Source organism: Eleutherodactylus coqui, chromosome 1 (genome assembly GCF_035609145.1).
Source record: "Eleutherodactylus coqui strain aEleCoq1 chromosome 1, aEleCoq1.hap1, whole genome shotgun sequence".
Classification (NCBI taxonomy): domain Eukaryota; kingdom Metazoa; phylum Chordata; class Amphibia; order Anura; family Eleutherodactylidae; genus Eleutherodactylus; species Eleutherodactylus coqui.
Window position 1 is genome coordinate 433,095,215 of NC_089837.1, and position 288,358 is coordinate 433,383,572.

The following is a 288,358-nucleotide window of genomic DNA, read 5'->3' on the forward strand; positions in this document are numbered from 1 at the left end:
CCTCTTACTTGGTTAACTTTGAACTGCTATTTTACTTTTGACCCTTTCGCAGACTTTTCAAAATGTTCTAGTGAGGCACAAATAAGGGTCTAAAACACATAATAAATCTGGCTCAAGGCATGTACAGTACACCATTTTTTGTGCAATGTGAGCCAAAATGTTAGTGTGTTTAGCTTAGTAAATATCCCTCATTATATTTAGTGGGAGAATTATCCATTCAGGATTAGAAGACTATGACTGTTTTCTTTGTTTCCACACCTGTCGTTGGGTTATATCTAGTATCGCAGCTCAGCTCTACTTAAGAGAATTGGGCGATTTGCAATACCATATACAACCTGTTGACAGGTGTAGCACTCTTTAAGGAAGAAAGCAGGCCTGTTTTTCTAACCCTGTTCATGCTACACTTCTTTTTCCATTGATTAGAAGGAGAGAATTAGGATGAAGGACTCTTCAGGGAATTACTATAGGTAGTACAGAGGTGCAAATACGCCTTAACCCTGAAGTCTGAAGCACCTAAAAGGTCCTTCTGCCATATGTGAGGAAACCAGTACTATGAATGACTTGTGAGAGTTTTACAGATTTTGCATTTGGAATTCAAAAGTTGCACATTATGCCTCTGAAGACCATTATGACTTGGGTTGCAGGAACAAGACGACAGAATTTATTTTGTTTTTTGCAGATGGACCCATACAAAAACTTTGGATATCCTGGAGACATATAGTTGATCAATTAGGTTAAATTGGTTTTACAGGACTCACATATTGATGACTTATGCTCAGGATAGGTCATCAATATCAGATCAATTGAGGAATCAGTTCAGAGGCCACAACACACACCATTGCATACAAGGTACAGCACTTGAATAGGACTGAGGTGTAGAAATGCCATGTGGCTAGTGGATGTAACATAATAGGCCGATCAAGAGACTGAGCACGCAGCCCCTTCAAACAGCCGACTGATGAGAGCTTCAGGAATCAGCACCCCAATGCTCTCATATTGATGACTTATCTTAAAGTGGTTGTACCAGAATAGATTTTTAACACCTATCCATAGGATAGGTAAAATAGTCTGATTTGAGGGGGTCTCTCACTGCCAAGAACCCCAACAATTCTGAGGACTCATGTTTCCCTCTGCTGTCCACTGCGGGCATCATATTGAATGGAGTGGTGGCTAAGGATGCTTGGCTGCTGTTCCATTTATTTCAATGGGGCTTACGGAAATTGAGAATGCTTATACCTCGACTATGTCCAGCAGTCTCATTGAAAATATAACATTATGGAGAGGGCCCATTAACTCTGGGCCACTACATAAGAAGGGCAGGAGACCCTCATTCTCACAATCAGTGAATGTCCAGTGAGACCCTCACCAATCAGGCGTTTATCACCTATCCTATGGATAGATGATAAAAGTCTGTTCTGGTACAACTCCTTTAATATAGGTCAGCAATATCTAAGTCCCTGAAAATATTTAACCTTTCTGCTCACTATGACCGATGTCAGTGGTATGTCTGACTGTCCGCCTAGTCCTTTGAGAAAATTCTAATGTATTAGGCCAGATGAGCAAGTCAAAATGGGATGCTCTTTAACTTATATACATATATAGACCAGATGGACGGCATTTACGCTTTTGTTATATATTGTATTACGTTTTAAAACCATATCATTCTAAATACGGTACAACGAATATAATCATTATATGACTGAAAAAACCCACAGAAATGAATGAGCAATTATGTGGCTATGTACCATTATTTTACTGCTCCAAAGCACTGAGAGAGAAATCATTACTGAGTCACCACGTATGCTACAATAGTAAACTGTACTTAATGTGAAAAATGTAGGCCACATGAAAGCACCTTATATACAAATATATACACCACACATCTGTCATGGTCATACGTGTATTAAAAATACAATTAGAATTTCATAGACATCTAGTATAACAACTCGATATGTGTTAATTTTATTAGTGGCTAGTGAATAGTTTACATTAATGGGTAATTTACACTTATAAGAAAATGTGTCTAGATGACACAGTAGAGGATGCACGCATCTACTCAAGGATCAGATCCCATGACGGCTGCAGAATACTGCTAGTTTATATATAGATAATCATATATCTGATATGCTGAAGAAGGTGTTAGATGTGCCATAAATGGTAAAAACCACTTTGAGAACCAAAACACTCTTTAAAGAGCACCTATTGATGATTTTGAGCTATAAGCATGGCTTTTAGGAGAGAATATTTCCTTACATACTAAGGGTGGTGTATGCACAAAAACGCTCACGATACCGTGACTTTTTGCACAGTGAAGGTCTATGCTATTGCGCACATTTTAGCGCATTTTACTGTACTTTTTGCGCTGCTCGGGATTGTTCACATCAGTGCGGGGGACACCTGTGCAGTGATTTAAAAGGCTGTGAAGTCTAACTAGTCCCCGTTGCATTTGCACACCCCCACTTACTCCTATGGTGTCTGCGGTGTGCGACTGCGCACCCAAATAGAGCATGTTACTTTTTTTGCGCACACAAAAGCAAAAATGAGAACGTCCCCATACTGTATATCATAATGGATATGAAATATATTGAATGTTTAGAAAAAAGTTGTCTTCATATCCCTGCTGTACCTAAGATTCTTGCTTTTATGCAGGCCCCAGTAGACGCCACAGGGGCTACCTCTATTGTATATATAGTCTTGGCATACTCCTGTACCAGCCAGGTATCTACAAAATGGTCTGCAGGATTTTTAACGCTCCTCATCACCCATCACATTGATTAAAAAGCGCCGTGATGTGTTCAAAAACGCAGCTGGAAATCACAGTAAAAGGCCATGGTTTAGAGAGGCATTTAACCCAATGCATGTGTGAGAGTGGTCTAACTGCTGATTGTAATGCAGAATTGCAGGCAGGTTTTAAGTCATTTTCAATTCTGCATCAAAGTCTGCAGGTAGCCTATGGATTTTGGTGCAGAATTTACTGAGGGGTGCAGTGCAATGTGCAACCTAACCTGTTTTATGTGAAAGGTCCCTAAAGAGAAGCCCATGTCAAAAATGTCAGGAAAAAAACATGATACCTTCTGTATGCTGCTTTTTGGGGGGAAAAAATGCAAAAATGCAACAAAGATTACGAAAAAACAAAATGCCGCGTGTGTAGACTAATATATATTTACGATTTGTTATATTATATTTTAAATTAAAAGCTGGTTGCAGTGTTTTGAAACGAAAAAACTGTGAAAAACACCAACAAAAAAACGGATTAATGCACTGTGTGTGAAGCGCTCTTTATGGTCTCAGATGTAAAATCTCGATTCATTGCGTGGCGTTTATGCATGAAAATGCTTTATTAAATAAAACCAACCTGAAAATTCATAGAGGAATGGAAATACTGTAGAGCCATCATAATAGAGTGTGTATTCACAGCCTAGTACAGGCTCTCATTACAGGTCTGGATAAAAACAATACAGAATAGAATAGACACAGATTAATATTTGCACAAACACCTTCATTCATTGTTACCACATTTTCCCAGAACTGACTTAACTTTCACTGGGTCACACACAAAGTATTATGTCATCACAATATCCACAGCGAAAAGTACTCAAATCATTCACATATGAAATTCATACAACAGGTTACATACAGATCAGGTCTTTAACTCCGTAGTGACAAAGCCTGTTTGCGCCTAGTGACGGAACCAAATTTTAGAAATCTGATGTGTCATTTTAACATAGAATAACTCTGTAAAGGTTTTGCATATCCAAGTAATTCTGACATGGTTTTTTAGCCACATGTTGTACTTCATTTTGATGGTAAAAATAGACCATTCAAATTGATGTATATTTGTTAAAAGCGCCGAAAATGTGAAAATTTTGAAAAAAATTATCATTTTTTCACATTTTCAATTGCAATATCTCAAATATGTGCAAACATACTGTACAAATTTTAGATAAGATATATATTTCCATCTGTTTACTTTATTCTGGACGCAAATTTGAAAAACTTTCCTTTTTTTAAACCGTTTAGGAGACGTACAAATTTAATACTCATCATCAACATTTTGAGGAACACTTTGTTTTCCTACACCAAGCCAACATTGCAAAGGCTCATAGGTGTCAGAATGATAGATACCCCCACAAATGACCCCATTTAAAAAAATACACCCCTTAATACATTTATGGAGGGGTGTCATGAGTATTTTTACCCCACCTTTTTTCAGGAATTAATGAAACTTATAGAAGAAAAAAAAATCATATTTTTGCAAAGACAACATTTTATAGGCAAGTTTTTTTTTTCTATAGTGCACATGAAAATGAGGATTTACACCCCAAAATGGATACTCCTGTTTGTCCTGTGTTCACAAACATATCTGTTGTGGCCCAATTATTATGTCTGTATGCACAATGGGGCCCAAAATGAAAGAAGCAACCAGTGGCTTTTTTGCTTGAAGTCATTTTAAGCCCCACAGCACACTGGTAGAGCCCTTGAGTGGCCAAAACGATGGAAACCCCCCACAAATGACCCCATTTTGAAAACTAGACCCCTTAACAAATCTATCTAGGGGTGTACTGCGTATTTTGACACCACAGTTTTTGAATGAATCTAAGCAAAGAAGGACAAAATTATGATTTTCATTTTTTTGCAAATTATGTCAATTTAAAAACATTCTTTTTTGTAATGCATACACCTGAATAAAGACTTGGCTACCTTGGAAGCCAGGAGCAGGCAGATTTAAAATTTCCTCAACATTTGCGCATGCATCCTCCACTTTGCTGACGGGTGCATGCGCATAAGCCAGGGTAAGGTCTACAGATAAAGATCCCATCGTGGGACAAATTCAGGGACCTTAGTTATGTCATTTCATCTCCCCTCACGAATACGATCCATAAGGGAAGATGAAACTAACTTTTTAAACTTTTTAAAATTTTCCATGATCACTGTTATCAAATGGATAACAGTGATCATGTGACCGGGAACCGCACACAGCGGTCCCTGGTAACATCCCCCTGCTCTCGGTTTTCTTTGACAGCTTGGTGCAGGCAGATTTTAAATTTGCTGGGCCCTTTGGCCGTTTGCGCATGTGCGCCACATTGGCACATGCGCAGAAGCCCGCAGCAGGTCCACATTGCCTCAGGACATCACAGACGGCGAAGGTGAGTTTTTTCAGCTGCCCTCATGGATCCGATCTGAAACGTTCAATTTTTTTAATTTTTTTTTAACTTTTCCAATGAATACCGTCAATCACGGGTCTGGGGTCTGGTCACCGCGGTCACCAGTGATATCTCCTGCCTCCCGGCTACCTTCAGGAGTCGGAAGACAGGAGATTTCAAATCTCCCGGGCAATCCAGGCCTTCTGTGCATGCGTGTGAAGTCATACGTCTGTCGCGCATGCGCAGAAGAGCCGCATCGGGTATTGGAGGACCAGATCGCCGCAGGACATCATGGAGGATGGGGGTGAGTATGCTCAACTGCCCTCTTTAACTTTTTAAATCTTTTTATTGACTTTATTTGATAGCACCGATCACATTACCGGTGGGGTAGGGGGGCTTCCCGCGGCCCCCCATGACAGCTCCATGTTGTCGGCATGTAGCTGCCACATCCTCAGCCCACGGGGCTTTTATACTCAGGGAATTCATGTTTTTACGTCCCTAAGAACTGAAGTCTACTTAGCTAGGACGTAAAAAGGCAATGGGGCCGTCACTAAGGGGTTAAATTAATGTCATCATCAAAATCACTTCCTTCAGCTGCAGAGCAGATTCAATAGTAGCAAACAAATACACCAAGTGAAATGCCATTCACAGAGCTGAAGTAGTGGTCTAGAGATACAACAGTCATAATACAGAGCCCTAATATTACATTAGTTCTTGCTGGTGTGTAGTTCTAGTGCTTATTGATGATACTGTATCTACATAGATACCTGCAGCTCTCTGCTGCCCACTCCCTTCTTTTAAATAAAGATCTGATGGAATGACGATGACTTGTACTTGTTACTACATTTATTTTACAAAATGACATAAAAGGGGCTGTCCATGATTCAAAAAAGGTTGTTTTCCCCCCCAGAAATATAGCTATATCTGTCCATAAGCTATGTCTGATATTATTGGTCAGTTTCTTAACTGAGCATTCTCGCCAGAGACAGACACCTCCCAAGGCTCCTCTTCAGAGACAGACATACCCTCTGAGGATCTTTTCCAGAGATGGCCATATCCCTGAAGCTTTCAGCCAAGAGACAGATGCCCCTCCTAAGGTTCCCACACATAGGCCCCCTGCACACGGGCGGAAATTCTGCGGCGGGATTAAATTAAAAAATGCAATCCTATGCAGATGGCCTCAATTTGTCCGCGTGAAATCACATGCGGAAAACAAATCGTGGCATGTTATATTTCTGTGTGAGTCTCGCAGAGGCCCGCACAGAAATGTCACTCCCGGGCCGACGGCTCCGCACTACGCATGCGTCGGCTGGCCGGCAGCCGCCACATCAAAGAGCCGGAGCCGTGGGAGAAGGTGAGAACCGCACTGGTCACTGCAGGGGTGCGGGTCGGGTCCCACTGCAAGAATTCTCGCAGCTGTATCCGACCTGGCCGTCTGCAGTTGGCCATAAGGGACACAGTCCTTGAGACTAGGTAAAAGAGCAAAGTTCCTTTAGAAACTTTTTTACATATAACTATGTAAGGAACAGTAAGGAACCTGCTAACATGTACTCTTGAAGAAGAGGACTTGTCATGAGGTAAAGTCAGCATGGATGACTGCTTTGCTCTTCAGCTTCTGCCCTGCTGACTCTATTCCCATTTTATTAATATCTCTGATTACTCGGACAAGCTCTTCTTAAGTCTGGTTTCCGTGTGTTGTCAAAGTATCAAATGGGTGTTTCCCACCGCTCACTGTTAATGGGTAATGTCGGACTTGATTGACGGTGTTTAAAGGGGTTATCCTTCCTCAGGATTAGACATCAATATCTGATTGTGGGGGTTTCGTCCGCCAGGACCGGGATCCCTGCCGATCAGCTGACTGAAGAGGTCAGCGTGGTTGTACTACCACTGCAGCCTCTTTACTGTTTACATCTGAGCACGATTCTGCCAGCTCTCAGAACGCTGTATTTTTTTATAGCAACCATTCTGAGTACTACAGGCTTGTCCCATTAAAGCGAATGCAACAATACTGCAGTACTCAGAACAGCCGCTGTAAATAATACAGCATTCTGAGTACAAACAGGATGGTACTCAGATGTACGCTGAAGAGGCTACAGAGCTCACACATGCACCGTGGCCCCTTGTATTGTTGAGGATCCCCACTGATCAGATATTGATGACCTATCTTGAGGACCGGTCATCAATTTTTAAAGTCTGGATAACCCCTTTAAGTATGTGGGGAAAAAAATGGTTGCACCGATTAATTTACAGACCGTGCTAATCTTCAGAGATACATTCACAATTCTTCAGGCTTCACAGCTTAAATTTCCCAAGACTCCTTGCTGACTTTTTTCCTACGCAGAAGACACTGTACAGTAATCAGATGTAAGATAAATAAACTACCCCCTACGTTATAGGTATAATACATGGTCATGCAGGGGAAATCTATTATACTTTAATAGCAGAGAATGGACTTATTGGGAGGGCCAGTGTGTATTTTGCAGGCGTGTTGTTATAGCTTTCTATGAAGCTACCTCACTGATACCCGTGATCTCCACCTACCGAGTAAACAGCAAGTTTTATAGCATGTTAGGTAAATAGGAAAAAGTTAACAGCCTTAAACACAAACTTGGCAGTGATCACCAGGCTGCTTCTTATGCCAGCGGGTGAAATTCCCCTGGGATTATTATCAGACTCAGACATTAAATTGTGATAAGAGGTTCTGTTTGATGTTATTTTTGCTGCTCCAGTTATATGATGAAATAAAGGGGATTTCTAGAGGGCGCACAGTGTATGGCCCCAAATGGTCCCTGTTCATTACGTGGTATATAAAGAAGTCAGCATTATAAGTAGTATATAGTGGATGGGGGCTCTGTCACAGATTTCGCACTGAAGTTCAGGACATCAAGTTACAGAGGACTTGTCACCTCTCTAACATGTCTGTTTTTTCAGCCCTTCGCACTGTGTGATGTACAAGTACATTGATGTGGTACGCTGTTTGTATAGAACAAGAATTATAAAATCCATCTTGTATCTGTCAAGCTTACAATAACCCTGTGAGAACCAGGTCCGTTTTGGCCCTGAGGACATGCTTTTATTTTTTAATTCTTTCTCTTTAGCGTTTATAATTTTTTGTTAAGGCTAAGGCTGGTTGCACACGGCCGTGACGGGAATTCACGCGGCGGAGCCCGTCACGGCGCACCCCAGAGACCCCAAACTTACCAGCGGATCCAGCGTCCTCGTTTCCGGATGACGCGCCGCAGCGTCATGTGACACGCCGGCCACGTCACGTGACACGCCCACCGCGTCACATGACGCGGCCGGCGGTAGGCGGAGAGGCGATTTCACGCTATCTTCCGCTGTGCTACAGCGGAAGATAGCGTGAACGGACGTCTTCCATTGACTGCAATGCCGCGGGTGAGGACGGGAGATTTCACAGAGCGGAATTCCGCTGTGGAATTCCGCACCGTGAACACAAAGCTATTAGGTTCAATAGAACCTAATAGCTGCGGGCAACACAGCGGATTTCCGCTGCGTATTACTGTTGTAGACATGATGATTAGTTAGTGTAAAATGTCTATTGATTTGTAATAAACTAGAAGTATTTCGCAGCTGTAGTGATTTAACTCTGTACAGGCAAATGGCTGCATAATCTCATTATGGTAATTGCTGGACAATGGCATGGTGAAAGATGTGTGTTTTATAACTTTAGACTAATACAAAGTTTCACAGCAGCCTCTAAGATTTAAATCACAATACTATATGTATTGCTTGTATTCATCTTGGATGTTTCCCCAGCCCTGCCCCCACACTGAAACTTCTTAAACAACACTGAAACTTCTCAAACAAAGACTGCCATGTACACTGGAATTACTTTAACTGACCGCATGCTGAGAGGACAAAGTCCACACATACACTGGACTTGAGAGAAAGGTGGGCAGGGAGCCAGGGAATTCTATATGACCCAGCGAATAAGAATATGTATACGTTACTGATGTAATCTGTTATACGCCCATAAAGGGCAGGTATTATGTGTTTCAATAAATTAGGGCTCTGGGGGATTGTAACTCCAAAGAGAGCTGGTTGAGATTGAAGGCTGATGACTTGTGTCCGATTGGTTTCTTTCATTATGTGTGCACACTATACAATTAGGAAGCTACAGAATACCCTGAAGCTTGCTGGAGAAAAATATGATCCAGTACATTATGTGGCGGAAATCCGTTCGTGGGAAGGAGGCCTTACTTTCCCCAGGAAGAGTTGTACATTATGTAGGTCCAATGCTTTGGTACATATGTAATATCGCTTAAGTTATATTACGTCTTATTTTCAGCTTTTTTTTTTAACATTACTTTTTTAAAATTAATTTTGCTTTTTATAATACTTTGGGGGATTTTTTAGTTCTCATTTTTAGTTTGACTATATTGCATATAGACTTTATAGAGAAAAGTATTTGGACACTGCAGAAAATCAGCAAATATGCAAATACTGAGTTTGCCGACTGGTATGCTGGGAAGGGCATGGGTAAAATAAAAAGCTGCTCACTTTGTAATAACTATTCATTCATCTGATGGAGCACTGGTGGGACGAACTGGAGCGACGGGTACGACACCGCCACCCACACCCATCCTCACAACAATCTATTCTCACAGCCCTGCAGGAGGAATGGCGAGCTATTCCTGCCCAGACTTACAGAGAATTTGTGGAAGTATTGTACGCCTCGACATGTTGTCACTGTAATATAAGCAAAAGGAGGGCCGACACGTTACTAATTGGAATAAAACACATTTACTGAAAAACATGCAATGTACAAATACTTTTGTCCATATAGTGTATACTAGTACATTTGGCTTTATACTAATAGTACGCAGGAAACTGTTAGAGCATAGGTAAGTATGCACTCACAACCATGAATATATGGTTACACAGCCTTGGCCTGTCTCTTAATATCAAGTATGGTAATCAATTCCATCAAGAATGGAGGCTCCACATCCAGTTTCCCTTTATATACAAGGCTAAAACAGAGGTTCTCAGTGAATTTTTACAATTGGTAATAGTTTTTTTAAAATAATGGAGTTGGGGGGTAATGTTTCTCCTTGGGGAGAGTACCACAAGGGTATAGGGACTCTTGCATTTAGGTCATGCAATGCTCCCTGGGAAAAGTAATGCAAATAGATAATAGAGTAATCCTCCAAAGCACCAGCTATTTGAGTGATAGCTACCCTATGAGTCAATATTTGACTTTTTAACACATATTACATTATGGCTAAGGAAATAATCCAGACCAGAATATCCATGTACATTAAACTCTCTCGGGTTATTACCCCTCACCCAGTGTACAGGTGGTGCTGAGAAGGAGTATATTATCACACATTTGCATGCCAACATTGAAAGTAGATGGTCATAATAAAGTGGCGTGACTCCATATCCCCATATATGTGCATTTATTTTGAAGTTATTTATACTTAATAATGTTTTATGAGATTCATGTTTTTAAATGAAAAATCCTCTCTCCATTTAGAGATATTCTCTTTATATTTTACATACATACGACTTTTATACATTGATGTTTTTTAAGGCATTATGTCTGCTTTTTCAGTTGTGATTTTTTGATTGATGGTGTATTATTATGATTTTATCATTAAAGCGGTTGTACCAAAAACTACTTTTATCACCTATCCACAGAATAGGTGATAAAAGTCTGATCAGTTGGGGTCTCACTGCTGAGACCCTAAACCAATCCCAAGAACAGGGGTCTCAAGTACCCCTCTTCACATCACTGAACTTACCTGCAATGATGTCACATTGAATGGATTAGCGGTTGTGCATGCGCTGGGCTATCTCTGACAGTCCATTGTAAATGAATAGAGTGGCGCTGTGCATGCAGAACCTCCATCCTATTTAACCTTCTTCTTACTTGGGGGGACACAGTATCCCCATTCTCAGGATCAGATCTTTATCACTTATCCTCTGGATAGGTCATAAGTTGTTTTCGGTACATCCCTTTAGGTGTTTTTTTTGTCTTTGACTAACATTTTATGCACCATGCATTAGATTTTAGAATGCTATCAAGGGCTTTTTCACATGGGCGATATTGCCACTCCAGTTCCATCCAATTGTGATATGCACAGAGCTAGAATGAGAAAAGAACCCATTTAATTGAATGGGATCATGTAGATGAGTGATTTTTTTTACTTGGATTGATAGTTTAAGTTTGAAAAATCGCTGTAGGTCCTATTCTTGTGTAAGTCTTGCACAAGAATAGGATATGCAATGCGCAGAGTGTCCGTGTGCTGTCTGATGTGACTTGTGCCCAAGAATCTCAGGTGCAACTTTGCTCTTGGCCATGTGAATAAGGCCTAATTGAGGAACTTTACGTTTTTATCCTTTTCTTTCTTACTTTATTTTGCACCTCTGCTTTATCTTTTTACCCCTTCATATTCTCTATGTACCATGTAATAAGTATCCAGCTGTCTGATGAAGAGGTCTGGGTACCTCGAAACGTGTTACCTGCTGCTTGAAAACAAAATGAAGCATTATTTTAGAGAAATCAATTCCACCATCTCTACTCTCCTTTGAGTTGCTACCCACCAACAAGTTGTGACAGAACCTCAGACCCTTTCGCCCCATCTTAGCACTATCTGCAATGCTAATATAACCTTTAGTCGGCCAACGTACTGGGCTGGCAGCACCTACTTTTTGTCACCTTCATGGTAGATTCATTCATACATGACCCTTACCTCAAATTCCATTTCTCCTGGCTTGTTCACATGGGCGTATGCAAATTTTGGTCATGTAATACGCAACATATGTACGTAACTGAAAATCGCACATTTTCTGCATTTTTCGGCGCTTCTGCTGTTTTTTTGCATGCATAAATACGCAGCGTATTTCCGCATGAAAAATAATACGCAGAAGGGCCCATTGTTTAGATGTGCAAATATGCAGTGGTTACACAGGTTCACCTCACTAAATTGCAATAGGGTTAGGATATCTTTACATTAAGTGCCTGACAATTGTCCCAGAGATGATTGCTCCTATGCTTTCATACTGGAGCGATGATCGCTCACTGAATGAAGGCAGGGTGTGCCAGAGATCTCTTCCAACCGCTCACCTCTATTCACAGTAAACAGGCAGATGTTTCTAGATGAACAAACTGCCTGTTTATATGCTCCAAAAGTCGCTTGGTTTTTAGGTGCGCTAAAACCAAGCAACTTCAACAAGTGAGCGATTCTTATTAATTTGCCCTGTTGGGTGTCATGTTTACACGGGACAACGGTAGTTTGTAGTTGTTCTTTTGAACGATTACTCCGGCAACAAAGTACTCTTAAGGCCCATTTAGACACAACGATTATCGCTGAAAAGCCATCTTTTGAGCGATAACCGTTGCGTCTAAATGCTCTGCCATTGTGCACTATTCATTCATCACAGATTTTTAGCAAGCTAGAAATCAGCAATAAGCCTTATTAGCGCCGCGCGCTGAGTTCTCAGCGGGACATCGCTGATAGCATTCTTTCAGCTGGTATCCCGCTCTGACTTCTCAGCGGAATACCAGCTAAAAGCTCTGAGAAAAAAGCAGCTGTTTGCATATACAAAGCAGCTACTGTTCTCAGAGCTGTCAGCGGTGTCCCACTCCGCCTGCATTCCAGTGCCAGGTTCCTGGTATCTGAATACACAGTGTATCTTAGCTACAACTAGTATCACACAGGAAAAAAATTAGATACACAACAAAGCAGACTGTATGTACAGACAACTATGTTTCAAGGGGAAGGAAACTAATAAGTCTCAAATCAGTAAACAGTAGAAGAAAAAGAAGAATATATAATATGCTTCAGCCTTCGGGCTGATAACGGAGAAACAATAGTTTATAAGTCCTTGTACCACAATAGGTTTGAACAAGGAAAACAATGGTAGTGCCAAACCTGGCACTTAAATGGGTATTCTGGTTAGTGAACGAAATTACACATTTTCACCCATCCACACGATGAGTGAAAACTGATAGATCAGTAGGAGTCCGTCCGCTGGGACCCCACCGATCCTAAGAACAGGGGACCCTATTTTGTAATGCAAGATCGCTGATGTAGCAACTAATGGTCCGCTGGTCAACATTGTGTAGGGTGGCTCCATTCATTTCGATGTGGCAAACAGATAGTCCATTACAAAGCGCTCAGCTATTTCCATCATCCCCACTGAAATTAATGGAAGTGCATCACACATAAGCGACCAGCAGCATCTTTCCTGTCATATAAGGGAACATGAACTGTGCGCAGTGGAACCCATTGACTATAATGATGTCCATAAGCATCCCGTCTCACTGCCTGGCATTACAGTGGACAAGATAGAACAGCTTCTTCCTGGGGCCACTCATTATATGTCCAACATGGCTGTGGAGCTTCTGTCACTTCTCAATCCACACGATGAATCGGTAGCCAAACAGTGCATGCTACTTCATGATTGGCCAGCACTGCTTATGTGAGAAGCGCTGGCCAATCAGAGCAGGCAGTAGTCTAAGAATCGCCGTGGACATCTTGGATGTATTAAGAGGGGCCCCAGAAACAGGCAGATTAGTGGCCTAACCAGGAAGTGAATGGCACTAGCTATTGGGACTGGAGCATTGCTGTCATTTCGATATTGTGAATTGTCGGTCACATACATTTTGATTCAACCTTTTGGAAGAAAATCACACACAAACTGCATTTTTGACAATATTGCTCTTGCAATTTAATGAAACTGTATCAGTAGTGGAACAAAAAATGTATTATGTGCAGTAATAAATGTTCTTCTCCCATTAACTCCTGATATAAGTACACTAGTAACGCTGTGTTGTGTACTATAGTCATATAAGTGTAGCAGAGCAGCGATAGCCAGGATTGTTCACATGCTTACGGCAAATAAAGTTTTTGAATGACGTCATCAGTGAGCGCCTCGCACGTGTTTATTCTGCGTGTCAGGAAGGCAGAGTGTAACTGCAGGTAACATGGGGAAATCTAACGAGGGCAGGAAGAAGGAGCCTCTCATCAACGACAGGAACGACCCAGTGAAGAACTTTGAGCGCTGGAAGAAGAAATACACGCGGAAGCAGGAGAGGTGCCGGTCCCAGAGGCAGCAGAACAAGAGGCCAGAGTGGCAGGTAGAGAGGGACAGCATCAGCCACCTGGTGGAGCGCTATAGTGAGGTAAGTCACCTGTACTCGGCTATAGGTGTCCTCGCTGCTGGATATTACTGTTCTGTGTATCTGTCTTCTGTATATACAGTGGCTGTTATGGGGAGTCTTATATAGACAACGGCGGAGATCTGTTACATGGGCATTACCCATGTTATATATGTAATGTCTCATCACTGTATAAATGAAGTTCTAGAACTTTGTAATACGCTTCGTGTTTCAATATATCATAGTTTTCAAGATATTAGCTTGCTGTCAGTGAATGGGAACATTATTATTTCTATCCAGAGCTCCAGGCCCTTTATATGGGCCAATGGTCAGCTTAGAGGGGTTTTCCAGGCAAATATTATTGATGTCCTATCCTGAGGATAGATCATCAATGGTGTCTGCCTGGAAATGGTCTTTAAAGAGGTGTTACAGAAGCAGATGAGCTCTGCAGCTTTATACTGTTTTCATAACTCCCACTGAAGTGAATGGGTGTTACAGAAACCGCATGGCACAGCGGGCTACTCTGTTTCCGTAATATGGGACCTGCTTAACGTCCATTCAGTTCAATGGGAATTACAGATGAAGCATAAGGCTTGGCTTCTTCTGTAACCCCCGGCAAGGGGTTCAGGAAACCAGCCTTGGGTTTCTCATCTCAGCCGGGAAGTGCTAAGATAGGAATATCCCTTTAATGTTCCTTCGAATGTCTGAATATGAACGCAATCTGCTGCCAGACAAGGAAATGCTTGTTTGTTGGCTGATTGTATCTTTTATGAGGACATAAAACTGTTATTTCGTCGGCATTCCGTCTCCCAGTATAATTGGGGTATGTGCTGCTGATGAATATAAACTGTATGAGGGTGACCCATTGTGTTAATGATCCTTTGTCACCAGACTAGCGATGGTCTGCCACATGTAAACCGCAGTAGTGAGTGACAAGTAGTATTATATATTCTCAGTTGGCGCTCATTGTCATAAGATCTAAAACCACTCTTTACACGCAAAGATTTTCGCTCAAAATTGCTTCAAACAGCCGGAAAAGAGCGATAATCGATACGTGTAAACGCGGGCATCGTGCACTTTTTATTTGAATGATGGAATTGAGTGTATGAAATCTATTATTCACACCTCTGAAAGACTGAGCAAATTTATTCCATTCGAATGATACATGATGTACAGTTAGGCCGGGTTGGATTCCGACTGCGAGATTCTCGCAGCAGGATGTGACCCGCGGCTTGCCTGTCTAGCGTCTTCGATCTACGGATGTGCCGGCTGGCGGACAGCCGCACATGCGCAGTGCAGAGTGCGCATGTTAGTGATGATGCGGAAGTGCGAAGCTCTCACTGAAATAGGACATGCCGCAATTTTGTTATCGCACAAGTTTTCTGCGATCAAAATCAAGGCTGTCTGCATAGGACTGCATAAACTAATGCAATCCTATGGCAGTGTGCAGCAGCGGAAATTCCACGCGGAATCTCTGCCCATGTGCATTCGGCCTTATGCAGCAACTACTATTTCTTCGGTGCTATAAACTGAAGATGGAGCTTAAAGCGACCCTCCGGTCCTGGACTAACAAAGATGGCTGCAACGCTTCTCTTACTAGCTAATAGCTACTGTGTATTAGTAGGTAATTGGTAGTCTAAGACACTACATGCTGCTCTTACTGGCCAGTGCTGCTCATCTGTTTGTCCAGGACCGAAGGATCGCTTTAATGGCTTCCCAAGTCTTCACTGCCTGACCAGCATCTGACTAAACATTCAGCTGCACACATCTGCTGAAGGCTTTTAAGTTATTTTTTCACTTTTTGAGATCTTTTGACGTGTTGGTGAGAATTTTCAGATCTTTCCAGGTCTGTGAGGTTAGACTCCTCAGGTGTGAGACATATCAGAAACGCTGTGCATGTAATGCTGACAAATCACTTTAGTGCTTGTGATCCCCAATCATCAGCAAAATAAAGTTCCCACAGCTCTTCAACTGAATTGGACTTCGTTGCTATATCAGGCTCATTTACCTGTATGGACAAGGTGCTGGAGTGTTGCAGCACCTTCATTTTGTTGAACATGGGGACAGGCCCTCATCCAGCAAACGTTAGAGGCTTTTTTTAAGGATGATAGAGCATCAATATTTAAAGTGTACATGCCAGTTTAAAAATAATGTGTGTACATGAGAATGAACACTATTGATGGCCGTTATATGACTTGTATCTGATATTTATCACCAGTTTTCCCCTTTTGCATTCCATAACCTTTTCCCCTTTGCATCTAATTCTCAGTTCTCTGAGCTGGTGGGTGTAGACTAATTGCTATGTTGTCTCCTTGCACTTTTTACAAAACTGAAGATTCTATTCCATAACACTTTGTAGCACATACTGAGAAACATCTTCACAGAGGATACTGGTACTGAGGAGTGTAGATGTGATTCTAGTAACTGTAGCACAGTAAATCACTTACCAGTTAGCTGCTGCAGTGTCTGAGTCTCTTGTCAAAGACTTCTATGGGTAGCATGAGTGTGTTCTGTCTCAGGGTCTCTGTTACTAGAGACAGACGTCACTAGACAACAGGCAATGGACAGCAATTTGTAATGAAGCCAGACTCATAGTGGCCAGCATTTAGAGTGCTTTTTCAGGGTAAAAATGTTATTTTAAGTAAATACCTACTGGGGCATATAATATCAAGGAGATGGTCTGTTACTTTTAACCCCTTTCTTTTAGCCAGAGAAGAGACTTGCAGACCTGCTATGGCCATATATTACTATTAATTTGAATGGGTGCATGGGATATTAAATGTCCCTTGCAGTGGCCATTATAACGGTTGATCAGAACAGTAGTTGTATTTTAATTTTCTTTTTACGTAATAGGCGTTAAAATCTTTCTTTTTTTTTTTCATCAGATTAACATCAGTGAAATAATTAAGTTTTCAGACTTTCCTTTGTCGAAAAAGACTATAAGAGGTGAGTATATTAAACTGGTTCACTGCTAATGGGAACTGATATGCATGGAAGTGTCATTTGTTTATTTTTTTCATAAATATAGTTTTTCCTTATTTTCTAGTTTATTCTTTATACTTTAATTACAAAACCTAATTTTCTTACGTGGACAGGAATGGATTTTTATCCAAGTCGGTTACAGGGATTTTCAGAGTTATTTTGTTATAAAGTTTTTGGCTCCCTGTGCCTAAAACTATATTAAAAAAATATACTCACCGGAGGGCCGTACCGCCATTTTGGCGGTCCAGGGCTGCAGCATCTGACAAGTCACCTCACTTAGCTGGCCTGGTGGCATCCCGTAAACCTGTTACGTGGGCTTCTAATGTCCCATAAACCTGCCTCAAGGCTTCTACGTCATTGATGATGTCCTTGCTGGCCTCCCATTGTCTACAGCACGTGGGTAAACAATTCATGTCACCCCCTACAGCTGATGTAAACAGAGACTGGGGCAGCAGCGGGGAAGCAGAGCGCAGCTGGAGGTGAAAATATGCGTGTTCAATTTTATACACACCTCGTCCCCACACTGTCTCCAATGTCAGATAACCCCTTTAAAGGATAGGTCATCAGTAGTTGATCTACAAACCCGCTATCTGTGTGGTTAGTGCTAGAAGACGATAGTGCTGTCCGTATTGCAGCAGCCCGGTTTGATACTGCATGAATACAATGGAAGCTGGTCCTGTTATACTATACTGGGCTGCTGCAATGTTGGCAATACTCTCTGCTTCCAGTGCTGTCCACACTGGCAGCAGGCCTGGAGATCAGATGATCGTTGGGGATCCCAAGCGGTGGACTCCTAACGATCAACTGTTGATGATCTATTCTGAGAATCAGAGATCTTTAGTAAAAGTCCTAGACATCCCCTTTTAAAGGAGTTTTCTCAGGACCGACATTGATGACCTATTGCTGGTATGTCCATTTGGTGGGGTCTGATCGCTGTGATCTCTTTTCTATCTGCCCTGCTTGGTTCTCTCTGGAGGCTACATGGTCGAGTATTCACTATAATCTGTACATGTAGCCTAGCAGTTTGTAGACAAAATGTTGCAGTGGTGCAATGGTTGCACCTCACAGATCTGATATTGATGGTATGCTTTAATATACCACCATATCGGCACTGCGAGAGACCCATGCAAAGGTTTTCTTTCAAGGTATTTTTATTGCTTTTACATTAACATACACAAAACTTGTAAAATGTCACACATAACAATGAGCTAATACCATTTGGTTGCCCAGATAATAGAGAACTTCAAATTTTCTTGAATGGATTACAACAACAAATCTCTTTAAATTGAGCATTCTTCATGGTCTTGTTATTTCTATAGTAGGTGTTAACATCCTGAGGGGGGGGGGGGTGGGTTTACACGACAAGAGGAGAAGGAAGGGATTAGAGGAAAGGTGGTGGGAAAGGGGGGGGGGGCAGTAATATCCAGGCTATCCTCCTTACTTTTCCTTGTCACGTCTGATCTACGGTCTTACTCATATTTGCCCGTAAGCAACCAGTTTTGAAACATAGGGGTGTTTCGTATATCTATCCATAGTGCCCATGTTTGGTAAAACTTATCATAACCTAGCTGGTCCTCCGTTAATCTGATCCTCTCCATTCGTTCAATCTCATCCATCACCCCTACCCATGCACTTCTGGGAATTTCCAGACTCTGTTTCCAGAACCTAGGAATTACCTGCCTTGTGGCTATAATGAAGAATTTTAACAATCCTTTCCTGAGTTGGTGTGCATTTTCGTGAGTGATGGACAGGAGTGCCATTTCCGGTGTCAGAGTTATTGTTTCTCTTCCCGTCTTTTCGAATAGACGTTTCATATCTTGCCATATGGTCGCGACCATGGGGCAATCCCACCAAATGTGGAGCATTGAACCCCCCCTCAGCTCCACAACGCCAGCATGTATTCGGGGTTGCGGGGAAGAAGGAGTGTAGTCTTTCCGGTGTCAAGTACCATCTTGATACAATCTTGAAATTTAACTCTTGGAGCCTACTGGAAACCGACATTTTGTGAGTAAGCTGAAACGCTTTGCTCCATAGTTCCCTCGGGAAAGACCGGCCCAGTGCCTCCTCCCACGCACCTATCCACCTAGGTTGGTGACTTCCTAGTTGTTCCTCTATTAGATGGTTGTAGAGTATTGAGACGGTATGTCTGGGAGCCTCCCTAGCGCAACATAGCTCCTCAAAGGGGGTGTATGTCATTTTCCATCCTTGAGTAGGTTTTATCTTCCCCAGGTAGCTACGCACTTGTAGGTATTGCATCCATGAGCCCGGTGCCTGCCTGCGGTCCCCTCCCAGGGACCCCATGTCCCGTATGTCTCCCAATTCTACCACCTCCCCCACCCTGGCCTCCACTCCTGGGGGTATAAACTCCAGGTTGCGCAACGGCAAAGTTGCCTTAAAATGTGGATTTCCCGTCAGTGGGGTAAGAGGTCCCGGGACCGTGGTCCTACAACCCCCTTTCCAGGCGCCCAGTAATGTGCTCATCATGAATGATGCCTCCTCTTTTTCCCAATTAACTTTCCCCGGGATCCAGAACGCCCCTCTAGTCTCAAAGGTGTTATTTCGGTTTTCTATTTGAACCCAAGATTTGTTCTCTCTATGATGAAATAAATCTAGTATGAAGGATCCTATAGCTGCTTTATGGTATAGGCGAAAGTCGGGAAGTCCCACTCCGCCCTTCTCTTTTGGCTTAGTTAAACTTTTATGACTAAGTCTTTTGGATCCTCCTTTCCATATAAACTTTAGTATTTGGCTACGTAATCTGTCGAAGAAGGTGTTTGGGAGGTTACATGGGGCCGTCTGGAAGATATATAGTATTCTTGGTAAAACATCCATTTTAATTGCGTTCATTCTCCCGAACCAAGATAATGTGGCCCCAGACCATCTCTCTACTCCGGAGATGGTCTTGCGACGCATCCTGATGTTTGGGCTTAACCGCCAGTCCTGTACACTTGGAATTTTCCATTTTGTAAGAAATGGCCCTAGTTTCTCAGGTCATATTGTCCGTGTCCATGTTTCGGGCACTACTCCGCGCTCCTTCTCCTTTTTGGTGGGTGTGGGACTTCTATGGATGGTCTCTGTTGTTTGGGTTTGGTCTTTTGTGGTGGTTGTTCACTGGTTGCCATTGTCCCCTTGGGGGGGTTGGTGATGGGGTACTTGTTTTTTGCCACTCTGGTATGGAGACCATTGGTAGTTTGAGTGTTGTAAGGAATTTAGGGAGGTCCCCTAAGGATCTAAAGATGGCACTCTCTCTCCCCGAGCCCGCTATTAACTGGAAGGGATATCCCCAGCGGTATGGAGTTTCCCGCTCTTTCAACAGTGATAACAGTGGTTTGAGGGCTCGTCTTTGTTGAAGTGTCTTTCTGGAAAGATCTGGTAGGAATAGTAGGATTCTGTCTCTAAATTTAATCGGTCCCTTAGTTCTAATCTGGCGAAGGATCTCCTCTTCTTCTTTAAAGAAATGTATCCTACATATCACATCTCTTGGTCTCTCCGGGTCTGCAGATCTAGGACCTAGGGCCCTATGTATCCTGTCTATCTCTATTGGATCTTCTGGAGATCTATCCAGTAGGTCTCCAAAGCATTTCACTGCCCATGTCTCCAGGTGCTTGTTCTCTATTTCTTCTCCCAGGCCCCGAATTCTTAGGTTGTTCCGTCTATGACGGTTCTCAATGTCATCTAGGTGATTAGCCAGTTCTGCTATTTGGACAGCGTGTTCGCTTAAGATATCGTGATGTTCATCCATACGCTGCAGCATTAGGTCCTGTGTCTCTTCTGTCTCTCTGAGACGATGCCCCATTTGTTGGATTTCCTTCTGTATGGATTCCAGCGCTGATTTTTGCGATGAAGCGAATCGGGCAAAGTGGTTGTCTAAATCTTCTTTAGTGGGGATTGATCTAAGATGTTCCTTCCAATCCCAGCTTTCCATTGTGGTTTTGTTAATATTCTTGGGGCTCCCAAATTCTCCTTGCTCATATGTCTCATGTGGGGCTTGTTTACTTGTTTTCTGTGCCGCCTGCGTGGGTTTAACCATTGTGCTACCGCCAGCTCTCTTGTGGCTTGCTGGCGACCATGAAGCATTCGCTTTATCCCCTTCTGTGTCACTGATCAGGGTATCTCTGCTTGTCCCCTGTCTTATTTCTTTGTTCCTGAGGCCATTTGATCTCTGCCCCTCCCCCCTGTTCAGGGGTCTAGGTGAGGGGTCTGGTGTGGCAGCCCACTCCTCATCCCCCTCTGGTGATTTGTCCCATGGTAAGGGTGGTGGAGGGTTATGGCAGTCTCCCATCCAACCTGCTGCCTCCCTCACTGGCCTAAACTGTTTCGGCCTGGCATCCCTGGGGGTGATGGGGCTGTATTGACCCCCCCTCCGCTGTACCTGTTACCTCTGCTTCACTCTGCAGCGCTGCTGGGGCCCCCTCGGTCTCCCTCCGTGTCCGCGGGCTTGCTGCCTCCTCCACTTCCGGTGCCTGCGTTGAAGAAGATGGCGGCCGGATCTTCACTTCCGGTCCGCCTTGTGGTTCCCGCGGCTGCCGCGCCCGTGTCTGTAGCCCGTCCCCCGGTGGTAAGTGCCGTTCTGGGAGCGAGGGGGGGTCGGGGCTCTCCCTGCGGGGTTCCGGCTGTACGTCTGCTGCCCTCGGCGGCCGCGCGCTGTCCTCCGGCTCCCTTCCGCCGCCATCTTGCGTCTCTCCCGGCCTCCCCGCCACTGCCGCGGGTGTCGCTGAGCTCCGGTTCATTGGTGCAGGGTTTTCCTCCGGCGCTGCGCTGGTCGGGTTTCCCGGTCGAGGTCTCCCTTCTCCTCTTGCAGCCATCGGTTCCCGGGACGGCGGTTTCTGGCTCTCTCCTCCTTGCCGGTGTCGGCCTCCTCTGGTGGACATAAAGCTGTCCAGGGGTCCGGAAACTTCCTTCCGGGGCTTGCAGCAGCTGTTGGCTCCCTTCTTCTTCCCCATTTCTGCTCTCCGCTCTCTTTAAGGTGTGTGGATGCCTTTTTTATGAGGTTTTAGCCGTGTTGGAGCAGGAGCGCAGGCTCTGCACGTCCTAGCTCTTCATCAGTCAGGCTCCTCCTCCCCATGCAAAGGTTTTAATTGGATGACTTGGAACCTGCTGTGATCACTGTGTACTTGGTATTTATCTCAGTGTCTGATTGCAGGTTTGGCGGAAGCTCAGTACCGGTTGCCCACCGAAATACAGAAGCAGACCATCGGGTTGGCCTTACAAGGGAAGGATGTTCTAGGTGCCGCTAAAACTGGATCAGGAAAGACCCTGGCATTTATTCTTCCTGTAAGTCATAGTGTTTGCTTTAATTTTTAAAAAATTATTATATAGACAGCAGTGGCCGTAGCCATAGAGGACCATCTTGCAAGAATGGTGCCAAGAATCAGATTGATATGAAAGTTTGGAAAGTTGTAGCAGTTTAGGTGTGTTCTGTAATGGAACTTGGCTTGATAGTTGTTGACTTAAAGGGACCTGCTCATCAGCTATGAACCTGGGACAGACGCGGCCATTGCTGTGCATATGTGGGGTTTTCAAACGCTGCAGCATTTGAGAATAAACATTGTTTGATAAACTGGCATGGAAAGAGGCTTGGAGTCACGGGGGTCGGCCCCGTCGCCTTGTGTGTAGGGAAAGGCTTGTCAGTCTTCGGTGATGTGGGTGGAGAAAGGCTAGTGGCTTATCATCCCCATGACTCCAAGCTCCATTCCATGCTGATTCTCAAACTGTTTCTTTGGAGATGCTGCACCTTTTCCGAATGACGACACATACTTGTACAAAGGCTGTTCTTGTTCCCGGTGTACCCTGTCTGTGGTTTGGCCAGCATGGACCTGGTGACTAGTTCCCTTTTAAAACTATTAAGGCTGGGGAAGCCTCATCTAGCCATATCTTTACCTTGCAGTGGCAACTACCTGGGAAATATAACATTACCTGGAAGATATCCAAATGAATAGTTGACCATGTAAAGTATGGACAGACTGGGTCAGCCACCGTGGAGGCTGTTCTTAGAGTGCTGCTTTCAAATCTCACTTACAGAGGGGACATCCGCCCAAGTGTGTTGGAGCTTGCCGTCATGTTAATACCCTTTAAGGGGGTGGTATTCTGACATATTGCCTGTTGACATGAGCTATCTTCCAGCCTTCAGATACAAAATAATGAAATGGGGAGAAAAAGTTCATATTGATTTTTGCCAATCTCTCTGCAAAATTCTGTCTCGGAACTAGAGGGTGGAATGGGTACACTACCTGTAGTTGAGTGTGTTAGCCATTGTTCAGTTCTGCCGATTGCCGATGTGGTTTCCAATATTTCAGTATTTCAATAACAATGTGCGCTGCTCTGTGATTGCCCAGCACTGGTTGCGTGAGCAGGGGTGGCCAATCAGAGGCAGGTGTAGTGCATTAGTGGTCCTAACACCACCAATGCACTATGGACCATTACTTGGCCATCAGAAAACGTTATCCTGAACTGATGACTACCAGCAGCATTGAAAATGATAAAGGAAACAACACTTTTAATACCCCTGTAAGCAAGTTTTATCAAATAAATTCAAGTCCAACCCCTTTAACAAACAAGAAGTCTTCTCAATCCTTAATTGGGATTTTTCTATCTCATAAACTGATGGCCTATTACTAGGATATACACTTTTTAGAGTAACTGCAACACTGCAGCTCCCTTCGTGGCTCAGAGGCCTGTAGCTGTGCAGGAAAAACTAGTGATGGGGTTGCAGTACTGTGGATCGTTGAGTCTCAGAAGTTGGACCCCTGCGATCATGAAGCATCATATCCTAGCAATGTCTTTAATCACAGTGGTATGAGATATCTATATAGTCGAAGCTAAGGCCGTCACAGATATAGAATTTTAAAATTAAAATTTTATTAGGAATTATTTTAAAAATCAAGGCCAACCAAAGAAAAACAATTACATAAAACGTATAGTGACAGGACAGACAAACAACTAAAATGAGGGATCTTGGGATGGGTGAGGGAGGGAATTATGTGTCACCAACTTCCGTCTAAGCATCACCAGGATCCTCAAGAGTCGCTTGTGATTTAGTTGATGGGGCAGATCCCCCTATCAAGGTAAGTATTTAGCACTTGAGGTGTTGTATGATTCGTATGTTCTCCAAATGGAGACTGTTTTTTAATAAAGGTATATATGTTATACGAGTCAAGCAAACCACTTTTCTTTTGGGACTCTTGTAGTTTTTAATGTTTGAATCAATGTCGTTTAGTGCATTTGTTTTCACTGTTTTATACACTTTCTGTTTAGATTGCTATTCAAACCAGTATGGTATTGAGTTTACAGTGTTTAAAGCTTTTCCGTTTATATTGCTCTTGCTCGACGCGTTTCCCTATCGGGGTACTCGATAGTTCATCAGGAGCCGGGCATCGATAAGCCCCTAAATAAGTAGGAAAAGATTTGTTTTAGAATATATATCAAAGATGATCACTAGATAGGTGGCTGAAATACGCCTGTCACTATTCAATAATAGACGATTCCTCAGAGTTGCCTAGTTTATATAATAAACTTGGACCCTACCAATCGTATGGGTCCCAAACGTGCTCTAGTCGTTCAGAATCCAGAAAATCGATTTAAACTGGATATTTCTGGCTCACATAAGGTCTGCCACATTCATGCGGCTCTGGTGTAGAATAGAAAAGCCGTGCATCATGTGCATCCATGAAAATGATGCATATGGTGTGTATCAAAGCTGCCAGAGTTAGTCTGTCCAAAGTGGCACCCAGGTTAGCATAGGACTGTCATATGTCCTCCAGGACTGGTAGCTCCTAGGTTAGTGGCTGTAAGATTAAATATCTATTCGCCCAACAAGAAGATAACGTACGGGGAGCAATATCCCAAATCAGCCTAGGAACTACTAGTAACTGCCACAATGGCAAAAAGCATTTTTAAGCTAGCTAGAAGGCTTGCATTAGTAAGACGAGGTCAGCTCTGGTAGCTTGTAGAGCAAGAGAGAAGACATAGAGCAAGGCAAAGAGGAGTGCTAGGAGTAATCTCCAGCAGCGCCTGCGGCTCTGGTGGTGAGCTGCAGGCATCTGAACTATCGAGTACCCCGATAGGGAAACGCGTCAAGCAAGAGCAATATAAACGGAAAAGCTTTAAACACTGTAAACTCAATACCATACTGGTTTGAAGAGCAATCTAAACAGAAAGTGTATAAAACAGTGAAAACAAATGCACTAAACGACATTGATTCAAACATTAAAAACTACAAGAGTCCCAAAAGAAAAGTGGTTTGCTTGATTCGTATAACATATATACCTTTATTAAAAAACAGTCTCCATTTGGAGAACATACGAATCATACAACACCTCAAGTGCTAAATACTTACCTTGATAGAGGGATCTGCCCCATCAACTAAATCACAAGTGACTCTTGAGCATCCTGGTGATGGTTAGACAGGAGTTGGTGACACATAATTCCCTCCCTCACCCATCCCAAGATCCCTCTTTTTAGTTGTTTGTCTGTCCTGTCACTATACGTTTTATGTAATTGTTTTTCTTTGGTTGGCCTTGATTTTTAAAATAATTCCTAATAAAATTTCAATTTTTAAATTCTATATCTGTGACGGCCTAGCAATGTCTTTGTTTTATGAGTTGCATCCCCCCTTCCACCCCACAGGTCACCACTGTATACTTAACGTGTTTTTATATACGACTGTCTTGTCTTCGGCAGGCACTGGAATGCTTATATCGACAACAGTGGACAGCAGATGATGGACTTGGAATCCTTATAATCTCCCCAACTAGAGAGCTGGCTTATCAAACCTTCGAAGTCCTCCGGAAGGTGGGCCGGAACCATGAGTTTTCTGCTGGACTTATCATTGGAGGAAAGGTGTGTATTTTTTTTAATCTATGCGTTATCAATGATTAAATCAAGCTTCTAATCCTGACTAAAGCCCCATTTACGCACAACGATTATCGTTTGAATGATTAAACGAATTAAGGATTTTTTTTTTGCATAGCATTTAAATGTGTAAAGAATAGTCTGAAATCCTCCTCCATTTTCCTGATTAGCTAAAGTAGAATCATAGAACGGTAGAGTCAGACGGGGCCTCCAGTTTCATTGGGTCCAACCCCCTGCTCAGTGCAGGACCACTAAGGCCTCCTGCACGCGGCAGAGCTAGATTCCGCATATGGGAGTCCGCAGTGGAATCCGGCCCTGACCGCGACCCTGCGTACTGGTCTCTTTTCCTCTTCATCTGCACTGCAGATCGTAGCGACGAGCTGCTGTCGGACATGCACAGTACATTTTTTTTTTTCCCCCTCAAATGTTTGTTTCCAGTGTCATCACTAGCCGATAACGCAGAATCCATGACTTGTCCGCAAGTCTGACGGCTTCCATTGACTTCAAAGGAAGCCGTCCGCGTGAAATCCGTGCAAAAATAGAGCATGCTGCAATTTTGTCTTCTGCTTCCGAAAACCACAATTGGTTTCCATGAGTGTGCAGGAAGAATTGATTTCACATAGCATGCTTCTGCAGCAAAAATCCGTTTGTGTGCAGGCGGCCTGAATCATCCCAGACAGATGTCTGTCTAGCTTCTGTTAGAACACTTCCATTGATGGAGAATTCACCACTTCCCGTGGTAACCTGTTCCACTCATTGATCACCCTCACTGTCAGAAAGTGTTTTCTAATATCTAATTTGTGTCTCCTCCCTTTCAGTTTTATCCCATTGCTTTTAGTCTTTCCTTGTACAAATGAGAATAGGGCTGATCCCTCTGCACTGTGACAGCCCTTCAGATATTTGTAGACAGCTATTAAGTCTCCTCTCAGCCTTCTTTTTTTTTTTTTGCAAACTAAACATTCCCAGATCCTTTAACCGTTCTTCATAGGACTTAATTTGCAGACCGCTCACCATCTTGGTTACTCTTCTCTGAACTTGCTCCAGTTTGTCTGTTTTTTGTTTTTTTTAACTTGGGGTGCCCAGAACTGAATACAATATTTCAGATGCGGTCTGACAATTTTGAATGCAGTTATGTATATCAATTGAGAAACAAATGAGGAAATAACTGTAGAAGAAACAGTATTCGTTTTTGTCCTTATATTTGTAAATAAAAGTACTTTCACATGTAGCAGAAAATTCAGACCATAAACTGCAGCAAAACGGACAGTGTCAAAATCCGCATTTTGACACAGTTTTTTTACGTGAAACTGCAGACTATTTCACCCCTTAAATTGAAAGGGTGAAGTTTGATGTGGATCTGCATCAAACATGGTGGCAAACCCGCACCAACAGTGCCGATTATTTATTTAATTTTTTTACTCATTTTTGTTGCAGTTTTGATGAGGATCATAGAGCAAATGTTCTGCTAGATGTGAACTTGCCCTTAAACTGTGTGTTATTGAGCCCTTTTGTATCATTTTCTAGGACTTGAATGAAGAAACTGCGCGTATCCATCGCACTAATATACTAATCTGCACCCCTGGACGTCTGTTGCAACACATGGATGAGACCTCCTTGTTCCACGCCTGTAATCTCCAGATGCTGAGTGAGTAATCTTCTGCCCAGTATATAAGCTACATGGCTTTAGCTGTTCGGCTCCTGTAAGAACTGAGCAACCCGCTACTTTTATCAGCCAACTAGGTTTGGAGGTAACCCTACAGGAGAGATCTTGTGTTCGGGACCAACCCAAATCAATTGCATAGTTCTTGTGGTATTAGCATGGAATTAGACATACAAAATCTCATCCACATGTGAATATTTAGCTTGGGTACATAGGGGTTAAATCCATGGTGAATATAGAGCAACAGATGTGTATTTTGCTGTGGAATCACCAAGGATTCAATTTGGATTCATGTCGATATCTGTGATGGATATAGTCTGCCATGCGTAGATTTATCTAAGTGGGGCTTGTTGGGTTGGCTTCGTTAGACAAACCTTTTTAAGAAAGGAACATACAAATGTGAGTAGCTGCAGAAGTTCCTACATGAATAATGTTTTCCACGGCTCTTGTTGCAGTCCTGGATGAAGCTGACCGGATACTGGACATGGGCTTTGCAGATACAATGAATGCAATTATAGAAAATCTGCCAGCAAAGAGACAAACTCTACTGTTTTCTGCAACCCAGACAAAATCTGTGAAAGACCTAGCTCGTCTGAGCCTGAAAGACCCTGAGTATGTGTGGGTGCATGAGAATGCCAAGTTTAGGTAAGTTTCACTGAGTTGGTTGATGTCACTGTAAATTTGCAACAGAGTTTTTGAGCAATAATTGGATTTTTGCCACAAGTATCCTTAGCGGTGATGTCAGCGCTCGTGGACTGTTGGCCCGTGTAAAAAAGCCTTAATAAAGGGGCCATTTAGTTTTTACCCTAAAGCAGCTGGTACTGCAAGTAAAATGCTGTGATAAAGGGGTTATCCAAGTTTAGAAATGAACTGTCAAGATAACCTTGTTTTTAATTTCAATTGTATGCTTTTTTTTTTTAACTTCCCCTTTTTGTTTACATCTGTATCGTAAAACGAAAAAAAAGGCTTGGTACGATGTTAGCCAGTAGAGCAAAACATGATTGTTCCCAGTAAGAAAAAGCAAGTAATTTTGTAGATATAGCTTTTAATGGCTAGGAAAAATACATGATGTAAATGTGAGCCAATTATATATTATATATACATGATGTAAATGTGAGCCAATTATATATATATATAATTACACACACACAGACATGGTGGGATTAATTTGCACTTAAAAGAATACTGCCACAGAAGTACAAACATGGATGTGAAGGTTTTATGGTCCCTGAATTGGTGTTAAGAGTTCATCAGGTCAGAAGTGTTCTGTGTTTTATAGATGTCTCATACTTTCCAGTCACGCATGAACCCTTTTGACGCGGCTGGCAGTAGGCGGGGAAGCGGTTTCACGCTATCTTCCGCTGTGCTACAGTGGAAGATAGTGTGACGGACTACTTCCATTGACTGCAATGGAAGCCGTCCGCGCGTACACCCACGGCAAATAGAGCATGCCGCGGGTGAGGACGGGTGATTTTTTTTTTTTACGGTGCGGAATTCCGCACCGTGAGCATTGTGCTATTAGGTTCCATAGAACCTAATAGCTGCAGGGCAATGCAGCGGATTTCCACCTCGTAATACGCGGTGGAAATCCACCTGTGTGCAGTCACCCGTAGTCCTTTGTTGAAAGTGTCAAAAGTTTTTATAAATATGTATTCCTAAATTCTTCTATGGCTCTGTGTTCTGAAATTGCCTTTCAATATCAAAACCTTCATGTCTTGCTAGTTGTGTCCATGACTAGAAAAGTGCTCGGCCGCAGGGAATTCTGTCTTTTTCTTTAATTGTGTGGCAATCAGATATCATTCTGGCTATCAGTTTCTGTCCTGTTTCTCCAAATTAAAGGCCCCCAACAGGACATTTACTGCATCGGATCAGATACACAACGTCGGACGTAGAACATGTGAATGTCCCCGGGATCTTATAGTCCTGCTGTGTGTTGGGGATCTGTTTCCTGTCCGCAGTCAGTACATGTGAGCAGGTCTTACAGCTCCTTACATTACAGGGTAAATTTCCTTCTTGTATGTCAGAGGGCAATGCACTCCTGATTATAAAGTCCCTCAAATTTGGGGGTTGCCTGTAACACAGAAGGGGAGGGTCCGGGAATATGGCTTTCAGACTGTCATCCTTGTGTAGGGTATGATGGAGTTTCTTTGCAGTCTTCCTTAGTATCTCTAGTTGCGGATTGTAGGTCACTACTAGAGGCACACGTCTCTTTGCCAATGGAGAAATAAATGTGTGTGTGAGGATGAATCTTGTTAGCTGTAACATAGATTTAGAGGCAAACCCATTGGCCTCAAGGTGAACCTGGCAAGCAATCAGTCCATCTTCGTGTGGAATGTTTGAATATAAGGATTCCACACCCATGGTGGCCAGGATGGCACCAGCAGGGAATAGACTTATGGTTGACAGTTTGTTCAGTAGGTCCGTGGTGTCCTGCGAGTAGCTGGTTGTGTTTCTCACCAGTGGTTTGAGGACACCTTCCACCCATCCTGAGACATATTTTTCAGTGAGAGTTCCAACACCTGAGATAATTGGCCTCCCTGGGTTGCTAGCTTTGTGTAGCTTGCATTAACCTCATGTATATTTGTTGGCCATTAAAAGTTATCATATCTACTAGATTACTTGGTTTCTTTTTTAACTTCGTTTATTGACAGATTGTAAAACAAATATTACATGTATTTCTGTATACAATTTTCATTTGTTCTGCATCTTATATCACTTTATGGTTACATAACGTTTTCCATATTAACTTTTAACATTTGAGAGAATAAAATAAAACTGTTAGTGCGTTTTGGTTTGTTGTGTATGAATTTCTTCCTCTTTTTCAACTAGATATCTAACCTGTACCTGCTTGACTTATAATGTGTTGTGCGAGTCTAGCCATTCACCCCACACTTTTTCAAATTTTTACGGGCATCCTCTGTGTTAGTAAATCACCTTTTCATATGTTATTATAGTGTCAGCTAACTTTTTCCATTGTGAGATGGAGGGCGGTCTCGTTGCCATCCATCTCATGGCTACGGTTTTTCTGGCTATAAATAACATTTCTCTGATGAATATTTTATTGTAGTGTGTCCACTCTTCTTCGTCTATCAGTCCAAATATTGCTATTTTGGGGTCCATGACCAGTGGGGTCGGCAGGAGCGAAGACCGGGTATTAAATATCTCTTCCCAGAATTTCTTTACTTGATAACATTCCCATAGTAGGTGCCAAAAGTCAGATTACTTGGTTCCTTTGCCTTTAAATGGGCCTTTACTGAAAACTCCTTAGTTGACAATTAACCTCATAAATCTAATTGACCTTTGTCCTTATTATATATGAATTATATTGTGTCAATACATTCCCTCCTTTATCTGGTGTTTGCCTCCACCCCCCCACCCTCATTCTCAATCAATTAACTGATTGGTTGTCTGGTATTCAGCGCAGCTCCATTATAGTGAATGGAACTGAGCTGCAGTACCACACACTACCTGTAGTAGTAGTAGGCATGCTACTGTTTGTGGAAGCAGGTAGTCATGTTTTTCTAAGCCTTGACAACCCCTTTAAATGTCCACCATTCAGATGTATGGGCAACCGTATTTTACATGGACATTCCCTTTGAGGAGCGCTGTACTCCCCTCTATTACCTTCATATGAACTAATAGGACATATGAAAAGATGAGGCCCTTTATGAGACGGCCCTTTTTAAAGCCTTTCTAAGAAATAACCTTATCAGTCCTTTTGTAATAAGACTTCAAGGAAAATATTTCTGAGTTTTGTTGTAGTTTCCCTATTGTTGTAAATGTTGGTCCAGACCCAGAGAGCCCACCGATCAATTAAAGAGTTTGTGCTCATATCCGCTGATGCTTCAGTGATATTCAATACACAAAAAACCCACCATCAGTAATGTGAACATTGATTAAATCACTGAAGTCCACGCTAATTGCAAAAGCCCTTTTATACGGGACGGATATCGAGCAAACGATGCCCGACACTCGTCCCCGTGTATACTCGCTCCTGTGCTGTTACACAGGAGCGAGTATCGCTGGCTCGCTCATACTGCGGCCAGCAGGGACACGGGGCGGCTGCAGGGATCTCTCTCTTCGCTCTCCCCCTCCCCTCTCCATTCACTGTAAGCTGTGGTCATTCAGTACTGAAGGGCCGCTGTTTACATCAAACGATCAGCGTTCAGGTTTAAGCTGATTAAAACTGGATGACTCTTGTCCAATCATTCAGTCTCTGCATGCTTTTACATGGGACAATTATCATTCAAAGCCCTGCGAGAGCCTGAACAACCCGAAGGATAATAGTCCCGTGTAAAAGGGCCTTAAGGATGGAATCCTTTAAGAACTGGGCTAGTTAGATGTTTGTCATTGGGCTGCATTTAGCAGCCGGTGATATTTATGGGGTTTGTATTACTTGGCACTTCCATTAATGTGGTCAGATCTTAACTTTTAAGGAATAGTGTAGCTGTCAGACTGCTCTCCTCAGCCGGCATTATCTTGTCTTCCTCGGCTCAAGATGAAGCACTCTGCGCAATGCATTTAATTGACGGGATAGTCTGAAGTGTTGTGCAGGTTCGCTAATAAATTAAGTACTGCAGTGATTAATTAAAATGAGCAATTATGGCCTCCAACTACCAATTACAAGGCATTGAGCTGAAACCACTGGGTATGTTCACCACACTGCTTATAGATCTCTGCAGGAAAAAGAGGAATATTGTGCTTGCAGCCGCGGCTGACGGTTTTTATCCTAGACCTTGTGCAACGGTAATGGCTCATGTCCACAACCATGTTTTCATCACGTATCACGTTGCACGGACGCGTGATACGCAGTGAACTGAGTCAATGGACTTTCATTGATCCAGGCACACCGGCATGTAGACACTAATAAATCGCAGCATGCTGTATTACTCTGCATACCACGCAGCGTGCCTCCTATACACTTGTGTGGGCTGCTTATAACACGCTGTCCATGCGCAATACAAGAAACAAAATCGCACTGCGTATGTCCGTGTGGTATGTTCGCATGCGAGGTGCCATTTGCAGCCATAAGTAGTCTCTGCCGGCAGACTGTATAGCTGCAAAATGTGTAAACCGCAGCGGGGAGATGCACAGCACTTTACGCATACGGCTGTGGGCATGAGCCCTAAGTCCTAGCAATCCTGGTCAGTCCCTGACTGACATTTCCTTGAAATTTCATGGCACCTGCAGTTATACTTTAGTATCTTGTAGTATATTTGTACTATGTTGTTGTGCATTTGGTTGTCATCTGTAGCATCTAAGCTTAACCCTGTCATGACCAAGGGTCATTAATGCGCCTGTGTCCATGTCATATTCTGTAGTTTTGGCATCCCCACTTTCTAAAAAAAATCGTAACTTTTTTTTTTCTTCAGATGACACATCTAATGAGGGCTTGTTTTTTATGGGACATAGTGCGATTAAAAAACAATATTAAACTTTCCAATTCTTGTATAGAAAGATTAGAAAGAATTTCTAAGTGGGCCAAAGTGGTTAAAAACTCACAATGTAACTATTTTGCAGGGGATTTTTATTTTTACTACATTCATGGTGCTGTAAAAGTGACATGTTGTATTCATTCTATGGGTCAATACACATTTATATTTGTTTTTATATTGTAATACTTGTGTGAACGAGCCCTTATTCAATTTTTTTTCTTGGGGACGGAATGGCCAAAAAAGTGCAATTCTGCCATTATGTGTTTTTTTTTTTTTAATTAGCCCCCATATGGGACTTAAACTTGTGCTCATTTGATTGCCTATATAGTATAATGCTATGATATGGTATACTAGATATTAACAGGCTTTCTATTAAAGACTGGCCACATCGGGCTGCCATGAGACCCGGATGGCAGTTCCATGATCTTATTGCGACGGAGCCATTCGGGACACCCAAGTCCTGATCGCGACATTTAAATGCCGCTGTTGAAATGAACAGTGGCATTTGAAGGGTTAACAGCTGCGATCAAAGTTATTCAATTATCACGGTGTATGTTGATACCTGCCATGTATGGAGCAGGTTCATCTTCTGAGCCTGCTCCATACACTGCATGTGCAGTCTATGGCTATGTATGTGCTAACTGCATGGGGTATGTGCAGGTAGGACGTATATAGCCATGTGAATGTCACAAAGGGGTTCATGTTAAATGGGTTATCTAAAATGTCCTGCTTGCTTGCCTGCACTGTTGCATTCTATTAACCCTCTGTACTAGCAGCTAACCTATTAGGGGTGTGTTTGTTAATATGCTTGCTGATTGTTTCCATCAGCACCATATTTATAATGCAGTTCTGGACTGGAATCCAGGATGTAGTGCAAGGTAATGTATAAGCTGTAAAGTTTAGTTCAGGGGAAGACAGCCTATAAAAAATGTTTACTATTGATTGGGGATTCTCTGTGTTTCATGACTGTGTCCTTCACTTCCTTCTCTGTGCCGCTTCTTTGTAGCACCCCTGCAACTTTGGAGCAGAATTATGTGGTCTGTGAGCTCCCCCAGAAGATAAATCTCTTGTTCTCGTTTGTGAGAAATCATCTGAAGAAGAAGAGCATCATCTTCTTCTCTAGTTGTAAAGAGGTAAGATCACTGCAAATCGGGTGCTGTATTATAGCCGTCCATTAGACAGGTATTTCAGTGAATTGGGCTGAGCTACAGGAACTAATGCAGCTGATGGAAGAGGAAATTTGCGCTGTACTGGGTCTAACCATCGAGTAACATCTTAAATGCAATTGTCATGGCATCTGCACGCATAAACGGGTGCGAACGGAGCTAGTTCTACTGGCGCGACCGTTGATGGTGCTTGTCAAGTGTTGAACACAGCCTGCACTTGTTGTCTATGGAGTATTGGATTGTGCAGGGTTAAGGAAAAAAAGCTGAAATGGATTTATGGTCCAGTGTCCAAATGTGTCTTACTATAGTAAATTGGGTCTTCTTGCTACATAATGTTCATCCAGGTTTCATCCCTTTGTATAATGGTCTCTATAGAGCCTCGTATCAGAAATATTACATTTAGAGATTTTTCATTAAATTTTAGGCATATGTTACCAAAGATGGTGGTACGAAATAGCAGATTTTACTATATATATATATATATATATATATATATATATATACCTTCACACAAGAACCCACTTTCAGCAAACCAAGATGTCCAGTAAGGCAACTTCCCATCATGTTCCTTCTGCGGTACTGCAGCGCTGACATCTTAGCCATCACTCCTTCCTCCCAGCACTGAACCCACTACTCTCTCCATCAACATATACACATACCTGCTAGCCTCTTACATAGATGAAAAATACACCATTGCAGAGCCCTAACTACTTCACTGATCCCCGGCCACTACACCTCCCAAGCATGCTCACTTGTGCCTATGGCTGCTGTAACTGCGCATGCTCTGGATTCCCTAGAACCTCCGGTTCTGTGCGCCCACTCATGTAATATGCATTCCGGATGTCCGGAAACACAGACAAGACCGTCAGAATGCTAGGGCTTAAGAGTATGGACAAGACGTCAGTGGATGCCTCTAAACTAGGTTTTCCAGGAGTCGCTTGACGGCACACAGAAACAGCAGTTGGATGCCAAATAGGTACACAGGTTGCATTAGTCATAGTAATAGATTGTATCGGGCTATCATAGAATGGTGCATAGTTTAAAAAAGTCCCTTTTTAAATATATTTTTGATCACTAAAGAAGAGCAGTCAAGGTGAGACATCTTAGAATAATGAAAGGGGTTTACAAGGTCCAACCCAGGAGCATAGGACTGCTGTAGGCAGTCCAAAGGTAGCAGTCTCACCCAGACTTAAAGGTTTTAGTGGCCCCAAAGGCCATTTTGAAGCATACGATACTAGTGTTATAAATGGCACCTAGGTGGTGGGTGGTGCTGTTACAGATGTTGCATTAGGACCTTTTGAAGACTAATGCTTCTGTATTATGGATACAAATCCTATCCTGATTATAGGTTTTACAGCCCAAACTAACACCATTATAGGGCTCTTTAAAGACTCTTTTACATGCAAAGATAATCTTTCAAACGTTGAAAGATTTTGCTATGTTTGCCTAAAAAGTGTTAATGGCCATTAACATTTTATCATCTTCATTTGCATGTAAAAGGACCTCCAGTAGCTGTTTGCGGAGCCCATCCTGCGATTAATCACCAGCTATGCAAACAGCGATTTAAATACCCAGCTATGCAAACAGCTGTATTGTTCTGCTCCTCGTTGCTGGCAATTTACAAGGTTATCTGCCAACTCCCATGGAGCGAACAGCATGCGGTCTATTGAGAGACACTTTATCTCTGTATCTGAACAATGGATTTTAAATTCACCTTTAAATCATCAATCAAACTAAAAGTACCCAATGCCTGTGTTTACATGTAACATTTTGGGTCATTGGAGCGATGATCATTATGTGTAAATGGGACTTTAGTCTGTGAGTTCGGTCAGTAGACCAGAGGTTAGGCAACCGTAATTCAGACGTTTCCAGATCAACAAAGACTAAGCCATTTCTTATCTTTATTAGGTGCAGTACCTGTTCCGAGCTTTCTGCAGGTTGCGGCCCGGTATCCCCATCTTGTCCCTGCATGGCAAACAGCAGCAAATGAAGAGAATGGAAGTCTATAATGATTTTGTGAGAAAAAAGTCTGCAGTGCTTTTTGCCACTGACATTGCAGCTCGAGGATTAGGTACGTATTGTGTTCTCATGCCACCCCATAGCAGTCATGGAAATCATGGCCTAAACATAATGTGGAGAAGATGCAAATATCACTTTGGTATCTTATCCTGATCTCCAACCTGCAGTTCTTCAGCTATTGCAAAAACTACAAAACCCAATATGCTTTGAGAGTTGCAGGCTAGAATGATATTCTGGAAGGTGTAGTCTTGCAGCAGCTGGTGGGCCACAGCTTGGAGACAACTATTCTGTAAGATGCAAAAGTGTAGCCATACCAACAGTTGCTAGTATTTAGTTATCCTGAGCTCGTCTGCTTTAGAAAACCCATCTTCAAATACTGTATTAGGGAATTTTTAGTCCACAATTCAGAAGCATTCTCTATTAGCCACTGCAGGGGGTCCCAGGTTGTCAGTTCATTAGATTAACATTTCATTGATTTAAATTGGCACTGTGCAGTACTTAACATCTCCTGTGGGGGAGCTGCAGGGAATCCCTAACATTTTCTGTTGGGATATCCTACAGATTACAACTGGGGTATGTTCACAGATTTTGACTTTGACGCAGATTCTGGTGTGGTTTCCACATCAAATCCAACAGCCTGCATCCCATGCATGTCTGAGGTGTTTCTTAAATGTTTTGCACATGAAACACAAACTTTTCCAGGTGGAATTTTAGCGCAGGTGGCGCTTAGCTGCATTGAATAACAAGTGGACTAATTCTTGTAGGGATCTGCTATTCATTCATAGCAGATATCCAAGCCTCATATTCCTCCGATTTCTGCCATGGATATTATAGTAAAATACGTTTCAGATTTTGAGTATGTGAATACAACACTTGTGAACATACACTTAGGCCTCATGTCCACGGGCACGCATGGATTCTCAGCGCAGAATCCCGCAGCTGTTTCCAGTCATGCCCACAGCCATGAGGCCAAAAAGTACATTTTCTCGCTTGTCCTGACACTGCTCGGTCTCCTCCGTTGCGGACGGATCTTCTTACTTCTGCACAGTGAATGGGTAGAGCTGCTGCAGCGGCATGCCTGGCACTTTTTAAAAAAAATAAAAAATCTCCTGCTTTCCCGCGGCACGGTCACAGTATCATCCGCGGTTGTGCCACGAATCGGACGGCTTCAATGGAAGCTCTCCATGCGGGAAACCGCAGGAAATGGAGCATGCTGCATTTTTTTTTGTCTTGGTTTTTTTTTTATCCCCCTGGATAAAGTGTCCTCTGCAGGTATTTAATTACCTGCGAATGTAAAGTAGAAAGTTTTGTGATCACCCTTTTTGGCCTAGTGCCTTTTGTAACCAATAAGGCTGGTAATTATACATTGGACTGAAGTGGTTAATTGCTTTTTTTGTATGCAGACTTATCTGTAAATTAATTAGAGTCTCTGCATAAGCATTTAGCAGAGTTTGTCTCTGTAATTAATCTATTACTAGGGGGTGAACCTGGAGAATTAATACAATGTTGTCTCTTCTCTGCCCCCTGATTACCAGTGCCAGCAGCTTTGATACAGGCCATTTGTATAGTTTTGACAGTGTTATCGCGCTGGATACTATTTGCCGCTCTGATATTACTAGCTGCTAATGGATTTTAAGGCTTACCCCTGTCCTTTCCACTATATATCAGTGCAGTTTTGCTTTGTATGATGCAGAGGTAAAGGGAATCTCTTATGTTTCTATGTAATTCTCTTTTCCTTAGACTTCCCGGCAGTGAACTGGGTTCTGCAGATGGATTGCCCTGAGGATGCCAATACCTACATACACAGAGTTGGGAGAACAGCCAGGTAGGTCTTGCTATTTTTTCCCTCTACTTTTATTTTAAAGGGTTTTCTGAGATATTAAAAAATGATGGGCCAGATAATGGTAGAAAATTAAAGAAAAAAAATCCATAATTCCCTTTCCGATGGCCCCCCCGATCCAGCACCATTGCCCCTGACCCTGCCAGTTGAATCCCCAAAGTGACTGCAGCTGTAACATGTCATCCCTCACTTGACCACTGCAGTCACTTCTTGGATCAAATTGGTGGTGCCCAGAGCTCTGTCCCTGGACTGACGGCTGTTGAAAAGGCAGCTATGACTTCTTTTTCCCCTTTTCTACGCTTATTTGGCCCATCATTTTTTAAATAACTGTAGGAGATAAAGAAGAAAACAACAAAACATGCTCTTTTCCAATAGCCCTTGTTGCACGGGTTCAAGCTCTGAGGTGACTGCAGCAGTCTTGTGAGTGATGAATGACCCGTCGCCACTGCAGTCACTTCTGGGATTGGACTGGTGGGGTCAGAAGCAATGGCACTGGACCAAGGTGCTATTGGAAAGGTGTGTCTGGCCTTTCTTTACTTTTCTCCTTTATCTGTCACTTGTTGTGTTTTGTCGTCATTGTTTTTCTAATCTTAAATTTAGGCATTGATTCATAGTCCAAAAATAAGGTTATATGTGTATTAGTGTTATCACTGGGATTACTTGTTTAATCTCCTAATTAAAAGCTGTGTACACCTTTTTGGGGAACTTTTTTTTTCACTTGAATGTATGTATTTTGGTCTGGCAATCATTTTTGCAGTAGTGTTTTGATTATAAATTTTGCATAGTTTGTCTTCTGCAGCTTGTACATATCATTGTATATAGAAACTGCAGTTTGTCTCAGTAGCAGATATGTCAGTGAGGCTCAACTGATGGCTTAGTTTTTAGCCCTTAAGCCCCATTTACACTGAAAGATGTTTGCTCAAAAAACAGTTTGAGTGACAGTTTTGAGCAATCATCTTTGCATAAACTCTTAGAGTTAAAGCCCATTTACACGAGCAGATAAACGCTCAAAGATTGCTCAAACGACAGTTTGAGTGACAGCTTTGAGCGATTATTTTGCATAAAAAATAATTGGTATTCAAGTAGCGTCTCAGCTACTTAAATGCCAATTATGTATGTTAACCCTTTCCAATCCACTGTCTGACCTCTGAAGACATTATGATTTAAGGCTGTACAGATCCGATGTTGGAAGACATCCGTCAGGGTTCTCTTACTGTATATTGCCAGTCTCTCTGCTGTCGGAGCCTATCTAACGTGTCACCTCATGCAGTACTGGCTTTAGCCAGCATATAGCGCCATTGTATAACGGCAGAAAAAGAGTAAGCCCCCCTAGGAAAACCGCTCAGATCCTTTGTTCTCCGCGCGCGCGGGGGGGACGACGACGACAATGCTCACTTGATTTTAGCAATCAGCGAAAAGAGCCCGAAATGCGGGTGCCCAGCGCCCATTTACACACACTGATTATCGCTAAAACGATCGCCGATGAGCGAAGTCTTAAATGGTGTAAATGGACCTTTAAATGAAGGCGGTGCGGGATACCGCTGACAGTTCCGATAAACGGCTCCTTTGTTCTCGGAGCTTTCAGCTGGTATCCCGCTGAGAAGTCCGAGCGGGATACTAACTGAAAGAATGCTATCAGCGGTATCCTGCTGAGAACTCAGTGTGCAGCGCTGATAAGAGTCATCACTGACTTTTAGCTTAATAAAAATCAGTAGTGACCGAATAGTGCATGGAAAGTCCACGATGGCAGCGTATTTAGACGCAACGGTTTTTGCTCAAAAGATGGCTTTTGAGTGAATTTTGAGCGATAATTGTTGCGTCTAAATAGACCTTTACTCTCCTCTCCTGCAGTTTTTATCAGCTAATTTATAACCAGGACAAAGCTAAAATTTGTTGTGGTCAAAAAATTAAAGTCTAACATGACATTTATTTGAGGTAGATTCAGCAAAAAATTGCAGGTAAATGCCTGGATTTCTTTCTTGGAGTCTGCATAGCATTGAGGCTGTGAAAAACGTTCCCTTAGATTCCTGAATGGTAAATCTGCAAATTAATGCAGAAACATGAGAGTTGGGGATAGGTAAAATAAATAATGGTTACCTCTAAATGTGGTTCCAAAGAAATGTCCGTAAGCCTTATAGATTCTCTTATGCCATTAGATCAGTGATTGTCAGTCCTCATTCCGTGACTTACTATAAGCACTTGTGTACTTTCATCAAACCATTGATTGTGGACTCCTGCCTCCATACTGTGAGCTATCAAGGGGTAATTGAGGAGAACCCCATTTTGATTAGTGCACATCTCCCCTCTTCTGATGGTACAGCCATATCCTCGTTAAAGCATATTGTATGTGAGTTGGAGTGCATTTTAATGGCTGCGGCTAATGAAGCTTGCCGAGACTTCAATGAAAGTTCCATGGACCACAAGAGTATGTAATTGTCCCATATAAAACCTTAATTAATGATCAGCACTAATTAGGAACCTGCATTAACTACTGTCATTCTAACTGCTGCTTAGTTCAGTCTTGGTCTGCATCCTTGGAATACAGGTGATTTTTGATCACCAGGCTGCGGCTGAAAAAATGTATCAATGCAAGCCGTTCCAGACTACTTATGTTTTACATTGGATGTTTTTCTATGGCACTAGTAGAATTGGATTTTTGATGAAAATTGGCATTATCAACAGGGCAGTGAATGGCGTGTCATGGTCTCATTTCCTTTTCATCGGGTTCTATAGTATTCCGTGTTTTTAAGAATTTTATAATGGGGTTTGCAAGCCTTTATTTCCCCTCGTCATCATGACGGCATACACATGGAGGTTGTCCTCTAGACTCCTGTAGGGATAGGAAGCGGAAGAGTGTAAAAGTACCACCTTCGCTGGTGTCTACACGGGCCAGGGCTCAAGGAAGAGTCCTCCGGTTTGTGGCTGTCACTATCCTGGCAGCGGCTGCCTCGTAGGTCTCCTCAGTGGCGAGCTTCTTCCGGGTGTCTAATGTCACCAGAGTGACGTCAGACACCCGGCGGTGGAAATCCTATGAAATAATTTTTTAAAAATGGCCAGCAGCCTCAGTATGCTAACCTGTGGCTCTGGGGCTTACAAGTCAAATCCAGAAGGCCAAGCGGAGGAAGAGCTCTGAATCTTCCAGTGTTCGCTAAGGCCCTGCTGGATCTGATGCTTACATGTCAGTCAGAGAAGACTCTGAGAACCCACAAACAGTAAGTGGTCTGGTGGATGAACTAATGCACACTGCCACCATGTCACACTATATATATATATATTATAATGCCTGCACTCCGTGTCTTGTGTGCGGCATGTACCGCAAACATCTTGCAAAGGGGAAAAACCTCTGACGGCGGATATCCACGCTATCGTACGGGAGGAAGTCCAACCTTATGTCCAGCCTTTATCAGCCAAGAAGGCTAGAAGGGTAAGGCTCGCGGCTACAGACAGCATCCTCATTCCATATAGGATATGGAACCCGAGTTTCCGGTAAATGCGACCCTGAAACCCTAATTAAAAAAGAATGGCAATACACGGAGCATAGTCCTGTGTTATCAAAGGACTTTAAAGATGGACTCCTATTTTCGGAGGAGGATATAGCAGTCTTTGAAAATCTCCCCAGAGTTAATACATCCATCTCTAAAATATCCAGAAAGTCCGCCTTACCCATTGAGGGTGTCTCCCACTTACGGGAGCCCATAGATAATAAAGTGGATAGTGTGATGCGGAAAGCTTGGGTTACATCTGCCCTAACAATTAAATCTAACACCGCGGCCACATCTGTGGCTAGATCGATGTCAGTATGGCTGGATCAACTCGCTACGCTAATTGACCAAAAAGCCACAAGGGAGAAAATCTTTAATTGTCTCACTCTTTTGCAAATGGCCACGGGGTGTCTTCGCCGTCCGTTTTTATTAGGCTAATAAAATGAATTAATGCATTGGAATACAATGCTTCACAAGGTCACTTTTTTTTAGCGCTGCTGTTAGTTGCGTAAAAACGATCATGTGAAAGAGGCCTAAGGTTGTATTTGCACAGGTGAGGGCAGTTTTGATCAGTGAAGAGCTGACCGCTTTCTGTGTGTTTTTTTTCTTTGCTCTGCACTTCCTAGTGCTTTTTTCATGAGGTCCTCATAGTTACCTGCATTATGAATATTGCATGCAAATCATATGTCATGCAATTGCGGTGCATTTTTTTTTGTTGCCATGTGGGCTCATAGGTTTGCACAGGAGCTGTTAAAATAAAACAATAGGAAATGCTTAATCAAGACCTATTGCAAAGGAAATGCAGATCAATGCAGTGAGCACTAGAAGTGCAATCAAGACAGTCTATTAAAAAAAAAGGGAAAAAAATGCCCTTTTTTCAGCCCTTTCTTTATTGTATCTTTTTCTGAAAAGTACAGTTTCCAGAGAGCCAGAGAGGTAGTCCTGAGCAGTGAATATGTATAGTTACATAGCAGGGCTGTAGTGGTAGATATATACCCTGTGTCCCTGAAAATAAGACCTGTCCTGGTTTTTTTTTGGGGGGGGGGGGGGGCTTGATATATAAGCACCACCCTGAAAATAAGCCCTAGCTGCATTAGATTAATAATAAAATTAAAAAGAAAAAGAAAATAAAATGGAATACTTGCCTAGCAGGCTCGGTCCTGGTCCTCGTGCTGCTGTCCAGAGCTCCGACATGCATCATGCAGTCCTTGTTCACAGATCGCTTTCTGGTTATGGGATTCATAAATTCCACCTCCAGAAAGTAATGGCTCCGGCTGAGCAGCGCTCGAGAACCAATCAGTGCAGCGCTCGATGAACCAATGCGATGGCTGAATTGAATTGGACAATCAATGTCTTGGCTCAGCGCGTCAGAGCTTTGGAGAGCACCAGGGAGGGACCCGGATCAAGCCTGCTAGGTAAGTATTATAAGACATCCCCCAAAATAATAATAATAATCTTTATTTGTATAGCGCCAACATATTCCGCAGCGCTTACATAATTACGTAATCAGTTGATGGAAACAATAGGGGTGAGGGTCCTGCTCCAAACGAGCTTACATACTACAAGTAATGGGGTGATACAGAAGGTAAAATGGCCTCGAGATGTGCACGGTATGGCGAGGTGGAGAGTGAGGGATGCTATACACATAGACAATCGTCAGACATTTAGCTGTGTGACGGCAGGATCAGTATGACTGCAGGAGTGGTTTATGATGGCTAGCAGGGATTGCAGTCAGTAGGTCAGGGAGCATGTTATCAGGCAGAGTACAGAGAGGTTTGTTTAGAGAATGCTGTATGCCTCCCTGAAGAGGTGCGTTTTTAGAGCATGCCTGAAGTTGCTGAATAAAACCTAATGCCTTTTTGGAGCAAAAACTAATATTACAGGGTCTTATTTTTGGGGAAACACGGTAGGTTTCATATTTTGCTCCCTTGATTTCATGTATGTAGCATGTGCTCCGTGTGTAATAAGTAGATTCACTGGATATGACATGACGTTGTTACAGATCTCTCATCCTTGCTGTCATGTCACTAGAGGGCAGTAAAGGCTAAACTTGTAAATTTTCCTCTGCCTGTGATTACAATTTCATCACAGTTCTCTCTGCTGTCTGCTGGAAAGTGCTGGTGTCATCAGTGTAACGTTTCTGTTGGTGGCTTCACAGAACTGACTATTTGCATTGAATTGTATGGTCCTGTCCCTCTGTTGTACAAATAAAGGCAGACCTATAATTACCACTGGAAGATTACAGTGTTTAATCCTAGAACCACGTGGCTTCTCTGCTGGCCTCTACATGGATCCATACGGTTTGTGCCTCTGCATTCTAACCATAGAAGCAATATTTGATACCTCTACTTGTACCCAGGATTCAGTAAGGGGTTAGACAAGGTTCCTGTGTCAAATTGTAGATACGGTGTGGATCCATAAATTCCTATCCCAAATTCTGTTTCAGATGTCAATGAAATTTGAAAAGTCTGTCTCCAGTGTTCAGTAACTTCAAGGGGAACGTGTTGTCTGAAAATGACCTATTGTTGAAATCAAGTTTTCATGTTAAATGTAAATACATTTTTGGTGCCTTTTTTTCCTCTTACTATGTACAGTATATTTAATATAAAATCCTAATATCCGTCAGTTTGCACACGGTCCCCCAACCTAATAATAGTCTGATACTTCTCAGCAGTCGTTTCATTCCCATCACAGACAGTATACGCCTGTATATATTTAAATGTTTTTATTAAACTCTTTTCCACTTTACAATGGGTAAGGCCTCATGCATATGGGCGGATTTGATTTGCGGAACACACACAGGGACACCTGCAATGGGGGATCCGCTGAAAAGCAAAAAAAAAAAAAAAAGTGCGTCGCCTGGGTCTTGGAGTCAGGCACTTTCAAACATTGATTCAGGGATCATTCTAACTGCCATTATGGAGTCAGGAAGAAATGTTTCCCCCCAAAATGGGTTAAATTGGCTTATGCCCCTCTTTTTGTTTTGTTTTCCTCTGGATCAACAGGGGATGGAGCGGATAGAATCAGGCTGAACTAGATGGACATTGTCTTCTTTTAGCCTAACATTATAGATGAGCGAGTATACTCGCTAAAGGCAATTGCTCGAGCTTGTATCTACAGCTGCACCCAGGATTCTGCTGCTTCCGCGGTTTATTGTAATGAGAGAGCAGTGCATTGTGGGGGCTCATACCGGTTACATGGTTCTAGCTATGGCTCAGATCACATCTGGGTCATAATTTTCGTAAGAAAAAACAGAAAGTAATATAGTATGTTAGGTAGAGATGAGCGAGTATACTCGCTAAAGGCAATTGCTCGAGCATTGCCTTTAGCGAGTATCTCCCCCGCTCGAGACTGCAGGTTCGGGTGCCGGCAGCGGGCACAGAGCTGCGGGGGAGAGCGGGGCGGAGTGGAGGGGAGATCTCTCTCTCCCTCTCTCCCCCCCCACTCCCTCCTGCTGACAGCCGCTACTCACCGCTCCTCCGCGCCGGCACCCGAACCTTCCGTCTCGAGCGGGGGAGATACTCGCTAAAGGCAATGCTCGCTCGAGCAATTGCCTTTAGCGAGTATACTCGCTCATCTCTACCTAACATACTATATTACTTTCTGTTTTTTCTTACGAAAATTATGACCCAGATGTGATCTGAGCCATAGCTAGAACCATGTAACCGGTATGAGCCCCCACAATGCACTGCTCTCTCATTACAATAAACCGAAGCAGCAGAATCCTGGGTGCAGCTGTAGATACAAAAGAAAAGATTGCGTCACACAAAATGACTTGATGCTTATAACGTTACTGACATTTCTATGTAGGTGTGAGACTATGTGCACAGTTGGAAAAAAGAATTGTTATAGTGCATCTTAAAGGGGTGCTAGCAGAATTTACTTTTATCACCTATCCATAGAGAAAATTCTTTTTTTAGGGGAAGATTCCTAAGTGAATTGTAAGATTTGGAGCCATGACAAAATCGAGGCTCTTATTTATTGTAGGGCTGTGTGGCAGGTGAAGTGATGGGTCCCAGGAGTATGTCAGTAGTAATGCCTGTAATGGCATTCCTCCTGCAAGCTGCTGTTCCAGCCCCGGCCAGCTTGTATCTTTTGGGTGTGAGTCCCAGTATTTGGCTTGTTTAATTAGAATGGCTTTATAGTATGCTGAGATTTTTGGCACGCCCATACCTCTTCCTCTTCTTGGGGCAAATAGTATTGAAGCTTGCTTGGTTTCTTATCATTTCATATAAGGTTTAGCATTTGTTTCTGAATCTTGGTTAAGTTTTAATAGAATTGGAATTATCAATGTGCGGAACATGTAGAGGATCCACTGATCCTGAAAATGGGGAACCTGTGTCGTCCTCTTGTCGCTGCGGGGATGCTTTTCCAACTCGCAGTAACGGCACATTGAATGGAGCGATGTCTGTACCTGCATGGCCACAGCTCCATTAATTTCAGCAGGGCTGACAAATAGCCAAATGCTTGTACGCGACTATCTCTGGCAATCCCATTTAAAATGAACAGAACGCAGTCGTCACTCTATTTTATCCCCTCTTCAAAGGTGCAGCAAGGATGACACGAAAAATGGGAACCCCGTTCTTATGATTGTGTGAGATCCCCATCGATCAGATTTTTATCACCTATCTTATGGATTAGTGATAAATTGTTTCAATTCTGGAACAACCCCTTTCAAGGGATTTTCCAGGAACAAACTATTAATGACTTGCCTCAGGATAGGTCACAAATAGTTGATTTGCGGGGGTTGCGCCACTTGGCATCCCTGCCAACCAGCTGATTAAAGTGATAATTGGGATTGGGTGAATGTCTGTCACTTTAGTGTATACCAGGCACAGCGCTGTACATTGCATAGTGGCTGTGCCAGGTATGGCAGTTCAGTCCCATTCATTTGAAAGGGATTGAGCTGCTCTCAGGCAATGTGACCCATGAACGGGACGTCACACGGCTGGGAAGAGGCTGCCACGCTCACTCAAGCAGTACACCCCTTTAATTACAACTTGAAAAACTTAGTAAATGGTTGATTAGAAATGTTAGTTTGTGTCTACATCACCTATGCTGACCTATGTGTATCAATTGTTACAAATTACACTCTCTTCCATCTGCCCCTCTTCTGCTACTTGTAGATGAGTTGAGGAAGAGCGGGATGTACTTGTGGTATATAAACAGCAGATAATTTAGACCTGCTCTAGTGCATTATAGCAATGTAGGAGTCTAATAGCTTGTTCTCTAGATTGCATCTTATATCTAAAGGTCCTATTTCAGCTGTCATTGCAGCACAGAGGATTTGAGAGAGCGATCTTCATGAAATATTGACTCTATATTATATATATTATTATATATCTGCCTGCACAGGCTTTATAAGAAGATAGGAGTCGTCTGTTCAGTGTTGTTGCGTGTTACCTGTCACCGCTCACTGGCTATCCTATGTGATTTATTCCGCATCTGGCTTTGCTGCCTCCAGGCAGAACATGTAACATCTTGTCACAAGGAGACGAATAAATGATACTTGGGGGGTGCTGGGAGCCTTCACTCATCTACATGCAATGGCCATGGTAAAGTCCCTAATTAAGGGATGCTTGGGTTCAGGAATCATCAAGATAAGCAAATCCTATCCGTACACCTATGAATGACTCTTATGAAGCCGCTTAGTGGAGGAAAACTGATTAAATGAGTGCCTCACTTCCTATTCTAATTCCTCAGATATGTTTGATTTGGAGAATTTGAAAATAATGGCCCCAAAATCTTTTTACAGAAATTAAAAAAAAAGTAATTTTATTTGTCGTTTAATTTATTAAAATGTTCTAACCGCTGCTTTAAGGTCATTGAACATAGTGAATGATTGTATCTATGGATGGAATACTAGAAGACAAAAGTGCTGTTGTATGACTCATTGCTTATCTGAGCCTATTGTTTTTATCTATCCTTGCCCTGGAAAATTATTCAGTGGGTTTAGGAATAATAGTTATAATGCAAAGTCGTCACCTATTTTTAATGCAAAAAATAGGGCAAACAGGAGTTTGTCGACACTGGTGGAATCTTTCAAAAGCAGGCTTTTACTTTTATTCTTAGTGCATCTAATTAAAATATTTCCTGGTACTTGGCAGGGGTCTTGGGACCATATCAAGGTCTTGGCTACCATTATTTTTAGCTCTCTAGTTATTCCTTCTCTAACTCCCACATTTATATTGACATTGGAACTCACCCCTTTATTGAAAAATTATGCTCTTCATCTTCAGCTCCATTACATGTAGGTTCCTTGATATATGAATTGTTGCTGGATGGGGAGATCGGGGACTCTGCTACTAGGTAGAGGAGAACTTGAAAGGAGGAGTTGGGTCAGACCTTCCTTTTGGAGAACTTTCGAGTAAGACCTTTGTAATTTCTCATAAAATGTCAATCTCTTGGTGCCTACAGGAGCTTAATTTTAAAATTCTATCTCAAGGGTACAGAAACCCCCACAAACTACATAAAATGTACCCATCAGTCTCTGACCTATGCTGGAGGTGCTCTTCTGTTATGGCGGAATTGCTCACTGGCAACTCCCTTGTGGAGGGACATCTCTGCCCTTTACAAAATGCTATGCGAGACATCCACAGATATAACAACAGAGATGGCCTCTCTCATCATGCTCCCGGGCTCTCTTTCTCGTTGCAAGAATGGTCTCCTGAGACATTTCCTTTTGTCTTAAGACCGATAACTCCTTGGCTTTGGAGGTTAGTCACTCAACCACGTAGGATATTGTGGATTGAGGAAGGTATATGGAAGAGCTAACCTCTCTAGCTTTCTAACTTTTATTGCACTTGGGCTACATGGCTAGACTTCAGGGATTCTTCTGCTTTTTTGACTTGCTATCCAACAGTACCTTTCCATCTTAGATCTTACTTTGAGATAAGTGTTATTAGTTTAGCCACCATCGAAGACACCACGAAATTCTCTCACTCTGACCTCCTCTTCCTTTCTCGATTTTCTTCTTCACTCAATTCTTCTTATCATTGTTAACTTGTTTTATGTTAAATTATACTGGAATCTCTCACTTTTTCGTATGCGCTATGCTGTATATTTCTCGTTGCCTGTATAGAGAATAACCCCTCTTTCATTATTGTATTGCATGTTGCTGTGCAAATCTTTGTGATGTCAGATTCCGAATAAATATTTTTTGAACCATAAAATATTTCCCGGTAAACAACATTCCAATGACGTTGGTTCTACAGGGTAACCATGGAAAATTGGCTCGGCACCACATCCTCTTGTGAAAGCTGTCTAAAAGAAAATCTTTGTTGCCCATAGCATCCAATCGCAGGACAGCTTTCATTTTACCTCAGCAGTATATGAAATGAAAGCTGCTCTGTGATTGGTGGTTATGGGTAACAGACAGATTTTCTTTAAAACCGTTATCATAAGAGTGTGGTGCTGGGCGTATTTTCCCGTGCCCCACACTGTAGATGCTAAGGTGATGAGTGAGTGTGAAGCATAGCATGTAGTTACATAGTGTGTACACATGACGGCAGAGTTGTTTTTGATAGGGAATTGCACCACATCAGAGTTCTCCTGAGCTGCCTTGTTTTGTAGCTGCTGTTGTAGGCAAGATATGACGAGACATGGCTGCATATGTATGCTTCTCTCTATTCACTTCTATGGGATTTGAGAGAATGCACAAACTAGCTGAAACTTGCTTCTAACAGCAATTCCGCTGTAAAGCCCAGATTCACTAGCACTGCACTGTAACTGGGTACAGAAGTCAAATTCATTCATCATTTTGTTCCTGTTTTATGTTCTATCGAGTAATCCCTATGCAGGGAGGGGGAGGAGGACCTGAGCTGTCCCCGTAATCTCTTCTCAATGGTGAGATCTGGTGGGTACTAGTTCAATATGTATCCACCAGCAGAATCCACCAGCAGAATAAGTGGAGACATGTGTTGGGCGCCCTTACACGCCTACAACTGGTGATTGGCTGGCTGCCCAACACATTGAGTACAGTCTTTGTCAATCTGCAGCCCGGTGCACCTTTCAGTCTGGAGGCTGCTGCGCCCTGCCACTTTTTAAAAGTTTTTTAAATGGTTCTACACCGCCGGGGAACACAGAACATCCATATATAGATATGCCATTAAAGAGCTGCTAAAAGTATGAATAAATAAATTGCCTAAATGTCTAATTTATGATGTGTGATTCTGCTTTGCAGCAGGGTGCAGCATTCATCCACCACCTCCTCGCCCGGGCGCAGCTCCATTCTCACTAACAATAGAAATTAGAATCAATCATCACTCTGTCAACTTTAAAGAAATGTACTTTTGCTCGTATCCTCCAGTTTTACAATTGCTGGAATGTTCCTTTTATGTAAATGTCAATTATGGCCACAAAGGATAATTATGGAGCAGATGCACAAATCAAACCACCGTAATTAAAGAGGAAAAGGAAATATGAATGTCATCTCTAAATTACATAACGTCTTATTAAAGTGCAATGTTCTCGCAGCCCGTGAGACGTGGGGTTTCTTTTGAGCTCTGTGTATATGATAAACACGTCTGTGTGAGGGATGGGATTGGTAATCTTGTAGATATGATACCTTTTAAATACATGGTGTTATAGCGAACTTTCAAACTGACTTGGGGTCCTTCCTCAGGCGTTACACAGCTGGGACGTTTATTGCTGCTCTGCTTTTACTGGAATTACAATGTATGTCGGGAGACCTTGGACCTGGGTATAAATGAATAGCCTGGAGCTGGGCGGCTACTGTTGGGATTCAGGAGGACATGTTGGCTCTCCTCACATATTTGTAAATATTTGATTTCCAATGGAATCCAGATTCTGGAGTATCTTTTCTTCATTGTGCTGCTCTTCTGTTATTCCTCCTGGAAATGTATGAATAAGGCCTCATGCTCACGGCTGTGATGGACTCCGTCAGTGAAGTCCGTCACGACACCCTCCAAAGACCCCATACTCGCCTCTGCGGGTCCACCGCTCGAGTCCCGTCCAGCGAGCTGGTGCGCATGCACAGTGCAGCGCATGACTCGCCGGCGGTGACACGTAACCATGTGATACTTCCGCTGTGCTCACAGCGGAAGTATCGTGTAACGGCTAGTTTTCATTGACTACAATGGAAGCTGGCCACGCATTTTTCCATGGCAATTAGAACATTCTGCGGTTTCTTTTACACTGTGGAATTCCGCGCTAGAATTACACAGTGTGAACATTGAGCTATTAGGTTCAATAGAACCGAATAGCTGCGGGATAACGCCACAGATTTCTGCCACGTTTCACGTGGCAGAAATTCGTCCGTGGGCATTAGCCCTAAACTTAATAACTGCTTATTACTATTCCCTTTGTCAATACGCTGTGTCTGTACACACAGACAGACACAGTCCAATTTACTCTGAAAATGAGGAGGAAACCGCACGTTCAAAATGTCAGTTGCTGTTTTCAAAATCGTAACTCTTGCTGTTCGCTAATTGGCAAGTACAGGGTGGCCATGGAAAAATGACCAGGCACGCACACTCGCACCATTATAGAAGTTGCTGCACTCCCCCTCTCTACCCGGCGGCCTGTAGTGAACGCAGAACCTCTTGGTTGAGTGATCCATGGCATTTCCACTATGTGTGAACATACCCTAAAAAATGATCTGCTCTGTTATTCATAGCAACCAATCACAGCACAGGTTTCATTTTGCCTCTGCAGTATAAGTGAAAGCTGTGCTGTGATTGGTTGCTATGGGCAGCAAAGGCTGATTTATCTTTTAGACCGCTTTCATAAGAGTGCGGTGCTGGGCTACTTTTACGTGGCCCATCCTGAATATTTGACATAAATGAATGTGTTTTTTGTATTACCCCTTGCACAATGCTGACCAAACTATTGTTTATGGCAACCACTATGTAGTGATAACTGGCGTGGTTGTTCGGTACTATCTCCCTCTGGTACCCGTTCTTGGTGCGGCACGCAGTATAGTTATTTCTCCTGAAGCCTGACTACTATTCATATATTTCTTCTATTACTAAGTGTCCTTGCTGTGTTTGTTCCCAGGTACAAGGAAGGAGGTGAAGCTTTGCTGGTGTTGCTGCCATCTGAAGTGAAAGGGATGGTACGACAGCTGGAGGAGAAAAAAGTGCCAATTAACGAAATCAAGTATGTGCTAATCTTTGCTGGGATTGATGAGTTGCGTGTGGTTTTTTTTTTCACTTTTAAAGGGAGCCTGTCACCCGCTTCATACTGCCCTACTACAGCATGTTCTCAGTGACAGCTGGCTGCCCCTGCAGGATGGTGCAGGCTCAATTCTAAGCCTGTGCCATCCACAGGACATAGATTTACATCCTGCTGCGTTAAGTAGCATGCGCCCAGGACATACATTTTTTATGTCCTGTGGTGTTAAGGGGGTTAAACCAAGTTTTTATGGTAAATATAAACTTTTTTTTTTCTTTTAGTTTTCTGTGGCACTGTGGACAGTAAATTTAATATAAAATCCTAATATCGTGCAATTTTTGCACTGAGCCTAAAAATAGTCTGATACTTTTTAGGCCCTTTTACACGGACCGACAGCCGTTTGAACGACTGCACGAGCGCTGACGCCACCGCTATGAAAGTCCTGCTGGCTGCTCGTTTGCTTCTTGTCCGCTTCTCACTCAGTGCTTCCCCCTTCTATGAGAAGCGCAGAGCAGGACGCTTTTACACAGGAGGAGAAGCTAGTGTGTGCTAAAGAGGTTTTTTAAGTCCGTTTTAATGAATTTTAAGCAATAATCATTGTGTGTAAATGCACCTTTACTTCCTTTTCTATAGAGATCATTTCTCAGTAGTAATCTCATTATCACCACAGGCAGGATTACATTATCAGGTGACACTTTTATATAGATAACACATGATCCAGCACTCACAATAGATGGGGAAAGCTCACCTCCTTCCCCTCCCTGCGCAATGACCTCAGCACACTCACAAAATCTTTGCATAGAAGTCAGTGGATCAGCTCTAGAGTACAGATTGTGGCTGCTGTAAAGCATATCTCTAAATGCTGTTAAATGTGTAGCAGGATGGCCGCCCCGTCACTATGTACAGAAAATAAGATTTAAAAAAAAAAAAAAACTACAGTCAGAAAATAATATCGGATTGGGAAAAAAATAATCATCTGATTTTAATTAGTAAAAAAGAAATAAATCTAGGTCATACATTTCCCCTTTAAAACTAGATGGAGATAACGTAGGACAGCCCTGGTCCTTCTAGTATGACTCCTGTGTGCAGGTATCTTATTATGCAAATGGCCATGTTAAAATGTAACATCCCTCCTGACAAAAGATGTTCTCTAAATACATACAGAATTGTTGTAAAGGACACATCCGCATTGATGATTCCAGCATCCGGGTTCTGGTCCCCATCATCCATTACTTCAAATACTCAGTTACAGATTAAAATGGTAATTTGCAGTAATGATCGACTATTGCAAATGACTTTACAGTTATTATTCATCATCATTATTATTAAAGCTAAAGAGCTTTTTTTCCCTTCAATTATTAAAATTAAAACCCTGTAATACGCTAAAAGCAGATTATGCATTATACACTAATTGAAAAACAAATTAAAAGTAAATTAGTTTGAACAGCTAAATTACAGCATTGTAGCGGGCATTCCTAAAGTCCTCTTTATTAAAGTATATTTCTTTGTTCTAACCCCTCCATTCAGAATTAACCCTGAGAAGCTCCTCGATGTTCAAGGGCGACTGGAGGCGTTTTTGGCCCAGGAGCAAGAAATGAAAGAATGTGCTCAAAGGGTGAGTGTGAGCAGAAAGGGCCGAGATGTTGTCAGCAATCTGTATAAGGGCTTATTCAGACAATCGTATATCGGCCGCGTATTTAAGCCGGCAGATATACGGCGTCCCACTCTGCAGGGGGAGGAGGCTGGAAGAGCCGGGAGCAGTGCTCTGAGCTCCCACCCCCTCTCTGCCAACTCTCCACCCCCTCTCTGCCCCTCTGCACTATTTGCAATGAGGGGAGGTGGTATCGGGGTGGAGCTAATTCCCTAAACTTAGCCCTGCCCCCACCCTGCCTCCTCTCATTGCAAATAGTGCAGAGGGGGTGGAGAGGAGGCAGAGAGGGGGCGGGAGCTCAGAGCACTGCTCCCAACTCTTCCAGCCTCCTCCACCTGCAGAGAGAGACGCCGAATATCGGCCGGCATGAATACCCGGCCAATATACGGACGTCTGAAGTCGCCCTAATAAATCCGCTGTCAATTAAAACGTTAAACTTGCAAGTTAGTTTTTGTTTTAATTCCTTATATTTAAAGGGGTTAACAGGGACTAAATAAGATTCTGCACAGGGAATGAACTAAAGTTTAAATAAATAAATTCTCATTGGATGGGTGCCCCCCAACCTGTCCAACACAGCTGCTTCAGTCCCCATTGCATCAGTCCTGGTAGCCGCTGCAGAGGTCAGCATACCATTCATTGTACACATGACCACTTGGCCAATTACTGACTTTAGAGGTCACATGCTATTGATGGCAGCAAAAGTGTTGAAACTACTGATTGGCTGGTTGTCACATATACAATAAGACGGCATCTGACCAACACAACAGTTTTCGTGATTGTTTGAGCGCCATGGCTAAACCAATCAGAGCCATCGCTGCTTGAAGGCGTGCTTTATGAATCCTGTTACGAGAAAGCGATCTTCTGTCGGCGACTGCAAGCAAGATGCCGGAACTTCGCAGACCAGTGGGAGGGACCTGGACCGTGCTAGCTAAGCAGCTCACACTTATTCTTACCGCGATTACCGCAACAGGGTCTTATTGTCGGGAAAACATGGTAGAGGTTACTATGCAAGCAGCCTGATAAGTTTCCTAGGTAAGCTGAAAGGGCAGTCATTTATAGCCACCATCATATTCACACAGCATGCTGTTCTCAGGGAAACAATAATATAACTGCAGGCAGCCAATACTGGGATGCACAGGGTGTTAGTTGATAGAGATGCTAGAAGAAGCAGATTCCGTACATTGCGTTAATAATTTTGCCTTAATCACAGTTGTGACACAGGCTGGAAATATCAGAGAGATCTCTGTATATTCATATAGCATATATATTCTGCTGTGTAATGCAGTACACTACTATGGGAGGGCATGTGTTATGTTTTTTAGATTAGGTTTAGGGATGGCTCCACTATACAGTATATGTTTATAGATAGCTAGGTATCTAGTCATTCCCTTTGTGGTTTAATAGAGACTTCTCTGACTGCCCAAAGTTACACCATTCTTCAAAACACTGCATGTTGTGTGTGTATACTGGAGACCACTCTGACATTGCTAATCTCTGTCACAGCTGTGTTTAATGCACAGCATAGCCGTTTACTGGATAACATAGCAGCACAGGCTGCTAGCATAGCAGCTCATACGCTATATGAATATACAGAGATCTCTCTCTTGGACACTTCCAGCCTGTGTCTCAACTGTGATTAAGACATAATTGGCATAGCAATGTACTGAATCTTATATTTTGACTGCTTATAGCACCTCTATCAACTAGCAGTGTACTGGAGGCTTATATTTTGGCTGCTACTTATAGCACCTCTATCAACTAACACCCTGTGCATCCTAGTATTAGCTGCCTGCAGCTATTTCGTTTTCCTCAGCACAGCATGCTGTGTGAAATATGATAGTGGCTATAAATGACTGCCCTTTTAGCTTACCTAGGAAACTTATAATCAGGCTGCTTGCATAGCACCTCTTAACTCACACTTTTGTATAATACCCTTTCAGCTTGCCTAGCTAACATACACTTAGCTTCTCTACGGACATACTCCAGATGTCGTTCAGCCACCTACTCCTTTATTTTAAAGTGTGTTTTGTCTTTTTTGAGTGCATATATGTTAGACTATACAATTTGTTTTGTGTTTGGGAGGGTATAAGCATTAGGCTATTCTTTTGCCTCTGCCAATTTTCTTGGTAATTATTTGTTTAGCCAGCTATTCCCTAGGGCTGTTTCCTTTCCTTACAATTGGTACTGTAATGTTGGCAGCACTATCTGTTTTCAGTGCTTTCCACACTGTCAGTGGCCTAACGAACAGCTGATCTTCTTCAGGAATCCAGAGTAGCGGACCCACTCAGATCAGTTATTGATTATGCATCTTGAGGATAGTCCATAAATAGTAAAAAATCCCTGATAAACCCTTTTAAAGAGATTCACTACCTTTTTGTTTTGTTTTTGTTTACATCCATTTTTTTATTGTATGCAAAGGACTGAAAACCAGTAAAGATGACAAAAATTAGTCATGAATTCTAGAACCAAGAGTGAGGAACTGGTATTAGTGGAAAATTAAAGGTCATTCCAGTTTGATTGTGACCAATTCCTCCTCCCTTGATAACCATTGTTCAGTTTGTACGATTGGTGGTGTATTTTGTTTTTACTATTAACAATCACACAAGTGTGTGTTTTTCTCTTTTTTTTCTTCAGTGTTTTGTTTCCTATTTGCGATCCGTCTATTTAATGAAAGACAAGGAAGTCTTTGATGTCTTTAGATTGCCACTTGCACAGTATGCTGGGTAAGTTGCCTTATTTTAAAGCACTGTAATGATTTCTTGGTTTGTTTTACCTGTACTGAAATTGTATTCCCTTTCTATATTATCTTCTTCACTGCTCAAAAAAATGAAGGGAACACTTAAGTACCACAGTGTAACCAACCCCCCAAGTCACGTAAACCTCAGTCTGTCTGATTAGGCTGTATTCCCGATAGGAGGTGGGCCGTTACATGAGGAGTATTGGCCAGGCCATGGAAGGGCACCAAACCAGCATCAGGACTGAAGGAACAGGAGTCGCACTGCTAGGACCCTATAATGACCCCCAGCAAGCTACTGGTCAGCATGTTTCTCACCAAATTGTCAGACACAGACTCTGAGGATGGCACGAGGGCCCAACATCCTGTCGTGGCACGTATGCTCACAGCTCAGCACCGTGGAGCACGATTGTCATTCACAAGAGAACACCAGAATTGGCAGGTCCACCATTAGTGCCACGTTCTCATCCCAGATTAGGGCAGGTTCACACTGATCACATGTAACGTGGTGAACATTATGCTGCTTGCAACATCATCCAGTATGACTGGTTTGGTGATGGGTCAGTGATGGTTTGGGGAGGCATATCCTGGCAGGATTGTGGAGACCTCCAACGGTACCCTGGCTGCTATTAGGAACTTGCATGAAATCCTCTGAGCCATTGTCAGAACTGACGCTGGTGCAGTGCGCCCTGGGTTCCTCCTGTTGCCAGCCTCCTGTGATCAGAGCGTGTAGGCAGTTCCTGGATAACAAAAGCATTGATGCCATTTACTGGACTTCTGGTTCCCCAGGCCTGAATCCAGTTGAGAACGTTTGGGACATTTCGTATTAATGCTTCCAAAAAGCACCATAAAAGTGTCCCAAGAGCTCACTGTTGCCCTGATCCAGGTCTAAGAGCATATCTCCGTCCCCCCACACCACCATCCCAAGACACCAGCTGCCGTTGACTATCATGCGCAGTCACTGTGTATTTGCGCAATCCCATTAACTATAATGGGTTACTTCGGTCTGTAATACGAACCATAATAGGTAAATAATGCTTGTCTGAATACCCCAATGCAATTCAATGAGATTTCAGCTCTCCGTATTGCGTAAAAGATATGTGCGTAATATAGTGCGCATATACACCCATGTGAATGAGGCCTTATAAGTATCGCTGAGAGAAGCAGTAGATCAATGCATATGTGAATGTGCGCCATTTATTTATTTATTTATTTTTTTCTGTTTTCTTTTTTTCACCCATTAACTGTTCCAATTTCTCAGTTAACCATTCCAAAGGTTAAAAAAGCTGGTCTGCATAGCCCCAATGGGTCAGTGTGCTGTCCATATGCAGTCAGTTGAAACTATGAATGTGAATATTGCCTGTGTGAATAAGGCTTAAGGTGTTAGCCAGAGAGAGGAAATAGTTGCCCAATCCTGTCCAGCAATGCTGACCCCTCCACAACAGTCTTTCCCCTCTGCGGAGATTTTACCAACACTTTGGAAGAGAACCAGGCTGGAAGTGGAGGTATCAGCATCGCTGGACTGGATCAGGTAAGTATCTCCCACCGATAACTCGTTTAAAGGCGTTTTTCATGGAAATTCTATTGATGGCTTCTCAGGATAGGTCACCAATAGTTGATCATCTGGATTCTGCCACTTGGGACTCCGACCGATCAGCAGATTGAGTGCCTGTAGTGAATGCTTGTACACACTGGCACAGAACGGAAGGTGCCTGTCCAACCCGTTTTTTGTGGCTGGTGCTTGTAACTGCAGGTGCAGCTTTCATTAAATCTATGAAGAGCAGCTTCCGCTCCGTACCCTGCATGTAGCCGCACCAACAATAGGTGCCTAATCATCTGATTGCCCGGGTCCTGAGGTATCTGGGGCCAATAAACACACATTTTCCTAACAGTCTGTGTCCATGTGCTGTTTGCTTCATTTTTCTCACGATTTTTCAATTTTGTTTCCTTTTTTTGTTTTGTTATAAGAATAGCAGCAATGTAGGAGATTAAATATTCTGGCTGCGTGCTGCCAGCGTGACTCATCAGGACTGCTCTGTGGCCTAAATGTTACATGGAAGTGACTGGCACGCATAGGCCATCTGGCTAGGGAAACAAAATGTAACTTTTTGATTACAACAATTTATTCTTTAATTACGGACTGCGGCAGGTTAACCTCTGCGCCAGTAGGGATGCCTTCTAGCAGACACATTATAATACTCTGTATTGCCTGCTTTGTGTCTGACATATTCTCCTTCTAGTTATCAGAGCTGTTCTTTGTAGATAGAATATGTAGAGCTGGAAATCTGCTTATGATTCATAGTTATTTTAGGAGAGGAGTCCTCCGGGGACCCAGAGACTGGATGGCATTGCATATCATGCACATTCTTCTTTATCTACAAGTGTTTCTTACCTTTCAATCACAGTATTCAATAAAACCTTTTGATGCTCCTCATATGTCTGTTTTAGGCCTTATTTATACATGCTAAAAAAATAACAATTCTGGAGCATCTTGGAACTGTGCATTGTGCCTTTCCTCATGCCCCATTTAAACGAGCCGATTCTCGTTTGAACGAGCGAGTGATGTCACCGCTAACTCATTCAGCCCGTTTAGACAGGCAGATCATCGTTGAGAATCGTTCACTTCTCGTTCAGTGTTTTACATTCTCGGGGCTCTTCACATGAGCGTATATCGGCCGCACTTTCACTGCTGGCCGATATACGCTGCCCATTGTGTTGGTTTACAATGCATTAGATGGGCTTATTCCTGCGGCGTAAAAGCGTTCAGACAGCAAAGATAGCACGGTGCTATCTTTGATTCTCTGGGACCTCCGCAGTATTTTTGAAGCGGAGGGTTCCAAAGTTTGCTTCCAGCTCATACAGTTGACTTATGTGTTCAGGCACTGTCTATAAAAGTCAGTGGGTCCATTTGAAACTGTCAAGTGCTTCTAATCAGCTGATTCTGAGAGTCTTGTTTTCATGTAGCTTGGCTGCTGGCCAAGAAGTGAAGTGTGGGACCTCTCTTTTTTTTTCTTTTTTAGTAGATTGGCTAACACCCCTTTAACTGATGACTTTATACTTTCAGCTCTATTCCTTTTAATATTTATTGCTGCGTTGATCTAATTTATATGTATCTGTATTTATTGCCACTGGCTTTAATAAGTTTACGGATTCTCATGCTGCAGGTCATTAGGTCTTGCTGTGGCTCCAAGAGTACGATTCCTTCAGAAAGCCCAGAACTCAAAAAAGTCTGAAAATACACAAAGTGATGATGTCGAGGAGCCTGGCACAATCAGTGATGAGGAAATTGAGAACTTCAAATCTCAACTTGGTGGAAAGAGTTTCAACCATACAAATAAAAAGAATACAAAGCATGATGAACAATCTGATGGAGACAGTGAGGAAGAGGAGGAGGCTGAGAGCTCAGAGGCTGAAAAACAAACCAAATTCCAGCTGGTAGAAGAGGAGGATGACGACGACGATTGTCGAGATACAGAGATTTTTACTGTAAAGAGAAGAGATGTTTTTGGTGTTAATGAAGGCAACAAAGCACCTGTGAGTATAACACAAGACACTATATTCTTATTCATTACGTGGCCAAAAGATGTGGACATCCTGCATGGGTGTTTGATCCCAAAATCAAGAGCATTAATATGGAGTTCCCCACCACCCTCTTCCTTTCCATACTAGAATAGCCCTTCCTATTTATTGATCAGATGACAAGAGCCAAATATTATCTTCTATGGGTTAAAACGTCTGAGCTGTTCTACTGCAAGATGTTTTGCATGTGAAGCCAAAATGACCAAATGTACAACTTATAAGATGATGTCCACATACTTTTGGCCATACAGTGTACATGAAATTCTGCGTAAAGCCTTTTTTTTTTCTTCCTGGAGGAGAGCTAATGTGCATACATTTCTTAGGGAGCATTGCCTTCACTTCCTATACAAGCTGGATCTCCTCAAGGAGAACCAGTAACTTCCAAAAATAGTCTTCTAGAAAAAAAAAGTTGTGTTCACCTATAAAATCAGAAACCTATGTGACATTTCTGCTAGCCTTGTCTTTTCTTATAGGAATGAACAACTTCTAATAATTTGAGGAGTGGGATTTCCCTCCACCCCCCCCAATTTTAGCCATGTTGTCACCATTTTTTCACATATAACTATTTTTGAAAGCTGTTCATTATTTCGTTTTATTCCTTATGATTTGTTTCTTTAGATTTGACACTTGGTGTTTGTTGACCTCTTCAACACCGTAAATGGTAGTTTTCATGTGTGTGCTCCTTTTCATTTGTCAAAATGTCGTCGCCGCACTCGATGATGGTTATACCGAATGTAACCAGATGCTTGTCACTGAAATTGGGAAGCTTGGCAATCAGAAGAGCTCCATGGGGCTCGAGTATAAAACAGAAGTGATATCACTGACTGCTTAGCTCTTCAGTTGCTTGCAAAGGTATTCATCCTCCTTGATGTTTGTTCTGTTTTGTTGTATTACAACTTGGAATTAAAATGGATTTTACTTTTTGATTTTATGTAGTGGAACTTACAAAATAGTCCAGATAGTAGAATGAAAAAAATACCCAATTTTCAAAAAAAGAAAATATACTGAAAAGTTGGGAATGCTAATGTATTCACCCCATTCATATGCATCTACCCTCTTTGCTATGAAACCCCTAAATGTCTGGTCCAATCAGTTGCATTATTAGTTGACCCCATGTGGGCCATCAAAGGATCTCATTATCTGTTGCTTGATGCCAGTATTAATACACCTGTCCTGAAAGACTCCGGACTCTGCAACACCGCTAAGCAAACAACATGAAGACCAAACAGGTCAGAGGCAAAGTATGGAGAACTGCAGATCAGGGTTGGGTTCTATATAAATATCCCAAACTTTGGACATCCTGTGGTCTGTGCTATTACATTCATGATAACACAATGGAAGGAATACAGCAGAACTACAAGAGAAAGTGTCACCAAAAGGCAAGGAAGGCATGAATCAGAGACTCAACAAAGAAACCAACGATTACTGATGGAGCTCCAAAGTTCCTTAGCAGAGATGGAAGTATCTGATCATAGAACCACTGTAAACTGCACAGAGTGGGGTTTTATGGAAGAGAAGCCAGAAAAAAAGCAATTTCTTAAAGAAATACATAATAAAACACAATTGGAGTTCGCCAAACAGCATGTGGCCGACTTCATAGCATATGGAAGATGGTTCTCTGGTCAGAGGAGACTAAAATGAAACGTTTTGGCCATCATGTGTATGGTGCAAACTCAACGCTCCTCATGATCATCAACAATGCCATTCTCACTGTGAAGCATCATGCTGTAGGGATACGTTTAATCGGAAAGGACTGGAAAACTGGTCAGGGCTGAAGGAAAGGCGGATAGTTGTTAATACATGGCGATTCTTTAGGAAATCCTGAGATAGAGGTTCACCTTCCAGTAGGACAATACCCCTAAACAAACTACTAAAGCTACAATGGAGGGGTCTAAGGGAAAACATGGAAATGTCTTGGAGTGGCCTAGTCAAAGCCCAGACCTCGTACCAAATTGTGAATTGGTGGCATGATTTAAAAGACTGCTGAACATCAATACAACCCATGTAACTTGGGGGAGTTGGAGCAGTTATGCCTGGAAGAACGGGCAAAAATCCCAGTGCTTAGATGTGCTAAGCTAATAGAGATGCCATTAAATGGATGAAGCCATGGAACACAGTGCCTGGACTAAAAGACAGCAAGAGAAGTATAAGTCCATTTAGCTCACAGGTTAGAAAGACCAGGCAAGAACCAGCAGCTCTGTCTTTGGATGGCCTGATGCTGTGTTTCATAGCTTCATCCATTTAACCTGTGAAGGAAGGGAACGAGTGTCCGCCACATGGATTACACTACCTCTGCTGGAATCTCTAGGACCGCAGGTGAGCAGCTCTTGAAGCATTATTATAATAATCTGGCTAATTGGTTCTACACATGAGACTCTTCTCATTTGTATTCTAGTAAAGCTAATGGAGACCTACCCCAAGAGACTTGCATTTGTAATTGCAGCAAGAGGTGTCTCCACAGGTTATTGACTTTTATGGGATGTATGTTTACACCCATTAAAAAGGTTGTCTGGGTGTTATAACAACTTTACAAAAATGGATCCAAGTCCGTTAAAAAAAAATATTACAGGTAGCAGTACATGCCAGTTTTCAGACCTGTCGATTCAGCGCTGCGGCCCCACAATCCTCCAAGACTGTGTTGTGGAATGACTACCACTTGATGTCTGCAGCCAGTAGGAAGCTGCAGGGGTCAGGTGCTGTTCTCCTGGCATATCTGTTAAGATGCTGTGGGCGGATATGCCAGGAGAACAGCATCCCACAGCTGCTGGCTCGGATTGGCTGCTGTGGTCAGGTGTTAGTTCTACAAAAAAAACCCAAAACTGTGAGGACTGCGGGGCTGCAGCGCTGGATCGCTGGGTCTGAGGATGGGTTAGTATGGCTACCTGCTTGAATTATTTTAAGAATGGGATCCATTTTAATAAAGTTTTTACCCCCTTTTACGTTTTGTGTTTGTCTGTCTTGTTTGTCCCAGTATAAAATATTTTGCAACTCCAAAGTGGTTGATCAAATCCCTTCGCAGAAAAAACAAACATTTTAATTCCAGGTTGAAATGTTGTAATGCACCAAAACGGCTAAAAGCACCAAGGGCGTGAATACTTTTGCAAAGCGCTGTAAAGGAGAACATTTAGGCGGGTTTGAATTGCGTTCCCCGTGGTGTTAATCCGGCTGTGGGGATCGCAGTGAACGCTTTCCATAGCGTTGCTCTGGAGAGCGCTTCCCACCCTGTACACAAGCAGAGAATCATAAACCTCAAACGACGATCGGCTTGTGTCAACAGGCAGTCATTAATCTATGAACGAGGGCTTGTTTATTGTGAATGCAGGCAAATCTCCAGCCGCTGCACCTCCATTCATCATTTTCGCTCCCATGTTAAAGGACCCCATCTGATCACCAACCTAAGGCCCCCTGTCAACGGACATGATTTCACCGGCGGTAAATCGCCAGCGAATCACGCCGTCTGACGCTTCCATAGCATTGCTATGGAAAGCTCTGGCCCCGTGTCCACGAGCGGAGAATCATTGAGTTTCTCCGCTCGCGGCCGGCAATTCGCAGCATGCTGTGACTTGCCGCGATTCTCCGAGGTCAGCCTGTCTGTCAAATAGGCTGACAGCGGAAATCCGTCTGCCGGCTCCTGCTCTCATGCGGCAGTATCCCACTGGGGGATACTGCAACGCCCATGGACAGGCAGCCTTAAGCCCTATCAAGGCACCACCACCAAAATACACAAGAATGCCTGCAAACCATCCACTTTTGGAGTAAATTTGCACAAACCTCACCCCTGTTGCAGCTGTTTCCCGACACTGTTGGAAACTATATAATTTTTTTTTTTGGGTTGCATTTGCAACCATTTTAATTGCCGTCTGGCACTTCGGTCTTGTGGTTTTACCCGGTGGGCAAGAAGCTAAGTTGTTATGAACACAAGTTTTCAGTGAGTTCTATGGGTGACGGTGAGACAGATGCCAGTCTCTACCCCTATATGTAGCAAGAACAATCCAAGGGTAACTCAGCCGGAACCTGTAATTTATGTCTAGTGCAGTCCTGCTATGTGAGCCTTAGGCTTGCTTAGTAAACCTGAATTAACACGTATTGCCCAATTTCTGTTGTCTTGGAGGTGAACAGTAATTGCAGCGAGGACGCACGTTGCTCAGCAGCATCAGCAGAAAATCTTTTTGTCGTTCTCCGTGAGAGCCTCCTCTCCATTTTTCTGGATCTGATAGATTTGTCTGTTTTTATCCAGCTCTAATTGGCTGTGACTCCCTTTGCACTCAATTAAAGTGCGTCCTCCGAGTCCTCTCGTGAACACTATGTATTTTATTTATTTTTTTCTCTAAATATTGCACTGATGGCAAATCTAAATTTAAAGGGAGAAGCCACCACCTTCTGTACAGGGTTCAGCGTCGCTTCATCTTACGGGCGTTATTCTGCTGAGGGGACCGGGCAACATGTTAATAGAAGCAGGGAAGTTTTTATCTTTGTGCAAGGCAAAAAGTAATGTGATGTGAGGCAAATTCAGAAGTTGTACAACGTCAAGGTTGTTCTTTCTGGAACTAGTTTCATCTTTTTGTGCAAATTTTATAGTTTTTTTTTTTTTTTGTTTTAATACATGTTTTTATGTTTATGTGCAAAATTAATGTATGTAATGAATGGACTGTTTTAAAGGCCTTTTTAGAAATTATCCAGGAAGTAACTTTCTCTAAATGATTACATGCAGATGTAACGTAATGTCTTAAGTTTTATACGGCATCCTAATTTGACCATTGTCGGTATGAGTGCATTTAAAATTGGTGGGGAGACTCCTACCAATCATAAAGTTTTATACCCTATCCTGTAGATATGGGGATAACCTTAAAATATTAGCTCCAATCTGCTGTCAGACGTGTCATCTAGCTGCGAAGGTTGTGTTCACATCGGCATCAGGATCCATTGTAACATTTGATGTTAAAAATAGCAGTGTTTTCCGACCCAGTGGACCCCAAAATAAGTCGGTGAGGAATTACAGCTGCAGTTGGAGTCTATCATGTGACTAATTTGACGCATTCTCTGTCTAGAGGAAAGAAGGTTTCATCACCAACACAGAAGGGGGTTCTTTACTGTAAGAGCAGTGAGACACTAGAACTCTCTGCTTGAGGATGTGGTGATGGTAAAATGGATAGAGGAGTTTCAGAAGGGACTAGATGTCTTTCTAGAGTGCTATGATATTACAGGATATAGACAATAAATAACCAGCAGAGTTGTTGATCTTGGTCTTGGAGTCAGGTAGGAACTTTAAAACGTTGATCCAGGTATTATTTTGACTGCCGTTTTGGAGGTGGGAAGGAGTTTTCCCCCCAAAATGAGCTAAATTGGCTTCTCTCTCATTGGGTTTTTCTTTTTTGCCTCCCTGTGGATCAAGGGGGGGGGGGGGGGGGGGGGACACAGGCTGAACTATATGGAGATTGTCCTTATTTAGCCTAACATACTATGTAATTGTAAACTGTTGGTGGCCATCAGTAGTAGACTGGCAGGTTTTTTGTTTTTTTTTGCTAGGAACCCCGTCAATTACCTTTCTTGGTCAGTGTACTGAACTGATTTCTGCAGGAAGCAGGCAGCTCCGTTTCCACTGCAGTGGCCAGGCTTGGTATTGTAGTCATTGCCCTGAATGACAACTTGGCCTGTAATAACAAGGTTGGCTACTGCAGTGGGAATAGAGCTGTCTGCTCCCTGCAGAAATTAGCTCAACAAACAGCTGATCGGTAGGGGCACTGGGAAAGAGACCACTGCCAATCTACTATTGATTGCATATCCTGAGAATAAGCCATTAATAGTTTACAACCAAACGACCCCTTTAAAGCGACCCTCCGAGCCTCAAGAAGCAAAGGTGGCTGAACCTCTCTTCTTGACTACCCGATGCACACTGTGCATAGTACTACTTAGTTTATAATGTTTTAGGCAGATGACCGGTTCCTTTTAGGCATCAGACAGTTGTGCCGTGTAAAAGTACCCTTATTCCTGTTGAGGAGGGCTATCAGTTGTCAGTTTTTAGTACATTTCCAGGGAGAATAACAGAGGAACATAAGACAGAGTTCTAAGACGCGATGTTCCAAAATTTTTTATTTTATGATGAATATTGAAAAGCATAATGGTCCTCTTTAGGCCCCCTGTCCACGGGCGTTGCGAAGTCCCGCGGCGAATCTCTGCCGCCCAGGAGCAGGAGCCGGCAGACGAATCTCTGCCGGTCAGCATATTTGACAGATAGGCTGACCGCAGAGAATTGCGGCAATTCGCTGCATGCTGCGAATTGCAGGCCACGAGCGGAGAATCTCAATGATGAATGCAGGTGGAGCGGCTGGAGATTTGCCTAAATTCACAGTAAACAGGCCCCCTGTTCATAGATGAATGACTGCCTGTTGACACAAGCCAGTCGTCGTTTGATCTTTATGGCTGCGGAACTTGAATGATCAACAAATAATCGTTCGTTCAGTTGCGGTCGGCATTTATGCTGAACGATTATCGTTGACATTCCCGTGATCCAGCAAGAATGCAAACGATTATTGTTCTGTGTAAAAGGTCCCGAGGGAGCCGGGGCTAGATGAATGGTTTGGGGCTAGATGAATGGTTTGGGGCTAGATGAATGGTTTGGGGCTAGATGAATGGTTTGGGGCTAGATGAATGGTTTGGGGCTTTGCTGTTCTGATTTTCCATTGCTGCAATGAGCACACCCTCCCAATGATGGGCAGTTCCGCACTAACCCATCGTCTTTCCACCAAACTACTTATTACATTTGCATTAACTTTGGCATAAAATGGATCCTCTTAGATGCTGCCGTGTTTTTTTTCATTTGTAGAATTGGGATTCTTTTTAAAATCACATTTAAAAGATCAGTGATATTGAAACTCTGTAATCAACACTCAAGCAGAAGCAGATGTCTTGTAAATGATGACATTAATTTATGGTATCTAAAATTACAGCCAGGTGAAGTTGGTTTCTGATGAAATATGGTTAGCTTAAAGTAAAACTAAACATAAATAAGCCATAAAAATAAGAAATATCCAAGTAATTCCTCAAGCATTCAGGAATGATGATTGCGTAAATAATGGAGGGGGAAGCAGTGGGGGCCTGGGGGTCAGATCCCCACAGATGAAATATTAGGACAGTATAGTTGCAGGGCTAAATAAAGACACAGGTCCATACCGTACAGCCTAACCTGCAGTGTTGGTCCAGAGGAAGGGAAAGAATCCCATGAGGTAGAAGCCAATTTTCGTTTTTTAGGCTGAATGCCCACGGACGGATTATCGCTGTGAAATTTGTGGGCAAACACCCGCTGTGAAACCCGCAGCAATGTCTGTTCATAGACATGCTGTGTTAAACGATTCTCCTATGCCCTTTTGCGGGGGAGAATCGCAGCATGTTCTTTTCTGTGCGGAAAATTGCACGGGCGGCTTCCATTGCAGTCAATGGAAGCCATCTGTCACAAGATAGTCCCGCAGTGAGCACTGCAGCAGTACTGCGAGAATCCGCAGCACAGCCGAGGGCCGGCGCGTCATGCATGCCGGTTTGCTGGGTGAGACACTCGCGGCGGTTCTGGAGAGATGAGTATGAGGTCTCTGGGGGGCACGGTCTGATTCCGCTGCGATATTTTGCAGTCGGAATCTGACCCGGCCGTGGGCATGAGGTCTTAGAGAAAAAAAATCCTCCCTAACTGTCAATCAGAATAATCTCTGGGTTGCCAATTCGTCTTCAGTAATCTAGTAACCATAATTTATAATATTTTTCTACTCAAGAAAGGCATCCCGGCCCCTCTTAAACTTTTTTTTTTTTAAATCAAATTTGCCATCACCACGTCCTCAGCCAGAGTTCGCTAGTCTCACTGCTCTTACAGTAAAGATCCCTCTTCTGTGGTGGTGTAGAAACCACCTTTCCTCTAGACTTAGAGGGCGCCCCCTTGTTACTGTCACAGTTGTGGGTATAAATAGATGATGGTAGAGATCTCCGTATTGCCCCCTGATATATTTATACATAGATATTAGGTCGCCCGTCAGCTGTCTTTTTTTCATAACTGAATAATCCCAATTTTGATAGTCCGCCCCTTCTGTTTATTACTTTAGTTGGTTGCCTTTGTACCCCTTCAAGCTCAGATATGTCCTTCTTGAGTACTGGTGCCCAAAACTGTCCACAACATTCCATGTGTGGTCTGAGCAGTGATTTGTAGAGGGGAAGAACAATGTTCTTGTCATGTATCCCTAGACCTCTTTTCATGCACCCCATGATCCTATTTTCCTTGGCAGCAGCTGCCTGACACTGGTTGCTCAGGTTAAGCTTACAGTAAACTATAATCCCCAAGTCCTTTTCCATGTCGGAGTTTCCCATTAAGTGTGTAATGGTGACATGTATTTTACTTTCCAATGTGCCAAACTTTACATTTATCGGTGTTAAACCTGATTTGCCACCTTTCTGCCCCCAACTTATCCAGATCCCCTGTAACTTTTTTTTCTATCCTCTTATGTTAATTACTTTATACAGTTTTGTAACATCCGCAAATCTTGATATTTTACTCTGAGGTTAATAATGAACATATTAAAGAGAATTGAGCCCATTACTGCCCCCTGTGATCCCCCACCAATCGGTGTACGGTATGTGCTGTTAATAACCGGGATAAGCCATCACAGTTAAAGTCGCCCCTGTAACTATTTGGTCTATGGCCAGAAGGCCGCTTCTCCTCCTCTGGAGCACTTTCATCTGAGACCTCGTGTCTTGTTGAGGTAATTTCCCATAAGTATTCTGCTCTTTCTTATTAGTTTTGATAAAGCTTCAGATTTTCCAATCCTTTTATCTCCTTCTTATGGTTAAAGGTTCACTTATTTCATAAAAGATGTGTTTGTGCTGTGCATGCAGAGTAGCCAAAGTTCACTTTCTTTCTTTTTCCCTGTCCGAATACACTGCTGCTCCTGGGACTGCAGAATACATCTGTTCTTCTAGGACTGTAAAACCTTTTATTGCCTTGTGACAGCGCTCTGCTGGGCACACAGCATTAGCGACATGTCATTTTGCAGGTTAATGTTTCCTCTCCCAAGCAGCAATCCATTTTCATGTGAGAGGTGCATCTTGATAGAACTGTGCCTGGAAATCCAAAATTAAATTTTCCAGTTATCATTCAGTTTCATGCTCTGTTAAAGGATCACTATACCTATAATGCAAGAGGTTTATAGCGAAAAGCCACTGGCAATATCCAACACGAATATATAAAAATATTGTGTCAAGCTGCCATTACGGAAGGTTTATCAGAAAAGGATTTTCCACCACCTAAGTAGCTTGGGTGCTGGAATAGGATGGGTCCGCGTATCGATAATATTGGCGACCACTAAAATATACATATGCAGGAGTATGATTAGTATATTGGTGATATTGAAAAGTCAGAAAAAGCCAAATTAATGCATAAAGTGATCCTTTAACCATTTGCAATCCAATTTTGGACTCAGGGTTTCCTACTGGTACTGCTAGTACCGCAGTATATAACATGCCGGAGAGCCCCCCAACAGAATGGCTGCCGATAGACAGTAAGAATACCCTGCCGGACGTCTTCCGACATCAGAACTGTACAGGCTTCAATCAGAATGTAGGAAGACGTCAGACAGTGAATTGGAAAAGATTAAATGGGTATTTTGTTTTATTTTTTATCATTTCACTTTTAAACCCCTCTCCCCAAGAATTGATTATTTACCAGGGTGCTGTTAATCGTTCAGTGTAAACGCGGTAATGTATTGAGCGACTCCTATTCACACTGAGCAAGAAGTCGCCCAGAAATTGTCTCATTTCAGGGAGCCTGAAATAGATAGACTTCTCACTCAGGGCCCGCTCGCTCGCAGCAGCTCAAATATTGTTCAAAATCGCCCATTTCAGTGATTATTTGGCAGCGATCGGCTCGTGTACAGGTACCTTTATCCTATGGGTAAATCATCAGTTTTTAAGACCTGGAAAAGCTCTTAAATGCATCGTACCGACATACACAGCTCCTTTAAGAATGTGGGGAGCGTGACGAACAGCTAATCACCCTAAATACCCTTCGTAGCACCCTTGGCAAATGTGGTATTACAGAGCAGCCATTCGCATGAATAGCTGTCCTGTAATATAAGGGCAGCGCAAAGCCCACCAGAATGGGAGTTCTGCTTTCTGATTCATAGAGAGGAGGGTCCTGAATGGGGGACCTATTCTGACAGTCATATGCTGTAATAGGGTATTTGAAAAGTGGTTGCCTTCTTGGCACAATCCCATGTAGGGCACACTTTAGGCTGTGTTCGGAAGAGGTTAAAGGGGTTGTCCCACGCCGAAACGGGGGTTTGTTTTTTTCAACCCCCCCCCCCCCCCCCCCCCATTCGGCGCGAGACAACCCTGATGCAGGGGTTAAAAAAGAACACCGGACAGCGCTTACCTGAATCCCCGCGCTCCGGTGACTTCTTACTTACCCGGTGAAGATGGCCGCCGGCATCTTCTCCCTCCGTGGACCGCAGGGCTTCTGTGCGGTCCATTGCCGATTCCAGCCTCCTGATTGGCTGGAATCGGCACGTGACGGGGCGGAGCTACACGGAGCCCCATTGAGAAGATAAGAAGACCCGGACTGCGCAAGCGCGTCTAATTTGGCCATTAGACGGCGAAAATTAGACGGCAACCATGGAGACGAGGACGCCAGCAACGGAGCAGGTAAGTGAATAACTTTTGATAACTTCTGTATGGCTCATAATTAATGCACAATGTACATTACAAAGTGCATTAATATGGCCATACAAAAGTGTATAGACCCACTTGCTGCCGCGGGACAACCCCTTTAATAATTAAAGGGGTTGTCCGGTTACAAAGTGACATTTTTAAAATTCAGTCTAAATACATAGTATGTTAGACTGAAGGGAGACAGTGTACATCTATTTCAGCCTGTTTCCATCCCCACTTGTTGATCCAGAGGAAGGCAAAAAAGAAACCAATGAGGCAGAAGCCAATTAGCTTATTTGGGGGGGGGGGGGGGAATTCCTTCCCAACTCCATAATGGCAGTCAGAATAATCCCTAGATCAACGTTTTGGAAGTTCCTACCTTAATCCAAGGCCCGGATCAACAAACCCGCTAGTTATTTAATGTTATATCCTGTAATGTCATAGCCATCTAGTTCCCTCTTAAACTCCTCTATTGATTTTTGCCATCACCACATCCTCAGGCAGAGAGTTCCACAGTCTCACTGCTCTTACAGTAAAGAACCTCCTTCTACCGGTATATTGGTGAGGAAGCTTTCTTTCTTCTAACCGTAGCGGATGCCCTCTTGTTACCGACGTAGTCCTGGGTATAAACCGATCATGGGAGAGATGCTTGTATTGTCCCCTAATACACAGTTATTTGGTCACCCCTTAATTGTCTTTTTTTTTTCCTGTCAAAATGATAAAAGGAACGGATTTCACCCATCCTCCACTCCGGCGATCCAGCGCTCAAGCCCTGCCATTCTCTCTGTTGATAGTGGAAGTCAGATAATCGCCGCCTGCAGCATCGCCCTTCCGAGTTTCTGGCAACATGGTGCCCTGGTTGTGCGGTGGTTGCATTAGGACAGGCGGTGGTAAGCAGCGGTTACCAGGCTTCTGCTGGCGACACAGACTGGGACAATGGCGGGGATACAGCTCTGTATTGCCGGGGCTGAGGATGGGGGAATACTGTTTGTTTTATTTAACTCATTTGGATCTAATAGTTAAATGCCAATTTGTATCGCTTTATTAAATGAATGAGGATTGTCCACAGATGAATGTGCCGAGCCTGCTGCCCGGTAAGCAGCGATTCTGACACCAATCCTAAGTCTGTGATGTTCTTCCGTGACCTATAAACAGCAGCGTGTTACAATCCTGACGACTGACCGTTGGGAGAGACTTGTTTTAGCTTTCCCGTGTATTGCTTCAAGCTAAAGTTTAACCTTGTCTCTTTACTTGCAATGTTCTTATACAAAGTTTTTTGAGCAGTACACAGACTTAAGCCCTAAGTAAATGATAAGTATCTCCAAACTCCGCCGCAGCATATTCTGGTGCAGGCCTGGGAATATGCAGGAAAAGGTCATTTTGTTTCTTCAGACTCAGACTTGCATAAATATCACGTCACGTAGCTTCAGATAATTCCTGTGTGCGGGTCCTGCCGAGCCCAGCGTACTTGGGTAAACACTGGCGGAGGCGAGGGGCTCTTAACTGCTTCTTCTCCATTTTATTAAAGGGGAATTCTCACTTAAAACATTCCTTCACAACCTGCCTTTCATGAGACGCCTCGAAGGGAACCCTGGGGTTTCAACAGACATGGCTGTGCTTTGTGACGCTGTCAGCAGGAAAGTCTATTGTTACAGCCAGCAGGTTCCCCGCAGCGTTGCAAAGTATTTGGTCTCCACAGCAGGCTCCTAAGTAAAAGATGGTCTCTGTAGAGGTGCACGACTGTGCTATACAGGAGATATTCTTGGGTGTCTGCAACAGAAAAAGCCGAAGAACATTTCATTATACACCAAGATCTATTTTTATAACATTGAACAGACCCTTTTAAGGGTTAAATAGTTTGTATGTACTTTTAGAAAAAAGGGTCCTTTTTATTTATTTTTTTCAAAAATAGCGCCACAGTTTTCTATAGGTTGTATCTGGTATTGCGGCTCATTTCCATTCAAGTAAATGCCCATTGCTTGTGTTTGGTACTGCAGCTCACACGCAAGGGTGGCGCTGTTTCTGGTTTAAAAATGATTTATAACTTTCTGGACAACACCTTCAATCTCCATCCGTTTATCCTGTCTCTTTGGGTGTAGCCTTTCCAAGAAAACTTTCTATTTCACAATACATGGTATAACTTTTGGCTCCTTGCATAAAAACAAAACAAAAAACTTGCTGACACAAATCTTTACTGTTAAGTGAACCTGATTGCCAAAGGCGTCTGTTAACCCTTTGCGATCCAATTTTGGATTCAGGGTTGCCTAGGGGGCTTTCTCTTTCTGCAATTTTACAATGGCACCATCTGCTGGCTAGAGCCAGTATTGCAGTATGTGACATGCCGGAGAGGCCCCTGACAACAGTGGCTGGCAGTATACAGTAAGAATACCGTGGCAGACGTCTTCTGAAATCGGAGCTGTACAGACTTCAATCAGAATGTTAGACGTAAGATAGTGGATTGGAAAGGGTTAACCTTTGCACAATCTCCACCCTAGAGGCTTTTTTAAATTTTATTTAAAAAAATTTTTTTTAAGGAATTATCCGCAAGAGAATATTTTTGTCAACTGCCCTCTTTGAAAGTTTTTTTTTTTTTCCATTATTTAAAATTGCTTCACAACCACTCTGTCCTTCCTGCTTGCTGCTGACCAGGACATGTGACTGCTGCAGCCAATCAGTGGCTGTAGAAGGTGACAGCTGTGATTGTGAAGCAGTTTTAAAAGGGTTGTAAAGTGCATCTTAACACGTTCCCTCTGGTGTAAAATAAAGTAGCTAATACTCCTCTCCCCGCCCTTCCCCGCTCTGCGGCTCTAGGTGCCCCGCCGTGCTGTCTACAGGCTACAACCTACCTATCCTGAGGATAAGGTCCTCTATTGTTTAAAGCTAGACACCCCTTTAAATCCCTTATGCTACTGGAATTCTCACACAACATTCCAAGTAAACGCAAAGAGTGCACTTTGACCAAATGGGAAATGCGGATTCTTCAATCATTTGATCCACAGTAATACGCACATTAATCAAATGCATTGGATTACGCAGTTCTGATCACATTAGTGGGTCGGAATTGTGTAATCTGCGAGCGGAAAATGTAATGCGGTTCTATTTTACCGCAGATATCCGCGACATGGAGACCATTGTTCTCTATGGTCGCGAATATACCTGCATGCACTGTGGGTATCTGTATCGTCACTAAGCGATGGCATGGGAAATATAAACCAAATAAAAAGGGTACCGTGCACGACCACCTGCGTGAGTACGCTGCAGGCGCAGTATAATCTTGGCCGGGCTCACAGCTGGAATCCGCTGTGGGAGGCCCGCAGCAGATTCTGCATACGGCCGTATGAGCCGGCCTGACTGTGAATTTTCAACAACCAATACTGATTATTTTTTATTTGTCTTTAAAGTGAATATGCAGGCTGATCTCCCAGAGCCTATTATAGAGCAGGAGGAGCTGAGCAGATACATATAGTTTTACCGGCAAAGACTCTGTGTAATTTATATTCCGTTTTTTCGTCATTGCATTCCAAAAGCCCTAGGATTTTAACTTTTTAAGCCTTATAAGGGCTTCTTTTTGACTATGTACAAAGAGCAGAACTACTTTTACTTTCAAAAAGGCAGCAATCAAAGGCAAAGATGGGAAAGAACTGTGGGATCAGGAAGCAGTCAGAAATCAATGGCGCAAGTATACAGGAGAACTGCTGGAATCACCACTGTCTGCCAAATGCAGAGGAGAATATGGCACAAGAGCTGAACCTCACAGAAGCGGAAATCGAATGGGTATTAAAACAACTTCCAAACCACAAAGCACCAGGAACTGGCAATTTGCCAGCAGGATTAGTATCCTAAAAGAATACTACTAGCTGCGTGTCAGAAGGTCTGGGAAACAAAAGCTTGGCCAAAAGAGTGGGCGAGATCTGTTTTCATCCCAATACCCCAAAAAAGTGATGCACATGACTACACCAATTACCAAACAATTGCAGTGATACCGCATGCAAGCAAAGTTCTGATGAAGATTATTTAGAAATGATTAGCAGCAATCATGGAATCGGAAATGCCTGATATGAAAGCTGGTTCTCAAAAAGGTAGAGGCACTCGTGATCACATCTCAAACCTGGGACTGATCATGAAGAAAGCAAGAGAAAAGCAAAAAGCCCTCTCTTTTATTGACTAGACCAAGGCTTTTCACCAGGGCATTGTGCAGACCATGAGAAACTCTGGATGTGCCTCAAACGCATGGATGTCCCGACACATCTTATTGAGCTCATAATATCACTCTATACAGTATTTCCCCGAAAATAAGACCCTGTCTTATAATAATTTTTGCCCCCCCCCCAAAGAGGCACAATGTCTTATTTTCAGAGGTGTCTTATACTTAGCCAACCGCATCCAGGTGCCTCGTGCTGATCACTGGTGCTGCAGCAGGCTGCCATGTCCTCCACGCTGACAGCATTCTCATAGAATCATATAATGGTAGAGTTGGAAGGGACCTCCGGGGTCATCAGGTCCAACCCCCTGCTCAGTGCAGGATTCACTAAATCATCCCAGAGAGATATTTATCCAGCCTTTGTTTGAACACTTCCATTTAAGGAGAACTCGCCACCTCCCGTGGTAAACTGTTCCACTCGTTGATCAACCTCAGTGTCAGAAAGGTTTTTTTTTCTAATATCTAATCTGTGTCTTCTCCCTTTCAGTTTCATCCCATTGCTTCTAGTCTGTCTTTGTACAAATGAGAATAGGGCTGATCGCGCTGCATTGTGACAGCCCTTCAAATATTTGTAGACAGCAATTAAGTCTCCTCTCAGCCTTCTTTTCTGCAAGCTAAATATCCCAAATCCTTTAACCGTTCATTATAGGACATGATTTGCAGAACGCTCACCATCTTGGGAACTCTTCTCTGAACTTGCTCCAGTTTGTCTGTCTTTTTTTTTTTTTTTTTTAAAAAGGGGTGCCAAGAACTGGACACAGTATTCCAGATGAGGTCTGACTAAGGAAGAGTAGAGGGGGATAATGACCTCACGTGACCTAGACTTTATGCTTCTCTTAATACATCCCAGAATTGTGTTTCCCTTTTTGGCTGCTGCATCACATTGTTGACTCATGTTCAGTCTATGATCTATTAGTATACCCAAGTCTTTTTCACGTGCTGCTGCTTAGCCCAATTCCTCCCATTCTGTGTGTGCTTTTTTCATTTTTCTTGCCCAGATGTAGGACTTTACATTTCTCCTTATTAAATACCATTCTGTTAGTCACCCTACTGTTCAAGCTTTTCTAGATCTTTTTGAATACTCTCTCTTCCCTAGTTTTAGCTATCCCTCCTAGATTTGTGTTGTCTGCAAATTTGATCAGTTTCCCATCAATTCCCTCCTCTAGAACATTTATAAAAATGTTGAACAACACTGGGCCTAGGACAGAGCCTTGCGGTACCCCACTTGATACATCCTTCCACTTGAATGTGCAGCCATTTTATGACTACTCTTTGAGTATGATCACTCAGCCAGTTGTAAATCCATTTAACAGTGGCCTTATCAATCTCATATTTGGTCATTTTTTAAACAAGTATGATATGAAATACTTTGTCAAATGCTTTACAAAGGTCAAGATATACTATATCCACCGCATTTCCTTGATCAACCCAGTTGGTGAAAATTAGGGTAGGGCATATTATTGGGTTAGGTCTTACTTTCAGGGAAACAAATATCTGTCAGGAAGCAACAGTCAGAACAATATTTGTGGACACTGTCAGAAATTTGTGTGAAAATAAGGCGGAGCATAAAATATCTGCAATATGATGATATATCACCCTTCTTGCAGAAAGTCAAGATGATCTAGAACAGTTAATGAGAAAGAGGTGAGCTAGAAGGTCCCTTCTTAAGACACTGATCATGACAACTGCTGGAAATGAAGAGATTGATGCTGTATAAGATTACATATTCCTTGGGTCCAAGATAATCACACCTTGGGTCCAAGATAAATCCACAATGAAGAATACATCAGCAATGAAAACAAAAGCTTTCTTGTTTTGGACATATGCGATTAAATGGACTGGAGAAGGATATTATGCTGATATTCTTCAGTGGTTCATGAAGAGGTTGTCAAAGAACTCGTTAGTTAGACACAATCATGGCAGACAGTGGCATGACTATTTGCCTTTTGAACAAACTAAATGGTGAGAGTTGATCCATAGGGTGACCCAGAGTCGACAACTCTGAATGATAAACCCTTTCCAATCCACTGTCTGACCTCTGAAGACATTATGATTTAAGGCTGTACAGCTCCGATGTTGTAAGACATCCGTCGGGGTTCTCTTACTCTATATTGCCAGCCTCTCTGCTGTCGGAGCCTATCCAATGTGTCACCTCATGCAGTACTGGCTTCAGCCAGCAGATAGCGCCATTGTATAACAGCAGAAAAAGTAAGCCCTCTGGGAAAACCAGAATATAAATTGGATTGGAAAGGGATAATCATCATAATATATTTTATAACTTTTTAAAATTATTTTTGGGGGGGAAGGATGAGGGGGTGGATAAAAATTTTTTTTTTGTTTTCATATTTATGGCGTTCAAGATGCAAAATAAATGTCTTAACATTATTCTCTGAGTTTATACAGTTTAGGTATTTTCGCCATGTTTGTTTTTGTACCACGCAGGTTAAATAATGTATTAACTTTTTCCTTGGGTGGTTACGAATGTGGCAATACTAGATTTGTGATTTATTATTTACATGGTAAAAAGGAAAAGCTAGGGTTTTGATGATAGCTATATGTACTTATATAGAGATATATGTATTTATAGGTATATATTTTATTTATTTTTCTACTTAACATTTTATTTTTGTTCCACTTGGGAAGTGAACAACTACTAGACTATCACTATCGTTTCTTGTTATCAGTCTCTGGCTGAGCTTCATCTGCAATATGAAGTATAGCAGTGTATTATGAACCTCATAAGCTACCGTAGACCCAGGGGTCATCTTCAAATCCCAAAGTGCCATATTAACCCATCAGGTCCCCTTAATCACATTGTGGGGCCCACCAGGTGCCAGAGGAAACCCTCTCTGACTATTCAGCCTTTTACATGCCGTAATCTAGTTAACGATGGCATGCAAAGGGCTAAACAGCGGGGATCGGTGGTTCCTCCGGTCTCCCGCTGTTAGAACACAAGCCAGGCTATCTCTATACAGCTGGCCACCGTTCCTACTACCATGGGAGGCCTGTGCTAATATTCTAATGTAGTGGTGTAAAGAGGTGCTGCCTCAAAATAACGCCTTATTAAAAGACAAGGATCAGATGGCATACGGATGGGAGTGTCCATGTGGTGTCCGAGCATTTTGGGCAAAACTTGCATACACCATATGAATGGGCTCTAGTATTGAGTCTGTTCCCACAAAACCTTTATGTTCATCTGCTTGCTCCTCCATGTCTAGTATAGGCTTTCTGAAATTTGCAAGCAGACGGCTTCCCTTCAAAGCAATCAAAGTTCTGCTTTTCTGATGCAGAGCTCCATGTCTTCTGCATCACATAAAGTTAAAGAGGATTTCCCAGGACATTAGAAGCATAAATTTCACAGATTTGAAAATTGTGTAAAATAAAGAAAAAAAGATGTACTCCGCCCCTCATTTCCCTGCTCCAGAAGCTCCTTTGTCCAGTGGCGGCTATGTGCCGTTCATTGTATATGTGAGCGCTCAGCCAATCACTGGCTTCAGTGCTGATTTCTCCATGGCCACTGAAGCCTGTGATTGTAAATGTGACCGTTCAGCCAATGTAGACGGCTTACTGGCTGCTTCCAGGTTCCTAATGGCAGAGCTGGATTGGGAGCCCCTGAAAAAGGGGAGTACATTTTCTCCCCCCCCCCCCCCCTATCTTTTACACAATTTTAAACATGGCTCTTTTTTTCTGCCCCAAAGAATCCCTTTAAGTGTAGTCACAACTAGGAGATGCTGAGGCATGTATGCATTGAACTCCGTAGTAAAACCGTATACAGTAAGTTACCCAGCTTCATATATTGTTTTCTATGTAGGGGATCTCGAGTCCTGTATCACAACAAAACAAAGCTACAAATGCTGGAAAGGTATATTAAGAAATCGGCAGAAAATGTTGGAGCTAAAAACCACTTGGTTTCAGAAGGTAGAGATTAACTTTAAGATCCAATCAACCAGAAGCAAGTAGCTAGAGAGAATCGCCTGCTTCCTTACAGCATATTTCGTGCACCATGCTGCCCATACGCTGTGACTTTCTCCCCCCTCTTATTTAATACTTATAGACCTTTTGTGTTTTATATGACCCAACTTCAGATGAAATGTCTTTTAGCTCACTGTGAAGGCAGATACAGCCCACAATCACATCTCACTGCTATCAAGGGTAGAGTGAAGGTCATATACGCCTTGAGACCTTCCACAGCTCTCGGCTACTTTAGGCCCCTATCCTCACGGCTTTGTTAAGCCTCAGGGGAAGCATTTCTGTCGTGCTTAAAGTGGAAACCTTCAGGTCTATTTATTTTTTTTAATGAAAATAGCGCTCGAAAAAGGTATGGCCTCGTGTGCTTTACTGATATTTTCTGGTTTAAAGGGAAAATTAACTGCAATAAAGAAAGATGTTTCAACTATGTTGGCCGTAGCAATGGCAGATCTCCAGCCGAGCAAGGTGAGCCACAATAACAGAAGACCGGCACCCAACAGAACTGGATGGGATGCTTCTTTATTGGAAATATGAAAAGCATACAAACTGCAATGTTTTTAGTGACTTGTATTGCTACTTTTCTAGATTTCCAATAAAAAATTGGAATAATCCAATAAATCCTGTCCACTTCTGTTTTGAGTGCCATCTTCAACTCCCTTGAGGCTGCCTGCACATGAACGGATATTTTCTGTGGATCCGCAGCAAATTCCATCTATAGCATGCTATGGAAAATCGATTCTTCCTGCGCACGAGCGGAAACCAATTGCGGAGCATGCTCTATTTTTGTGCGATGTCTGCACAGATGGTTTTCAGTTGAAGTCAGTGGAAACTGTCTGACCCACAGCCCATCCGCAATTGACATTGCGACAGGTCACAAATTCCGTGTCAACTCCGAGCAACGGCATGGAAAAAAAGCTTTTACAAAAAAAAAAAAAATATGTACTGCGCATGTTTGATGGCAACCACCCGTAGTACAGATGGACAGAAAAGACAGGTACGCAGGGTCGCCGACTGCTGTCAGGGCTGGATTCTGCTGCACAGCGGAATACGACTCATGTGCAGGCAGCCTAAGGGTGGATTGACCCTTTACAACGAGATTTATTTTTTCATTCCCACCATCTAAAGGCCCTTTTGCGCACCGATTATTGCTCAAAAGCCGTCTTTTGAGCGATAATCGTTGTGTGTAAATGTGCGGCAATCATGCACTTATTGTGCACCTTTCGTCCATCGCTGGCTTCAGGTCCGCCTGATATCATTGTCCCTCAGGGCGATAAGATGGACCGCACGCTGTGTTATCCTCGGGCAGCACAGATAACATTCTTTAACAGCTGTTAACAGCCGCTGCCCCGCTCAAGAACAGTAGTGATGTATTTAGAGAACAGACCACCCGCTGTTCTTTAAACACATGCAATGAAATACTAAAGGGCTGATTAGCCCATTAGTACCTATGCAAAATGATCGCTCAAAATTGTCAGTTTCTGACAAATTGTGAGCGTTCATCTGTGGATGTAAATGTACCTTTTTATTTTTCCATTGACAAAGCTAGGTGAGGGCTTGTTTTCCTTTTTTTCCCCTTTGAGATGAGTTTTTAATACCTTACTATGCCATATAATATACTAAAATGGGCGTAACTTTCATTTCTCATAAAGGAAATATGTCATCAAATTGTTGGCAGTTTTTTGTCTTTCAAAGTTCTCCAGATATTACAGTTTTCACACTTCCTACTGAGCACTTACATTGAGCTGGAACGTTTCAGGTTGCACTGTGTACCCTAAATGCAGTAAGTACTGAGCCTGCTTTATCAATGGGCAGGATTATAATTTAAGGCGTTTTGCCACTAAAGACCTTAATGCCATCCCTTATCCATAGCAGAGGGGTGTATTGTCTGACTTCGTGGTACAACCTATGGGAGCCCTAGCAATCTCAACATCTACACACCCCGAGTCCCCTATGTGACTGGAGAGATGTGTGCATGCTTGACTACTGCTTCATTCTCTTCTATGGCATGGAGAAAGATTGCTGAGTGCTTCAATCTCTATCCGTTTCACAGATATGAACCTGTATATGTATCACCTCTCCATTCTCATGGGAGGTGTAGGTGCACAGATGTTAGGATCATTAGGGGTCCCAATGTTTGGACCCCGCCAGTGCTCAAAGATTTATCCCCTATCCTGTGAAATTACCACATTGACATTAGGTGATAGGGCAGTTCAACTCCAACTCCCTCTCCCTGGACAAGTTACAGAGCATGCTCTACCATCGGCTGGGTGTGAGGAGACATTAGAAGGCCATGCATGTTACTCTGGGAAATATATGCAAATAAGAAGATGGAGCAGTACTTATATACCGCCACCTATTGGAAGGCAGCATTCCTGCAAGTCAATGTCAAACCTTTTAACAAGCCTTGTAACAATGACTGACAATATAAGCCAAAGCCAGAGTCTTCTCCGGAAGTAAAGCTAACCATGCACAGACGGACTGGGATTTTTTGCCCCTCATCAGTGTGCAGTAGGTTGCTGGCTGGCAGGATGAGAGGCCTCTAATGGGGGTCAGGTCAGGTAAGTTTTCTCTGTGAGAGACCACAGAGAAGCTGTGAGGAGACTTATAAGATCTCACACACTTAGGCTGCCTGTCAGCGGGCTTTGCAGTATCCCGTTGCGGAGATCCGCAGCAGGATCCCGCCGCCCGGGAGCTGGAGCGGGCAGGCGGATCTCTGCCGTCAACCTATCTGCCGGCCGCTCGTTGACTGGGGGGAAGCGCTCTCCATAGCAACGCTGTGGAGAGCTTTCACTGCGTTCCCCGCGGCCGGATTATCGCCGCTGGGAACACAATGAAAACTTGGCTGTGGACAGGCAGCCTAACTAGGAGCTCTCCAACCAACCCGCGACATAGGCCTCTCACCCAGGTGATAAAAGGTCAGACATTGACTTGCAGGAAAGCTGCCTTCTAATAGGTGGCGCTAGAGAGGCATTGTTCCATCTTCCTATTTGCGTAAATACTACCATTGACTCTAAGGGCTCATTCACACGACCGTATCCGTAAAATGCTGCAGGAGTCCCATAGCGTTTTTACCGCTCTCTGTGAGCCGGCAGAGACTGCGTATGGCAGCAGGTGCATGGTGCATGACCGCGTATCTCGCCCAGTGTGCCTGTCTTTTCTTTAATTCCCCTGTTTCAGAGCAGGGCTGCGTATGAATCGCCACCCATACGCAATGTAATGCAGCGTTGCATACACTGCCCATATAAAAGTATAGGGCTCATGCAGCGTAGCATGCTGAGAAATAGAGCATGCTGTTATCTATTTCTCATGCATATTGACACGCAGTATTTACACATTAACTACATTCAGGCTACCTTCACACGGGCGAGCGCAATATCGGGCCGTGAACATTGCCCCCATATCGCACTCCCCACCATATGAAAGGTGTCTTCATGTTTCAACAGCCGTGCATCACTGCGGGTATGAAGGGACTCTCCGGCCGTGGCAGAGGATCGCAGAGTTTTCCCACTGCTTTTAATAGGGCCGGCGCTGCTGCCGACACCCCATTGAAGACGATGGTCCTGCGATGCGAGATCTAACAGCCAGATAGAACATGCTGCGATTTGTTTCCTGCATGGCATCACAGTGCAATGCAGGAAGACATCCCTAATGTGAATGAACCCATTCAAAAGAATGAGGTTCATATTTGTGCGTCCCACAAAGCACGATTTTCATACCAGTGTGAAGGCAGCCTTACTGTGTGTCACGCGGCTGTAACATGTGCCAAAATCACGGCCGGGTGAATGAGCTTGAGTAGTTGCACTTACATCCAACATACCTGTCATCACATATGCCGAAGGGGTTGTCCCCAGCTTTTCTACAGCTTTACCCACAGAAGAACAGAAGGGGTTACGGTGCTGCATAACAAACTAGATTGTAGAATAGTTGGGGGACGACCTCTATAGTAGCCATCTTCATGCCATTTTAAGTCACCCAGTTTGACCAACCAATGCTCTATCGGAAGTTGTAATGCTGACGGCAGATAACTCCTCCAGGATTTCTATTTAGTTCTACATTCTATGGAAGTGCTCTCTCGGTGGTCCCTTGAGTCTTTCCGCAGAGTCTCCACAATGGTGGTGTCATGTTTTTGCATCCTTTTGTCTTGTGCGTCAGGCAGAATGTTTGGGACTTGGTGAAAAGCATCTCCAGAAGACAAGCGGCATTTAAATCCCAGTCTTGTCATTTGACAAAGGGCAACCTTCTCGTTACGCTATGTAAAATAATAGTTATGCTGTATTCATGTGAGAATTCTCTCTTCTGATGAAGAAAGTGCGGCGTACGGGCCGGGATGATTATCTTGTCCCCGGCGTGCGTCGCATCTATGTTTATTGTGAATAGCAGGGTACCAGCACTAGATAATGGGACTATATTTATTGGATTGTCATGAATACAAAGTCTCTGCTTAGCTGCCCTTTAAATAGAAGAGGCGATTACCAGCGGAGTCCTTGACAGAGCTCTCTGAAAATATCTGCAATGAAATCTGAATATCTAATGTTGAATCTGTTGACATTAATGCAGCAAAGCAAGGTACATCGTGTCTGTAAAACGTGCCGGATTCCCCCCGGCATTGCTGTTATAATCCTGTACGAATTTGGACGAAGTCATATTTGAAGCAAAACATCCACTGTGGATGAAGTGGAGCGTGACATCTGCGGGTCTTCGCAGTCACATCACTATTGTGTGCCACTCTGAAGGTACTTTTATGTTATAGCACTAAAATAGTTTTTTGGTCTTATAACATTTTTTAGTTCGAAGACCAATTTAATGTTAGCATTGAAATCCATACAGTACCGTTAACAAGTCCTACATGACTCCTTCATTGTACGAGAAGTTTATGCAAACAGGACGGGGGGGGGACGGGGGACAACGACGACTTCATTATATAATAATGTGCTAGTTCTCCTCAACAAGCCCTTTCCATTCTTGTTTTCCAATATTGTATCTCCGTTCCCTGTGGAAAAACAATTACCGATGCAATAAAAGTCCATGGAGGGGAAGCTACTTTTGGGTGGTTAAGAGAACATTCAGTAAAGGGATGATCGTGCAAAATTGGTTCAAACGAATGAAAATGAGCAATAATCGTTGGGTTTAAATGCACTGCCATCGTGCACTCTCCGTTTACCGTCCGCTTGTTGCTCTTGTTCTACCAGCATAAAAATCATCGCTGGTTCGCTCCCTTATGGCTGCGTTTAAACGCTTCCTGCTCAATGGCACCTCTCCTCGATGGCAGGTGTTGGGAGAGATGAGACTAGAGTACTTGCTCTTCATCTGCCCGATCCTTTCGTTCTCGGGAGATATATTTCTGGCAGCAGCTTTCTTCAGTTTCTACATTCAAGTATATGGAGGTGCCGCGCAAGATGACCGAACACTCATTTAGCTGACGGTCACTAGCTCTGTAAGAAGTACGGGGGGGCCTGAAGGAGCTTTTAGATGGAATAATTATTCCAAAAACCTGTTAAAAGGGCAAGCTAACAATAATCGTTCTTTGTCAACAAGAGCCAATGACTGAACGACCAACAAGAATTGCTCACTTTTCGCTTGTCCATCTTATGCACGCATAAAAATCAGCGTTGGCTCGCTCACTTGTCCAGTTTAAATAGCGCTCGTTCACCTTCACATTCGCCTGCACCAGAGTGAACGAGCTCGCAGTGACAGCGGTCGTTAGTGCAAACGAGAATCAGATAATCTAAAAGTGTTTATGAGCTAGGATTCTATCGGTTTCCTGAAAGAAGGGGCACTTTGTACTGTTACTCAGAAGAAGCACCTGGCTATTTTAAAGGGGTGTCCGCTTACTCTTCTAAATTTTAACTGCAGGTGCAGCTGTCACAAAATAGAGCAGTTCTTGCCTGTCTTCATCCGCAGCGATCCAGCGCTGCTGCCCCGCTGTTCACCCCATTTGATAGTGGAAGTCTGGTGACCGCTGCCTGCCAATCATAGGTTGCAGCATCATTACTCCTTCTTTTGGCATCAGTGCTCGCCTCCCAATTTTTAAAAATTTAAATTTGGTTTTTGTATTAGATCCTCCTTTTGGTGTTTGTTTGTATTGTTTTTTATTCTTTCTTTTGAGTGACTCTCTGGTCCCTAAACAAAATTTGGCCAGGAGCCGGAAATGGGGAGTTATACGTATTACCAGCTGTTGTTCTTTCTCTTCTTTCTGACGCTGATCTGCTTCTCACTGGGGCCTCTCTTCATGCCAAGATAACAACAGAGATTCTTAGACTACCAGATGCACACTAAGGCCTCCCTCACACAGGGCGTTTGCAAAACGCTGCCTTTTCAGCCGAGTTTTCAGCCGAGTTTTCAGCCGAGTTTTCAGCCGAGTTTTCAGCCGAGTTTTCAGCCGAGTTTTCAGCCGAGTTTTCAGCCGAGTTTTCAGCCGAGCTTTCAGCCGAGCTTTCAGCCGAGCTTTCAGCCCAGCTTTCAGCCCAGCTTTCAGCCCAGCTTTCAGCCCAGCTTTCAGCCCAGCTTTCAGCCCAGCTGAAGAGGCTGCCCATTCATTTCAATGGGAGACTCAGCTGAAAACGCCCAAGAATAGAACATGCAGCGCTTTCAAAACGCAGCGTTTTTCAAAGCAGCGTTTTCAGCCCTGTGTGAGCAGCCCCATTGAAATGAATGGGAGTGTTGTACAGCGTTTAGCACAGGGCTGAAAACGCTGCTGAAAACGCCCTGTGTGAGGGAGGCCTAAGCCCTAGTGGTGTATTGGTAGTCTAAAATCTTTACATGCTGCTCTGATTGGCCAGTGCTGCTCACATGACCAGTGCTGGCTAATCTTGAAACAGCATTTAGTGTAGCGATAGGAGCAGCCATGTTGGAATAATGAAGAGGGGTCCCAGAAAGAAACCGATCAATTGCAGAATGGGGATAAAAGATGAAAAGGTAATATAACTTTCCCCTACCATTCCCTAGGCAATTTTTTGCCTCAGGACTGGAGGGTCACTTTTAAAGGCCCACTCCAGCACAAACACATTTTTGTATCCCTGTACCCTTCACCTTCTGTGTACAGGGTCAGATTCTGACATTAACTACGCCCGAAAGGTGGCAGGTGGCTTCATCACTAAACTCAACATTCCATGAGTTTGCATACTCTTAACAGAATATGGCCTCACCTTGTTGTCCGGTTTCAGGGCCGGTAACTACTGCAATCGGTAGGGATAACATCGCAAACAGTTTTGTCGAATCTCCCGCAGTTGGCTGTAGGACGTCCAATTCTCTGCTTGGTCTAATGGTGGCTTTCTAAGGAACTCATGTGAAACACGCACAGACATGCTCCGCTGTTTCCAGGCTTACTGGTGGATGATTTTTGCTTACAGATACCACTTAGAGATTGTGTGCTCACTGGTCACACCTTCACTAAACTTTGTTCAAAAATGATATTGCTCACTAATAACTGACTTGTAGACCTAAAAATCAAGGACACAAAACGCTCTCCTGTCTTCATCAGAATAAAGCCTATTGAGCCTCATTTAGTAAAACTGGCAAATAGTAAGACTGGCTTTGTTGCCCATAGCAACCAATCACCACCTAGCTTTCATTTTACCTAAGCAGCTTGAGAAATGAAAGTTCCTCTATGATTGGTTGCTAAGGGCAAGAAAGCCAGTTTTAGGGCTCATGTCCCCAGGCGGATTTGATTTGCGGAATCTGTGCAGGGCCCCCGCAAATCAAGCCGCTGATGGGGATGCATGGGCAACCGCAAAATTAATTAAAGCATGCAGATTTGTTTTGCGGACCTCCCGCACTGCAGACCTGCAGTGTATCTGCGGGAAAGCAGTAGATTTTTTTTTTTTTTTTTTTTTTTTAAGAAAGGACTGCACAAGCGCGCCGGCACACATCCGCCGTGCAGAAGAAGGAAGATTTATATATATGAGTGTCATTAAATATGAGTTATGAGGATTTGAAATCGGGGAAATCATTTGTAATAACCCTGTATATTGCACTCACTTCTATGCAGTGCAACCTCATGTATGATTGTCAGGCATTTCACTAATCTGTGCTATCAATCCCATGATACATCAGCTTAGCATTAGCTACCGGTGGTACCATCTCTGCCTGCTGGGGGAAGGGAAGTTTAATTATGGTCTGTAGCTTATTTAGAAGAATACAAAACCTAAATAATAATATACAGTCAACAGGATGAGCTGTGATGTCCTTAATTATTTTGTGACAGGAGCTGTGTGATCATCATCAGCAACTGTGATGACTGTCTGCATCCCCGTTAGCAGTTTCTGTAGTATGCTCCATGTAATAGCAACACACAAATATTTGACTGACTGGGAAACTGACTAGTTTGAGAACACACAAACCCAAGCAAACCTGAGCTGGGCACATGACCCAACTGAGAAGGACTGCAGGAGTTTCAGATAGAAAGGAATAACTAATTAAGGTAACTCTAGCTGACATATATGCTAGGAGACTAGTTTACATAATGAATAAAAAAAAACATTTCACCCTGAGTCACTCTTTACGTTATAATTTTTTAAAATTTTTTATTTAATAAAGATTGGAATAAATATGGAACCATAAAGCACAATGTAACCATAAACGTAGTGATCACCGCAATGTCAAATAAGCTATTATGCTATTGCCTCCAGCCGTCATAAAGAAAGACATTGCAGAGCAGACATTACTAATATGGGAAGGACAAGGATTCTAATATGAAGAACAGTATATGTTCCACCATAGGAGTGGGAGCTGACAGTCGTGCTGATGACTGTTTAAGGGATACAATGTGTTTGCTGAACTCACTAGACCCAGAAATCTTTTTGAATGAACACATAAGTGTTAGTTGCAGCCGTCACTGGACAGCCCTGTCACATGAGCCTTGTGCCCGCTCATACTTGTTTGCGTCGTTTTAGTGGTAAAGCATAAATTAAATTCGAACAATGGATGTGCGACGTGATGTCAGAGGAAATTCGCTAACGTTGCAGATTCCAGGTAATTTGACCGAATGTTTCTGCAAAATTTTAATTTGAAAACCCCGTTTTTGCTGACGGTTGCATTAGAAAGACAGTAATAAATTTTCAGAGTGTTCATGGTGATAAATGGTAAGTTGAAAATTACTTGTCTTTCTATGACATTTGCTGCTGATAATGGCATAAAATGGCTCTGCAGTTTGCGTGAAGATAGCCTTGTAATTTATTTAAAGGGGTTGTCCAGCTTTAAACTGTTTATGGCCTGTCCTCGGGATAGGTCATGAATAGCAGATCGATGGGGACCGCCACGATCACCTGTTCGCTAGGCTAGAGTGCTAATGTTTGAAGGAAGTGCACATCTTCATTCTTGCCTTTGTAAAGTTCCTTTTGAAGTAAAAGGGAACTTTATCTGTAATACCAAGTTTGGCCACAGCATTGGGAACAGAGATCTGTGCTTTCTGCACACACCCGCTCTGTGCACAATAGCTGATCAGATGGAATCCTGGGCAGTAGCCCCACACTGATCTGCTATTGATGTCTTATCCTATGGGCAAGCAATCAATAGTTAAACCCGAACAATCCCTTTAAAGTTTTACCTACTCACCAGTAGATAAAGCGGAGTTCCTGTTGATCGAGCTGTGGTGGTATTCTGCACAACCTCCCCAGAGTAAAAAAAAATTGCTACGCTCCCCTTCACTTCCCCAGTTGTCATAGCAGAATCACTACTTTTAGTAGGCACAGCATCCAGCTCCCCAGTAGTCACTGCAGGCGTTCTTTGGTTCTGTAGAGCAATGCCGGAGGAGCAGACAACATCTGTAACTGCTCAGCCAAGAAAGATGGCACTTGATGAAGCATTCAGCTTCATGCCTTTTGGCACTAAGTGGAAGCACCCAGCCACCAAATATCTAAATGTAGGGAGTGTGTTGGATAGATGGCGGTTTTGTCTGGGCCTGCAATAAAGGCATCCATTATTATCATATTAGTGGTAATCATCCAAGTTTCAACAGAACCTAGAATTCATGATTCCAAAAAATCAGTAAAGAGACGGTGATATTCTTGAGTTCACAGGTATTACTTTGCGTTTAGTGCAGACCACCCCTTCTTGTAAGATCTCCTTATGTACTGCTAGCATTAGCTGGCTACATAAGGATTGCATATTGCTGCATTGGATTTTTGCATTGATTACTATTAAAATGTTAATCACAATTCTAGAGAAATGCAATATAACCAACACACACTTGTTCTGTTCACGTCTTTTATGGAGTAGCATCCACAGTGCAGAGTGAAAAAGTAAGCAAACCCATTGAAACTTCTTGGATTTTTGCATTAATTACTAATAAGATGTGGCCTGATAGTCTTAATTTTAGATAAATATAATATAGCTAATAGCAGAAACATTTGTACTGTTCAGATCTCTTATTGAGCACGTTGAGTAACATCCACAATGCAGGGAGAAAAAGTAAGGCTGGCTGCACACTGGTAGGTTGGATTCCGCACCCTGTGCCCAGCCGGCATTCGCACATACTTGCTTTAGTCTTTCACCGACAGTACTGCGGGTGGGTCGCTGGCTTTTTTTGCGTTGTCATAGGGGACGACGCGGTACCCGTGACCTTTCTGCAATGTCATTGTGGAAGGGCCGCAGGTCGAGCGGCTTCTGTTGACTTCAATGGAAGTTGTCCGTGTGGAATCCGCACAGAAATAGGGCACGCTGCGATTTTTTTATTTTTATTTTTTTTTCGCTTCGTGAGCAGAAAATTGCAATTCTTTTCCGATCATGTAGAATAAAATGCATTTTGCTGTGGAATCCGGAGGCAGACATCCACTCCGGATTCCGAAATGCAAATCCGCTCGTGTGCAGCTGGCCTAAGTGAAGGGGTGAATTTAATAACCTGTAGATCCCCTTTAGCAGAAATCACCTCCACCAAATGTTTTCTGTAGCTGCAAATAAGATTTGTACAACATCGTGAGGAAATTTGGACCATTGTTGTCATATGTTTTTCAGTTCATCGATATTTCTGGGATGCCTTGCAAAATGAAGAACATCTGCAGCCATGGTCCAAAATTCTACCTCAATGTTGTGCAAATGTTTGCAGCTCCAGGAAATATTTGGTGGAGATTTGCTGCTAAAGGGAGATCTGCAAGTTATTAAATTCAATGGTTCACTTACTTTTTCTCCCTGCACTCGACGTGCTTAATAAAAGACATGAACGGTACAATGGATTGTATTAATTTATCTAAGATACAAGTTATATAAACCCAATCGGACCACATTATATTAATACTACTCAGTGCCGAAACCCAGGTAACTCTGAAGGGTTCACTTAATTTTCCTTCTTGCAACGGTATATATCAGAGCATTACTTTTCCAAGAAAGTTAACCAATGCACCTGATCTGCTGCCAATCTAATGCGGTGGGGGTCCCCCTGTCTGTCTTCCTTGGCAGATGTTGGAGGAAATAAGATTGGACGTGTTGAAATCCTTTTGTTCAGCCAGGAAATAAGCCTCTGCCAGACACCTGCCTCCCTCCAGAGCTCCTTATAATGCGCAGTCCACAAACTGCTAAAACTTAAAGAGTGGCAGAACTCATTTCTCCCAAAGATTACTGGCTTCACAGCCGCTGCACGTCACCCGGTCAGCTAGTGACAGCCTCCACTGAACGCTGCCCAAACCCATGAATCATGCAGCAGTTACCGCTCATCAAGCAGAAAGGGAACGCTGCGAAGCCCTGACTGGAAAGGATTGGAAGATCGTTGGTTCGACACCTGAGCTGTAATGTAATGAAGGTTTATTTTAGTTTTCCTAGACCTTTTGTATATGCAACAGATTGTGTGCACAAACCAAAAATAACCGCCTTTTTGGTGCCTGATGGAGGTTTCATCCAGTTTGCTACAGACCCTGAATGGCATATATATCTGCATTGTTATACAAAGTGCATCCCGGTCCTTCTCCCCTGCCCTTGCTTCTTTGCATTACATTCATGTACCAGGAAGATCAGGATAAACAATGATTGTACTGTATGAGCCACCCAGATTGGAGAGTGCTTGATGGTGTAATGGGCAGGGTACCATTTCTCCTTAAGGAGAGCACCTATTCTGGCTTGTTTCCTAGACATTGTTATATGATTTGTATAAAGAGTCTAACATTGACTTGCAGGAATAATGCCTTCTAATAGGTGGTGCTGCAGGAGTATTGTTCCATCTTCCTTATTCGATAGAGTAATGTGGTGTATGGAATTATGGGAGAACCAGCTGAAATGATTAGAGAGGTTTTCTGGACATAAACTATTGAGGATCTATCCTCAGGATAGATCATCAGTAGTTGATCACTCGAAGAGCGCTTTGGCCTCTTCTCGGGCATTTGATGTCATGTTCATTGGTCACATGGCATGAGAGCAGCTCAGTCCCATTCAAATAAATGGGACTGGATTCTAATACCAGGCAAAGCTGCTATACAATGTGTATGTGCCAGGTCTGGACTGAAGGGACAAAGGCAATCACCTGAGCGCCACTGTCACTTGAGTCCACTACTGAGTGGGCACACACACATTGCTGGCTGCTACATGTTTTTTTCTTTTTGCAATCCCTCCTCCATATCCTAAAGCGTGGGGTTACTGGCTCTTCAGTATGACTTGGAATAAACTGACCAATGCATCATGAACAAACAACCCAGAGAGCTACTCCAAGAAGCCCAAGTAGACTCGGCCACTGCAGCACCACTTATTGGGCCATGTTACGATTTTGTTGTGGATTTTCCATGCAGAATTTCCACATTTACAGTGACAGCAAAGTGGATAAGATTTTGGAAACCTCATACTGCAGAATAATCCATGGGTAAATCAACCTGTATTACGGATTTTAAACCCGTAACGTGTCAATTTATGCTGCAGATTTGACCTTTTGTAGCGCAGAGAGTGAAGTCCCTGATAGATCTGCAGCGTGGGAACATACGGTTATTGATAATATATAGACATGTCCAGTCTTTAAAAGAGGCGTCCTAGCTGTTCGCTGCAGGAAGCAACAGCTCTATACATTACGGTTTGCAATGCAGGGAATTGAAACGAATATTTGACCGCAGGGGTCCGCTGCTCATTGATCCTACAATGGTCACTCTACAGTTGATATAGTGTACAAGCCTGCTGTATGCATGCTCCTTCATTGGCCTCTGATATCTGCTAAGACCAATGGACACAAATAGGAAAAGCCAAACGTGCACATTTTCCCAATGATGGCATCCAATTCCACTGATTTGGTCGCTGAATGTATAAGGCCACCTATCCACGGTCGCGGAATGGGTAAGGCCGCCTATTCACGGCCGCGACGGAATATCACTAGCGATATTCCACCATTGGTGAAGAGGGGGTAGCACTAAAAGGTCTCCGCGATGAGCCTATATTAATAGGCTCACCGCAGAGAATCATTGCAAATCGTGGCATGCCGCGATTTTAAACACATGAGCGGAAAATCACTATGCTTTTCTGCGTGTGTACAGTAGGCTGCGCTTTTTTTCATAGTTCTCTTATGGAAAGCGTGTCATGCAAGCTGCGTGTGTGATTTATCGCCGCGGATCTCGCAATGACACCTCACCCGTGGACAGCCAGCTTAAAAAGCAAAACCCGTTCTTCAGTAATGATTTTTTAAAACTTTTTGTGATTGGATTTTGTACAGCACTAGTTTATTTTACAAACTTCTCACTTCTGCTGCTGTCTCCTTACCCCCTTCCCGCCATTCCCCTAGGTAAATTTGGGAGCCGAGATGCTACATGTTATATCCTGCTGCCCAGGAGGCTGGATAAACAAATCTAGTTTTAATATATTCTGCATAGTGGCTTCTTCTGATCGCTCTGGGTATACACTTGATAATCCTCGTATGCCTACACTTGCAAACTGCTGTACAGAAATGTATAGTGCCCGTTAGGAAGAAACAGCATTTTCATCGTGATACCATTTACTGTTTTTGTCTTTGATGCTCGAAGGCCCAAATAATGCTGTTGCCTCCTTTGTACCCACTAATATTATGAATATATTCCACACACTGCATTAGAAGCAGTTATTAGATTTTGTGTTTTAAAGGGGCACAGCGTTTTAGGGGGTATTCTGGGACTATGCTATGTCTGTTCAAATATACTCAGGATCATTAAAACATTTAGCAATAGAGTCACTTGACCTATTTAGCACCGATCAGCATTTGTCACTTGACCTGGAGCTATAGAACTTACCCCTTTCCACTGACATCCTGTCCATCGCGGTGATGCTGTCCCTTCCGGGTTGAATATGCATTAGATGGGTGGGCAGACGGGACCGGGAACTGACAATATTGGAATCTGTTGAAGCCCTGGTGCCAATGCTAAGGATGCTGGAAAATGTAGTATAGCAAAGGAATGCTGGGGCAGAAGTGACACAGCGGAAAGTCACGCATGTAAACAATGCCGTGTAGTGGCGCGTGCTGCTGGAGTTGGTGGGATGCTATGAAAACATATAAGTAGGTAAGGTGGTGGTCTTCACCAATATTAGCGCTTAAAGGGGTTGTCCCGCGCGAGACAAACCCGATGCAGGGGTTAAAAAAAGAAAACCGGACAGTGCTTACCTGAATCCCCGCGCTCCGGTGACTTCTTACTTACCTGGTGAAGATGGCCGCCGGGATCTTCTCCCTCGGTGGACCGCAGGGCTTCTGTGCGGTCCATTGCCTATTCCAGCCTCCTGATTGGCTGGAATCGGCACGTGACGGGGCGGAGCTACGAGGGGCCGCTCTCCGGCACGAGCGGCCCCATTCAGAAAAGAAGACCGGACTGCGCAAGCGCGTCTAATCGGGCAATTAGACGCTGAAAATTAGACGGCACCATGGAGACGAGGACGCTAGCAACGGAGCAGGTAAGTGAATAACTTCTGTATGGCTCATAATTAATGCACAATGTACATTACAAAGTGCATTAATATGGCCATACAGAAGTGTATAACCCCACTTGCTTTCGCGGGACAACCCCTTTAAAAACCTGGTTGTTTTTTGGGGGGCTTCTGTAACCATTTCTGCATTGATTTTAGAAATGTGCTTATAGGTCATTATCTCGGTACAACCAGTTGTCCTTTGTATGCAGTCACTTTTTTTTTCTTTTTGCAAAGTGTGATGATGGTGTGTTATTACCAAAAAGTTTTTTTGTCTCTTCTTACCACATCCCATGATTTAATTTTGTGGTTTGCTGTAGTAAAAATTTTTTTTTTTTTGTGGAACTCTCGCAAAACCTTTCTGGCTATATACATGGTGTTTCCAAGTGGACTTCTTGAAATTTGAAAAACGCAAGATTCAACTTAAGTATGTTGGTCTGACACTGGAATTTCTTGGGTTCGGCTTTGCTTTCTTCACTGTTCTTGGGGGCAGAATGCTTCTGCTTCCTCTTACTGGCCAACTTTTAACTGTTCCATGCTTTTGTATGTATCTGATTTCTAACTTCCAACATTCATGGCCAGTGGTTTCCACCGTTGTTGGGCACCAGATGTAGAGGCCACATCCGGCTGCAGAATGAGTCTTTAAACTTGTGGGAGTTACGGAAAGTGCGCAGTTAGCTGGCTAGGTGAAATGGGTGTTGAAGGGAACCGCAGTTACACTATAGGTGGGTGTCCAATTTGTAGGACCTACACGTCAGACATTTGTGGCGTATTCTGTGGATATGCCATGAATATATGAGATGGGAATACTAATTATTTAATAACGGTTTCCTAAATGGAGATCCGCAACCTCCTGTTTTACTTGAGTTGCCATGTTTGGTTTTGCTTATTCCGATGAATGACAAAGGGATGCCGGTACTATATAAATTTTATCCTGGAACCATGTTCTTTGACTTAATTTATATGCAGTGTTTACTATGAAGCAGGAGGATGAAGCAAGGACTTCATGCTGTGTCAGTATTATTTGTGCTTGTGCTCTGCGTACAGCTGGATATCGCAGCGTCTTATGCATATTTACTTTAGACTTTCGGCGTTAATCCTCTTTTATTACACACAATCCTCAGGTGCGCGAGCTCTTCCCATCCATTTATCTCGTGTAAATGTATTCTTTCATTTAGCACACAGACGGTAGAAGTTTTTATACACAGTTGTGTGTAGCTATATGCCGAAGTTAAAATTGCAAATTGTAGGAGAATCGGGCTTGACCAGAGTCAGCCATGTTGTCCTCAGACAGCCACCTTACTAGTGTATTGTAGTTGACTCAGACAAATTTACATGATACTGTGTTTGATGCGGCTGGGACCAGGGATGTATGCTTATCTCAGGCGGGGAGCTAGGATTAATGTCTTATCTGCAATAGCAGAATTTCTGCATCTCTTCCAATACAGTTATGACTCTTGCCATGCAAGGCAAAAGATAGGCTGGTCACTAAGGGGTTGATAACCAAAGGCGAGAAGTTTACTTAGCTGTCCACTGTCCTGAGTACAGTCACTCAACTCAATAGATCAATGGCTTGCAAGCTACAAAAAGTTGCAATAAGAGGGGCTTCTGAGACTTTCGTATTGATGCCTATCCATTGGATTGGTCATCAATATCCGATTTGTGGGTGTCCGACTCCAGGTACTTTCACCAATCAGAAGACTGAAGAAAAGGGCCACAGTGCATTTCCTTCCTTGTTTACCAGACACTGCTCAGAACATTATGGTGGTTGTACTTTGTATTTCACCCCAATCCCACTCACTCCAATGGATATGACCTGCCATACCAGTTACAGGCTCTTGTTCAATCAGTTGATTGGTGGAGGTATCTGGAGTCATGTCTGATTTTTGTATTGATGGCCTATCTTGAAAGGAATCCTTTTTGTGATTTTCATTTCCGAACTTTACCCTATAATGGATATCGCACACCTAGGGCTTGGCGATTTGGCTGAAAATTAAAATCTCAATTTATTTTTCAATCTCTTTTTGATTTTCAGCTTTAGTCTTACTTTTTGCTTTTTTTGTTGCTAGACAAGCTAAAAATACCAAGACACCTTTTTTCAATAAAGAAATCTGATATGTACCCTGCTTCCCCTAAAATAAGACCTATCCCCAAAATAAGGCCTAGCCTGATTTTTCAGGATTTTCGGGGAGGCTTGAAATATAAGCCCTGCATTTTTATAGTGCTTTTCACTTACCCAGCAGGCTTGGTATAGGTCCTTCTTGTTGCTCTCCAGAGCAGTCCTTGGCCGCTGACCCAGGATCACTTTCTGGTTACAGCTCAGCCAATAAATGCAGTGCTCAAAGAACCAATCACAGTCATCACTTTGTGGAGGTGGGATTTATGACTCTCCTGTAACCAGAAAGGGATCCAATGTCGGCAGCTGAGGGCGCTGTCAGCGTTTTTACTGCTCAAGAAAAGCAGTGAAAACGCCAATAGCAGCAAAGATCTAAGTGCTGGTGGGAGCGACCATAAGGGTTGGAAGTGCCGTGCTCTCACATACAGATCGGTTTAGTCCCACTGTTGTCAAAATAAAACCTCCACTGAAAAAAAGCTTTAGCTCATCTTTTGGCGCACAAATTAATATAATACCCTGTCTTATTTTCGGGTAAACCAATTCCTAATATATACTCAGCATTGAATGGAGCAGTCCTCTTAATCAGTACTAATCAATTAGTGTGTATGTGATTTCCTTATGTAAAAGAATGGGATATTACTGTTACTTGAGGCCCATTTAGACACAACGACTTTTGAGCGATCGTGTCATTTACAGCGCAAGACGATCGCTCAAGATGAGCAATCATCTTGCACTCCCAGCGGAGGATGCAGAAGACAAGCAGGGTGTCCCCGCTTGTCTTCTGCATCCAGATATTTTCTGCAGAGAGCCCAGCTGTTATACAACCGAGCGCTCCGTGCGGGGTATGGAGAACACAGCTAGACATCTCTGTGCTTCATACCCAGCCTGTCATCAGGGAGCAGGATACAGCTGAAACAATAGTATCAGCGGTATCCCGCTGTGAATCCCAGATAAGGCTCATCATCTTTCAGCACGCTGAAAGAAAACGATGAGCGACAGCTTAACGAAATCTGCACGATGAGCGAACGTTTACACAACTATTATCGCTCAAAAGACTGTTTTTGAGCGAATTTTGAGCGATAATGGTTGTCTAAATGGGCCTTTATATACACATGAAGGATGGTGTTCCACACCCCATATACTATGCAAACAACCCAGACATGCCAGCGCTCATGTGTTATGCACGCTGCCATAAAAACCTCAATATACTGCCCTCTGCCCCTCATCACAGCCTTCATATACTCTTCTCCCCCTGTTTTCTGGCGTCTTGCACACCCCACTTTCCCCCAGCCTTATATTAGACCCACCCAGAAGGGCAGGTTTAATCTCAATTTCATAATTTTGATGGAAGTTGGAATTATGCTGCAGCCAAATGACCATCAAATGAATTGAATTGCCCAGCCATACACACATCTTGGTCCTACAGTGTTTCCATAAATGTCTATGATTCCCACCTTCCACGTCTAAAGGAATTTGAACAAAACCTTTCTTGAAACCTGAATTTATACTTCTTGTTCCTTAAACAGACAGACCTGTGTGCGGTTACATGTATAATTCACTTCTTGGTAATTTAATACCAACTAATAACGATAACTTGGAAGTATGGGACCTTTTTACAGGATGTATTCGATATTTCATTCAACTTATTGACGCTACTGCCGGATTCAATGTCTCTTTCCTTAACTGGACTGTGCAGAAATGAAAAATATGCTTATTGGGTTTTTTTACCATTTCGCTCCAGTAAATAAAAGTGTAATTACTCGCATTTCGCTCAATAAAGCAAGCAAGAGAAGAACTTGTGCACAATGACGCCGGGGGCCTCATGGGCATGTTTCCATACAACCTGTGTGAGTTATCTCCGGTGCAGCCAACCCGCTCCTTGCCTCTTTGTTTTGAGTTATTGCAAGGATTGGGGGGTTGTTTCATAAGCTGCAGTATTCCCAAGACGCCAACAAATGTGAATGCAATTAACAGTGCATCCAATTATGGCAGCAATTACACTACAAGGACATAAAGGAACCGCTTCTTCTGCTTAGACCTGTTCGTGTATCGGAATCTCTTTAACTTCTCTACCGGGGGGACCTACAAAGCTGTCTGCTCAGTCTGGGAAGTGAAGATTGTCTACCGACTTCTGTTTGCCATTTGTTGATAGGAAAACATTTATAGAGATGATATTCTTTATTATTTCAAGGCATATTTGCACATTTGCTTGACTGAGCACTGGTAGAACGTGCTATTCTGTGATCAGAGTTAAAAGACATTGTCACATGACCACAAGATATTCATGGAGGAGTTCGGTACTCGTGTACAAATCTAGAATTATGACTGATTAATGGATATGGTCGTTAAAGCGGTTTGGACGGATTAGAAGAGCACAACTTCCCGAAACAGTGCCACACCTGTAATAGGGTTGTATGTGGTATTGCCTAGTGCTCAACCCTATTCAATGTAGCCTGAGCGGCAATACCCAATACCACCTATAGTCATGTAAGTTTTTTTTTAATCTAATTCTGTACACGTCCTTTAAATGACTCCAAAAGCGAAAAATGTGCAAACAGTGCGCTAAACTTGAAAGGCATGCCAAAAAAAAGAACAATATGCCAATGTAGAAAGCACTCACCGAGCAAAGTCGGGTGGAGCACGGGAGCAGAAGGTAATGACCAGCAGTTTAAGAAAAAAGACTGTTTGGCGCCACATTCAGGGCCAGAGCATTATTATTTTTCTGTCGACACAGATTCAGAGGGTGTCTTCCAGTGTGATCCTGTCAACAAGTTTAGAATATGTTGGAAATACGGCAAAATTTCCACTGGTGAACAAAGTGAGAATCTAGCATTGACACTATTATAATGCCCACATTGCCTCTGGCATCGCCAACTACTTAAGCGTCGTTTCGTATTAGTAGTCTATCATTCGCAGTGTGGAACCCAATTATGTGTTTCTATACCTGCAGTGATGGGATCCGTATAGAAGATTCACCCAGGAAAGTTAATATATGTTTTACTTGATAAGTCAGCCAATTAAGAGTTGGTGAACTTTTCCTGCTGTCTCTAAACACTTGTTTTACAGGTTCCTAATGAAATGATGAAACTTTTGGAACAGTTGTGGCTGTAAGTTTCTTCCTAAATACTGCGTACAAGTTACTAATAGACTGTAAGTTATTTGCCTGGCTGCAGTTAAATAATGGATGTGAAGTAAGACCCCATTGACATTCACAGATGATTGCTGAAAAGTCGCTCAAACTACAGTTAGAGTGACTGTTTTTGAGCGATCATCTTTTGTCATAGCCTATAGGAGCTAAGTAGCTACTTAAGAGCTATGCAGACGGAGTAGGAGAGGCATAAGCAAACAGCTGTATTCTTCTCACTTACAGTTCACTACAGCTGGTAGTTCACAACGGGACGCTAGCTGAAAGAATCTTATCAGCGCTGTCGACTGTAATAACCGCATGCACCGCTAATAAGAATTTCATCGATGAATTCAAGAAAACTAAACTTGAGTGAGGAACAAATTGTGTACGAAAACTGCACGATGTCCGTGCATTTAGACGCAACGGTTATCACTCAAAAGACGGTTTTGAGCAAATTTTGAGCAAGAATAGTTGGATCTAAATGGGCCTTAAGAATTCCTTCTTTCCATGTTGGGATATGGCAAATGGGTCTTTAACAGACAGTCAATGACATTCACACATCCGTATACCGGTCAGTTTTTAAAAGCCTAAAACAGAAGCGGAACCTACAGAGAGAAAGTATAATGGAATGATCTGCACATTTTCCATGTTTTGGACCCGCTCCTGGTTTTGGCTTCCAAATACGGGTGCAAAATACTGACCAGAATACTTGCGTGTGAAGGCAGGTCCATGCATACAGATGTCTTACAGATCTGTGATGTACAGATATCCTTTATCTCCGTATTCCTCTAAATTTATATTCCACATGAATCTGGGAGAAAAATGTAGCATGCTCTATTATTGAAGACCTCTCTGTGGTTGCAATAAAGTTTGACAAATTTAGACTCTCACTTAATTATCACAGTTGAAACCTCTTGTACAAGGCCAGCTTTTTTTTCTTCTTTTCTTGCTCCAATTTGCGTCAATCTCCGCTCTGTATCATCACTCCAGTAAAATGCCAGCTTCACCTCTGCGGTAGAAATCCGATGCAACTACCAAAATAGTGCAGATGATGTTGGGTGGCTGCTTTTCTAGCTCTCTCTCAGCATTTGAACGGCTGACATAAGGACACATTTACACGGAGCGATGATCGCTCAAAAATCGCTAAAAAGCAATTGAGCGATAATTGTTGCGTCTAAACGCACGGCCATCTTGCACTTTTTGTGCACTGCTAGCGGATCGTTAAATTCAGGCCAACCTAAAAATTGTTGTGCGGTCTTATCAGGACCGCATGCTGAGTTCTCATCAGGTAGTGCTGATAACATTGTTTCCCATCAGAGAACAAAGGAGCTGAATGGAAAGAAGAGCCCTCCGACTAACTGCATTCAGCTAAAGACTTCATTTGCACGCTAATAAGCTATTTAGTAGTGGAGTAGCTACTTGATAGTTTATGCAAAATGATTGCTCAAAGCTGTCACTCAAACTGACATTTGAGCGATCTTTGAGCGATCCTGGCTCTGTGTAAATAGGCCATTAGCCAGGACTCTTGTGCCCCCTGCTGTGAGATACAAGTATGCCTGAGGAGGCATTCACACAAGCCAGTGTGATATTGGTCAGAGAAACTCAGACTAATATTGGACTTCTGAATTTTGATGCGAGTTTGATGCATTTTCCATGTGAAAGTCGCACGTTTCCATGGGAAAAATTAGAAACATCTCATGAGAATCGCCCAAAAATAAGACATAGTATTTTTTTCAATCTCTGGTCCTCAGTCCAAGTCTCATTCGTCGTTGGCTCGTGTTTAAACTCAGTAATTCAGTTTAGCTTGTTTGAATGATTTTCTAGACTATAATCGTTCCGTGTAAATGCAGCATGAGGGCTCAGTCACACGAGCGCATCGGGACCCGTATACCAGCGCTGATGCGCCCGTGTGACTGACAGTTAGAAGACGGCCATACCTGAAGACTGACGTCTCTCTCCAGCGCTAATGAAAGAACACATGACCGGCAATGAAGCCGGTCACATGTTCTTCCTCCCGGCGCTGCAGAGAGACGTCCGTCTTCAGGTACGGCTGTCTGCTGGCTGCAGTAACATGGGCGCCGATGCACCCGTGTGACTGAGCCCTTAGATGCTACATAAATATCTGTTTGAGGCACCATTCAGTGATTCCTAGATCTGTATGTATTTTGCATCATCTGTACACGGGCCTGTTTTCCATACTGGACTCAAGCAACTGACTTTTGTTTTGTGGTTATATTTACGAAGGTGTTACTAATGCATGAAAGGTATGCAATATATCTAAAATAGCGTACAGTATTTTAGAAGTGACCACCACTCAACAGAGATGTAACCACGTGGAATAAGGACCAGTGAGACTTTCTAGACCTGTTGCAAAAATAACCCCCTAAAAAGCAACCGCACTATTTGGGTACACTGTAATAGCTTACGTTTATGGAGAGTGGTGAGGGCACCCTAATGGGTCGTATATTCGCCTTTCTCATACTGTCGGAACCAAATATAAGACCCATTCAGCTTTGCCTAATTGCATGTAATGCCTGGTTGAAGATCATCCAGTGGGAGCAATTAGGCCCAATTAATGTATCACCCGAAATGTTACTCGGTGGAACGGAAGATGAGAGCCCTTTTATCGTGGGCTGCTGTGCAGAGAAGACTCGGGGCTGCTGGGAGGCATGGATTTTGATGTCTGTTTTTGCTTTGCTGAATTGCCAGGAGGATTTCGTAGGGGGGCACATTTTTTTTTCTCTCGTGTTGATGTTGGTGCAGATGGTAATATTTGCAGATGTTAATCTACGACTTCTCCGATTCTTTTTATGTTTTTTTTTCTTTTCTTTTCTTTCTTGCTTTTGATTTTTTTCTTCTTCTGTTATTTTACTAGTCTGCTTTTTGGTGATTACGGACCGACGAGGGGATCGGCGTGTCATGTGTCAAGCAAAGCAATTAGCAGCCTTTGATTTGCTTGGCACACAACAGCCTGTGTCGTGGGCTTGAAGTTAGTCCTGTCACATGGAAAGGACATGACCTGCCATAGTTATAAAATTATCAATAGATTGTGACCTCCATGTCGAGAGAATGTGCTGGTAATATGTTCATGAATATTCATTGCAGCGTAAGTAGCATTCATTGTACTTCTGCCTTCGCCGTGCGGGTTGTTCGAGCTCCACTGAGTTAGCTGCTAAAGGTTAATTCCCTCTTCACTAAGTCGTCCATGGAGACCCAGATTAAGATGGTTTCATGTTTGATTGATGCTTTAGACACCTGTAGAGCGGCACATTTGTAAGATCTTACCAGCATTACCTTATGTAACCTGAGGATAGAGCAGGCACCGAGCAGAGTCTATTAGGCCTGCTGTAGAAAGCCCATATGCTGCATGGTGCTAGGCCCATGCCGCATGCGGTAAGGCAACCATATCTTCACATCTGTGTTATACTCACCAGTACAGTGACTGAGAGCTTAGGGATTTATGTCTATGCTGTTTTGAGGCTTTGCTAGACTATATACGTTTGCAACCTTTATTTTTATTTATTTTAGGATACTTTTATACGGGATCACAGTTGGGTTCTTTAGCGTCTGACAGCCGTCCCAACTATCTTCGCTCCTGTGCTTTCACTGTATGGAGGAGGAGTGCGCTGGAGAGCTCTTCTGGCCACATGCCTACTTTCACTTTGAACAGGCAGTCTTCATAGATGAACCACCACCTGTTTAACCTCTTAAAGGGGCCTTCACACTGATGTGAAAATCGGGCAAGATTTGTGCGCTGCGAGAATGGGTTCATTCACATTAGTTATGTATTTCTGCATGACATGCAGATGCTATGCAGAGAAAAAAAAATCACAGCACCTCCTAACGATATCGCCCATTGTTTTCAATGGGGCCAGCGACAGCCCAATTGAAAGCAACGGCAGGATTCCACACTCCTCTATCGCAGCCAATGCAGGGAAACCCTTCATCCCCGCAGTCATGTGAGTCTCTTTTCAAATGACAATTCCTTGCATCCACGGGGCTTTTACATGGTAGGGAGTGCAATATCGGACTGTGAATCACAGCCCAATATCGCCCTTGCCAGGATGGAGGAGCATTACAGTCACAGTGACCTTTTCGGAAGGGTTTCTTCAAATTTTCTTTTTTGTTGTGTAATAGATTTGGCGCAGAGCTCAGTTGCCTTAAGTACATTTTATCGTTAAGAACCAGTAAATCGTATCCCCTATTGTGTTCCAGCTGTCATAACTTTCCTTTGTCAATGTAGTCGTGTGACACCTTGTATTTTGCAGAATGAGTTCTAGTTTTTATAGCAAACAATCTCGGGTACATATAACATATTCAATAACTTTTTTTTCCCATTGCTCCCAAGCCATATATTTACAGTGGTCACCATGTGGTATAAATATTATATTAACTATATTCTGTGGCTCAGTACAACTATAAAAACATCACATATATTGAGTTTTTATTATGTTTTACCATCTTTGTACAATATAAGAAAAGACTGTGTGGCGCCACATGCCAGGGCCTTTAATTGTTCATCAACACTTGTAAGTGAGATGCATAGAAAAACAGCTATTTTGGTGTATTTTTAGTGAAATTTACCATGCTAGTGAGATGGTTTTATTACATAGTATGGATTGTTACAGAAACATTTTAGATGCCAGGGTCAGCAATGACTGCGGCAACTGCAAGGTTAAATGGTGTAGAGGAGTGATTTAGATGAGCAAGTCCTCATTTCTACACTCCTTTTATGGGAAAAAGAAGCATTTGTAGCAAACAGCCAATATGCTCTGGGGGGAGGGGAGGTGATAATATGAACAAAAATTCATGGCACTCTGTGACCGGGAAAGAGACAGGAGGGTCACAGATCTCTGCTGCCACTGGTCTCTCCTCCCCATTCCTGCTCTGTACACCCACTGAAAAGTGACAGCTGTGAATTCAGTATTGCTGGCATCACTTCAAACAGCTGTAACTCTGATCCAGTAAATGCTATAAAAAGTAGTTCTCACCCACTTGCCCTTTTGGGTTCTGTGTTTATGATATAACAGACTCCTGTAACCACTCCTTTGAGTGAATACTCAGGTAAGTACCCTTACCAATTTATATAGTGCATACATATTCCGCAGCGCTGTACATCACTTGATATCTTTCCTTATTGCAGTTCACAGTCTAAGCTCACCGATCAGTATGCTTTTAGATTGTGGGAAGAAACCTGAACACATGGAGGAAACCCTCACAAACACAAGAACATACAAACTCCATGCAGATGTTGGCATCGGTCTGATTTGAACCTAGCTTTTAACCTGGTGCAGGAAGGCCTTGTTTCTGTATCCGTCCATCCTGCTCCGGACTACAGCTGGCAATTCATTCTGTAGACAGATGCCTCCATATAAGGGCTGGGAGCTGGGAGCTATACTCCGCCAATTAAGTGCTGCCGGGGTGGAGCACTCGTTGCCTACCTGCTAGACTGGAAAATGGCACATGCAGCCATTCAAAAGGAATGCTGTAGTGGGGGCCCTAAAAATATTTAAGACATACCTGTGAGTTTGGGCCTTACAGACCATAACCGACTCACCTGGCTTAAAGGGGTATTCCGTGCATGTACTGTTGATGACCCATCCTCAGGATAGTTCATCAATAGTTGATCATCTGTCAGTGCAGCAGGGTGGGACATCAACATTGGGGTTCAGAACGAAGTGTAATAGACTGCTCCACTGCATTGATTTTACTCTTCCTTAATTGTGTTTTCCATGTCTTTTTATTTTCCCTCCTTCCAATCACATTAACATTGCAAAAATCCATCAGAAAATATCTTTTATTTAATTAAAAAAAAACAAAAAAACATTAATTTGAATAAAAATCTATATGGTACGTAATTTGCTCCCATAAATGCACAGTTACCCCTCAGTAAGGTTAAAAAAAAGCTTGGAAAATATGTTTGAGGAGAAAATGTTTTAAAATAAATGAGAGAATCCCGAAAATCTTCTCAGATACTGGAATGTGAAGTTTGTAAAAGGTCATGACAAATAATACCACACTGTGTATTGTACCGTAAGTAGTACGCAGGTACGTAGCTGCATGTGGCACAGGTTTGCAATACAGGCGGTCAGGGGCCAAACGCTACCATGGCCACTAAAATAACAAGCGTCTTATTCCTATAGTAGGTTTTAGTCTTCATTCCATCTGAGCCCGACATAAGAAAACCCGGGCCGGCAGCTGCCAAGTACCCATAAATCCGCTCGCATGGTCCTCATTTCATGGCTGCTCTGTATTAAGCCCCCATTGCATGTGATTTGCTGTGTAGGAATTCTGCTCTCGTCCCTCTTACTTGTCCTGCCGCTCACGTCTTCCGTTAAGGACTACATTTGTGAGAGGCACAGATGTGCACAACTAGCATTAAACCCATGTGGTGCTCACTGGGTAATGCTGTGCTTCATTCAAGCAGCTTACTGTCGATTAGGCATGAGAGTCGGGCTAATAGCTGATTAGAACGCTACCGTTACTGCTTGCATGAGGGACCCTCAAAAGGAGACCCCCACCTACTACTAAAGGGGAGAAGTCCTTCCAGTAATCTGATTGAGTCACGGATATCAGTCAGTAAATTGGTTGTACAAATGTCATATTAAGCACATTTATGGTTTTTGGAATCAGTCTATTCACCAATTTCAGTCATGTTTTATGTGACACCCAACATTGCACCCGTGCGTGTACATACACTTGGAGGGCAGCTAGGAATTTCCGTGCGGAGCATGCATGTTTAAAACTGAGACTAAGCAGCAAAGGGGACGAGATTTGCAAAAATCTGCTGCGAACAAGCCACGTGGAAACTGACATGCGGCGCGGAATTCAAATCTACGACCTGTCAATTTTGGCGCAGTTTCTGCTGCGTACTCTCTTCTCTCTATGGGGAGAGAGTTCTGCAGCGGAATACAGGCTGGAAAGCCGCTTCAAAATGCTCCAAATAGCGCAGGTTTTAAAGCAGTCTTTCTTCTGCGGAAATCTCGCAGAATTTCCGCACGATCCGGCTGCGGACATTCCGCAAGATTTCCGTCCTGTGTGAATCCAGCCTTAAAGTGATAATAAAGATCAATCTTATGTATAAAACGCAAAATCTGTTTGTTTGTGTCGTATACAAATCCACAGTTTTGGTCCGATTTGATAAAAATTTTGCATAAGCGTTCTTCAGCACCCGGCGACGAATACTGGCGGAATTAAAAATCGAAAACTCACAAACGTCCCCTGTAATTTTTGTTGCTATGGGCGTTTTCTGACAGTTTGCTTCTGCTGCCTACCTTCCTGCACACACAGGTTACGGGCAGCAGTTGTCACCTGTCTGGAAGCTCGTATAGAGAAAAACTTTTTATAAAACTCTTAACACAGAATCAAAAACTAACGCTGCGGCTTTTGATGCGTAAATGATGCAGATTTTATAGTGAAATTTTTCTGCTGTGAAAACTCAGCATTTTCACTATGTGTAAATGTACCCTTATAGAAACAGAAAGGCGAGACTCCAGGGAACAAAAGAGTGCAAAAAATAAATGTCTGTCTATGTTGCACCATGCTGATGAGAGGGTTGGACTTTGGTACAAGCAGCATGAATCGCTGAACCCTTCCTGTCAGCTGTTCAGAACATGTCAGCGCCTCCCTTTAATTTGTGGCAACCGCATGACACTTCCTGTCTGCATGGGCCGATTTCTGGCAGAACTGTCTGTTTCAGCGTCTAGTGGAAGCTATGCCACAACAAGCTATTGTGATTCTAAAGGCCCAAGGTGGGTCTAAGGTGCTAGTAGCTTGGGGGCTCCAGAGTGTATTAACACCTAAATAATGGGAGCACTAGAAAACAATCTTATTGAATCGGTTCTATTGATTATATTCTACGTAATCCTGTCTTGTGGCTTCATGCTGAATATCATTTCTGACTACATAGCACATGACCGCTCATTACCTTGTAAGGACACGGTGACACGAATGATAGCAGCCATCCGCTAATACTCACGATTTACCAATAATTGCCGGCTGCTACATCCGGACTTGCATCTTCAGTAGGCAATTATTGGTAAATCGCGGGTGTTAACGGATGGCTGCTAGCGTTTGTGTAATAGTGCATTTAATACAGTTGCAGGTTTAACCTTTATTAGCACAGCGTTGATCCGCCTTTAAAGTGTACCTGAGTTTTTAAATAATTGTCCAAAGTTGCCCAGTTCTTCATTGGCTGCTGTTTGCACCCAGTTTGAGCTCTACAGATTCAGTTTTCCATGCAGATTTTGTGAAAGGGTGTTCTCAGCAGCCATTCCGCCAGTACTGAACTGTTCTAGACGTCCTCTTCCACACTTCCTATGCTACCTTGCATAAACCCTGCTTCAATCACCTACAAGGCAGCATCTGAATGCCCATCCCTCTGTTACATATAGTAACTAGCAGTGTCCCCATGTCCCTGTTACTAGGGAAGCCAAATGTAGTGTATTGCTGATGTGCTGGAAGGTAGACCCCCTAGTGGCAGCCACTTGAAACTTTATTTTCATGGTAAAACAAACAAAATCATTTTTCAAGTATATGACAAGATTGATGATATTCACAGAGATTGTAAGTCCCAATGTCTACTTCCACGCATGGATTCCACTGCTGAATCCCGCAGCGGAATCACTGAATGCCAGTGGCCATAGGGAGAAAAGGTTTTCTTACCTCTCCGGCTCCAGCGTGGATCTCGTCTGTGCTGGCCGGACATTTTTTCTTTAGCAAGGTGCAGTGCTTTTTTTTTTTTCTTCTTTCTTTGAATGTCCTGCTTTCCCGCGGATCCGCGGCACAGCCACGATGACAGCTGTGGGTGTGCCGTGGATATGACAGCTTCCATTGACTTGTCTTAGAATGAATTCTCCTGCCGTGGGCATACATGGTACTGCAAGCACAGTCCCATACACTTGAATGGCACGGAGCTTGCAGTACCGTTCACAGCCACTACACAGTTCACAGAGCTGTGCTAGTTCTGGTGCTCCGCAGGTCCTGTAAACGGCTGATTGCCGGTGGTGCTAGGCGATATTGATGGCCTAAAGGTAGGTCATCTGTGTAAAAGGCCCAGAATACCCCTTTAGGCTTGCCTGAGTATTTGATATTGTAGCTTCTCATGATATCCGCAGTCATTAATCAGTATTCAGTCCTATGAAATTCACATTTTTGCAACGAGCAGCGATACACCTTAAAATCTATTCACGGCTTCAGGAGCGGAAATGTATTTCTCCTTGCATAATTCATTTGAACTGACATTTCTGAAACGGCAGCGTCGATGCCAACTCTGGCGCTGGATTCAGGTTTTTTGCCTAATTGCGTCCCATTTTCCCTCCTTCCCCTACAATCAGAAGAGCGCAGCATTTGCATAGTATTTGTTCTGTAATATCTTAAGCATGATGGTAACATATTACTTCTTTCCCAGGTAGCATTTCACTTGGTAATTCTGTACAGCTGCCTCATTAATCTCCCCTTAGTGATTCTTGTGTTAACAAGCACGCATAAAAAGCCAAGCGGCAATGGTGTATACGCAGATATGTATCGGGGAGGGGGGGAGCCATAAATTATCAGGGTTTAGGATCATTCCTCCGAATGCTAAATGACGGAATGTGGAACTTTAATTCACTTTGCTGAATGTAAACCTAGAGCCGTGCTAATTCTATTTTATTAATGGTGCTGTCGGTTCTTGAGAGGACAGTAATATTGGACACAGCTACATCATTGCTAGAAGCACCTTTAAAGGAAGGCAATGCCCGTAGAGCATTGAGAATAGTAGGCAGGCGCTATGCAAAAGGCAAGACCCTAACCTATTTTGCCCTGAAAATGTAGGCAGGCGTTTACAAACTCTGCGCGCTCTATGTAATTATAATAGACCATTGCAGGGAATGGGTGCTCGCAAATACACAGTTGACCTATGTAATCATTGCATATTTGTGCACCATTTAATCAAGCTTGTCTGCGTTTTTATGTGTGTGCAAATGCGCAGTCTATTTGTGCACTTAAAAACATGCCAGTGTGCACAAAAAAACACAGGCATAAGCCTGCAAATGCAAATGCACAGCTGAAATGCGCTTACACTTGTGTGAACAGGCTCTAATAGTGTCCAACATAGTAGTCCCAGTAGTAATGGTGCCCCCCATAATGGTCCCAGTAGTAATGGTGCCCCCCATAATGGTCCCAGTAGTAATGGTGCCCCCCATAATGGTCCCAGTAGTAATGGTGCCCCCCATAATGGTCCCAGTAGTAATGGTGCCCCCCATAATGGTCCCAGTAGTAATGGTGCCCCCCATAATGGTCCCAGTAGTAATGGTGCCCCCCATAATGGTCCCAGTAGTAATGGTGCCCCCCATAATGGTCCCAGTAGTAATGGCGCCCCCCATAGTGGTCCCAGTAGCAATGGTGTCCCCTGCAGGGCACCCCCCGTAGCAATGGTGTCCCCTGCAGGGCACCCCCCGTAGCAATGGTGTCCCCTGCAGGGCACCCCCCGTAGCAATGGTGTCCCCCGCAGGGCACCCCCCGTAGCAATGGTGTCCCCCGCAGGGCACCCCCCGTAGCAATGGTGTCCCCTGTAGGGCACCCCCCGTAGCAATGGTGTCCCCCGCAGGGCACCCCCCGTAGCAATGGTGTCCCCCGCAGGGCACCCCCCGTAGCAATGGTGTCCCCCGCAGGGCACCCCCCGTAGCAATGGTGTCCCCCGCAGGGCACCCCCCGTAGCAATGGTGTCCCCCGCAGGGCACCCCCCGTAGCAATGGTGTCCCCCGCAGGGCCCCCCCCCCCGTAGCAATGGTGTCCCCCGCAGGGCCCCCCCCCCCCGTAGCAATGGTGTCCCCCGCAGGGCCCCCCCCCCCGTAGCAATGGTGTCCCCCGCAGGGCACCCCCCCCCGTAGCAATGGTGTCCCCCGCAGGGCACCCCCCGTAGCAATGGTGTCCCCCGCAGGGCACCCCCCGTAGCAATGGTGTCCCCCGCAGGGCACCCCCCGTAGCAATGGTGTCCCCCGCAGGGCACCCCCCGTAGCAATGGTGTCCCCCGCAGGGCACCCCCCGTAGCAATGGTGTCCCCCGCAGGGCACCCCCCGTAGCAATGGTGTCCCCCGCAGGGCACCCCCCCGTAGCAATGGTGTCCCCCGCAGGGCACCCCCCCGTAGCAATGGTGTCCCCCGCAGGGCACCCCCCCGTAGCAATGGTGTCCCCCGCAGGGCACCCCCCGTAGCAATGGTGTCCCCCGCAGGGCTCCCCCCGTAGCAATGGTGTCCCCCGCAGGGCTCCCTCGTAGCAATGGTGTCCCCCGCAGGGCTGCCCCGTAGCAATGGTGTCCCCCACAGGGCTGCCCCGTAGCAATGGTGAGTAAAAAAAGATAAAAAAAGAGCAAGACTCAGTGAGAGTGGTGAAATGATTCTGAAGAAGTGTTTCGCATGATGGAGGTGCTGCCAACCGGATGACGCTCCACCAAGGTAGGTATGAGTATAGCGAGAGAGAATGTGGTAAAATACTGGTGGTGAAGGCGCAATATTCTAAGCTAGTTGAAATCTAAAGGTCCAAGATGAGATAGTGAAAGCACTTCTTTTTATTTAACAAAATCGAGAACCAGCAAGTGAATGCGTGTTTCGGGCTCGCGCCTCTTCGTCAGTGCGGCTGGATTGAAAAACTGATTGACATGTACAAATAAAAAGTGGAGGAGTTATTAACAAAAAAAAGGGAAGAAAAAAGGGGGGAAAAAAGAAAAATTTAGACGTATAATAAGAATGTTTCAATAATAGTGGCCCCAGTAGTAATCGTGTCCCCCATAGTGGCCCCAGTAGTAATAACCCTCCTATTGGCCTCTGGCTGGGCTGCAGAATTTCAGGCTTTCCACTCACCCAGCCTGCAGCGGCAGTACAGAGTCTGTGACCACCGACCTCTCACCTCATGATGGTGCAAGCAACACCATAGGAGAAGGGGCCAGCAATCACAGACTCTGCACTGCCATTACCGGTCTGGAGCTGCTGGCGAGATGACTAGATAACTGCTAGTTTTGATGCATGACCGGCGGGCTGCATAAAATGAGTCAGCGGTCCAGATTCGGGCCGCACGCCTTGTGTTTGAGGTGTGTAATAAGAGATGAATCTGTATTCTTGGAGATTGGATATCTTGTGGCAGAGAATGGACTATACATCTTTTTGAGCATGCTAGCTATAGCGAAGGTTACTAGTGGATGGGGATATACAGCATATAATACCAGCTAATCTGCTACACTCACCAGCTCAGGGAAAACTGACAGTTAGCGATGGAGCCTTCAGGGGGTGAAACGGGCGATACTTTTATTTCCCAGGAAATAACAGTGCTGCAGCGTCTTTCTTATAACTGCATTGTGATTTTCCCTGTACCGTTTATTTCAGTTTTAATTCCATTTTCTACTCCAAACACGGTACAGAAAAATAGCATTGGGGCTGATAGTCTAACGCAGGTGTGAACGTACCCTTAGTGAAATGAATCAATAATTTAGTGATCCGCTTTGCAGTGCAAGCTCTCTTGTTGATAGTATCGGTTTGGATTGCAGCGCTGCAGTGATCTGGGAGTGATCTTTAATGTAGTCCGTGCTCCGTTTTCTAAATAATAAGTCTAATAATCTTTCCTGATGCAGCAGAAGTCATGCTCTCCTGATTTTTAATCAGATCCAGCCGTTCTCCGTCATGAATACACAAGTAAGCAAGTGGCCTCTTTACATTGTAAATTAGGGTTGGCAAAGTTTAGTTCAATAAATGAATTCTGCCATTCTGACGGAGAAGACCTTCGTTCTCATTCTGCTCTCGTGATGTGTGGCCTGCACTTCCAGAGTGCCACTTGCTTTATTGCATGGAAAGCCAGGCAGCGCTCATCATATAATTAACTTTGATGTATGTTTTTATAGGCCTGCTCATAATTCCCTTACAAAAGTCTCCTGGGTAATCTTTTCTCAAAAGGCCAACATTCTGATAGATTATAAGATCCTTAACATTGTCCCTGATCTTGGGCTGGTTCCATCTAGAAAAGCTTTTTGTGGATTTTTGTTGATGGACAGGACCTCTACAGAAATGGCTTAAACCTTTGGCATATAAATATTTGTCAGGGATCATCTTCTTCTTATTTGTCATCTCCTGATTTTCGTAGTACTAGTGTTGTTTGTTTAGGGTGATCACCTTTCATAGGTATAAAACGCCAGTACAACATGGAAAATACACCTAAACAAAAACATAGTAAAAACTAGCTCAAATTAACGTACAATATGAAGTAGAGTTGGACAATCCTACACATTGGCGGGGATAGAAATGCATCCCCGAAGACTGTCATAGGGCTGCACACAGGATCAGGTCAAGAAGGTTGGCATGCACATGTGTTCATGACTGTCTGTCATGAACACATGTGCATGCCAACCTTAAATTTTGTTTGATCTTAAACATCTGAAGACATCTGAATCGGACAGTTTTGGCAGGGCCAAGCAACCTACGCATTTGTATGGAGGCCTCCCAACTTTCCATTAACAGATGATGTTGAGGGAAAGAAGGATGGGCCATGTTAGATTTCAGTTTAGTCTCCCCTGGAAATAAGTCACTTCTATAGGTTTTCGGTTGTGGATTTTTCCACTCTCCAGGCATTAGGGGTCTCCATTACTTCTAACTTGTTGGACTTTGTATGACAACAAGTAGTGGACATCTTTAGTGACACACTAAGATAGATTATAGAATGTGGATCTTTGCTCAGTACTGTTTCATGCTGCCCATAGAAGTTTATAAAGGGGAAGAAGGATGGAGCAGCTGCAGAAGGCGGAGAGAAGCAGAGAGACACAGAGAGGCTGCAGCAGCTAATAGCATTTTACTGTCACTAGTGACAGATGGAAAGATGGATTACAAGAAGTGGATTTTTTGGTTAGTACTGTCTCATGCTTCCTATAGAAGTCTTTGGAAGGGGAAGAAGCTACTGCAGGAATGGGAGATAAGCCGAGAGAAACACACAGAGGTTACTGCAGATAATAGTGTTTTAATGTTTGATCACATTTACACTGCTCACTACTACTCTATAATGTCCTCCATGATTGTATTACTTATGGGGGAGTGCTACTGGTAGATGGAGAAGAAGATATCTTGCTCTCCTCTGTGTGCAGTGTATAGAAGACCTCATAACAGTCTGCCACCAGCTCAAGGAAGACTGAGAATTAGAGATACAGCCTGCAGGAGGGAAAACTGGTGATAAATACAGAATACAAATCATAGAGCAACTGTAAATGGTGTATATGCCACATATTCGTACAAGGCAGCTCATTCTTAAATGTTAGGCATGTATTAAAGGTGTTTTCCAGGGAAATACTATTGATGTCCTATCATCAGGATAGGTCAGCAATAGTTGATCGTCTGGGGTCCGCGCTCGGGACCCTGACTGATCAGCTGAGCGGGCGCATGCTGTCAACGCCGCAATAACATAGAGGAGGCATGGCATGGCTCTAATTTAAATCAAAGGGAGCCATGCCTGCAGTTCCAAGGGCCGGCCACTATAAGAACGTTGTCACGGAGGCTTCCACTCCGAACTCTGTATTTGGAGTGGAAGCCTAAATACATGTAGTGGCCGTTGCTTGTAACTGCAGGCAAGGCTCTTATTGATTTCATTGAGACCTGTACTGGCTACTACACGAGGGTCGGCACTGAGACTTCCACTCAGACCTCTGTGTTATTGCGGAGCTGACAGCATGCGCCCACTCAGCTGATCGGTGAGGGTCCCGAGCGGCGGACCCGGCTGATCAACTATTGATGACCTATCCTGATGATCATTGAGATATAAGGATATTCAATCACTTTCTGATTTTTAGAGTCTGTGGTTTATCTAATTTCTGGGCACTACACCAATTCTAAGAATGGAAACGCTGTGAAGGAGTTGCAATGCTAAGCCAACACTGCAACCCCTCTGCAGTATTACCCCATCACATTAAAGGGGTTTTCTAACCTCTTACCTCAGGTTAGGTCATTAATAGCAGATCGGCGGGGGTCCACCTCTCGGGATCTCTGCTAATCAGCTGATTCTCTAGCCCACTGTCAGTGCAGCGAGGCCAGATGTTGACATTGGTCGGCAGGGCTAGAAGTGTAATAGACTGCTTCACTTCCATTAAAATCAATGCAAGCGAAGCCATGAATTATGCTTACAGTTCCGATCCGATCATCGATTACTATGTCTGGCCCCACTGCACTAACAGTGGGCCAGAGGATCAATTAAGCTGCGGGGATCCTTGCCGATCTGCTATTCAGGACCTATCAATAATAAAAAGTGAGAAAACCTCTTTAATGCTTCAGCCCATCTGGCTAAATAGCAGTTTTTCTATTATACTGTATTGCAGACACAACATTACTGTTGAAAATGAAATCCTATATAAATGCAACATTTAAGAGAATGTTTAAAAGCCCCAATGTGCGCTTAGAGAATGCTGGAGTGTAAATACCATGTAATATTCATGGACTACCTTCAGGGACCACTTAGAGGCTTGCTTGTAACCGATGAAAGAGCAGATTCTATAGTTATCGGATAAATTATGTTTAACTCCATCACGTTTGAGATGTTATTTTAATGATGAAATGTTTGCCAACATTCCCCCCCATCCCAAGTTGTTTCCCACCAGTCATGTAGTCCCAGTGGAGCTTCCAACAAACAGGCCTGTTTGATAGACGGACCAAAGTGCTACATATGAGGAGCATGCATGTAATGGAATGTAATCACTATTTCCATATTGTATTCATTTGAGAGATAAGGAACCTCCAGAATGCATGTGTGTGTTATCTAATAATCCCCTTTAAACTGGCCATACAGATTTTTCTCGGGTGTCTGGGGTGTTTCGGCTCTACAGTAGCATTGACAAGACTTGTCGGACAGACTTCATTCATAGGGAGAAGGCAGGACCAGTTATTTCACAGCTGCATATCCCAGTCTGGCTGTTAAAGGAGTCGGGCAACATGGCTGTTCTTGGCTATACCCTTTCCTTTTTTACCAAGTGTTGGAAAACAGAGGTCTGGAATAATGAATTTGCTGCTAAAGAGAATTTTGACAATGTTTAATATTTGCTGCAGAATTCAACTATTCAATCCTGATATTTTATTTAAAAGATGGCCCCACCCTCCCCTCTCTTTACCTAGGGATGGCAATTAATATGATTAATCGCCATTTTGAAGAGGCACAACTTTAACTTTCGTCTTCACAAACACAATATTAACCTTTCTTCCTCTGTGAGTGGGGCTAATATTGGGCCCAGGGGAAGCAGGGTGCGTAGTGTTACTCCTGCACTGCCCTCCGGCTTAACAGCGTACAGTTACAGTACTGTAGAGGTGGCTGTGGAAGGAGAAGGTGTATGGGAGGCTATGATAAGGGGAAGGGGAGAGGACAGTATATGGGGGCTGTGGTTCTAGTCTGATAAGTATAAGTTAAGGAATTGCTGTTCATGTGATTCGCTTATGTAAAAAAAAGAAAGTTTAGTATTTTTTAAAACTAGTTTAGAAAAAATAAATTAATTAGATTCACATTGAAACTTGAGCAAAGGTTGGAAAAAAATAGAAATTTTAATTCCAGGCCAAATCTTCCAGCCCTAAATCCCCCTAATGTAAAGTATTATATATTGATGTACGTGCGTCTAACTGCGTCCATACACCAATAGCGAGTTCAGCTGGCAGCTGTTTCTCCTGACTCCCTCATGTACATGAAAACTTGGTTCAACCAAGAGTTTGTTTTCAATGGCAGGGAGAAGTAAGCTGATGCCAGACACCTCTGGTAGCAGTGTATCTAGATGGAGAACAAAAGGATTGGGCTTTGCAATGCAACATGTCCGATCCTTCTTTCCTATGACATCTGTTGGGGGAGAGCTTAGAGGCTTCCAAATACGTATGATAAGCTATCATTTTCACCAAAATTGGCGGGTTGAGACGATTTTTTCCCTTTTGTATACAGAAGCCTTAAATGGGTTTTCCAAATTATTTAAAAATTGGGTAGAAGCCAGAGAATGGTTAAAAATAGTAAAGGTATACTCGCTGCTCCGATGCTCCGCCACCACTCCCAGCTTCACTGCCGGTCTGTGCTGCCTGTGGCTGCAACCATGATGAGGGATATACACATGTGACCACTGAAGCCAATCGCTGGTCTCAGCAGTATATGGCTCTACACTGCTGAGGTCAGTGATTGGCTGCAATGGTCACATGTATACGGAACGTCCCTTCTGCAGCCACATTAACTCTTTCCAATCCACTGTCTGACGTCTGAAGACATGATTTAAGACTGTAAAGCTCCGATGTTGGATGATGCCCATCGGGGTTCTCTTACTGTATATTGCCAGCCTCTCTGCTGTTGGTGCCTATCCAACATGTCACCTCATGCAGTACTGGCTTTAGCCAGCGTATAGCGCTGTTGTATAACGGCAGAAAAAGCCCCCTGGAAAAACCAGGATACAAATTGGATTGGAAAGGGTTAACAAAGCCCAGCGTTGAGGATAAGAGCGTCCACAAGTAGAAAAGAATCACCAACAGCACTCCTATCCAACTGTATCCAGCATTTGAAGTTACATGTACGTACAGTCGGTGAGTTGCTTAGCCTTTGTTCACATTAAGCGGCTACGTTTGCTGTAGACGCAAGTAAAAGCTTCCTGTATGTGCACCAAATGTATCCATCCATGCATTAACCCGATGGATGCCAAGAGAGTCTTATTGGGCTCCATCTGAATATGTCGCTATACCATTGGTTTATTTACTCCAATGGGAGCCTATTGGTGACGTACAGTTGGATGCTTCCTTTTGTCGGAGGCCGATCCTCCCGCTGTACTATACCTCCAACATAAGGCTCTGCTCACATCATGTCTAGAGCTACCAGTATACTGTGTTTGTGCCAATTGGGCTATCGGAGAATCAGATGGTAGCAGTGTGTTGTCGACATGAAGAATTTTTGTGACTTTTTTGATGCCTGCCTATGAAGATTACTCACTTTTTATACAGTAATGGCCCAGAGCTGTTTTTTCAATCAGCTTATGTATAACACGTTATGGTCTCTTGTGTCCAGCTTTTATCAAAGGGAGTTATAATGCGGTGACCTATCCTTTCAGAAGTGCCTGCGGCGAAGACTGGCTTTATTATGTAGTGACAGCAGAGATATTTTACAAGAGGTACTGTACGAAAATGTCTCTGCTCTAATGGGAGCATCCGAATGTCTGTTGGTGTAAATCTTCCAAATACTGTCCATCTATGGCTTCATTCTATACAATTATTTGGATGAAAATGACCCTGTGCGGGAATAATACATATGGTGCCGCTTAACGGATACGGCCAAACCATGACCATATGTGGTGGCTAATGGCTGCATGACTTACTAGCAAAATTGTGCAGCCACGATGGGTTCTGCAGGAAGCTTTCCGTTCCCCCTGCAGTTGCAAGGCTTGGTATTATAAGCAAAGTTGCCTTTGAAATAAATGCAAACTTCGTCTGCAATACCAAGCCGGGCCACTGCAGTGGGAACGGAGCTGTCTGCTTTCTGCAGAAATCGGCTCAGTTCATGACCGTACTGGCTTGGCAGAGCCCTCCCAATCTACTGTGGTTGGCATATCCTAAGAATAGTTTACAAGTGGAAAACCTCTTTTAAAAAGGACTTTCAAAACCCGACAACCCCTTTTTATTTAAACATGAAGTAATAGCAAAAAGACATTGCGTACTACATAGAACCCTTTCAATCTCTTTGATATGGCTGATAATGTAAATGGTTGTTGATGACGGTTTTTATAGTGGAAACGGCTTCATGATCAGATTTTACGGATATCATTTATCTCTTCTGCCTTTATTACAAATTCAGAACTTCGGCATAAGTGGTTTTCGGAGAGGAGCTCTCATACCAGAAATGTTACATTGGATTTGTTTTTACAGGTTTTTTTTTTTTATTCATTGAATTTGTATAAATTTATATATATATAGATAAAATGGGCTTCAGGCTACCCGCACTCCAGCGCTGATCACCACTACGCCTCTGTCGTTCTGTCTTTGACAGAGCAGCAAAACAGAGATGGAATCTCAACCGAATCTTTGATCTGCATCCAGAGAGGCGGGTGCGATGTATGCCGCTCTCATGGCAAGGACAATGCTGGCAGGGAAACGGAGAGACATGTAAAATATGCTTTATCTCCTTCCAGCATTCGCTATGGGAAGACGGCCATGTGTTCTTCAGTGAGCGCCGGGCTACGAACTGGATGCGACTGTCTGTCCATCAAATCCAGTTGGGAGCAAATAGGAAAATAATAATTGTGAAGCTTTTTTTCCTTAGAACTCCTATTTTGTGTGGCTGTTTCTCTGGAAATCTATGAATAAACACAACCTTGTTTATGGGGTGTATCCCTGTATAAACTGACGCGGAGCACACATAGGACATTTGCTATTGACCGCAAACACTCCCTAGCGATCAGCTCTGATCATCTGTCCCACTGTCAATGCAGCAAGGTCGGAGCCAGAAGTGTAATGGGTGACTTTGCTCCCATTGATTTCAGTGGGAGTCAAGCCGACTCTGAGGCTTTATGTTCTGACCCCAATGCCTAACTGCAGTGTGATTTGGCTGGACGATCAGCTGATTGCCAGGGATCCCGAGCAGTGGATCCTCTGCACTCGATTTCTGATGACTTATCCTGAGGATAGGTCATCAATAGCAGTTGCCTGGAACCCTGCTTTAATTGTATGACGTCATGGGCAGTGCAGTTAAGGATTAACAAATATTCTGGTTTATCAGACTGTTTTCAAACATTCTTGGAAGGATTTCTTTTCTTAATTATTATTAATCAGCAGATTTTTGCTTTTGCGTCTTGTGCTCCAACTTTTTGGACACTTTAAATGTCAAATGCTGAATTTAGCTTTAGAAGGTAAACCCTTGCATATAAACATTTGATCGTCACTTCATTGACCATATTTGATTGTGTTTCTTTAAAAGCTACAACTTGACTCAAGTTTGTTTCTTTGTATTTTTTAATAGGAGGATAATCTGACCAAATCTAAACTTAAGAAAATAGAAAAAGTAACAAAAGTGACGGACGCCAAAAAAACCTTGAAGAAGAATTTGAAGGTCAACACGAAGACTGTTTTTGCTGATGATGGAAAGGTGAGTGCTTGTTTTAGGGATCATTGCATATTGTTTTTTAGTAACACAGCAAATACATTAAAATGTAGCATAATGGAGTATGGTCAAAGAATTTTAACGGGTTTTATCTGACCTTTACAAATCCCTCCGAGACTGAAGCTGCCTTGGCGATCACGTAATTTGGTTGAGGGAAGCTGTGTGCAGCTGCTCGTTTTCCTTTGCTGTGACATGTAGCTTTCATGCAGCAACCTTCACATTAATGGACGACCATGTACTTTCATAGGCATATCAAATTTGCCATAGTAGGAATCTTCGCTCGTAGAGGGATTAGATGTCTATAGTCTTATGAAGGGGTTATCCCATCAAATAAAATGTTCTTGTATCCACGGTTCCTTTGAAATGAATGAAGTGATAGCACCACTGTTCCACTCATGCTGCGACCTTCAGGACCCTTGTCCTCAGAATAGTTTGATGTCTCAGTGTTAGGTATCCGATTAGAAGCTATCCAAACACCTATCCTATGGACAGGGCAGGACCTTCATTTGGTAGGGTAACTCCTTTAACACTCTACAGCTGTGAGCCTTGACTGCACCTTTAAGACCACATACACCTTTATTTGGACAGCTCTTTCCACCATTGGGTGACTGATGGGGAAACGTGTGGGACTACCGGCAGCAGCAGTGGTGGAGAGAGCTGTCCAGACCAATCTATAATGTTCCTGCAAGGATCCAACTCCCATCCAAGCTGTAGAACCCAATGACCCCCCCTGACTGACAGATTTGTGATCGTTGGCACTCCTAGTGGTCGGACCCACACAGATCAGCTAGTTGTCCCCGATCCAGTGGATTGGGAATAAGTTCTTGTAACCGGAATACCCCTTTAATTCCAATTGCAATTTTTTTTTCATATAAAAAAATAAAGCTTTGTTCACACTGGCTTTAGGGTATTCTGTAGCTCTATTCCCGTTTTGGAGCAGAAAAATAGAATTAAAGTGGAATTCAAGGTTTCCTTTTTTCCCCCCATTGATTTCAGTGGGTCTTCAAAAGAAAAAGGAAAGCAAATGAAACAGAAACAAAGTGAAAGCTTTCCGTTTGCCTTTCGGCTTTTTGAAAATCCATTGAAATTCACGAGAAGAAAATGGAAACCTTTTAATTCCCTTTTAATTTAACTTCTCTGCTCCAAAAATGGAACAGAGAGACTATTTAAGCCCAAACGCAAGCCTAGAAAAAGAAATAAAATAGTGCGCCAAGTTGTGCATAGCCTTTTATTACATTACCTACGATGTTATAATCATTAAAAACTTCAGAAGGGTCGGTGATCCGGGGATTATCTCAGTTGCCAAATTGAAGTCAGAAAGTAATTTTTTTTCTTAGGCCGCCTGTCCACGGCTGGGACGGAATATTGCAAGCGATATTCCGCCGCAGCGGAGGAGAGGGGAGCACTACAAGGTCTCCGCGATGAGCCTATATTAACGATGGGCTTACCGCGGAGAATCGCGGCAAATTGCCCTTATTCATTTTTAATCACGCAAGCGGAAAATCACTATGATTCTCCGCTTGTGAGCAGTAGGCTGCACTTTTCATTGTTCTCCTATGGAAAGTGTGTCATGAGAGCTCTGCGTGCAATTTATTGCCGTGGATCTCGCAATGACACCTCGCCCATGGACAGCCAGCCTTAAACAAGGAAAAATTGGCTTCTACCTCGTTATTTTAATTTTTTTTGCCTTTCGCTGGATCAATATTGTGGGGGTAATAGACTGAACCGGATGGACCCGTGTCTTTTATTTATTTATTTTTTCTGACCTTACATACTATGTTACCGAATAGTGTGAAATCTACCTCCTGTTGCATCAATGGATCAGTGTGCTCTTCTTATTCTCCCCCATGCTTTACACTGCAGCTTTGCACAGTCTATTTATATAGGGTGCATTCTATAATCACAAACAAGTTGTCCAGAAAGTACACGATGTCCGTAAGTATATTTACTGAAATACATTAGTACAGGGGAGTTACGGATCTTCCTTTTATGATCGCCATCTTGCTGTTTACAATTTGCAGTTTTGGCATATGAGACGTATAATTCTGAAGCATAATATCCCAGCTAGACTTTGCTGGATGCCGAAGCAGTATGTCTCCAGCAGCATCACCATTGTCATCTCAGATTTATCCGGGTTCTCGCCATTGTCTTGGGATTGCTGATGGATGAAGAAGCTGCACATTGACTCCACACCTGGCCCTGCTGCTCTGCTGCAGCCTGTGTAATGGACAGATGCTGACTGGATCTCTCTCCTGCATTGTTGATTAAATATTGCCCATGGGTTCATGGTATTAGTTTAGTAAGTATTGGGCTCCATTCGCATCAAGTCCGAACCTTTTGTCAAGCCACTACCCCAGATGGATAGATATACAGTGACCTACGTCACCCATTGACCCTTATTGTAAAGAGCTAAATAATGTATGCATGGGGGTAGCAATGAAAGTAGGATAATCCGCCATGTCCTGCTTCTGGAAGATCAGTTAACATGCACAGAAAAGGAGTTCCACTTTGATATACAGCCATGAGTAGGACTGTGAAAAATTAAAGTACTAACAATGACCTGTGCGTGCGTGAGTGAGGGGATTTGTGAGTGACTTACTCTGCTTCAGATCACATGACTGTGACGTCATCAAACGTCCTTCATCCCCAGTAAGGGAGGTACTTGCTCCGCCCTTGATCACAGAGATGGTTTCTAATGGCAGCCATTGCAGAGCTCAAAGCGAGTATTAACCCCTTCATGACATGGCCTATTTTGGGCTTAAGGACCAAGCCTTATTTTTCCAATCGGACATCTGTCACTTTATGTGCTAATAACTTTTGAATGCTTTTACTTATCAATGTGATTCTGAGATTGTTTTTTCGTGACATATTGTACTTTATGTTTGTGTAAAAATTGCATCAATAAATTTTGTCTTAACTAGGAAAACAAATCGAAATTTACAGAAAATTTGGAAAAATTGACAATTTTCAAACTTTGAATTAAACTTTCTGTAAGACAGATAGTCAAACACCACAAAATAGTTAATAATTAACATTTCCCGTATGCCTGCTTTATACTGCAATAATTTTTTAAGCGTTATTTTATTTTTTTTAGACTCCACAAAGTATATAAATTTAGCAGTCATTTTTCAAATTTGCTAGCAAATTTCAAAATCTGAATTTTTAAGGGCCAACTCAGTTTAGACGTGGATTTTAAGAGCCTGTATACCAGAAAACCCCCACAAATCACCACATTTTAAAAACTGCACCTTTCAAAGTATTTAAAATGGCATTTAGAAAGTTTATTAACGCTTTAGATGCTTCACAGGAATTAAACAAATGTGCATCAGAAATTAGAAAAATTCAATTTTTCTACAGATTTTCAATTTAAAACCATTTTTTCCTATAAAACAGCAGGAGTTAACAGAGAAACAAAACTCGGGATTTATTACCAGGATTCTGCAGTTTTTAGAAATGCCCCATATGTGGGCGTAAACTGTTGTTCACGCACATGGCAGGGCTCAGAAGAGAGGGAGCGATATTTGGCTTTTTGAATGCAGATTTTGCTGGAATAATTTTCAGACCCCATGTAGTGTTTGCAGTGGCCCCGAGGTACCAGTACATTTGAAACCCCCAAGAATTGACCCCATTTTGGAAACTAGACCCCTCAGGAAATTTATTAAGGGGTGTAGTGAGAGGTTTGAACCCACAGGTGCTTGAGGAATTTTTTTAACAATTTGAGTTGAATACGAAAAATTCCATTTTTTCACATAATGTTTAGCTTTAGGCCCAGATTTATAGTTTTTACCAGGAGCAGAAGGAGAAAAGGTACCCCATGATGCGTTACCCAATTGCTCCCGAGCACGGAAATGCCCCATATGTGGGCGCAAACTGTTGTTTGGGCACATGGCAGGGCTCAGAAGAGAAGGAGCGATATTTGGCTTTTTGAATGCAGATTTTGCTGGAATAATTTTCCGACCCCATGTAGTGTTTGCAGTGCCCCCGAGGTACCAGTACATTTGAAACCCCCAAGAATTGACCCCATTTTGGAAACTAGACCCCTCAGGAAATTTATTAAGGGGTGTAGTGAGAGGTTTGAACCCACAGGTGCTTGAGGAATTTTTTTAACAATTTGAGTTGAATACGAAAAATTCCATTTTTTCACATAATGTTTAGCTTTAGGCCCAGATTTATAGTTTTTACCAGGAGCAGAAGGAGAAAAGGTACCCCATGATGCGTTACCCAATTGCTCCCGAGCACGGAAATGCCCCATATGTGGGCGTAAACTGTTGTTCACGCACATGGCAGGGCTCAGAAGAGAAGGAGCGATATTTGGCTTTTTGAATGCAGATTTTGCTGGAATAATTTTCAGACCCCATGTAGTGTTTGCAGTGCCCCCGAGGTACCAGTACATTTGAAACCCCCAAGAATTGACCCCATTTTGGAAACTAGACCCCTCAGGAAATTTATTAAGGGGTGTAGTGAGAGGTTTGAACCCACAGGTGCTTGAGGAATTTTTTTAACAATTTGAGTTGAATACGAAAAATTCCATTTTTTCACATAATGTTTAGCTTTAGGCCCAGATTTATAGTTTTTACCAGGAGCAGAAGGAGAAAAGGTACCCCATGATGCGTTACCCAATTGCTCCCGAGCACAGAAATGCCCCATATGTGGGCGTAAACTGTTGTTTGGGCACATGGCAGGGCTCAGAAGAGAAGGAGCGATATTTGGCTTTTTGAATGCAGATTTTGCTGGAATAATTTTCAGACCCCATGTAGTGTTTGCAGTGCCCCCGAGGTACCAGTACATTTGAAACCCCCAAGAATTGACCCCATTTTGGAAACTAGACCCCTCAGGAAATTTATTAAGGGGTGTAGTGAGAGGTTTGAACCCACAGGTGCTTGAGGAATTTTTTTAACAATTTGAGTTGAATACGAAAAATTCCATTTTTTCACATAATGTTTAGCTTTAGGCCCAGATTTATAGTTTTTACCAGGAGCAGAAGGAGAAAAGGTACCCCATGATGCGTTACCCAATTGCTCCCGAGCACGGAAATGCCCCATATGTGGGCGTAAACTGTTGTTCACGCACATGGCAGGGCTCAGAAGAGAGGGAGCGATATTTGGCTTTTTGAATGCAGATTTTGCTGGAATAATTTTCAGACCCCATGTAGTGTTTGCAGTGCCCCCGACGTACCAGTACATTTGAAACCCCCAAGAATTGACCCCATTTTGGAAACTAGACCCCTCAGGAAATTTATTAAGGGGTGTAGTGAGAGGTTTGAACCCACAGGTGCTTGAGGAATTTTTTTAACAATTTGAGTTGAATACGAAAAATTCCATTTTTTCACATAATGTTTAGCTTTAGGCCCAGATTTATATTTTTTTACCAGGAGCAGAAGGAGAAAAGGTACCCCATGATGCGTTGCGCAATTTCTCCCGGGCACGGAAATGCCCCATATGTGGGCATAAATCGTTGTTTGGGCACATGGCAGTGCTAAGAAGGAAAGGAGCACCTTTTGAATGCAGATTTTGCTGGAATCATTTTCAGCCCCATGTAGTGTCTGCAGTGCCCCTGAGGTACCAGTACATTTGAAACCCCAAAGAATTGACCCCATTTTGGAAACTTGTCCCCTCAGGGAATTTAGTAAGGGGTGTAGTGAGCGTTTTGAACTCATAGGTGTTTCAGGAATTTTTTTAACAGTTTGAATTGAATACAAAAAAATTCAAATTTTTCCAGCAATGTTTAGCTTTAGGCCCAGATTTATAGCTTTTACCAGGAGCAGAAGGAGAAAAGGTACCCCATGATGCGTTACCCAATTTCTCCCGGGCACGGAAATGCCCCATATTTGGGCGTAAACTGTTGTTTGGGCACATAGCAGGGCTCAGAAGGAAAGGAGCGGTTTTTGAATGCAGATTTTGCTGGAATAATTTTCAGACCCCATATAGTGTTTGCAGTGCCCCTGAGGTACCAGTACATTTGAAACCCCCAAGAATTGACCCCATTTTGGAAACTTGTCCCCTCAGGGAATTTAGTAAGGGGTGTAGTGAGCGTTTTGAACTCATAGGTGTTTCAGGAATTTTTTTAACAGTTTGAATTGAATACAAAAAAATTCAAATTTTTCCAGCAATGTTTAGCTTTAGGCCCAGATTTATAGCTTTTACCAGGAGCAGAAGGAGAAAAGGTACCCCATGATGCATTACCCAATTTCTCCCGGGCACGGAAATGCCCCATATGTGGGCGTAAACTGTTGTTTGGGCACATAGCAGGGCTCAGAAGGAAAGGAGCGGTTTTTGAATGCAGATTTTGCTGGAATAATTTTCAGACCCCATATAGTGTTTGCAGTGCCCCTGAGGTACCAGTACATTTGAAACCCCAAAGAATTGACCCCATTTTGGAAACTTGTCCCCTCAGGGAATTTAGTAAGGGGTGCAGTGAGCGTTTTGAACTCATAGATGTTTCAGGAATTTTTTTAACAGTTTGAGTTGAATACAAAAAAATTCTAATTTTTCCAGCAATGTTTAGCTTTAGGCCCAGATTTATATTTTTTACCAGGAGCAGAAGGAGAAAAGGTACCCCATGATGCGTTACCCAATTGCTCCTATGTGCAGAAATGCCCCATATCTGGGCGTAAACTGTTTGGGCACATGGCAGGGCCCAGAAGGGAAGGACTTGGCATGTGGGTTTATGTACAAGCTGTGCGAAGTACATCGGGGTAAAACGTCAGGGCAACAGTCAAATTAAAATTTCAGGGATGTGTGGTATGTCTTAAAACAATTTTTTATACACAGGCCGGGTTGTGTGGGGCACGTTTCGCAATGATGTATGGTGTCCTTTCTTATCCCTTGTTTGTAGCACACTCTGCACTTTTTTTGGGTCCTTCCCTTCTTCCCAGTGGAGGGAATTTCACTGGGAAAGTGCTGCCCTGGTACAATCCTCGTGGCCTCGCTTCCAGAAGTACTGGGCTGCTCTCCCACCTCCTGTTCCCCAAATATTAGGGCCTTGATAACGTCTTCCTGAAACTCGAGGAAGGTGCCCCTCTGGCCTGCACCCCGATACAGCACGTAGGCATTGTACATTGCCATCTGTACGAGGTGCACAGCCAGTTTTTTGTACCACACCCGTGTTTTCCGCATGGCATTATACGGCTCCAGTACCTGGTCTGATAGGTCCACACCTCCCATGTTCTTATTGTAGTCAAGGACACAGTCTGGTTTGGGGGTTTCTGTACTGGTACCTCGTACTGGGCAGGGGGTACTACTGTGGCCGTGGATTGTGGTCAATATAAGGACATCCCTCTTGTCCTTATACTTGACACACAACATATTGTTGCTGCATTGGGCCCGGCTCTCACCCCTTCTGAGCAGTTGCCCAAGCAGCGTTTTAGGGAGGCTTCTCTGATTTTTTCGGATGGTACCACATGCCACTGTTCCTCTGGAAGCGAGGCACTGAAACAGGGGGACACTGGTATAAAAGTTGTCCACGTATAGATGGTAACCCTGGTCTAATAGTGGGTGCACTAGTTCCCACACTATTTTCCCTGTTACTCCCAGCACGGGGGGGCATTCTGGGGGCTCAATTTTGGTGTCCTTTCCCTCATAAATGCGGAATTTATGCGTGTACCCCGATGCACTTTCGCACAGTTTGTACAATTTCACGCCATACCGTGCCCGCTTACTGGGCAGGTACTGGCGGAATTTAAGCCTCCCCTTGAAGTGCACCAGGGACTCGTCTACTGCAATATTTTTTTGGGGGGTATATGCCTGGGCAAATTTAAAATTAAAATGTTCCACTACTGGCCTGATTTTATATAAACGATCATAATTGGGATGATCACTTGGGGGGCACTCTGCATTATTGTTATAGTGCAAAAATTTTTGGATCATCTCAAACCGTGTCCTTGACATTGCCATGCGGAACATAGGAGTGTGATACAAAATGTCAGTACTCCAGTACGCCCGGATGGTCGGCTTTTTCACTAGACCCATGGTTAACACAAGACCCCAAAATTTTTTTATTTCTAGTGGATCCACAGGGGTCCACATATCGGGTCTTGCGTAGCTGGAGGTGGGATTTTGCTGTATAAAATGCTGGGCATACAAATTCGTTTGGGTCACTATGTGTGCAATAAAATCATCGGGAAAAAAAAACATAAAAAAGTCCCTCGCTCTGAGCCCTTCAGTATCAAACTGAATCCCTGGGTTGCCATGGAAGTCAGGGATCTGGGGTCTAAAATTTTCAGGAGTACCCCAACTAACATCAGGTGTATTGGGGTCCACAGTAGTGGCGGTCCTTGGACGCCTTCTTGGGGGTACAGGTAGTTCAGATTCACTAGATGAGGATGAAGATGAGGAGGAGGAGAATGCGAGAAAAGTCGCGTCATCCCCACTAGCAGAATCTGAGTCAGAGGCAATAATTGCGTACACCTCCTCAGCAGTATATCTCCTGCGGGCCATTATAAAAGTGTAATATGCACTTCAGAAAAAAAAAATTTATTGTATAGGACACTGCGGGTTCACTGGGATGGGGTGACCAGCGAACGGGGGCAGAAATGCAGAACAAACTTTATTTTTATTTTTTTTTTTTAGACTGACAGATATGCTGACAATACACGAACACACTACGCCGACTAACTATACGCTACGCTGACAAACTATACACTACGCTGACTAACTACACAGTACACCGACGGACTACACACTACGCTGACTAACTTCACACTACGCTGACTGATGACGGGAAGGGGACTATAAAATGGGAACACAAAAGGAACTTTTTTTTTCTTTTCTTTTCTTTTTTTTTTTACACCGACAGATACACTGACTAACTACACACTACGCTGACAAACTATACACTACACTACACTGACTAATGACGGGAAGGGGGACTATAAAATGGGAACACAAAAGGAACTTTTTTTTTTCTTTTTTTTCTTTTTTTTTTTTACACGGACAGATACACTGACAAACTGCACACTACGCTGACAAACTATACACTACACTACACTGACTAATGACGGGAAGGGGACTATAAAATGGGAACACAAAAGGTTTTTTTTTTTTTTACACAGACAGATACACTGACAAACTAATGACGGGAAGGGAGACTACAAAATGCGCTACACTACTATACTAATCACACTGCACTTCAAATCCCAGCTACACTACACTACAGATCACACACTGCACTACAAATCCCAGCTACACTACACTACTGATCACACACTACAGATCACACACTACACTACAAATCCCAGCTACACTACACTACTGATCACACACTACAGATCACACACTACACTACAAATCCCAGCTACACTACACTACTGATCACACACTACAGATCACACACTACACTACAAATCCCAGCTACACTACACTACTGATCACACACTACAGATCACACACTGCACTACAAATCCCAGCTACACTACACTACTGATCACACACTGCACTACAAATCCCAGCTACACTACAGATCACACTATTGATCACACCTCACTACACTACACACTACTGATTACACTCTCACTACACTGCTTATTACACTCACTACACTGCTTATTACACCTCACTACACTCTCACTACACTACACTACTGATCACACCTCACTACACTCTCCCTACACTACAGATCGCTATGATATTTTATTTTTTACACTGCTCTATCGCTCTCTACAACCGCCGGAAGCACTGTGAGGCGACTGCAGAGAGAGACTATACTATAAACAGCGGGCTTTCTGCTGCCGAGCTGTGATTGGTCAGTGAGTTCTTCACTGACCAATCACAGCGATCGCTGGGGCGGGACCACTGTGATTGGTCCCTGGCCCGCACGTAGTGATTGTCTGCTAACGATGTTAGCAAACGTCACTACTGTGTCGCCGCGATAGTCACCGCGGCGACACTGTAAGTGCAGGGCGTAAGTTTACGTCCAATTGCGGGAAGTATCCCGCTGCCAGGACGTAAACTTACACACAGGATCTGGTTTGTTTCAGTGCATTTGAAAGCAGCTTTTCAAATAGCCTTAATTAAGTCCCCTATTAATTTGTGTATGTAGGTACTGTGTAGATCTATGTGTTTCCATGGTAACAAACTCTTCTCAGTCTGGTCCTGCTGTCAATACTCCCTTATGTCTGTCCCCTAACTCTTCCTGCTTTTGGTAGCTTAGTGAGAAGTAAGAGGGCAATATGGATGGTAGTCTGCAGGATCAGTAGTCTGTTACCATGGCGGTATATTGGACGGCACAGGAGCTGTAGACACACAAGATTTTTTTATTACGACTATTTGCCCTGGAACAATGAGAGGGTGAATGTGTACAGACAGAGTTGTTAGAGGGCCATAAAATCCCCCTCACTAGTCAGTAAGCTGTAGAGATTTGAAGCCGACAAGGCAAATCCAAAAATGTGTGGATGCGTGTCACCTGACGCCGCCGCATGCAGCAATCCTGCAGTGTCATTTTCTGCCAATTTAGATGGCTTGGACTATTTCACATTTTAGGAACATGATTTTGCTGACAACATCAAGATGGAGAAGCGAACGCAGGAGAGCACAGCAATCAAGCCTCACATCATCCTAAGCGCTGTCTGGCAGGCAGAGGAAGGCGTTGTGTGATTTAGATAGGAGAGGAGTGAGATGGGCGCAGGATATTGTGCGAGGCACATGCTGCATTAATCACACGCTCCTGCAGATTAATCCTTACCACTCTTTAGTCCACCGAGCAGCAAAACCCCTCCATGTTTGACTCTGTTAACCCTGACTCGCTGCTGCCGGACACATCTATGGTGGCACTGCAATGTGTGGATTTTGTTGTACCGTATTATGCTGCTATCCAAGACTATTGCCATTTTTAGTCTTTTTTTTTTTTAATGAACTAACCGTAGTTTTTTTATTTTTATTTTGCAGAACTTTTTTTTTACTTTAATGCTTTTGTTTTGACGTTATCTAGAATGTGACTTTTTTGTAATTTTTTTTTTTTATTGGGCTTTTGCTCTGTGTAAAATAGGATAATGGAATCAAAGAATTCAGGGTCTAGTACAAATTTTTCTTTTGTTTTAAATGCCACGGGTTAAGCCTATATTATCCAATATTTCTTTTTATGTAGATCATAGTCTAGTTAGAAGAATTGCATCGGGGGAAAGTCCGCTAACAGCATGGTGTCGGATTGGTGGTATATTTCATAATTTTTTTTTTCTTTTCCCTTCTAATTATTTTTTATCTATTTATTTTTTGCTCTAAACCTTTTGGCTGTATCGGGACCTGCCTTAGTACCATCCTCTTATTTACCATTAGGCTCTTCCACCAAAATAGTAACCACTTCCCACATTTGGATATATGTACATTTATACTCCCTAGCAGTCTGTCTCCCCTTTAAGGAACTGTCCGAAATATTTAAAAAAAAACAAAAAACTTTTGGCAACTGCAGGGAATGGCAGATAGCAAGAAAAGAAGCTCTAGTCACTTGTTCAATTTCCCACCTCTCCAGCTCTGCCACTCCAGTCCTCCCTTTGTTTTATTCGCTTAGCTACATTGTTGATATTCCGTATACTCTACATGACCGCTGCAGCCAATCACTGCTGTTGAGGCCTGTGATTGGCTGCAAAGATCAGGCTAGGTTTGCAAAAACATCATTTTACGCCATTCTCTGTATTTGTCTTTTTTTTAGTAACTGACAACCCCTTTAGCATCTAGTGCAGTGTTTCCCTACTCTAGTCCTTGAGGACCCCCAGCAGGTCATGTTTTCGGGATATCCAATAGAGAGAACACATAAACCCATTTCTGGGCTCAGGTGTTCTGACAACAATTCCATCTCTTGTGCAATACTGAGGTAATCCTGAAAACAGGACATGTTGGGGGGTCCTTGAGGACTGAGGTTGGGAAACACTGATATAGTGTCATTGTGACATTTACAGCTCCGTTTACAATACCATTGGGGTCCATTCAGTTCTGAATACTGTGGCCTGTAGATCATTGGGATCCATTACATAGTGGGTAATATTTATGGCTCTGGTGACTAGGAAAGTCTTGATGCTGGTATAGTGAGATACCATAAAGGCCTCACATCCGCATATGGGAGCCCGCAGCAACCCTGCGTACCTGTGTCTGCAGTACCTTCCGGGACTTCTGTACGGTGGATAGTCCGCACGGCTCGCTGTCGGATGTGCGTAGTGCCCCCCCCCCCACAATTCCACAATTCAAATCCGCCCGTGTACATTGGAACATAAAGAGATGCCTATACATTTATAGGGACAGAGTAAGTAACACCCCCTATGAGGATTAATAACCAACCGGAGCTTTGTAATGTTGGCTTTTTTTGCGGATTCGCTGGTTCAATCCAAATTCTGCTGATTGCCTCATGTAAGCGGGAGACCTTTTGAATCATCAGTATAGAAATGACTGCCCTTCCGATGTCAGGCTGCAATTACTGTTATAAAGGAATCATTCACACCCTGTTGAAAAGTCCCCGTGGGTGAGCGCTTTGTACAGCAGTGCAGCCATTTCTTCTTCTATTAAGTAAACCTGATCTGCTACGAGACCACTGAGATATTAATCTTGTACAAGTTTTTGCGAACAGAACAGATATTAATACTTTACATTCAATTACAAAAAATATTTTTGTGCGCTGGTAAGTCACGCGCTATTGTACCGTGCCCCAGGCCGTACTTCTGTGAGCCAGGAGAGATAAAAACATAATAGAGTTGGCCCCAAACCAGGACCGTTTTATTGCGCTGTACAAAGTAGTTGGGTCCAGTAATGCAACCAAGTCTGCAGAAAGGTAATGGCTTTTCTATGGGGAATAATATTGTTTCCTAACTTTTACGCCACTCCATAAAATTTGTTAAAAACACACAGATGCCAGATTTTCTAATTATTATATTGCGCAGAGGGGATATGTTACACTGGATGGATCCAAAGCTGCATCCGTCGCTTATTCCCAATGCCAATTGGACATTGTGCTTTGCTGTTCTCTGAGAATACAAGTCTCGGCAAATAAGTGCATCCTGGGTCTGTGCTAATTGGTAGCGCCTTCTCTGGGGAATGAGTTTTAATATGCAATGCAAAACATCTCTTGTATATAGGTTACTCATAGGCAGGTGTGCTACTTAAAGGGGGTTGTCCGGGATTAGAAAAACATGGCTGCTCAATTTTCCAAACACAGCGCCACCCTTGTCCATAGATTGTGTTTAGTTTTGCAGCTCAGCTCTATTGAAGTGAATGAGCTGAGCTGCAATACCATACACAACCCATGGGCAATGGTGGTGCTGTGTTTGGAAGAAAGCAGACACATCTTTCTAACTCTGAACAACCCTAGTAAGGGTTGTCTAGAAATGCCACAAAATAGCTGCCGTCCGTACAGTATGTAGCCACCTGGCCTAACAAGAGAATGCATGTGCATTCTGGAGGAGGGAGGCCGGACTAATGCTGCAATACTCTGAACTGTGTAGTGCAGCCTCCACCTCATCTCGGCCCCGCCCACGTTAGTCTACATATGCATTTTCTTTTTTTGGCATTACTGGGCAACCCCTTTAACATTTGGGTGTCCTTACCGGATGGCATGAGAATGATTGATTGATTAGAGCCCTTTTCAAGCCAAGGTAAGGGTGGACACACCTGTAATCTAACAGACTGCTAATCAGCTGTAATCTGAAGCGGAATCTATTATCCAGTATTCCGTTTGTGTAGCGCCACCACAGGGGAAATAATTCATTACACCAGTGCTCATTGAAATCAATGGTCCATCTGCGTAATGCACATATGTGCTGGGTACTGCAGAACAACAGATTTCTTTATCTGCTCTGCTTAGCCCCTCTAATGAGATTTCTTGGTATGTATTTCTTGATTACCATTCCCCTAATTGCCACACTTGAGCACTTGTCTATCAGGAGATCATTGACCAGGCTCTTGTCGTTAGATAGGCAAACATTACCACCGTGATCTTTATACATTAAACAGAGTATAATGTTTTCTGTTTGCAGGCACTCCAGCAATGGCCCCCGGTACAGAACGCCATAGTAGATGTTGGTGACGACGATGATCAAACTGGTATTGATTTGACAAAAGCAAGGCAACGTCTGACTGAGGAGGACAAATACGATAAAGAAGCATATAGGCAAAAAATCAAGGAAAAACATAGGGTAAGCACTTTTTATTTTCCTAATTCATAAGAATGCAGTATTCTTTTCTAATACAGAACTTAAAAACCATGGTTGCTTTCTGAAAAAAAATCAGAGCGCCTTCTAATTAAGGCATGATTTAGTCACTGCCCTTAAAGGAGGCGTTGTGCCAAGTCATAAAGCTTTACGATCGGTGAAGAGCCAATCATGGGGCATTGACTGATCCTAAGAACTCGGAATCTGACGTTCTTTGCACGAATGGAACGGAGGTCGAGTATGCACGCCACTCCTCCACTTATTTTAATGGGAGTGTCAAAAATGCACAAGTGCTCAGAAATTTCCAGAACACTCATTAAAGGGGTTGTCCCGCGCCGAAACGGGGGTTTTTTTTTTTTTCAATAGCCCCCCCGTTCGGAGCGAGACAAACCCGATGCAGGCATAAAAAAAACAAACCGTCCAGTACTTACCCGAATCCCCGCGGTCCGGCGACTTCTGATTTACCTTGTGAAGATGGCCGCCTGGATCTTCACCCTCGGTGGACCGCAGGTCTTCTGTGCGGTCCATTGCCGATTCCAGCCTCCTGATTGGCTGGAATCGGCACAGGTGACGGGGCGGAGCTACGAGGGGCGGAGCTACGAGGAGCCGCTCTCCGGCATGAGCGGCCCCATTCAGAAGGGAGAAGACCGGACTGCGCAAGCGCGTCTAATCGGGCGATTAGACGCTGAAGATTAGACGGCACCATGGAGACGGGGACGCTAGCAACGGAACAGGTAAGTGAATAACTTCTGTATGGCTCATAATTAATGCACAATGTACATTACAAAGTGCATTAATATGGCCATACAGAAGTGTATACCCCCACTTTGTTTCGCGGGACAACCCCTTTAATATGAATTGAGCGTTAGGGTGCATGCTCAACCTCGGCTTGATTCATGGGAGTGGACCTTAGGGCCCCCTGTCTTGAGATCAGTGCGGGTCCCAGTGGACTGACTCCTGTGGATAGGGGATAACTTTATAATTTGTCACAACCCCTTTAAAGACAACCTGTCATTTTGCAAAAGTAGTGGGGATGGCTGTATAGCTCTGCAGTCGTGGCCCTGCCCTCGATTATTACTTTTCCTCTTTTTATACTCCCCAGCCCTTTTGTCTGGATGGGCTCTTCTTAAATTTGGCTCTCAACACTGTAAATCGGTTGGGGAGTCCCCAAAGCTCGCTACCAGTGGGTGACATCGGACTTGATTGATAGTCTGATCTCACCCATTGACAGTGAGCAGTAGGGACGGCCCACTTGACAGAATTACAGCATTGGGAGCTGGATCGAAGAAGAGCCCTTATGCACGAACGAGTCTAAAACGACGTTCGACTCAGTGAGGCCATAGCTACAGAACTGTGCAGCCATCCTTACTGCCTTTACAACATGACTGGACCTCTGTGATTGAAATATTATATTGTTGATTTTTTTAGGGTGACATGACTACACAGCATCATGCAAGTATATCTAGTATTTAGGGTCTCGGTACACCTCCAGTACCCCACCCATGAGCCTACTTGTAACTAGAGCACTTGGCTAATACTATGCATCCGGTGACAGTTCCCATATGCTTCATGCAAGCCTCAAATATCAATTCCTCGATGAGCCTTGTTTGTTGCAGGTTTTGCGAACTGGAAATATATTTATCTTTGGGGCATAAATACCCATTGTGAATCTTCCTAGCAGCGTCCTAAATTTCTCTGAGTTTTGCTTAAGCTCTGGGTTATTTTAATGAATACATAATTAATGTATTCGTTTAATCTTTTTAATAAGTACCGCTGCTCACTGATGAGAAAATGTTGAATCTCTGGAAAAGAATAATGAACAAAGCACAAATGAAAACATTAATTTATGGTGCCCCCAACCATTACTTCTGCCTAGTAGCAGGATATTACAGGACCGTCACAGAACCTTTTTATTGAAAACACTTTTAAGCAATATGATCACTATAATGATGCATATTATTGCAGTTACCAATAATTATTACTTTTCCTTAGTCATGAAGCTGCAAAAGTGATACTAGCAGAATAGAAGAAGTGGTAAATGTGCTAGTGGAAATGTTTTACACCTTTCCAAAGTTAAGCGTTTCTAGCTGTAATTTCATTGCATGACCTAAATCATGCACTTCCCTTAACCACTTAATTAAAGCGTTGACCAATTATGAGCTGATTTCTGTAGGACACTCACAGCTCCGTTCCCACTGCAGTGGTCCAGTTTGGTATTACACTTCAAGTTCCTATTGAAATGAATGGGAGCTTGGAATGTAATAGCAAGCCAGGCCACTACAGTGAGAAGGGAGCTGTCTGCTACCTGAAAAATGGGCTGCGTGCCAGAGTGCAGAGCCTTGTAGAACAGCTGATCATCCTGGGTCCCTAGCGGTAGACGCCCACGGATCTCCTATTGATGCCTTGTCCCAATGATGGGCCACAGGCAACTAGTAAGTGGCATAAGTAATGTGTTAATTTGATAGATCAGATTTTTTCTATTAGTACCCACAGAGGACTTGAACTTGTGATTGTGTGTGTGTCAGTCATGTATGGAACAGCCATATACTTACTGTATGTTCTAGGGCAGTGGTGGTGAACCTATGGCACGCGTGCCAGAGGAGGCACGCAGCACCCTCCCTGCTGGCACTCGCGCCGGCGACTGCTCACCACACCTTATTTCCGCATCCAAAAAGCAGTCAAAATCTGCACCTTGTCTATTTTGAAACGGCCCTGTTCTTTTTATAACGTCACAGTTAAAATCATACGTTGTGATAAGCGCCCCCCTCCCCCCGACATGTTGGCACTTTGCGATAAATAAGTGCCCTTTGGGTTGCAGTTTGGGCACTCGGTCCCTAAAGGCTGAATGCTCACCGGCGGAAATTCTGTGGTGGGATTTCCTGCTGAATTTCAGCCCATGCCCGCTGCCATAGGATTGTATTAGATAATGCAGACATCTGCAATTTGACTGCGTGAAAACTCGGCATGTCCTATATCTCTGTGAGCCTCGCAGATGCCCGCACAGAAACCTCACTAGTGACGCGCCGTCTCTGCACTGCGCACGTGCCGGCTGCGCGGCAGCCAGCACATAGTAGAGCAGAACGAGACGCCGGGAGCAGGTGAGAATTCTCACAGCAGGATCCGACCTGGTCGTCTGCAGGAGGCCAAAAGGTTCACCAACACTGTGCTAGTGTATGAAGGGATCAATGGTGACTATTTAGTAAGTCGCTAAATTTTGCATGTAGGCAACAAATGAACGCTAAAAAAAATGTCAGTGCGAAGGTGTTCATACCCTTTAAGACGTGTGGGGTTTTAGTTTTACCTTTTTGTGTCTGGATCACATGACGTTTGTCATTGTAGCAGATGTTCAGTCACCAATTACCAATTTGTACATGTAACCGGCATTTTATCTCCAATTATAGCTCAGCACTAAATATAGCCGCAAATCACTTAGACTTACTTTTTAATTGCTTAACATTCATAATACATTTTTTTACGCTTTCATTAGATTTCTAATTAAAGCACCTATCTCTTTGCACGTACAGCCTAATTAGACATATTTTTAGGTCTTTTGTACAGAGGTGTTACATTTATTCTGGGTATTTGGAAGTAAGCTACATTATGACTTCTGGCTAATGAATATGAAGTGCAATGTCAGCCTAATCTGTGTTTTTAATTGTATTTGCCTCTTATATCTCAACTTGTGTTAACATGTAATGTAAACACTTTAAAGGGAATCTGTCATGTCAAACACGCTGTCCAAACAGCAGGCATCATGCTATAGAGCAGGGGGAGCCGGGCAGATTGTATATAGTTTAATGGGGTAAGATTCAGTGTAACTTTTATTTCATTAATTTTCATCCCTGCTCATTCTGAGCTGAAGAGTCCGATGGGCGGTCCTAGCAGTGATTGACAGCTGTCTCTGTATGTACAGTCATACACAAATAGCTGTCAGCCACTGATGGGACCGCCCATTGGACTCTTCAGCTCAGAATGTGCACAGATATAAATGAATAAAATACAAGTTATTCTGAATCTTACCCCATAAAACTACATATCAATGTGCTCATCTCCTCCTACTCTAGGTTTGCTGTTTGGACAGTATGTTTGACATGACCGATTACCTGTAGTATTGGTTATGTGAGACTCACAGGACTGTTGGCGAAAGATATTTTTATTCTCAAAGTCCTTGGGCCTCATGTCCACGGGCGGGTCGGATTCCGCATGTGGAGAGGTTTTTTTCTCCTTCAAACTCCTGCTGTCCCGCGGAATCTGCGGCCCGTCCACAATGTCAACTGCAGACGGGCTGCGGATCTGACGGCTTCCATTGACTTCAGTCAAGGGAGCAAGTTTTCTGTAGATCAGTTTGCGTAAATCAACAGATGGGAAAATCCAGCGATCTAAAGGTGCCTTTAGACACAAAGATGATCGCTCAAAAGATGGCTTTTGAGCGATCATTTTGCATAAGCTGCTACTTGTCACTAATGCCTATTAGTACCAATTAGTAGTGCATGAGCAGCCGGGAGCTGTATTCAGAGAACAGACCACCCGCTGTTATAAATAAATTCCCTTTGTTCTGCTAGGGGGCTGACAGCTAAGACAGTATAATCGCCTGCAATCAGCGCTCCCCGGGCAGAACACAGTGTGCAGTCCTTCTTATCAGCTTTTCTGATGAAAGATGGATTTCATGCTGAACTGAAATCCATGGTTCGGCAGAAAAGTGAAAGATGGGCTCATTTACACGCAACAATTATTGCTAAAATGATGACTTTTGAGCAAATTGTGAGCGATAATAGTTGTGTTTAAATGGGCCTTAAGTGACTTTCAACAAGGCCTGGTAATCCGTGCTAGACTAACCGGTGACAGTGTTACAAAAATTACCAACCTAGTGGGGTTTTCTTGCGCAACGGTATTGAGTGTATACTGAGAATAATGTGTATACTGAGGAAAAAGATCCAGCGAAAGGAGATCCTGTATATGTAAACAACTTGTCAAGAATTGTTTTGACGAACCTTTCCTGTCAGCTGATCAGTACATGTCAGCACCTCCAACTAATTTGCAACAATTTCAAGAAGCTTCCTGTCCGCGTGGGCCGATATTCCTACAGAACGATTTCAATATCTAGTGGAATCTATGCAATGACGAATTGTTTCGGTTCTGAAGGCCAAAGGTCCCTAATAAAATGAGCATTCAGTTTAAGATGGCAGATAACCAAAGGGTAGAATTACAGGGTAGGAGCTTTTAATTCTTATCACACAAATTGTTTTCCACAATTTGGAACTTTTTGTGATTAACTTCTTTCTACTGTGATGTGGAGAAGCTGAGGACAAGATGTCTCAACAAATGTAGGTACCCAATGGCCAACTCAGTTACTTGGGTACCTACATTTGTTGAGACATCTTGTCCTCAGCGCGGAGACCTGTCGGGGCTCGCCCCTGCTCCCCTGCGGCACGATATCGCTAGCGATATTCTGTCACGACCGTGGATTCAATTCGAGGAAATAAAACATTTTTTGTAAGATGTTTTGTTCTTTGACAAAAATACATGAAAACACATGAATTGATAACATTCTCTAATAGACCCTCAGAGAGATGTTAGGTTCCCCTCTGCATGTTGTATACTGGAATGCTCGATTACATACTTTATTCTGTTCCAAATGAATTTTCATAAATTTTGCTCTTTATAAAACATGTTTTCCTAATTATGAAATCACAGTTGCTTGTATACTGAATACAAGTGCAGCAGAAGTAGAATTTACCGAATATCTTACAGTTTAATATCCCCCTATGTGTCATTTTAAGATCCTTATTAACCAACTTCAGCTTTGAGTTATATTTTTTCCTTTATTTTTGGCAGTGGCTTACAAAGCAATTATAGATTGTTTTAGGAGGGACCCAATGAAATGGATCTAATTTTCTCAGGCCACATCATAATTTTATCTTTTATAATAGTTTGGCCGTTATTAGGAGTTTTATTCTATAACTTTAATTGCTCAATCGCCGATGCAGTTTCTTTTCAGTAATGAAATAATTATGAGATTATCAAAATGTATATCATAATATAAATGTAGTTGGCCTTTACCATTCGTTTTAACACCAACGGAACTATCAACAAAGTTTTGTGCATACACATGGTCTTGGAGTTTAGCTGATAGCTTAGCTTACTGTGTGTCTTCTGTGAGTATTGCAGATCATATAGGGTATTAATCATATTGGCACCTCTTCCAGGGTTGGCTTTTGCAGCATTCTCCTTCGAATTTTGCAGCAAAAATGATAATTCTACCCAGTTCTTAGGTTGTTATGCAGGGGTCTCAGAAATAAAACTTGATAGGGGTTATCCAGAGAAAAAAATGATTTTGAAATCTGCTCCGCATGGTGTAAAAACGTAAAAAGGCATAGCCGCCCATCCCTCACTGCTCCAGTTATAAGGCTGCCCGTTCCGACACAGGGACATGACCCTCTACAGCCAGTGACTGGTTGTAAAGGTCACATGTTCTTGTGTTGAGATTCCAGCAGCAGGAATTGAGGATGGCAAGAATTTGGTTCGGGAAGTATGCCTTTTTTATGTTTTAACACCTTGCCGAATATTTCTTTTCACTGACCGTATTTATCCCCATTATAACTTCAATTAAAATGGGTTTACATTTCTTTGAGAAGACACTCCAGCCTATTATAGCTGGTATGAATAACCCCATACAATCATAGGTAGAGTTGGAAAGGACGTTCAGGGTCATCGGGTCCAACCCCCTGCTCAGTGCTGGATCACTAATATATCATCCCAGACAGATATTTGTCTGGCCCTTGTTTGAACATTCCCATTGAAGGAGAACTTACCACCCCCCATGGTAACCTGTTCCACGTATTGATCACCCTCACTGTCAGAGGTTTTTTTTTTATACTATCTAATTTGTGTCTCCTCCCTTTCAGTTTCATCCCATTGCTTCTAGTCTTTCCTTGTACAAATGAGAATAGGACTGATCCCTCTGCACTGTGACAGCCCTTCAGATATTTGTAGGCAGCTATTAAGTCTCCTCTCAGCCTTCTTTTTTGCAAGCTAAACATTCCCAGATCCTTTAACAGTTCCTCATAGGACATGATTTGTAGACCGCTCACCATCTTGGTAACTCTTCTCTGAACTTGTCCAGTTTGTCTATGTCTTTTTTAAAGTGGGGTGGCCAGAACTGGACACAGTATTCCAGATGAGGTCTGACTAAGGTAGAGTAGAGGGGGATAATTACCTCATTTAATCTAGACTCTATACTTCTCTTAATACATCCCAGAATTGTGTTTCCCTTTTTGGCTGCTGCATCACATTGTTGACTCATGTTCAGTCTGTGATGTATTAGTATACCCAAGTCTTTTTCACATGTGCTGCTTAGCCCAATTTCTTCCATTCTGTATGTCCTTTTTTCATTTTTCTTGCCCAGATGTAAGACTTTGCATTTCTCCTTGTTAAATACAATTCTGTTAGTCGCCGCCCACTGTTCAAACTTTTCTAGATCTTTTTGAATACTCTCTCTCTCTTCTCTAGTGTTATCTATCCCTGCTAGCTTTGTGTCGTTTGCAAATTTGATCAGTTTCCCATCAATTCCTTCCTCCAAATTATTTATAAAAATGTTGAACAACACTGGGCCCAGGACAGAGCCTTGTGGTACCCCGCTTGATACATTCTTCCACTTGGATGTGCAGCCATTTATGACCACTCTTTCAGTACGATGTCATCGAATTCATGAAACAGCGCTATTCACTTGCAAACAATTTGAATGGTGAAAACCGCCATGAACCTCTGTGTTGGCTCGCACGTCTCCGGTGTTCTTTGTGATTTGCTTTGAACATATCTTGCAGAATTAATGTGGAGGGATTATATTTAAAACACTGCTTCTGCATATTGCAAAGCAGTTTCCTGGTTAGGATTATGCAGTATGATTATGTATACGTTTATATAAATTGTTATGACTAAAAATATTAGCAGGTGACACATGCATTTGTGTCAAATGAAATTCATGTCCTAGGGGGACATAATCTTCACTTGTTCCAATATACTAATGACTTAAAAAAATAATCTTATTTTAACTTTTTAAAAATTGTTTTTAGACCCCCCATAGGGAGCCTGAACTTGCGACCATCTGCTTGCTCAGTAATGCAACACATTGTACATTTAAGTTCTTCCTCTTAAGCTCTGCCATGGGTACAAAATGTCAATCTGTGATCTCATTGGGGGTAGGGGTGTGTTTGGGGGATAGAGGAAGCCCCCTCCCTCTGTCCAGCCATTTAAATACCGCTGTCAGTTGCATCTAAATGGGTAAATAGCTGGAATTTGAGTTCTCTGCGATTCCAGCCTTTGTGGCCAGTTAGCACCTGCTGTATATGGATATTGGGAAGGGATGAAGCTTAGCCATATACTCTAGATAACTGTTGGCCGAAATCAGTTTTCCTTACTCCACTATAAATATGCATACTTGGTAGACAGTTGATTATGTCCCATGGTATGAAAACGTCAGGCAAGCTGGAATACAACAACCCTTCTTTTGTCTGATCTCTCACACCCAATAGTCATCTGCTTCCTCCGAGTTGTGTATCTTCAGCTTTAGTTTTGTTAGGAATTTCCCTTTCCATAGTTTTTAAAGGGGTTGCCTGGTTAGGTCATGTTCACATCTGCATTATGCAGTAGGAAATGGGAATCCCTTGGCCGAACTGACCTGGTTTGTAACGCAACTGAACAGTCCTCATTGATTATAATGGGATCTGTTCGTTCTCCATTTGGCTGTCCGGCATTTTACCGGACAAATATTCTGCAATGGAATCTAGGAACAGAAGCTCCAAACACAGATTGGAACATAGCCTTACTTTTTTAAAACTTTAGTGACGGGTGAAGCTGTGCAGGAAAATATCAAATACAGCAGTACTTGCCCATCCTTGGCCACCACAATCCAGCCCTGCAGTCCTGCTGCTGTTCCCAGTCTCTGTAGACAGTGGAAGGCAGGTGACCGCTGCCTGCCAATGGGAGGCTGCAGCATCACCGTTCAGAACACATGGTATCATGACGCCCATGATGTAAGGAGAATGGGCTGATGCCAGGAGAATGGGCAGTAATGCCACTGCCTCTGCCCCGAGTTCTGTTGTCAACAAAGCCTGGTACCAACAGCGGGGCTGCAGCACTGAGTTGACAGCGGCGAAGACTAATAAGTACTGCTTTAAGTATTCGTCTTTCAAGTAGTGTTTGTTTTACATTACTGATCTGCTATAACAAAAAACTGCTTGCATGCAATGTGCCGGCTTTACTCCAAGTAGTTAACTTTAAGGATCTTTCATAAACGGAAGAATAAAGCGAACTAAAAAGGACGACTTCTACAGATGATGTCAGCAGGAGAGGTGTGCAGTTCATGTTATTACCTTCCAAATGGGGATATTAACTGGAAAGCTTATGAATTCCCTGGGTAGGACAGAAGCTAAAATGCTGATCTGGTCATTGACTACTGAGATGTGTCAATTCTAGAGATTTTTCTTAAGATACAAAAAGTAATGTACTGTAAATTGAATACCGCCTGACCTTACAGACCATCACTTTCATCTTTGCTTCACTGATGGAAGTAACATACCTGGCGGGATTGCTAACTTAATTTTTTTATGGACATTTGACGACTTATTCAAAAAGCACAGACAGTCAATGTATGCGGTTTTTTTTTGTTGTTTTTTTTTAACTAAAACCATTTGAAAACTAAGTAATCATGTCCATAGCCATCATACTGATAAGAATATATCAGTAGCACTAAGGGCTCATTCTCCCGCGCATAAATATGCTGTGTATTACGCAGTGAATAGAGCGCATTCATTTCAATGGGTTCAGTCGCAGCTGTGCATTTTTTGGCCGCGTTAAAGAAAAATGCTGCACGTTCTATCTTGGTGTGTAAAATGCACCGTAATATCCTATTTAAATCAATGGGTGTGCGTAAATCGCAATTGATTTTCGCTCGTGGGCATAGCATATAATCGCAGGTATTTGCTGCGGAACCCGGGGGAGGGTGAACCCGCTGGCCCCAGATTCCTCAATGCAAATCCGGCCGTGTGCAGCCGGCCTAAGTATCACTTTAGACAAGCCAATTTCTTGCTTGAACGAGTGAGTGATGTCAGAGTTCGCTCAGGCAACCTGTTTACACAGGCAGATAAATCATTGGTTTGTAAAAAAAAAATCGTTCAGTTGATCACATTCGCTGTATAAGTGAATAGGAAGGACTGAACAATCAGTATTTAAACGGAACGATTAGTGAACGAGCCAACGATGATTTTTATGCCTGCAGAAAATAAATGGCGAACAAGAAGTTATCGTTTTATCATTTGATTATTGGCCGCATTTACACTAAACGGTTATCGTTCATTTTTGCTCAATTGAATGATTTTTTTGGAACAATAATCGTTCCATGTAAAAAGGCCTTCAGGATATAAACCAAACGAGATTCTTCTCCAAGTTTGCATACATGTAAGCAGCTGGTAACTTGATATTTGGCCAAACAGACGTGGGGCCATTCTCCATTTTAATAAGAGCACTCATAAGTTTTTTTAGCTCGCTCATCTCATTGTAGAGTAGCAACATATTAATGGCCACCTCTTCATTGATGGTCAACACCAACCCATCTTCTGTACCCTCACCATTCGGGCTAGACTGGTATTTATAAAAGTCATCTAAAAACCATTTCCGAAGGCTCGTCTGATTTGTGTCTAGGTGTTGTTGTGTGTAATATGTGAGCACAAGCCATAGACTTCCCCATCCTCTCAGACATGGAACTATGCTAGGGAATAGATTTGCATTTGTGAAGTTCAGACATTGCTGCAAAAAATGTAGAGACAGTTTTGTCTCTCATACTTACTGCAAATTGAAGAAATAAATCATGGGATATCTCATTATATTTCTCCTTGCATACTGCGGCTGAATTTAAATTGCCTTTTGTTGCAGCAGTACCAAACGATTCTTCCTTATCATCCCAGCCGCAGATGGCTCGAGAACAGGAGAAGGTGATAGGGGCCACTCACTGCCCTTTTGTTTTGCACTGGCATCCACTTAACTGAACTCTTCAGTCTTCTCCTTGTGATGTTACAGCATTTAAGAACTACTGTCACTTCTTCTCCATCTATTTACCATTTTGTGCTAACAATGACATGACCGGTGTTATGGCGAACCGCAACGCCTCGTTGGGATGTAAAGTAATAGTTTTTTTTCTTTCAGTCGTCTGAAGTTGCGTATAGATTTAGGCTAAGTGTTTTTTTTCTTCTATGTAGTACGTTGTACTGAGCAAGACGTATCGTAGTTCTAAGATCAGTTCCTGGACGTTTTGTTGCCAGGTTCTTCAAAGAACATGCGAATAAAACATGCATGACTTGCCACATGTCATGGCTAAGTTGAGTTTGTGCAGCAGCACAGAATCATTATAAATTACTGCAGCCATCTTGGATGGACGAACACTGGGCAAGATACTGGCAGATGGGAGGGGTGATGCCCCCATCTGCCATAATATATCCATGATATAAGAGAACAGTTGCATTCAATCTATTTCCATCCAGTGCCAGGAGAGAATTTTGTTTCAATACTAGAGGGTCACTTTTAAAGGGAGGGGTATTCTGGGGATCAAATATTGCTGACCTATCTTTAGGTTAGGTCACCAGTATCAGATCTGTGAGAGAGTCCCACTGAGCAGCTGTGTGTAGCGACCCTGGTGCTCGAGCGCACACTGCGGTCTCTTCATTGTGCACCAGGCATAGTGTTGTACGCTGTGCAGTGGCGGTGCCAAGTATTGCAGCTCCGCCTTATTCACTCGAGTGAACTCCAGAAAGGCCTTGTGATGGATGGACGTGATCTCACAAGACGCCTCTTCAAGGAGCTCATTAGCGGGGGCTCGGAGAATTGAACTCCCAATGATCTGATATATTGAAAACCTATCCTAAGAATAGGTCATCAGTATATGAGACTTGGGAAACCACTTTAAAGGGGTCCTATGAGCCTGAAAAACTAATATTACGAGGTCACATAACAGGGGGCATTTAGTCTGCGGGTGTGACTTTCATACCTGCCCTCTGCGTTCCCTCACTGTCCACCCACAAAGCTGGCTCTCAGTCCATTGAGCAGACTTCCTCTATCCATTGCTTGTGCGTGTAATCACTATCCATAATGAGATTCGAGCGTGTGAAGAGCATGAAGAGTCCTCTCAATAGACTGAGCACAGAGTTTGCAGGCGGACAGGGAAGGAACAGGATTGCATATGAGTATGAAAGTCCAGGCCCAGGACTCCACACCAAAGCTTATGGGACTCATAGGACCTTTAAGTTAAGCAGGCATTGTGTCAACTGGTCCAGGCTTTGAATGTTGATGAAGGGTTGATTCTTCTCTTGTGCAGTCCCCAGATTTCCACGTTTGTGCACATATATATGTGCATATATATGTGTGTATATATATATATATATATATATATATATATATATATACATATACATATATATGTATATATATATGTGTGTGTGTGTCTATCTATCTATCTATATATATATATATATATATATATATATATATATATATATATATATATATATATATACACTACCGTTCAAAAGTTTGGGGTCACCCAAACAATTTTGTGTTTTCCATGAAAAGTCACACTTATTCACCACCATGCGTTGTGAAATGAATAGAAAATAGAGTCAAGACATTGACAAGGTTAGAAATAATGATTTGTATTTGAAATAACATTGTTTTTACATCAAACTTTGCTTTCGTCAAAGAATCCTCCTTTTGCAGCAATTACAGCATTGCACACCTTTGACATTCTAGCTGTTAATTTGTTGAGGTAAGCTTGTGAAATTGCACCCCACGCTTCTAGAAGCATCTCCCACAAGTTGGATTGGTTGGATGGGCACTTCTGGCGTACCATACGGTCAAGCTGCTCCCACAACAGCTCAATGGGGTTCAGATCTGGTGACTGCGCTGGCCACTCCATTACCGATAGAATACCAGCTGCCTGCTTCTGCTGTAAATAGTTCTTGCACAATTTGGAGGTGTGTTTAGGGTCATTGTCCTGTTGTAGGATGAAATTGGTTCCAATCAAGCGCTGTCCACTGGGTATGGCATGGCGTTGCAAAATGGAGTGATAGCCTTCCTTATTCAGAATCCCTTTTACCCTGTACAAATCTCCCACCTTACCAGAACCAAAGCAACCCCAGACCATCACATTACCTCCACCATGCTTAACAGATGGCGTCAGGCATTCTTCCAGCATCTTTTCATTTGTTCTGCGTCTCACAAACGTTCTTCTTTGTGATCCAAACACCTCAAACTTGGATTCATCCGTCCACAACACTTTTTTCCAGTCTTCCACTGTCCAATGTCTGTGTTCTTTTGCCCATCTTAATCTTTTTCTTTTATTGGCCAGTCTCAGATATGGCTTTTTCTTTGCCACTCTGCCCTGAAGCCCAAAATCCCGCAGCCGCCTCTTCACTGTAGATGTTGACACTGGTGTTTTGCGGGTACTATTTAATGAAGATGCCAGTTGGGTACCTGTGAGGCGTCTGTTTCTTAAACTAGAGACTCTAATGTGCTTATCTTCTTGCTTAGTTGTGCAACGCGGCCTCCCACTTCTTTTTCTACTCTGGTTAGAGCCTGTTTGTGCTGTCCTCTGAAGGGAGTAGTACACACCGTTGTAGGAAATCTTCAATTTCTTAGCAATTTCTCGCATGGAATAACCTTCATTTCTAAGAACAAGAATAGACTGTCGAGTTTCAGATGACAGTTCTCTTTTTCTGGCCATTTTGAGCGTTTAATTGACCCCAGAAACTCAATCTGCTCACAGGAAGGTCAGTTTTGTAGCTTCTGTAACGAGCTAGACTGTTTTCAGATGTGTGAACATGATTGCACAAGGGTTTTCTAATCATCAATTAGCCTTCTGAGCCAATGAGCAAACACATTGTACCATTAGAACACTGGAGTGATAGTTGCTGGAAATGGGCCTCTATACACCTTTGTAGATATTGCACAAAAAACCAGACATTTGCAGCTAGAATAGTCATTTACCACATTAGCAATGTATAGAGTACATTTGTTTAAAGTTAGGACTAGTTTAAAGTTATCTTCATTGAAAAGTACAGTGCTTTTCCTTCAAAAATAAGGACATTTCAATGTGACCCCAAACTTTTGAACGGTAGTGTATATGTGTGTATGTATGTATATGTGTGTGTATATGTATATGTGCATCCTTCTTTTCTTACGTATGGAGGAATCATTTGATAACATTGAAACTGCAGACAGATCTGAAATATGCAGCTGTCTTTTAATTTTCGAGGACATATCTTCCTCTTAGAATTTTATGACCTCTCTTTAGGACTGTGAGCAGTACAGTTGTATTTTTCACTGCATATTATGCGCGAGTACATTGCGCATGTAGTACGCCATGGAAAAGTACAGTAGCCTACTTTCAATGTTATTGTGACAGGAAGAAAGAGCTTTGCTTTTTTTTTTTTGTTCCCCCCCCCCCCCCCCCCAAGTTTTATTGATCTGCTCACATTACAAAAGACGCTGGAAGTTGTCTCCATTCACTTCTGTGCACCTATGGGCACGGCAACATGTTGGCTGATACTGCATACAGCTCTTCAACAGTGAGGCTGCGAATAGTGGTGTTAATGTTTTTTTTGAGTTCATCCAGGGTATGCAGATTATAGGCATACACTTCCTACTAAAAATCGCATGTAAACAAGTCAGAGGAACGTGGAGACTAGAAGTCCTTGCCCACAGTTTATTTACTCTTCTATAAGCAGTTAATGAACCTGTGGCAGTGGGTCATGGGAGGTGTGGGCTACTTCTTGTAGGGGAAAAAGCAGTACATTCTTTCTTTTAGTGTGTGTTGGTCATAAAACTGATCAGACATCCAGATAAACCTTCACAGATGATTTCAGGAACCTTTTTTTCAGGACCTTTTTGTTTTTTATGAATCATGTGGGGATTTTCACTAGACCAGGACCTTTTGTGTTTTATGAATCGTGGGGATTTTTAGGAAACCAAGACCTTTGTGTTTTATGAATCATGTGGGGATGTTCAGTAAACCAGGACCTTTTATGTTTTATGAATCATGCAGGAATTTTCAGTAGACCGGGACTTTTGTGTTTTATGAATCGTGGGCATTTTCAGTAGACCAGTACTTTCGTGTTTTGTGAATCATGTGGGCATTTTCAGTAGACCAGGTCCTTCGTGTTTTGTGAATCATGTGGGCGTTTTCAGTAGACCAGGTCCTTCGTGTTTTGTGAATCGTGGGCATTTTCAGTAGACCAGGTCCTTCGTGTTTTGTGAATCATGTGGGCATTTTCAGTAGACCAGGTCCTTCGTGTTTTGTGAATCATGTGGGCGTTTTCAGTAGACCAGGTCCTTCGTGTTTTGTGAATCATGTGGGCGTTTTCAGTAGACCAGGTCCTTCGTGTTTTGTGAATCATGTGGGCGTTTTCAGTAGACCAGGTCCTTCGTGTTTTGTGAATCATGTGGGCGTTTTCAGTAGACCAGGTCCTTCGTGTTTTGTGAATCGTGGGCATTTTCAGTAGACCAGGTCCTTCGTGTTTTGTGAATCATGTGGGCATTTTCAGTAGACCAGGTCCTTCGTGTTTTGTGAATCATGTGGGCATTTTCAGTAGACCAGGTCCTTCGTGTTTTAGGAATCATGTGGGAATTTTCAGTCGACTAGGTCCTTCGTGTTTTAGGAATCATGTGGGGATTTTCAGTCGACCAGGACCGTTTATGTTTTATGAAACGTGGGGATTTTCAGTAGACCTGGACCGTTTGTATTTTATCAATCATGTGGGGATTTTCAGGAGACCAGGGCTTTTTGTTTTTTATGAATCATATGAGGATTTTCAGTAGACCAGGACCTTCATGTCTTATTAATCATGTGGGGATTTTCAGTAGACGAGGACCCTTTGTGGTTTGTGAATTTACATGACCTGATAAATAACCCCACACTACTTTCTTCTTAAAGTACAAAAATGAGCCAAAAATCCTCTAGCAATCAGTTGGTAACCACATACAGTAATTTACATGTTTTTAGCTTTGTTGAGCTCTTTAAGTTCCTGCACACATTATTCAGTGTCGTTTCAAGTTCAGAGATTTCAACATTTGCCGACACGTCATTTGTGGTACACCAACTTGCTGGGACAGTCTCAGAGTTGAATGGCATGGGTAGAGGCGTAACTTGAAGCTTCTGGGCCCCAATGCAAAATCTTTAACAGCCCCCAACTATAATGTTTAATTTATAGTACTGGGCTCCCTATATGGAGAAGAGAGGCTTTATGGGTCCCCTAACGCTCCTGGGCCTGGGTGCAAGCACATCTCTGCATCCCCTATAGATGCTCCTGGTCACGGGCAGCTTTGGCCTTCCGGACTGATGAAGGCCTAGGTTTCTTCATGTTCACGACAGACCCAGTTTTACACCATTTCTGAACCAGGTTTTAAATACGTTTATCATAGAATCATAGAGTGGTAGAGTTGGAAGGGACGTCCAGGGTCATCGGTCCAACCCCCTGCTCAGTGCAGGACTCACTAAATCATCCCTGACAGATGTCTGTTCAGCCTCTGTTTGAACACTTCCATTGAAGGAGAACTCGCCACCTCCTGTGGTAACCTGTTCAACTCATTGATCACCCTCACTGCCAGAAAGTTTTTTCTAATATCTAATCTGTGTCTCCTTACTTTCAGTTTCATCCCATAGCTTCTAGTCTTTCCTTGTGCAGATAAGAATAGGGCTGATCCCTCTGCACTGTGACAGCCCTTCAGATATTTGTAGACCGCTATTAAGTCTCCTCTCAGCCTTCTTTTTTGCAAGCTAAAGATTTCCAGATCCTTTAACCGTTCCTCATAGGACATGATTTGCAGACCGCTCACCATCTTGGCAACTCTTTTCTGAACTTGCTCCAGTTTGTCTTTTTTAAAGTGGGGTGGCCAGAACTGGACACAGTATTCCAGATGAGGTCTGACTAAGGAAGAGTAGAGGGGGATAATGACCTCATGTGATCTAGACTCTACGCTTCTCTTAATACATCCCAGAATTGGGTTTCTCTTTTTGGTTGCAGCATCACATTGTTGACTCATGTTCAGTCTATGATCTATTAGTATAACCAAGTCTTTTTCACATGTGCTGCTGCTTAGACCAATTTCTTCCATTCAATATGTGCTTTTTTCATTTTTCTTGCTGAGATGTAGGACTTTGCATTTCTCCTGCCAAGATGTAGGACTTTGCATTTCTCCTTGTTGAATACCATTCTGTTAGTCGCTACCCACTGTGCAAGCTTTTCTAGATCTTTTTGAATACTCTCTCTCTCTCTCTCTCTCTCTCTCTTAGCTATCCCTCCTAGCTTTGTTTTATCTGCAAATTTGATCAGTTTCCCATCTATTCCCTCCTCCAGATAATTTATAAAAATGTTGAACAACAGTGGGCCCTGGACAGAGCCTTGTGGTACTCCACTTGACACATTCTTCCACTTGGATGTGCAGCCATTTATGACCACTCTTTGAGTACGATCACTCAGCCAGTTGTGAATCCACCTAACTGTTGCTTTATCAATCTCATATTTGATCATTTTTTTCAATAAGTATGGTATGAGATACTTTGTCAAATACTTTACTAAAGTCAAGATAGACTATATCCACCCCATTTACCTGATCAATCCAGTCGGCGATTCAGTTTAGCTGGTGGTTTCGTATCTGTTTACGTGTCGGTGAACAGTTCTTGCGTTTCCTTAATTGATCCGCTTACTTCACACATAGCCTTCTACATTAACTATTCACTGTTGCAGGAAGAACATCATGGGGCACATCTATGAAAGCAGTCTAAACAATCTATTGTTGCCCATAGCAACCAATTATAGCGCAGCTTTTATTTCTTCTACAGCTGAGGTAAAATAAAAGGGCTACAGCATCCTAAAAAAAATGTAGTGTAGGGATTGGGGGCGGGCTACTTTTCTGTGGCCCACCCTGTAAAAGTAATCTCCAAGTGGCGGCATGCAAACAGAATTTTACAATTTTAATTCAATGGCTGTGTAAGGGAAGGGAGGGATTCGGAGCACTTTAATGGAAAAGCAGTGCTCCAACCCCTATAAAGATATATTCTGAACAGCGCAGAAATTAAGACCAATTTTTATTTTAAAGAAGAAATAAAAAATAGAAAAAACCCAAAGTGAAGTAAATGTTTGGTTCACTTTGGTTAACTTGTGTCTTAATGATCACCAGAATTGGTGCTGTACACTCCCCTTCCTTCTCTACCTCATAGGATCATGAACAATGAGCATTCCATTAACATCTAATTGTGTTCTACTACTGCTGTCAGTGTGAACGAGGCGCACATACGTCAGTTTATTATAATTGAAGAGTCTGACTGCGTTAATGTTACACAAAATGGTTTTATGATCCTTCTCGAATCACAGCCGAGCATAATTTGTGATATGTGTCCATTTACTTGCGGTATAAAATCGCGAGGTTCATTTTGACTGAAAATGGAACAGAAATAAGCAGGCTGCTTCGTGTTCCATTCCTCTGTTGGGATTTTTAGATCTTAGTTATTTCCCACATTAGAAAAAAAACCCTATGTATTTATGAGGAAAGGTACATGTGAGATACGCAGAATAACCAGTTTATTGTGGGAAAGCAACATGGGAGCCTGGGCCAGGTGAGTTAATACTTTTGCTGGCACTCCTAGTTCATTGTCTGTAAAGTGTCCTGGGGTTGTGGCTTCTCTTGGAGCCTTATGGGGGATGGGGGGAGGAAGTGGGGTGAGGCAGTGTCTCTGTGGCTATTCATACTGGGGCACTGTTGCCGAACCAGTTCAGCCTATTATCCTGCAATCCAGATCTAGAGTATAGCAAAAGAAAATAAAGCATGAAGTAGAACCCGCTTTCCCTAATTTTAGGAAAAAAATTATTTCCTGACTTCAAATATGACAGTCAAAATAATACCATTCTGAAGTAATCTAGTGACTATAACATATAATATTGTATCGCTCAAGAAAGGCATCCAGGCTCCTTTTAATCAAGTGTGCCATCACCACGTCCTCAGGCAAAGAGTTTCATAGTCGCACTGCTCTTACAGTAAGGAACCCCCTTCTGCGTGGGTGTAGAAACCTTCTTTCCTCTAGACTTAGAGAACGCCCCTTTGTTACAGTCACAGTGCTCGATACAAATAGATGATGGGAGAGATCTCTGTATTGCCTCCTGATAAATTTATACATAGATATTAGGTTGCCCCTCAGCCGTCTTTTTTTCTGAACTAAATAATGCCAATTTTGATAACCTCTCTGGGTATTGTAGTCCGCCCATTCCATTTATTACTTTAGTTGCCTGCCTTTGTACTCCCTCAAGCTCTGATATGTCCTTCTTGAGTACTGGTGCCCAAAACTGTACACAATATTACATGTGTGGTCTAACCAGTGACTTGTAAAGAGGAAGAACAATGTTCCTAGACCTCATTTGATGCACCCCATGATTTCATTTGCCTTGTCATCAGCTGCCTGACATTGGTTGCTCCAGTTAACTAAAATCCTCACGTCCTTTTCTATATCAGCGTTTCCCAGTGGTTTTCCATTTAGTATAATCGTGACATGTATTTACCCTGCCCATCTGCATAACTTGATATTCGTCAGAGTTAAACCTCGTTTGACACTTTTCTGATCAAATCCCCAATGTATCCAGATTCATCTGTAAAGGCCCATTTACACACTCGGATATCTTTTAAAAGATTGAAAGATGAGCAATCATTTTGCTTAAAGTACTAATGGGCACTAACTGCTACTAGTACTTTATTAGCTTCATTTGCAAGCAAATGAGCTTCTGGGAGCTGTTACAGAACTCGGCAGGAGGGCTCCCCATGGAGAATTCAGCACCCTGGAAAGCAGATACAGCGTGTGGTCCTGCTTTTCAGCTGTTCTGCTGAATGACTGTTTTCAAGCAGAACTGAAAAATGTTGTTCGGCCGAACGGTGAAAGATGGGCACATTTAGACACAACTATTATCGCTCAAAAGGCGGCTTTTGAGTGAATTGTGAGCGATAATTGTGTCTAAATGGGCCTTAACTGTCTATTCTCCTCTCTTGTGTTAATTACTTTGCACTTTGTATCATCTCTAAATATTGCTATTTTACTGTACAATCTCTCCACAACATCATTAATAAATATATTAAAAAGAATAGGGCCCAAAAACAATCCTCTGGTACCCTAAAAATAACTGTGACCCGTCCAGTATTGCCCCCTGTGGTACCCCACTAGTAACGGTGACCCAATCAGAGTATGAACCATTAATAACCACCCTCTGCTTTCTATTACTGACCAGTTACTCGCCCACTTACCCAAATTCTCACCCAGACCAAACATTCTCATTTTATATATACCAACCTTTTATGCGGCACAGTATCAAACACTTTGGAAAATCCAGATACCCAAGATTCAATGACTCTCCCTGATCCAGTCTAGAACTTACCTCCTCGTAGAAGCTGATCAGGTTGGTTTGACAGGAGCGACCCCTCATAAACCCATGCTGATGCGGAATTATACAGCTATTTTCCTTGAGGTGCTCCAGGATACCATCTCTTAGAAACCCTTCAAACATTTTACCCACAATAGAAGTTTGACTTACCAGCCTGTAGTTTCCAGGTTCACTTTTTTACCCTTTTCAATATTGTCTCTGTTTGCTATGTGCCAATCCAGCGGAACTGACCCTGTCACTATTGAGTCCTTAAATATTAGAAACAAGGGTCTGTATCACATTACTTAATTCCAGTGGATCATTTTCAGCATGTATGAGTATGTTTACACGCTGTGGATCTGATGCAGACTTCACCTTTTGCATTACAGAGGGTGAAAACCGCACTGAAAATCTGCACCATAAATTGATTGTACTCCATGTGTGGATGAAAATCTGCAGCCCTTACCGAAGCAGCAAGAGTGCATCAAACTTTCAAAATCTCATGTACTTTGCTGCTGCTGTAAATGCTGCGGAATTTCTGCAGCAAATCCACCCCATGTTAACATGGCCTACGGGTGTATTTTTGACCCGAAGAGAAGCCACAAAGAAATACATGTGTTTTTCAAAAACTGCATGTTTTTTTTTGTTTTTTTTTTAAACCATATAGATTTTTTTTAGAAATCGCGCGTGATTTTTAACAATGCATGAGTTTTGTTTTTTTTAAATCCACATGTGATTTTTCTTATTTATTTTTTTTTACGCATTTTGTTCCTGTGGTTCAGACATACAGTAACGAAGCCTTAAAGACCTTTCACATGGGATGGATTACGCCACAGGATTCGGCTGAATCCACAGCTGCGGAATTTTACACCAAAAGCTGCAGGACAGGACTTTTTCGTCCCGTGTGAACAGTCCCTGAGGCCTCCCTCACACAGGGCGTTTGCAGAAACGCAGCGTTTTTCAACGCTACGTTACTGCAGATTCTGCCCCGTTTCAGCAGCGCTGGCAGACTTTATGCCAGCGTTTTGGCTGCGTTTTCAGCCGAGCTGAAAACGCAGCCAAGAATGCTGAAAAGAAAAACAAAAGCAATACTCACCTAGCCACTGCAGATCGGGTCGCGGCCGCTGGTCTCTGCCGCTGATCCGGGCTTCCTCGGCACCCCAAAGTTTATTGCCGGAGGCCAGGTTTGAGAACCTGGCCTCCGGCAATAGAGTGCTGTGATTGGTTGTCGGTGCTTGCTCAATGCCCAATCACAGCCCTTCATTGACTGTCTCAGCCAATCAGAGCTTGCCGGCGCTGATTGGCTGAGACAGTCAATGAAGGGCTGTGATTGGTTATCGGCACGCTCGATGCCCAATCACAGCACTCTATTGCCGGAGGCCAGGTTCTCAGACTTGGCCTCCGGCAATAGACTTTTTGGGTGCCGAGGAAGCTCGGATCAGCGGCAGAGACCAGTGGCCGTGACCCGGACTGCAGTGGCTAGGTGAGTTTTGTTTGTTTTTTTTCCCCCCACCTAGCAGGGACTGATTTTCGGGGTAGGGCTTCTATTACAAGCCCTCACCCCGAAAATCGGCGAGCGGTTAACGCTGCCAAAAACGCGGCACCAAGTGTTGCCGCGTTTTTAGCAGTGCCAAAACAGCTGCCCATTCATTTCAGTGGGCGACGCAGGGCTGAAAACGCCCAAAAATAGAACATGCATCGCTGTCAAAGCGCAGCGTTGGAAGGCGCTACGTTTTCAGCCCTGTGTGAGCAGCCCCATTGAAATGAATGGAAGTGTTGTACAGCATTTAGCGCTGGGCTGAAAAGGCAGCGCTAAACGCTGTATAAAACGCCCTGTGTGAGGGAGGCCTTAGAGTGTCGTTACACCATGTATTCTGTGCTGCTGGGAGAGAAGTTGCTGAGAGTTTGATTATTCTTCTAATGCTCAAATAGTCTCTGATCATGAAGGAAACTATTGGTGCAGTACATTTATATTCCGTTATTGCTGATAATATGATACCCAAATACATTAAAGGGACTTCAAAAGTAGTTAATCACCGAAATGCAGATACAGCAATGTACACACGGAGTCTTGCCAATACAAACTTGCTATGGTTAAGTAATAAGGAGTTGACATAGTGGATCTGGGATATGCATAGATAATACTGTAATGTTTTATAATTGATAGTTTGTATAATGCTACAGTAGGTAAAAAGTGTATAATATCACGTGATTCATTGTCTAGTAGTAAGTAGGTCCAATACTAATATTCTCTGTATTTTACAGGAAAAAAGATTAAAGGAAAAGGCAGCAAGGAAAGCTAATAAGAAATCGGAAGAGGTAAGGATATCTTCTTATACAAGCTTTTCCCTTCCATTTCATCTAATGAATAGAAGAACATACTGCAGTCTTCATACAGAATATCCTTGCACATCACAATGGCCTGAACTCGTGGGAAATTTCTAAGAGGATTCTTATATAATATTTCCAGTATTCCGGTAAAGGATTATAAATAGTTCACAGCATCAGAGTTTGAATGTCCTTGGGGTGGGGAGATGTGTCCTGCTGTGTTCTTACTTCTCGACCATATGGACGTTAAACATACACACTGTGGACGCGTCCAAATCCCATGAGTCAAAAGTGGCTTGGCTGTCCCCTATTGCTCCTCTGGTGTTTCACCACAGTCACTGAATATATCATATTCCATTGTGCCCTAATAAATGAGGGTTATTTACATATACTCAAGGAGTCTCTGGCGCAGACCTAGCACAAAATCTCGGCCGAAATAACGCAGCATTCTGTGCTATTTTGTCTGGAAAAATGCCAGAGAGCATAACGGAAGTCCGACAAGCCCCATTGGAGTCACTGGAGCCTGTACGTTGCCATTTGATTTGGTCTTAGGGCGAATGTGTTTAGACAGGGATATAGTTTTCCTGCTCCCATAACAGAGAAGAAAAATAGAAACCCAAATTGAAGCTGGAATGCAAATGTGTACTTGCCTTAAAGGCCCTTTTACACGCAAAGACAATCTTTTAAAGGACTGAAAGATTTCACAATCCATTTGCATAAAGTGTTAGTGGCCATTAATACTTTATCATCTTCATTTGTATGTAAAAGGGCCTCCAGGAACTGTTTGCAGAGCCCAGCGTGTGATTAATCACATGCCCAGCAGTGCACACAGCTGCATTGTTCCACTCGCAGCTTCTGGCAGATTACAATGTAATATGCTGAGTCTCGTGGAGATAGCGTGCGGTCTGTTGAGAGACACTTTATCTCACACTAGATGAACGATGGATTTTAAGTTCACCTTGAAATCATTATTCAAACAAAAACTGCACGATGCCGGCGTTTAATGTAACGATTATCACTCATTTTCGGTCATTTGAACTTTTAAATGGGCTTTTAGTGATGATTACTTTTTGTTACTTCTAGTGGCCTTCATAAATACGGCATATAATGGACATGCCACTGTCATTTTCCTAACAATTTATGTGACATATGACAGAAATTCACTCAGTTACTTACTAGAAATTGGAGGCATGGAAAGATACAGAACCTCTGAGGGCCCGTATATGTGTGTGACTGCTGTATTATACATAGCTCCGTGTGAGGTTTTAAAGGGGTTGAACAGAATTACAAAAGGCATACAGCGCCACACCTCTGTGTGTTGTGCCTGAAACTTAGATCCATTGAAATGAATGGGGTTGAGCTGGAATACCACACACAACCTTTAAACAGCAGTTGGTCACTTACTTCTAAAAACAGTGCATGTTTTTTGATCCTGGACAACCTACAGGAGTGGTTTTGGGCATAAATGGATTAACTGGTTCTCTCCTTAATCCCTTCCTGCTGAAGCCCCCCCCCCTTTTTTGTTTTTATTATTTCTTTCTCACTTTCAAAAAAAATCATAACCTTATTTTTATAGTGATGTAGCTACACGAGGGCTTGTTGTTTGCAGGACGAGTTGTATTTTCCAAGTATCATATAATGTATTGGAGAACTCTTAAAAATTTCTTAGAGAAGTAAAATAAGAAAAAGAAGAAAAAGCAATCGGGACTCCCAAACGCTGATTGGCTGGCACTTAAAGGGTTATTTCCAATCACGACTGTTGCAGACAATTGTTGGCTGTCAAAGATAGATGATATCCGCCGTGTATGGAATGGGTTCAGCTCACAAGCAAGCCCATTACTTACACAAACGCCCAACATGCACCATTCATGTATGTCGCACATTGGGAAGGGGGTGAAATTAGTCGTCCAGTTTGTCTAAATACAGGAATCTGTGGTGTCAAACCTCCACTTCCTACCCAGGTATGACATCCTAACTTGACCAGCCAGCCCCTTGATGACATGTTGGGCACAGAGTTAGAGAGGCCATACGTAGTGTCAGAACTGGGCCAGAAGTGGAGGCTCTAAGATCGCAGGTCCGTACAAGTAATTAGTCTTCCTGAACAACCTCTTATAGAAACTGCAATGTAAGAACCGCTCCTTTTCATTATTTTCTGCTTTTATGTTGCCAGCATTGCTTATGTCCATGGTTGTGTGTTATGTCACTGATATCCTGTCTGTAGATACACATGTTCATTGTACGCCCCTTCTCGCTGCCCATTGTGCCATGAACAATGGTCGCATAATTATCTGTAGGACGCTATAGAAATGGGGAATTATTATTCTGTCATAAGAGACAGTCTTGTTCAGTTAACTATTAAAGGGCCACTCCAGTGATTTTTTTTTTTTTTTGAATGCTTTCATTATGCAGTTATCTCCCCTATTATGTAAAAGGCCTCATGCCCATGGGAAAAGTTAATTAAAAAAAAAACGATCCGCACCCATAGGTAATCATTGGGCACTTTCAGGTAATTAAATGCCTGCTGATATCATTTCTCCCCGACGTGCAGATCGCAAACGAGGGAAAACACCCACAGCAAGCTCCATTTTCTGCGGTTTTCCCGCATGGAAGGCTTCCATTTAAGTCAATGGAAGCCGTCCGATCCATGGCACAGATGCAGCTGACACTGCGCCCGCGAAAGCGGGAGATTAAAAAAAAACAACAACAACAAAAAAAATGCTGTGCACGGCACGCCGCCGTGCAAAAGAAAGATGATTTGTCTGCGACTGAAGAGGCCTGTGCAGTGTCCGCACAGGTAGTTATAATGTCATTTTTGGCCTCATGGCTGTGGGCACGGCTGGAATCCACTGCAGGATTCTGCACTGTGAATCCATGCATGCCCATGGATATGAGGCCCAAGTGAGCTAGTGGTGCCTTGGTTAGTTATTAGGCCTCTTTTTCCTCAGATGGTCATTGTGAAAGTATTGAATGATATTTAATGCAGTAATGTCCTGTACATAATATTTGTGCCATGCACATAGCAAGAAATGTACAGAAGGGGCCTCGTGGTAAAGCGGCATGCTCAGCGTCTAAGTAGCCTTTCTAATGTTTTACTAAGAAAGACGTATCACACAAGCTGTAGACTTTGAATTGTTGACTTGTTGATTTTGTGAGGGTTGTCACACTGTATAACCTCTTGCATTGCAACAATGAAACAGAAGAGACTCAGAACCTCACTTGAGCGATTCTCCTTGTAGTATTCTCTAATGTATCAAATAATAATTAGGCATACATGATTGATAAGGCTACGATACCCTTTGAGTATCACCTAAATTAAGTGACTACTTTAACAGTCATGTGATCTCCATTCTGAGCAGCTCCGATTTTCTTAAGGCTATGTGCTTATTTTCTAGTCAATTTCTCAGTCTATGTAATACTGTTACACAGGACTTGTCTGCAAGGGGGCACAGTCATTCATGTCACAGTTGCTGATGATGATCACACAGCTCATATCACACAGATATAATAGAGGAGATCACAACTCATTCTCCTGACTGTATACTTATGGTCTGTAGCTTATTTAAAAGACTATAGGAGCTAATCCTAATTAACTTGTCCCCTCTGCAGGAAGAAATGGTACAGCTGTGCTGATGCATCATGGGATAGATGTGAAAGTGAAACCAAAATCCTTCAGCATTAAAGGGGTTTTCCAGGGAGAATACTACTGATGACCTATCCTCAGGATAGGTCATCAATAGTTGACCAGCCAGAGTCCGTTGGTTGGTGTCCCGAGCAAATCAGCTGAGCGGGCGCATACTGTCAGGAACAATATAAAAATAGAAAAGATTTTGCTGACCTCTCCTTCACACAGACAGCACTTTAACCCCAGCGATCGTAGCTCCCGGAGCTCAGGCTTACACCGTCCAGTCCCGGCGGCATCACAAACAAAGCACATATAGAAGAGGAAAGCCGGCTTCACATGAAAAACTCCCTTTACCTTTATTAACAAACCGTGCCAACATGTTGGCCTAAAACGGAGGAATGGCGAGTATATAACCCACAGTTGAACTTCTCTGCTTTCTCTCTATTCCGTCTGTTCTGGGTCCCATTTTTGGCCGACCAAGATGGCCATCACAATTTTTGAAGTAGGATAGGTGATAAAAGCTAATTCTGGCACAGCCCCATTAGCATGGGAACATTTGCACTATTAAGGGGTAGAGCCAGGTCTGAATTGTGGTGTGTTGGGAGACACTATGGAGTCCTCAGTGCCGGTTTATATTTACTCTGAGCATGATTCATTATAATGGACTTTTTGCTAGTAATTAGTGTGAGCGGTTATTACTTCATTTACAGGTGAATGAAGGATTTCCTAGATGAACAGATGTTCCACTACATTAAAATATCCTTCAAAGTCTGCAGTAAATGTTATTACACAGATGTCAGGCCTGTGTCTGATCAGGTACCTGCAACCTGCGGGAGGATCACAAAGTCCTGGGCTAATATCACAGCTTGACGTACTATTCTGATTTCTGTGCCTTCTAGTGAATACTAATGAGAAGTTGGTACTAATGAATAGTCATGCTGCCACTTTACCTATGGACCAGTGGGATGAGATGGAATCGCTTTATTGACATCTGTAGTGACACATCAATGTCTGGGAGCAGACGACTAACCTAGACTGGGGATCTAGTTGTGATTACATGAGCTCACTTAAAAGGGAATGTCCCAAGATATGAACTGATCCCTATCCACAATGTAAGGAGACAACCGAAGAGCAGCACTTGGCAATCTGTGACAACCCCATGGAGGTGAATGGAGCTGCAGCGTGCATTCTGGTTCTCTGCTCAGGTGCTTGACTCTTGTTTTCATGATCGGCGATGGTTCCAGCAGTCGTACCCCCAGCGGTCAGATGCTTATCCAAATCTCTTTAACCTGTCAGGCACTACAATATAGTTAACAGACAGGCTGATTTCAGTAGTCTGTCACTTATACAAGACTTTAGTAACCCATTTGAAAGTTTGCAGCAAACTACAGAGAGGAGTCTTGTGTGGCTCACTAATATCCCGACCTGACCCTGCCTGTTGTACCCCTGTTGCTGATTGACAGGTTTCTCTGTTTTCTGGTGCATAGTGAGAGAGCTGTCAACCAGGGATGAAGGAAGGTGCGAGAGACAAGTGACTATATGAATATTAATCAGCCATATTGGACTCCCAATGGCCCGCACTGAATACTTCCAAACATGAGTTTTCAAGAATGGTTTAACCAATTAGTATAGTAAGTGACAAAGCACTGAAATCAATGCGTCTGTCACTATACTGTAGTCCCTGCTGCCCAGGGACAATTAAGAGCCTGACAGGTTGCAAATCCTCCCTGCATTACCCTTTCGGTGCAGATCTGTAGCAAATTTGACTCTATTTCAATTGAATTCAAATTGAAGGGGGGAAATCTGCTGCAGATCTGCATTGAAATCTACAGCAAATCAATGACGTGTGAACACACCCTTAAAGTGGTTGTATCAAGACCTAAAGTTATCCCCTTATTTATTGGTTAGAGGATAACTTTGATTGGTGGGGGTCTGACTGCTAGGATTCCCACTGATCCTGAGACGATCCCCGCATGTCATGCATGCATGCTGCTGCTCCGTTTATTTCATTGGCAGTCCTGGGAACTGCAGAGTGCTCATGCTTGTCGATTTCTATCTTTTTCGTATGCGACCTCCCCTTTATTTATGTAGGGACAATCGCCCACCACTCCCCATTCTTTTACACAGGAATGAGCATCGTTCAGTTCTTGGGATTGCTGGGGGTCCCAGCAATCGAATCCTCACCGATCATGAAGTTATCCCGATATTCCCCATCTTGTAGATGGGGGATAACTTTAGATCTTGTTAGAATCCCCTGTAGGCTTGTATCTCTGTGGATGACGGTGATGCCACTTACCACCATAGAAAAAAAATCACAGTTGAGGGCCAAACAAAAGGCTCCATCTATATCTGTCTATTGTGTCCTGGTCTGATGTGCCCTCAGTCCTAGATCATAACCAACCTTTTGTAGCAACTCCCAATATCTCCAGCATATGGTGAAGTTGAAACTTACGACTAACATCTATAATTCATCAGTCTTTAGCAGCCAAAATATAGTCGCTACCCTGGCTGCTGTCATCGCCCTCTTCGGTCGCTCCCCACTAGCAGCACAGAAAGGTACGCTGTAAGAGGCAAATATAGTTAAACGGCTGTCTCCAGTGGGTGCAACTTTTGGTAACCAGAACCGTATCAACTCAATTTGTTCTTCACTTACCATAAAGGGGGAAACTCGAGGGAAGGGTTTGTGCACAGCCATGAGCATGCTGCACTTCTGAAAAACTGATGTCACAAGGTAAGGCAGATGTACTAATAGTGTCTAATAATTAGTGCAGACTTGGAGTAGATGGTTTTAAAATGCAATATTTTACCACAGTGACTCATGCTGGATAATAACTTGGCGCATCTTTAGACTGTCTCGACTCCCTTTATACCACCCATTAACTGGCTTAGGGCCTTTTTACATGGGCCAATAGATCGTTCAGACTCCTGTAGCCAGCGGGAAGCTAAACGATTATAGTGCACTGTAAATGCACGCCCGATTGAACGCTGAACTAGAATTAGTTTGCATCTTTTCTGTCTAGTTTCTGTAGAAAACTGAACAACTGATCGGCCAATGGGAACTGCTTATTTATTGTGAATGGAGATGGGTAGGCCGAAACGATCCCTAACTCAGTCCACCTCCATTCACCGATCGATGCTCTTTCCTGTGTGAAAGTGCTAGGATGACCTTTTGGGCATCTGCACTTGACAGGTCGTACCGTGTACAAGGGCCCTTAAGTCGCACTAGATTTTGCACAACAATTTTGGTGCAAATTTGGCACAATATTTGGCAAGTAGGCCATGCCCCATTCAAGCCACTCCCACACCTCTCCCTCCCATTTGTTTTTAAAGGAATATAAAAATAGTGTCTAAAACGCATCACAAATAAGTCATCAGTAGCAGACTGGCAGGCATCCGCCACCTGAGACCCCCAATGATCAGCTTTTTTTCCAGCCTGGTGTCTTTGTGTACTGCGCTGTATTGCTGCAAGAAGCAGACGACAGCTCCGTTCATTGCACAGTGGCTCAGATTGGTATTGCGGGCTGAGCCACAAGTGAATGGGACTGCAATACCATATTATACGGAACGGTGTGCTTCCTGCAGCAAAATACCTAACTGTGCATAGACACTAACTTAGAGGAACAGTGGCTTGCCAGGGAATCCCCGACGGTGGACTCCCATCCTTCTGCCATTGATCACCTACCCTGAGTATAGGTCACCAGTATCCAAAAGTGGGACAACTCCTTTAATCTGTTATTTAGTCTACAGGAGGGAAGCCTAGCAGGATGCATTACAGGTAATATGTCCAGAATATTGTCTTCCACAGCCCCCAAATACTTACATAACTTGTTTTGGACACTTTTAGATCCCTTTACCGCCCATATAATGCAGATGTTTCACTGTAGAAAATAGGCTCCAGCTGATCAATCCACGAGCAAAGTTGTTTGAGGCGGACAAGCACCAGTTTCGTCCTATTGATTTTGGTTTATACAGTTCAGCAGGGCAGGGTGGGTGTTCTGACACTGAATCCTGAAAAGATGCTTAATAGTGTCACCATGTCCCCATGATAAAACCAATTTGTCATCGGGGTGTCACCCTGTGAAATAAACAGTTGATGAACTTCTCACAGACACGACGTGGTGTTTTCCTTGAGTCACTGAACAGAATCTTCTGGCTGGGAGTCCAATTTATTTTGTACTCTGTGATGAAATGACATGTAGCGCAGCGATGCGTCTTATCCCTTAGCGTCTTTCTGGATTATCTAAAGAATGTAATCAACTTAGTGCCTTACTTTAATAAGACTTGTACATATCTAATTTTCCATATTGTCCCCAAACAGAGCCCTGTTCAATGAAAGACGGGGTACCAATTCTTTTTTTTTTAACCTATCCCTTCCCCATATTCCTGCATAGTGGCATGTTAATCGCTGAGTGCGGTCACCTTGAGATATCACATGTGACAGCAAGGTGACCACCAGCTCTGTTAGGCTTCACTGTAATATAGTGGTCATTTAGCAAGGGGATCAATAAGTCTTTCTGACACAATGATGTAGACACATATGTACTGTAGTACTGCATCCCAGGCTCCTACTAAAATGATGTAGGCACAGATGGTACATCCTTCTCATCTCTCACTGTAAATGACGGAGACACGGGTAGTAAATCCTCCTTGCATTTCTCTGTAAATGATGCAGGCGCTGATTTTTACTGCATCCTCGTCTTTCCTTGTAAATGTGGGCAGAGATGGCGCTTCACTCTTTGCAAATGACCTAGGCACATATATGTTATATCCTCCCTGTAAATTATGTAGGCATACATGATAATGCCTCGCACCTTTACCTGTAAATGATGTAGGTACAGACAGTATGCACAGATAGTACTAACTCCCTGTCTCTCTCTGCCAGGCCTCCCTCACACGGCCGTAGGTGTTTTAACATGCACGTAAAAACGCGTGAACAGGAGCATAAATCTAACATTTGTGCACCCGTTCAGATGGCACAGGCCCAGCACATATACGCCGAAGGCACAATGCCGCTGGACAGGGAGTGACAGCTTAGCTCTGCTAAGCTGTCTCCCACTTCCCTCCCCCCTCGGCTGCTCACCTTCTTTCTCCTCCCCTCCGGCTGTTTGCAATGGGAGGGGTAGGGGATGGGGTGGAGCCAAGCTCCGCCTCTGCCACATCCCATCCCATTGTAAACAGCCGGAGGGGAGGAAAGAGAAGGGGGAGGGAGTTTAGCAGTCACGCTGTAAACTCTCTCCCACCTCTCTTCCCCAGCCGCTGTCATTGGCTCCCATAGGAGTCTATGCAGCGGCTAACGTATTCTTGGCGGAAAGATAGTTCCAGGACTAGCTTTCTTGCCCGGCATAAAAGCGCCCGGCGCTATATTGGCCGTCCGGGCGCTTTTACGCTGCGGGAATACGTCTATGATCTGATGCATTGGAATCCATGAAAACGGTGGCCAATATGCGCTCGTGTGAATAAGCCCTAAGGGTACTTTTACATGTAGCAAGTTTGACTGAGCAAGCGATGTCGGCGCAATTTGTTAGTTCACTCGGATGCTCCTTTCTATGTTGTCAGTGTATCTCAGAGTTGCAAGTTGCGCCTTTAGATCCAGGATTTGGGTTTCCAAATGTGCAAACACTCACATTTCATACAGCAGTATGCATCCTCAAACGGCTGTTCATGGACTACATACATGGTACGAGATCAAGGAGCACAGTCTAAATGGGGATTGTACAAATAGATTAAAGTAATATATGTAAAAATTCAAATACGCAAGCAGTAAATAAATATAAGCGACTCTTCCAAAGTCTCTGAATCCAAAGTCATTAATCCCAAGTCACACACTTAAGAAACAGCACACTTATGGGCCATTAACACGGAATGATTATTGCTCAAAATTCGTTCAGCGCTCACGCAGCCATTTACGCAACTTTCGTTCCGTGTAAAAGGGCCATTAGAATACAGCAAGCACTCTCACTTAGCTCACTTTATACAGCACTTATATGTAATGCTTGTGCTCCTCCTCTGTTTGGAAAGGAGCTGCAGCCTCTGTTTTATCCACAAAGCAGTAAACAATGAAGTCAGAAAGTCCCTGACAGACCGATTAATGAGCAGTAAACACAACTTTTTGAATATTTCAGAAAATGGATTTTAAGAGGGCATTACATAGAAACCTTCAGCTGATAAAGGGCTTTTCTAGCAGTTAAGAAAAATCTGGCAACAGAATAAGTTATACAGTAACAAACCCTCATTACTCCCCCATTAATCTCCCATTGATGTGCTGGGGCAGCAGGTCCTCTCTGCTGGCATGTAAACGCAGACTAGCATCAGCATAGGGAGATTTTACAGATGTAGAATTTTTGTATTTATTATATATTCTGTCAGATTTTTATATTTTTTACCTCTATGACATCGCAGTTATTTGTCAGAATGACGAGCCTTAATGGCTAATAATTTTTTCAGTATTTTTCATTGTCGCATTCCAAGAGCGATAACTTTTTAATTTTCCCATTTAAATAGCCATATGGGGGGTTGTTTTTGATGGGACAAATTTATTTTTAACCCTTCCAATCTCATTTATATCCTGGTCTTCCTAGGGGGCTTACTCTTTTTCTGTCATTATATAACGGCGCTATATGCTGGCTAAAGCCAGTACTGCATGAGGTGACACGTTGTATAGGCTCCGACAGCAGAGAGACTGGCAATATACAGTAAGAGAACCCCGATGGACGTCTTCCAACATCGGAGCTGTACAGCCTTAAATCACAATGTCTTCAGAGGTCAGACAGTGGATTGGAAAGGGTTAATTACTAGGGATGAGCGAGTATACTCGCTAAAGCACTACTCGCTCGAGTAATGTGCTTTAGCCGAGTATCTCCCTACTCGTCCCTAAAGATTCGGGACCCACCGCAGCTGAGAGGTGAGTTGCGGCGGGGAGCAGGGGAGAGCGGGCGGGAGAGAGAAATCTCCACTCCGTTCCTGCCCGCTCTCCCTGCCCCGCGCCGGCCCCCGAATCTTCAGGGACGAGCAGGGAGATACTCGGCTAAGGCACATTACTCGAGCGAGTAGTGCTTTAGCGAGTATACTCGCTCATCCCTATTAATTACAGAAATTTTAGGTATATATATTGTATAACTGTTATTATTTTCCTAGGCCAATGGGGGTTGGGAGAGGCTGACAAAAAAAACTGTCGTAAAAATGAGATCTAAAGAAAAAAAATGGCATTCAGCATGCAGAATAGATAATGTGATAACATTTATTCTCTGGGTCAGCACAATTGTGGTGATACCAGGTTTATTCAATTTTTTCAATGTTTTTACTATTGTACGCTAAAAACACTTTGGTTTTTTAAAGATTTGCTTCTGTGTTGCCGCGTTCCAAGACCCATAGCATTTTAATTTCTCCACCGACAAAGCTCTACGAGGCTTGTTTTTTGCAGGATGAATTTTTTAATCTAATTTTTGGGAATGTATAACATTTTGATAGTTTTTTTTATTCCATTTTTTCTAGAGGCAAGCTTGACCAAATCTGCAATTCTGCCATGTTTTTTTTAATTTTTAATAGTGTTCACAGTGCAATATAAAGAATGTTAGGTTAATTCTACAGAGCAGTATGATTATGTCAATATCAAACTTTATAGTGTTTTTCACGCCTTTTTTTTTAAATGTATTTTTTGTTCATCGTTGTTTATCGTTCAAAGACCCTTAACATTTTGCTTTCTTTGTCAATGATGCTGTATATGTTTTTTTTTTTTTTTTGCGGAACGAGTTGTACCTTTTAATGGTACCATTTGCTGATTCAGTCGATGGTTTGATCACTTTCTGTTCCATTTTTTGTCAGATGTTTCCGCTATGTTTTTTTTCTTTTTTCATGGCGTGCACTGTGCTGTTTTAAATAATGCACTCGTAATTATTAGGAAATTATAGTGTCAGTGTTTTTGGTAGCGCAATGCACCACACAGCTTTGCTACATGCATGTCACACACAGCACTGCTACATGTACATCACTTACAGCACTGCTACATACATTGTTCATCCCTTAGAACTGGGATGAGATGCAGCACAGCAGTGGAAATGAAGGACCTGATCACATGACGGTGACACTCCTACTGAGTGAATAACTTACATGCTTCACCCCAAATCACATGACAATGACGTCATCAAAGGTCATGCTTCCTTGTGCACAATACAGGCAGACTACAACCCTCCTGCGGCCCCAGTTATCATGGAATACTAATAAATACCTAGCCGGAAAGCAGCTGCGTGCGTACAGGACCTGTGATGATGTAACAGTAATGTGATGAGGGGTAGAGCATGTATCTCTCACTGGGGATGAATGACCATTGATTACATCACCATCATGTGAACAGGGGCGGAGCATGTAAGTCACTCACAAACCCACTCACAGACCGACAGGTCATCATCAGCAGTTTGACTAATCTCTCTCAGTTTTTACAAATGCGGCGATGCCTGATTTGTGTTTTTTTGGGGGTCTTTTTACACACAGTAAAGGGGGAAAGGTAGACAGTTTTGAAATTTAATAACTTTTTTACTGTTGTTTTTTAATTTTGTCCAACTAAGGGACTTGAATACTCACCATCTTTTATCATTCATATAATACGCTGCAGAGCCTCATAGGCACCATACCTGGCAGATCTGGAGGCCATATTGGGGGCCCGATGTGTGACAGAGGGAGCCCCTCTCTTTCTGTCAGCCCTTTACATGCCCGGTCGCATTGACAGTGGCATTTAAAGGGTTAAACAGCAGGGGTAGTTGGTTTCTCCGGTCCCGGTTATCCAACAGCTGAGCGCCCACTTTCCCTGGCACAGGAGACCCATGCAAGACTTCTGATGCAGCACCATAAAAAGATGATTGCATCAGAATGAAGCCCCTTATCGGCCGCCATCAAAAGGTATCTAGTTGGTCGTTAACTCTTTCCGTTACTAAATAACAGAACAGATTCTTCTCATGAAATCTATTAGATTTGACTATATTTCCGGAGCAGAACTTGCTTTTATGCCTCCTGATACAGATGAGCCGTGTTTTCCATTTTCCTGTATAAGCGTCATTCACTGTGCCAAGCAACTTTTCATGCCAAAAGCAATTTACTTTCATCAAACAGTTAACAATGGCTCCCATTCACTCTCAGGCACTATGGTAACAGGTAGAGCACGCTCCGGAGGGGACAGAACAAATGTGAGCACCAGTGGAGTTGTCCACCTACAAAGAGGTTGAGATTTTTCACCTGTAACCAAGGAAACCTCAAAATGTCGCATTTAAAAAGTGCAAATTGGACTCCGCGGGATAAATCTTCCATTTTTCCCACTCCTCACTTACGAGCGGTGACTAATTTTTGCATTACGTCAAGACTTGTATGAAGTGGATGACTACAAGCACCTTCTCCATCCCCCCCTTGGGAGACTGTATAGCTGAGCAGATGTAGTGGCCGCGCGTTGTCATGGGATTATGTGCTCTCTGCAGAGTCTCCATGATTAGCGAGGGGACATTTAGGAAAGGTCAGGGTACTCTGCGTTTACCAAAACCAGCGTGGGTTGGACGTGTCAAGAAGTCGCTGCGTCATTTGGGGACTTGTTTTGTGCATTTAGTCATTTTTTTCTTTACTATGCTAACACTTTAGCCCATTAGCAGGTCATACAGACGTAGCAGAGCTGTGTTTGTCATTTTCCAGTTTCCATATGTTCATATTCTGTCAAGTCTTTGTGATACCACCGAGCAGTAGATGTATCTCCGTACACAGGTCAGAGATGCCATGTGACAGCCAGTGATTGCAGTCTTTAGTGGTTGTCACCTTGATTTCTGCAGTTACTAAATAACATACAACTGCATTTAAGCGGTTACAGATCTTCTCGGTTTAGCCTGTCAGTCTACACTGTGGCTCTAGGATTCTGCTCATGAACCATGAGAATGAACTCATGGGAAGTTTAAAAATCAGATAGGAACTGTAAAAAAAAAATATATATAATGGGCAGGGAATGTAAGGAAATAAAAAAAAAAAAAAAGCCATACGCTCCTCCTTAATTAGCCCATGAGTTCAACGCAGGAGCCCTGTTCCTCCAACCACAGGCTTCAGTATGTGCCATTTATGGGATTATCACTGCTAAAGTCTGTGATTGCGATGGTTCACTTGCAAAATGAACGGCACGTGACCGCAGCAACTACTTCTGGGATCAGAGTGGTGAGGAATGGAGTGCTGTGTCAATTAACCCCTTCGCAACATCCACTGTATATGTAGAACAAATATACACAAGAACAAGCTCAGGAGTTGTGGCTGGTAGCTACTAACTATTTAAATGTCACTGTCCATTCTGACAGCGGCATTTAAATGTCATGAACGCGTTGATGAGATTGCGGGTGCTGTTTGGATTTCATGGCCACCTGCGTTGTTATATATTTATACATATTAAAACCTGACATCTTATTTGAGTGACTGCAGAAATGCAATATATGCTGCAGTACTGAAGTATTGCAGTATATTGTATAAGCAGTCAAATAATTACAAGTTCAAGACCCCCTAAGGGCTCATTCATACGACCGTATCGATTAAAACAAGCCACTGATGGAAAAATAAAAAAAACTTATGAGAAGAAAGCAAAAATAAAAAAAACAAAAGATGGCCTTGTCTTCAAGGGGTTAAAGGGGCGAGTATAGTTGCCTGCAGATGGGTGGATTTTTGCTGCGGAAACCCACACCAAATACTATCCATAGCATGCTATGGGAAATTGATTCTTCCTGCACATGAGCGGAAACCCATTGTGATTTCCGCTGATGGAGGAAAAATTGCAGCATGCTCTATTTTTGCGCGGATTCTGCGTGGACTGCGTATCATTACGGAAAGGTCGCCGATTCTGCGTCAACGCCTAGCGAAGGCGCAGGAAAAATTTTTCTTTGAAAAAATCTGTACCGACTGCAAGCAACCGGTTCTTTCTCAGTACAGACGAAGAACAGAAATGGCAGGTACACACGGACGCTGCTGCTATCCGGGTCAAATTCCGCTGCGGGCTCCCACATGTGGAATACGTTTTATATGGCCTATAGCTTATTTTCCGAGCCCATTTATGTATTTTTCAGTCCCAGAAAACCTCTTTTAATGACGAGATGTGCCAAAGTCCCCCTTGAATAATACTCAGTTGATATCCGTAAACAGCGCTGTATCTGTGGCTGCGCCCTGCAGGGCTTTTCGGAGTAGGTCTTTGATGTTTTGCGAGTCGTTTGTTTCCTACAATTACCTGCAGTAGAACATCTTGTTATGTTTGTTACTTTGTGATATTAGACGACTTTGTTCTCCCTTTTTGTTGCATGGAGACTACATATTATCGTCCTCGGACTACACGGAGTATGCCGCAGAATTAATTTATGGTCTGATATGGGCTACATTTGGCTCTGCCAAGAGACGCTATCAGCCAAAAGCACGTTTATTTCAGCTTTGGATGTTCTGCAGCAATTAAGGAATTACATTGTAGCCAGCGGGCCTTGGCTGATACATTAAACTTGCTTGTGTTTGTTTCTGTAATGCTGCTTGGTTATACAAAGGCACAATAATTGTATCCTCGCGTGTGAGAAGAGGGAAAAGCCACACATTGTAGCTGATTAAGTTAATTTGTAATGTATATATTTTTTATATAAATTCTATATTTTTTATACACTAAGAAAAGGGAGGACCAAAGTGTAACTTTTAAAGGTAATTAACCCCTTGAGGATCAGGGTGTTTTGGTGATAAAGGACCAGATACCTTTTTAGGGATGTTACACATGTATGTGGTTTTACAGCCCTATTTTTTTTCAGCTCCCAAATGTATATTTGCTGCGCTTTTTTTTCCAATCACATATAAGGCAATTTTTTTATTCTTTTTTTTTTTTACATTTTTACTAGGGGTAAAAAGTTAAAAATAAAAAAGAAACTTTTTTACATTTTTATAATTCCGGGGTTTCTCATTTTGTTTTGATATGTAATTTGTATAGTTTTGGACTATAGCTCTGTTCACTTTGTGCATTTCCCTTGCCAGTTCAGCAACACGGTCTCCCAACATATATCTATGGTGGCATACGCTGTTTATAAACCCCAATGTCTAAAAACAACAACAAAAAAATACTGCCTGGTTTACCTTATTTCTTCCTACGATTGCCCCACTGTATAGTAAAGCACAACAGATAATGCTTTCCTATACAGATAAAGTATGCTGATGCATATGGGCTCGACAGAGGCTGAAACTACATTGTGTTGCCCCTCTGTTAGCTGAATCGGCTTATGGATACATTTGTACTACGAGCTTCCCCAATGCATATGCCAAACATATAGGAGAAACGCAACGCAAACAGAACCCTAACAGTATGTAAATTCATTAGTAGTAGAGATGAGCGAGCATACTCGCTAAGGCAAACTACTCGAGCGAGTAGTGCCTTATGCAAGTACCTGCCAGCTCGTCTCTAAAGATTCGGGTGCCGGTGGGGAGTGGCGGGGGAGAGCAGGGATAAACGGGGGAAAGATCTCACTCTCTTCCCCCACCCCCCCACCCCGCTCCCCCCCTGCTCAGTCCCACAACTCACCGCTGTCCCCCGCCTGCACCCGAATCTTTAGAGAGGAGCAGGCAGGTACTCCCATAAGGCACTACTCGCTCAAGTAGTTTGCCTATGCGAGTACGCTCGCTCATCTCCAATTAGTATTCCTCCCTCTTAAATAACAGAAAAGAATGCCAAGTCTCCCTAATAACATGCGCCTCCCCATGTCTCCTCCGCTGTGGACTGCTCCTGCTGGCTTTCACAAGTAAAATATGTCCATGTTGAAAATGTTCTTCCTGTTGGAAAATATCGGCTCTTCATCCAAGAGAATTACTGGTGGCAATTACTGCTGGGCCAGGATCCATTCAATGTATAAGATTCCTGGCGTATCTCTAGGTATGACAGTTGATTTTCTACCTGACGGATGAATTCCCCGAGGGCTCTTCCAGCTGTCACATAGCGAGCATGGATATTGACCATCGCTGTTCATGTGGCTGTCATATCGAAAATGCAACTGTCATCTCTTCAAGTGTGCATACCGAGAGATCACATCCAACTTGTCGCCTTTTTACTTTGCACTTATTCAGTTTCTTACTGCTGGAAATAGCAAGGAAAATGCCAGAAAAGGCTCTATTCTTTATTTAGCAGAATTCTTTAGTTCTTAGCTTCGTTTTGTAGATATGGAGAAGATAGGGAGATGGTATATTCTTGTTTTTCTCATAGAAAATCGCTGGATGTAAAGTGTCATGGGATAGGAAAACCTTAATTAGTTATTGGGGAAGATTTACCAAAAGTAGTTCAGAAGAAAAGTGAAGCTACAGTAAGAGTTTGACTTTCGTTTTCCAAAGGCCCATTGGCTGGTGAGGATCTGTGCCAGTTTTGTATTTATACCCTCATGGTCAACACTTATTATGCCAGATCTGGCGTGCCATGGATCCACAAAGTCTCTGATGGAATCATTGGCTGTTATTATGCGGTCTGTTGGGACTCTGTTAAGGTTGCTATCATTTTGAAAGCAAGAATAGCTTTGCATGATCCCTTTCTTAAGGACTCAGACTAGTGTTTAGAACCGAAGAAGCCCTTGAAAGTGCCACCTGGGAAATATGAAGAGGGGAGGCCACTGAAGAACGCTAACAGGTTCTGTGAAGTCGCACGGGGTATATGCTCTTCGAATGCATTGACATGTCCCAGAAATGGCCTACTGTAATGAGTGCTATTGATAAAGTACGTTGATCAGCGTTCGTTTACTGCCTTTCACATACGAAATATGATTGGCTTTGTGGAGTTAGAAAATTCTAATTTAAGGAGATGTACAGCTGACTAGCAAGCACTTTTGTGCTCACATACACAGACAAGCATTTTCACGTTCGTAGGCCAATCTTTTGCACATTTACACAGGCCAACTATTGGGGAAATGAACATTCAGATCTGATAATTGGACCATGTAAAGACATTTGTAGTCATTGTATGCAAAATGCTTTTTTTCAGAGCTACTGACTGGACAAGTCATGTGGGGGCAACTACAGCGTAAAGTGTCTACCAAAACTGAGGCTATAACGGCTACACTATTGTACATCAGCCAATCAGTAGGGGAGTGAGGGATTACACATCGGGACTGCTTATAGCGTGCCTTCTACTAATATTTTTATATAATAGCATGCAGTCTACTGTGCTACCCAATTAGACAAGGGTGGTACTACAGATCGGGACCCAAATATATGCTAGACTCTGCTCTCATGTGCCCATGTGGTTAAGGGGGTTGTCTGGTTACTGGAAAACATTTGCCCCTCTGGCTCCAATGATCTTAAAATAACAAAGAGAACAGTACTTAGCCCTCTTCTGCAGCAGTGATCCTGTGCTGCAGCCCCACTATTGTTGCTGATGATGTCATTGGAAGTCACCTGACTGCTGCAGTATCACCTGTATCGCCTATTCTCCTAGCATCAGCACTCACATCCTGGGTGCCACGATGCCAGGAGTTCAGAATGGTGTTGCTGCAGTGGTCAGGTGACTTCCGATTACATCAGCAACAACAAACACCGGGACCACAGCGGGGCTACAGTCCTGGATCTCTGTGGCAAAGGGGGACTAAGTACTACTCTCTTTGTTATTTTAAGACCGTTTCAACTAGAGGGGCAACATCTGTGAACCGAGCAAACTGTTTAAGTTTATGGCAATCATACTGTGGCCCTCCTATATTGGATTCCAATGAAACTGAATGCGGTCACAAATTACCACGACCTGACAATCGCAACAAATTTATTATGTTTGACTTTCTTGTGATTATCAGATAATGGTTGCCAAAGCTTTTGACGCAACTACATTCACTTACATTAGGATGCGATGTGGCACAGCCATAGTATGGTCGATGGCTACTAATGAACCAGATACTGCAGTAGACTGCATGCTATAGTAGCACCCTCATAGGATTTGTAAAGGCATCAATGTTTTCTGCAGTGCTGCACAATACGTTGCAGAGTACAGTGATTCACAGTTACAATCAGGAGCAATGCTTCAGTATAACTAAGAGGAGAGCCATGCTTGTAAAGTTATGATCTACAAGGAAAAATGGAGCAAAGGTATCTAGTGTGTTCTGTATCGAGGTTAAAATCTGCTTGGGATCCTCCTAACAACACTTGAGCTTGCTTTCCAGAGCCTAGTTCAGGAGTTCAATGAGCATATTAAACATGGCACAGCATCCTGAGCTTATGTCCTTTATAGGCAAGATCTGGGTGGATGGCTCTCTGCACAGGGTTGATGTCGTAGTTTTAACCTCCTCTTGAGGTATAAGCTCATGAACAGTGTTATTTTCTTCTCTGCCTTGTTATGTTTTCAACAAGGGCAAAAGAGTGGTCACCTAGAAATCATTGAACTTCATGGAGGTACGAAGTGCTCCTGTAGTGAAGCCCGGTGACAGCATTGTGGAGTGGAGCGTGGTCTCTGCTTACTCAACTGTAGCTTGTTTGCATCCACAGTATGGTACTACGTAGACATCCATTATCTCTGTACGGTTTATGCATGCACCCTGTCGTCATGCCCTCAAGATTTAGTGCTTAGATGTTACAATCCTAAGGACACTTTGCATGGTGTCACTGAGGGACGTTTAACCCCTTAGTGACCACTCCATATTGTTTTTACATCCTGGCTTGCTGGGCTTTAATCCCCAGGAACGTAAAAACATGCTTCCTGCGGGGATTTAAACCCTACAAGCCATGGACGGTACAGCTCTATGCTGCTGGCTCCCGGAGGTAGCTGACAATCTGGAGCTCTCATCTCAGGCTGCATTCACCGCCAAAGTGGTGGACGCATGTGCAAAAGCCGTGGATTGCCAGGGTAATTTAAAATCTCCCTACTCCTGGCTACCAAAGAGCCTGGAGATTTCACGGGGGGCCGCGGTACACAGTCCCTGGTCACATGATCACAGTTTTCCAACAGAAAACGGCGATCACGTAAAAGTAAAAAAAAATTAGTTTCACCTCCCATCATGGATCGGATCCGTGAGGGGAGGTGAAATTACTTAAGGCCTCAGGCAATGTCCCCCGACAGAATCTTTTTCCGTGGATCTTTCCATAACTTCGACGCATGCGCCCATCTGCAATATGGCGGACGCAATTGCAGAAGCTTGGGAGGGCCCGGGAAATTTAAAGTCTCCCTGCTCCTGAGTACTACAGGTAGCAGAGAGCCCGGAACACTGACCGAGGGCCGCATTAAGTGGACCTCAGTCAATTTATCACCGTTATCCAATGGATAATGGCGATAACGTAAAAGTTAAAACACAGTTGAAGTTTAATGCTCCGTTCGGTTTGAGCCCCGTTCTGCATACAGATATAATATCTCCATCATTTTGGCCACTCAAGAGCTGTACGAGTGGGCAATGGGGCCTAAAACACCTTTGAGCAAAATGTGTGTTCTGAAATCCTCCGGCTGCTCCTTTCGGTTTTGGCCCCATTGTTCATACGGACATAAGATTAGGGCCACAGTGGGTACATTTTTGAACACAGGACAAACAGGGGTTTCCATTTTGGGTGCAAATGTACACTACATAAAAAAATCCTGTCTCTTAAATTACATATTTGCAAAAATAATAAATTTTAGGGTTTTTTTTCTCCTGTAAATTGCACTAATTTCTAAAAAGAAACTGTGGAGTCAAAATACTCATGACACCACTCAGTGAATACATTAAGGGGTGTATATTTTTTTAAATGGGGTCGTTTGTGGGGGTTTCTATCATTCTGACACCTATGAGCCTTTGCAATCTTGGCTTGGTGCAGAAAAACAAAATGTTATTAATCAATGTTAAATTTGTACATCTTCTAAATGGTTAAAAAAAAATCCCAATTTTGGCGCTTTTAATAAATATATGCAAATTCTATCAGTCTCTTTTTACCACCTAAAGGAAATACAACCTGTGTCGAAAAAACAATGTCAGAATTACTTGGATATGCAAAACCTCTACGGAGTTATTATTTGTTAAAGGGACACATGGCAGATTTCCAAAATTTGACCTGGTCATTAAGGCGCAAACAGGCTTGGGCACTGAGGGGTTAAAGCGACCCTACAGTCAGGACTCAAAATTCATATGTAGGTTAGTACCTACAGCAGATGATTACATGCTATTCTTTTTCCTCTGTTCTTACTCATTGTCTGCTTTTTAGCTCACCTCTATTAGAACAGAGCTGAGAGCTGCGACTGTATTTTATTGCTAACTAGCTTACCCGTCGCTCGTTGCTGCGAAGACATATAAAAACGTATGTATGTATGTCTATCTAGATAACAACCAATGACATTGCAGCTTTCATGTTACCTCAGTGGTATAATATATAACAACCAATCGCAGCGCAGCTCACATGTTACCTCAGCTTTATAATATATAACAACCAATCACAGCGTAGCTTTCATGTTACCTCAGCAGAAAGAGAAATAACAACCAATCACAGCGCAACTTTTATTCTGCCTCAGCAATATAAAAAATAGCAACCAATCACAGAGCAGCATTCATTTTACCTCAGCGGTATAATATATAGCAACCAACCACGCACAGCTTTCATGTAACCTCAGTAGTATAAGTACCAACCTATCACAGCACAGCTTTTATATAACCTGAGTAGTATAAGAAGTATCAACCAATCACAGCACAGCTTTCATGTTGCCTCAGCAGTACAATATATAGCAACCAATCAGAGCACAGCTTTCATGTTACCTCAGCAGTATAGGAAATAGCAACCAATCACAGCACAGCTTTCATTTTACCTCAGCATTCTCAATATCCAGCAATTGTCTTGCGAAACGTTCGGCGGATGCATCATTTTGTAGTTGAACACGCATCCCGTTGCTTGTAATGCCTTTTGCTTTCGTGCTTGTAATGGAAATCAAATGATCTTTGTCTGGGGGGGGGGGCATAACTGTTGATGATGCTCGCACGTGCGCCACCTATCGTAGGATAGTTGTACTAGTCCATTAATCTTCCCAGGAGTGTACTCAACAACTTCCCAAAGTTTCATGGCGATTGGATGAATGGTATAGTAATGCATAAAGGACAGACAGACAGACATTCATTTTTATATATATATATATATATATATATATATAATATAGATAGATGACATCAGGAAGTAAGAGAATTAGATTCCGTACGTAAAATTTGGACGATAATTCTTTGGCGCTTAGAATTGAATAATCGGGTTGGGACTCATTAAATTTTCCTATTTATGATAAAATCAATGCTCGTGCCAAATTACATCGGGAAGTGAGAGAATTAGATTCCGTACGTAAAATTTGGATGCTAATTCTTTTGCGCTTAGAATTAAATAATTGGGTTGAGACCCATTAGCTTTTCCTATTTATGACATAATCAATGCTCGTGCCAAATTTCAAGTTTCTATGACATTGGGAAGTGAGAAAATTAGATTCCATACGTAAAATTTGGACACTAATTCTTTGGCACTTGGAAATGAATTATCGAGTTGGGACCCATTAGCTTTTCCTATTTATGACAATCAATGCTCGTGCTAAATTTCAAGTTTCTATGACATTGGGAAGTGAGAGAATTAGATTCTGTGCGTAAAATTTGGACGCTAATTCTTTTGCGCTTAGAATTGAATAATCGAGTTGGGACTCATTAGCTTTTCTTATTTATGACATAATCAATGCTTGTCCCAAATTTCATGTTTCTGCGACATCAGGAAGTGAGAGAATTAGTGGCAATGATGGAAATCGAACTATCTACGTGGGGGGGGCGTAACTGTCGACGACGCTCGCACGCGCGCCATTTATCATAGGATAGTTGTACTATGCCTATAATCTTCCCAGGAGTGTACTCAACAACTTCCCAAAGTTTCATGGCGATCGGATGAATGGTGTAGTAGCGCATAAAGGACAAACAGACAGACACACAGACAGACACGCATACATTCAATTTTATATATATAGATTTGTATTTAAAAAAGTGTTTAAAAAATCCATAATATGAAAAAGTATGCATGCATTCATTATTCAGTTACACAAACAAGGCATAATGATAACCTACTGGCCAATAAGTATGAAGAGCGAAAAAAATACAGCGCACAAGGCATGCAATTCATCATGTATCCCTTACGGAAAATATATGCACAAAACAAACAAATGCAAAGTACCCATTACATAAATTCATAAATAATGGCAGGGAGGATGCCGGTCCTACAATCAGTAGAAAATTTCAGCAATGTTGGTACCCCCCCGGCCCACATACTGTTGGTCATAATATGTCTTATTAGATAACATAACTCAAACTGACATAATAGACATCAAGATGTTGGCATAATGTAGACACACTGCATGTCAGTCACAAGACAGCACCGTATATACACTGCAATTAAATACTCGTGACACAATAGGGTCATCCAAGTACAGTAAAATGAGTAGAATGCCCAGTAGATCAGTTCATACTGACATTTCAAGCAGATTTCACAAAGTTTAATTAGGACTTAACATTCAGTGCAGCGGCTCCTATTGATAGAAATATGCATTTGGCTGTTGAAGCTGAAAAATTGCAGAAGTTTTCATGCAATCGCATTATGAAATGCATGAATCACGTAAAGGAAGTCTGTCGGCTAATTTTTGCCCATTACACTCCAATATACTGACACATGAGAAACTGAATGACAGAACGGTACAATTGCCTCTGTGCACTGTGACTTCCATCTCTAACTAAAGCCACAGAAAGGCTTGTCCGATGGGCCGTTCACATCTACCAGTGGTCCGGGCTTTCACCCTCCTTCTACTAAAATGCCCCCTCGTACAGTATGTTGATGGACGTCTCCAGCTCTGGCTGTTGGAGACGTCCATCAACATAGAAGGGGGCATTTTTTAGGAGGTAGAGAGCCGGACCGTTCATCGCATACGTTGCGTATCCATTAGCATACGTTGCGGGAAGCCTTTCTGCGGCTTTAGTTAGACATGCGAGTCACAGTGCAGAGGTAATGGTACCGTTTTTACCATCATTCAGTCTCTCATGGGTTGGTATATTGGGTTTAACATGCAAATATTAGCTAACAAGACCTTTAAATGGTGTACCATTTTCAGGTGTTTTTTTTTTAATTACCTGACATGCAAATGAGGTATAAGGTAGATACACAGCAGCTCCCTCCTCCTCCCTCTCCATAGACTTCTCTATGTAGCATGAGACAACAGCGAGTAACCCTCTCACTCTTCCTATAATCCAACTTCGTGTCTGTTACTAGAGACAGACTCCACATGACAACAGGCAGTGGACAGCAAATTAGAAGGAAGTGAGGCCCCTACCAGTGGCCAACACTTTAGCATGAGTTTTCATTATTTTGAGTAAATAAAGTGATTTGCACTCTTGCTGCTTATCACATTGGCACTAATCTGTTGAAAAAGTTAGTTAGTGACTGTTTCTTAGAAAAGGCAAGGACAGTGAGGGAACTGCTTATTATCTCGCCCATACATGTTCCAGATCTACTTGTATGACTGGACATCTCCATTGTCCAGTTAGTAGTTCGGTTTGGTGATCTAGATGATTGGGACTCTCTTCTCTATGGTCATTTTTAGAGTACAGAGCCGCTTATGTAGAACTTCTGTCAATTTCAAGACTATTGAATAACTCCCCATATGAAAAATGTAATTAGGCCTCAGAAATGGTCTTTGCTGCAGCTGCCCCATCCTATGACTAACGTCTTCTTTAAGATGAATAGGTTTGGGGGGTTTAGTGCAGATAATTTATGTTCCTGCTTCTTGTAATAATATGTCTGCATACATTTTGATTTACCTTGATTTTGGCATTTGTCCTTTCTCTTTGTTATATTCTTGGCAAATATTCAATGGTGTTATGAGCAATCAGCACAGAAGGTTAGAGCTCTGCACATGTGCTGGCACGGTGCCCGCTGTACATTTAATGATAATGCGGTCACAATATTCTGACACCGTTATGTATATTGAATTCTACCATATGGTATATTAACACTGCTGTTTGCACAAAGCAAAGCCCTAGTATTAGTCAATCTGGGTTAGGGTCTACTGTAGGATCTCCAGGTTCTCTTGGCTGCATCTTAATAATGGTAGATTGGGAACCCCAGCTTCATGACAGCCACACATGATATCGGTGTATCACAATGCCCCATTTTTGTGGTGCAGAGTTCATCTTATGACAAAAGAGTGTCGTCCGCGGAAGAAGGGGTGCAGAGACTTCTTGAAGTAAATTGCCTCTGTGATGAGGTCTCCTCCAGAGGATAGATCACCGAGGGAACCACTAAATAATAAATAAAATATAACCTTTATTCATATAACTCTAAAATTATAGATTAAAAGGGCGTGATCAATCCTTTATAGATATCGTGCCTGTCACGACCAATCGGCACTCTACTTAGAAATCTGATACCTTGGACAGAAGAACAATAGTCCTTTACCATTAACTTATGCAACTGTCACGGTAAAACTTTCCCACACTCCTATTATTAGCTCAGTGTGTGTTCACCGTGTGCATACAACCACTGTATAACCAACAGTCTGTTGGGTCTCACTCAACAATATTGGAATAGGTCTTTTTATGATATTCGTTATACACGCATGCAGACCACCGTGTGACCATATGTCATATATTCCTGAGGTGTCTTAATGTTAAATCGACACCCTTAAAGGACACTTCCAATTTTATCGTTATAGCTATGGAAAGTGGTGCATGTACTGACATAGGGATATTTCCATATCCTTTTTCCAATAAGTATGTCAACGTCCTATAATAAAGACAAAGAAACTATCTCCTTTTAGATGAAATGGTCATAGGGATTAGTGTATTCATGTGATCCCTATGACATACACATAATCCTATACCACAACTGACTATTAGGACAGTGGGAATGCCTGGTCAGGGTATCAATTTATATGGTGTATAACTGTTTAGCTCAGATGTACCGCTCACAGTGTTCCTACACCCTGCTGCTTAAAGTGCTTTTTATGATTTTATTAAAAAAGCACTTTATCAAATACTCATAGAAGATCCACTATAAAGGGCAGGACCGATTTATGGTCCAAAAAATGCCCATAAGTTGATCCTCTAAGTAGTACTAGAACCCGTTTAAGTAGCACAGATAGATCAAGCGTAACGGGCAGGACTGAATAATTCTAAGTCCACAAATGACGCCCAATGCTTGATCTATTGATAGCCAAATTTGCTCACTTAATCGCACAGTGGTGAAATGACTTCAACAAAAAGTCTATATTGTGTTACACCACTGATTGCTTAAACAGAACGAACCATCTACGCGTTTCAACAGCTCAGTATATTAGCTGTATCATCAGGATGGTATATTACCATGCAATCAAGATGAATAGATTGCATGAAAAAAACAGCTAAGTATTGCACCAATCATTAAGATATAAGACTGTGCTATACTAATAGCTAGAATTAGCAAATAAATTCAGCTAAGTGTTGCACCAGTCATAGATATATAAGACTGTGCAAGCTGAGTAGCTAAAGTTAGCAGATAGCGATGTGAACAGCCTAACGGGCTGTGTGTAAATGAGCAGCAATGGTCAGTAGCCCGATGACAGGGCTTAAAAAGACCAAACCACGCCTCCCTGTGTGGAGGGCTCGTCCCCGCTCAGCCAATCTGCTTCATTTCTTCCCCTGACGCTTGTCTTACCGAGATCTCGCGATACTTGAGATCCCGCGCATGCGCAGAACCACACAGCGTCCGTGAATGCCAACCAACGCCAACCAGAAAGCCGGAGGACGCAGCGGCATCGGGACACTGTGCAGAGCTAGCGCACGTAGTATGCAGGGGAATGCGAGGCACAATAAAGCCCAAACCAGGGCGATATCCATATAGGTGTGACATCAGTATGACTCCGGGAAAAGGATGGAATAAATGTTAATTTTGTTGTTATAGTTATTATAGGGCATATATCCATATAGTAAAGAAGGTAAGTATATAAGAGAATGGAATATAAATGACAACATGACCGAGATTATACGGTACCTGATGGTATATTGATAATACAGTGATGTGAATACAGTGATGTGATAATACAACATCACTAATATGGCAATGATAGGTGGCATACATATTGATTATAAGGCAACAGTCACAAATGCATGCAAAGATAAATATAGAACACCATAGATGTAATCTGCCATTTAGAGGGAATTTTTGCAGAACAAAAATACACCATGGGTATATTAGGTTAACACACGGCGCCTAAACAGTGATATGATGACACCACATCACTAATATGGCAGTGATAGGTGGCATACATATTGACTATACAGCAAATAGTCATAAATGCATGCAATAATAAATATAAAGCACCATAGATGTAATATGCCATTTAAAGGGAATTTTAGAAAAACATCCCTATTCAAGCCATGATGTACTTATATAAACGCAGCAAAAGATAGCTGGTCATTTAAGCCCTTCGGACTACAGCAATCCAGACGGTGAATCCACCTTGTCTCTTTTTGTAGCAACATTCTGTCTACGTTGCCCCTTCTTCCATTAGGTCTGATAATCTCAACTCCTTGAAACTGAATACACTCAGGGTCATTGTTGTGTACATCCCGTACATGTACTGCCAAGCTTGTCTTATCCCCTCGATTGACGTTCCCGATGTGTTCCAGTATACGTCTACGTAGTTGGCGGATGGTTTTGCCTACGTAATCGAGTGGGCAAGGGCAGGTCGCTTTATATATGACACCACTGGACCTACAATTAATAAAATCCTTTATTTGGTAGGTCATACCAGTGGAGGAGCTGGAAAAGACCCCTCCTCGTTTGATGTACTTGCATGCCTTGCAACCTGTACACTTAAATGTCCCCTTGAGAGGATCAGAGCCAAGCCATGTTCTCGTAGATGTCTGTACCGATAAGTGGCTATGGACTAGTCGATCCTTCAGATTGCGTCCCCTCTTATAGGTGATCAAGGGTTTGTTTGGAAGATATTCTGTTAGATCTGAGTCTTTACACAATATATGCCAATATTTATTCAAAATCTGTCTGACTTCGATGGATTGGTCGTCATAAGTGCCAATTATGCGGATCTTTGCATCACCATCACCATCACCTCTCTTTTTTGGTTTCAAACAATCCTCCCTCTTAACACTCTTCGCATAGATGTTTGCTTTGTCCACTACCTCTACTGGATAGCCACGGTTGGTGAATCTGCGGCTCATCTCCTGGGATTTCATCAGGAAGTCGTCATCAGAAGAACAATTACGTCGTGTGCGAATCAACTGTCCCTTAGGTATCCCGCGTTTAAGGGAGATGGGATGATGACTCTCCCAATGCAAAAGAGTGTTTGTTGCTGTTGCCTTTCGAAATATAGATGTTTGCAAAGATCCATTTGGCATCTTATTTATGACGAGATCCAAAAAAGTGATTTTGAAAGGATCTATTTCGGCCGTGAAGTACAATCCTAGATCGTTGTTATTCAATTGATTGACGAATGTATGAAAATCGTCTATTTCACCGGTCCAGAGGATAAGCACATCATCTATAAAACGGACCCAAAGGTCAATAAATTGTGTCCAAGTCTCATTGTTCTCACTAAACACGGTGGTCTCCTCCCACCAGCCCAGGTACAAGTTGGCATAGCTGGGGGCACAAGGGCTCCCCATAGCCGTACCCCTGAGCTGGTGGAAGTACCTCCCCTCAAACAGGAAGTAGTTTTTCGTGAGAACAAAGGACAACAGGGTCATCAGCAAGTTGTTATGCTGTTTCAGATGTGTGCCCCTCTGGTTCAGGTAGTATTCTACGGCTTTGAATCCACCGCTATGCGGTATAGAACTGTACAAGGCCTCGACATCGAGGCTTGCCAGTTTTGTACTCGGGGATAGAACTATATCCTCCAGTTTCTTAAGGACATCCGTTGTATCTTTAATGTAAGCCGGTAGCGATTCCACGAATGGTCTTAAAGCAACGTCTAGGTATGTACTGATTCCTTGTGTCAGGCTATCATTTCCTGCAACAATCGGTCGGCCTTTCAAAGGCATCAGGCCTTTATGAACCTTTGGTAAACCGTAAAATGTCGCTATTTGAGGTGTAGAAGAGAATAGGTACTGAAATTCTTTATCATCAATTAAGTCATCCGTTTTTGCTTGCATCAAGATGTTCCTGAGCTCCATGAGAAAGGTGTCAGTAGGGTCGTCCTTCAAGATCTGGTAATAATTCTACCATATGGTTTATTAACACTGCTGTTCGCACAAAGCAAAGCCCTAGTATTAGTCAATCTGGGTTAGGGTCTACTGTAGGATCTCCAGGTTCTCTTGGCTGCATCTTAATAATGGTAGATTGGGAACCCCAGCTTCATGACAGCCACACATGATATCGGTGTATCACAATGCCCCATTTTTGTGGTGCAGAGTTCATCTTATGACAAAAGAGTGTCGTCCGCGGAAGAAGGGGTGCAGAGACTTCTTGAAGTAAATTGCCTCTGTGATGAGGTCTCCTCCAGAGGATCCCTGCGATATTACTCAATGGGACCATTAATGGAGAAGGGGCACTGTGTCGCACCAATAATTTTTGTAGAATGCTGTCTGGCTAAAAGGCATCCAGACCATACGTCAGTGCATTGGCACCTCTATCATTATTATGCAGCCATTATAACTACTGTGTAGATCGATCAGATATGAGACAAGGAAGGGTTCATCACCAAAGACCCATTTACACCCAACGATTGTTGTTTGAACAGATGACTCAACAACTTTTTTGCTTCCAAATGTTGAGAGGTTACACGTAAAGATAATCGTTTGAAAGCCTCTTCATATCCCTCGTTAGCGATGTAAACACTGTATATGTTTACTCAGGTGGGCTTAAAGGGGTTGTCCCGCGCCGAAACGGGTTTTTTTTTTTTCCAACCCCCCCCCCCGTTCGGCGCGAGACAACCCCGATGCAGGGAAGTAAAGAAAGTTTACCGGAGCGCTTACCTTAATCCCCGCACTCCGGTGACTTCAATACTTACCGCTGAAGATGGCCGCCGGGATCCTCTGTCTTCGTGGACCGCAGCTCTTCTGTGCGGTCCACTGCCGATTCCAGCCTCCTGATTGGCTGGAATCGGCACGTGACGGGGCGGAGCTACACGGAGCCGCTCTCTGGCACGAGCGGCTCCATAGAAGACTGCTGAAGACCCGGACTGCGCAAGCGCGGCTAATTTGGCCATCGGAGGCCAAAAATTAGTCGGCACCATGGAGACGAGGACGCTAGCAACGGAGCAGGTAAGTAAAAAACTTTTTATAACTTCTGTATGGCTCATAATTAATGCACAATGTATATTACAAAGTGCATTATTATGGCCATACAGAAGTGTATAGACCCACTTGCTGCCTCGGGACAACCCCTTTAAGTTTATGCAAAGAATCTCTCGGCTGGAGGTTTTTAATTAGTGTTAAGAAAAAAAACATGGTCTTCTTTCACATGAGTCATTGTGTTTAGCTGGGCAAACCATCACCTCTCCCCACGAGTCTTTTAAACTTAGCTACAAGCATACGAATGACTACTTTTATGCAGGCTGAAACCCGGCAATAAACGACAAGTGAATGAATAGTGCACGCTGGCTTCACGTTTACACATAACTTTCGCATATGTAAATGGGCCTTTAGGCCTGAATGAGACAAGTTTGAGCACTCCTTAAACAGTTCATTAGTTTGACATTTCATTTGATGGCATTTCATTTCCATAGGCCTGTCTCACACGGACGGGGTGGATTCCGCATGCGTTAGCCCGTAGTGGAATCTGGCCCTGTTTCCGGCTGGCGTCTGTGCGTACCTGTGTAAATCTGTATTGCTTCTGCAACCTGTGGCTTGCTGTCGGACGTGCACAGTGCAAATTTTTTTTCAATTCACTGGTACCCGCAACCTATCCGTAATATCAATCGCAGATGGGCCGCAGATCGAATGGCTTCCATTGACTTAAGTGGAAGCCGTCCATGTGGAATCCGCAAGAAAATAGAACATTCTGCGATTTAATTTCCGCAAGCGGAAATCGCAATCTCTGTCCGCCCTTGTGAGCGGATATGTAAATGTTCCAATTTTTGAATGAATGTGGAATAGCGCGGATTAGCCGCACGGGTGACTATCGCGGATTATCTAATGTGTATGACAGCCTCTTCACTCTCTTCCAATGACAGATATCGGTCCAGATAAGCATCGGGCAGTTGGATTTCAGTTGCTCAGTGCTTTTTTATTTTTAGTCATATAAGCCGCTACCAAAAAAAGGCTGTCATCGGCTTACTCTTCTTTTCGTTTGGTGTACATTTATTGTCTGACACTACCCTTAGGCCTCATGCCCACGGCCGGGTCGGATTCCGACTGCGAGTTTCATGCAGCAGGGTGCGACTCGTGCCCTGGCATTGACCTCCCGGTTACCGGTCCGGCGTCTTCTCTTTCCGCTCTGTAATGCGCCAGTGGATGCACAGCCGCGCATGCGCAGAGCCGGCGTGTCAGCGGTGAGGTTTCTGGGGAGGCTCCACAGAAATAGGACATGCCATGATTTTAATAATGCGCAAGTTTTCACGCAGTCAAATTGCGTCTGTCAGCATAGGATTGCATAAATTAATGCAATCATACGGCAGCGCACAACGTCGGAAATTCCACGCAAAATCTCGCCGTAGAATTTCCGTCCGTGGCCTTTGGGCCTTAAAGTACTTTTACATGGGCCAACAGTCGCCTGAGTAATCGCTCAACAGATGCAGTTCCATGTAAACACGAAACCTGACAAGATAAGTGATTGAGGATTGCTCACTTGTCGCAGTCCCTTGGTTTTCCAAGCCGGTGGTGGCCTATGTAAACATGCAGTCCTCCATCTATGAACGGCCTCATCCATTCAGTGAAGACTATCACTTCTGTGTGAAAGCACAGCAGCGACAGTTGTCCTGTGTAAAAGTACCCCTACTTTTGAGCTCCTTGTCTTTTCATACTTGACCTTCCAGAAAAGAAGCTCATCTGTGTCTGATCATGTTTGCCATCATTAAACACCTAAACCTCTACCGTACTATATAATCTTGCATAAATTTGTACACTAAAGGCCCATTTAGGCACAGCGATTATTGCTCAAAATTCGCTCAAAGCCATCTTTTGAGCGTTAACCTTTGCATCTAAATGTATGGACATCGTGCAGTTTTCGTGTACGATTGTTTCCTCGCTCAATTCTAGTTTTCTAGAACTGAGTGATGAACTCTTATCAGCGGTGCAGGCTGTTATCACAGTCGGCAGCGCTGATAAGATTCTTTTAGCTCCTGTCCCAGTGGTAGTTCACAGCGGGATGCGAGCTGTCAGCACGGAGAACAATGCAGCTGTTTTCTTATGCAAAACAGCTGTATTGTTCTTGTAGTGATCGCGGTGGTGTCCCGCTCCGCCTGCATAGCTCTTTAGTAGCTAATTAGCTACTATAAAGTATGCAAAGATGATCGCTCAAAACTGTCACTCAAACGGTCGTTTGAGCGATCATCAGTCAGTGTAAATGGGGCTTTAAGCAGACAGGCAATACACGCAAGAAAGCACACTTGGCTTAGTCAGTATATGTAACACGTTAGGACTAATTTGGTAGGAGACCAATTAAGCCAATGGATTATTTTTGGCGTATAGGAGAATGCTGGAGAACCTATATAGAACCCACAAAGAGGACATACAACTGCAGGCTTTACTAGAGCTCCAACAATGCTGACTATGATTACTTAGTAGATAGCATTGGGGCATTGGTTATAGCATATCTGGTGCATTGAGATTGTTGTGTAAATGGTGTCACAAACATCTTCTCTGTGATTGTGTGTATTGTGACCTCTACAGAAAACGCGGCTCTCTGGAAGTGATGATTCACTTTGTTTTCCCTTCTGTCTGTCTTGTTTCAATGCCTTTATATTTAATACTCTTTGTGCCAGAGGATGCCCATGTAACATAAGTGTATGAAGCGCTTTTTTATGTTATTTTTTTAATCTTTTCTTCATAATTGGCTTAATTGGATTATTCTGTGCCGGAGAGACTAGATCTGTACCCAGTTTTATCTCTGGCACAAAATGCAGACTGCTAATTTCATGTTACTAATATTTACTCTTAGGAGAAAAATGCAAGTGAAATGTTGTCAATTATTTCTTGGTCTTCCAGGCATTAACAGAGTACAGTAGTGCTTATTTTTGAGTAGCTAATGTAGTTGGCTCTTATATTTTCTAGCAAAGCTTTGGGACCCTCCACATATTTTGGGTTAATGTTTTAATTTCTCTCATGTAGCTTGTTGGAGCCCTATTTTTAATGAATAAATGGGGTATACCTGGGTCCCTTTAGTACAGTAAACATAGCCAGCCCCTCTGTGCTACAGTAGATGGTCTCTGCCCCCTAATGCTACACTGGACAAAGCCACCACTGCTGTTCCCTTCCTGTGCTACATTTGAAAAGGCCTCCTCCTACAACTGGGCAGACTGTCACATCCATTATTGCTCATGATCACATACACTGAATTCCACTTTATTAGAAATCTCAATCTGGTAGCACATTGAGCCTTCTTTGGTCTTCGGTACCATTGCAATTTATTGCGGCATCCACGTGTGTCAGAGGACCCAAGGTGTTCCAGGAAACTATTCTCTTTTCCCTTACTCCACCAGCCTGACCTGTTGACATCTGACAGGAAGGGTTCATCAATTCATGCTGCTCGCACCGAATTCTGACCACCTCAAGAGCATGATGCAACAGAAATCTGGATTCCTTTGATGAGGCAATATTTTTCCACTGCTTCATGATCCCATTTTCCCACTATTTTGCCTACTGGAGTTTCACCTTTTTTTCTCTCTGACTGCAATATCACTGGAAAGTGTCATCTGCTTTTATAGCCCATCTGTGCAAAAAAAAAAGTGGCATGTTTTGCATTGGGATATATTAGTTGGAGGAATATCAGCTTTGTATTTGGCTGTAATTTGCTTGACTGTCGGAACATTTCACATCCTCCTCTGACTTCATTTGTCAACAATATGCTTACAGAATCCCTTTTCGCTGGATGGTTTTCCTCAACTTTCACCATTTTCACCATTCTCGGTATACTTTATACACCATTGCATAAGAAAACTCTACAACAGGGTTTCCTGAAACCAATCCTCAATGCACCCCGATAGGTCATGTTTTCAGGATTTCCTCAGTATTGCACAGGTGATGTAATTATTGTCGGTCCTTAGACATTGCCACAGGTGTTCTTACTATAGGATATCCTGAACACATGACCTGTTGGTGGTCCCTGAGGACAGAAGTTGGGAAACACTGCCCTACAAGTTTGGCAGTGAATGAAATCCTGGCCTCAGTTTGTCTAGCAGCGGTGACCAGCCTTCGCTGGAACCAAAGTAGATTGGCAGCATAAGTGGATGCAGAAGAGTAAACCGCTTTATTCTTCCATGCCAAAAATAAACAGCTACGTTTGGACCCTGTGGGTCTTTGTCAATCAGTGAAACATGACCAGGCCTCCTTGGAAGTCACTCAGATTGCTGGATTTTCCCATTCTAATGTAAATTCACACTGAAACTGAGTCACCTGTAAATATTCTCACCTGATTTTGTACTGTACTCCAGGGTCTAATTTCCATAAAGGGGCCATTCAGTGTACATGTAACATGTTTTATGTTACATTTTAACCCTTTCCAATCCACTGCCTGTTGTCTTAAGACATTATGCTTTAAGGCTGTACAGTTCCGATGTTGGAAGACGTCCGTCGGGGTTCTCTTACTGTATATTGCCAGCCTCTCTGCTGTCGGAGCTTATCCACTGTGTCACCTCATGCAGTACTGGCTTTAGCCAGCAGATAGCGACATTGTATAACGGCAGAAAAAGAGTAAGCCTCCTAGGAAAACCAGGATACAAATTGGATTGGAAAGGGTTTTGTCAATTTGTGACAACCCCATAGTAAATAGATAAAGAGGAGGACCTTTTCGCTTATCTGCCATGTCTGTAAACCAAATAATGGCACAAATGCATCAGTGATACGTTCTTGGCTGGTGATTCGGTGCCTTTTATCATTTCAGAGGACTCATTTATGACTTTCAAACCCTAAAAAATAGCAAACTTATTCCCATTAAATTTTTTGGAGCATTTATTTCAGTGTGCTTACAGGGTATAAAGCTGATCCGCCATGTCTTTGTGTGTCTGCAGACGCCAGTGCTCCTTAATGAACATTTTTGCTTTATTTCAGACTATATACAAGGGGACAAGTAATTGCTTTCATAGCTAATTGAGTTTTTGAGTCTCCCAAGTCCTGTCTTTTCCTGCCAGCACATAATTACTGGTCCTAGTACCTCTCTCCGATTCACAAGATGTTACAAAGTTATAATTAGACAGAAGCATTATAAGCATTTACCCGTCTTATGATTTAGAAGTCTTTGATACAATGGGAAATTAACTTTAAAAGCAATTAGTTTTAAGTTGTGTAGAGAAGACAATCTTTCCCAGTAAAGAGAACAAAAAAACTATGCACTTATTTAAAAGGAAACGTAACTATAGAATGGGACTTTTTAGCTGTGTTTTATTTTTTGTTTTGCATATTGGTGGACAAATAAATTCTCATATATTACTTTCCAAATTGGCCACTAGATGTCACCACAACAGGGAAAACTTTTATATTGCTTTAAAAAGAAGGATCTCATTTTACAGCATGCAGTAAAACTATATTAGCTCATTATTACTAGTAGTTATAACACTGTTAACGCAGGGTTCATCTGAGCCAAGATAAGCAATTTTCACAATGGCAACCTCAGAGCGAAGATTATCTGAGGAGGGCTTGGGATTTCACTGCTTAGCTGTAGTTTGTAGACTTTGTTCAGCTGTTACTGGGTTTTGCCTCCAATATATATAATTATTGGATTAAAGAGAGAGCAGTCCACACACTAATGGTACTTATAATAAAATTGAAGTAGAGGATCACTTTTATAATTAAGGTCTTATTTTGGGGGAATGTCTTTTTTTTTCTTCTTTTAACTAGCAGTACGGTCCGGGTCCCTTCCACTGGTCTTCAAAGTTCCGTAGCTCCACTGCGCATCCTGCACTCCTCGATCACCGACAGAACATCACTTCCAAGTTGCAGGGTTCATAAATCCTGCCTCCAAGAAGTGATGGCTCTGATTGGTTCAGCGAGCACTGCTCTCAGCTAATCAATGCAGCGCTTGCTGAACCAACGGGACGACTATGATTGGCTGAGAGCAGCGCTCGCTGAACCTATCAGAGCCATCGCTTCCTGGAGGCGGGATTTATTAACCCCACAACTTGGAAGTGATCTGTTGGCGGCCGAGGAGTGCAGGATGTGCGGCAGAGTTGCAGAAGGTTTAAGGCCTCCTTCCCACGAGCGTGACGGGCTCCGCAGCGTAATATTACGCTGTGAAGCCCGTCACGGCGCCCCCCAGAGCCCCTATACTTACCTGCGGGAGATAGCGTGAAATCGCTTCCCCGCCCACCGCCGCCCGTCACCGCCCACCGCCGCGCGTCACCGGCCGTGTCACGTGACGCGGCCGTGCGCGTCATATGGCGTCATATGACGCGCGGCGGTGGGCGGGAAAGCGTTTTTTCACGCTATCTCCCGCTGGTGACAGCGGGAGATAGCGTGAATGGACGGCTTCCATTGACTGCAATGGAAGCCGTCAGTGCGTACAGCCCGTCCTCACCCGCAGAAAATAGAGCATGCTGCGGGTGAGGACGGGAGAAATCGCGGTGCGTAATTCCGCGGTGGAATTACGCATCGTGAGCATTGTGCTATTAGGTTCAATAGAACCTAATAGCTGCGGGCAACGCAGCGGATTTTCGCCGCGAATTACGCGGCGGAAATCCGTTCGTGGGAAGGAGGCCTAAGAGCAGTGGGAGAGACCCAGACCGCACCTGCTAGGTAATGTGTTTTATTTTTTTTAAACTCGTTTTATTGAAAATTAAATAGCATAGAGAAACTTACAAACACAGGAAGGTGCAGCACGTAGATAATACACATCACTGTATAATTAGGTTGGTATAAAAGTTCAGTCAATGCAGTACAACATAGATAACACATTAATTCTGTAAAACCTGATCAGGTACACAGAAGCCAAATCTCCGAGGCCACAGGTCCCGCTCCAGAACATGTATCCACTATGGGGCACGTCTGAGGTCCAGAATAGATGAAGCCATTAATTGTGGTGAATATAACGTGAGGGGGGAATCGCACCACAGACCCCACACTTTATCAAATTTCTCAGGACACTTGCGTCCCTTGTAGACTATATAATTATATGGCACCACCGAATTGACAATGTGTTTTATTTTTAATGCAGTCTAGCAAGGGCTTATATTTCAAGCTTCCCAGGGGAGAGCCAAAAATCAAGGTAGGGCTTATTTTTGGGTTAGGTCTTATTTTGTGGGGAATAGGTGGCTTTTGCTTACATTTCTTTCCACATATTAACTAGCATTAATATTGAGGTCTGACCACTGTTTCTATGTGATTGCTCCTTGACAACCGCCTGGCTCCTCAGTTAAGTCAGAAAAAAAACTGGCATCACTTTTAAACAGCTGCAAACCCCGATAACTTGGCTAAACGTTCCCCCCCCGTAATTGAAAACTCCGTTTTGGACTGAGGGTTTTCTATTGAACATCTTATCTGCCGTGTGAAGGGTTAAAACTGGCGCAGGAATAGAGCAGTGGGAATAGTAGATGGCTTCGTCCTATGTAAAGCCCATCAACCTGTGCTGAATGGTGAATTGAGCTCTTCTGTTAGAGGCTCAGCGTGAATAGGACCAAGAGCCCGTTCTTTATCCTGGCATTGTATTTCACAATGGCATTCTGGCTGGTGACAGCGGTGCCTCTCATTGGTATTCTGTATTTTCATCACACTGTATAACCAGTCACACACAGGGTCGCTGGCAGGGGTGTGCTAGTGTGCCACCAATTTCTCAATGCAGTCACAGTAATGGGATGATAACTGTACTTTGTAATATATAGCAAAGAAATAGGCTTTGTATGTCTGCTTTTCCCTGGCAGCTGGCACACCATTTTTGTCCTCCCAAAAGGCAATTGAAAGGTCTGCTACCTATTGATTTGTGGCTATTTAATAGGGTAACATACCTGGGGTGAAATGAATTGACTGTACTGTACACGTTTCCTATTATGACAGGTCATTTATAGTTGCTTTTTTGTTATTTCCATTCTGTATAGTGCATAGTGCCGACATAGTAAGTAGTGCTGTACAGAGTCTACATCGGATTTCTTTGTTTCACAGAGAAACATTGCAAACCTTATTCTCTGGGTCAGCACTATATCGGGTTTATACCGGGTTTTTTTTAGGTTTTGCTCTTTCCGTATACAAAGACCACTAACATTTTTCTCTTTATGTCAATAGTGCTGTGAAAGGGTCTTTTTTTAATGAAGGGTGAGGTGTACTTTTTAATGGTACCACTTGTTGATCCCTGTGGCATTTTGGTCACTTTCTATACTGCTTTTGTAAGGAGAGATCGGCAAAATTAGTTATTTTCGCCATGTGTTTTTTCTTTTTCTAATTTCTTTTCATGAGGTTCACTGTGCAGGTTAAATGATGTACTAACTTTTTTTTCTCCGGGTCACACTGAACGCAGCGATACCACGTGTGTGATTTACTTTTTTTAATTAATTAATTTTTTTACATAGTAATGGGGGAAAGTTGAGGTTTTAAAGTTTATTTTTTTTAAACTTTATTTTTGTCCCACTAGGGGACTTGATTATCACCATATTTAATAATTGTAACACACTACTATGCTTCAGTATAGCTATTTGAGCAGGTGCCAGGCTGAGGACCCACTTCCTCTGGCACAGGAGGCCCTTGACAGGCTTCTAATGCCACTGCCGTTAAAAGATGGAGCATCATAACTGTATGTACACCATTTATTACGTGCCCGTAGATAACAACAGGGCTCTGTCGTGCGTAATATGTGGTAAAATTGAACATGCTGACTGTGGAGAATCGCGCCAAATCATAGCATGCCGCAATTTGAATCCCGCGAGCAGAGAATCGCTCTGATTTTCTGCTCGTGGGCGTTAGGCTGCACTTTCCATAGTTAAATCTATGGAAAACATTCACTGCATTACCCGCGGCCTGGATTATCGCTACAGATAACACAGTGACATATCACCCGTGGACAGGAGGCCTTAACGTTCTCAAAAATGTTTGTTTTGTCAAGACTTTGCAGAGAGTTTTACAGACTGTCAAATTGTAAATTGTTTTCTTTCTTCCCCTAGGGTCCCGTCTTAGTTGTTACATTTTACCTGTGCTATTTACCATTACCATGGACTAATCACTTGGTCTTAGTGGTCTGCACAGAGTTTTCCCAAATAGTTTTTTTTTTATTCCGCACCCACAGTTCCTGCTGATATCTGCCTGATAAACGACAGATTACGCAGTGGGTAGCGACTAACCGCGGTCCATCACCACCCTCCTGGCATGCGCTCACGCACTTTAAGCTTGCAGCAGTCTTCAGCTGATAAGCCAGTATTTTGTTTGCCTGCTCGCTCAATAAATATGATTTACCAGCCGGAGCTCAATTAAAAATATTTGTTGCTCTTTTTATAAATTTTCCGATTCCCCACATCCCCCAAATCCTCCTGGCCGTGATGGTGGTGTGCTGTGATTTGCTTTCAGTGGGGAGAGATAGCCATACATCAAAAACCTATTTCTTGTCTGTCCAATTCTGTATAGCCGCTTTGGGTACAGCAAGAAATTGGGAATTGAATCCAATATCCCGGCTTGTTAAGCTGCACTGACATGGCCTCGTGCTGAGGAGGTGGAAGGTTCAGCTGCCGGAGAGTGCGCCCTGTGCTTAATGTACTTTTCAGCCGGCGCTGTAGATTCTCTGATTTGATTTTCAGAAATAATGGTGGTTTTGTTATATACCGGCTGCTTCTTTTACACGGTAAGCGGCTGCTTTTGGCGACCGCTGCTGTCTCTTGTTAAAGGAAGACGGTCTGAAATTACATTCCTGGTGGTCCGTTTCTTAGAGTTAGACTGCGCTCAGGGTTTGTTTTTTTTGCCCGTCTTTGGCACATTCTCATCATGTATGTGCCCTTATGTATAGCTGTACCATTACATGTATCCTCTATTAACGCCCCTTGCTAAAAGATGTGCTTTTCACTACAGCGGGAGGAAAAAAATATTCAGGTACCACGCCAAACATATTCCAAATACATACACTTTTGACACACCTTTGGCTCCTTTAAGGCTCTGTTCACGTGGCGTAATTTGAAGCTAATTCTGTGGCAGATCAATGGGAATTCATAGTTCATGCAGCACAAATTTTTCCATGTCATACCAAAAAAAAAAATAATATTTTCTTGATGCGGAATCTGTGTTGAGATACCCATATATGGACTTGGCGCAGTGACTGGGGCTAATCCGCATGAGAAACCTCGGTATGTGCAAATGCAAATCTGGTGCAGAAATCCTGCTGCGGCTTATAAGGCGGATCTGCATGGAAGTTGATGATTCTTAAAATCTGCATATATCCGTAGGCGGTGGACCTGTTTGGGTATACTGTACGTTGGAGCCATTCCCGGTGTATAAGGTGACTACACACAAACAAGATGTGAATAAAGCCATATTAAGTACAGCTTCATCCCACTGGGACACATTGTTGTCTCCATGGATTATCTAAAATGTTGTGTTTTTGACCAACTTCTCTTGTTGCCACCAAATTAATTGGAGTCCAATGAGTAATCTTTATCGACCATTCACAATCCAACTCATTAATCACTTTATCTTCCTGGCGGCTCCTATCTGGGGCTGGTGGAGTTTTTCCTTAATATATAGGGTAACATAGAGATCTTCATTTATAGCCCCCGGGCTGCAACTTCTGAACATGTGAAACGCTCTTATCTTATTTATAGATACTTAAATAATCCTTTTATCCAGTTTACCAACTGCTTAATCTGACAGAGAATAAGCAACAGGAAAACATCGCAGATGAAGATGAGGAGGATCTTGAGCCCCCCATGTCTTCGTTGTGCTTCATGCCTTTGCAGTAAGATAAAACTTTCGGAGTATAAAGCTCCTTCTCTCTATCCTTTTGGCTCTGACAGGTTTGCTGAGCAAAATAGATAATTGTATCTGTTCTTTTTAGTTTGCTCGAAAATATATTGGGTTTAGACTTAGAATATTACAAGTCTGGCATTTATCTTCAGAGGAAAAACCTTGGAAGCAGAAGTTGCCAATAGAGTGCTGTCAATGACCCTACCGGCCACTCGGCGGTCTAGCTTACACCATCGCAATCGGTACCTCTACTAATAAATGCAATCTAAGAAAAAAAATCCAGTATAGCAGAATACATGAATCCACACACATGCTCGATTCATTATAAAATGAGAAATCTCCAGTTAAAAGAATAGAAATTTACCGGAACAAGGTAAAAGCGTGATGTATAGCCGACATTAAAATAATGAGCTACAGATATAGAAATGTGAACTTGCTCCCATGGAAATAATGTAATGTAGGTCAACCGCTTTTACATAAAATTGTTAACCTTCTGAGAAGTGGCAAATTGGTGCCGCAGCGGATAATGAAGCTGTTAGCTTCTATTCATAAGAAACCATTGTTGGGTTATATAGGAAGCATACTAGAAATCTGGAATCTTGGATTCATTGCCTTATGTGTCTTCAGTATTTTCTAAGCTAGTTGTAGAAAAATCAGTCAGGACATGGAAACTGTCAATAAGCAGTGCAACGGCTGCTGACGGATCTTATGATGACATTCTTTCTATTGTAATCATGGTTTGCGAATTTTAAGAACCAATGTAAATTCTGTAAAATGGGGAAAACCAAATTATTTGGATTTTCATGGGTTAATAGATTTTGAAGAGGTTGACCAGTTATGAGCTACTGATGGCATATATCCAGGACAGGTGATTAATAGATTGATGGGGGATCCTTTGCTCAGGACCCCTGTTGATTTACCGGTTACCAGGCCACTAGTGGTCAGGCTTAATAATTGCCAAAATATGGTACCTTGTTGCCTGTCAAAGCAATTCCTTAATAATTTCCCCCCCTTTAGGATCTTTTCCTAATAAAATTTGTGTCCTGGTTCTTAAACCACTGATAATACTAAAGAGATGCACACAATCAGATTAAAGACCCTCTCAGGGAGAAGTAGTTTGGTTCAAACCAGCCAATTTTGGTTGAACTGGCCACCAACCATATGTGTATGCCCCCCCCCCCCCCATCTCTCCCCTGACAGGTGATGTCAGAGGAAAGAAGGATCAGGCATTTTGGGTTTCAGTGCCTGATCCTTTCTTCCCCTCGATGAACTGTGGCAGTGACCTAACCCCCTCAACCCATAGAAAACAATGAACACTCAGCCACAGCAAGCATTCATGGTAGGCAGGTCTTTGGAGAAATAGGCACCCGTTTGGCCGACTGCTATTACAACCACCTTAAAGTGGTTATAAACTATTGATGGCGTATCTGCAGAATGCATCATTTGTAGTAGATCAGTGGGGTCCGCCTCACAGAATCCCTGCAGGTCCGATGTCTGCCAGGCCAGTGTGCTTGTACACTGAGCCGATTTTTGCATCTCCATTCTCACTGCAGTGGCTCCACGGCAAAGACAGGATTGCTGTACTCAGCCCTAGGTCTCTAGAACTAAACATGGCCGCCGTCTGTGCCCCCAAAAAATTTGTATTAGCCACTGACGACAACCGGGTTCCAGTTTCGTTGTTCACGACACCACTACAAACGGAGGCGACGGTGTCAAAGACCGTGCACATAATGGGCGTCAACAGATTAGATGTACTTCACTTCAGCCAAGTGTCTGGAAATGGTTTCAACAGAATGTTTGTCTATAATGATGGCACCAACTAAACCCTGTATGGTGGACAACAGAACAGTTAGAGCCGCTCGGGTTTGTCAGACGATCAGACCATCCTCTCTACTGGTGGTCTGTCGAGGGCGTCCTGAGCCCGGTCGCCTTGTGTACCTTCACGTTTTCACTGGTCCCAACTCCTCCTACAAATCTGGTTAGAAGGGCCCAGGTGGTGGGCAGTTTGTCGATGCGACCCTCCAGCTTCTTGCCTCCAATAATGCGCCCCCTCTTAAACTGTTAACTGGGTGAAATCTCTTCTCTGCGTCGTAGAGGCGTCTAGTGGTCAACAGGCTCTACACAAGTGGAAATAGAGGCCACTACACACAAGGAGCCTCTGAGAGCCCTTTATAGGCCAAGGGTGGAACCACTTTTAGGGACGCAGGTGGCAAGACCGTTCAGCTAAGAGGTAACTGCATTCTGAGTTTAGCAGCAAAATGACAACTCCTAGGTGCTTCATTTTTTTTTTTTTGACAATGAGTGTATAATGATTTTATACAGAGTCTCTTGTGAGAGCCGAGTTTGACTCCTGCAATCCTTGGTAGATATTTTTTCCCTTGCGATTCCTTCTAACTGGTTTGCATTATAATTGCAAATAAAAAAAACTCGACAGAACAAACTTGCTGCCATAGTTTATAGAAACGGAGAACAGAAAATCTCAATGCAGGTTTAATCTCCCCAGGGATCTGCGAAGAATTCTGGAGATCAGCGTAGCAGAGCGCTCGCACACAAGAGCCTGCATTGATATCACTTTCTGAGCAATACGCTGACAGCTGTGACCTCAACAATGTCGAAGGAGTCTGGAATATGAGGGATTCGGGTTGTCATTTCTCCCCTTCCCACATCCAGCAAAAAAGGAGACGGAAAAAATCACCTCAAGGCACAACTATTGCTTTTCAGCAAAATCGTTCAGGGGAAAAAAATGGAGCCGTAGTCAAAGCTGTCAGCTCTGTACTGACATTACACAAGCTGTCTAGACTGTCCGACCAAGTTCTCTAGGGCTCGACTGTAACAGTCTATATATTGTGTGTCTATTTAATTAATTATTTTGGGGAAACAGCATTTTTTTAAACTTTATTTTATACATATTCTAAGACAAACTCCACATCTCCATTTATTTACTAAAATAATATTAATGTCTGTCATTATAGAGGGGTCATGATTATACTCTTATTTCATTGGCTTCGTATATGTCCTTCATTATCATGTGACTGCATCCTAGATTTTTTCTGCATGTATTGAGTCCATGGAGGTAATGTTTCTCCTTGTGGAGAGTACAGCAGGGTGCAAGAGAGTCTAATAAAAGGAATGCAATGCTTCTTGGGAAAAAGCTATGCAAATGAGTCCTGGAACAATTCTCCACAACACTGCATATGGGAAGATAGGAGTCAACATTCATCTTTTTAACAGGCTGTGAAACATGACTAGAGATGTAAACCAAACCAGACTATCCATGTGCCTACAGTTGTTTTGGGGTTCTTGTCTCACATCTACATGCACTAATAGGCATATACATGGGTTTGTCTGCAGAAAGCTCAATGTCACGGCCCATACAGCCAAGTAGAGGTGCGCAAGGTAAAGTTTTGGTACAGTTTTATGCTAACCAAAAACTTTAAGGGCCCTTTTTGGCGGAACGATTATCATTCAAACGGGAAAAAGTGAAGAATAATCGTTCAGTCTAGACGCAGTCAACAACCGAATGACGAATGATAATTATTCACTTTTCACTTGTCCATTTTATGCAGAGATAAAAATAATCGTTGGCTCCTTCACTTATCATTCAGTTTATATAGCGCTCGTTCAGTCATTCGCATTCACTTATACAGCGAATGTGAATGAATGAACCTTTTCTCGTTGGCATCTGATTGTATAAACAGGTTGCCTGAGCGAACTCCGACATCGTTAGCTCATTCAAACACTAAACCATCTCGTCTAAACGAACCCAAAGAAGAGTTTATACTATACAGCATTGCTCCATCTGTGCAGGGCTCGTCTTTATGTATAAGTTACATTTACTGTACATGTAAAACAGCAATAGTTTTCGTTGACAATGTTTACAGAGCATAAGAAAATGTATCACTCGGATTAGTTTCTTCTGATACCATCTTAATGTCTGCCGAGAGGAAAGCAGCTCATAAGGGTCAGAGAACTTGTAATGGTCGAATAGCCTTGATACAAGTGCCGCTCAGACATGGTGGTTATTGACTGAGAAGTGACGGCTTAATGACCTGTGAAGTTACTAAAATGCCAGGAATAAATACTGATATGCATGAAATATCTACAAGATTAAAGAGAATATCCTCATATGCACTTTGTTTTTTAGTGTTTTTTTTCATCAGTAATAGTACTGATTCTCCTTGGAAAGATCCATATAGTAGGGAGTCTTAAAGGGGTTTGGCCAAGTTATAAAATAATCCTCTATACACAGGATAAGGGATCATTTTATGATCGGCAGGGATCCAACTACTACAACCCTAACCAATCCTGAGAATGGGGGTCCAGTTGGTCCCTGAGAAAATGGAATGGAGGTCGCACCTTGGCTCTATTGACTTCAATGACCGCACCAGAGATTGAGTTTAAGTGCTTTATCAATCTCCGGTACTGTCTATGGAGGAGCAGTTCGCATGCACTCGAGGACAGATCGGATCCCCGTTCTTGGGATCAGTGGGGGTCCCAGCAGTCAGACCTGCCTCGAGCATAAAATTATCCCTTATCCTGTGGATAGGCCATAGCTTTATAATTTGGTAAACTCCAGAAGGAAGAAAACGGTCTCCCTACTGCTACCCATAGGTGCTTGAAAATCAAAATTTGAAGACAGAGCCTACAGAAGGGTAATTTTTATAATCACTTGCATACTATTTGTAGGAATAAGCCTGGAATAATACATTTATTTTCTGTAGGTAAAAAGTGATGAGTGGTATACAGTAGCAGTTTCCAATTTCAGTGGTAGAATCAGAATAATCTCCTTTAGCCAAAGAACCATTTCAATGATAAACTGCAGATTATGAGAAATTTCACACGAGTTCAGTTTCATATCCTAAACTATTTATCCAATAGTTGATGTCTCCAAGATGGAGCTTCACATCAGTGGGGGAAGTTCTCAAGAAGTTTGTGGAGAACATGTAAAGTTTATGAGCGTCTATCATTTGGAATCTGTTCTTTTGTAGGATGAGGAGGAAGGTGTTGCTTACCTGGCCCAGGATGACAGTGGGGATGAAGTGGACCTCAGTGCCCTCCCTGATCCTGATAAGTACAGAGGAGATGATGATGATGAAAACGACCAGGACGACGACTCTGGAGAAGACAGTAGCAGGTACACTTCTGCCTTGAATATTTATCTCCACAAGCAATTGTTCAGAAAACTTTTAAGAACATTTGCAGATAATAATCTCTTGGCTGCATCACAGCTGTCCACTTCAAGTGAATATTTAATGTTAAATCCCTCTTCCCACTTTCTAAAACCAACACTGCCAGGAGCCCATTGGACATCTGCCGCAGCCATCTGGAGAGGACTGTCAGAACTTGTTGTTTCAGGACATTATAATTTAGGATTCTCCTGGGATGCTGTCACAGGTCTCCGAGAACACAGACCCATAAGACGAGGGAAAAGAGACATAGAATATTAACTATGTGGTACCATTCTTCTTTGAAGATGTTCTGTGCTTACTCTTAAAGGGGTTTTATCATTAAATCAATACCCTGTTCCCAGCTGGGCCCTGTGTAAAACAACAAACAAAGCCTACTCGCTTCTCCTGGGGCCCTGAGACGTAGCTGACAGCCAGCGCTGGCATCGGCGGTGACTTCTGGGTAGACAGAACGCTGTGGCAAATCAGAGAGAGGCCACAGCATTGCAGTCAGCCCCCCTGGCATCAGCACTCATATCCTGGCCGCCATGATGCCAGATGTTTGGGGACGTGACACTGTGGCATCTGTTTGGCCATAGTGGTCACGTGCTTCCACCCAGCCCATCTACCTGGAAGACACTGGCAAAGCCAGCGCTGGCTAATGATTGTGTACAATAAGTGAGTTCGTGGGCCAAAATATAGAAATAAAACAAAAAAAGGCTAAACTTTAGTATTCTTGCTCTCTGCTTTGAATGTAGTGTTGGGCAAGTGCTAAGATGTCACCAGCTATTTTGCTCAATCCATTCATATAGACTGTGCGGAATTCTACAGGTATTTGCAGTCTCAAAAGGAATGTGTCAGAAAATGACTTATTTGTAATAATCAGATGTTTGTTTTTAGACTATTTTTTAAAAATTTGAATGCATTTTGATTTTTATTTTCAATGTCACTATATTTAAAAAAAACCAAAATGCAACTAAACTAGAATCCTGCAGTTTTCTCACTGACCACTAGGTCTCAATTGTCAGGCACTCCCTGTTCTGTAGGGAAAACTTGTCAGCAGTCATCCTATTATCACAGGTAAGATTACAATAAAAAGGTGACACTTATGTATAGATAATATAGGATCCACTGTTCATGGTAGGTGATATTTCACAGCTCACCTGCACCCCCTCCCTGCAAGAGTAACAGAGCATGCCCACAACGTTGTCCCATAGAAGTCAATACATCAGTTTCTGTCTATTGTGTGACTGACCCATGAGACTGCTGTGGCGCATGTCTCTAGCTACTCAGGCAAGATGGATGCGCCCATTGTCATGTACAGAAAACAGAATACAAAAATGTACTATCCGTATTTAAAAACAGATTAGCAAGATGGAATTTGTTTCACTGTATGGTTTTAAGTAGTGCAATAAATATATAGACGATGCATTTCCTTTAAGAGGGGTTTCCTGGCGAATACTATTGATGACCTATCCTCAGGATAGGCCATCAATAGATGAACGACAGGGGTCCACCAATCAGGGCCCTAGCTGATCGGGCGCCCGCTGTCATCGCCATAACACTGATCGCTCCGACCTCTGTGCATTAGCCAGCACTGGTAATTGTAGCTGTCATTGATTTAATGTGAGCTGTTCCTGCAATAACCAGCGTCGGCCACTGCAGAGGGGCTGGGGTTATCTGCTTCCAATCCGTTCTCCTATGTGTTGGGGGCCACAGTGCACCCCAGCCGATCAACTATTAGTGACCTATGACTAGAATGCACCTTAAAGAGTACAACTTCCCCCATATTACTAATGGCAATTTACTAATTGCAATACATTAGTGAAAAAATTGTCAGAACTAAAAAATGTTGTTCTGACCTCATATATAAAAAGACTCACACCAGAGCCTCCCTCATCTTCTACCCTACATAGCAGAACATTAGTTAGTAGTGAGACTGTGATCGTCTTCTGACTCTGTGTTCATGGTTTGCTGGGGTGTGTAATACGTGCCTCTCGCCATTCAGGTTAATTATTATGTTTGTTTGTTCCTTCTCTAAATCTGCTTAATAGTCTGCTACAGTCGCGCAGTCAGACCCTGGCCGTCTGAAGGTGGACCTCCATCCTAAGATTATGGAAGGGGGGAGGCTTACTAGCAGGGTTTCAGGACTCATTTCTGAAAAAGTAATTTATTTCCAATTTGTTTGTCTCTATTTTCACTTAGATCTCCTATAATCACGTATCTAGAATTAGATTTGGTCTTTAGTGAAAAACAACAAAGTTTACCATTGAAAATATGTGCATCTACACTAAGTAATAAAGCCGCGACGTCTCCATACAGGCTCACAAGATTTAGGCATGACGGTCTTCCTCTGACCTTTAAAAGGGATTGTGCCATGATGCACAGCCTCTCTCAGTATGCAGGGAGTAGTTGTTTGCCCTGAGGGCCCTTTATTGGCACGAGTTTATTTTGGTGGGGGAAACTGAGATCAGATACCTATTACCCCTGCAGAGGCTGCTGTAGGTGAAATGTAGTGTAACAGGATAGCCATTACCAAGAGTGGTCATCCTGTAATGATACAATGAGGTCCCTCAGAACAGGTGTTGCTCTTACTAAGCCGCTCTTCTCTGTTCTGGGTCATAGAGGAGTATTCGAAACAGAGGACCCCACTCTGACATTCATTTGCCCCTATATTGCATATACAAAGGGGTTGTATTCCTGGCACAACCTCATTTAAGGTTATTTTTAATGTGAATTTCCTAACCTCTTACCAGACTTCATTGCCACTAGAGATGAGCGAGCATACTCGCTAAGGACAATTACTCGAGCGAGCATTGTCCTTAGCGAGTACCTGCCCGCTTGGAAGAAAAGGTTCGGGTGCCGGCACGGGTGAGCGGTGAGTTGCGGTAGTGAGCGGGAGGGGGGGGGGGGGGGGAAAGAGGGGGAGAGAGATCTCCCCTCCGTTCCCTCCTGCTCTCCCCCGCCGCTCCCCGGCACCAAAACCTTTTCTTCCGAGCGGGCAGGTACTCGCTAGGGACAATGCTCGCTCATCTCTAATTGCCACCCATTGTTCAACCTAACGACCTGTTGCCCATAAAGGCTATTTTACACGCAACGATTATCGCTCAAAATTCGTTCAAACGGCTAAAAATTAGCGATAATCGTTACATGTAAACGCAGTAATTGGACACTTTTCGTTTGAACGATGATTTTTGGGTTAACTTAAAATCCATTGTTCAGCCACTGAGAGATAAAGCAAATACATTTATCTCTCAATAGACCTCACGCTGTTCTCTCTGACGTGTTTACACTAGCCAGGAGAGAACAATGCAATCTGCCAACAGCATGAGGAGCACAAAGCAGCTGTTTGCACAGCTGGGAGTGTGTTTAAACACACCCTGGACTCTGCAAACAACTTGTGGCGTCCCTTTTACATGCAAATGAAGATGATAAGGTGTTAATGGCTATTAACACTTTATGCAATTAGATAGCTAAATCTTTCAATCTCTCAGTCCTTTGAAAGTTTATTTTTGCGTTTAAAGGGGCCTTAAGAACAATATTGTCACAGGAGAGCATGGGCTAATTAGGGGTCACTGCAGTAAAGGGTATGACTAATCTGTTTGTAAAATTGCTAAATCTCTGTGGGATTTATGTTTTTCAAACGTTACCATAGTTGACTTTATGGCAGCTTATGATCTTTTAGGCTGCGAACTACAGATGGAAATATACTGCACTAGTCTGCAGTCACTGTATATCCTTCCTTATATGTAAATATGCAGTATATGGCTGTGCTCACACTCGGTCCAGACAGAACAGAACCCACAAGGGAACCCTACAGGTGCCATTGCAAGTCAAGTTTGAACAGACTCTTAAAAGGGTTGTCTAGTTGTAAGCTATTGATCACCTGTATGCAGGATAGGTCATCAATAGTAGATCAGCGGGGGTCCTGCACCCAAGACCCCTGCCATTCAGCTGTTGACCAAGCCCAGCGAGCTTTGAGCACTGAGGTGATTTCTGTAGGAAGCAGACCGCTCTGTATGCACTGAAGTGATTGGGATTTCTGCCTATAATACCTAACTGGCTACTGCAGTGGAAACGGAGCAGTCTGCTTCCTACAGAAGTCAGTTGAGTGCATGAGAGCCCCCCTGTGAGCTGGTCAGTTGGGGTGGAGGGTCCCCAGTGGCAAACCTTTGGCAATCTTCTATGGATGGCCTATTCCAAGGATAAGGCATTAATTGTGTAAAACTGGGCAACCCCTTTAGGGAAGGGGGGTGGGGAGGTGGTATCAAGTCACCAGTTTTCTGGTGTATAGTCCCTTTTAGACGGAACGGTCGTTCAAACGAAAGTGAACAACAATCGTTCCGTCTAAACGCACACCAACGACCGAACAACGAATGATAATCATTCAGTTTTGTTTGTCCATTTTATGTAGACGTAAAAATCACTGTTGGCTCGTTCATTAATCGTTCAGTGTAACCAGTGCCTGTTCAGTCGATTTCATTCATTTATACAGTAAATGTGAGCGAATTAACGTTTTCTCATTTGAACGCGCCAACGATGTATCTATCTGTATGAACCGACTGCCCAAGCGGACCTTATTCGCTCATTCAGATGATAATCATTTGGTGTAAATTGGGCCTTAAGAGTCCATGTCCACGAGCGGATTTGCATACAAGTTACCTGCATGGAAGATCCACAATTCAAAGTGCCCATGGGGAAGCATTGGCATCCGCAACTGAATTTAGGCATGCAGATTTGATTTGCGGACCATGCTCCATTCAGTGCGGATTCTGTGCGGACGGGCTCAATAGAAGTCAATGGGTGCGGATGATCCGCAGTGCATCCGCAAATACAATAGCGAATGCACTGTGGATTTGAAGGTTTAAATCAATTAGGGGGTTCGGGAAAAGGCTGGGAGGTGGGATTGCAATTTTTTTTCCACACAGATGATCCACAGTGCATCCGCGTACATTCGCACGGAAAAACGGTTACATCCATGATTTCCCGTGAATGGTTTCCGCAGGTCTCCTGCTGCAGAAATCTGATCCACCTGTGGACATGAGGCCTAAAGGCGATAAAATCGCACGATAACGAGTGAAAACGCAGAAGTATGAAGCCCATGCTTTTCAATGGTTTTGTTCACATCTGTGATGTTTTCACTCCTGCGATGTTGAGAGATTTGGAAATCGCAGCATCTCCTATCTTTCTACGCTTTGCTTCTATATCGTCCATGCTTTCCTATGGAGCCTCTGTTTTATCGCAAGGCACGAACTTGTGATTTTCGCTTGATGGATTTTTAACATTAGAAACACCTATTGTCCTTTGCGCAATAACATCGCTGTGGCAGCAATGCGATGCACAATTTTTCCCAGGAAAAAGCATCGCTGACTCTCTAAAATCAAATGGAAAAAAAAACTGCAATTTTGCCGTGATTTTCTCGCGGCGATATCGCTATCGCCAGTGTGAAAGTCACAAAGTTTGGTGCACAATATATTTGCTCATAATTTTTGGACTTTTTTGGTTCTCCACTTCTCCCGGGACCTTTCAGAAAGTGAACGTGTGGTAAAGCAAGGCATGTGGCAGCCCGCAGGGTGGCAGATCTCCTATAATTTATGCCATGAAGTATAGCACAGATCGACTGCTCACAGCAAGTGCAGATGTGAATTTCCCATATGCGGATAGACAAAGATGCCCCCAATTTATTAACAGATATGGGTCTCCTAATAAATTTGCCTCATCTTCCTCCAACATACTTGAATTTAAGATTAAGCTGTGAAACAACAGTTTTACTAAATCCCCTTTAGTGTTTTTGGTTATACTGTGGTATTAATGTTCCCTGCACGATGTAAGTGGATGTAATTACTTCTTATGTCTTCCCGGTACACATGGCACCGGCTTGTCATTTCAGAAGTGTTGTAGATATTAATAAAACTGTGATACAAGAGTGTTATCCCTGATGAAATGAACCAGAAATGTCATCTCTGTTTAATAACATGTGAAATATATTTTCCTATTAGTGAACAAATTGAAGTAACCATCAACATCCCAGGACCAAACTGAGCAATCTAGAAATGATAACTAATGGTAATTTAATAGGGAAAATGCAGGCAATCTGTCATCCGCATGCAGCTGTGTAGTATAATGGTAGACGTGTAGTCTGCAGCTGACATGACGACTGGCACCGGTTTGCAAAAATAGGTATGAACATTCAAACTTAAGAGGACCTGTCCTGTTGTAAATTCAGCGGGGTGGCTGTTTAGTTCTGCAGCTGCAGTCTCGCTGACCATCGCAGCCTTTTCCCCCTCCTTTTAGTACTTTCCTCAATTAGTCCCCGAAAAGGCCCTTGTTGGATTAAGCTTTACAGTGTACTTGCACTTTCAGATGACTTCAGAGTAAGCTAGCATGTCTATGCATGAGGAATGACTCTATTTGGCTATTATATGACTTGCATTTATCACAAGTTTTCCCCTCTCCGGGCTGTATCACTAATCTTAACCCTTTTTTTGAGTTGGTGGAAGTAGACTAGCTGCTGTGTTGTCTTCTACACACTGTATATAGGGAAAATGCAGGTTTTGCTTCATAATTTACTGTAGCGCACACACAAAGGAATAATAATATGGAGGGCTTTGGAGTACTGAGCAGTATAGATGTGATTCAGTAGTTGTAAATCTGTTAACCCTTAGCTCCAGCAGCCATATCTGTATGAGTCTTCCGCTCCCCCCTCCTCTGCTCTCCATAGACCTCTATGGGCAGCATGAGTCATCACCCTCCTCCAAGATTTGTGCTCCATCTTGGGGTCTGTTACTGGAAATGGATTTCATTTGACAACAGTCATTGGACAGCAAATTAAAAGGAAGGGAGACCCCTGAGGCCAGCAATTTTAAAGGAATTTTTCTGCACCAAAACGTCATTTTCGATAGTGATGTGCTCTTTTGCTTGTTTTCACATTGAGACAACTTGTACTTCTATGACAGCCAAAGTGCAGTGACCATAAAATACTTCACTGCATGATTCTGGAATTGTAATGGCATTATACTATGGGGAAGAGTTTTCTTCAGTGGGCTTACTGACTTATTCTAGTCCTTGACCCCGTGATCAGTACTTTATCTCGTATATCTCCATTTCTGAACTCCCAGAAACACATATATTTATAGATATTAGCAGATCTTTCCATTTGCTGTTGCGTTTTGTAGATTTTTAGGTTTTGTAGTTTACGGACGAATGCCGTTTAATTTGTCACTTTGTTGTTGCGTTCTTTGCTTCCCTGCTCACACCAAACTGCAGCTACGCCATAATACAGCATGTGTCATGTATGTATAAAAGCACAATACAGCTTGCTTGTCAGAGGTCTGCACTGTGAAAGTGATATGTAACTGTGTGTAATAGTCTATTCCATGTGATAGAAATCAAACGAATTTTCTTTTCTCATGAAGCCTTCAGAGTTTTCTGCAAACATGACATGACTGTAGCATCTTTGATAGTACTTAGACGAATGTACAGGTGTGATGTGCAATGTTAGGCGCATCTATCTTTATGCTTCTAGATAAAAGTGTAAAAAAATACCCAATTTGAAAATATGTAGGTAAGTGTATTTGTAGATGGAATAGGAAGCATTAGGTTGTATTAGTTCTGTGACGGTTTATTCATAGATGTTTCATTTTTAAAGCAGCTGTCTCCTCTTTGACATCCCCTTTTTATATTGAAGCCAGTTTAGCCATCGTTAGGTTACTGCAGCTCTGGCTTCGGAAGCTCCCAGTCATGGCCTTTTTTTTTTTATGAACCAACTTTGTATTTGCTGAAATTGTGACGTTCAGTGTCCACATCCACAGCTTTACCGAGTGCTTTAGATCCTCGTGTACAGTGAAGCTTTACCCATTAAAGTTCAGATATTGGTGCTATGTCCTCCTAATTCACTAACTCATTCACTGTCTGACATGTTGGAGATACTGTGGAGCTGCAGCCCGGTCACTAGGTTTACAAGTCTGTTAGCCCACATACTTGCCTCTTTTTCCCCCTCCCTTCTCCTCTGTTAGCACACTCCTGTGGTCACCCCCCTTTCTCACTGAAGATGGTCTCCGTGTCCATTCTGCCGTAATAATCTATTTTAGCCAGACACACAGCTTGTATTCTAGTTACTCTGTGTGTATCTTTTCCTACAACTGATGTCAGCAGGGAGGAAGTAAAGGGCTGCAGTATTTGTCTACTCCTACTCTGCCCCACATTGAAATGGATTGGACATCCTGTCTGCAAGTAAATGAAGCTACCAAATTCTAGGAACTTGAATTTACGCACTGAGGTTGCATATACTAAAAGGGTATGAAAGTAACCCTCTGGTCCTGAGGGAAGTGGGTTATATCACCTGCTGTTGGTCTTCTGTACCGTTGTGTTCCTAGCTCCGTTTTAAGTTGCTGGAGATGGCCTCCCCAATTTTCTAACTACCTAATGCACATTTTGTGCGGCTCTCTAATTGGCCAGTACTTTTTGTGTAAGCAGAGAGCAGGTATAAGTGCATAGGAGTCTAATGCTACCAATGCACTGTGTGGTTTAGATCAGAAGATTAAGTCAGCCATCTTGAACAACCCAGTGGATCTGAGGCACAACCGCTCAGAAAGCCAATGGCAGGTAATATAACTGCCCTCCAGTTCCGGACCCAGAGGGCCACTTTAAGTGGATCCCTTGAGGTGTGCTTTAATATGGGTTTCCGACAACAGACATTTTATCATCTATTACTAAGTTGCATGCTTGTACCAATCTATCTTGCTATGTAAGATGATCTTACGTTTCCCTTTTCAAATGCTATAACAAATGACTTTCTATTGCTGCAAATATGTATTGTACTGATTATGTAGAACAGACAGCTCTCTCATGCATCAACTCCTCTTCAGTAATGATTTGGAACAATGTGGAAGGCTGTAGGATAAACTGTGGGAGTTTACGATCATCTCAGGGCTGGCGTGAGTTGAAGAGCCAATCTTTATTTCAGGTACAATCCTATTTTCTTGCACTATATCTCTCCCCTTCAGTTGTGATTATTGCCAGTGAGAGTCCAGCAGACCAAGAGCCGTTATTAATGCCTTTTGCAGAGTATCTTCCAAGTCCTATAAAACTAAAGGTCATTTATAAGCTCTTGTGGAAAGCATATTAGTGGCAGGCGGTGGGGCTAGGGAGCAGTTTATCTCCAGCTCTTTTCTGCTTCTTAAAATCAAATTTATTGTTCTTGGCCTGAAGCTTTAACAGCCTCACGATCTGAAGAACACAAAGCTGAGATGCAGCAACTCCCTGTCTTAATGAGAAATTGTGTTTTTGTTGATGGGTAATATTCTAGCCCTTTCCCTCAAATGGATGTAACTGTACATCCATTTTTGCATTGTGTTCCCGTAATTGGGCATACAGCGATGTTCAGATGTTCAGTGCATAATGTAAGTACAGGAGCAGTAGCAGTGCCATCCGCAGTGGGTGATCTACACGCGACATCCTGCTGTAAGCGCCGAGACCAGAGTTACTTCTGTTCCTGGCCATTTAATGCTACTGAGATATCTAGATAGTAACATAGTGGGTTGGGTCTACCTCTATCATGCCATTGGCCGCTCCCACGATGCAATCATAGGTTACCATGAGAGCCGCTCCCCCGTCACCTGCTTCCACGCCACAATCACTTTTGATCGCACATAGGAGTTGAACGGACCGGAATAGGTGTTTCTCCGTTTCGGGCTGTTACAGCAGGTGTTCGGCTGTCAGGAACTTTAAGGGCTCATGTCCACGGGCAAAATGACATTTAAAATCCGCAGCGGATCTCCCGCGCGTGGATCCGCACCCCATAGGGATGCATTGACCACCCGCGGGTAGATAAATACCCGCGGATCGTCAATAAAAGTGATTTAAAAAAAAATGGAGCATGAAAAAATCTGGACCATGCTCCATTTTCATGCAGGTCTCCCGCGGGGACGGCTCCCGCGGGCTTCTATTGAAGCCTATGGAAGCCGTCCGGATCCACGGGAGACCTAAAATAGGAATTTAAAGCATTTACTCACCCGCAGCGGGCCGCGAAGCTCTGCTCTTCCTCACGGCTGCATCTCCCTTGCTTCGGCTCGGCGGATGTGCCCGGCGCATGCGCGCGGCACGTCGACGACGTGCCGGCGATGTGCCGCCGGCGTCAGGAATTCATCCGCCGGCCGAAAATGAAGATCCGGCCGTGAGGAACAGCTGATCTTCGCCGTCCGCTACGGAAAGGTAAATGCTTTTAAATTGCTATTTTCAGCGCTCATGTCCGCGGGGCAGGAGGGACCCGCTGCAGATTCTACATGTAGAATCTGCAGCGGATCTGATTTTCCCCGTGGACATGAGGCCTAAACGAACTCTGTATATTTACTATGGTGTGGGATTAAAGCCCAGCACCAAGTGCTGTATTGGGTCACTAAAGGGTTGCACATTTATTCCCTCTTTCTTAGTTGATTTGCTGGTCATCCCAATTCCAGCTGCTAAAAACCTGTAGATTAATCATCCTAGCTGTTGGATGCTACCTGTGTTCACATCTAAGGCCAGTCTCACATGGACGGGGCTGACCACGGCCAGCGACCCTGCGTACCTTCGCTTTTCTGTATTGCGGATGACCATGGATGCTCAACATCGGTCATGCACAGTACAGTTTTTTTTTAAATATTTGTTTTTCCAGTGCAGTCGCTAGGTATTGTCGATTACTAATGGGTTGTGGATCTGATGGCTTCCATTGACTTCAGTGGAAGCCGTCCGTGTGAATTCCGTAGAAAAATAGAACATGCTGTGATTTAAAATCTGCTCACGGAAATTACATTCCGCTCATCTGAGCGGACATGCGAATGTTCTATTCTTTCAGTGTGTGCGGAATACCACTGATCGCGATTGACCACAGCTGGGTTGAATTCCCACTGCGAAATCTCGCAGTGGAATCGGACCCGGTACCCAGCCATAAACACACATTTACCTGTCCGGGTCCGCCACAAGTGTCTTGCCTGGAGCGAACGTGCAGTGCAGAGCATGACGTGCCGGCGATGACGCGGATCTATGGCAATTTCAAAATTGACATTTTAGAATTGCCACGGATCGTACCGCTTCCACTGACTGCAATGGAAGTCCTTCGTTTTCTTGCACCAAATAGAGCATGCTACGATTTTCCCCATGCAAGCAGAAAATTGCAGTTGATTTCCGCTCGTGGGTAGGGAAGAAACCTTTAACATAGCATGTCTATAGACGAACATTGCTGTGGAATTCACGGCGGGCCGCAGCAAATATCTGTCTGAGGAAATTGGGCATATATGTAATATATAAGATCTTTCTCAAAAGCAAGGATTTTGCAATAGCTCTTCTGGATTTGCTAATAGTAGGATATCCCAAAAGGGCACACCCATATGCAGAAATTGGACATAGATGAGGGTTGTTCTGAAGAAACCTCCAAACTAAAAAAAACTTAAGCACCCTCATATTGTTTTAATGTAAGTTACATGCGAATGTTAGAAAATATATAAAATTATTACTCTTGTTCTAATGGAAAAATGGCAAGAAAATCTAAGGAACAAGTGGAGAAACATTTGAGGTGGAAGCATCTTCCAGCTATATGTAACGGACTAACGTCCGTGCCGTGGAGTCTACTCCACCAGTGTTAGTATGTGCACACAGCCTCAGAGGATCCGGAGCCCCTAGAGTCAGACCTCTGTGTTTGATGAGGGTTTGATCAATGCAGTATATAACAGCCGGATCGATGAGCTACTTTTTATCATGAAGAGCACATTAATGCTTAGAGAAGTTTACCAGTATTGATATGAAAGCTGTTGCGTTCCAAATCTGAATTATTGCCTGTTTTATTATAATAATTTCCCTGTGTAAATAGGCAGAAAGATCAATAATGAAAAAAAATGTCAAAAACTGATTGAGTGGACACAAAAATGTGAACCATCTCCTATGTATAAGCTCAGTTTACTGTTCTTCCCATTAAATGTCAGTGGGGCAAACACAATGATAGTGCTTCATAGCAATCACTGCGTGGGAATAAGGTTCTCACAGCATTGTTTCACAGAGGAATCAACTGTTTTGTTTTTAATCTGCAGTTGTCCCAGGTCTCATAGGATACAATGGTGGGGCGTTGTATAGCCAGATGTCCTAGCTCCATAGCTAATGTATTGCAGGTCTGACCAATGGGACCTCTACTGATCATGAGAGCAGTGGGAAGGGTTTGTTCAAAAAGTTCCAAAATGACTGGAGCGATGGTGGTTGTGCAAGGTGCACCGCTGCTACATTCATTTCAACAGGACTGGCAAAGATAGTGGAACATTTGAACACTGTCTCCTGCAGTGCCATTGAAATGAATGGAGTGGCAGCAAGCATGCCCATCCGCCTCTCGATTCATTTGTAGACCTTCGAGATCCCTGTTCCTGTGATTGGCGTGGCTCTCAGCATTTGGGCCCCCATTTGTCAGCTAGTTTACAATTTTGTATGCAGCTAGTCGACAAAATGAATGCAGCTCCTAGGCTGACCTACGTGTCTCCTCGGTAAAGGCCCTTTTAGATACAACGATTGTCACTCAAAAGCCATCTTTTGAGCGATAATCATTGTATCTAACTGCACTTACATCGGGCAGTTTTCGTTAAGCCGTCGCTCATTGTTTTCTTTCAGCATGCCGATCAACCTTATCAGGGATTCACAGCTGGATACAGCTGATACTATTGTTTCAGCTGGATCCCGCTCAGTGAACACAGCCAGGGTATGAAGAACACAGCGCTCCAGCTGTGTTCTGCATACCCCGCTCGGAGCACTCAGCTGTATACCAGCTGAGCACTGCGAGGAGAGAACAGCTGGATGCAGAAGACAAGTGGCCCCGCTTGTCTTCTGCATACCCCGCTCAGAGCACAAATTGATCACTCAAGGTTTGAGCGATCACCTTGCCCTCTAAATGCACACAACGATTATTGCTCAAAAGACATCTTTTGAGCGATAATCGTTGCCTTTAAACCAGGCTTAAGAGGCTTCACACAAATCCTCCATAGCTTAATCCTGCAGTCATATTGCTAGTTATACAGTATATCCCCCATTTTTTGCCAGCTACTAAAATAACAATTAGAAGACCGCAGTGCTAGCTGTAACTGCAGGATCAGACTACACAGATTGTAGTCTAATACAATGGAGATGCATAGATTTGTTATAGAGGGCTGTAGACACAAAACATTACATCTTTAATTAAGACCCCCAGTTTCTCATTTTAGAATCATTACAACTGTAGGACGTTTACATATAAAGGTGCACATAGCATTTAAAACAAATGGAGTATCAGAAATGCTGCTGTGTATAACTTATAGTTGCTTCATGTTGCAAATCCAGACACAGCTGGTAATTGGCAGTAATCGTAAGCGTTAAAGGGGTTGTCCCGCGGCAGCAAGTGGGTCTATACACTTCTGTATGGCCATAATAATGCACTTTGTAATGTACATTGTGCATTAATTATGAGCCATACAGAAGTTATAAAAAGTTTTTTACTTACCTGCTCCGTTGCTAGCGTCCTCGTTCCCATGGAGCCGACTAATTTTCGCCCTCCGATGGCCAAATTAGCCGCGCTTGCGCAGTCCGGGTCTTCTGCAGTCTTCTATGGGGCCGCTCGTGTAGAATGCCGGCTCCGTGTAGCTCCGCCCCGTCACATGCCGATTCCAGCCAATCAGGAGGCTGGAATCGGCAATGGACCGCACAGAAGCCCTGCGGTCCACGGAGACAGAGGATCCCGGCGGCCATCTTCAGCAGGTAAGTATGAAGACGCCGGACCGCCGGGATTCAGGTAAGCGCTGTGCGGGTTGTTTTTTTAACCCCTGCATCGGGGTTGTCTCGCGCCGAACGGGGGGGGGGGGGTTTAAAAAAAAACAACCCGTTTCGGCGCGGGACAACCCCTTTTAATGGCAGTAGCTGATGCTTATGTACTATGGCCCTTAGGCCGCCTTCAAACGGGCGACAACATCACCGCAAGAAAATAGCAGTGATATCGCATCGCTAGCCCTACAGTCGTGTGACTTGAAATATAAGCTCTACCCCAAGAATAAGCCCTAGCTGCAGGGATAAAAAAGGATACATCACCTTAGAAGCATTGTCCGTGGCTCCGCTGCATCTTCTTCCCGATCCCCGCCACTGTTGTTCTTCACCTTTTCTGGCCGGGGATTGAAAAATCCCCGCCTTTTGGAAGCGCTGCCTCTGATTGGCCAGTGCTCGATGAAGGGCTTTGAGGAGAACGCAGCCGCAGTGGATTAAAAAAAAAGTACATGCTGCGGCCGGCGAATCCGCGCCGCAGCACCGGCTTTGCTGCGACGGATTCGCTTTCCCCGTGTGGACGCGATTTCTGAGAAACCTTATCCATATGGCTGGCTAAATCGGGGATTAGCGGCCGCAGGCGGATCTGCTGCCGCGAAATTCCGGATGGAATTTTCGTGGCAAATCCGCCCTGTGTGAACCCAGCCTAAGCCTTCTTCAGACGTTGGAAATTTTTGCTGCTGATTTACATTTCGAAATACTGCAGATCTGCACACGATTTTAGGCTGGATTCAGACGACCGTATATCGGCTGGGTTTTCACGCCCATCCAATATACGTCGTCTCTCTCTGCAGGGGGCGAGCCTGGAAGAGCCAGGAGCAGTGCTCTGAGCTCCCGCCCCCTCTCTGCCTCCTCTCCGCCCCTCTGCACTATTTGCAATAGGGAGAGGCGGGACGGGGGCGAGGCTAATTCGAAAAACTTAGCCCCGCCCCCATCCAGCCTCCTTTCATTGCAAATAGTGCAGAGGAGCGGAGAGGGGGTGGAGAAGAGGCAGAGAGGGGGCGGGAGCTCAGTTCCTGCTCCTGGCTCTTCCATCCTCCCCCCTCTCCCCCCGGCAGATGAGGATACCGTATATCGGCTCGGCGTGAAAACCGAGCTGATATACGGTCGTCTGATTCCACCCTTAGCCCCATGCAATGAGCCAAATGCATGTGCAGCCATTTAACGTGGTTTTTGCGAATTGACATGGAAATTATTTTATTTTTCCTAGACCGCAACCTAATTAATTATTACAGCGCAAATTTATAGTTTGGATAATGGGATATGAAATCCTTGTTGTTCTGCCATGTGAACGAAGCCTCAAGATACAGCAGCTGTAAAGTGGATTATATTCTGACAACTCTCATCCACGCGCTGCAAAAAGAAATCCACACGGAATTAACCTATGGTGCAGATTTACGATCCGCAGCATCTTAATTGTTTTCATCACAGAATCTCCCATTTAAATTTGGAGGAATTCCTTGGTCCCTCCACAACTAATCCTCATGTAGCATTTGTGGCCTTTGTCACGGATTTGTCGCTGATTTTGCTGGGATTCTATGGAGACCTGCGGCAGTTCCACCCTTTGGCTATAGCGTTACTTTGAAAATAATGAAGCTCACTAAATATGCCACCGTAGATATTGTTCCATGTAAATGAGCGCTAATTCCTTGGCTCATTAAACTACGACTCTTTGTAGTCTCTCAGGCGCTTACATGACCCATAATTACCTGTGTGGAGAGATGCAACACTTGAGGTATTCCTGCTCCTTTATCTTCTTTCCATTGAATTCACAACACAACCGTCTACAGATAATTAAAAAGAAGTCCACGCGGCTCTCTATTATTTTTGGTAATAATTGAGAGGCATATGGGACAAGTAAGATTGTGATTAATTGCAATGGCTGTATCGTTGACATGAAACCTTCGTTTATTAATGGGCTGGCCATCGTTAGAAGACCTTTTTCTTTAGGTGAGCATTATTAAGCAGTGTATGCAAATTAGAATCTGAAATGGACTGCCACCGCAAGGGATGTCACTCGTTTCAATAATTGGAGCTAAATTAAATATATTCCCAGCTAAAATCTATTGTATCAGGATGCAATCAGTCTTTGTAAAAATCTGGTATGGCCAACAGTATTTTAAAAATGTTACTTTTATATACTTAAATAAAACAAAACCTCATGGTCTTCCAGTTCCCCATTCGACAAGAAGCTGCCTCCTGAGATGTTGATGTAGATACCTGAGATGTTGATGTAGATATTTAGGGTCATCGTAACCTAATGGTTTATTTTAATAATGGAGAAAACTACAATATTTTGGGGGAAAAAAACTATAGGAACTGAGAAGGAACATACAAAGTATGCAGGTTGATGTATTCTTGGTAGACAGGAGAGTATACACATTCTTAAACTTTTCCCTAGTGAACAAATCTCCTATACTAATGTGAAGGCGGCCTTAGAATACGTTTATGCCACGTTTTAGCTTCTGTCCATGATTTCCGACCTGGGGTTCTCTATTGGGGGGGGGGGGGGGGTTTCATCTCCACTCTTAAATAAAACCTTTTTTTATTTTTCAGTTGATGTGGCCATATGAGGGCTTGTTTTTTGTGTGGGTTAGTACCTTAGAGACATGAGGAAATAAAACCAATATGAAGAATGCCTTTTAAAGGGGTTGTCTGGTGGCTGCATTTTTTTTCCCCAAAAACTCATTGACTGCTGATAAAATTCTAAGCCAACCTCATCTGTTGCATTCCTCCACCACTCTGGCCTCTGTCTGCTTCTGGGTAGAGTGGTCATGTGCCGAAATGCATGAATGCTGTGGTTAGTCACTGGCCTCGGCGTTGCTGACTCCAAGACCAATAATTGTCCACAGTGGTCATGTGCTTAGATGGCACATAAGTAGCTGATTTGGGATTAAGCGGAGACCGGAGGGGCCAGGTTGGCATGGTGGTATACAACACAATGGCTAAAGGCCATTATACGGAGCTATGATCGCTCAAAGATTGCTCAAACTACAATTTGAGTGACAGCTTTGAGCAATCATTTTGCATAAACTATTAAGTAGCTACTTGGCTACTTAATAGCAATTTAGTGTGCAAATGAAGCCTTTTAGCTGAAAGCAGTTAAAAGCCCGAGGGTTCTTATCTGCTTTGAGTTCCTTTGTTCTCCAACGGGAAACAATGCTATCAGCACTACCCGTGGAGAACTGCTGATAAGGCTGGAAGACCATTTTTAGGTTGGCCTAAATTTAATGATCAGCTAGCAGTGCCCGAAAAGTGCACGATGGGCGCACGTTTAGACGCAATGAGGATCGCTCAAAAGATCACTTTTTAGCAATTTTTGAGCGATCATCGCTCTGTGTAAATGGTCCTTTATAACTTTTTCGACAGGCACTGAGTTTTTGAAAAAAGATTTAGCCACAGAATACCTCCTTTTTAAAATTCTTAGAATATCTGCAGATAGCTGAGCACACATAGGGAGCTTATAGGTTATTTTAAATTTATTCTTCATATAACCTTATAAACTGTGAACTTTTTGTATGTATTTTTTTTTCCAATGAAATTTATTTTTCGGCTGTTTTTTTTTTTTTTTTTTAATTCTTCATGATTAAATTTTTTGGTCATTCTTGAGGCCAGACAATGGCCAGAGAAAAGACTTTAACAACACAATATATTTTCATTAGTGTTTTGACAGTAACTTAGGAAGAAGCTGCACTGAGCTTTATGAAAGACACTGCAGTAATTAATCTTCATTAGGATCGTTGCCTTGGCCTTGTAAATTAAAATTTATTATCCGAAAATAAGATTGTGGCACAGTATGTTTGATTATCCAAATGCCAATATTTTGGAGTTGACTCTCTTTTTAGGCTCAAAAATCTGTTTGCCAGATGTTTTTATACAAGCCAGCTAATTATTCATTCCCAATAATCTGGTCTATGGAAGACGGCATCCAGTTAACCTTATAATGACTGAAGTATGTGTGATGAGTAAAATAATTAAAGGCGAACTATCAGAAAATCTATATTAAAGCGCTCTTAAAAATTATTCTAGTATCTTATTCATGTCTCAAATCTTCACGGCTGAAGTTGTAGGCTGCCTGTGAGCCCATGCCAACACTTCTTGCTTTTGTACTCTATTAGATCAGTATGATCTTAAAGGGGTTGTCCCGCGGCAGCAAGTGGGTCTATACACTTCTGTATGGCCATATTAATGCACTTTGTAATGTACATTGTGCATTAATTATGAGCCATACAGAAGTTATAAAAAGTTTTATACTTACCTGCTCCGTTGCTGGCGTCCTCGTCTCCATGGTGCCGACTAATTTTCGCCCTCCGATGGCCAAATTAGCCGCGCTTGCGCAGTCCGGGCCTTCTTCTTTTCTGAATGGGGCTCCGTGTAGCTCCGCCCCGTCACGTGCCGAATCCAGCCAATCAGGAGGCTGGAATCGGCAATGGACCGCACAGAAGCCCTGCGGTCCATGGAGACAGAGGATCCCGGCGGCCATCTTCAGCAGGTGAGTATGAAGACGCCGGACCGCCGGGATTCAGGTAAGCGCTGTGCGGGTTGTTTTTTTAGCCCCTGCATCGGGGTTGTCTCGCGCCGAACGGGGGGGGGGGGGGGGGGGGTTAAAAAAAAAAAAAAACCCGTTTCGGCGCGGGACAACCCCTTTAAGGTCACTGTGTGCTAGTTGCCCTTTAAATACTTTTTAAAAGAACAAACTTTAATTAGAAAAAAAAAATAATGTAGAAACTTTTGAATATGAAAATGAATTGTTGGAACCCTCAGTTTTTCTCCCCAAATTGTTGCCTAGCCCAGATCTTAAAGGGGTTGTACAGAATTAGGGCTGTTTCAGACGACCATATATCGGCCGGGTATTCACGCCGGCCGATATACGGCGTCTCTGTCTGCAGGTGGAAGGGCTGGAAGAGCCGGTAGCAGTGCTCTGAGCTCCCGCCCCCTCTCTGCCTCCTCTCCACCCCCTCTTCGCCCCTCTGCACTATCTGCAATAAGGAGGTGGGACAGAGGTGGGGCTAAGTGGACGGTAATTAGCTCTGCCCCCGTCCAGCCTCCCCTCATTGAAAATAGTGCAGAGGGGCGGAGAGGGGGTGGAGAGGAGGCAGAGAGGGGGCGGGAGCTCAGAGCAGCCTCCTCCACCTGCAGACAGAGACGCCGTATATCGGCCAGCGTGAATACCCGGCCGATATACGGTTGTCTGAAACAGTCCTTAGAAAAATATGGCTGCTTTCTCTCAGAAACAGCACCACATTAGTCAATGGTTTGCATCTGGTATTGCAGTTCAGCCACCTTCACTTCAACGGAGTTCAGCTGAAATACCAGATACAGTGCATGTACAGCTGTGGTGCTGTTTTTGGTAAAAAGCAGCCAGCGCGGATTTCCGCAGCGGAAGAATGTGTGTCAGGGCAGAAATTATTTTTAAATGAATGCGAGTGCATTTTTCCTTATTTTTTTCTGAGCGGAAAAAAAATCGCAAGCTCAAAGTGCCCGTCTGCCTTCCCCCTCATTCCCACCTCACCGCTTGGTCTCCAAGCAGCCAGAGAGGTATCTGCCTACATATCCGCAATTGAATTACAGATCACTCACTTCCATAGACATCAATGGAGCCCATCCGCATGGAATCTGTGGTACAATGGAGCATGCTGCGATTTCTTTTCCGTGCGTGGCATACGCAAATCATGCTTCCCAAGGGCTGCTTGAACTACGGGTCATCCACGCGGGTGTCGCAATTCTAAAATTTATTTTTTTATTGTAGACATTTGGGCAGATTTATAAATACTATTTAATGGTTAGAGAGGACAAACTAAGGGCTTATTCACACTGTCCTACGTGGCCTGTGTATTCTGTGCGCATTTTTCACGTGTGTTGTACGCAGTACACAATACATATGTAGCATGTGTATTTACGGTATATGCTAAATTTGTACTATGTACCAAAATAGGACATGCTGCGGTTTCTTGCAATGGTCCTCCCCCCAACTAACAAAGATTTTCAAGCATTGGACCTAATCTTCACTCGCCCCTGCTTTTATCAACTTTTTCTAACTCCCCTCTCCTACCGTATCTGACCACAACTTACCTTCACCTCCCACTTCCCCTCAACTGCTCCCTCTGTCCAGAAACCAGAACACCCCCAGTCTTGACAGTCGTATGGTCTCCAACCCCCTCCTACCTCTCTCTACCGTATTGCCACTCCAAGATATTTTGAAAACAAAATCTGTACTGGGCATGACCGACAGCGAACAACTGCAGTCATCCATAGTAAAGAATTGACAGGTATTGCGGGGGTGAGGGCCGGATTCCACTGCGGACTCACACAGGCAGAATCTGACCCATCCGTGTGAGACTGGCCATACTCTGGAACTTGCTACCTCAACCCATCAGACTCTCCACCACCTGGGAAAGCTTCAGTAGCAACCTGAAAGCTCTTCCTTCAGACAAGCCTGCAATCTACAGTAACCCTACTGCCACCATGAGATGAGCACCTTCTCCCCCCCGTTCCCCTGTACACTGTAAGCCCTTGCAGGCAGGGTCCTCTCTCTCTCCGTATCGATCTGTTATCATTTTGTTGATTTACTGTTATTGTTTTATATATATATAATGCGGCTATATATATATATATATATATATATATATATATATAATCTGTATCATATATGTAGTGCAGTGTAGTTTAACCCTATTCTCCAGTTGTGCAGCTTCTTTGAATTAGCGCGCTTGAAAAATAAGTAAATAGTAAAGGGCGAGTGACTACCTTTTAACTGCCTGGTGACTGCAGTGCAGCGTTTCACATGAAACTAGTAATATACCATCTTAAGCGCATTCAACCTACTGTATATGCAAGCACACTGCAGCAGATTTGGAATTAAGATCACATGCCTGACTTCTTCCTTTTATTGCCTGGGAGCTGCAAAGTTTGAAAAGTCTGTGTCTCAAGACGAAAAAAAGAACCCAAAATTGGTTTAAAAATAAACCAGAGGCAAGTATTGTGACCATAATAAAGTGAGACTGAAGCAGCAAAAATTGATACAGTGTAAAGAAAACTAGTCTTGTAGGACAGCGAGGGTTCTAAGATGATGATTTTAAGATATCCAGCTCCCCTGTATTAGGTGACCTTTTCTCTAGAATCATAACAAGACGTGTCTGCAGCTGTATGATGAGAAAGCTTTGTGAACCCACAACAACTACAAGAGTATATTACCAATTTGCTAAAATAATATTTCCTTTAGGCTGAATGCACAGGGGCAGAAATTCTACGGCGAGATTTCGTGCGGAATATCTGCCGTTGCACGCTGCCATAGGATTGCATTACATTATGCAATCCTATGCAGGATGTGACTGCGTGAAAACCCATGTCCTATCTTTGGGCGAGCCTCTCAAAGTCTCGCACAGAAACGTCACCGCTGACGCATCGCAGCTGTTCACCGCCGGCACATCACAGAGCAGAGAGAAGATGACTGAGGAAGTGAGCCACGGGTCACTGCAGAGGCACGGGTCGCATTCCGCTGTGGGAATTCTCGTAGTTGGAATCCGACCCAGCCGTCTGCAATCACCCAAAAGAGGTTGTTTCACAAATACTATTCTAACATTAGTCCTGGAATATCTCGGCATAGAAACATTTTTTTGAAATAAGTGTGAAAACAAAAATGTTTATAATCATGGACTGCATTTAACTGGAAACAATATTTTTCATAGGACAACCTTTTTAAATAGATTGCATAGGAATGCAAAATCCTTCGCCAGACTGTGCTATAAGTAAAAGCTAAGAACCTGAAGGAGAATCGAGAAGTGTTTTTTAACCACTTTCGCCTTCGCCTTCTCCTTTTCCTGGTACATAGCGCTCAAGGAGCGCTATGTACTTTAGATACTAAAGAGGGAAAGTGGAAGTATAAGCTCCTCTATGCAACCTAGCAATCATGTGACCACTGGGAGCCCTCTGGCACAGCAGAGCTGCAGGGTCCTAGTAGACCCTGATTAGCTGTTAGTGACTGACGTTTTCCCCTGTAACTGGGGCTCCTATGGGTGCCCCAGCTTACAGTGAAAGTGTCAAAAAAAAAAAAAGTTGTGAATGTCCCCAAGAGGTCTTATATAACGTCATGGGGGTCATAGATGTTAAAAATAGTTACAAAAATAAGATTTTAAAATTATTGAATAAAATAAAAAAATATACATAGTAAAGAAAATACTGACGTATGGGCCCAGTAATCTAAAACTATACATATTATGTATCAAAATGTCCAAAACAAAATGATGGAACCATTCTCATACTTTATTTTACTGTAAATTTACTAATAAAAAAATATATACAAATGTTACATCATTTTTTTTATTCCCAATAAAACTAAAAAACGAGGGAGGGAATCAGTGAAAAAAGATATTTAAAAAAATAGCCCTATATCTCACGGGTGAATAAAAGGCAGCAAAAGTAATTTTGGTAGCTGAAGGAAAAAAAATAGGGCAGTAAAACCACCACCACTTTAGGTGTACAAAACCGTCTGGTCCTTAAGGAGTTAATAGCTAAGCTAGCCCTCTCCTCTGTCTGCATCAGTCATGACAGAGAAGGGCGCTAGCTTAGTTATTAGGATTTGCCAAACAGCCAGCACCTTGAGATGACAAGACATGCACAGAGAGGGTCTATACCACGTGACCTGGTGTTGCAGACAGACAGGAAATGAAAGTTCCCACACCATAGGTCCGGGTAAGGGGACCTCTCTGGACAACATCTTTAAAAGCATTTTCCACACAAAAATTAACCTTTCCTTATTCCACCAGAGTATGATTGGGTGAGGTTTGATGGCCATGATCTTCACAATCCGCACAAAAAGGGCATCAATAGTGCTGAATTTCAGTACCAGGCACAATTAAATATATGTACAGCCTGCTGAAGAAACGCTAAAGGATTTGGGGCACTTACTGGATCTCTGCAGACCCTCCTTTCTAATGATGAGTGCATTAAGTTGTGCATTATGGGAGTTTGTAGACAGAGAACAGATGGAGTTTTGCACCTTCCCAGAGATTGGCAGGTCAGCTGCATACATGAGTGCAATAGAGCTGCCAGCTGTCATTAAATCCCATACCTTCTATTGGCAATGAGATGACTCTGCTTAGCCTGCCCTAATCTACATAGCAAATCTAAAAAGCAAGCTGCAGAAAATAGAAAATCTTAACCTATTGAGTGTTCTCTAGTGGCCATTACGAAAACTGGAATATATCAGGAATTTATTTTCATATGGATAGTCATTCAAAAATGTAAAGTACCAAAATGGTGTAATAAAAGCTTGATGTAATTTTCTGAGGATCTTTTGCTGTTAAGTCTAATGCAAGTAGTAACCATAAGCTTCCTGAGCAGATCTTTCTAGTTTGATGGCTTCTTTATGGTATTTTCTGTGTAAGTTCAGCCCTTACTGACATCTTTCCCCAGTCTAGTTAACACCTCCTTGTTTCATTGGTTACATTTCATTAAAGTAAGATAACACAGTTTGGGATGAGGAGACATCTGGAGCAACAGAATAAAACAAGATTTTAACACTCCTTAATTAAAACCCAGCGTGTTGAAATGAAGGGTTAGAGGGAGTAAAAATAGAACTTTCTTTTAGCATAATACAATTTGGATATAAAATGAGGAGCTCTGAAAACAGCTTGCAAAATTAGGAATTATCCACATATTAGATTTTGCATTTATGCTGCTCAGCTGTTCAGTTGCAAAGGGGAGAAAGTTATTGTGACCAAAGTTGTAAAGTCATGTTACAAAAGGTTGGGCCTGTATAAAGCCGTATCTTGTGGAATGGGTTTTTCACTTTGCAACATGTAGAATAAAATTGTCAATTCAGCTTCTTTGAAGGGTTTTTCATTTATCATAAAAAGTTTGACTAAAATAAAAAAAAATAAAAAGGTATGTTTTCTCCTCCACTATCATGCCACCCGTCTCCTTTTGCTGTTCCTTAGTGACAATCCTGCATGATGATGGGGTTGTCCATACTAATACATCATACGATCGCATTGGCCAATCTTCTGCCTCCCATGGTAAAGTCAAAATGAAAAAAAAAAATTACCTTGGCGGGCAGAAGTTGTCTATCATGCCCATGTGACATGACGTCACTTGACTTTGTACATCGGGCAAGAATCATTGTTCTTGGGACAACATTTTAGGTTAGAAAGGAGGGAACCTAAGATTAACTGCCCACTGTTTGTGCTCTTCCGTGCATCTGCTCAAACTGGGGCCCCACTTTTGTCTTCCGAGATGGTCGCAGCACTTTTCTCCTTACCCAATGCACTCCATGCATCCATAGTCTGAGAGACTTCACTCTGCTTTCGGACTGAGCGGCACTGGCCAGTCCAAGAGCAGCTTAAAGTGTCTAACTGATGCTCTAGTACTTCACAGTGTACATTGGGTAGTCAAGTAAGCACTGTGGCCAATTTAGAAGACCAAAAAAGGGTCATGGAGACCGGTGGATCTGTGCAGAACAATGCAAATAAAGGGTACCAGAATTGGAAGTTTTTTACTTCAAATTTTGTCCTGGGATTAAAGGGTTGCTTTAAAGTGAGTCAGTTGTATAAAGTTTTATTATTATTGTTGTATTGTATTGTATTGTATTGTTGGCCATTAATTTGAAATTTCCGAACGTGAATTCACACACAGCATTTTTTGAAAACAGCGATTTTTTTTTTTGAGTTAAAGCCAGAAGTGGGTCCAGCAGGAAGTAGTAGTAGAAGTCCTTCCTGTATATTTCCAATCCCTTTTTGAGTCCACTTAAGTGAAGGTTGGCTTCACACGGGTGTATTTGCGCACGCAATATGCTGTGAGAGAACACCTTGATTTAAATATTTTTCCTGTGCATCTCGGAAATTGACTAATTAGCCGTTCCAATGGCTGAGAGCATCGATGTGTATTTCTTTGCACGTGCAAAAAACAGCAAAATATATGCTCATGTGTACGCAAAAAAGCAACGTTCGTTCCACAAATTTTGCAGCGCACATATGCTGGTGTGAAGTTTGTCTTTAAAAATTGCATTAAAACTGACTTAAAATCTGGCATTTAAAAAACAAAAACAACGCCACAACCCCATGTGAAACCACCCTAAAGGCTGCCAATATAAACACAGCATACTACAGAAACGTGTCCATTCTCATTTTAGCCAGCACAATATTGAAAAATTTAGTTACGTTTTCCTGATCGTAAACTTGGAAGAATATAGTATTCCTGTGGGGATAGGGTGTGACTAATAGGAGAGCAGAGCTGTCCGTGTAATATGCTGCTTTTATAGTATGTATTGGAGACATTTGCTCTAACCATTTTGTGTGACTCTTATGGGGTTCAAAATTAGTACATTACAGCCCCATTGGTGCCACAAAATTGCTCCCATAAATTTTTTGTCACTTCATTTCACTTCTGGAGAAACCGAGGAAGTAGATGCCTAGTCAGTCTGAAAATCAGTCTTGGGGTACATTTACATGTAATGGAAATGGGTGGATTTTTCACAGGGGAAAATCCACCTAATTTCCTTTACGTGTGAATGTACCCTTAAAGTGTAATTGCTCTTTCCAAAAACTTTTGACATGTCTGGGTGCTGGGTGAGAACAAATCAGCTGAAGCCCTCATCCCAGTGCTATCACTGCTACCTAGCGGAAGACAGAAAGTTAATGGGCCCATGTTTACCTAAGAATTGGTGACAGCACTTCAGCTGCTTTGTTCTAGCAATTGGTAGGGGGTCTCTGTATCAGGACCACTATGTCAAACGTTTTTTGAGCGTAAAAACAGTTTAAGTTGGCCACACGCATTAAAGTCATATGAACCTGCTGATTTAACCCTTTAATGCCAGGAGCAGTAAATATACGGCGCTTGATCCTGGGCTTTAATCCCGGCCGATAGCAGAAGTACGGCATGGGATTAAAGCCTTGGCTCCTGCATTCAAGCAGGAGCAGGTCGGGTCCTCAACTGTTAGTGACAGCTAAGGCCCTGGAGGAGAAGGGAGAAGCATTTTTTAACCGCTTCTGCCTTGCCCTTTCCTGGCTACATAACGCTCAATGAGTGAAAATGGAAGTATAACTTCCACTATACCACCTGGCGATCACGTGATCACTAGGTGTGTCTGTCACAGAAGAGCTGTAGGGTCCTAGTAGACGCTGATGAGCTCTGCTAGTGACTTGTCACTACGGGGGGTTGTTTTCCACTATAACTGGAGCTCATATGGATGCCCCAGCTACAATGGAAAAGTCTGAAATAAAAGAAAAAAAGAAATACAATGTTATTGACCCTCGAAAGTCTTATATTACGTCATGGGGAACATATATGGTAAAAAAAAATAGTTACTAAAAATAATTTTAAAAAATTACAGAATAAAATAAATATATACATATAAAAGAAAATGACCCTCTGCCAACCAAAACCACCGATGTATGCACCGTTATCCAAAACTATACAAATTATATATAAAAACGTCTGAAACAAAATGAGGAACCCATTCCCATACTTTATTTTGAGTGTAAATTTACTACTAAAAAAAACCTCCTAAACTAAAAAAAAAAAAAAAAAACTTATTTAGCTCTTTATCCCACTGAAACTGAAAAAAGTTAGAAAAAACTAGCCCTATATGTCAAAGAACCAGAGAACACAGCAAAAACAATTTTGGTAGCTGCAAAGAAAAAATAAATAAGGCAGTAAAACCACTACGTAAGTAAAATCCCTAACAAGTGTTAACGAACGAGCCAGCGATTTTTATGCTTGCAGGAAATGAACAATAAATGATAAGCAAACGAACTATTGTTTACACTGGAGAATTATCATTCATTTTCACTCGTTTCTGAATGATAATACTTCCAGGTAAAAGGGCCTTAAACAAACCCTTTAACCCAGAGTTATAATAAGTTAACACTAAAAACCTCAAAGGCATTGTTACAGATTAGTACCGCCCCAGAGTCCTCTCGTATTGCAGTTTTCTTCATGTAAGTAAATAAGGTTGACATGTAATATTACACACGACCTGTGTGCTTTTTTTAGGGGGGTTTTGGTTTTTTTACTGGAAGAAAGCAACCATGTTTTTCTAATCCTTCACAACCCCTTTAAGAGGCATATCAAATTCCTCTCTGCTGTAATGGTGTCTGGATATTTTTTATATCCTTGTCTCTTTCTTCTCCAGGATTGAAGAGCAGTCTTCTTCATGTCCTCATCTAAAATCCAGACTGTGGGTTGTCGGTCATGTAGGGATCTTAAGATGAATCACAATTTCTACATAATCACTATCAATAAACCTGAAGAGGGTTTTACCTGTCATTGCAGTTCATTACCGTGAACCGTATCTGTTACTAGTGATGAGCTCATTATAGGACAATCTGTAACCTTTCCTGTTCCCGTGTAGCCGTAAAGGTGGACAGAGGCAAATGGATCACTCAAAGTAATGGTCTGCCTGTATATTAGCACAGATTGCTTCATGATGTGCATTCTGGGAATCGGACCTCTAGCGATTCTTTGACTTATTTATATATCTCCATGTAGCCCTGTAATAGAAAATTGATCATCAGAGGACATTTCAGGCTAATTGACATTTGCAAAGTGTTCCAAGCTGTTTTAGAAGTTACAAATCTGAATAGCAGGAGACAACTTGGACATGGAATCAAGATCTTTCTTGCCATTGCTGCGCCTTTAATTTCTCTTAAGTTAATTCATATCGCTACCTGATCACTTAAAAGCATATAGATAGTTGTTATCCCTGCGTTCATAATTGTAAGGCTTTACCGGCATTGTAAATTGATGTTTATAGTCTACCTGGTGAACCGTGTTATATTATAGGCCTTGGCGGTGCGTGTTCATAAATGCACAATTTATATTTTATGTGTCACTAACTTCGAAGGCTAAAAGTTCACATAAACTAAAACATATAATTATTCCAAAGTTTTCTAACTTCTTCTCAATCATTTAACTCTGTACATGAATATGGACTATGATAAAGACTAAACATAGAAAAATATCAGCTTTTTGGAACTTGCCTCTATGGGCTTCAATAGATGCATTCAAAAAATGGCATCGGTCATAACAAATGCTATCCCATTCAAACTTCAACACTTAGGTTCTCTACCTCCACAGGGGCTGAGCTTTTAAATTGTCTCTCTCGTGTCCAATGATCACAGAATGTGGTTGCCTATATTTTCAGCTACGTCCCCCCTTGACACAAGTGCGACTCTTCTTCTTTTTGTTGTACACCACATCGTTCGTCCATACCAGCTTTCATTACATATGGGGCCTAGCAGTAGTATGTTGTCATGTGATCTCCAGCGCTCATTATCAATGACTGATGTCACGTTTGATTGACAGTGCGTTTAGTGTAGTGTAGTGCAGCTGTAAAGACATGCAACTGGATCCCAAGCTTAGAGGACATAAGACTTCTTTAGTGAATGACCATAGTATTAGGGAGACTTAGCTCAGCAATGTTGAGAGGCACGAACACACATGCACCAATTTCATAGGAAACAAATGAATCCATGTGTTTTTGAATTTTGCTGAAAAGAAACCAAAATCTTTCCCAAGGCCTGAGCACAGGAATTCAGGGGGATAATGGCGATAATTCTATGCAACCTGCAACGTAGAAGACCTTAAACTCAATACTCAGTGCATAGTACGCAGCATTGTGTGTACACCCAGAGCTATGTGCAGACTTTTTGCATTGGAAGCGCTCCACTTTCAACTGAGTGTGAAAAGGGCATCATTAATCAATCAATACCGACTGTGCCAGAACATACCAGGTTTGATTTTTGTTTTTCTTTCTTTCTTTATGAATGTATTTGGCACAAGACAGTTGCATGAAATGTTCTTTAAAGAAGTAATAATATGCAACTGTTGAAATAGGTCATACTAGAAAAAGTTTGAGCGTTTTGCTGGCAGAATTATGACCAAACTAAGTTTCTAATTTTTTACATGACTTTATGCTTGTCAGTTTACATACAAGAATGGTACTGACCAGAAGCTGCAATACGTATTTTGTAGAAAAGTAATAATCCTTCTCCCAACATTATTGAGGAGTTTGCAGTAATTCAGATTAATAATACATAAGCATATGAAGTGTTAGAAGCACAGTTTATGCAAGGAAACATTACTATAACTTATAGCAGTGCTTCATGAACACAGAATTTAGAGAATTCTAAACCTATTTTACTTCATACACTGAAGAGCAGGCTGTGACAGTGCGCAATTTATGTGATTTCATGAATCATTTCGATAAGTGACTGTAGACTAAAAACAAAACAGAGAAAAGCAGTGTCCCCCCAAAAGCTAATAGTTTTGTGCCACACTAGCTAAAAGTTTTCCCTTTGTGTCCCGGAAAATAATAGTGCTGTCTTTATGCTCTTAGAAACTTATAATGCCCCATAAAGTTGTTACCCCTTTTTCTCCTCACAAGCTCATAGTGCACTGCCTACCTTGTGACCCTGAAGTAATAGTGCCTCCACAAACTTAAAGGGGTTGTCCCGCGGCAGCAAGTGGGTCTATACACTTCTGTGTGGCCATAATAATGCACTTTGTAATGTACATTGTGCATTAATTATGAGCCATACAGAAGTTATAAAAAGTTTTATACTTACCTGCTCCGTTGCTAGCGTCCTCGTTCCCATGGAGCCGACTAATTTTCGCCCTCCGATGGCCAAATTAGCCGCGCTTGCGCAGTCCAGGTCTTTTCCTGTTCTCTATGGGGCTCCGTGTAGCTCCGCCCCGTCACGTGCCGATTCCAGCCAATCAGGAGGCTGGAATCGGCAATGGACCGCACAGAAGAGCTGCGGTCCACGGAGGAAGAGGATCCCGGCGGCCATCTTCACCGGTAAGTATAGAAGTCACCGGAGCGCGGGGATTAAGGTAAGCGCTCCGGTAAGCTTTCTTTAGGTCCCTGCATCGGGGTTGTCTCGCGCCGAACGGGGGGGGGGGGGGGGGGGGGTTTGAAAAAAAAAAAACCCGTTTCGGCGCGGGACAACCCCTTTAAGGCCCTTTTACACACAATGATTATCATTCAAAATTCGCTGAAAAGCCATCTTTTGAGCTGTAATCGCTGTGTGTAAATGTGTGCTCATCGTGCACTTACCGTGCACTTTTCGTTCCATTGGGGAGTTCAGCTCAGCTTAAAATCCTTCGGGACTGATAAGACGGACCACACACAAAGTTCTTCCCAAACAGCGCTAATAACATTCTTTCAGAAGCTGTCCCGCTGGAGAACAGTATTGATGTATTTAGAGAACAGACCACGCGCTGATCTCTTAATACATGCAAATAAAGCTAGTTAGCTACTAATGGGCTGATTAGCCCATTAGTAGCTAATGCAAAATGATCGCTCATAACTGTTAGTTTCTGATGAATTTTAAGTGATTATCTGTGTGTGTAAATGCACCTTAAGTGCCACAGGAAGTAATGGTGCCTCCTTTTGTGCTATTACAAGGCTCTTCATAACCCTGACAATAACAGCAGTGTTTGATCAATAGTAACAAGCACAAACAGCACAGAGTACTTCTTTTCTTATTAGGGACTGCTGTGTTTTCCTTGCTTAATCCAATCCTTAGTGCTTCTTCTTTATGTACGTAGTGATAAAATCTTCTCTGAAGCAGTTCTCCTCCTCCTGCTCTGCAGCACCTCAGACATCAAGGTGTAGGGGGAGGAGACAGGGCTGGAAGGAAGGATTTACCCCTATGTACATAACCAAGAAGCTGCTGTGTGGAAAAGATAGAATCATATTAAATGACAGGTCCATACTGAGGATGTTCCCAGGCTGCGGCTGTACATTCTTCCAATTTCTCTGGTGTGTATCCTGAGGTTGGGCACTGCACTTCCTCCCTGGCAGCTGACATCTACAGAAAGATCAAATGCTTCCTGGTCAAAGAGAAAGTTCCTTACTGATTGGTTGTGAATTAAGAGCTTTGTAATTAGCTGCAGCTCAGTATTCTGCTCAGCCTCATGTATACAAGTACACATGAAGTGGTTTTGAAACCCTAAACTCGCTTGTACATGTGTTATTTCTACCTCTGATACTGACCATAGCTCAGTGCAGGTCAACTGAACAACTACCTTTCCATTGGAAATAGGAAACAATACGGTATAGTGTTTAAAGTAGAGCTTCATTATCTACAGATTCATTTCATATATGCTTCTATTGAAGAAAGTCTCATTTTTAATTCACTTGTATATTGAAAATTATAATGTGTCTTTCCTTTTCCTTGCTTTTTCAAAGTGACCATGAGGAGATGCCACCAAGGAAGAGAACTTTCGCTGGAAAATCCAAGGACCCAGAAAATAAAGCTGTGTCTGCCAAAAAGAGGAAGACCACCCCAAGCTTAGAGGAACAATTCGAGCCACTAAACACAGGACTTTCCCTAACAGAGGATGAGGAACTAGTGTTGCATCTTCTAAGCAATAAGAACTAATTACTTGTCCACTTGGTTTTTCTTGGCCCACTTTTTTTTTGCAAATTCAATACAGTACTTTGAAGCATGGACCAATGCAAGCCCAGGGGGTTGTGTAAATACGGAGCATCATATGTCATTAAGCTCTCACTGTATTTCAAGTATATGTTTTGCTTTTTGTTTGAATGTTGTGAAGTATGTTTATAAGGAGAGCCTAGTAACCCTAAAGCATAACATTTAAAGGTCCACAAAGACAAGTAAGACGCAACATTTAATAGCTTTTCAAACCAGATGACCCCTTTTAGTGCAGCCATGTGAACACCACGTTATTTATTTCCATATAACCTGTTTTTCAGAAATTCTGAGTTAATATGGGAGGGGGAAGTCCTCTGTTCAGGGCCTTTTATTGCTTGGCCAAAGTGGACAGCAATTGCAAAAAATGTTAATCTATAGAGGTCCTGTCCTTCATTACACAGGCAACATAATATGAATGAGCACTGTGTAATGCTTAATTTTCTCTGTGGTGGCGCTGAAGGAAATTTAAAGACTTCCAGGTATCTCCATGAATAACAACTAATTGCTGGGCCTCCCGGCTAGCAGACACATTGTCAATGGACCCTTCTTAGAAGTCGCAATTGTCCAAAGTAAAGACAATTTGTCATCGTAATTCTTTGCAATCGATTTCAGTTCATTTTATAGCAATACAAAGTTACTGGTACCGAAACATCTGAGGAACAGAAAATCTGGAATATAGTTGTGATTGTAGACAGATTTAAAAAAATTTAATAAAAACATCTCCTATTCAGACTTTTTCCAGACACTGGTTAATAACACCCTACACCAGCCAAACATACATAATTGTTTCCCCCAAGGTTTAGCAAACATGTTTTTGTGAATATCAGTTCTTTCATCCTATAAAGAACGATGGTCTTGTGTCCTTTTGATGGAACATTAACCTATTACAGTTTGTGGATCGTGATTAGAGATGAGTGAGCGTACTCGGTAAGGACAGATACTCGAGCGAGTATCGTCCTTTTCGAGTACCTGGCTGCTTGCCCGCAAAGATTCGGGTGCCAGCGGGTGTGAGCACTGTGTTGCGGGAGTGAGCAGGAGGGAACGAAGGGGAGAGAGAGATCTTTCCCCCGCCGGCACCTGAATCTTTGCGGGCGAGTAGGCAGGTACTTGAAAAGGACGATACTCGCTCACCTCTAATCGTGATATATAAGTATCGACACTGAAGCCTTTTCTAAGCTACGTATTGCTAGTCCAGGAATGGTGGTAAGCTATGACGGCTGCCTTAAGTGTTGACCTCTATGCTTTTACACGGGAAGACGTGTCGGGTGCAGATACCCAATAGGTCATCCCAGCGATAAATACTCTTGTGCTTTTACACAGGAACGAGCATCGCTCAGTGAATGGAGATGGAGCGTTCCAGGGATCGTTCAGGTTTCTGCACGCAGAAACTGAACAAGAAGGGACCAAATTCTCGTTCATCGCTCAGCCAGAGCATGCATTTACACTGAACGATAACTGCTCAGATTCTTGCTGGATGGCGGGAATCAAACCATTATCGTCCCGTGTAAAAGGACCCTCAATATGACTTTGCCATTAAGAGTCGTTTTTGTTTTTTTTGTTGTTTTTTTTACAACTTCTATTCTGTTCACCTGCCTAAAAAAAAAAATATGTATTTCACAGAATAAAAAGTTGTGATTCTTTCTTTAAAAAATTATTTTCACTGTTCTGTAAAGCTTAGAGTAGATCAAAATAGAAGACCCCGCCGATAGCTTGTTGAGAGTCAAACAATGTAAATAATTCCCGCTGGGCTTTTCGTGATATACCTGGTCATTCTCCACCTCTTGTGTTCCAACCACTATGAATAGCATTCGTTAAATTCCTCCCCTGCCTGCACTGGCTTCTTACTCAAATTGTCACTCATGTGGCAATAGTCAATAGTAATGCAGCTGTGAGTCCCCTATCCAGCTTTCTTCAGGCAGAACACCAGTCACCAAATCCTCTTCCTTCTCAAACCTTTTAGTTCAAGAGTTATCACAGAAAACATCATCCAGGAGCCGAAAGACCCCGTTCATCTTACATTACAGCTTGGACAGGGTTAGAGACAAAGTTGCGAAGACATTAAAAAGTAAAACCTGGGACAAATATACCTATTCGGTCCATGTATGTTTTATTCTGAAACACTTCTACATTTCAGAAAAAATATATACTTAGAAGTGTTTTTTTCAGCATTTTAGAATAAAACATACATGAGCCAAGTGGGCATATCTGTCCCGGGTTCATGCCCGTCGTTCGGGCAGCATGAACCTGATGACAGATTTCCTTTAAGTTACATCTATGTTGTAAGCTGCCATCTTGGATCAAGCGAAACAGGCAGAATTCTGAACAAGCAGCTCTGCATGTGCATTAAGAACATCTACAAGATTACTTGGTTTCTCTTGCTGAGAACAATCACAATTAAGAACATAGCATGAAATGGGAAAACTTTGTGCTTTGCTACATTTGCATTAACTTCAAATGTTATTCAACATTTTACTTTAATGGTGTGAAAGATGGAATTTGTTTTCTATCGTCTTACATCTATTTCCCATCTTTTTATCTGATCTGTGTCTTATCTATACATCTCTGTGTCTCCTGAACTTGATACATGAACATTTTGGTGCTATATTTCTGAATCTGGCTACTGCAGTCTTGATTGTTCTTTATCTGATTTCCCCCTTTGCGTAAAGGTTACATTTCACTTGGAAACAGACACTAATCAGTAAGTCAGTTGCATTTAACTTGAAATGTCATAGTCTGCCCAGAGCGATTCACAGTTTAAGCTGAGCTAACAGATACCTTGTATTAAAAAAAAGGAAGCGATGAAACCTCAAATCCTAAAAGCAAGTGTAAAATTCAGTAAAATGGGGATACTGCTCACGCTAGAAGATTTTTGGTTTAGGAGATGTTGCAAAGTTGTGATCCATAGGGAGTATGTTGGGTCACACTATAAATACAAAGGTTAACCCTTTCCAATCCAATTTGTATCCTGGTTTTCCTAGGGGGCTTACTCTTTTTCTGACGTTATACAACGGTGCTATCTGCTGGCTAAAGCCAGTACTGCATGAGGTGACACATTGGATAGGCTCCGACAGCAGAGAGGCTGGCAAAATACAGTAAGAGAACCCTGACAGACGTCTTCCAACATCAGAGCTGTACAGCCTTAAATCAGAATGTCTTCAGACGTCAGACAGTGGGTTGGAAAGGGTTAATATTCACCACAACCTTTATCTGATGGAAAGCAGTCACACTCTCTTAGAAATCATTGTCATGTAATACTTCAAAAGAGAAAACGACGTAACGTACACATGAAAGTTGAATTTCTCTGGTGGCAGAAGTTGAGTAGCCTAAGCCCAATTATAGGAACCCCTCTTTATGTGTAATACGTGTCCTAGTTGAAGGAGATTATATAAAAGCAAATTTCTTAAATGCAAGTTTTTTTGTTTTTTTTAAAATCAATGTGGTAATTGGAGTAATACAATACACAGATGACAGGAAAGGGGAAATGCAACAACAGTATCCCTCTCTGTGTATACATGCTATTTGAGGGGGGAGAAAGATCTGGTTCAGAGAAGCTGTGACATCATTATAGGAAAGAGAACCCAAATCTGAAATGCCTCTACAACTGCCCAAGCAGGGGTTGTGCTACGATGGAAAGTTATCCTCTGACCACTGGGACCCCACCGATTCTGCGAACAGCACTCCGACGCATGCTGATGTGAGGGGAGTGTTGGTCCCACATGCGCACCATTGCTCAAATTATTTCAGTGGTGGACCCACCACTGCCTCTTACTTCAGGACACAATGGAAGCTTGATCTTGAGATTAGTGGCGATCAAGCAGTCAGACCCCTACCCATCTTGGTTCTCTCCTATCTTGTGGAGTAAGGATAACTTTCCATCATGGTGCAATCCTTTTAAACCAATAGAACATAGACATGCTTCAACATTCAGACACTTGATATCTGCATAAAGTTGAATAACTATTGTTTAGACTAACCATATAAAAATGCAAGGTTCTTAGTGCAGAATTTGATGAAATTACTGTGTCCACGCACCACATGAAGGCAAAGCTTAATGGATGAGTATGTAACTTTACAGACGTCTTTCTGGGCTAAAAAGCCTCAGCAAGCTAGATACCTGGCTATATATACACTATTGCCGAACCACCTGGGACAAATGGGAAAATGCAGAGCAAGACAAAGGTGTAGGCAGCTGTTCCTACACAATGCATACAAAAAACAAAATTCTGCACATCCAACGAATAAGTGTGAAGGTGTACAATAAACGCCCATTTAGACACGAGTATCGCTCAAAAGATGTCTTTTGAGTGATAATCGTTGCGTGCCTTTAAACGCAAAATGATCGCTCAAACGTTGAGCGATCACTTTGCGCTCTGACCGAGGTATGCAGAAAAGAAGCCGGCCCGCTTGTCTTCTGCATCCAGCTGTTCTCTTCTTGGAGTGCTCAGCTTGTTATATAGCCGAGCGTTTTGAGCGGGGTATGCAGAATACAGCTGGACTGCTATGTTCTTCATACCCCGGCTGTTCGTAGAGCGCTCAGCTGGTATACAGCTGTGCGCTCCATGCAGAGTATGAAGAACACAGCTGGGCCGCTGTGTTCTTCATACCCAGCCTGTTTTCATGTAGCGGGATACAGCTGAAACAATAGTATCAACTGTATCCTGCTGTAAATTCCTGATGAGGCTGATCGTTGTCATTCATCATGCAGAAAGAGAACGATTAGCGACTGGTTAACAAAAACTGCACGATGTGCAGTTACACACAACCATTATCGCTCAAAAGACTGCTATGGCTGCAACAAAATACTGTAACAAACACATGCTTCAGCATTCATACACACCTAATATCTGCATAAAAATGCACAACTGTTTATACTAACAGAAAAACAACGTTCTTTGCGCATAACTTGCCCAAATTTGTATGTGCTCATCCGCCAAGTCACTGTGCAGACTGTTATTTTTGTATGCATTCCATTTGTGTAGGATCGGCTGCCTACACGTGTTGTGCACTCCATTTTACTATCTGTCCCTGGTGGTTCGGTTGATGGTATACGAGGGGGTGCTGATAAGTCTTTGGCTTTGTGTTCTTTTTTTGTTTCTATGGTAACGAATGTTACATCACATGAAAGCCTTATGTGTCTAATATATGTTTTCAAGATTTTGTTTGTAGCTTATGGCAACCTTGATCTAGGCATGCGGGAAAACAAAATGGCGGAGTCTAAGGCGATATTCACAGCAAATGAGAGCGGAGGAATGATAAAATTCTTGTTTCTGCAAGGAAAGTCCGCAAAGGATATTCATAGTGATATGTCACAGACATTGGGGGATCAATGTCCTTCATATTCTACAGTTAAGAACTGGGGTGCCAAATTTAAAACGGGCCACTTCAGGACCAATGATGAGGAATGTCCTGGACGACCGAGAGAGGTGGTTGTTCCGGAGATCGTCGATGCTGTGCACAACCTCATACTGGAGAATCGGTGAATTTCAGCTAAAGGAATAGCAGACATCATGTGGATTTCTCATGAATGTGTTTGTGTCATTATCCATGAACATTTGAACATGAAGAAGATATCTGCAAAGTGGGTCTCCAAATGTTTGACAACAGATCAGAAAAGCATGCGAGTGAAAACTTCCCGGTCCATTTGTCAGCGTTTCCAGACTGATGAGAACTTCCTGGATCGACTGGTCACTATGGATGAGACCTGGATTTATTTGTATGACCCTGATACGAAGGAGCAGTCAAAAGTGGAGGCACGGTGGTTCTCCTCGCCCAAAGAAGTTCAGGGTGCAAAAATCAACCACTAAGGTGATGGCGTCTGTGTTCTGGGATAAGGAGGGCGTGCTGCTAGTGGACTACCTTCAAAATGGTTCCACCATCAACGCAAGGTGTTACATTGAACTTTTGGACCAATTGAAGGCAGCTCTGAATGCCAAAAGGCGCGGCGAGCTGACCAAAGGAATCTTGTTCCTGCAAGACAACACCTCCGCTCACACTGCACAAACGACCACGGCAAAACTGGTGGAGCTAGGCTTCCAGCTGGCTGACCACCCACCTTATTCACTATATCTAGCTCCCACTGACTATCATCTGTTTCCAAACCTGAAGAAACACCTCAAGGGGACCAAATTTCACACCATTTCTGATGCCATGGCTGCTACGGATAACTGGTTTGAGGCACAACCGAAATCCTTCTTATTGCAAGGCTTACAGAACTTGGAATACCGATGTAAGAAGTGTGTTAACATCAGTGGAGAGTATGTGGAATAAATGTAAAGTTTCATCTTCCTATATGGTTTCTTTCTGGGTAACGCCAAAGACTTATCAGCACCCCGTCATATAGATGGGCATCCAGCTTGCCAAAGGCTTATTAGCCCAAAGAGAGGTGTCTGTAGAGATAAGTACCCATCCATTAAGGCTTGCCTTGACAAGGGGGAATGAGCACACACAAATTTGATCAAAATGTAGGCTAAGAACCCTGCATTTTTTTTGCGGTTAGTATAAATGACACTTTTGCATTTTTCTGCAGATATTAAGTGAGTATGAGAGCCGAAGCATGCACTTGTTACTGTATTTTGTAGCAATCATGGCTTATTATGCACCTTCACACTTAATTTATTTGTCGGATGTGCAGACTTTGTTTTTTATATGCATATTAATTACCATATGTTCTCTTTAAAAAAGTACGGTAACAAATAAAAGCTGCAGCATTTAACATATTCTTCTTGTTTAAACTTTTTCCCCACATAAATTGTCAATATTGTATGCACTTTAACGGTTCAGAAACTCTGTGCTCTATGAAAAATGTCAACTAAAGAATACACCTAGGCTTTTTGTCGAAAGATGTTTTTTTTTTTTTTTTCATCGATTTAATCAAAACGTAAACAAGAGATTGCATATTATTCCATGGAACAAAAAAGTGTCATTTTATAATTGCTCAAAAATCTTTGCATTTAGCAATTTATTTTAAAAAAAATACAAAAAAAATTGCTATTGTGAAAAGCAAGAACTTGACCTATCTGACAAAGCATCCCATCTTTTCCTTATGTGCCATGCCACATATTCTACGCGGTAACTAGTGCTAATAGAGACTACTATGAAGGCAGCAACCTTGGGCTTCTTTGCAGCAAAGCCCAGATGAAAATTACAGCTCACCAACTACCTTGAAGACAAAAGAACAGAGCACAGAAGCGTTTGACCAACTGCATGTAGACCAATAGCACCAAGGGGAAAATCCGGCTCATTCAATGGAAGAACAAGAAATGTAAAAAGTCTTTCTTTATTATAAAAATATTGATCACTTGGGCATTGACCATAAGACATCAAGAAATGTCAGTTTTGCTGATTCGTTTCCAGTGGGAAAAGCACCTTACTCATAGCATCCTCCCACAATGTGGTATGTTCATCTGATTTGGAGATGCATGATTCGTCATCCCATAGAACGTTGTTCTATGGCTCAGCTGTCCAATGACTATGCTCCTTGATGCATCCTCTGTGAGAGAACTTGCCAGATGTTTGCTGGATGAATGGAGGGAAATACCAGCAGTTTATCAGACATTAGTAGAAAATATGCCACAGAGAGTATCCAATGTCACTAGGGCCCATGGTAATCCCACTAAATATTAACATAAATACTTTTGATTCTTGCTTGGGTGTCTTAATTATTTTTGGCAGGATTGTGTACATTACATCCCAAGAGGTCCAGATCTTTGAAGGTAGATCTGGTGTCAGTGAGCAGGTACATGTAAGCTACAGGTAACCAGCATGCTTTATTTTGTGTGTAAAGAGAGGATTTGGAACCTGGTAGCACGAAAACAAAGCTTTGATCTTTAGAAATATACAGAAATTAATCAGCCCAGAATTTCGATCCTAAACCCAACACAATGATAAAAGGTGGAGATTCACTTTAATTTACATCCCTGGGGAAGTCTGCCAGGAAGCTGAGGTTTGAAACTAATAAGAACTTGGAGAATCTAATTCTTTTTCTCACTCCATTTATGTAACTGTAGAACTATTATGTGCCAGGAAGTGTTACCAGCTGCCTAATCTCCATTAACAATGTCTAGTTGGATTGCATGTATTGAGCAAAGCTCCAATCCTATTTAGACCCTGCAGAATAACTAATCACAGCTGAAAAATCCTAATTAAGTGCGTCTTCCTTTGTACCAGAGGCAGACACCACACCTCATTTTCAGAGTGGGGTTTTGTGTTTCATGAAAAAAGCATTTTGTTGTAGTAATTATCAATTTCTGCTTTTTATGAGCTTTACCTTTTCAGAGGTTTCAATTATGTTTGTTGTCTTTGTCTCTTTGAACCCACTGCTTGTGCTGCTCCTGTCAGGTACCTACTGACATCGGGCTTAATTGGCAGCAGCAAAAGTGAAATTTGACTGGCAGCCAGGACAACTGGGAGCCATAGGAACAGGATTTTGGATAAGGATATGCTGTTTTCTTTTCTCTGAAGCATAGGCGACACATTCTGGGCATCAATAAGAAGACTACGTGGCACAGAAAAACACAACCAAAATTGGCAAGAGAATTCAAGGGGTTCCAGTAAGTTGCTTCCCCAGATTGATAACTAATAATTAAACACACGGTGTAGCACACTTGGGGAGTTTACAATTATCGTAATGGGTCCATCACATCTGCCTTATTCAAACTCTGAAGGTTGTGCGGAGAATTATGTAGGGCTGAGCCTTAGAAGTAAATACTCCCTGGTGCTGCTGAATGCCGCGCTCCCAAAGGTGTATTACAGCGAGCTATAAATCCATGCTGCTGAATTATTTTATACATGTTTTATTCAGGAAAAATAAGATTTATAGAAGAGTTTACTGTGAGTGCCAAATTTACGATTTTTTTTTTACTTATAGAAACGTATTTGGAGGAGAGTTGATGGGTCATCAGAGATTTTTGGTGAAGGTACGCCCGCTGGAAACCCCACTGATCAACTGTTTTGAAGACGGTGCGGCCTCTACTCCGGCCAGTGACGCCATGTTCATTTGTTACATGTGGTTTAGCAGTTCAGTCTCATTAAAATTAATGGGATTGAGCTACTCTATCAGGCACTACAAAATGTATGAAACTGTCTATTATAGAGGGTGAAGAGGCCAGAGCACTCGCCTATATAATACATGCTCCTCAAGCAGCTTATCGGTAGGGGTCCAGATGGTATTCCCTTCTCCCCAACCAACTCTATCAATACCCTAGGCCCAAAGAAACCTTTTAATGTCATGGCATATCACTACAACCGGGGGTACAATGGGATGAAGGTTTGTTTCACATTTCTCCTACACAGCAGCACTACCCACCATTCTCTGTGCTGGAGATTGCAGCAGCCCTACATTCAAGCTTATGGGTAAGTACTGTACAATCCTGCACAATGTATGGCCAGGAGAGTATGTGCGGGGAAAACATGTCATGGGTTTAAAAGGGTATTTACATCTCAGCAAATTATCTACTATCCACATGTGATAACCGGATAGGGGGGAACTTGCTGATCGGTGGGGGTCTAACTAATGCAACTGATCCAGAGAAATCGTGCCTAGCGAGTCCTGGAATTTTGAAAGTGGTAGCTACGCATATGCGTCACCACACCATTCTCTTCAATGGGACCACCAGAGATAGCAGAGTTCAAGTGCTTGGCAATCACTGGCGATCCAATTGAGCTAAATGGGACTACTGGAGATTGCTGAGTGTTTGAACTATATCTCCGGCACTTCCTATTGAAGTGAGTAGCACACATGCCCAACCACCACTTTCAAACTTCAGAGGCGCACTGGGGTTGATTTCCTGAGTTGGGCCTACCCCTTTAATAAATCCACAGTGTTATTTTGTACCTACAGTTATAGTGATTTTCATCTATCTTATCTACTGCTATTAAATTACTGCAAGACTACATAAAATCACAGCATAAAAATATTTACTCTATGGGATTTTTAAAGGTGTTACGGCATTATCAATGTTCGAAAGAAACCCTCCATGATTCTGGAGTTAAATTGGCGGACGCTTGTTATTTTCTTGAAAACATTATTATTAGCACAGTAAGGATTTGATGCTTTATTTATAAAGTACAAAGTAAAGTGCTGCTTTTGTAAGGGCAATTTAACCGACCCGTATAAAACAATTTTGACATTCTCTTGGACAAAAAACTGTAGTTTTCCAGAAGCGGCAATAAATATGTTTTATAATAGCGCAAACTATCTTCAGCTAGAAACCACAGCTGTTTGTTTTAAGATTTGTCTTTTGTTCTTTTGACATTGTCTTGCCAAGAGACGACTATTTCTCCTGCGTAGTGGATTCTGTAAATTTTTGCAAGAGGACATTAAATAAAACTGGAAAAATAGTGCGTAATATTTATTTACGCAAGACTGAAAAGCGGTTTTATAAAATTATTATTCTGAAGAGGGGAAAGCAGGAGATAAAGCTGATGATAAGCAGATTAATCCGTTTCCTGTAAAATTATTATTTACTTGAATACTTCAGTATTTCATAGATTATAAGCAAACAAATTAATTACAGATTGATGGATAATCTTTAATTGCTGTCGGGAATTGTAGTGGTCTTTAACTCCTTAAAGGGATTGGCCACTATATTTTTCCAAATGTACTGGAAATGGCACACTATTATTATGTTACTAGCTGATAGACTCAGCTTCACCCGAGTTAATTTGGTACAGGTGTTTACCTGTTGTTTGCATGGAAAATTTTCATGAAGTCATCGTTACTTAAGAGGAACCAATAAATAAAATATGTATACACATAAAGGAGCATTAGATTCTCCTCAGACTACATGTACTGATATCCCTTTGCAGAACGTGCCACCGCTCCCCTTCTAACTTTTTACCCTTATAGGTAACACCCCTATTTATTCAAATTTAACCCCAGACTGGAGGTTGCAGTCCTTTCTTAGCCTTAAAGGCATGCTCTACCCCTGTAGTCCATGGTCGCTTCCTTATGTACTTTACAGCTTTTCAGTGAATGCACACAGAGGTCAGTTAGAATGTTGTGCCAAATTTCACAGTGGTACGACACCAGGAAGTTACATTACATAGGGGTGCACTTACTTTTGCAATTAGTATTGAATAATCGAGTTGTGACCCCTTTACTTTTTCTGTCTAGGACCTAAAAAATGCTTGCCCAAATTTCACACTTGTACGACACTGGGAAGTTTAGAGAATTAGATTAGGTAAATTACATAAGGGTGCTAATACTTTTGCAATTAGCATTGAATAATCGAATTGGGACCCATTTACTTTTCCTATTTAGGACCTAAAGAATGCTCCTGCTAAATTTCATGATTGTACGACACCGGGAAGGTACATTACCTAGGGGTGCCACTACTTTTGCAATTAGCATTGAATAATCAAGTTGTGACCCCTTTATGTTTCCTTTTTAGGACCTAAAGAATGGTCGTGCCAAATTTCATGTTTGTACAACACCGGGAAGTTAGAGAATTAGATTGGGTACATTACATGGGGGTGCTAATACTTTTGCACTTGGCATTGAATAATTTAGTGGTGACCCCTTTACTTTTCCTATTTAGGACCTAAAGAATGTTCGTGCCAAATTTCATGTTTGTTCGACATTGGGAAGGTACATTATAGTACATTCTCAACATAGCCACTCCTGGAGGGACATAAACTACCCAATCAATCAGTGGCCTGCATGAAACACTCCACATGACAAAGGAAACTAGAGCATGTGCAGGGCCATGCACTATGTTCAATGAAGGCCAATGTTGGATGGGTGTGGTCACATGCCCTTTCATGAGTGGCCAGGTTTGGAATGCATGACACTCTGCATTCCACTATATACTGCCTGTGATCCAACTTGTTTTGGAGACTCTGTTAGTCCCCCTCAGCTACTGTGCGCCATAGAAGCTGGCCATTTTTTTTGAATTGTCAAGATAAAGAAAAAGGGGATAGGAGGGAAGCAGATTGGCCTACAGCCTTTTTAATAAATTATTTGAATGCCTCAGGAGAATATATTATAAAAAGACAATGATTCTAATTAATAAGAGTTTCATTGAAGTCAATGGAAGCTGTCCAATCTGCGTCCCTTGCACAATTGACATTTCGGAAAGGTCGCAGATTCTGCGTCATCGCCTAGTGATAAGGGGAAAAGCCGGAGTTTAAAAAAAAATCTATACTGCACATAATAATAATAATCTTTATTTGTATAGCGCCAACTTATTCCGCAGCGCTTGTCCGATGGCATGCTGTGCAGACCATCCGCAGTACAGAAAAAGCAAAGAAACAGGTATGTGCGGAAACCCCTGCTGCCAGGGTTGCATTCCGCTAAGGAATACCGCATTCGGAATCCGACCCACCCATGTGCAGGCGGCCTTTAGTGTATGAAATAGTAATTTGAATAAAGGTAATACTTTCGCTTTAAGATTTTTTCAAGCACTCATGAATGTTGTTACTATAATAATCCAGCCCAATGGTTTAATTTTTTTTATCATATTTTATATGTAGTTCTATCTAAGTGAGCTAATATAATATACTACACGGTTCATATAATTATCTTTGTAGTTTGACATTCATTTGTAGTAGTGTTGTTGCAGTACTAAGCTCCACAGAGTGTTCTGCACATCTCAAATGCAATAAGATGAAGAGGACGTTGTGATCCTGAAAAGCGAGTTATTAAATAGTTGTCATAACTGATGCCCTAAAACAACAAAGGTGGAAAACTGAGACGATGGAAAACAGACCTTGAAGGAATGATCTATGCCTCTGGGCTCCTGTGATTACATCGTCTCTTTCTCTACATGTACGCGGCAAAGTCACTTCTAGCAAACTCTCGAAACTTCTCTCCTCTATAAGATCACAGCACATCATGATCATCATTGTAAAGTGATTTACCAGATAATTCCAAATACCACAAAGATAACAGAAAAGTAGCGGTGTAATAGGATTACTCATCATGCCAAGAGAAAGATGTCTGACATCTGGCTCAGAGCAATGTGCCTGTAGTCATTTTTGTATATACCAAGTTCTTTATTTTTTAAACTATCTATTTTCCGTTACATGTTGTTTAGCAAAGTGGTCACTGTTTAGGGGATTATGATGGGGTAGAACTGAGGGTAGGCAGAAAGGGACAGGGGGAAAAAATGGGTTGGGTAGAGGAAGTAATTGGTAGGGTACACCTGGGTCTAAGGTTTGTTCACTTCTATAATCTACAAGGATAAACATGCAGGAAAAGTGATGTTAAATGTACAAATATTCTGAGATTTTATATTGGAGGCCCATTCTTAGCCCCATTGATCAGTCACACTCACTGCTCTCATTTTGCCGAAGTAGCTGATGCATTCAAGTAAACAAGGCTGAGCAGTAGTGCAAGACTTACTTGGCGGCAAAGATGTGTGTGTCATGGTTTCAGTGAAGGGGCTACTTTCAACATCTCCTGTATCAGGTATGACAATAGCTATTATATTACTATTATCTCAGACTGGTCCACCAAAGCACCAGAGAAAACTTTGTAGGCTCACACAATAATGGATCCCAAACATCTGTCTGTAACATGCTTTGGATTCAATTGTTGTTACTAGGGTCTGTTTCTTATGGGATGATTCACAACCTGCTAAATCTTATGGTTGATATGTCTTGTGTATACGGTGATAGCAAAAAGATTACAGTGTAATTAAAGCATACATAACTTTTCTGGTGACTTTTTAGGATGTTTTTGTGTGTTGTGCGAGAACACTATATCTGGCCTATCATCAGTTTTCTCCTTTACAGGCTGAATGTCTAATTTGCAGTTTTCTCTGAGCTGGTGGGTATAGACTAGTTCTTATGTTGTATTCCATGCACTGAACATGGAGAAAAAAGCAAATTTTGCTCAATGTAATACATATGCATAATTAACAGCATCATGTGCCATAGCACATTATACAACTGTACTGAGCAGTGTAGATGTGATTCTAGATGCTTTGGAACCTTGGTGTTTTGTATCAAGCTAAAAAAAAGAAGCCTAGTGAAATGGGGAGCAAACAGGCCTCCGTCTCATCTATTGCATCTATGGTTTAATCCTAGTTTCTGTGCCCATGCAGTTTTCTGCACGAATGACAAAAACCAGGATAAAACCAGCGTTGAATTGCAAAAACAGAATATCAAAAGAGCCTAACTCACTATTACCGTAGCTCCAGCAGCCATCTCTGTGTCAATTTCACTGCTTCTACCTCTCTTTTGCAGCTTCCTTCTCTTTCCCGCTCATCTCCCTATAGGCTTCTGTCGGGATCCTGAGTCATCACACTCTTCCACTCCCTGCTATCAGGCTTGTTATCTCTGTTACTAGAGACTGGTCTTCCCATGACAACAGCAGGTGGACAGTTAATTAGAAAGATGTGAAGCCCCTAGTAGCAAGCACTTTAGAGGAATTCTTGAGGATGAAAAATCTCATTTTATGTTTTTTTAAAAAATGTGATTTTCATTTTTACTAGTACATTGGCTATAACCCCCCCCCCCCTCCCCTACACCCTATGGTTGAAAAGTTAGTAACTACTTAAGAGTGCACATGTTCTGTATAAGTGGTTGGTGGGCTTTGGTATCATCTCTGCTGGTCTGAAGGAATCTTGGTCTCACACAGCTCATGAAAACATTAGGAGATTTCATAATGTTTTCCAACGATAGTACTAACATGTAACCCAAATAAATGAAAACTAAAATTTCAAAAAGGCAAAGTTTTTGTGCTTTTCTTTAATTTCCCATAGGAAAGTGTTGAAAAGCATTAAAGCATTGAAGTAATATAGAGTTGAGGCTTATAAAGACTGTATACAACGTGAGAAATAAAAGCTTCTCATACATGCCTTGGGTCATTATAACTTTTGTTCAAGATCACGGAACGCAAAGCCAAAGGGAGTGAAAATCCGTTGGATGTATCTGCTCTAATTGTTGTGAAGCGTAGAGAGTGGAGGTCTTGCAGGCCTTAGTCCCCAGTCAATTATATGAAACCATGAGACATCTCCAAAAGCACTGTCCTACTGGAGTCTATTCTCTCTTGTTATAAACACGGATTGGCAAAATCAGCCCCTTAAATTGGGTATTGTTGAGGGGTCTTCAGTGCTCAGTTTTTCCTAATTCTACTTTATAAAAGACCTGAAAGTCTCCGAGCCATAGTGTATAACAGTTGTGAAATTTGAAGTGTTGATGCTAATTGTTAGAGAAGGATAATGAGCATTTACTGGTAATGTGAAAACATCTCAAGAAGCATAATACATAAAGAAGATTTATACTGCGCTCCTCAAAAGATTATAACAATGCAATATCTGCTAAATAAATCCCACAGTTCTTAATGCTCTGCTAACAAGCAGATGATTGATGATGGGACCAAATCCATAAGATGGATGTAATATGGTAGGATTCACTAAGCCCTTAAAATGTAAAGAAAAGATCAGCAAGGAGGCTGACAGATATGAAATCCATGCACAGGGGAGGAAGCGTGGGTGGAATTACCAGGTAGACATATAGTAGCCAATTGCCCAACTCAAAAGCGTGGGGCAGTAAGAGGTCATGTGTCGAATTAGTTAGAGATTTTCCCATATTATAAACTGATGGCCTATCGCTAGGATATGCCTTCACTTTTGATTGTTGGCATCTGACCTCTGAGATTCTCGCCAATCCCAAGAAGGAAAGGAGTACAGTACTGGTGCAGCACCATATCCCCCTTTAAGTTTTCTGTTATCCTCTTTGTCACGGTGAGAGTAGAGGGGAAAGATGAGGAGACCCCAATCAATCCTGCCACTATCACCGATTTTTCACGGATCAACTATTCCGAGCAATCTCACTACTGCAACCACCTGACATGGCAGAGCCTCGATCAATCACTGTAGCGGAATTGCAAGTGTGGAGTTGTTAAAATACAAGCGAGATTTGTACCCAGCTTTCCTAGACTTCTGCACACATGCAAAACAAAAGCTCAAATCGCCACCTGAGCCGGTCTAACGGCTCAAGGACTCCATAATACCGACAAATATTCGCTGCCACCACAAGCTTTTATATCGCAGGTAAGCTGGAACCCACACTTATGAATTATTAACACAATCTTCAGAGTTATGATTCGTTTTAAAATGGGCAAGGTTTGACTAATAAATTGCAGATTTATTCTAAAAAAGGTTAGCAGTGCTAAATGTTTATATATACAAAAATATACAAAAAAAAGTTACAATGGAGATAAGGTTTACAGGCACACGCAACAGACAGTACTTAAAATAAATAAGTAAGAAAATAACAGAGAGGTGCCAGAGTTGGGATGTTTGGCCCAAGGTTCTGAATTGTGCAGAGTCACAGATGTCATGTAGCAGGGCGAGGGGAAGGAAGAAGGCTCTTAGATTGTGGAGTGACTGGTACCCAACTTTCCACGACACCGGACAAGCAACCATGAGCCACAGTCACAACTCTTCAGCAATCCGCCTGACCCTGCACTGTAAACCAATTTGTCCTTCACTGGACAAGAGGAAAGAGGGGAAGGGATGATACCTATCGATCCTGCATCTGTTCTCAAACACTCTGCAGTATTGCAAGCTGGCAGTCATAAGAATACAGGCTGATTTGTACCCAGCTTTCTCAGGCTTGTGCACACATGCGAAGCGAAAGCTCAAATTGCCCACCTGATCCGTTCTAATGCACTCCAGAGTGCTACAATATGCATACAAAAATGCTGTCACCACCAATTTCGTAACGGTAAATTGGAACCCGATATATGAATACATGGGAGAACCTGCATCTTATTCACGATGATGCGACATTTCACAAAATATTCTTGTCAGCGGGCTGCGACATACAGATCTTTCATAATTTCTAAATTACATTTTTTCTTTGTTTAGAGGGAATGTCCTTTTGTTAACTTTGCCTCCAAAAGTTATCAGGTCAGCTGGTTATGGCCTTCAGGAAATGGTCGGAGAACTATTGGCTCATGAAGGGTCAATTCCTGTCCTTATCTACTAATATAAACATTTGCTGCCTCTGGCTTTAGCAGGGCTGTAGGACATCAGAGACCCCCTGGGGGGGGGGGGGGGGGGTAGCAGCCTTTGCTGAAGTCTACTTCAAGGGTATTGCAGCACCCAGCTTTTCTGGATACTGAAAAGCATCCAATTCCTTTACCTGCAAGCTACACATCAGTGGGACCAAGGTTTCACCTGACAATGAGAAGCAACAGGAAAGCCCTTATGCTGCAGCGTATCTCTGAAGGTCTCATGACCCGACCTTTCCGACCCCAGAGTTTTTAAAGTTTCCCCAGAACACACCTTCCCCCACCCCCTCTGAGATCATTCAGAAATGGGTGGGGTAAATACATACACACCAGTGAAAAACCATAATTCCCCACTTGGGCTAGATCTCCGCAGGAGATCCTCCGATCGGGAATATATGCCTGGCATATTTCTCGTCACTTTATCTACCCAGCAATATCAAACGTGACACGCAATTTATAACCAGGTATGCGGATACGTTATTTGGGGGTGTTCTGGGGCTCGTACCCCAATGAGTTTAGATGCGTTTCATTCAAGTGACCTGCCCGATTCTGAAAATATAATTCATATTGGGCTAGGACCTTCGCATGACCAATAATCCTTAGTAAAAATAAAAATTCCCTAATTTTAAACTTTGAGTCGGAATAACTGAGAAACCAGCTCCCAGGTGAATGATTTTCCTTATACTTAATTAACAAGTAAATGGTCACACAATTTGGTGTCCTCATGCTAATTCTAAACTAAACAGACAAGTGGAGCCAGGAGGGCAGGAAGAATGGAAGGAGCTTGCTTACATCACAGCTCTGGTCCAAGGTAAGGGGAAACCAGCTGACTTTTTAAATTCGAATATTCAAAAGGCACGGGGGGCTTCGAAATTTCACAAAATGGATGGCAGCGTACCTAGGCCTGACACATTGCCAAAATGGCTGACGTTCCACCAGTCTCTAGATCACACTCTTGGCTGGGCAGGATATTGCAGCAGACCCAATTTAATTGAATGGAGCGATACTGCAGTTCCATGCACAGCAAATGGAAAAAAAATGTAACGGTGACAAAACTAAAACAGTGTTGTCTTCTTCAATCTCAGGATTGCTTGGAGTCTGAGTGGTCAGACCTCCATTGATCATAAAGCGATGGCATATCCTAGTGTTATGCCATCACTTTATAATATGATAAAACTGCAGAAGTTGCAAGAAAAAGAAAATGTACCCTTTTTGAACAATCTGGATTTCTCCCATTGACTACTAAGAAAATGTGGTTTGATTGTTATTTAAATCACAATTATAGACAGACACAATCTAACTACAATAACTCCTTCCCTCCCCAGGGAGTAAATTGTTGCCCTATGAAAGGCATGGGCTCAGAAGCTGAGCCTGCACCATCCTCAGCAGCTATGACTGGCAGCTAGCCTCCCACTGCATAAGCGGAAATCGGTGAGTACATGGATCCTCAATGTTAAAGGGGTTGTCTCGCGAAAGCAAGTGGGGTTAAGCACTTCTGTATGGCCATATTAATGCACTTTGTAATATACATCGTGCATTAAATATGAGCCATACGGAAGTTATTCACTTACCTGCTCCGTTGCTGGCGTCCCCGTTGCCATGGCTCCGTCTAACTTCGGTGTCTTCTTGCTTTTTTAGACGCGCTTGCGCAGATCTATCTTCTCCATTCGGCTCGGCTCGGCATCACCAGCATTTTGGCTCCGCCCCTTGTACGCGTCATTGCGAAGCTCCGCCCCCGTCACATGTGCCGATTCCAGCGAATCAGAGGCTGGAATCGGCACATGTGACGGGGGCGGAGCTTCGCGATGACGCGTACAAGGGGGCGGAGCCAAAATGCCGGTGATGCCGAGCCGAGCCGAATGGAGAAGATAGATCTGCGCAAGCGCGTCTAAAAAAGCAAGAAGACACCGAAGTTAGACGGAACCATGGCAACGGGGACGCCAGCAACGGAGCAGGTAAGTGAATAACTTCTGTATGGCTCATATTTAATGCACGATGTATATTACAAAGTGCATTAATATGGCCATACAGAAGTGCTTAACCCCACTTGCTTTCGCGAGACAACCCCTTTAACTACTTATATACCACGAGCAATGTTGTCACAGCATGTAAAGGGTTCAAAGAGGAAGGGCCCTCCCTCTGACATCATCATCCTTTCGCCATGTCATCACCATGGTAATCAGACACCAGACAATGGTGTCTGGGTTTGCCAGGATCGCTGATCACCATCATAGGTCCATTGGTTCAAGTCCCTTAAAGGGACATAAGAAATGTAAAACAAATGAAAATGGTAAAAAAACACGTAAAAAGTTTTTTAAAAATTGTAAATTATAAGAAAAAACTTTTTTGCGCAGTCTCCACTCTTTATTTTTCTTTTTAATTAAAAGCCAACATGTTTGGTATCATTGTGTCTGTAACAATCCATACAGTAAATTCAACGCACTTTTTGGCTTGCATTTAAACGCTTTTTTTTGATCATTTCACCTCCCAAAAAAATGCAATAAAGGCCATATTTACTCCAAAATGGTACCAATAAAAAACACAACTCGTCACAAAAAATAAGATCTGACAGAGCTCCATTCGTGGAAAAGTTAAAAAGTTATGGGATCTTGAATGCAGCAATGAAAAAAAAAATGTTTTCCTTAGGCTGCCTTCACCTGGGCGAGAACATTGTGTGTTTTTTGAGTGATGCGAGAAAACAATTATGAAACCCATAATTTTCAATGACTTTATTCCCATGTGCGATGTTTGTTGTCATGTGATATTGAAACATCTGGAAATCGCTGCATGCCCTATTTTTTTAGCGTTTTGCTATTTTTTCTCGCCCATGTTTCCATATGGAGCCTCCAATTTATTGCATTGCAATGCACGAACTTGTGTTGTACGTGTGGTGCGTTCTTAACATTAGCAACTTGTGTTGTAGTCTATCACGTGAGAAAATCGCAGTCAGCACTGATGTGAGATTATTTTCCAGGAAAAAGCATCGTTGACGCTCAGACATTACATGAACAAATATGCGATAATGCCGCGATTTTCTCACCCACCCTCCATGCTGCAGAATGTACAAATGGGACTTTGTTCCAGGTTGTTTTGCTTAGATCAACCCCAAAACAAAAATTGCTTGAGGTCAGTAATATGACCTACAGGCCCTCTGGTTTTCCTCTGTTTCCATATTGCATTCTATTATAAAAATGTCTTCAGTTCAATATTTCCAGTGAGTGAAATACCCTCCTATATATGCACAGGGCCGATAACTAGATGAGGAGTCCACTGCCATCCTTAAAGCAGCCAGCAGTTTCTTTGTGCCTATTAGGGTCCTTTTAAATGAAAAGATAAAATGTTGATTATGAACGTGATCCATGAGATCAGAACATGTCCACTAGACCTTCATACGGTTGATTCAGACTCCTAAAATCGCTCATCTGATAGAGTGTTGGCATTGTGAGCGAAATTAATAGCGAGACACTGTGCATGTGCGACAGCCACTGCAAGCAATCTCCATGTCACTCCATGCAGTGAGCCCACGGTGACGAAAAAAGGGAGACACAGGACCACTGTGCTCAAGCTCGATGGGGGTAATGAGACCCCCACTAATCACACTTTTATTACCTCTCTTATGGAGAGGTGATAAAAGTCCACCTTGGTTCAACCCAATGAATTTCATTACTTGCAATAACTACTGAATTGGGGTGGCAGTTGATCTGGGTGCTCAATGAGCTTTTCAAGAGCAAGGGGTCCATATACTATTTTTGCACAGGCACCCTCCACTGTCTCTGCCTCTCCTGTTCTGATATCTAGATATACGATACATTTCAAGACTGAACAGACGACCAAAATATATATCAACTAAAAATAATTGTAAGAAATGATCAGCCAGGGGAAGAGTGACGAAAATCTATTCAGCCTTGCAAGCATTGTCAGCCTGACAGCAGGATAATGGTAAAAGTGTTTCTATCAGCTTCAGTGGTCAGAGTTATTGTCTGGGGAGTGCTAAAGTAGGTTACAATGACACAGCTGTAGACATTGTACTCAGTTATATGCATACAGCGTAGATGGATCAGTTCTGCTGACGCTCAGTTGTACTTCCAGCCCAAAACTATCCGTCAAAACATAATGATAATTTCCATGATCCCGGCGCATGATTGCTTTGCATGTGAATTATCTGAATGTTTCCTGTGTCACAGTTTTTACAGAAGTTACTACTTTAGTACTATGTTGATTTGGAAAGATATAAAGCTATTGGAAAGATTAAAAGATATTTATTTTTTATTATTCATTTCTTGCTGCTTCTATAGCATCAACATATTCTGCTGCGCTGTATGGAGATTGTCATTATTCACATCAGTTATCATTCTCAATGGGGCCTACAATCTAATTTCTATTTACATGAACACACTAGGGTCAATTTCATAGTAAGCCAATTTGCTTTGCTCGAGTATCCAGAAAAAAGTCATACACACACGTGGAGAACATATGTCAAGATCTGGTGCAGGACTGGAGTCACTTGTTGTAGCCGCCGCTGGCGGAAAACATGGTTAAGGGGACGGCCGGAGTATAGTACATGAGATGACAATGCAGCACAGAAGATTCAAGCAGGACACATTCAGGAGGAATAGCCGAGGTCTGGTATATGAGGTGACAATCTGTTGAGGCAGGCAAGATAGCAGAGAGTGAGCTTGGTTAAAGACATGAGGCACAATAAACACGCAAACAGAGAAAAACCAGGGCAGGTTTATATAGTATCCCTAATCAAGTCAGGGTGGAGCCAATTCAGAGGCTAAATAAGCAGGAGCAAGGATTTGGGACAGGTTTAGCAAGGAAACTGTTCAACAGGCTGAATGGTTGAATAGGAAGGTCTACTGCTTGAGGTGCAGGAGGTTCCAGGTTTGAGTCCTGACAACATACAAACTCCATGCAGATGTTGCTTTGGTCTTAATCTCCAAGAACATTCAGTGCCTTTGCTATGTTTTGGTGTCCTTTTCTTTTTTTATCTAAGGCAATGATTTCTTCTCTTAACTTTTTGGACCACTCTCTTGACTTAGCCATATTTCTAATATGTAGTCAGATATCACAAGCAAAAAAGCCCTAGCCAGTCCAGGTATCTGATGTGTTTTCTTTCAAGTGCACCTGATGTAACTTATGAAGCCCTTGATTAGTGGTAGCAGGTGTTCTTCAGACAACACGTGAGTTATGCTCTTATGAGTGATTTTGGTAAGGGTGTTGAATAATTGCGAGACTGCAGTAGTCACTAAAAGTTGCAATTTGTGTTGAATTCGGAGAAATCGCTTGTTACATTAGCGGTAACACAGGATGGGGGGGAGGGGTGTTGACAGTGGGCCAATTGGGTCCTGATTTTCATTTTTTTTAAATCTATAGAATAAAATAAAAAACGTACATGTTCACCACCTCTGTCGCTCCCCGGTTGCTGTGCCCCCGGATGACTTCCGCGTTGTACATTCATGCAACACACACATGATCACTGTGGAAATTCCGTGGTATCAGCATTCATGAGGCCAGTATTTGACTGTCACAATCATGTGTTTGCACAACTAAGCCAGTGGTAAACAGTGGCTGGGGAGTGACAAAGCAGGTGAGTATGTACTGTTTTTATTTTATTACATACAAGGGGACGTTAGCTGCATTATTAATGAAATGGGGCAAATGGAGACATTATTAATGAAAGGGTGAAGATAAAAGGGACATTACTTCTAAAAGGGAGACATTATTTCTAAACAGGGCAACCATTTCTAAATCGGTGTATTATTAGTACGTGGGACCAGTATTACTGAATAGAGGCAAAAGGGGGTATTAGTAGTGAGTTCAGACACAAAGAAGGCATTATTGCTAAGTGGGGGCATTTTTACGGTGTGGGAGTCACTATAAGCAGCAATTACTGTGTAGGACCTACAGGGGTCACAAAAATTGGGATACTACTACTGTGTGGCGCACCACAGGTGGCACTATACAATGGGTAATTACGTAAAGGTGTAGATAATGGAGTAAGCAAGGATGTCTGTTTGTCAAATTCTGCAGAAACAAGTTGCATTTGGCAGATATTGTCATGGTGGTCTGGGGCAGATGTAGAAGAAAAGGCAAACTGAATGACTCCAACCAGAGATGACTGTGGATATAATGGTACTGTAATCACTTACACAGTCTGCAAAGCACCTGTATAGAGAAGATTTCTACCGTTATTTGTATAGCTTCTTTCTGCAATAGTATAGTGGTATTATGTAGTCACAGACTGGGGTAATTTTTGGCACTCATATAGAGTTACTATAAGTAACAGTGATCTTTGTAGTGCACTTTATTCAGTGATATTATGGTGGTATTATGAGATCACTATCTGGGGGTATTATTTGGCCCACATATAGCGTTATTGGTAATACTAATCTTGGTACTGGTATTTATTTAGTAACAATATGGTAGCTTAACGGGTTAAAAATAGCTGGTGGCACCTTAATGTATAACCTCAGCTAAAGCTAGGCACAAAGGGCAGGAGCTCGGCTTACGGCCAGAATTGGAAAAAAAAACTCCAATCCCTGCCGTTAAAACCTTTAGATGCTGCAGTCATTGCCTGACTGCTGCACCTAAGAAGTTGACAGAGTAAAGTGACTTCCCTCTCCACCTTACTACGATGTATTCGCAGCAGAATGTACTGTAATAAGATGACAGTTCAGAAACAATACACTGCAATAAGTATTGTAAAAAATATTATGTCCCATTTTGAGGTCGTGAAAATCACAGCCGCAAAATGGGACAAAACGAACAATTGATTTCAATGGTTTCGTTTTCACTATTGGAAAACTTTAACACTACGCACAAGAAAATATAGGGCTTCCCCTATTTTTCTTACGCGAAAGTAGAGCAGGACCTATATTACCGCTCTTTTTTTATTTAACTCGTGCGAACTGGTGTGGAGTTTGAATAGTCAAAAAAACAAATTCTTTGGCGGAGTGTATTAAGCCCTAAAAAATATAAACAATAAACAGAATTGCTCGCAGTGCTTTTGAAAAAGTCTGAACTACTAAAATATCACGTTATTTATCTCTCATGGTGAATGCATGAAAAGAAAAACATTGATATTTCTAGTAAACTTACCTTCCAACAAAAAGCATTAAAAAATTATCAAAAAGTCATATGTACAACACAAAAAACAATAAAAAACACAGCTTACCAATGCCATAAAATGAAATGCAAAAAGCAATGCCAAATACTAACACTACATAATAATGAAAAATGGAGTGGGCGCACCAAAGGGCATTTTTGCACAGGGACATGCAGCCTAAGGCCGGCCCTGACCACTGATATAGTGAAGTGAATAATATTGAATATCTCATAAACTTCTCTAAACAACAAATTGTGATGGTTACATAACGGCAGCGTGTCTCCAAAACCGCAAGCCTGCTGTTCCTGATATGTAGTGGTTAGTACCTACCAAAAGTGATCCAAGGAAGGAGAATTGGTGAATAATGACAAGGACAGGGTGCTCAAAGCTCATTGATGTACACGGGCAGTAAAGCACAAGTTACTGAAATAGTTGTTGATGGCTATAATTGATAATGTCAGATCACGCAGGGCATTTCAGTTTGCTGGGCAGTCACAGACTGGTCAAAGTGCCCATGCTGACCCCTGTTCACTGCTGAAAATGTCTACAACCAGACCATGGAGCAACAGAATAGAACAGCCTGGTCTGATGAATTACAGTTAGTTTACAGTTATTTAATGGCGGAAAAATTAGAACATGCAATGAGGATGATTTGTATATTCAGACATCTTTGGGATGCTTAACAAAAGTTTATTAACAAAACAGTAATCAGGCCAATCTGGCTGCAGAGTTCTTTATAGTTCGGTTATAAAGGGCAATGTAATTAACTTTTATCTGAAACAGCAATAAGGCTGTAATTGGCCACAGTCTGTAGCTTGTAAAGTCCATAAATCGGGCAGAGTTCTCAACAAACCATCTCTGGCGCAACTGTGCAACTTGCAGTGAGATTCAAGTAATTTCTCCTGGCTGAGTCGGTGACATGAGGTAACTGAAGGGGTGCACAGGAGTCACTGCACTGTCTCTGAAGGGCAGGATGTCCTGAACATATCGCTGAGCTGTCATTGTCCATCGTACCACTACTAGGATGGCCAACTGTCGCATGCAATGGCCCCCCAGACTATCACACCAGCAGTGGGGATAGTGTGCCACTCCACAGCCAAGGCAGGACTGAGGCGCTCTCCCCTCGGTCTCCAGACACGAACACAGCCGTCGTCAGAGCCCAAACTAAACCTGGATTCATTGCTGAAGACAATCTGGTTCCACACTGTAGCAGTCCAGTTTCATTGTTCATGACACGACTGCAAATGGAGGCGACATTGGATGTCAAAGGCAATACATGCAATGGGTGCCATGAGACAAGATGTCCTTCAGCCAAGCACATGGATATCCAATAGTATGGGTGCCGCACACATTCAACCTCATGCATGAGGTGGGAAATTATGCATCATATTGCCAGCTTACCCGGATCCGGACCAAACGACCTAAACAATATAACCTTGATAAATGTATGATGTAAGCAGCATTCGGGGTGTTTTCACAGAGACGTCATCACACCAGTTTCCAAAGTAAAAACCATTTCTTTTATTCCATTCCTTTGCTAAAACGCCTGCAACGTTTCGACTGCAACCTTCAGTCTTTTTCAAGCCAGTATGGTTCTGATAGACATCGGGCCCTGTAATGTTAAAGCTGCCTGTCTCTGGATGCTGGGCAATAAAACAGTTGGAGCTGTCCATGCTTGTTAGATGATCCTCTATATTGATGGTCTGTCGAGGATGTCCTGAGCCCAGTCACCTTGTGTACATGCCCTCACGCATCAACTGGTCTGAATACCTAACAGTCTGCTCAGAACGGCCCAGGTGGCAGGCAATTCGTCGATATTACCATCCAATAATGTGTCCTCTCAAACTCTATTAACTGTGTGAAATATCTTTGATTGCATCATAGAGGCGTCTAGTGGTCAACAAGCTCTACGCCAGTGGAAAAATGGGTTTACTACATACAAGTATCCTCTGAGCCTTTTCATAGGCCAAGTGGGGGACCACTTTTAGGGCTTCAGGTGGCAAAACAATTCATCTAATCACACCACAACTCTAGTCATTTGCATATCTGCCTGAGATGTAACTCCATACTGAGTTTTTTACCAAAATGACAACTCCTAGGTGCTTGATTTTTTATGACAAAGTGTATTATGGGTAATTAGCTTCTCGCATAGACAATATTATATCTTCCCTGAATGTGAACGAATTGCAATCGTTGTCTGGTATTGGAGAAAAACGTATTGTTCTATATTCTACCGCAATGCTTCTGATATTAACATAGTACACAATGTTCTGTTGGGTGTATTATCTGGAACCTCTGGTGCCAAAGTCTTTTCATTTTAAGAACATATTTCACTTATTTCATATTTTAGCAATTTCACAAGCCCAATCCACATTGTATAATTTTGTCAGTAAACTGATTTAGGTCAGACAAGGTAAACCTTTAAAGCAATTTAAAATAAATAGCTCTAAGGCAATCCATACTTTCCAATAAAGTTGTGTGACCTTTATTCTGTGTAGTAAAGATGTTAAAAGAAGTTAGTGAAAAAAGAGAACGCATACATAAGAACTTCAAGACTCTCCCTATTTGCTTAAAAGGGGTTTCTAGGACATTAATATTCATACTAGTGTTACCCTCTTTGGGAGGGAGGGGTGGGTATGAATAATAATCCTCCCCAACAGGCCCTGGCGCCACCCGTATGGGACACAGAGACCTGGCACCTTCGCTGGGTGGAAGAATGGGTGTATAGAGGAGTTGTTCTCAGTGTCTCAACTCAGGACAGAACTTTTGATATAAAAAGGATCTCTTCCTGAGAATTATCTATGCATTACCATGAACAGGCAACCAATTCTATATTCACATTATACAACATCACTTATACTGAGATAACAATTAAAGATCATCACAGCAACCTTATAAAGTCACAATTGGGTATGGCACAGATATACATTACATTGCTAGAAGTCCCAATTAACTGTACCCATATACCCGTGTGTGTGTGTGTATGTATATATATATATATATATATATATATATATATATATATACCATATATGTGTATATATAGTATATATTATATCTATGTGCAGGTGGTCCCATGCACAATACCTTAGAAGTAAAATGGATCTTGATGCAGGGGCTCCTGTAGGTGGTGGAAGATGCAGGATTCCTCAGCAATAACAGAATGATCTGCTGCAAGTCAGGAGACAAGTGATGATGATTAGAAGCTTTTTCATCCAACGATCATCAAACAGGCAGGCAGATGATGATGGCAAGCCTAACTACACTACATTAGGTCCTTAACTCTACCTAGTTTACCAATGTGACTGGACCACTACTCTCCCCAGGGGCGTAACTATAGGGGATGCAGGGGATGCGGTTGTACCCGGGCCAGGAGCCTTATGGGACCTATAAGGCCTCTCTTCTCCATATAGGGAGCCCAGTACTATGAATAAAGCATTATAGTTGGGGGCCCTGTTACAGGTTTTGCATTGGAGCCCAGGAGTTTCAAGTTACGCCTCTGACTCTCCCTATGGGCCAGCGATCACCTAATCTGTTGCTATCCCTGTACTGGATACTGGTCTCTGTCTAAATACTAACTAATACACTGATCATACTGTGGGTATAATATAACTATATATGAGCAACTAGAACTGCTTCAGACATAGCGGTTACCAGTGGGTCATATTAGTGACCAACACACCAAACATAAAAGAACTAATCATCGGAGTTGGGGTCACAAGCTCTGCACTGAGAAACTGAAAGTGAATGGAAAGTAAAGTATCTGTTGCTCTACTATAGTTTACATGCAGCACCAAATATATATATATATATATATATATATATATATATATATATATATATATATAAATAAAATATAGGGTACTGATAACTATTACTGATTTGGTCACTTGCTAGTATGAAGCAGCTCTCTTGCCTGCAAAAGAATATCTGCCCAACTGAAAGGGGCAGCTTGCACTTCGATCCCCATGTGCTGTGAACCAACTCATCCACAGCGGGGGGGGGGGGGGGAAAGTGGGGGGGGGGGGGGGGGGGACTAGTCCATTATAACACATTTCTAAATCTAAAAAACAACAGTTATTCTATGCTTGGGATTCAACTTTTGGCACCACTACAGATCAGCTGAATGAAGGGGCTGTTGTGTTCCAGTAAGTCTAGGCACATAGACTTTTACACAGGCCAATAATTAGGCCCCAATGTTCCTATGGACGCTCCTTCACCTGACAATCTGGCTATGTAAAAGGATAAATGAGCAAGCGTTCGCTCATCAGCTGATTGTGTAATTTAGGTGAGCATAAAAATGCATGCTGGTTGGCTGCATATCTCCTCATGCCAATCAATGATAGATGTATGGAGACGAATAATTGTGTTAAGTATTGGTCATACCCGTAGAGCAGATTATCTGCCCATGTAGTGTACATGGAGGGAATAAGCACTGACCAACATATTCATTGTCTGTCAGTGGTCTTTCATCAGGGCCGGACTGGGATTAAATGGGGTTTGTCATTAGGAAAAAAAATTCTATACTTACCTATTCCTCACCAGGCAGTCTCCTTAACACATCTCCTCACCGATCTTTTCCTAGCTCCTCCAGTCCACAGGGTCACCTCACCGCAAGCTGGCCAAGTGACGTAACCTTCACTGCCTAGCAGGAAATGCAGAATCCTCAGCAACCTGCTTTAACGTGCAGGCATGGACTATTGCCATTACTGCGCCTGTGCAGTGTCTTGCCGCAAGTGTTCATAAAGCATATGAACACTCATGGCGAGACACTGCACACGTGCCGTTGCGGCAATAGTCCGCAACTGCGCGCTAAAGCAGGCCGCTAAGGATTTCGCATTTCCTGCTAGGCAGTGAATGTTACGTCCCTAGTGATATAGTGTATATTGCCCTGCAAAAAGCAGAATTCAGTGAATTCTGTTATTGCGGTAAGGTGACCTTGTGGACTTGAGAAGATCGGTGAAGAGAAGATGTGGTAAGAAAACTGCCTGGGGAGGAATAGGCAAGTATAGATTTTTTTAAATGCCAGAACCCTTGGCATTAGTCACCTGTGAATTTTGAGTGGGGGATTTAAATGCCGTTTCCAGTTCTCCCTCGAGTATTTAGTTTGCTGGGTTGAGCCACTCTAGGAAGAGTCCTGGTTGTTTCTAAACTTCAGAACTATGGAGGCCACTGTTCTCTTGGGAACTTTCAGTGCAGCAGAATTTTTTTGTAATGATACATACTCTGATTTCATCACCATTACTAGTGGAATACCACAGCGGGCAACATTGGGCCATAATTTTTTAATACATTTATTAGTGAGCACAGCTCACAATGCATATCAGAGCCTAAACCAAGTGATAAGGAGGTAAAAAGTTCCTGTAGAGCTCAGAGACAGGATTGTTTAGATGTACAGATCCGGAGATAGCTACAAAAAATATCTGCTGCTCTGAAAGTTCCCAAGAGCACAGTGGGCTCCATAGTTCTAAAATGTAAGAAGTTTGGAAACAACCAGGAGTCTTCCTAGCACTGCTCGACCAAGCAAACTAAATATTCGAGGGAGAAAGGCCTTGGTAAGAAAGGTGACAAAGAACCAATGATAATTCTGGCTGAGCTCCAAAGATCATGTGTGCATTTGGGAAAAACTTTCAGAATGTGAACCATCACTGCAGCACTCCCTTAATCTGGACTTCGTGGAAGAGTGGCCAGAAAGAAGCCTCTCATCAGTAAAAGACACAAGAAAGCTCGTCGGGAGTTTGCTAAAAAGCACCTAAAAGACTGTGAGGAGCAAGATTCTCTGGTCTGATGAAACCAAGATTTAACTTTTTGGTCTCAATTCTAAGCATTATGTCTGCTCCATCACCTGCCCATTACCATGCCTACAGTGAAGTATGGTGGGGTTAACACCAAAAGATGTCTTGGGGCACACAATGAGAACATAGTTCTTTCTTTTTACAAGTGGTATCATGTCTCCTTTAGGAGACACAACACTGCTTCTGACCCACGTCCTAGGCCCCTCACAGACTAAGACAGCAGAATGCTGCACATTGATGAGGGGTAATCACCCTTGTCTCTCTGTGCATGGTTTTCTGGCTTGGTTTCTTATTCCCAATCATTGATAAGACTTATAAAGTCACTTTGATCTGAAGGAATGCTGCCATCCATAGATGGAGCTGTAGAGGTATTTTTTCATCTTTCTTTTTTGCATTCTCTTTACAAATCACTGGTCAGAACCACATGAAATACTGTGCACAGTTTTGGGCATTAGTACTCAAGATTGATATATCAGAGCTTGAGTGGGTTCAAAGACGAGCAACTAAAGCAATAAATGGAATGGGCGGACTACAATATCGTGAGGTTTTCAAAATTGGAAAGTTTTAGTTTAGAAAAAAGATATCAGAGGGATGACCTAATAACTATGTATAAATATATCAGGGGACAATACAGAGATCCCTCCCATCATTAAAATACTATTGACCACCTGTCTGTGAGTGACTGTGTGAGTTACATGTGATGATGTCACTGTCATATGAACAGTCACTGGGCTTCTGAACCCAGCCCATGATCACATGATGGTGATGTCATCACAGGTCCTTAATCCCTGTGCACTAAATGAGGGATTTCATGTGATCCGTCATCAGGCCTTTGAGCTCCGCCCCTGATCACATGATGGTGACTTCATCACAGGTCATTCATCCCTGTGCACTGAATGAGGGATTTCATGTGATCAGTCACCGGGGCTCCACTCAGCTGCTGTCTGGCTCTACTGGTTTAGCACTTGTGATGACATCACCGCCATATGATCAGGGGCGGAGCTCAGAGCCCCAGTGACTGATCACATGACAGTGACCTCACACAGGTCCTGTAAGCACACAGCTGCTGTTCGGCTCGCATATTTGGTATTTCAGCCGCACTTAAGCAGTGCTGATGATTAGAGCCACCTGATTGGCTCTTCGGCACCAAGTGACTACACAGCGTGCACGCGGATTGCCTTAAGCAGCCATGCACTACACACTACAGTTAAGCAGCCATGCATGAAGAGCCGTGCTAACCCTAACCCTAAACCTTACCCTTACCCTAACCCTAAACCTAACCGTAACCCAAACCCTAAACCTAACCCTAAACCCTAACCCCCCGCGGGTCTCGTGAAGTAGCACTCGTGCACATCTACAAAGGGGGGTCTGTGCACTAAGAGGCTGCTTAACTGTAGTGTGTAGGTCACGGCTTCTTAAGGCAATCCGCGTACACGCAGTGTAGTCACGTGGTGCCGAAGAGCCAATCAGGTGGCTCTAATCAGCAGCGCTGCTTAAGTGTGGCTGAAATCCCAAATATGCGTCCGGCTCTGCTGGTTTAGCACCTGTGACCAACTCCAATCCCTTTCACTATATTATATCAGTAAGTGGCGCATTACACCACCAGAAACACTGGTACTATAATTTCCTACTAATTACTAGTTTATTTATACACAGGACTGTGATTGTAACAAGGGGGCAACCTCTACATCTAGAGGAAAGAAGGTTTCATTACCAACATGGAAGGGGGTTCTTTACTGTAAGAGCAGTGAGACTATAGAACTTTCTGCCTGAGGATGTGGTGATGGAAAACTTGTTAAAAGATAGGCAATGGTGGCCTGAACAACTTTCTTGAGTGTAACAATACTACATGTTATAGTCACTAGATGACTGGAGATGAATCCTTGATACATGGATTTATTCTGATTGCCAGATTTGGAGTTGGGAAGAATTTGTTTTTCCTAAAATGAGGAAAATTGGCTTCTACCTCATGGGTTTCTTGTATTCCTCTGGATCAACCTTGCAGAATAATAGGCTTAACTGGATAGATATGTCTTTTTTGGCCTAACATATTATTTTACTTGTTAATTTCCAACATTTTCAATACTAGCAACCTGCCAGATCACCGATTTTCCAGTTTTCTTAAATCCAGGACCACTTCCTCCGCACATCGTCTATCCCTCAAACGAAAACTGGCCATACATATTAGAATTTCTATGGCAGATCCTGTCAATGTATCCACTGATTATATCGACGGTGCCTGTGTGATTTTCTCATTATGTTTTTCTTTGGGAGAAACCAGAACTGGGCAAGTTGGATTTAAACAAGCTTGCAGCCAAGTATTATTTCACATCCATAGTCAGCTAGAATCCTCCTGTGTGTCAATCCACCCCTTGCACAGCATTTCTAGTCTTTAGACCACTCCTTGCACATCCCTGTGTTTCCTGATGCTTCTAAGCCCCAAGTACCCTCAAAACTTAAATCAGGCAAAGTGCTACACATTAAAAATACAGTAGAGGATAGTGAGAGTTTCCACCTAGACTTGACTTCTAGGTTCTATGCCTACCCTTGCTCGGTTGGAACAGACTGCTCTTATCCTAATGCCCTCATGTGTTATATTACTCATTCCCTCAACCCTTCTATTTCCTAGACCAGTTGTCCTTGATTCCAAACCTGACATACCCCCAACAGCTCATGATTTGAGGATAACCTATAGAAAGAACACCTGTGGCAATGTCTTAAAGGGGTTGTCTCATGAAATCAAGTGGGGTTATACACTTCTGTATGGCCATATTAATGCACTTTGTAATGTACATCGTGCATTAATTATGAGCCATACAGAAGTTATTCACTTACCTTCTCCGTTGCTAGCGTCCCCGTCTCCATGGATCCGTCTAATTTCGCCGTCTTCTGACGATTTTAGACGCGCTTGCGCTGTGCGGTATTCTCCGTGGTGAATGGGGCCACTCGTGCCGGAGAGCTGGTCCTCGTAGCTCCGCCCCGTCATGTGTGCCGATTCCAGCCAATCAGGAGGCTGGAATCGGCAATGGACCGCACAGAGCCCACGGTGCACCATGGGAGAAGACCCGCGGTGCATCGTGGGTGAAGATCCCGGCGGCCATCTTGGTAAGGTAAGAAAGAAGTCGCCGCAGAGCGGGGATTCGGGTAAGTATTAAACTTTTTTTTTTTAACCCATCCCTTGGGTTTGTCTTGCGCCGAACGGGGGGCCTATTGAAAGAAAAAAAAAACCCCGTTTTGGCGTGAGACAACCCCTTTAATGTCTGAGGCGCTGGCAATAATGATATCACCTGTGTAATATGGAGGAAGTCCTGAAAACATGACCCAATGAGGGTACCTAAGGACTAAAGTTGAAAAATCTAGATAATTTTCCATTGTTTGTCAGACCACTTGGCTGTCTTGTTGTGTCCTCCAATCACACAGTGCTTGAGCCTTCCGTTCAAGGAATATATTGTGAGGATTTGCTGACATATGCCTCTGGAGAAGATCTGCAACGCACTTACTGTATATAAATACAGTTGCATATATTGTCAATAGCTTCCCATTGAAAAAAAAAATGCCAATATATAATGTATATTTTTTGTTTTTACTTTCTTCCTCTACAGAAAAGCATAGTTTTACTACACTGTTCGATATATAAAAGTATGTTGATGCATTATGTAAAAAGAACATCCATTTGACATACACTGGGTTACTGGAACCCTATGGATATGGTCAAATATACAGCAGAAGTTGTTCACCTGATGTATATGTGCCGAACATACTTCACAACTCTGATGTGAGCAGAGCTGTGCAGATTAGCTCTTTGCAAAGGAGGTTGAGACATAACTAAGCATGAGTCATCTGTTAACTTTGCAGCTACAAATATCTCAAAAGAACATCCGTTGCATTTAGATCATTACTCATAAAAGTACTTTGTAACATCTGTCTGGAGGCCGCCTTTAACTTGAATCCACATATGCATCACATAACTTGTCTATATTTCTAGTGCCTGCACCACAATAAATCTGCTTGTGATGATAAGTAGTATAATACATGGGGCTGTCACCAAATTTACCGTACAGAACAAAATAACCGAGCAGCTGAATGTATCAACAAGAGGAAGAGTCGGATGTGACTGATTCTACATGACTAAATATTTGTATTCACGGACAAGATTGCAAGGATTTCTGTGGCATCTCTGGATTCTTATCCTATTTACCATGGTATAAAGATGCCGACGAGATGGTCACCACCAGAATGCAGAATTAACCTTTGCAGTGGTTTAAATTCAGTTATTTTTACACGCTTATGTTGAGCTTGTAGTTGAGGTGTCTTATCTCCTCCGTGTTACCAGCCATCGAATAGCTATTTCAATAACATTCTAAAAGTAACATGATGCTTCTGAAAATGCACAATGCAAAATCTGTAGCAGTCGACATTTACAATGAGCCATTTTCAATACTAGAACTAGCTGGATGGTCGTTTTGATGAATTGCTCACCACCTGGCCCGTTCTGACCAGACTATTAGGAGATGCTGGGACTAGTGGATGTTTGAGGGCACACACACACAAAGCTGACTAGGCTCCGAACTCTCTTGATAGACCACCAGTAGAGAGAATTGTCTGATCGTCCGAAAAGCACGAGCAGTTCCAAAGTTTTGGTTGTTCATGATCCAGAGTCAGGTGTCCCCATAGTTTCAGGCCCTTGTGTCTGTCGTAACCATTTCCAGACGCTTGGCTGAAGGACATTTGGTCTCACAAGCCCATTACGTGCATTGCTTTTGACATCCACCAAACATCGCCTGCATTTTCAGTGGTGTCAAGAATGACAAAACTTAATTTGCTACAAAGTGGAACTGAGTTGTCTCAACAATGAATCCTGGTTTAGTTTGGGCAGTGACAATGACCGTGTTGGTGCCTGGAGACCTAGGGGTGAGCACCTTAATCCTGCCTTTGCTGTGGAGCATCACACTGCCCCCACTGCTGGTGTCATGGTTTGGGGGACCATCACATACGGCAGTCACTCACCCCTAATAGTGGTATTAGGAACAGTGACAGGTCAGCGATATGTTCAGCACATCCTGCAGCCACATGTGTTCCTCTCATGGCGGCTTCCAAGAAGCATTTTCAAGCAGTATAATGCTGGGCCGCACACAGCAAGGGTGTCACAGGAGCCTGCACAATATTGCCACACTTCTATGGCCAGCCTGGTCGCCAGACTTATTGCAAATATGTACCATCTGGGAAGCCAACTTTTACAACCTACGAGTTTGCACGATCTATAGACTCCGTTACAGCAAATGCGGACCGATATTCCACAGGATACAATACGGAACCTATATGTGTCCATGTCCACCCATATGACATCTTGCTTCAAAGCTAGAGGCAGCCCAACAGAGTACTAGAGCCTCCATGCCCACTAGTATCAATTCTTTCATCAAGCTAGAGGTGTTACAACAGCGTACTAGAGTTTCCATGCTCACCTATATCACATCTTGTATCCAAGATAGAGGCGGTACAACACGGTGTGCTGTCAGGGCGTGCAACCGGCGATACACGGAGCGGGTGGCTAAATGGTGGCAGTGGCTCAGTGGTCTTTCCTCGCAGGAGCGCCGGCGACTGACAGAATGAGAAAGTTAGTCTCTAATCTGGCACATAAAAGGTTGGCTACCTGTCAGTCGGGCAGGGTATGGTGGTATATTGTAATTTTATTTGAGACACCAGCCTTTGCATTGGTCTCCAACCAGCTCCGGGCAAAAATAAAAAAAAGCAAAAAATAAAATAAAAATTGGATAATAGTCCCTGGAGGATGGCGTAGTACTTCCAATGCAGGTATTATGGTGGCAAGAAGGGACTCCAGGAGACAAGGATAAACGGTAAACAAAAGAATAACAATTTATTATTCTCGAGAGCAGTCTTCAATAAATTAACATTTCACTTCATTTCCTGAGTTAAAGCATTGTCTTATAAGTACAGGAACCGCATCTGTACAAGTAGATGAACCGCATATGTACACTAATCTTTTTCTTTCTGTTTTTCTCTCTCTTTCTGGGCTTTGACTTTCCTATTACAGTTATTCCTCTTTCTTCTATATCTTTCTTTTTAGATAAATTATCATTTTTGTTTCCTTGCTCTCTGTAAACACTCTCCTCCTTTGTACTCACACCTCGGCCTTCTTGCCGCACTATCTGTCTTTCTCTCCTGCTTTTGTCTTTGCTTCCTCTCTCCTCAACTGCTAAACTCCGACTCCTCTCTAACTGGCTGTTTTGCTCCTGACGGGAATTAGATCCACCAATCCCAGGCTTTCCCTCTTCTCACTACCCTTTCGGCCTAACCTTGAGTTGTTGCTGGGGGATGAACTGCCCAATGGGAATGTGGAAGTAAGCAGCCAATCAGGACTGCTGCAGGTTGTCAGGCAGAATATGTAGTGGGCAACAAACATGCAACGACCATCGTAAAGGCATATACCTAGTTAAATAAAAGTAACCACATTTACTTTTGCAGTGCCCAACTCGGAGCCACTAAAAGGGTACCAGAGCCTCCATGCCCATCCATATCACATCTTGTATCCAAGCTGGAGGCGGTACAACAGGGTACTAGAGCCTCCATGCCCATCCATATCACATCTTATATCCAAGCTAGAGGGGGTACAACAGGGTACTAGAGCCTCACTTCAAGGGGTCAGTTTTCCATGATAAATTATCCTTTCACTGTGATATTGTAATCACTTATCACATATCAACGTTACAATCATGCAAGGCCGAGCTGCAATATCAAGAACAGCCAAATGTGGCGTTGTGCCTAGAGCAACAGTGAAGCAATGAAAGGTGTGGCTTAAATTTGCTGATTGTGGGGGTCTCCAGAGTCAAAAGCTTTTTATCATTGCATATACAAGGCATATTAATACAATTTAATCGGAATATATATGAATCAACCCATATGGCCTAAGGCATACAATCATATAAAAACTCATTCGTGCTGCACTCACAAAAAAATTGATTTTTTTTCATCCGAATGCAGTTCCTTATGCCATCAATATGTAGTCTATGTGTCTATTTTTTACTTCAATATGTCATCTATTTTTTACATCTGAAAAAAACTGTTTTTTTCCTTCATTTCTTAGAAATGGATTCATGAAATATGGACAGCATGCAAATTGCATCCAAGCGTTGAGTTTTTTTTTTTTGCTTCCCCATTGACTTGAATAGGTGACTCTTATCCGTAAATTGGATCAGAATAGTGTATGCGGTGCTTTTGTTCACATGGATTGTGTGTCTGGATGAAAAAAACTGATGTGTGATTTGGCACACTGACTACTATGAGTCTGTGTTGAGTTAGAGTCTAGTCCATTGTAGACTCAAACAGCACATGGACTAAAAGTATGCTTGGGTGCCTTAGGCTAAGAAATAGACCCTACTAACAAGTGGTTGACTACAAAGTTGGACATTCTGCTGGACATTTATGGCATGTGATGCTTGGGGGATCTTATGGTGCTCCATTGGGACAGTCAAAACCTAGAATCATTATTGTGCTGTGACTGTTAGACAGGAATGCAATGTGTCTGAGCATTTACGTGGTTTCACAAGCTGCCTGAAGATATCCAACAACAGATTTAGGAGTACCTCCACTTGGTAATCCAGACTTCAGTACGGCCTGCCGTGAAAGACAAAAAGGCGTGTACTTGTACGCGGTGAGCCACTTGCTCTGGACGGCAACGTAGGAAATTCTGGCATAGGTAGTACCTCTGCACTGGGCCTTGACAAGCTCTCACTCATGGTTGCTCTTACTCTCGCTCTGCTTAGGTGGGGCTCACTTTTCCCTACTCACATGCACATATGAGCTGGGAAAACGTCTCTTCCTCCTTCATGCTTAACTATATGAGAGCTAAAGGTCCCCCTATGTAGCTGGACCTCTTGAATATGACTCCAAAAACATGGACCCCTTTCCCGCTCTCCAACACTCACTCTTATAACCTGTCTCATACCATGTGACAGGACATAAATTGATACATTTACAGACAGTCTCCAGGCTTCGCAGGCATTAACCTCTCATTTGCTACAGCTGTGCAATACACTTAACAGAAGGACAAGACAGTTTTGCACAGAACATCTACATAAGACATACATGTATGACATTATGGAGGGCCAGGAAAGCATGTACTGGGCCACTGCACTGCCCCAGTACTTGTCCCCATAATCTAAATTTCAAATTAACCCATCAGTATGTTTTGGAATGTGAGAGGAATCCCACACAAACACGGGGAGAACATACAAACTTCATTCAGATGTCGTCCTTGTTTGGATTCAAACCCCGGACCCCAGCACTGCAAGGCAACAATAGCAACCACTGATTTCCATTGGTGATTATTAATAATGATAAGTAGCTAAACATACCCCTACCGTAACAAGCTTTTGCGTTGCATTTATCTCAGTGGGATAGCATAATTATACTGTACTACTTCTGTGCCCAGTTAGATGCATTCCTTCTCTTTTACACAGTCGCATCATTTGTAATTGTTAGTTATACACGTATAACAATTTATGTGATTTGTAGCCATCAGCAAAGTAATTAAATGCAAATAAATCTCTAATTAAATCTGCCGTCTGTATAGAGATACTACATGAGGTTTGCCGAGGGGAGGAGTTTCTAGCTGCGCTGCTACCGTATAAGCAGACATTTTTCCTCAGGTTTTCATCATTCAACTTCTCTAAGTTAAATTGAAGCCACGGATCTGCTAATAAAAAATTAATGAGTATTGCAGTATTAATGCACAATAATGACGCTAGTAAATTATTTGGAGACTTTAACTTTCCTTCTTAATTTTGAATTGAAATTTGTCCAAGTATAAACTGAAGTAGATATTTCTGTGTTTGTAGCCGTATAATATAAGTGGCACTGAAAAGCATGTAGTCCTGCTTAAAATGAAAAACACATAAAATACCATCACCTTTCTGGTTACGTCCTGTGAACTATTCGGTAAAGCCATGACTCCCATGTACAGCGATAACCACGCTGGAATAAAGAGCCCAGTGTGCTCTTATAACACATGCTTACTTGTGACTGTGGGTGAACATTTTCATTGGCAACAGAGGACATTACGCCTAGCTTTTGGGGCATTGTGACTGGCACTATATGGAGGGGTACCCTGTGCCTGGAACTGGGGAACATTGTGGTTGGCACTGTATGGGGGAACGCAATGACTGGCACTTTGTGGGAGCACACTGTAGCTGGCATTGTATGGGGTCACATTGTTCCTAGCAATATATGAGGGCACGCTTGCTGCTGCTAGCAATGTATAGAAGGGTGTTTGGGTAGTTGTTGATGTTGTTCCGAATTGTTTGATGTATTTTTATATTATTTTATCATTGGTTGGTAAAATGTCTAAAATAAAAGCTAGAATCATGTGGCGCTCAAAATGGGATTCACACATCATTGAGAATAAACTAAAAAGTGGAAAGATACAACTTGGAGAGAACAACAGCCATGATGAACCAGTGCCCCGCGGTATTTACTATACATTACAATTATATTAATCTGTCTCGAATCGCCAATTGTAGGTCTGTTGGTATCCCAAGGTAGAGTTTTAGCAGCTTTCTACAGGATAGGTGATAAAAGTCTGACTGGTGGGGGTCTCACTGCTGATCTCAAGAACAGGATTCCAGTGTTTCACTCTTCTAGTCACTGGTGGGTTGCTGCACCCACTCACAGTGATGTCAGACTGAATAAAAAGGCAGTCACACTGGCATTATGCTACTCTATTCATTTCAATAGGGCTGACTGGAACAGCCGTGTACAAGCCCTATTGGGGCTGAGTGTAAGGGCACCGTACATGCCTGAGTGACGCTCCATTCAATTTCCTCCTCACTGCTTGGAGCAGAGAGCCCGCAGCGAGGAGGAGAGGGGGACACAGAACCCCCGTTCTTAGGATCGGTGATAGAAATCTATCTTGGGATACCCCATTAAGCAACAAAGAAAAATCCCAGCAGGATATTTTTTCCTTTACTCTTGATTGTCTGCATATATACTATATAATGTCTATGTACTGGATTTGTGACTATACTGTATGTATACTGGCAGTCAGTCTTGTGCTCTGAAACATTTACTCTGCAGTCCATTGTAACATCATTTCAAGGATATTTCACTGCCTGTTGCATCTAGTTAAGGTGAAGTGCAAGAGCAAGATAAGGTTAACCTAATTCTGGGTCACGAGGGACAGATTAAGATGCTCAAATAGATTATCCAATCCTAGTCTGCAAATATTGTCACTCAATGTCAGGATAAATAATGATCCTGGATGACTTTCCCATGTGGACTCCCTATTTATTTTATCCAGAGTACAGATTGCATTTCGTGGAGATGGCGACACTTAATTGACATTGATAGGGCATAGTGCACTGGTCTGGAAACTGCAGAAAGGTACACTTGACTGACAGCGAGACAAAAGCCCTTGTGGTCTCCTCTATTACTGTTGTTGTACTTCGTTACATTTGTATTTCATAGGTATTACAGACATTAATGAGGTCCATGTATTAGGGAAGAAGCAAAACGTATTTTGTTGAGAGCATTTTGGAACATCCCAGAATGCTTTGCAGTGTAACTTTCAGATTTCAGACTGCATAGCTTTGGCTATGATGCTGCTATGAAAACTCACTTTCAAATGCCTTATTATGACATTTTCAGTTACATAGTGGGATAAAAAAGACTTAAGTTCATCAAGTTCAAACTTTAATAATTCCTAGATCCAGAGGAAGGAAAAAACCACTTTTGAATAGCAGGGATACAATTTGCTCTAAAATTATAAACATTCTTTCCTGATCTTGATGGCTTTTGGACAGATCTATGAATCAACATTCTTAATTACTACCAGTAACCCTGTATATGGTGTTCATATCTAAAATTCCCATTTTCATTACCAAATCCAGTAACAGCAGATTGCATGACTACAGTAGAGTAACTCGTTTAAACTTTCAGATGAAATTGCATTTCCTTTAAAGCGCTACTGCCAAGATGGCTTCCCCTGTTTATATGTCCTATTAGGCTTTCTATCACCTGCCCTTGTTTAGGCATAAGCCAGAGGGGTCCCTTGACCTGCGACTCCAATGCAACAGGTGGTCGGTTCTATTCCATCTGAGTCTTGGGTCGCTAAATAGCCAGGAGATGATGGAAAATTTTTTAATCACCCTCAGTATGTTCGACCTTAAGTTTGGCAGCTAAATAATCCTGCCTGTTTCACTTCATTGCAGCAACTGGAACTCATTTTAATGTAGAAATATGCTTCAACACAACCAGAACAAATTAGTGCTGTGTCTGAATATTAGTTCATCAGAACAACAACTGTCCTCATCCTTTCACAGTAGGGGTAGACTTGGCCTGTGTTATAGGGAGATGAGAAGCTGCTGATCAAGGCAGCTGTCTACCTATTTTGGATCAATTCCACCACCGGAACATAGTACTGGTCTTTTTAATTAACATAGCTCACAAAGCAGCCTTACTCACTGCCTCCTCTATGCAGCATGGTAAGAGGGCTTTCTTTCACAACCTGTTGCTTCCACTTACTCCACCAAGCTGCAACACAGCTATGGCTCTGGCTGCTCTTCTGCTTCTGGTCCTCTGCATCCTACTGCGCACCCAGCTTAACCCTTTCCAATCCACTGTCTGACGTCTCAAGACATTCTGATTGAAGCCTGTTCAGCTCTGATGTCTGAAGACGTTGGGCAGGGTATTCTTACTGTATATTACTGGCCACTCTGTTGTCGGGGGCCTCTCCAGCATGTTGCATACCGCAGTACTGGCTCTAGCCAGCAGATGGTCCCATTGTATAATAGCAGAAAGAGAAAGCCCCCTAGGAAACCCTGAATCCAAAATTGGATTGCAAAGGGTTAAAGCCATAGTTACATATTTTTTACAACAGTGAGGCTACTTGCACACGGGCGATCAAAAAGTTGCGCCTGAGATTCTCGTGCACAACTCACATCAAACAGCATTTTGACATCCCGTCTGTGTGCTGCCCAATGTGCTGAAATTATCCGTCCAAGTAGAAAAAAGCCCATGTAAATACACCCATTCAAATGCTATTTCTGTTCAATTTTTGGACTGATTTCTCGGTCTGAAGATGTGAAACATAAGAATGAAAGGGGTACACCCAGTTACAACCACCCCCCCCCCCTTTTTTTTAATTCTTCCTATCATTTTCAGATTTTCAGTGACAAATTATACATTTCTTTAACAATAGCACATGAATTGGGATATTCTCTCTATCTTTTCTTTTAACTGAACAATTCCAGAGAGAAAGAAATACAAACAAACAATAGTAAACAGTGCAAAAGTAACGGCTAGAATATTATTTCCAACGTGATATGTTGCGTTAGGACATACTTCTTGAGGTTTGTTCGCCTGGCAGAAAATTCAGTGCCTAGATCGACTGGCCTTTCACGTAGACACATTCACAAGGGAAAGAACATTTAGGGAAAGCTACAGATAATGGAGAAGCAGAAGACAAGTTGGGTATAACATATTAAGGGTTCATGAAACACATAATACCTTATATTCTTCAGAATTCTGGAATTCTACCCAATGGTACTATGTCTTAACAAATTTCTCTTGCGTACCTCTAATTGCTGATGGGAGGTCCTCCATCTCCATGATCCACTTTATCGTGTTGAACCACTGCTTAATGGTCGGCAGAGAGGTCTGTCTCCAGAGTCTCGGAATGCAAGATCTTGCAGCACTTATTAGATGGCGTAATACTGATTTTTTTATACACCAATATAGGAATATCACAGTGATGCAGGAGAAAAGAGCAGGGGATTTTGGTAATGGATATTGTGTAAATTTGAAAGTAATTCGCCATACTTCCATCCAGAGGTCAGCCAGCACCCGACATTCCCAGAAAGCATGCAACAGTGTACCTTGTTTGGCCCCACATCTCCAACACAGAGGGGAGACCAAGGGAAACATCTGATGTAGAGAGGAAGGCACCCTGTACCAATGCGAAAGGATCTTAAATCCCGATTCCTGCACCTGGCTTGATATTGAGGATGAGTGAGTAATTACATACATTTTTTCCTTTTCCTCTAAACTAAGTTCAATATTGAGGTCTTTCTCCCATTGCTGTATATAGCTGGGAGATGTGGACTTTGGGTGGGAATTAAGTAGACCATACATTCTGGACAATGTGTGTCTGGAGGGACCTACCTCACTGCATATAGATTCAAATTGCGTTTTAGGGTGAGAAAATGTACTTGGATGAGGGAGGGATGTCAGAAAGTGTCAGCTGAATAGATTCCCAGAATGGGAGCGTAGGGAGGTCAGTCATAGCCCCCAAATCGGTCCCTGAGAGCCAATGACCGTCATGTAGAAAATGACCTGCACGGAACCTGCCATTCACGAGCTAGGTTTGGAAGATTTTGTTCTCAATACCTGGAGAGAATTCAGGGTTTCCGAGTATCGGAAACATGGGAGAAGGTCTAGGCGAGATGCCTGTCTTAGTGAAACTTTTGGTCGCAATCGCAGTTTCCAGACAGGACAGAACATACCAGACATTAACTCTTTCAGTCCTGCAAACATCCAATACACATACAGTGGTGCCTTGACATACGAGTTTAATCCATTCCGAGACAGAGCTCTCAAGCCAAAAAGCTCATATGTCAAAGCACTTTTCTCCATTGAAATGCCATTAATGTATTTCAGTGCATTTCAATGGGGAAACTAACTACAAGTAAAAAAAAAACAAACAATACTCACCTATTGCCGATGTTCAGCGATGATCTGCAGCGCTGATGCAGACTGTCACTCCCTCCTCCACACCGACAGAGCATTGCTTTCTAGATGTGGGGCTTGAATGCCCCGCCTCCAGCAAGCTAATGCTCTGATTGGTTAACTCAGCGCCACAGCAGCCAATGAAACCTGGTGCTGGGTTAACCAATCACAACCATTCAATGACACCAGAAAGCAATGCTCTGTTGGCGTGAAGGAGGGAGCGACAGACTGCAGCAGCGCCGCAGACCATCACAAGGATGAAACGCCAGTGATAGGTTAGTATAGACCCCCCTTGAGCCTCAGCTTGTGAGTTTTTGACTTGCGAGCAGGCTCTTACCCCGAGTTTTTGCTCGTAAATCAGAGCAAAAATTGGTGAGAGAGCTTTCTCGCAATTCAAAAAACTCGCAAGCTGAGGCGCTCGCATCCCGAGGTACCACTGTACATTAATGCACTCTACAAACAAGACACTGACAAGACATTGGCATGAGACAGACATAGAATATTCTAGAGGAGCCCCACTAACTTTGGGCCACTACAGGAGAGATCTAAGCTGCAGTTAGTGGAAATTGGTATTGAGCACATGAAGAGGTTACTCAGGTAACTTGCTGCTGGCCTGGTTTGAAAGGTGATGTACCTGCAATGTGCTATTATGTGCCTAGTTACTATCTGTAATGCTGTGTAATGTTTAACACAACATTTAAGTATGAGTGTCCTCCTGTGGAGTCATATAATATAAATTAGATTTTGTTCAGTAAAGTTTATTTTTGATGAAAAAGGTGCTGCCTCCGACATTATCTGTCATCGTGGGCCATCACATAATATTCACCCAGTTTCATCACAGCAGGGATGGACTTGCCTTGAGTGTCCGTGAGTTTAGAAGTTGGTAGACAAGGCAGCTGTCTGCTTGTTGTGGATCAATTCTGCCACCAGACCTTAGTATCGTTTTTCTAAATTAATGTAGCCTGTAAGGCAGCCTTCCTCACTGCCTCTTCTACGCAGCATGGTAACAGCCAGGGCTTTATCACAACTTGTTGCTTTCATTTACTACAGTGAACTGTGTCACAACTTTGTTGCAGGCTGCTCTTCCTCTTTTGGTCCTCTGCATCCTCCTGCGTACCTGGCTTAAAGTCACAGTAACATAATATTATAACATGGTGAACATGTGGAAACAAAATTAGAATAAAAGGGTACACTTTGTTACTTATGATCATTATAGAACAACGTCCTCCCGCTTAGGATTCCCCTCTATGGCCTAGAATGGAAAGACGCTGTGTATGTAAAGGCTTCTACTTCTGCTGTTATGTGAATGTCTGTCCTGTAATATTATATTTCTGGAAATGTGTAGCTGGTAGCGGCTCCCTTTGGCAAAGTCCTGGGGTGTCAAGAACAGGAATCAGGGTGATCAGTTGTTTGCTGCAGGCCATGCATTCTGGGTGGGGTTGTGCATCTTGGCACAAATGATTTAACTCTAAACATGGACCAAGTTTTCTCTGTAAGATCAATGAATAGAATATCACATTAGATGTTATAGGGACCATTGACATATTTATACAGTATAAAGATATCATATCTCCGTGTCTTCTCCAGGGTAAATTAGTTGAGTTTTGACAGCCTATTTTCAGATCTTTTATACCTTGTGTTACTGTCATTTGGTTACCCTTCTTTAAAATCTCTCCAAACTCTTTGATCATTCTACAAGACATCAGTGATGACCAGGATGCAACCAGAAAAGACACCGGGGATGCTCATGACAATGCAATGATGCGTAAAAATATTTCCAAACTATAACTTTCTGCCATGACTGTACATCACGTATAAAATAAACAAAGATATTTGACAATCAGAGGGTCACTTCCATGCAATAAAACACCCGTCTCTTACATGTAAAAGATGAGTAGGTGGACCAAGCCATGTCTGATTACTAACGGGACAGTATTAGGGATTTTTGTAAAGTTCGTCAGTTCTAGTGTTAATGTATAATCTGTGAGTCTGCATGATCAGTAGAGCAAAGGTGACCTAGCCCCTTCATTGCTCATCCACATACAGTGCCACACATATGGCTGTGGCTATGTCTGGTACTGCAGCTCAGCCTACTTAAGTGAATCAGATCATGCATTAATGGACTATACTAAATATAGATAATGTAGAATCATATAATTAAATGTAATAGAATCTTTTCTAGCTAAAAACATAAGGTCACAGCAGCACTTACTGACCTATAAACTAGCAAGTCTAATAAGCTGCAGATATGCCTGAAGAAAATAGCTGCTTGGAACTATGCAGAATGTCAGCAAAGCAAATCTATTATTTTAAAGCTTACGCCTCAGACATTTCCCAGATGACTGCTTAACAAAGAGCACTAAAAAATATTGGTGATGCATGCATATGCTTGTCTCGTTCTGTCAAACATATTATGTACTGCTCCTTAGATTTTCAAAATCAATTATTAATGTTATAAATATAACATTAATATACATGGCCTGTTGTAATGTAATTGCCCTTTGCATAGTCTATGACCTAAGATTTTTACCCTCTTACATCCATCTACAGGACGTCTACCGTGCAGCACACATTCTATGGAACTCACTGCTTTGATCCGTATTGCTCCCAACCTTCCTAGTTTTTAGCATGCCTATAAAACTCATTTATTTAAGGAGGTCCATATCACATCTTATCAGATCCTATACAACCTATTAGGATCACAGATGTCTCCAATGCACTCTATCCTCAACTAGCTATAATGGTCTTGTTACTCTACACTTTATACCCATATTGGCTCAGATACTGGCTGGTTAGTGGATTCAAACAGTTTTATTTATTTTCTACATGCCAATTAGCATCTTGAACCCATTGGGGGATACTTAAGAAGGTTTCTACACCAGTTTTCTGTTGTAGAAAATTCACAAAATTTGGTGCATGGGCCATTTGCATAAACATTTTGCTACTTTTCAGCCTTTTGTTCTAACCACAGCACATTTTCAAAAAGTGGGCAGGGCATGTCAGGATGGGTTGTGGACTCTTCCAACCAACAGATTTATATATTGCCAGATTTAGGCATAAATTACACCAGAAATGTACATGTAGTCGGGACCAGGCGTAAATTTTTATCAAGGTGCACGGAGCTGTCGGTGATACAGTGAATGCAGAGCTCCATGTGCTTAGGAAAATTAAACTAAGCCCTGCACAGGAAATGCCAGGCCTAATAAATTTCTCCCATTGTGTCATGCTTCCTATTACATTAGATTGCATGTGCTTATGGGTAGGATCCTCTCTCCCGTATAGTGCTAGTTCTTATGGGCAGAGTCTGCACTACGGTAGAGTGTAATGGCCTATTTACACGCAACGATTGTCACTTAAAATTTGTTTAAACGAGTGAAAGTGAGTGATAATCGTTATGTGTAAACGCGAAGCCATTGTGTACTAGTCATTCACTTGTCGTTGATCACTGAGTTTCAGCCTGCATAAAAGTAGTTGCCAGTTCGTTCGTTTGTCATTAGGTTTTAACAGCAGTTGTTTAGTTAATGACAGTTTTGAGCAATCATCTTTGCATAACTCTTAAGTAGCTAATTAGCTACTTAAAGAGTTAAATGCAGGTAGAGCGGGATACTGCTGACAACTCCAGCTGCAAACAGCTGCTTTGTTCTCTCAGTTATCAGCGGTGTCCTGCTGAGCTGATAGCTCCAAGAAAAAGCAAGAGATCATAAAGCTCCTTTGTTCTTGGAGCTTTCAGCTGGTATCCCGCTGGGAAGTCCCAGCGGGATACCAGCTGAAAGAATGCTATCAGCGCTGCATGCTGAGAAAATCAGCGTGCAGCACTGATAAGAGTCATCCTTGATTTTTAGCTTGTTAGAAATCAACAATAAAGCGCATCACAACAGCACCACAAAAAATCTCCCTTGGGAGAGCAAAAAAGCAATATATATGCTGCACACTCTACAAATGGATCCAGACATAAAGATCCATATATAGACAGTTCCAAATAAAAAGTGGTGGAGCAGCAGCAGAGGTGTAGATAATCAGATGGTAACCACATTGAGTTCTTCACAGAGTCCTTTAATCCGTACACAAACCACTGCATAGCAATGTTTCAACTGCATACATGTATGCTTGATACAGACCTGCTGTATGCAGTTGAAACGTTGCTATGCAGAGGTTTGTGTACTGAATAAAGGACTCTATGTGAAGAACTCAATGTGAGTATCATCTGCTTATCTACACCTCTGCTCCACCACTATTTATTTGGAACTTGCTAGAAATCAACGATGAACGAATAGTGCTTGAAGGCAGCGCATTTAGACACAACGATAATGACTCAAAGGATGGCTTTTGAGTGAATTTTGAGTGATAATTATTGTGTCTAAATGGACCTTTATTCAAACAACTTGGTTAATGTTTGCTCATGTAAACAAAATGATTTATTCAAAAGCCAATCCATATACTGTCACAGTAGAAAATGGCTTTTTCTTTGCACTAATTAAAAACTGCCCACCTAGAGATTCTTTGCATACACACACACCAACCTAAGCAGACAATGGTCCTCTTATCTTATCTATGTCCACTTTACATATAAACACTACCAAAGGTGAGGATTTCAAACTATTATCTTTACATGTAAACACTCATCATTTGAAAGCAAAAAAGTTGTTGAATCGTTCTTTCGTTCGTTTAAACAACAATTTTTGTGTGTAAATGGGCCTTAACCTCTTAAGGGCATGGACCTCTCTCCGGTTGAGTGTAAGCTCTTATAGGCAGGGACCTCTCTCCTTTTGTTTCTTTAGTTTGTTCATTTGTTTTGATTATTTGTTTTTTTACTTCCACAATTAGAAAGTGCTGTGAAATTTGTTGGTGCTTAGTGGTTAGCACTGTTGCCTTGCAGGACTGGGGTCCTTGGTACAAATCCCACCAAGGAGCGGACTGCATGGAGTTTGTATGTTCTCTCTATATTTGTGTGGGTTTCCTTCTGGTACTTTAGTTTCCTCCCATACTCCAATATTATATAGATAGGTGAATATTGATTGTTTGCCCCAAAGACGATAGAACCCAAAACAGAGTGATGTAAAGCGCTGCGCAATGTACATGTGCAATGAGACTCAAGCCAGCTATGACACTTTCCTTGTTGTCCCCTATGATGAAGTCTGGCCCCACTGGACTGACAGCGGGCTGGACAATCAGCTTATCTCGAGTGGCATGTCCTCGGCAATTAACTATTGATGACCTATCCTCAGGATAGGTTATTAATAGTTTTTCCATGGAAAACCCCTTAATACCTGGTTGAATATTATACTGTATATAGCAATAAATAGAATAAGCACATTTATAGAAATTTCAGTTTATATTTTTATTAGCAAAATTGGCACAATATATGAATGATTAATCTTAGCATTACTGCAGGCATACCCACGGGCTTTTTGGCAATGAAAATGCCACATTAAAATTTTAGTTTTGTCTTTTACAAGGATGTGTCATTAAAAAAATGCTAAATTTAAATTAGGCTTGTATTGTAAACTTATATATATATTTTTAATATCTGTGATGTTTTAATATTTTTTATGTATCAGCACAGAATCTTTGATCTATTTAGATTTAAAAAAGAGGAAAATGGTTTCATGGCGGCGCTATCTCCCTCCATACAGCGTGGGCGTCAGCTGTTTATTACAGCTGACACCCGCGGCAATAGCCGCGCTCGGCCGAACGCGGCTATTAACCCTTTAAATGCCGCTGTCAACTCTGACAGCGGCATTTAAATCCCCCGAACGCTGTTCGGGGGTCCTGCACGCCCCCCCCGCGGTGAGATCGGGGTAGCTGTGCAGGTGTCATGGCAGCCGGGGGCCTAATGAATGGCCCCAGGGCTGCCTTAACAGACTGCCTATCAAGCCATCCACACAGGGTGGCTTGATAGACTGCCTGTCAAAAAGCAGTATGATGTAATGCTTATAATTGTACTTCAATAACCATAGAAACATCTGACTAAAACATCTAACACACTGCAGCAGCAAATTTTGTGAAAACCAAAATTTGTGTCAGCCTCAAGACGTTTGGCCACGACACATAGAAAGTGATTTACGTCTTCCAGCAGCAATTTCTGTTACATGTGAGAACTTGCTTTATATGTATTAGTTACCCACTTACCAGTTTTACATGACTGTACAATATTTGCGACTTACAATGGTCATCCATTGAGCCAATTAGTATTGTATGTTGAGAAACTGCTGAACTGTATCAATAGTATTTAAAGTGGCTTCAATTTACTGTTTGTGAATAAGTTTATTCCACTAGATGAAAACTACTAAAAAATAAACCTGTGCATTCTCATATTGTGTCAGTGTATCAAAGGAAATGACATCCTGAGCGTTGCACAACTGGGGATTATTTGATGTGAAGAATAAAGCCATGTTTCCTCAATTGCTGTGTTACTGCCTCAGCAGAAGTGATAGCCGCTAAATTTACTGTGGAAAATCAATGAATGTGGATATTTGGCAGAAAAAGATTCTGCTTGTGTTTGATATGTGACAAGTATCTTTGTAGCGCCACCCCATATGTCAGTTCATTAAAATCACTTTTATCTGCAGGCTGATTATTATGTGGCTAAAAGTTAGTAACAAAAGCTGAGAAGTGCAAAAAGCAAATGCACGCAGTTCTCCAATAAAACTTAATCGACATACGGTAAGCGGGAAGGAAAGAGTGGAAAACACAACTCAGTACTGATATAGCTATGAGATATGTGCACGATACAAGTATTGGGTGTTCTCTAGGCTACATTTGGTCCCCAAAGGATTGTTGATGTGATCTTGTTGTAACAGTACTTAAAAGCAAAAGGCTATGTTCGCCTATCCAGCCAACTTCTTACAACCCCTAATGCATCTAAAATACAAATAAAGCAACTTTGCAAATCGGACAATCCTTTCTTAAAAGGAGACTACCATAGTGGTAAGTTGGTCACCATGGGTCAAACAGTGGCTGCACTCTTCTCTGTAGAAATGTGAGCTGATGCTGACGTTTTTATCTGGCCCACAAAAAATATCATGGCCGCCACACGACTGGGTGGGGAATACTGATGTTAGTTAACCAACAGAGAGTTCACCCTTCTGTAAAGGGAACCTGTCAACTACCAACAGCACCATGACCTTGCTCACCTGCTCCCTGGTTCCCACGCTGCCAACTGCTGAGGATCGTGTGAGGCATAAAAATCTGACTCTTTTCAGATTGCCATGCGCATGCTCTCCGATACAAAGCTATGGAAGAGTGCATGCACAGCAATTTGAAAAAAAGTCACATTTTCGTGATGCGTGTGGACTTCAGCGGGTGACAGCACGGGAAGCAAGAGCGGGTGAGTATAAAAAATACATCCTCTGGCTCTCTGTCGCCTGCCCTAACAGCACCATAAGTTGGTTTATGGTGCTGTATGGAGGTCACAGGTTCCGTTTAAACAGAAAGGATAGGAGGAGAACTCCCAAGAACTGTGATCTGGGCCACAGGTAAAGGCACCTGGGTACCCAGTTTTTTGGGGTTCCGGTGTCCACACCAGGTGGGTCCTTAACTTTTTAAAGAAACTGTGTGGCGCTTTCCTGATTCTTTTATAGGTTCCTTTTAAAGGAACACTAAACTCAAAAATGACAATGTTTTTTAGCCTGCAGAACTTTATGCATGTTTCTGAAACAGTCTTGTAGAAATCCTAAAAAGGGCACCGAGGTTAATTTAATGTTGATCTATTCCATTCTGACTCGGGAACAGCTGAGGACTGAGGCTTAATCAAGGAAGCGGAGCTTTAAGGTTCTTGTGTCCTACTACCGATAGGTCAGAGGGGGAGACGTCTCCTTTCCGGTGTCAACAGTGTGACTCTAGCACTGCTCTCCTCAGTCTTTGTTAAAATCCAGTTGCTCCCTCAAGGTCAAGGCTGTAGTGCGGCTGCTTTCTCAATCTTGGCTCCAGGCAACAGATAGCAGCACTCCCTGTCTTTCTCTGGGCGTCGATGGCGCTTCATCTCGGTCACAGCCCCAACCTCCTGCCGCTCCGTCTTATACCCTCAGTGCTGTTCTCTCTGTCTTGCTCATAGTTCCCCTTGGATGCCTGTTACGCAGCAAAAATTGTCCTTTTTATCACAGCAGCTAAGCCGATCAGCTGAGATCCACTAAGCATGCTCAGCTGTGCTGCTCCAAAATTTGGTGCAAATTTTGGCACACACCGCGATTTTGCACAATTTTTGGTGCATCTACACAGTCTATCTCCACAGCAACTTATCCCTTTACATATAAAAGGAATCTGATTTTAAAGGTAGGTTTTTCTGTTGAAAGCATTGTTACATTGGCGCTGTATAACAGTGTTAGTCAGGTACCATATGGCAGCATTATTTGGACATTGTACCAGGTGGGATATGTGAATGTTTTATATTGATTTATTTTTCTGTTGGTTGGATGAAGTCAGGGTGTCAGGTAGTAATAAAAATTCAATATTTCAAGCATCACGACAACAAGCAAACTCCTATGTATGTACGCACTTTCCAGCAGGGTAATCAGCATAAGCCGGGAAGCAGTAGGGGTGAGAGATCTATTTAAAGAATGTCAGAGCTGGTTATCTGTATACCTGATGAGACGCCACACTGTCCAGAACATTGCTTTTCTCTGTGCTGTTGCTCTGTGCTTTCTCTAATGACTGCTTCCTAAAATGTATTTTCTGAGCAGAATCTCATGGCTTAGAAAGTTTGTGATAAACAGTTATCTGCACTTATCTCTTGGGTTTTATTGAAAATATTTGCCAAATTTAAGTAAACAGTTATCTCCTCAGGGACTTGGACAGTTTTGGCCTTCAGGGTCTGAATAATATCTCTCTTATTTCATAAGTTTCTTCTTTTTACTCTAACTCTTCAACGCCATTGGCCAAAATAGTATTATAAATATATATTGCACAGATCACTACAGATATGGGGATACTATCTGGCTATTATTTGGTTTCTTTCAATGAATATTTCATAAAATGCATTTTATGTTTTTTCTCTTCTTTTAAGAGGATTTGTCATGTTTTCATACCTTTGCATCCACAGCTCCGCTGACACTATTGCTGATCTTCTTTTCTCCTTTCTCATCCCTGTTCCCTGTACTGGTTGATCTTTGATTCAGCTTCCACCACTTTGAAAGTGTCAAGTGGGCAGTCCCTACTGCCCACTGTCAATCCATACAATCAGATTTGATTGACAGTGAGTGGTGGGAACTGCCCACTTTACACATTCAAAGAGATTGGAGGTGAATCTAGGAACACCCTTTACAGGGAAACAGGACTGAGTGGGGAGAAAAGAAGAGAGGTAATATAGCTTTGCAGCCACAGTCCCGCTGATATAAAGACAAGTCAGATCCTCTTCAGTAACTAAAATAAATGCATCTTTTCAATTACTTCTTTGTTAATTACAAAATAAATTTTATTTATTGGTCTTTTGATTTTATATTTGGTAGCATATTACCCTGTGTATGGTTGCTATGTCCTAACAACTGAAAACACTAAAAGACAGTTCTAGGGTCCTTCAATGGACCCTACACTATATCAGAACCCCTTGGTTTCCCTCCTCTATCAAAGGGGTTTAACCACAGAGACCAGAGATTTCTCTAATGTCCACCTTTAAAGCATGACTACAAAAATTGGCAGCTGCACCCATTGCTTTGACCGTGTGAGCAAAGCTTTTGTGCCTTTGTGGTGTTAGCACCACCAGAGTACATTGCTGTGCAAGAACTTGCTCCCGCTAGTACTATACTGGTAAATAACAGAGGTTGTAAGGTTGGTAAGTACAGTATGAATGCCCAACACCAAGTCCTCTGTCATGAAGTCGATAGCTTCCATTATGTATGAACGTAAATGTGCCCTTTCAAATGAATATATCTGGAGAAGTGGGAGGATGATGTTTCTTCTTGTGGAGACTACCAAGTTGGTGTAGGGAGTTTTATAGGCTAGGCAATGCTCCTTGGGAAAAATGTCATGTAAATAAGCTCTCATCAAGGTGGCTTTCTAGTGCCATCTACTGGATGGGAATCTTATAAGCCAATGTCCAACATTTTTACAGTGACTAATGATAGAATCCAAACCACATGGTAAAGTCACCTATCTACAAACAGGTTATTTTAGGGTTTTTTGCCACTCATTAGTGCAGAGCAGGGTTTTAGTTGTGCATTTGTGGGGATAATGTTTCTTTTTATGGAGAATGCCAAGTTGGCATGGGGAGTTTAATGGACTAGGGAGTGCACCCTGGGGAAAAGGATATCTAAATAAACTTTCATCTAGGAGGAAGAAAGTTATTAAATACGCTTTTTTCCCCCAGAAAGCATGGCCTGGTCTATAAGACTCCTATAGTTTTCCCAACATACTATGGAGTACTGTACAAGGCATGGATTCATTCATTTACTCACTCATACATATTTTCGCACATTCAGACTCTCTAGGGTTGAATTAATGGTAAGGCAATTCTAAGCTCAGTTATAGAAAGGACGATAAAAAGGAACTACTTGTTTTTTATGTTATACCATATAGAAATGTGCAACGTCGGCCTGTTTCACACGGGCTAAAAAAATCACACGATCTTGTAGCGATGTGACATGGCTACAAAATGCATGTATGTGAACCCCATGGTTTCCAATGGGCTCTTTCAGGCTACAAAACATCTCTCATGTGAAAGAACCCATTGGAAACCATGGGCTTCACATTCATGCATTTTGTAGCAATGTTACATTGCTACAAAATCGTGCGATTTTGTAGCCCATGTGAAACAGACCTTAAACCGATGATTTGGCCCATTTGTATATTTCTAATGTCCAATTTCTTTTTTGCAGTACAGATATGAAGGCTGGTTTTTAAGTATTTGTATATTTAATCACTAAAATATAAGAAAATGTTCTGAATACTGTTATTACCTTCAAATTGGTTAATAATAGTTATTCAATTTAAAATATAGGTTTGACTGAAGCGTCCTGAACACCATCCTAGGGAGAGTGAAGGCATAATGACCACTACTCTAAAAAAATAAATCTCTGTAATTACAGCAGATCAGTGGGAAGCAGCGCCGAGGACACATATGAACCAGAATAATACAAGTGCTAAATATGAGGAGCAGTTTAAAAGACCAGCTAAAATTACTGAAACAGACTGATTTACAGGAGCAGAAGAAAAAAAAGTCCACAAAAGTAGCAATAACAGGGACATATTCAGAGGATTTAGATGATTTAGATACTTATAGAGCTGCCTTTATAATAAAAGCTGTAATATGGTCCGTTTGGAAATGAACGAGTTACCAATAAAGTTGGAAATTATTTTTAAAGTTTCTATAAATGTGAAAATGAGCCACCCTCAACACTAATAAAGATGCAGAGTAGAGATGAGCGAACGTGTTCTTAACGAACACTTACGCACCCAGACACCGGCTTATCCGAGGACTTCAGTGTCCGCGCGTAAGTATTCGGCCGGCGCCGGGCGGCGGGGGGAGGTGCGGCGGCGCGGGCGGCAGCAGCGGGGAACAGGGGGGAGCCCTCTCTCTCTCCCTCTCCCCCCCACTCCCCGCCGCACCCCCCCGCGCTGCCACGGCGACCCCCGAACTTTTTTCGCCCGAGCACGGAATTGCTCGCAAAGTTCGGTGCTCGGGTGAAAAGGGGCGGAGCCGAACACGTTCGCTCATCTCTAATGCAGAGCCTTCTGAAGAACCCTACTTTACAATCGGTATGGGTGGCTAGCTCCATCTGTGGACTACAGCACGGAGTGTGGACAAGAACACTCTTATGCCTAGTATACCTAGTATATTGACTATCTCAGCAGCAAAGTATGTATGAGAGCAGCACTCCAGGGGTTAAATAAAAGACTAAATCTTTATTGTGCCCACACAACGTTTCAACCCTCCATCCAAGGGTCTTTATCAAGAACTTGATAAAGACCCTTGGATGGAGGGTAGAAACGTTGTGTGGGCACAATAAAGATTTATTCTTTTATTTAACCCCTGGAGTGCTGCTCTCATACATACTTTGCTGCTGAAATTGTGATCCAGGATCCAGGATCTTTGATGAGCGTGCACCAGCTGGTGAGGACT

At 42.7% G+C, this 288,358-nt stretch overlaps 1 protein-coding gene across 1 annotated transcript; it reads left to right on the plus strand.

The window, feature by feature from the left end:
• Positions 1-14,052: 14,052 nt before the first annotated feature.
• DDX10 (DEAD-box helicase 10) lies at positions 14,053-233,433 on the plus strand. The gene is made up of 18 exons (XM_066582115.1): positions 14,053-14,295; positions 17,157-17,217; positions 22,397-22,527; positions 25,933-26,091; positions 27,628-27,748; positions 28,219-28,408; positions 34,205-34,331; positions 36,273-36,435; positions 38,124-38,208; positions 51,723-51,824; positions 53,367-53,454; positions 56,125-56,213; positions 59,389-59,758; positions 118,682-118,807; positions 132,774-132,932; positions 155,657-155,710; positions 201,289-201,434; positions 232,457-233,433. The coding sequence occupies exons 1-18, from the start codon at positions 14,098-14,100 to the stop codon at positions 232,647-232,649; spliced, it is 2,562 nt and encodes an 853-aa protein (XP_066438212.1). The 5' UTR covers positions 14,053-14,097; the 3' UTR covers positions 232,650-233,433.
• Positions 233,434-288,358: the final 54,925 nt, after the last annotated feature.

What these genes read in the sequence shown, in the direction of transcription:
- DDX10 (XM_066582115.1), top strand. Translation starts at nt 14,098, where the DNA reads ATGGGGAAATCTAACGAGGGCAGGAAGAAGGAGCCTCTCATCAACGAC. An exon ending in CCCTGGCATTTATTCTTCCT is followed by an intron (nt 22,528 to 25,932) that starts GTAAGTCATAGT and finishes TGTCTTCGGCAG; the next exon opens with GCACTGGAATGCTTATATCG. An exon ending in CTGTAATCTCCAGATGCTGA is followed by an intron (nt 27,749 to 28,218) that starts GTGAGTAATCTT and finishes CTCTTGTTGCAG; the next exon opens with TCCTGGATGAAGCTGACCGG.